The sequence below is a fragment of the Lissotriton vulgaris genome, unplaced genomic scaffold (genome assembly GCF_964263255.1).
Source record: "Lissotriton vulgaris unplaced genomic scaffold, aLisVul1.2 SCAFFOLD_2664, whole genome shotgun sequence".
Classification (NCBI taxonomy): Eukaryota; Metazoa; Chordata; class Amphibia; order Caudata; family Salamandridae; genus Lissotriton; species Lissotriton vulgaris.
In genome coordinates this window covers 1-288,358 of record NW_028241534.1, presented here as the reverse complement: position 1 = coordinate 288,358, position 288,358 = coordinate 1, and the positions used below count along the sequence as shown (strand labels likewise).

At 44.1% G+C, this 288,358-nt stretch overlaps 1 protein-coding gene across 1 annotated transcript; it reads right to left on the bottom strand.

The window, feature by feature from the left end:
- Positions 1–111,956: 111,956 nt before the first annotated feature.
- LOC147671268 (sodium- and chloride-dependent GABA transporter 2-like) lies at positions 111,957–288,112 on the bottom strand (the record flags this gene model as incomplete). Its single annotated transcript, XM_086948113.1, has 8 exons — positions 111,957–112,453; positions 114,991–115,161; positions 123,129–123,229; positions 124,340–124,442; positions 153,389–153,526; positions 202,602–202,714; positions 280,019–280,143; positions 288,009–288,112. Coding segments are annotated over 8 exons (981 nt in total), but the record flags the coding sequence as incomplete, so codon positions are not given.
- Between the last annotated feature and the right edge of the window lie 246 nt (positions 288,113–288,358).

Genomic DNA, 288,358 nt, shown 5'->3' with positions numbered 1-288,358 from the left:
ATAATATCCACATATGTCTGGTCTTGGGCACGTAGCTCTTGAGCAAACATCTTCCAAAATGCTTACATACACACTGCTAGCACTTGAGTGTACCAAGTACTGAAAAGAAATGTACAGAATGAGTTAATTGTCTGTAAAGAAGCAGTACAATCCAAGGCTCAGGAGACCCAAGAATTGCAGTTCTCATTGGTGAAGGTCTGCATCCAGAAACTCAGAAACAAAAGCTCCAAGCAAACCATGCATATTGTTCATATCAATATAAGCATATTGGTGTCCTAGGACAGAAGGAGATGCAGTAAAGGTAGAAATCCTGAAGCAGGGAAAGGCTGGGCACTGAGGCCGACAGGGCTCCACAAGACAGACACAATGAAGTTGAGTTTAGTGTCAGATATTCAGTTTTGGTACCAAGGTAGGATGACCAACTGGCATGGGTGCGAATTCAGTACCGTAAGTGTAAAAATTCACGACAGAGGGTCAAAATTCAGGACATAAATTCATGACAGAAGGTCAAAATTCAGGACAAAACTTCAGAACAAAAGTTACATTTTACAGACACATTAGCGGATGTTGTGCTACAGCATAAAAATAAGTAAATAGACAATCACTTAAGTACAAGCCAAAATAAGTTTTATATTAGGTTGAGATAATCGTGCACTTCACGTTGCATCTTTGTGCAACTGTGCAGGTCTTTTTGTAGTATTTCATATGATAATAATCTATTTATATGGTTACTGCACTGGGTTGTCCAGTCTGATATTTAGTTTACAAATCATGGTCCTGAGCAGGCATGTTTGCTGAGAGAAGTGGTCAGGAAGATCTGCTCGGATACACTTTGTTACTAGCATCTCATATCTAAATATCATTGTGAGATGTAAAGCCATAGATGAACTAAAGGAAGGATTGCTTTAATGAACCTGCTACAGGGAACGTATTATGGGTGTTTCAGCAAGTGGAACTTAAAATATGGAATCTGATTTTGCTTATGAGGACTTCACAGAGAGTTGCAGTAGCTGAAGTAAGTCACAAAGATGCTTTTACCTGCAGCTTTCTTAAAGAAGGCACTGTCTATACACTATTACATTTATTTTTGAAGCCTAGCCTATTGCTACTAACACACTATTAATCGGAAGTACAGCTCATGGCACTAGGAGGCTTTCCCTGAAACTTTAAACCTAAAACAAAGCATGCAAACATTTAAAATTACTAGTGTAACATTCAAGTAGCAGTTGGGTGTAACTCAAAATGTAATCTATTACTTCTTTCATCCATCATTCAGTCTTTCATCATTCATTTTGTCCCTACATATGTGTGCCTATCCATATCTAAACCTTTTCAACTATTCGCAAACCTGTCATCTATTCTTCCATCCATCACTTCACTCATCCATCCTCTAATCCACCCTATCACTCATCCATCCATCATCCATCCATCCATGCTTTCACCCAATCCATCCTTCCACTCATCCATCCACACTTGCTCCCATCGATCCATCCATTCAGTCATCTATCCAACCATTTATCCTTTCACCCAAGTCACTCTTTCACTCATGCATCCACTCTTCCACCCATCCATCAATTCACTCATCCATCTAACCATTTACCCTTACACCCATCCAGCCATCCTTTCACTTACTTACCCATACACCAGTCACTCATACATCCAACCATTTACCCTTTCACTCATCCAGCCATCCTATCTTCCAGCTCTCCACCCTCCCTTTCACTCATGTATGCATTCTTTCACTCACCCATTTGCCCATCCATTCTGTCAATCATCCATCAATTTTTTCACTCATCCATCGTCTCTTTCTCTCTCCATTCCCCTTCCACTTAGCCACCCATCCTCCCCTTCACCAATCCACCCACCCATCCAGTTGCAGACAGAAGAGGCCCATCAAGAATTTCACCCTCGCTGTAGTTCCTAAAACATGGAGTGGGCTGGGGTGGGGTGCTGGACTTCGGGGAGGGGAGGGTTCACTATTCCCTGCAAATAGGCAATCTGAAAACTTAGAAGTCATGAGTCATGCACGATGAACAGTGCCAGGACACAAGGTGACTGTGGCATGGTGTTGTTTCCAGGCTTTAAGTGGGATGAAAAAACTAGGGGTCTCTCCAAGGGGTGTGTCTGATGTAAATATGGGTGTGGCTTAAAACACTTCAGCAAAAAATATGTGCTAAGCATAATGTGCCCCGACTGGTATTTTATTTTGCTGTTTCTACATTGCATCCAGTAATGTTAGATCTACAACAAACCATGACTATTGGCTTTAATCAATGGATGTTAGTTGCATAAAATAATTTAAAAAGCAGCAACTATGGCTTAATTTTATATAATAATAAAAATGCTTCAGCTCTGAAATGATGAGACTGTGTAAGTACTATACCCTCTTCTTTTTTGCAATGTACATTTGTTTTGTACATTTCTTCTATCTAACCCTAACAGAATGCCCTGTCCTAGACTGCTGCAGGCTGTTCTCTGCAAGACCCACAAATATTGACAAAAGGCGTTCGTAAAAGGGATGCTCACAGACAATGAAACCTGAGGTCCAAATTACGGACAGTCTGTGAAATTTAGAGGCGGTTGGTCACTCTTCACCAAAGACTGCTAGTGGGACCAGCTGAAGATCGTATTCATCAAAGCCACTTTACTACTGGGATCACCTTGTACTCTTTTCCCACTTGACCTCTTTCACATCAGGACGTTGTTTTATTTCTAAAGCTCAAACTCTCTGAGTGGGAGAAAGCAGAATGTTTTTTTCTGCTTCCCAATAAAGCCTTGGATTTTTGCGACTAAATCTCAAAGTGGAGTAATCTTGGAAATCTTAGCTGCTGAAGTCCTGTTGGTGCCAGGTAACTGATTTCATTGTCTGCTTTTTGTTTGTACTTTTTAATTTTTGTGGAGTTCGAAATCCTCCAGTGGAACAAAGGGGAAAGCCATAGCTGGACAGGCCCCTTGAGGTCGGATAACTGAATCCCATGTTCTGCTGAAGCATCCAACTTCACTGCAAAAGGTTCAAAGAAGGACAAACAAGGACATCTTGACCTCTGAGGTTGTGTCTTGGGATTGTGGACTCATAACCTCATGCCTGTCTTCCAAATATTGAAAATATTTCTTTCATTTGAGGAGTTCTTTCTCCTGGTCACCTCAAAAGAGACCCACCATTTTTATTACAAAGATGGAGACAGAAGTGGAAAGCAACCAAAAGCAACCTCACGTACTATATTCAGCCAAGTCCCAGCCAAAACCTGAGCATACTGGTATGCTTCTTCTTCTGAAAATATGCTCTTCTTGTCCTCTATATACCTGGGAGTAGTTGTGGGCGGTTTTTTTGTATTTGGATCTGCAGTGAGGTAAAACCTTAGGCAATTGTGTCCATTATTCATGTTTTTACAACCACCTGCACCAGTTTAAAAAAACAAATGACATAATAAAGGTTGAGTGCTCTGCAACACAAGCATTTCTCATTCTACAAAGTGAGGCATGAAAGAGTGAGAGCCTAGACGACTCAGTTCGGAGCACACCAGGCTTCGGACAGAGATGAACAACTTTTATCAAAATTATTTTTGGGAAATATGTACCAAAATTCACCAACACATTATATTTTTCATAACTATGACAATACAGGAAAAAATGATTTCTCTGGCCTTTTCTGAGTCCACTTAGGAACGTATTATGTTTTACTAGACTGCAGGCCTTTACCAAAGGGAAAGGCTGTTACTGCCAATACATAAAATAGTACTTTTAAACCTGCTATAGCAGAGACATATTAACTCCTATTTAGCATGTCTCACTTTTACACATTATGTACCGATGCCTTGAGGGTTCAAAAACACTACTTAAAAAGGCTAATAGATTGTTAGCGCTACAACTCATGAGTGTTAGGTAAATAGCTGTGTAGACTGATGAGTCAAACACAATGGAAAATGTTTCCTAATGAAGTGCAAATATATGTAGGTATGCAAATATTTAAGCTGTTCAATAATGCTAATGCTTTCAGATGACTGTGCTTGTTGGAAATGGGGTTACTGGTCTTCTGGTGTGTGAGCCTTGGCCAGGCAGATACCACAATCCTAGTCAGAGTAAAGGGCAGGTACACCCTGATATAACCCGTGCTCACCCTCTGATGCTCGTGGCACAGACCACTAAGTGTTAATTTAGAGGCAATGTGTAAAGTATTTGTACAATACTTCAAACAATAAAATAGTGAAAACATCAGACAAAAGGGATCCCATTCCAGGTCAGAAAAAATGAACTTAGTAAAATAAATAAAACAAGACCAAAACAACAAAAATCCGGTGAGTAGAAATGAAGTAATTGAATTTTAAACGTATCGTGAGAAATATTACCAAATAGCACAAAGTGTTAATGGGGGATATCTGGTTGTGCTGGACTGGGACAAAGTCACTAGTTCAGGCCTGTAGCGGGTGTGCACAATGGAGTGCACACCGGCTACAGGAATGCAGTTAGGCCTGCTGAACAGAGTAACTTAAATGCTAGTTGTGGAGCATTGCGTGCAGCAACGTTGAAGATGCGTTATGCAGCTGAGGTGATGTATTTGTTCAGAGGTGCAGTCAGGCTCGGTGCTGTTGCATCAGCGTAGAGGTATCCCATCGACGGGCCTTGCGATGAGAAGTCTGGGATTGAGGATGGGATGCACAGCTGAGGTGATGCTTCGATTCAGATGAGCCGCAAAGCTGTGATGAAGTCTTGGAGTTGTTGTCGAGGCTGCTGTCGATGAGAGATGCAATGAGCTGTGCCAGGAAAAGTGTTGTGTGCTGGCAGTTCGGAAGGCGATGGGTCTAATCCACATAGCAACGCTGATGCATTGGTTCTGCTCAGGGCTGTGCCACTCAGTCGAGAAGATGAATTGGTTCTTCTCGGGGATGCATCGCTCAGCAGAGAAGTTGCATTGGTTCCTCTTGCAAGCACATTAGGCCCACTTCCAAGGGTCTGGGACTGGAGTTGGAATCTATGTTCCTGCGGCTTCAGATCAGGCGGCCAGCCAACTAGACTTTGGAGTCACTCTGAGGTCTGGGCTCAAGAGCTGCATGTCCAGTCCTTTTCACCCAGGCAAGAGGGCAGCAGGCAGCCAATAAGCAAAGCGGAAGTCCAGCAGAGTAGCAGTCCTTCAGCATCCCAACAGTCCGTCTTCCTGGCAGAGTATCCACAGGTCGAAAACGGTACTTAAGAGGTGGCGTCTGGTGCCAAGTACTTATACCCAGTTTTGCCTTTGAAGTGGTGGATACTTCAAAGCCATGCCTTTGAAGTTTACAGAGGTACTTCCTTCCTCCCCTGTCTCCAGACTAACTACAGGGATATATATAGCCCTTTGTGTGCTGACAGGACACACGTTTTTCAGGTAAAAATTGGGCTGTGCCATACTCCCCCCTCCTATCCTACCAGAGATGGCCCATTGAGACACTCCTACGCTCCCATTCTGTGTGGCTGTCTAGAAGGGATTACACAAAGCCCAACTGCCAACTATACCAAATCATGTGATCAGAGCCAGACTACAGGCACCAAATGGCTAAAGCAAGAAACGGCAAACTTTCTATCAGTGGCCTTTTCTGAATTGCAATTTAAAATCCAACTCCACCTTAAGTTTGGATTTCAAAATCTGAATCCAGAGACCCCAGACCTGAAGGGCTTATTTCTTTCCAATTGGAAATTTCATTTATGAAATATAATAAGGTAATCCCAATGTTATCCTATGGGAGAGATAGGCCTTGCAGTAGTGAAAAAGAAATATGAAGGCTTTTAACTACCAGGACATATCAAATGTAAAAATACATTGCCTGCTTTTTAAATAAATGTTTCCCTTTTCTCTGGTTTGTCCAGAACCTACCATAAGAGCGACTTATATCTATAAAACAGGAAGGATTCGGATTGACATGGCAGTTTAAACTGCACTCATACAAGCTCTGGAATGGTAGGCCTGAGATATGGTTAAAGGCTACATAAGTGGGTGGCACAATCAGTGCTGCAGGCCCATAGTAGTATTACATTTACAGGCCCTGAGTACATGTATTGCCACTTTACTGGGAACATATACGCAAATTAAATATGGCAGTTAGATATGAACCAATATCACCATTTTATGGAGAGAAAGCACACACATTTTAGGACTGGGTAACAGTGGCAAAGTGTGCAGAGTCCTAATACCAGCCAAAAAGAGGTCAGAAAAATGGAGGAGGAAGGCAAAATGTTGGGGAGGAGATCACCTTAAGGCTGTCAGGTCTAACAGAAGTGTATTGTAAAGGCAACTTGTAGGGTTAAAACCTTTTAAGCATTCAAGTGTGAAAATACTTTAATCAGTTACATATATGTCAAAATATACTTGATACAACGTAATTATTACACTAAAGACAAACCAAATACAACACTATACAACCAGGAGCTATACATATATGAGCCTTAGCTAATCCCAACATTAGGCTTCTCATCAGTCAAAAGGATTTTATGTGTGCTGGTTGCAGCTTTTGGTTACAATAGTTTAGGGCTGCATGCTTTAAAAGTCACTAATGGGTAGAGCAAAAGCACTCTATGTCCAGGATGTGACATTTGACTTTTTACCTCTAGTGCGATATCTGTTTCACTGTCCTTTGGCCTTTCCCACAGCCAAATATGCTTATTTTTACTTTATTAAATCTTTATTTCGTTTGTAAAATCATAAAAAGACAGCATTTAATGTGAACAATTAAAAAAGATTTTAACAAGTGTTAAAATAATAAAATGCATTGATAAAAAAGATCATTCTCAATTGGTCAAAAATCACAGATAAAAAGATATATTTCATTAAGGTTTTAAAAATTTCATACGAGCCCACCACATAGCAGCAAGGAATCGCGAGGTAGCAAAAACTATATGCATGCTGGTGTCATATTTTAAAAGCCTAAATACATCTATACAATGGATTGCACCAAGGTTCTTGCATACTTGCTGTAATTCTCTTCTTCTAATCTTAGAGTAGCCTTGGCATACAAAAAAAACTTTTAATTCTGTTTTCTCAGCCAGACCACAAGCAGGGCAGGGCATGGGGGCGCCCTTAGACCACTTATTAAGAAAAGAATGCAGGGGAGGCAACCATGACAAAACTGCAAATAGAGTTTCCTGGCAATGGTTGAACGATTAAAGTCCAAACACAGCTCTAATTAGTATATGGTTTTTATATCCAAGAACTGGCGCGCTAAAGAGCCAATCTTGGGGTCTTCTGAGATATTATCAAAGTTTGCCTTCCAAAACCTGGTGGTTAAATATGTTCGCGTTATCCTGGTGTGGGCAATTAGAGGGCTTGTCCATAGCTCAGGACAGCCTATCTCATTTAACCTTTTTTTGATATGCATAAGCCAGGGAAGCTTCACTGCCCCAGGTAGGCTAAGTACCTTTTGGAGTTCTTCTCTGTACTCCACTAGCTCGTTTGTTGCCCACAGACATCGCCAGTACAATAGTGTGTGCCTTGCAATTTCTTGTGCGATTGGTCTCACCCCCAAATCCATGTACAAGGGCAACAATGGCGAGGTTCGCAGAAGCCCTATCAGTTGTCTAAGAAAATCGTCTTCAGTATGCGAAATTGACTTAAGGTTCGAGTGCCCCCAGAGTTCAGCCCCATAAAGAGCTCAGCTTCTGGCCTGCATCTTATAAATCTCTATGGCCGGAGTCAGGGGTTTATACAAGGACTTCCTATAGTGCTTGGCCAATCCCACAGCTGTCTGTATTAGCCTTAGATTAGATCTGGCCACTTGGGGTTTCCATGTCATATTTTCATTTAAGGTAAGACCCAAGTAATCAAATTCTGTTACCCTTTCTAAAAGAACACCATTCATGCAGAGATTAGATTGAATATTCTTACTGGGGTTGAAAAGAATATTTTTTTTTAGTACATTGATTTCTAAAACCCTATCCCTGCAGAAATCACAAAAGGCATCCAAGATTGTCTGTGAGCCCATGGGGGACTTTTGAGAGGAGCAAGGTGTCGTCTGCAAACATCATTGCAGGTATACTCTTGTTTTCTAGCTTAGGGGCATTGATGTTCTGACATTTGTTTATAACATCCACCAAGCCATTAATGAAGAAGCAGAACAGTGTGGGGGCTAATACGCAATCTTGCCTCACTCCCCTATTGACCGGAATACGATTGGTATGTTCCCCGTTCTTACCAAATCTAATTTGGGCAAAAGTGCCAGAGTGTAATTTCCTAAATAGGAGTGAGAGATAAGACGGAAGACCCATCTCTTTGAGCACTTTTCATAAGGCCTCTCTAGGAACCAAATAAAAGGCACTTTTAAGGTCAACAAAGACCAGATACAGACTGCCGTCCCCTCATCAGTACTGTTTTCCAGAAGAGGAACTGCAGCCTGAAAATCTGGTCTACCGTTGACATTTTGGCCCTAAACTCCGCCCGGAGAGGGGAGAGGATATTATTGCCCTCCATCCATAGTTGCAGGCAATCCAAAAAGATCCTGGCAAACACCTTCTGTGAGACGTCGATCAAACTGATCGGTCTATAGTTAATTGGCAAAAGAGGTGAACCCTTTTTAAATATTGGTTCACTTCTGCCCCGAGCCAGGTCTCAGGGGGATCCATCCCTTCCAGAATGGCAGTAAAAACTACCCACAAATAAGGACCCCAATCTAAAGTTCAGCCCAATACAAGTCGCCAGGAACCTTATCAAGGCCAGCTGCTTTCCCTGGGACTATCCTGTCTAAGGAATTATACACTTTCTTCTAGGTGATCTTTATGCAATCTGAATCTGTATCTGGGAGGACTGTGGTTTCCTGCCCCTGGCCAGAGCATTCTTCTGGACTTTGTGCATATAAGAGTTTAAAATGGGCTTCCCACTTGTCGTACGCTATATTGGGTTCGACAGCTCCCTGTCCTCTTGCAGTCCCTAAGCTTACTATATTCCAAAAAGATTTTAAGTCTTTATTTTCATGGGCCTGTTTGAGATTTGCCCACTGGTCTTCACCCCACGAGATTTTAGCAGCATGAGTAGCATATTTATAAAGAAGCCTTGCCTTTTTTATTGTGGTACTACGATTTGATTTGATGGCCTGTAAGAAGGCACTTTTCATTTTCCTACAGTTTGAATCGAATCGAGATTGACAGAGTTTGTGGGCACAAGTCCTACGACATTCCTTCTAAAAAACATCTTTCTACCTCAGGAAAGCTTGGCGATTGATTCCAGCAACCTTACTCACAAGAGGTGCTAAGATATCATAGAGCTCGTATTCTAGAATAGCCTCATGATCTGGGATAAACTCTCTGTATAAGGTGGCCATTTTATCCTGGGAGTTCTCTAGCCATGACCACTTCACTCTCTTTCTGTTGTTACTAAAGAGAAGCCCATCATCTCGGTCGATTTGGTCCGTGCTATGTATGGCCACTGGGGAGATTGCAAGATTTAGCATCAGTGCATTATGGTCAATGTCCTCACGTGGTATAACACTAAAATCAGAGGCTAACGACCATACTCTAGTCTCCAATTGAGGAGAAGGCCGACCTGTTATAGGTAAAACAACCTGGGGAACCGCCCATTGCATGCTCTGAGTGAATATCTGAAAGTTAGCGCTTTGATTTGGAAGGCTAAAGGGTACCAAGCTCTGATCCGAGGGATGTTTGGCTCTGGAATGGCCCATATCACGTCCTCTTCTGCACTGTCCAAATCCTCAGCTCCCAGTAGGGGCTCAAACTGACAATTCAGATCGCCTCCCAGGATTATCGCGGCATCCACAGGGATATTCGAGAGGAGATCTTCTAGATGTGCTAATACAGGGGACTCTTTACCCTTCTTAACAAGCCTAAAATAAATGTTAAATGTTAATTAAAAAGAATTTAAGATTATTGGAAAACGATACTAAAAGGCAGAGGATGTCTTGACTATGTGAGTGTACTTGGCTAACGTCACAATTCAGATGGCATCCCACCAAAGTACTAAGACCACCTGCAGGCCTGCCCCTAGTTCCAGCAATGGAATGGGACATTGAATGATGCAAAGCCTCTATGAACAGGGGAGTCTGTGGCCCATGTTTCTTGAAATAGACATATGTCACAGAAATCTACAAAGGCTCCCCATTCTGGACAATAGTGTTTGTTTTTAATACCAGCCACGTTCCAATATAGTAACTTGATTCTATGGAGTGCGGTCTGATTGACAGCTGGAGCCTCCATAGCTAAATTCCTCATGGGATTAGCCTATTGTTTACCATGTTTAGCAGTCAGAGCAGATGCAGTAGAGCGTATTTATCAGTCTCCCAGTGCCATAGCACAAAAAGCCAGTAAATTTAGTCAAAAATGAGGGAACCCTGTAAGAAAATTTACTTTTTACAATGGCTTTGACAAATGTATGCACTGCTTGGGTAATAGTGCCCTGAAAATAGATGGATTGTTCTGTTACAGATGTCTATGTGCCTCATGAATCCTTTATCATGCACCATGCAGGAGTAAATATGCCACTTGCGTCCCTGTGAGAGATATCGTGGGAGAGTTCACACCACAAGCAGTAGCACAGCACTACAAGACTAACTGTTGTAGCCCAAAAACTGGAAACTCAAGCTCCACCGGTCATGGCCAATATGACATTGAGGGCCAGCAGTAAGTGTGGTAAGGGGGAGGGAGGAAAGGATAGAAAAGAGGCATATGTCTAGATAGCTGGAAAAAGCACCTTTGCCCTTCATTACTCCTGTGGTTCCATGTATCCTCCTGCACACCAAGCGGTAAGAGTGTAAAAGCAGGAGCTGGTGGCAAACCAAAAGGATGTGTAGTGAATACATGTTTGGCCTACGACCCTACTGCACCAACTGCTTTTACTACAGCTCCACATTGTGTCCTAGTCTTGGTTTGCTGTGTTCTGAACCCTAAGAAACAACCTGCCAGAGACCCTGATTCTCATGGCCCACACTGCTACAATGCCAGCACGCTCTATGCGCTCAACCCAGACACTTCAGCGCCCCCTCGCCATCTTGCATCTCCCAAGGACATCCAAGACCCATTCACCTGCTGCAACTGCGCATTTTACTGTCTCCACACACCAGACCCACCTCAAATTAGAAGGAAAAGACACGCAACCTCTTAGATGCTCCTAAAGTAGATGACCTTAAAGCATTTGGAAAAAAGACACACAGCATTTTACATGGCATCAGTGCTCCCATAATTAAGTAAAAAATAATAAATATACACATTCTTTCTAATGAACCACAAACACAATGCTAAATGGCAAAACTGTAGCAGCTTAGCAAACAATACCAAGAGACGCTACTTTTCTATATGCACATGCTTTATGGAAATGAGAAGGCAGCATATCTCTCGCATTTGCTAAATTGCTACAGTAGTTTACAAAGGGTCAATTAGTTCTCAGAGAAATACCGGGCGCTCAGCCTATAGTATACGCAGAGGTATATGTAAATTCAAAATGTCTGTATGGGGCAACTGGAAAGCGGGAAAACCCTAAAACTGCTCAAAAGTGTGTCACACGGACACACAAATAACTAGTAACAAGAATTGCCTATGCACACATGAACAACAATCATACACATTCGTATTGTAAATATGAACAGAGAAAAAGTATTGAAACGAAGACAGCATTAATCATTGATTCTTTAAACTTCAGAGATTTTTCTGTAGATTTTAATTGTTCCAAAAGCCAGCCGACACGTGTTTCATCGCGTTAGGAACAGAGTTAACGCGACTCCTCAGGGCTTGCGGTCGGGTCGCACAAATGGTGAAAGTCGCTCCACCGGTTATAATTCCGACCCGGCGGGGCCAGTTGTCATCAGTGGTCCATGGAAGATCAAGTAAGCTTCCAAGTCCAAAATATCATAATCCAATGTATTTGCCCTCCTAGAAGTCCGTAAAAATGAGGCACATATGAAAGTAGTCGTTATGGCTGCGACTGAGAGTACATAGGCGCTCTTGTGAAGTTTCAATTCAATGTGAACATGGAGAAAACGGTTAGAAGATTGTAAGACGTGGATCTTTCTGGTATGAATTCCGATTGATCCGGCAAAACCAGATATTGCATCAGGGGTTGAAGTCTGGTCGCAAGAAAATTGGCCAGAATTTTGGCGTCATGTTGATCAATGACAGCGAACGGTAAGAGTCACATCTGTCCGGGGGTTTGTCTTTTTTGAGCAGTGTGATTATTAATGCCTCTCTCAAGGATGGCGGTAGATTCCCCGAATCATAGGCCTCCGCATACATCTCCAGGAGATGTGGTGCAAGGAGATCTGCATTTTTCTTATAGAACTCAACCGTTAGTCCGTCGGGTCTTGGCGCCTTACTTTTAGATAACGCCGCAATCGTATTTTTAACATCCTGTTCATCTATAGGCACACACAGATATTCTCATTGCCCATCAGAAATCCAGGCGCATTTTACCTCTTCTAGATATTTCTCAAATTCTACCCCGTGGCGCATATAAGTCTGCATAAAAGCAGCGAAACTGTTCCGTAATGTCGATCAGATCGTGATGTTCACCCCCCTGTTCGTCTACTATTCTATCTATCCGTGGTTGATCAAGACTCTCTTTAATCTTGAAGCTAGTGTGCGCCCTGGTCAACCTCCCTCCCCATATCATCTAGCCGTGTCTCTACGTGATAGGTATTTTATCTCCATGTCCGCAAGTTCATCATAATCCTTAAGCAATTTCTGCAGATGAGCCAATTTGTCCGCTTTCGGTTCAGACTCATATCCTCTTTCCAACTCCTTCAGCGATTCCTCCGTTTTTTAAAATTGAGTACGTATATCCCTCAGTATACCCGCTGCATTGCTGCTGCAAACCCCCCTTATTGTGACCTTAAAGACCTCCCATAGTGTAGCAGCCTCATCTACTGAGGCCCTTATTTAGTTCAAAATACTTTATAATGGCCTCCCTCACTGTCGTCTCATATATCGGATCCAGTAATGCCTCCGATCGTAAGCGCCATGTAAAGGGGGGATACATAGCCGTCGGGAATACCACATCCAGTTGCACCGGATTGTGATCTGATAATGTTCGGGCCAGTGGCGTGACTCCCTTCTCCCAGTCCATCATCTCAGTCCCTACTAACCAATAGTCCAATCTCGACCAGCTTCCATGTAATGGTGTTGCATGTGTGCCTTCCCGCACCTGAGGGTTCCGCACTCGCCAAGCATCGCAGAGACCAAATTCCTCCATTGCGCACTCAATGCTTCTAGCAACCTTAGGGGTACAATGAGAGAAGGGATTAGACTTGTCCAACCCCGCATTTAGATACATATTCAGATCTCCCCCCTATACAACAGGAGTCTCTGGCCATTCTCTCAATACCCCACATATGCGGGCAACACAAGATGATTCATCCAGAATTGGTCTATACATATTTACTATGGTAATCAATCTTCCACTGAGTTTGCCACACACCATAGCACATCTACCTTCCTCGTCTGTATAAGTATGCAACAGTTGAAATTCCACCCCTCTCCTGACCAAGATCATAACTCCCCTCTCGTAAGAAGAGTAAGATGCAAACACCCGAAAGCTGGCCCACCTGCCCTCTACACTGCAATATGAATACTTGGTCAAGTGCATCTCCTGCAGTAAGGCAATGTGTATCATGTGGCGATTCAGGTTTCAATCAATCAATCAATCAAGGCATTCATATAGTGCGCTACTCACCCGGAGGGTCTCAATGTGCTTGGGAAGGGGGGTCCGCTACTGCTCGAACAGGCAGGTCTTGAGCTGCTTCCTGAAGGCGAGGTGGTCTTGGGTCAGGCGGAGGTGGGTAGGGAGGGAGTTCCACGTCTTGGCTGCCAGGTAGGAGAAGGGCCTTCCTCCTGTGGTGGCTCTGCGGATGCGGGGAACGGCGGCGAGGGCGAGGTTGGTCGATCGAAGCTGGCGTGTGGGAGTGTAGAAGTTGAGGCGGTTGTTGAGGTATCTTGGGCCTTGGTTGTGTAGGGCTTTGTGTGCGTGGGTGAGGAGCCGGAACATGATTCTCTTGTTGACCGGGAGCCAGTGCAGGTATCTCAGGTCTCCGGAGATGTGGCTGTGTCGGGGGATGTCCAGGATGAGTCTTGCTGAGGCGTTCTGTATCCGCTGGAGTCTCTTCTGGAGTTTAGCTGTGGTTCCAGCGTAGAGGGAGTTGCCGTAGTCCAGTCGGCTGGTGACGAGGGGCTGGGTGACCATCTTCCTTGTCTCAGAGGGGATCCACCGGAAGATCTTCCGTAGCATGCGCAGGATGTTGAAGCACGACGAGGAGACGGCGTTGACTTGTCTGGTCATGGAGAGGGAGGAGTCCAGGATGAAGCCCAGGTTGCGTGCGTGGTCTGTTGGTTTGGGTGCGCTGCCCAGGGCAGGGGGCCACCAGGAGTCGTCCCAGGCAGAGGGCGACAATCCCAGGATGAGGACTTCCGTCTTATCTGAGTTCAGTTTCAGGCGGCTATTCATCATCCACTCGGCTACGTCTTTCATCCCTTCGTGTAGGTTGGCTCTGGCGGTGGCGGGGTCGTTGGTGAGGGAGAGGATCAGCTGGGTCTCGTCAGCGTAAGAGATGATGTTGAGGTTGTGTTGGCGTGCGATGGCCGCCAGGGGGCTCATGTAGATATTGAAGAGGGTGGGGCTGAGCAAGGAGCCTTGAGGAACGCCGCGGATGACTTCGGTGGCCTCTGACCCAACAGGGGTAGGCGGACTCTCTGTGTCCTTCCGGCGAGGAAGGAGATGATCCATTCTAGTGCCTTCTCTTGGATTCCGACGTTGCTGAGGCGCTGCACTAGGGTGCGGTGGCAGACAGTGTCGAACGCCGCGGAGAGGTCCAGGAGGATGAGGGCCGCTGTTTCCCCGTTGTCGAGTAGGGCTCGGATGTCATCAGTGGCTGCGATGAGGGCAGTCTCGGTGCTGTGGTGGGCCCGGAAGCCAGACTGCGAGCGGCCGAGGGATCCATTCGTCTCGAGGAAGGCAGCCAGCTGCTTGTTGACGGTCTTCTCGATGACTTTGGCTGGAAACGGGAGGAGCGAGATGGGGTGGTAGTTTTTGAGTTTGGTAGGGTCCGATGATGGTTTCTTCAGTAGAGCGCTGAGTTCGGCATGCTTCCAGATCTCCAGGAATGTAGCGGTGTCGAAGGAGGTATTGATGATGTCCCGCAGGTGGGGCGCGATGATGGAGCCGGCTTTGTTGAAGACGTGGTGAGGGCAGGGGTCGGTTGGAGATCCAGAGTGGATGGAGTTTGCCAACACCTGTCTCACTTTTTTAGGTGAATTGAGACCCCTAACTTTCCAGGTCAACAATCTGCATTTATCCTCCATCAGTTCTTCTTCCAATTACTTCCCAACTCGTCCCAGAGGAGCAGTGTCCATGCCAAACCAGCACTTTTACAACCGTAAAACCTCACGATGTGCATCTGTGTGCACCTTGATAGATTTGTTGTGAAACAAAAACAAAAAGTAACATACCATCACCCGCAGCCTCCCACTTCAACCTCTCAATCAGGTCGAGATCTAAATCCGCCACCCACCCTCTGTACTGTACCCCAATCCCTTCAATTTTAACATTCAGGGAACACCCGCTAGGGGAAGAGGTTCAGCAACGAATACCCGCACCGAAATGGGGTCGACGAAGATCAAGAGTCAGTTCCCCTGCGTACCTCATGACAACATGGTTTGATGATGACTTAACAACATCCCTCCCAGAGCAAACCGTTCTCAGTGTTCCTGAGCCTCCACTGGCCATCTCCCACACCGCTTAAATAATCAGTCAGATCTTCTCTGTCGCCTGGTCCAGATCGGCTACCTACACAGCTTCCGTATCGACAGGAAATATTTTCAGATCGACTGCATATCTCTACTACGCTACATCCACTCCCGACTATGCATTTTTCTCCAACCAGTGCAAACTGCCGAGGTCTGGCCTTGCAAATATGTTTGGTGAATTTCAATGCCGACTTTGCGTCCGTGAAAAAATGTGATTGCTCCTCATGAGTGATTTTCAACTTGGCAGGGTAGAACATGACATAGTGAACTGAGGCCTCTCTCAGCAATTTCTTCACTGGCACAAATTCCTTCCTCGCCGCTTGAACCACCAGAGTATAATCCGGAAAACAAGATAGCTTGTCACCTTTATAGACCACTGGACCTTTGGCCCGAGCCTCTTATAGCACAGCGTCTCTGTCAGCATAATTTAGAAGACGCGCTATGATCGGACATGGTGGTGCGCCAGGTTTAGGTCTTGGCCCAAGTGAGCGATGTGCTCGTTCTACAATCATCATGGTGGAAAGTACCGACCCAAATAACTCTTGCAGCAGACTATCAATGCACGTCTCCATTTTGGATATTGGTGTTGATTCCGATAGCCCAATGATGCGAAGATTATTGCGCCTTGAGCGTGCTTCGAAATCTTCATTTTTTGCCCTTGTGACCTCCAAGATCTTTTCCATCTGCAGGATCTGAGTTCTTGATTCAGCCTGTGCATCATGCATGTCTGATACTCGATTCTCCAGGACGGCCAATCTATGCTCGTGTTTTTCCACCTTTCTTTTTACCACATCCAGACTGGTCGCCAGCGCATCAATCTTGCTGTCTATAGTTTTCATGCCGGCTCGTAGTTCCAGTAGGATGGTCCTGGTGTCGTCTTCTGTGTTCTCTTCAAAGCCCGAGTGACTCCGCGTCTCGGTCAGGTCGCCCATCCCATCCGCAGCGTCGGTGGCACGCTTGTTCTCAAACTGTAACTTGGCATGTCTGGGTTCTGATTTACCCATTTCAAAAGTGAGAGCCGCTGCGAGGTCAGTATCAATTCTAGCAGTATGGTCAGCAACATGTCATCAGCAGCAGCCTCTCACACCAACTCTGCACCTGTCTGTGCAGGGGACCAAATCCAGTAGTGCGAATTTGTATCTCGCGTTCAGTCATGTGCCCCTAGCTTTCAGACAGGGTGGTTGCTCTCCCTACTCAGAAGTTGCACTTGTTGATTTACACGCACCGAGCAGTAAGTCCTTGTCTCACTTTTAGTGGTTTTCGCAGTTGCACTGTGAGTTGCAGGGCCTGTTGAAGTATCTTCATTAATAAATGCAGGATACCAGATGATGTATAAAACGAAGGCAAGGCAAACATTTAACAACTGACTCAATAGGAACTTTATAATGACAAGCTAATACATGACATGGCTAATGACGGATGTATGACGTTAGAACGCATACATTGACAACGCGTACCTTTACAACGCGTTCGTAACAACGAAAGTTGTTACCACGCATTGCGCTGGGGGGCGCAAAATTGATTAATTTAATTTACTATTCCAACACCAGTCCCCGTGGATAGTAGGGAAGGTGTTGGGATAGTAAATTAAATCATTTACTATCCTTGAGCGCCCCCCAGTGCAATGCGTGGTAACAACTTTCGTTGTTACGCCCGCGTTGTAAAGGTATTCCGTGGTAATGCATGCGTTCTAAACGCTGCATACCGGCTAATGACATACCTAATATTCTATTAAAGGTACAGTGCTACATATCACACATCTCCTTCCCTTCAAAACATAAAATAAACAAACTAAATAAAATGCATATAAAATTAAAGTTTATGCAAAATCACCACGATATCCAGGTCTCTTTGACACTCTTGTAGAAGACCTAAGATACCCAGGTCTCTTTGACCCTCTTGTAGAAGACCTGACTTTCCTCGAACCAACACTCTTATTACTTTTGAAATCCACTACTTTCTTATCCTTGGCACTTGTTTCCTCCTCATCTTGCAGTTTCCTTCTAACAATCACCACTCTATTTAAATTCCATATTCGATGGTCTTGCGTCTGAACAGCATTGTGAAAGATTTTAATTACTTTGATAGGACTCATGAATTTTGTTTCTGAGCCACTAACAATGCCGGGACGTTTGATCATGATCATATCACCAACACACCCCATTGTTTTCTTGACATTTTTCTTGACATCAAAATATGCTTTTCTATGCTCCGCTTTAACCTTCTCTTTTTCCATAACTTCTTTCTTGTTGCACACACATTCTTTACCCTTAATCACTTCATACTTGTTGACCCAAAATGGTTAAAAGGAGTGTTTGGAATTCTCCCTCTTAACAATAAAAATGGAGTCTTACCAGTCGTAGAATGAGGAGTATATCGGTATTCCTCAACCTTTGCTAATACACACTTCTTCCAATCAGATGACATGTTCCTAGCTAACCCTATTGTGTCCTTAATTACTTTGTTAAACCTCTTGACCATGCCATTGGCCTCTGGGTGGTAAAGAGAACAAGTTTTATGAGTAATGCCCTTAGACGTTGGATAATGTTCCATTTCCTTTGAAACGAACTGTACGCCGTTATCAGTTACCAGAAAACCTTCCTTAGAAAATTGTTCATTCAAGCATTGAATGATCTTACCAGAATCAATACCTGACAAAAAAAATATCTCTGGCCACCTTGAATACGTGTCAATGACCACAAATATGAACACCTGAGAATCTCTATGTTGTATTGGTCCCACCAAATCTAGAGCTATGTGTTGCCATGGACCACACAGTCGGCTTCTTAAAATCATAGGCTGTGTATGTGCAGTATAAGACTTATCACTTATATTACAATGAGTACAATCTCTTATCACCCGTTCAACCATCTTATCCATCCCTGGCCACCAATATGACATGCGAAGCCGCTCCTTACTTTTAGACAATCGTGAATGAGCAACATGAACCAAATCAATTAAATAGTTCCTGAGACAAGATGGAGGAATTAACCTTGTCCCACGAAATAGCAAGTTATTATCAACAGACAATTCATTGCGTACTGCCCAAAACGGCTTGGTCAAGGCAGAACCCCCTTTGTTATTGATCCAACCATTTCTCATCAAAGTCGTAACTTCACGTAAAGTATCATCTTTACTCAACTCCTCAGACCACTTATTTTCTGAAAGGAACACATAATCCACTGCACAAACCAATTCGTCATCTAACTCAGAATACTCATCTTCTACATCCTATTCCATTTTAGGGTAAATAACTATTTATATAACTACAATTGTGTCATTTTAAATATTGGCAAAATGCTAATTGTTACAGCTGCACCATTGTTTTTATCTAGTCCTGGTGAACCTCCAATCAAATGGAAAAAATGGAAGGTAGTTTTTGAACGGTACGCCAAAGTACGTGGGCCTTCTCTTAGTGCTGAAAGAAGATGTTCTCTATTACTTCACTGCTTAGGCTCTGAAGACCAAGATGTTTTTGATGATTTACCTGATTTGCCTTCTTCAGAAGCAAACGGCTTAAATGAATACTAAATTAGCATAAAAAAATTAGATAAACATTTTCTACCCAAGGTTAGTACTATCCTTCTAAGATATCAGTTCACAAAATGTATGCAAAATGAAGAAGAAACTATTGAAACTTACGTAACTCGTTTAAGAAAGCTTGCATCTTCGTGCAAGTTTGGAGCTCTCACTGATGAACGCATTCGCGATCAGTTCATGTTTGGATGTGGAATAGAAAAAGTCAGGGATGAGCTGTGGTTAAAAGATGAGCCTTCACTTGAAGGCTATCTGTGGCTAAGCGTATTGAGCATTCACTTAAATGTGTAGCTATAATAAAAAAAAGCGCAGAGAAGGAAAACAAAGTTCATGTAGAGAAGAGTAAGAGTGATAGATATTTTAAGGACTCTGTTAAAGCAGATTTAAAAAAATCTGTAACTGAACTTAAGTGTTTCACAGAAGACTGCACGCACACCCTTAAGGCAAACAGCTTGTTTACTTTCAGTTAGGGCTCTGAGCACAGGCAGTTTTAAATGGCAATTGCAGAATGACAGCTTATTTATTCTTTCAGCTTCCAATTATCTTGCGCAATGACATCTTAAAAGTGATTAATGCCAATCAGATTTTATCCACAAAGCCAGCTTTCAAAATCTTTTCTTAGCGCTCAACAAAGTTGTATAAGCAGATCAGAGTGCAAATACAGCACTTGGCAAAACAAAGTTGTACAACAGCCAATAACGCTCTGACAGAATAACATGGGTTGGACTTAATTGACACGGACTCCCAATTTAAAAGTACTTGTGCCAAAAATTACACACTAAGATCTTTGTAAAGATTATAAAAATCTTAACACACAAGCGATTGAACTATTATCAGTTCACAGTGCAAATATTGTGCTTGGCTAAATCAAAACTGTCAATTCTTTTCAAGTTCATTTAGTAGCACACTAAAATGCATAAAGATGTAATAGTCATTTCGGAGACAATTTCTACTCACAATAGAAGATACCATGAAAAGTTTACAAGTTGCCACAGATGAAAGATGAGCTGTGCTGCTTGCCAGTTATGTGAAGATGATTGGCTCTTCTCTATGCCACAATAAATAAAGATGATTTTTTCTTTTCTTCACTTATGTTGAGATCTTTGTAAGAACACAGGCAAGGCAAACATTTAACAACTGACTCAATTGGAACTTTATAATGACAATCTAATACATGACATGGCTAATGACATACCTAATATTATATTAATGGTACAATGCTACATATCACACCTGTCTCAGTACTCTGGCAGAGGACTAAATATAGGGAGACACACTGTGAACCCAGAACAGTGCCACTGCCGCCCCCTCGCAGCCAAATGGTCTCCCGCGTCTCCCCGACCCCTCCGGCCGCAAAGTTGGGCCAGTGGAAGCCCCGGAGCCCACCGGGTAGCACCCCCCCAGCCCTCGAGTGGCAGCCCAGCGTCCACCCAGAGCACCCAGCGCTCACCACCTCGATACTGTGGCCCCTGCCACCCGGCAGCCTGGCCCCCACCAAGCGCCGTCACACACTCGGGTGTGCCGCCCAATATTGACCACGCCACCCCAGCCGCCCAGGCCCAGCCCTCCTTGGTGCGTCCCCTACCCTACCAGGCCGCCTCCAGTGCTTCTCCTCCGTGGCAACTCAGCCACTTCTCTGATGCCGCTCAGTCCTGCTTCAGGCTCTGCTCGCTGACTCGGGTACAGGATTCCTCACGGTACACACCTCCGCTCCGTACCGCTCATGATCGGGCAATCCAGGGGAGGCCTGTGCTCCACCACCTCACGGACCTCCACAGTCTGTAGTTGCCCAGGGCACTCCACTTATCCTGCCGTTACAGTGATGTGCCCACCACCATCTCTGGACCGCAATCAAGCTGCCCTCCCGCAGCGGGAGGAAGTATCAGTGCGCAGTCAGCCGCTGAAAGTCAGATCGTGTCCGGCAAACGCAGCCTCAGTCACCAGACCACGCACACCAGGATGGCTCCATTTTCCTTTCTGAGCCGCAGTATGTACAGTGGCTCGGTGTGGTTGTTGCTACGTGGATCTTGCGACTCCGACACCTTCGGCGTACTCCTTGTCTCTTGAGCAGTGCCCTGCCAGGGTTTCTCGGCATGCAGGTGGACTTTTAAGGATGTTCCTAATCAAATATAGATTCCGGCGCACAGAGCTCCCTTAGCAGGCAGCCATTCCGTTTTGCCCCTAAGCCACGTCCCAGTTGTCTGGTTGCTCTTTGTGTGTAAGCAGGGGAGTGTAACCAGTGGCGGATTTGATAATATTGCATTCAAGCCCCCTCAATAAGGTGAAATTACTTTTTGCACTGATCAAAGGTGAGAAATGTATCACCCTGAAATAAGTCTTGTATTATAGGACATTCCCCGTCTGTCGATGCACTAAAGGATCGAGGTTACAAAGCAGGAGGGAAAATGGGATTACGTGCTATGGGCATGTTTGGAGAAGGGAATGAAATCAGGCCCGAGGTGCCATCAATTTATCCCACATTTTTTGGACCGTTTTTGTGGGAGTGGCTATAATTGCGCTACGGGAGAGGGCCCCCAAAGGGAGCCAAGCTAAGTCCCATAGGGGTCTGCATGTTACCACCCGGTCCATGTAGAACCAATGTTTTTTACTCTTTCCTACTACCCATTCAGCTATGTAGCGGTGATGGCAGGCCCAATAGTACTCCAGGAGGTTAGGACTCCCAGGCCCCCCCGACCGTGCAGCAAAATCAATATCTTATTGGAAAAGCGTGGACGGGTTTTCCCCAGATGAAATTAGTATTGTCACGTTGAAGAGACAGAATTTCTTTTTGCGATATTGGGATGGGAAGGGATTGAAATAAGTATAAAATCTTTGGGAGAAGCAACATTTTAACAGTATTTAATGCAATCTCACCATGAGAGAGGGAGACCCCGACACCTGTGTAGCTCATCCTGGATAGCGCCTCTACATCTAGGCCAATTAGCTGGAGTCAAGGAAGAGAGCGAGGGAGTCAATTCCAATCCCAAATATCATATTGACTTATCAGACCACTTTAAGGGGATCAGATTTTGTAAGCCTTGTACCTCCGAGGTACTGATTATAACTGTCCTGTGCAACTGTCGGTGGCCTCAGTGCAGAGCTTTGCACTGCTGCAGGAGTTCCTTTCTACTCCTTCTCCTTCTATACTTATATCTGCATTGCTATAAACAACATATATACCTCACTTTTCGCTTCTGCTCTGGTGTTTCTGGATGCAGACCTTCAAACCAACAATGAGAAGTTCAATTCTTGGGTCTATTCAGTTCTGGATCTTACTGCTCATTTAGAAGTAGTCAGTTCATACCATAAATCTCCTTTAGCTCCCTGGTACACTTCAGTGCTGGCAGCTGCCAAATGTGTAGGAAGGCGTTTTGGAAGACTTTGACAAGAGGGTTACTAGCCTAAGACCAGAACTATATATTTATCTGTGCCAAAAGATTGCAAAAAGGAAATTATACAGGTATGATCCCATTAAAATACCAACTCAATACTTTCTAGCTAACGTGTTTAAAATGAGGAATTGGTTTTCTAATCTGACTTATATTCTATAGTTAACCACCCCCAATACGTTCGTTTTTTCAGTATCTTTCTGATTTAGTGATTCTGTTTACCACACTTTCTTTCCCATTTTAACCCATTCGCTGGTGATGACAAGCTCAGCTCGTCATCAGCCACGGTGGTCGTGTGTGGATGACGAGCTGAGCTCGTCATGTAACGCGGCTTTTAGAAAAAAGCCGCACAGCGCAAAAATAACTGCTGCACGCATGTGGTTAAACTGTTTCTTGCAGGGCATCAGCTGCATCAACATCTGATACTATTCAGCCTTTAGCTTCATTTTCTTCTTTCTCCACTGCCCAGACTTGAGGATCATGAGATTTATAAAGTCTGGTCCTCCAGATAACCATATGACTCCAGCTTTGGTGGCTGCTGGAAATTTGCCTTTTCTGCATGGTCATACCACATTTATTCCCTTTTTTTAGACACTATTTTTTCGGGACTTAGAACTATGTTTCACTCTTACCCCTGCTAAATAGGAGTAAAGTGCCTATGACCCCACTTTAAACATGGTTACATTATTTTACCCATGACTGACTTATGAAAACATGTCTATTAGTCTCTACTATATTGTATAGAAAATGTATCAAGGCCTGAAAGCTTGGTGCTACCTGTGGCTACAACACCTATTCTGTAATTTACGGAATAGGCCTAGAAAATATGATTTTACCGCTATCATGTGTAGCTTGACTGCTATCACACCTGTTAAAATAACCCATTTTAACAGGCAAGAATCCTGCTTTTAATTATTAATGTCACTCCTATGTATATAATTTTATCCACAAGTTAGTGTGCCTGATATTTTAAAGTGGTACATGCACAAAATTAAAAATGGCATGTTACTTAACTGATTAGGCCCCAATATGGGGCTGAATCTCAAAAAATGTCAGGGTACAGATTATTTACTTTAACCTTTAACTTTTGCAGTAACCAGCCAAAATATTCATTCAAATACTATTTTTCAATTTAGTTATTTAATTACTATTTAGGAAGAATAACTGTTAGAACTGGCTATTTCTGGTAGGCTAAGGCTGACGCCAAAGGCAGGCAAAAACCACCATTCTAGTCAGGGCAAGGAAGTCACACGCCAAGATAACCCCTGCTCACCCCCTTGGTAGCTTGGCACAAGCAGTAAGGCTAAACTCGGAGGCAATGTGTAAAGCATTTGGGTCAGCGCACAACAGCAACAACATACTAGGCACACTACAAAAGAGACTCCACACAAGGTTATTATAAAATAACTTTTGAATTGTAAAAACACATCAGATAAAATCACACATATACATTGTGCCAACTGGCACGGGCAATATCCACACGGGATTATTTACAAGACAGGGCCACATGTGCCACTGTCAGAATCAGATATAGCACCTTTAGAATAAGGAATAATAGACATAAAATGGTAATCAAAAAGATCACAACCAGTATCCACTGGTAACAGGAACCAGGACATTACTAGGACCACCTGTACTAAAAAGAACAACCACCTAAGAATAAAATACATTTAGGGGTCTACACAAGAACACATTACCCATGATGCATGAAACACATTCAGAGGGGTAATAAAGAGAAACACATGATGCCTAAAACATTCAGAGGTGTTAAGAATAAAGCACATGATGCAATAAAATACATTCAGGGGTGCAGCGCAGAAGACACATGATGCCTAAAACATTCAGAGGTGCAGTGAATGGAAAGAAAGACACATGATGCCTAAAAACATTCAGAGGTGCCAGAACAACACGATAGCGCAAAAACACACAGTAGGCAATTACTATTAAAAACATAGAAATCACATTGCGCATAACTTACATAAGACACCACCTGTGGCAGTCCCTAGGCCAACTGGCCTTGTTGGGGCTAAGACGCCCTGAGTCTCAATGTCAGGGTGCACTGCCATGCAGCGCCAGTCTCAAGAAAAGAAAGTCTAAACGTAGCAGGTGCCCACTATTTGCTGGGCACCTGGAATCATCCCTAAACCTAAACGGTGCAGCTGCCCACTAATTGCTGGGCAGCTGGGGAACTTCAAATCTGCGGCAGGGCCCTCACTGGCCCTGGCTCAGGCTCTGGACACCATACATGGCCTAAACGTTTTAGCCACAGAGGCTCTAAAAACACTGGTCAAATGTTGGAGCCACACAGGCTCTAAAAACAACTGTGCCCCCTTTAGCCTCGGGGCTCTACACAAAGAAATGCCCCCTCAGAGCCTTCTCAAGGCTCTACAACGGTGGGGCGACGCGCTGCCAATCGGGGCTGCCCTGACTCTGTGCCTTTCAACACAAAATGGCCCTCGAGCCTCGCGGGGCTCGTAAATCGTAAATGGCCCCCTAGAGCCTCTCTGGGCTCACACATGTTGGGGCGACCCACTGCCAACTGGGGCCGCCCTTGAAGCCCTCATGGCTTCATACTAACAAGAAGCGCGAGCTCGCGCTATTGGGGGGGGCGCGGACACCGACAATGTGTCCCGGCGCCCCTCCCTCTCTTGTGCCCCACTCACCGGACTCTGGTGCGGGGCTCTTCCGGGCAGCGGCTCACTCTCGCCGGCTGCGGTAGGGGCAGGCACCGACTATGTGCCTCGCGCCCCCTCCGCTCTTCTCACTCGGGCTCCCTCCGCACACGGGAGCCCCAGCAGCCATTCCTTGGCACGCCTTCCTGGGCGCAGCAGCTCCGGTCTCCCTCTCCTCACGGGAGACCGGACGGACACACCATGGCTTCCCCGCGGCCGGGGGAGGCGAGAACGACGTCCTCCTCTCTTTCCCGGGCTGGCCTCGACCTCCGCAGCAGCTCCTCATCAAGGGGCCAATCCGGTCGCGGCTCGGGCGGCGAGCCTCCATACTCGTCACGAAGCTTCCAGGAGTCAGCCAATTGCAGCGCGGCTCCTAGACCAGGCCCCTCTGACGCGGGGCGGATCAACCAATTGGAGCGTGGCTCTGGGGGCAGGCCCACGGCCAAGGGCCAATCAGAGCGCGGCTCTTCTCGTGGCTTGGCCAATCGGGTCGCGGCCTCTTTGTTTCTCTCTCCGCGGCTCCTAGTCGATTTCAGGCCCCCAGGCCACGGCGGTGAGAACACGGGGCAATGCCGGGTGGGCACCGGCCTCTATTAAATGCAAATAAAAGCGCTACTAAGTGCTTGGGCAAGATGAAGCGCTCCAAAGCGCTAAAAGGGCAAGAACACGCGCCCTCCAGCCCAAGAGTAAAAATAAAGTGCTAACAGCGCTAAGAATCAAACCACAGCGCCTCCAACGCTACAAGGACATCCAAAGTCCAGTAAAGTTCTTCAGGGGTCCAGGACCTCAGCAGTCCAGGACATCAGCAGTCCATCCAGGGTAAAGCAAAGTCCCCCATCAGCCCAGGCAAGGCAGAGGGGTCCCCCAGAGGTCCAGGAAAGTCCATCAGAGGTCCAGGGGCTGGGCAGGGTGTAACCTATTACTTATGTGGCATACACCGGCCATTTAATCACACAGCGCCCAGAGATTCCCCTGAGCCCCAGCAGCAGCATGCCCCTGGCAGATTCAAGTTAGAAACAAGAACATTTTGGAAGGGGACACAGCCCCTTCTTATACAGTGAAAAGTCTTTGAAGTCTTTGTGTAGGCAGTGTGAGAACCAGCTAGAACTGGTTATAGGGAAGTCCTGTCAGTATCAGAGACAGAGGTGACAGTCGCCCAGCGGGTAAGCATGAGCGAATTTTGCGGATCTCGCGTTCGCGAATTTTGCGGATTTGCGGATTCGCAATCCGCAAAATCCGCGAATTCCCGCGAATTTGCGGATTTTTTTTTTTTTTGTGTTCGCCCGTGTTTCTGCCAGTTCGCGAGGGTTTTGTACACTTTCGCAAATTGCGAACTTACCTGTCGGGTCGCAAGTTTCGCGAACTTGTTGTTTCTACGTGTCCAGCCTGTTTGGGACACTCTTCTTCATCACTGCCACTCTCTGTCACCACTGCCACTCTCTGACTACTCATGCCACCCTCTGGCCCACCCATGCCACCCTCTGTTTCATCACCACACCCTCTGGTTGTCCAGTGTACATTATTTTCGGCAAAGCAAAGCACACCTTCCCTGCCTCAAGTGACCTGAATTAATTTGGGGCTGATTCATGTGTCACAGAATATTTTTTTAGCTGGCACCTGCTTCCTTAGTGCGCCCTGATTAGTGATCTTTTGCACTTGCTAAGTGCTTTCATTGTTGCAAAATTAGTTACAACACCTGCCCTGCCCCAACTGACAATAATGAATTAGGGGCTGATTAATGGATTTTAACTTCCAGCCTGGCTCCTGCTTGTCTCCCTTAGCTGTAATTCAGGACCTTTGTGGCATATGTGTAACTATTCTGAGGTTCAGAGCAGGGTCACATACTAGTTTCAACTGGCAACTGAACTCTGGAGGGGCCCCTCAGGAAGCACTCCAGGAAATGGCTACTAATGATGAGCCTGAACTTTTGAACCTGGTAAGTAGTTACTTTCAGTTTTGCTAAAATCGTATTTCTGCAATTTTGCACTTATTCGCGGGGCGCGAACTCACGCGAACAGTGCGAGCAGTGCGAGCAAAATCCGCTGCTCGCGGATTTGCGGATTTTGCGGGAAATTCGCAAATCTCGCGGATTGCGGATTTCCCGAAAATCCGCAAAATCCGCGAGCGGAACGGATTTTCCGCCCACGCCTACCAGCGGGAGGTGGAACCAGCTTTGTAGTCAGGCAGGCACAGCCCTTCACTATCAGGTGCCATCTCCTCCCACTTCCCTGGCAGCAGATGCTGCCTTTCATCCATGGGCTGACTCAGACAACCTCCTGGGCTCTCCAGCCCCTGTCACCCTCAAACCAGACAGTCAATCCACAAGCAGGCCCAGGCACTTCTGACCCAGGCTCACCAGCCAATCACACGCCAGTCACAAATTACACAAATATGCCAACTTCTAAAAGTGGCACTTCTAGACTAGACACACTCATGCCGCATATACCATTTTGCAGCATTCAGTCTCACGATTTCTCTCATACCAAACTCGCCCCTGCACTCCCCACACATCAGGAACTACCTTGGGCATACATATTCCCCATTCATTCCTGTGGGAGGGCAGGTCACTCACCACACATACACAGAGAGCTCAAGCACTTTACACTGTACCACAGTGAAAAAGTGCGCAGAGGCCTAAAATCACCAACACCAGGTCACAGAAACAGGCTAGGAAAAAGCAAAAAGTCTTGGGGTGAACCTGCCCAAAGGGCCGGGTCCAACAATAACTTTTAGAAAGTTACATTTTTTTCTGCTTAAAAACCTGTGGCTAGTTAGTAAAGGCTCTCTGGTAGCTGCCCAACCTGTGCTTTATCGTAATGGGGTGTAAAAAGTGCAACCAGGGCAGAAACAATTTCCTCGGTGTGTGGAAGTGTTTTTCTTCCCCTTGCAGGAAGATAATTCAAGGAGGACTCAAGCAGTTCATTATTTTGAAAAGAAGCCTGCCCTTTAAAAAGTCAACAAAAAAGGATGGAGAAATCCATTCTTTGTACCTCAAGCCAGGTTAGCACTATACCAAGTGTGTAGGGGTGGAGTTCCCCCAGAACCAGTTTTAAGTGACTACAGAGGAGGAGACTGCTCAATCCCTGGCCATATATCTGGGCACAAAATAACAACGATGTTGGACAAAATGCTGAATTAATTAAACATTCACCCCCAGTCACAGATCTGTGTCAAATTCATTGTTGTTTTGCACGCCACACCATTCAAGTTTAGACCCAACCATAGGAAAATCAGTCTTCACCCGAACTGTCAGGCCAGATCCTCCCTGGACCAGAAACAAGCATTCTAGGATTGAAAGATGAGAAGTGAACTAGACCTGCTATATGTAACCAAAGAAGAGCCCTGAAGGATAGGACCTGTTCCTTCTTGTACCCAGGAGCACGGTGGCACGCTTGTTCTCAAACTGTAACTTGGCATGTCTGGGTTCTGATTTACCCATTTCAAAAGTGAGAGCCGCTGCGAGGTCAGTATCAATTCTAGCAGTATGGTCAGCAACATGTCAGCAGCAGCAGCCTCTCACACCAACTCTGCACCTGTCTGTGCAGGGGACCAAATCCAGTAGTGCGAATTTGTATCTCGCGTTCAGTCATGTGCCCCTAGCTTTCAGACAGGGTGGTTGCTCTCCCTACTCAGAAGTTGCACTTGTTGATTTACACGCACCGAGCAGTAAGTCCTTGTCTCACTTTTAGTGGTTTTCGCAGTCGCACTGTGAGTTGCAGGGCCTGTTGAAGTATCTTCATTAATAAATGCAGGATACCAGATGATGTATAAAACGAAGTTTAATCCAGGAATTAAAGATCCCATACACAGGCAAGGCAAACATTTAACAACTGACTCAATAGGAACTTTATAATGACAAGCTAATACATGACATGGCTAATGACGGATGTATGACGTTAGAACACATACATTGACAACGCGTACCTTTACAACGCGTTCGTAACAACGAAAGTTGTTACCACGCATTGCGCTGGGGGGCGCAAAATTGATTAATTTAATTTACTATTCCAACACCAGTCCCCGTGGATAGTAGGGAAGGTGTTGGGATAGTAAATTAAATCATTTACTATCCTTGAGCGCCCCCCAGTGCAATGCGTGGTAACAACTTTCGTTGTTACGCCTGCGTTGTAAAGGTATTCCGTGGTAATGCATGCGTTCTAAACGCTGCATACCGGCTAATGACATACCTAATATTCTATTAAAGGTACAGTGCTACATATCACACATCTCCTTCCCTTCAAAACATAAAATAAACAAACTAAATAAAATGCATATAAAATTAAAGTTTATGCAAAATCACCACGATATCCAGGTCTCTTTGACACTCTTGTAGAAGACCTAAGATACCCAGGTCTCTTTGACCCTCTTGTAGAAGACCTGACTTTCCTCGAACCAACACTCTTATTACTTTTGAAATCCACTACTTTCTTATCCTTGGCACTTGTTTCCTCCTCATCTTGCAGTTTCCTTCTAACAATCACCACTCTATTTAAATTCCATATTCGATGGTCTTGCGTCTGAACAGCATTGTGAAAGATTTTAATTACTTTGATAGGACTCATGAATTTTGTTTCTGAGCCACTAACAATGCCGGGACGTTTGATCATGATCATATCACCAACACACCCCATAGTTTTCTTGACATTTTTCTTGACATCAAAATATGCTTTTCTATGCTCCGCTTTAACCTTCTCTTTTTCCATAACTTCTTTCTTGTTGCACACACATTCTTTACCCTTAATCACTTCATACTTGTTGACCCAAAATGGTTAAAAGGAGTGTTTGGAATTCTCCCTCTTAACAATAAAAATGGAGTCTTCCCAGTCGTAGAATGAGGAGTATATCGGTATTCCTCAACCTTTGCTAATACACACTTCTTCCAATCAGATGACATGTTCCTAGCTAACCCTATTGTGTCCTTAATTACTTTGTTAAACCTCTTGACCATGCCATTGGCCTCTGGGTGGTAAAGAGAACAAGTTTTATGAGTAATGCCCTTAGATGTTGGATAATGTTCCATTTCCTTTGAAACGAACTGTACGCCGTTATCAGTTACCAGAAAACCTTCCTTAGAAAATTGTTCATTCAAGCATTGAATGATCTTACCAGAATCAATACCTGACAAAAAAATATCTCTGGCCACCTTGAATACGTGTCAATGACCACAAATATGAACACCTGAGAATCTCTATGTTGTATTGGTCCCACCAAATCTAGAGCTATGTGTTGCCATGGACCACACAGTCGGCTTCTTAAAATCATAGGCTGTGTATGTGCAGTATAAGACTTATCACTTATATTACAATGAGTACAATCTCTTATCACCCGTTCAACCATCTTATCCATCCCTGGCCACCAATATGACATGCGAAGCCGCTCCTTACTTTTAGACAATCGTGAATGAGCAACATGAACCAAATCAATTAAATACTTCCTGAGACAAGATGGAGGAATTAACCTTGTCCCACGAAATAGCAAGTTATTATCAACAGACAATTCATTGCGTACTGCCCAAAACGGCTTGGTCAAGGCAGAACCCCCTTTGTTATTGATCCAACCATTTCTCATCAAAGTCGTAACTTCACGTAAAGTATCATCTTTACTCAACTCCTCAGACCACTTATTTTCTGAAAGGAACACATAATCCACTGCACAAACCAATTCGTCATCTAACTCAGAATACTCATCTTCTACATCCTATTCCATTTTAGGGTAAATAACTATTTATATAACTACAATTGTGTCATTTTAAATATTGGCAAAATGCTAATTGTTACAGCTGCACCATTGTTTTTATCTAGTCCTGGTGAACCTCCAATCAAATGGAAAAAATGGAAGGTAGTTTTTGAACGGTACGCCAAAGTACGTGGGCCTTCTCTTAGTGCTGAAAGAAGATGTTCTCTATTACTTCACTGCTTAGGCTCTGAAGGCCAAGATGTTTTTGATGATTTACCTGATTTGCCTTCTTCAGAAGCAAACGGCTTAAATGAATACTAAATTAGCATAAAAAAATTAGATAAACATTTTCTACCCAAGGTTAGTACTATCCTTCAAAGATATCAGTTCACAAAATGTATGCAAAATGAAGAAGAAACTATTGAAACTTACGTAACTCGTTTAAGAAAGCTTGCATCTTCGTGCAAGTTTGGAGCTCTCACTGATGAACGCATTCGCGATCAGTTCATGTTTGGATGTGGAATAGAAAAAGTCAGGGATGAGCTGTGGTTAAAAGATGAGCCTCCACTTGAAGGCTATCTGTGGCTAAGCGTATTGAGCATTCACTTAAATGTGTAGCTATAATAAAAAAAAGCGCAGAGAAGGAAAACAAAGTTCTTGTAGAGAAGAGTAAGAGTGATAGATATTTTAAGGACTCTGTTAAAGCAGATTTAAAAAAATCTGTAACTGAACTTAAGTGTTTCACAGAAGACTGCACGCACACCCTTAAGGCAAACAGCTTGTTTACTTTCAGTTAGGGCTCGAGCACAGGCAGTTTTAAATGGCAATTGCAGAATGACAGCTTATTTATTCTTTCAGCTTCCAATTATCTTGCGCAATGACATCTTAAAAGTGATTAATGCCAATCAGATTTTATCCACAAAACCAGCTTTCAAAATCTTTTCTTAGCGCTCAACAAAGTTGTATAAGCAGATCAGAGTGCAATTACAGCACTTGGCAAAACAAAGTTGTACAACAGCCAATAACGCTCTGACAGAATAACATGGGTTGGACTTAATTGACACGGAATCCCAATTTAAAAGTACTTGTGCCAAATATTACACACTAAGATCTTTGTAAAGATAATAAAAATCTTAACACACAAGCGATTGAACTATTATCAGTTCACAGTGCAAATATTGTGCTTGGCTAAATCAAAACTGTCAATTCTTTTCAAGTTCATTTAGTAGCACACTAAAATGCATAAAGATGTAATAGTCATTTCGGAGACAATTTCTACTCACAATAGAAGATACCATGAAAAGTTTACAAGTTGCCACAGATGAAAGATGAGCTGTGCTGCTTGCCAGTTATGTGAAGATGATTGGCTCTTCTCTATGCCACAATAAATAAAGATGATTTTTTCTTTTCTTCACTTATGTTGAGATCTTTGTAAGAATTCCTTTCTTTCAAAACTTTCCAGTGCCGACTACGCCAGTGAAGTATCTTCATTAATAAATGCAGGATACCAGATGATGTATAAAACGACGTTTAATCCAGGAATTAAAGATCCCATACACAGGCAAGGCAAACATTTAACAACTGACTCAATTGGAACTTTATAATGACAATCTAATACATGACATGGCTAATGACATACCTAATAATATATTAATGGTACAATGCTACATATCACACCTGTCTCAGTACTCTGGCAGAGGACTAAATATAGGGAGACACACTGTGAACCCAGAACAGTGCCACTGCCGCCCCCTTGCAGCCAAATGGTCTCCCGCGTCTCCCCGACCCCTCCGGCCGCAAAGTTGGGCCAGTGGAAGCCCCGGAGCCCACCGGGTAGCGCCCCCCCAGCCCTCGAGTGGCAGCCCAGCGTCCACCCAGAGCACCTAGCGCTCACCACCTCGATACTGTGGCCCCTGCCACCCGGCAGCCTGGCCCCCACCAAGCGCCGTCACACACTCTGGTGTGCCGCCCAATATTGACCACGCCTCCCCAGCCGCCCAGGCCCAGCCTTCCTTGCTGCGTCCCCTACCCTACCAGGCCGCCTCCAGTGCTTCTCCTCCGTGGCAACTCAGCCACTTCTCTGATGCCGCCCAGTCCTGCTTCAGGCTCTGCTCGCTGACTCGGGTACAGGATTCCTCACGGTACACACCTCCGCTCCGTACCGCTCATGATCGGGCAATCCAGGGGAGGCCTGTGCTCCACCACCTCACGGACCTCCACAGTCTGTAGTCGCCCAGGGCACTCCACTTATCCTGCCGTTACAGTGATGTGCCCACCACCATCTCTGGACCGCAATCAAGCTGCCCTCCCGCAGCGGGAGGAAGTATCAGTGCGCAGTCAGCCGCTGAAAGTCAGATCGTGTCCGGCAAACGCAGCCTCAGTCACCAGACCACGCACACCAGGATGGCTCCATTTTCCTTTCTGAGCCGCAGTATGTACAGTGGCTCGGTGTGGTTGTTGCTACGTGGATCTTGCGACTCCGACACCTTCGGCGTACTCCTTGTCTCTTGGGCAGTGCCCTGCGAGGGTTTCTCGGCATGCAGGTGGACTTTTAAGGATGTTCCTAATCAAATATAGATTCCGGCGCACAGAGCTCCCTTAGCAGGCAGCCATTCCGTTTTGCCCCTAAGCCACGTCCCAGTTGTCTGGTTGCTCTTTGTGTGTAAGCAGGGGAGTGTAACCAGTGGCGGATTTGATAATATTGCATTCAAGCCCCCTCAATAAGGTGAAATTACTTTTTGCACTGATCAAAGGTGAGAAATGTATCACCCTGAAATAAGTCTTGTATTATATGACATTCCCCGTCTGTCGATGCACTAAAGGATCGAGGTTACAAAGCAGGAGGGAAAATGGGATTACGTGCTATGGGCATGTTTGGAGAAGGGAATGAAATCAGGCCCGAGGTGCCATCAATTTATCCCACATTTTTAGGACCGTTTTTGTGGGAGTGGCTATAATTCCGCTACGGGAGAGGGCCCCACAAGGGAGCCAAGCTAAGTCCCATAGGGGTCTGCATGTTACCACCCGGTCCATGTAGAACCAATGTTTTTTACTCTTTCCTACTACCCATTCAGCTATGTAGCGGTGATGGCAGGCCCAATAGTACTCCAGGAGGTTAGGACTCCCAGGCCCCCCCGACCGTGCAGCAAAATCAATATCTTATTGGAAAAGCGTGGACGGGTTTTCCCCAGATGAAATTAGTATTGTCACGTTGAAGAGACAGAATTTCTTTTTGCGGTATTGGGATGGGAAGGGATTGAAATAAGTATAAAATCTTTGGGAGAAGCAACATTTTAACAGTATTTAATGCAATCTCACCATGAGAGAGGGAGACCCCGACACCTGTGTAGCTCATCCTGGATAGCGCCTCTACATCTAGGCCAATTAGCTGGAGTCAAGGAAGAGAGCGAGGGAGTCAATTCCAATCCCAAATATCATATTGACTTATCAGACCACTTTAAGGGGATCAGATTTTGTAAGCCTTGTACCTCCGAGGTACTGATTATAACTGTCCTGTGCAACTGTCGGTGGCCTCAGTGCAGAGCTTTGCACTGCTGCAGGAGTTCCTTTCTACTCCTTCTCCTTCTATACTTATATCTGCATTGCTATAAACAACATATATACCTCACTTTTCGCTTCTGCTCTGGTGTTTCTGGATGCAGACCTTCAAACCAACAATGAGAAGTTCAATTCTTGGGTCTATTCAGTTCTGGATCTTACTGCTCATTTAGAAGTAGTCAGTTCATACCATAAATCTCCTTTAGCTCCCTGGTACACTTCAGTGCTGGCAGCTGCCAAATGTGTAGGAAGGCGTTTTGGAAGACTTTGACAAGAGGGTTACTAGCCTAAGACCAGAACTATATATTTATCTGTGCCAAAAGATTGCAAAAAGGAAATTATACAGGTATGATCCCATTAAAATACCAACTCAATACTTTCTAGCTAACGTGTTTAAAATGAGGAATTGGTTTTCTAATCTGACTTATATTCTATAGTTAACCACCCCCAATACTTTAGTTTTTTCAGTATCTTTCTGATTTAGTGATTCTGTTTACCACACTTTCTTTCCCATTTTAACCCCTTCGCTGGTGATGACAAGCTCAGCTCGTCATCAGCCACGGTGGTCGTGTGTGGATGACGAGCTGAGCTCGTCATGTAACGCGGCTTTTAGAAAAAAGCCGCACAGCGCAAAAATAACTGCCGCACGCATGTGGTTAAACTGTTTCTTGCAGGGCATCAGCTGCATCAACATCTGATACTATTCAGCCTTTAGCTTCATTTTCTTCTTTCTCCACTGCCCAGACTTGAGGATCATGAGATTTATAAAGTCTGGTCCTCCTGATAACCATATGACTCCAGCTTTGGTGGCTGCTGGAAATTTGCCTTTTCTGCATGGTCATACCACATTTATTCCCTTTTTTTAGACACTATTTTTTCGGGACTTAGAACTATGTTTCACTCTTACCCCTGCTAAATAGGAGTAAAGTGCCTATGACCCCACTTTAAACATGGTTACATTATTTTACCCATGACTGACTTATGAAAACATGTCTATTAGTCTCTACTATATTGTATAGAAAATGTATCAAGGCCTGAAAGCTTGGTGCTACCTGTGGCTACAACACCTATTCTGTAATTTACGGAATAGGCCTAGAAAATATGATTTTACCGCTATCATGTGTAGCTTGACTGCTATCACACCTGTTAAAATAACCCATTTTAACAGGCAAGAATCCTGCTTTTAATTATTATTGTCACTCCTATGTATATAATTTTATCCACAAGTTAGTGTGCCTGATATTTTAAAGTGGTACATGCACAAAATTAAAAATGGCATGTTACTTAACTGATTAGGCCCCAATATGGGGCTGAATCTAAAAAAATGTCAGGGTACAGATTATTTACTTTAACCTTTAACTTTTGCAGTAACCAGCCAAAATATTCATTCAAATACTATTTTTCAATTTAGTTATTTAATTACTATTTAGGAAGAATAACTGTTAGAACTGGCTATTTCTGGTAGGCTAAGGCTGACGCCAAAGCCAGGCAAAAACCACCATTCTAGTCAGGGCAAGGAAGTCACACGCCAAGATAACCCCTGCTCACCCCCTTGGTAGCTTGGCACAAGCAGTAAGGCTAAACTCGGAGGCAATGTGTAAAGCATTTGGGTTAGCGCACAACAGCAACAACATACTAGGCACACTACAAAAGAGACTCCACACAAGGTTATTATAAAATAACTTTTGAATTGTAAAAACACATCAGATAAAATCACACATATACATTGTGCCAACTGGCACGGGCAATATCCACACAGGATTATTTACAAGACAGGGCCACATGTGCCACTGTCAGAATCAGATATAGCACCTTTAGAATAAGGAATAATAGACATAAAATGGTAATCAAAAAGATCACAACCAGTATCCACTGGTAACAGGAACCAGGACATTACTAGGACCACCTGTACTAAAAAGAACAACCACCTAAGAATAAAATACATTTAGGGGTCTACACAAGAACACATTACCCATGATGCATGAAACACATTCAGAGGGGTAATAAAGAGAAACACATGATGCCTAAAACATTCAGAGGTGTTAAGAATAAAGCACATGATGCAATAAAATACATTCAGGGGTGCAGCGCAGAAGACACATGATGCCTAAAACATTCAGAGGTGCAGTGAATGGAAAGAAAGACACATGATGCCTAAAAACATTCAGAGGTGCCAGAACAACACGATAGCGCAAAAACACACAGTAGGCAATTACTATTAAAAACATAGAAATCACATTGCGCATAACTTACATAAGACACCACCTGTGGCAGTCCCTAGGCCAACTGGCCTTGTTGGGGCTAAGACGCCCTGAGTCTCAATGTCAGGGTGCGCTGCCATGCAGCGCCAGTCTCAAGAAAAGAAAGTCTAAACGTAGCAGGTGCCCACTATTTGCTGGGCACCTGGAATCATCCCTAAACCTAAACGGTGCAGCTGCCCACTAATTGCTGGGCAGCTGGGGAACTTCAAATCTGCGGCAGGGCCCTCACTGGCCCTGGCTCAGGCTCTGGACACCATACATGGCCTAAACGTTTTAGCCACAGAGGCTCTAAAAACACTGGTCAAATGTTGGAGCCACACAGGCTCTAAAAACAACTGTGCCCCCTTTAGCCTCGGGGCTCTACACAAAGAAATGCCCCCTCAGAGCCTTCTCAAGGCTCTACAACGGTGGGGCGACGCGCTGCCAATCGGGGCTGCCCTGACTCTGTGCCTTTCAACACAAAATGGCCCTCGAGCCTCGCGGGGCTCGTAAATCAAAAATGGCCCCCTAGAGCCTCTCTGGGCTCACACACGTTGGGGCGACCCACTGCCAACTGGGGCCGCCCTTGAAGCCCTCATGGCTTCATACTAACAAGAAGCGCGAGCTCGCGCTATTGGGGGGGGGCGCGGACACCGACAATGTGTCCCGGCGCCCCTCCCTCTCTTCTGCCCCACTCACCGGACTCTGGTGCGGGGCTCTTCCGGGCAGCGGCTCACTCTCGCCGGCTGCGGTAGGGGCAGGCACCGACCATGTGCCTCGCGCCCCCTCCGCTCTTCTCACTCGGGCTCCCTCCGCACACGGGAGCCCCAGCAGCCATTCCTTGGCACGCCTTCCTGGGCGCAGCAGCTCCGGTCTCCCTCTCCTCACGGGAGACCGGACGGACACACCCTGGCTTCCCCCCGGCCGGGGGAGGCGGGAACGACGTCCTCCTCTCTTTCCCGGGCTGGCCTCGACCTCCGCAGCAGCTCCTCATCAAGGGGCCAATCCGGTCGCGGCTCGGGCGGCGAGCCTCCACACTCGTCACAAAGCTTCCAGGAGTCAGCCAATTGCAGCGCGGCTCCTAGACCAGGCCCCTCTGACGCAGGGCGGATCAACCAATTGGAGCGTGGCTCTGGGGGCAGGCCCACGGCCAAGGGCCAATCAGAGCGCGGCTCTTCTCGTGGCTCGGCCAATCGGGTCGCGGCCTCTTCGTTTCTCTCTCCGCGGCTCCTAGTCGATTTCAGGCCCCCAGGCCACGGCGGTGAGAACACGGGGCAATGCCGGGTGGGCACCGGCCTCTATTAAATGCAAATAAAAGCGCTACTAAGTGCTTGGGCAAGATGAAGCGCTCCAAAGCGCTAAAAGGGCAAGAACACGCGCCCTCCAGCCCAAGAGTAAAAATAAAGTGCTAACAGCGCTAAGAATCAAACCACAGCGCCTCCAACGCTACAAGGACATCCAAAGTCCAGTAAAGTTCTTCAGGGGTCCAGGACCTCAGCAGTTCAGGACATCAGCAGTCCATCCAGGGTAAAGCAAAGTCCCCCATCAGCCCAGGCAAGGCAGAGGGGTCCCCCAGAGGTCCAGGAAAGTCCATCAGAGGTCCAGGGGCTGGGCAGGGTGTAACCTATTACTTATGTGGCATACACCGGCCATTTAATCACACAGCACCCAGAGATTCCCCTGAGCCCCAGCAGCAGCATGCCCCTGGCAGATTCAAGTTAGAAACAAGAACATTTTGGAAGGGGACACAGCCCCTTCTTATACAGTGAAAAGTCTTTGAAGTCTTTGTGTAGGCAGTGTGAGAACCAGCTAGAACTGGTTATAGGGAAGTCCTGTCAGTATCAGAGACAGAGGTGACAGTCGCCCAGCGGGAGGTGGAACCAGCTTTGTAGTCAGGCAGGCACAGCCCTTCACTATCAGGTGCCATCTCCTCCCACTTCCCTGGCAGCAGATGCTGCCTTTCATCCATGGGCTGACTCAGACAACCTCCTGGGCTCTCCAGCCCCTGTCACCCTCAAACCAGACAGTCAATCCACAAGCGGGCCCAGGCACTTCTGACCCAGGCTCACCAGCCAATCACACGCCAGTCACAAATTACACAAATATGCCAACTTCTAAAAGTGGCACTTCTAGACTAGACACACTCATGCCGCATATACCATTTTGCAGCATTCAGTCTCACGATTTCTCTCATACCAAACTCGCCCCTGCACTCCCCACACATCAGGAACTACCATGGGCATACATATTCCCCATTCATTCCTATGGGAGGGCAGGTCACTCACCACACATACACAGAGAGCTCAAGCACTTTACACTGTACCACAGTGAAAAAGTGCGCAGAGGCCTAAAATCACCAACACCAGGTCACAGAAACAGGCTAGGAAAAAGCAAAAAGTCTTGGGGTGAACCTGCCCAAAGGGCCGGGTCCAACAATAACTTTTAGAAAGTTACATTTTTTTCTGCTTAAAAACCTGTGGCTAGTTAGTAAAGGCTCTCTGGTAGCTGCCCAACCTGTGCTTTATCGTAATGGGGTGTAAAAAGTGCAACCAGGGCAGAAACAATTTCCTCGGTGTGTGGAAGTGTTTTTCTTCCCCTTGCAGGAAGATAATTCAAGGAGGACTCAAGCAGTTCATTATTTTGAAAAGAAGCCTGCCCTTTAAAAAGTCAACAAAAAAGGATGGAGAAATCCATTCTTTGTACCTCAAGCCAGGTTAGCACTATACCAAGTGTGTAGGGGGTGGAGTTCCCCCAGAACCAGTTTTAAGTGACTACAGAGGAGGAGACTGCTCAATCCCCGGCCATATATCTGGGCACAAAATAAAAACGATGTTGGACAAAATGCTGAATTAATTAAACATTCACCCCCAGTCACAGATCTGTGTCAAATTCATTGTTGTTTTGCACGCCACACCATTCAAGTTTAGACCCAACCATAGGAAAATCAGTCTTCACCCGAACTGTCAGGCCAGATCCTCCCTGGACCAGAAACAAGCATTCTAGGATTGAAAGATGAGAAGTGAACTAGACCTGCTATATGTAACCAAAGAAGAGCCCTGAAGGATAGGACCTGTTCCTTCTTGTACCCAGGAGCACGGTGGCACGCTTGTTCTCAAACTGTAACTTGGCATGTCTGGGTTCTGATTTACCCATTTCAAAAGTGAGAGCCGCTGCGAGGTCAGTATCAATTCTAGCAGTATGGTCAGCAACATGTCATCAGCAGCAGCCTCTCACACCAACTCTGCACCTGTCTGTGCAGGGGACCAAATCCAGTAGTGCGAATTTGTATCTCGCGTTCAGTCATGTGCCCCTAGCTTTCAGACAGGGTGGTTGCTCTCCCTACTCAGAAGTTGCACTTGTTGATTTACACGCACCGAGCAGTAAGTCCTTGTCTCACTTTTAGTGGTTTTCGCAGTCGCACTGTGAGTTGCAGGGCCTGTTGAAGTATCTTCATTAATAAATGCAGGATACCAGATGATGTATAAAACGAAGTTTAATCCAGGAATTAAAGATCCCATACACAGGCAAGGCAAACATTTAACAACTGACTCAATAGGAACTTTATAATGACAAGCTAATACATGACATGGCTAATGACGGATGTATGACGTTAGAACACATACATTGACAACGCGTACCTTTACAACGCGTTCGTAACAACGAAAGTTGTTACCACGCATTGCGCTGGGGGGCGCAAAATTGATTAATTTAATTTACTATTCCAACACCAGTCCCCGTGGATAGTAGGGAAGGTGTTGGGATAGTAAATTAAATCATTTACTATCCTTGAGCGCCCCCCAGTGCAATGCGTGGTAACAACTTTCGTTGTTACGCCCGCGTTGTAAAGGTATTCCGTGGTAATGCATGCGTTCTAAACGCTGCATACCGGCTAATGACATACCTAATATTCTATTAAAGGTACAGTGCTACATATCACACATCTCCTTCCCTTCAAAACATAAAATAAACAAACTAAATAAAATGCATATAAAATTAAAGTTTATGCAAAATCACCACGATATCCAGGTCTCTTTGACACTCTTGTAGAAGACCTAAGATACCCAGGTCTCTTTGACCCTCTTGTAGAAGACCTGACTTTCCTCGAACCAACACTCTTATTACTTTTGAAATCCACTACTTTCTTATCCTTGGCACTTGTTTCCTCCTCATCTTGCAGTTTCCTTCTAACAATCACCACTCTATTTAAATTCCATATTCGATGGTCTTGCGTCTGAACAGCATTGTGAAAGATTTTAATTACTTTGATAGGACTCATGAATTTTGTTTCTGAGCCACTAACAATGCCGGGACGTTTGATCATGATCATATCACCAACACACCCCATAGTTTTCTTGACATTTTTCTTGACATCAAAATATGCTTTTCTATGCTCCGCTTTAACCTTCTCTTTTTCCATAACTTCTTTCTTGTTGCACACACATTCTTTACCCTTAATCACTTCATACTTGTTGACCCAAAATGGTTAAAAGGAGTGTTTGGAATTCTCCCTCTTAACAATAAAAATGGAGTCTTCCCAGTCGTAGAATGAGGAGTATATCGGTATTCCTCAACCTTTGCTAATACACACTTCTTCCAATCAGATGACATGTTCCTAGCTAACCCTATTGTGTCCTTAATTACTTTGTTAAACCTCTTGACCATGCCATTGGCCTCTGGGTGGTAAAGAGAACAAGTTTTATGAGTAATGCCCTTAGACGTTGGATAATGTTCCATTTCCTTTTAAACGAACTGTACGCCGTTATCAGTTACCAGAAAACCTTCCTTAGAAAATTGTTCATTCAAGCATTGAATGATCTTACCAGAATCAATACCTGACAAAAAAATATCTCTGGCCACCTTGAATACGTGTCAATGACCACAAATATGAACACCTGAGAATCTCTATGTTGTATTGGTCCCACCAAATCTAGAGCTATGTGTTGCCATGGACCACACAGTCGGCTTCTTAAAATCATAGGCTGTGTATGTGCAGTATAAGACTTATCACTTATATTACAATGAGTACAATCTCTTATCACCCGTTCAACCATCTTATCCATCCCTGGCCACCAATATGACATGCGAAGCCGCTCCTTGCTTTTAGACAATCGTGAATGAGCAACATGAACCAAATCAATTAAATACTTCCTGAGACAAGATGGAGGAATTAACCTTGTCCCACGAAATAGCAAGTTATTATCAACAGACAATTCATTGCGTACTGCCCAAAACGGCTTGGTCAAGGCAGAACCCCCTTTGTTATTGATCCAACCATTTCTCATCAAAGTCGTAACTTCACGTAAAGTATCATCTTTACTCAACTCCTCAGACCACTTATTTTCTGAAAGGAACACATAATCCACTGCACAAACCAATTCGTCATCTAACTCAGAATACTCATCTTCTACATCCTATTCCATTTTAGGGTAAGTAACTATTTATATAACTACAATTGTGTCATTTTAAATATTGGCAAAATGCTAATTGTTACAGCTGCACCATTGTTTTTATCTAGTCCTGGTGAACCTCCAATCAAATGAAAAAAATGGAAGGTAGTTTTTGAACGGTACGCCAAAGTACGTGGGCCTTCTCTTAGTGCTGAAAGAAGATGTTCTCTATTACTTCACTGCTTAGGCTCTGAAGGCCAAGATATTTTTGATGATTTACCTGATTTGCCTTCTTCAGAAGCAAACGGCTTAAATGAATACTAAATTAGCATAAAAAAATTAGATAAACATTTTCTACCCAAGGTTAGTACTATCCTTCTAAGATATCAGTTCACAAAATGTATGCAAAATGAAGAAGAAACTATTGAAACTTACGTAACTCGTTTAAGAAAGCTTGCATCTTCGTGCAAGTTTGGAGCTCTCACTGATGAACGCATTCGCGATCAGTTCATGTTTGGATGTGGAATAGAAAAAGTCAGGGATGAGCTGTGGTTAAAAGATGAGCCTCCACTTGAAGGCTATCTGTGGCTAAGCGTATTGAGCATTCACTTAAATGTGTAGCTATAATAAAAAAAAAGCGCAGAGAAGGAAAACAAAGTTCATGTAGAGAAGAGTAAGAGTGATAGATATTTTAAGGACTCTGTTAAAGCAGATTTAAAAAAATCTGTAACTGAACTTAAGTGTTTCACAGAAGACTGCACGCACACCCTTAAGGCAAACAGCTTGTTTACTTTCAGTTAGGGCTCGAGCACAGGCAGTTTTAAATGGCAATTGCAGAATGACAGCTTATTTATTCTTTCAGCTTCCAATTATCTTGCGCAATGACATCTTAAAAGTGATTAATGCCAATCAGATTTTATCCACAAAGCCAGCTTTCAAAATCTTTTCTTAGCGCTCAACAAAGTTGTATAAGCAGATCAGAGTGCAATTACAGCACTTGGCAAAACAAAGTTGTACAACAGCCAATAACGCTCTGACAGAATAACATGGGTTGGACTTAATTGACACGGAATCCCAATTTAAAAGTACTTGTGCCAAAAATTACACACTAAGATCTTTGTAAAGATAATAAAAATCTTAACACACAAGCGATTGAACTATTATCAGTTCACAGTGCAAATATTGTGCTTGGCTAAATCAAAACTGTCAATTCTTTTCAAGTTCATTTAGTAGCACACTAAAATGCATAAAGATGTAATAGTCATTTCGGAGACAATTTCTACTCACAATAGAAGATACCATGAAAAGTTTACAAGTTGCCACAGATGAAAGATGAGCTGTGCTGCTTGCCAGTTATGTGAAGATGATTGGCTCTTCTCTATGCCACAATAAATAAAGATGATTTTTTCTTTTCTTCACTTATGTTGAGATCTTTGTAAGAATTCCTTTCTTTCAAAACTTTCCAGTGCCGACTACGCCAGTGAAGTATCTTCATTAATAAATGCAGGATACCAGATGATGTATGAAACGACGTTTAATCCAGGAATTAAAGATCCCATACACAGGCAAGGCAAACATTTAACAACTGACTCAATTGGAACTTTATAATGACAATCTAATACATGACATGGCTAATGACATACCTAATATTATATTAATGGTACAATGCTACATATCACACCTGTCTCAGTACTCTGGCAGAGGACTAAATATAGGGAGACACACTGTGAACCCAGAACAGTGCCTCTGCCGCCCCCTCGCAGCCAAATGGTCTCCCGCGTCTCCCCGACCCCTCCGGCCGCAAAGTTGGGCCAGTGGAAGCCCCGGAGCCCACCGGGTAGCGCCCCCCCCAGCCCTCGAGTGGCAGCCCAGCGTCCACCCAGAGCACCTAGCGCTCACCACCTCGATACTGTGGCCCCTGCCACCCGGCAGCCTGGCCCCCACCAAGCGCCGTCACACACTCTGGTGTGCCGCCCAATATTGACCACGCCGCCCCAGCCGCCCAGGCCCAGCCCTCCTTGGTGCGTCCCCTACCCTACCAGGCCGCCTCCAGTGCTTCTCCTCCGTGGCAACTCAGCCACTTCTCTGATGCCGCCCAGTCCTGCTTCAGGCTCTGCTCGCTGACTCAGGTACAGGATTCCTCACGGTACACACCTCCGCTCGGTACCGCTCATGATCGGCAATCCAGTGGAGGCCTGTGCTCCACCACCTCACGGACCTCCACAGTCTGTAGTCGCCCAGGGCACTCCACTTATCCTGCCGTTACAGTGATGTGCCCACCACCATCTCTGGACCGCAATCAAGCTGCCCTCCCGCAGCGGGAGGAAGTATCAGTGCGCAGTCAGCCGCTGAAAGTCAGATCGTGTCCGGCAAACGCAGCCTCAGTCACCAGACCACGCACACCAGGATGGCTCCATTTTCCTTTCTGAGCCGCAGTATGTACAGTGGCTCGGTGTGGTTGTTGCTACGTGGATCTTGCGACTCCGACACCTTCGGCGTACTCCTTGTCTCTTGGGCAGTGCCCTGCGAGGGTTTCTCGGCATGCAGGTGGACTTTTAAGGATGTTCCTAATCAAATATAGATTCCGGCGCACAGAGCTCCCTTAGCAGGCTGCCATTCCGTTTTGCCCCTAAGCCACGTCCCAGTTGTCTGGTTGCTCTTTGTGTGTAAGCAGGGGAGTGTAACCAGTGGCGGATTTGATAATATTGCATTCAAGCCCCCTCAATAAGGTGAAATTACTTTTTGCACTGATCAAAGGTGAGAAATGTATCACCCTGAAATAAGTCTTGTATTATATGACATTCCCCGTCTGTCGATGCACTAAAGGATCGAGGTTACAAAGCAGGAGGGAAAATGGGATTACGTGCTATGGGCATGTTTGGAGAAGGGAATGAAATCAGGCCCGAGGTGCCATAAATTTATCCCACATTTTTAGGACCGTTTTTGTGGGAGTGGCTATAATTGCGCTACGGGAGAGGGCCCCCAAAGGGAGCCAAGCTAAGTCCCATAGGGGTCTGCATGTTACCACCCGGTCCATGTAGAACCAATGTTTTTTACTCTTTCCTACTACCCATTCAGCTATGTAGCGGTGATGGCAGGCCCAATAGTACTCCAGGAGGTTAGGACTCCCAGGCCCCCCCGACCGTGCAGCAAAATCAATATCTTATTGGAAAAGCGTGGACGGGTTTTCCCCAGATGAAATTAGTATTGTCACGTTGAAGAGACAGAATTTCTTTTTGCGGTATTGGGATGGGAAGGGATTGAAATAAGTATAAAATCTTTGGGAGAAGCAACATTTTAACAGTATTTAATGCAATCTCACCATGAGAGAGGGAGACCCCGACACCTGTGTAGCTCATCCTGGATAGCGCCTCTACATCTAGGCCAATTAGCTGGAGTCAAGGAAGAGAGCGAGGGAGTCAATTCCAATCCCAAATATCATATTGACTTATCAGACCACTTTAAGGGGATCAGATTTTGTAAGCCTTGTACCTCCGAGGTACTGATTATAACTGTCCTGTGCAACTGTCGGTGGCCTCAGTGCAGAGCTTTGCACTGCTGCAGGAGTTCCTTTCTACTCCTTCTCCTTCTATACTTATATCTGCATTGCTATAAACAACATGTATACCTCACTTTTCGCTTCTGCTCTGGTGTTTCTGGATGCAGACCTTCAAACCAACAATGAGAAGTTCAATTCTTGGGTCTATTCAGTTCTGGATCTTACTGCTCATTTAGAAGTAGTCAGTTCATACCATAAATCTCCTTTAGCTCCCTGGTACACTTCAGTGCTGGCAGCTGCCAAATGTGTAGGAAGGCGTTTTGGAAGACTTTGACAAGAGGGTTACTAGCCTAAGACCAGAACTATATATTTATCTGTGCCAAAAGATTGCAAAAAGGAAATTATACAGCTATGATCCCATTAAAATACCAACTCAATACTTTCTAGCTAACGTGTTTAAAATGAGGAATTGGTTTTCTAATCTGACTTATATTCTATAGTTAACCACCCCCAATACTTTAGTTTTTTCAGTATCTTTCTGATTTAGTGATTCTGTTTACCACACTTTCTTTCCCATTTTAACCCCTTCGCTGGTGATGACAAGCTCAGCTCGTCATCAGCCACGGTGGTCGTGTGTGGATGACGAGCTGAGCTCGTCATGTAACGCGGCTTTTAGAAAAAAGCCGCACAGCGCAAAAATAACTGCCGCACGCATGTGGTTAAACTGTTTCTTGCAGGGCATCAGCTGCATCAACATCTGATACTATTCAGCCTTTAGCTTCATTTTCTTCTTTCTCCACTGCCCAGACTTGAGGATCATGAGATTTATAAAGTCTGGTCCTCCTGATAACCATATGACTCCAGCTTTGGTGGCTGCTGGAAATTTGCCTTTTCTGCATGGTCATACCACATTTATTCCCTTTTTTTAGACACTATTTTTTCGGGACTTAGAACTATGTTTCACTCTTACCCCTGCTAAATAGGAGTAAAGTGCCTATGACCCCACTTTAAACATGGTTACATTATTTTACCCATGACTGACTTATGAAAACATGTCTATTAGTCTCTACTATATTGTATAGAAAATATATCAAGGCCTGAAAGCTTGGTGCTACCTGTGGCTACAACACCTATTCTGTAATTTACGGAATAGGCCTAGAAAATATGATTTTACCGCTATCATGTGCAGCTTGACTGCTATCACACCTGTTAAAATAACCCATTTTAACGGCAAGAATCCTGCTTTTAATTATTAATGTCACTCCTATGTATATAATTTTATCCACAAGTTAGTGTGCCTGATATTTTAAAGTGGTACGTGCACAAAATTAAAAATGGCATGTTACTTAACTGATTAGGCCCCAATATGGGGCTGAATCTAAAAAAATGTCAGGGTACAGATTATTTACTTTAACCTTTAACTTTTGCAGTAACCAGCCAAAATATTCATTCAAATACTATTTTTCAATTTAGTTATTTAATTACTATTTAGGAAGAATAACTGTTAGAACTGGCTATTTCTGGTAGGCTAAGGCTGACGCCAAAGCCAGGCAAAAACCACCATTCTAGTCAGGGCAAGGAAGTCACACGCCAAGATAACCCCTGCTCACCCCCTTGGTAGCTTGGCACAAGCAGTAAGGCTAAACTCGGAGGCAATGTGTAAAGCATTTGGGTCAGCGCACAACAGCAACAACATACTAGGCACACTACAAAAGAGACTCCACACAAGGTTATTATAAAATAACTTTTGAATTGTAAAAACACATCAGATAAAATCACACATATACATTGTGCCAACTGGCACGGGCAATATCCACATGGGATTATTTACAAGACAGGGCCACATGTGCCACTGTCAGAATCAGATATAGCACCTTTAGAATAAGGAATAATAGACATAAAATGGTAATCAAAAAGATCACAACCAGTATCCACTGGTAACAGGAACCAGGACATTACTAGGACCACCTGTACTAAAAAGAACAACCACCTAAGAATAAAATACATTTAGGGGTCTACACAAGAACACATTACCCATGATGCATGAAACACATTCAGAGGGGTAATAAAGAGAAACACATGATGCCTAAAACATTCAGAGGTGTTAAGAATAAAGCACATGATGCAATAAAATACATTCAGGGGTGCAGCACAGAAGACAAATGATGCCTAAAACATTCAGAGGTGCAGTGAATGGAAAGAAAGACACATGATGCCTAAAAACATTCAGAGGTGCCAGAACAACACGATAGCGCAAAAACACACAGTAGGCAATTACTATTAAAAACATAGAAATCACATTGCGCATAACTTACATAAGACACCACCTGTGGCAGTCCCTAGGCCAACTGGCCTTGTTGGGGCTAAGACGCCCTGAGTCTCAATGTCAGGGTGCGCTGCCATGCAGCGCCAGTTTCAAGAAAAGAAAGTCTAAACGTAGCAGGTGCCCACTATTTGCTGGGCACCTGGAATCATCCCTAAAGCTAAATGGTGCAGCTGCCCACTAATTGCTGGGCAGCTGGGGAACTTCAAATCTGCGCCAGGGCCCTCACTGGCCCTGGCTCAGGCTCTGGACACCATACATGGCCTAAACGTTTTAGCCACAGAGGCTCTAAAAACACTGGTCAAATGTTGGAGCCACACAGGCTCTAAAAACAACTGTGCCCCCTTTAGCCTCGGGGCTCTACACAAAGAAATGCCCCCTCAGAGCCTTCTCAAGGCTCTACAACGGTGGGGCGACGCGCTGCCAATCGGGGCTGCCCTGACTCTGTGCCTTTCAACACAAAATGGCCCTCGAGCCTCGCGGGGCTCGTAAATCGAAAATGGCCCCCTAGAGCCTCTCTGGGCTCACACACGTTGGGGCGACCCACTGCCAACTGGGGCCGCCCTTGAAGCCCTCATGGCTTCATACTAACAAGAAGCGCGAGCTCGCGCTATTGGGGGGGGGGCGCGGACACCGACAATGTGTCCCGGCGCCCCTCCCTCTCTTCTGCCCCACTCACCGGACTCTGGTGCGGGGCTCTTCCGGGCAGCGGCTCACTCTCGCCGGCTGCGGTAGGGGCAGGCACCGACCATGTGCCTCGCGCCCCCTCCGCTCTTCTCACTCGGGCTCCCTCCGCACACGGGAGCCCCAGCAGCCATTCCTCGGCACGCCTTCCTGGGCGCAGCAGCTGCGGTCTCCCTCTCCTCACGGGAGACCGGACGGACACACCATGGCTTCCCCCCGGCCGGGGAGGCGAGAACGACGTCCTCCTCTCTTTCCCGGGCTGGCCTCGACCTCCGCAGCAGCTCCTCATCAAGGGGCCAATCCGGTCGCGGCTCAAGCGGCGAGCCTCCACACTCGTCACGAAGCTTCCAGGAGTCAGCCAATTGCAGCGCGGCTCCTAGACCAGGCCCCTCTGACGCGGGGCGGATCAACCAATTGGAGCGTGGCTCTGGGGGCAGGCCCACGGCCAAGGGCCAATCAGAGCGCGGCTCTTCTCGTGGCTCGGCCAATCGGGTCGCGGCCTCTTCGTTTCTCTCTCCGCGGCTCCTAGTCGATTTCAGGCCCCCAGGCCACGGCGGTGAGAACACGGGGCAATGCCGGGTGGGCACCGGCCTCTATTAAATGCAAATAAAAGCGCTACTAAGTGCTTGGGCAAGATGAAGCGCTCCAAAGCGCTAAAAGGGCAAGAACACGCGCCCTCCAGCCCAAGAGTAAAAATAAAGTGCTAACAGCGCTAAGAATCAAACCACAGCGCCTCCAACGCTACAAGGACATCCAAAGTCCAGTAAAGTTCTTCAGGGGTCCAGGACCTCAGCAGTCCAGGACATCAGCAGTCCATCCAGGGTAAAGCAAAGTCCCCCATCAGCCCAGGCAAGGCAGAGGGGTCCCCCAGAGGTCCAGGAAAGTCCATCAGAGGTCCAGGGGCTGGGCAGGGTGTAACCTATTACTTATGTGGCATACACCGGCCATTTAATCACACAGCGCCCAGAGATTCCCCTGAGCCCCAGCAGCAGCATGCCCCTGGCAGATTCAAGTTAGAAACAAGAACATTTTGGAAGGGGACACAGCCCCTTCTTATACAGTGAAAAGTCTTTGAAGTCTTTGTGTAGGCAGTGTGAGAACCAGCTAGAACTGGGTATAGGGAAGTCCTGTCAGTATCAGAGACAGAGGTGACAGTCGCCCAGCGGGAGGTGGAACCAGCTTTGTAGTCAGGCAGGCACAGCCCTTCACTATCAGGTGCCATCTCCTCCCACTTCCCTGGCAGCAGATGCTGCCTTTCATCCATGGGCTGACTCAGACAACCTCCTGGGCTCTCCAGCCCCTGTCACCCTCAAACCAGACAGTCAATCCACAAGCAGGCCCAGGCACTTCTGACCCAGGCTCACCAGCCAATCACACGCCAGTCACAAATTACACAAATATGCCAACTTCTAAAAGTGGCACTTCTAGACTAGACACACTCATGCCGCATATACCATTTTGCAGCATTCAGTCTCACGATTTCTCTCATACCAAACCCGCCCCTGCACTCCCCACACATCAGGAACTACCATGGGCATACATATTCCCCATTCATTCCTATGGGAGGGCAGGTCACTCACCACACATACACAGAGAGCTCAAGCACTTTACACTGTACCACAGTGAAAAAGTGCGCAGAGGCCTAAAATCACCAACACCAGGTCACAGAAACAGGCTAGGAAAAAGCAAAAAGTCTTGGGGTGAACCTGCCCAAAGGGCCGGGTCCAACAATAACTTTTAGAAAGTTACATTTTTTTCTGCTTAAAAACCTGTGGCTAGTTAGTAAAGGCTCTCTGGTAGCTGCCCAACCTGTGCTTTATCGTAATGGGGTGTAAAAAGTGCAACCAGGGCAGAAACAATTTCCTCGGTGTGTGGAAGTGTTTTTCTTCCCCTTGCAGGAAGATAATTCAAGGAGGACTCAAGCAGTTCATTATTTTGAAAAGAAGCCTGCCCTTTAAAAAGTCAACAAAAAAGGATGGAGAAATCCATTCTTTGTACCTCAAGCCAGGTTAGCACTATACCAAGTGTGTAGGGGGTGGAGTTCCCCCAGAACCAGTTTTAAGTGACTACAGAGGAGGAGACTGCTCAATCCCTGGCCATATATCTGGGCACAAAATAAAAACGATGTTGGACAAAATGCTGAATTAATTAAACATTCACCCCCAGTCACAGATCTGTGTCAAATTCATTGTTGTTTTGCACGCCACACCATTCAGGTTTAGATCCAACCATAGGAAAATCAGTCTTCACCCGAACTGTCAGGCCAGATCCTCCCTGGACCAGAAACAAGCATTCTAGGATTGAAAGATGAGAAGTGAACTAGACTTGCTATATGTAACCAAAGAAGAGCCCTGAAGGATAGGACCTGTTCCTTCTTGTACCCAGGACAAAGTGATGGACCCCAAGGATGAGTTGACTGACTTCAAACATGCTACTGAGACACAACAAGATGCAAGAGATCTTTTTCCGGAAGTGACCAGTTGACCAGTACCAACTTGACCTGGACAGTACATTGCTGGTGGCCTCTGCAGGAGTACATCCTGGCCTCAAAGTGCTGACCCTGAAGTCCTGGGAGCCTTAAACGTGACTAAAATTACCTGCTCAAGAAACCTTGAAAACCATGATTTGGACTTAGACAATATTTGGACTTCCAAGATCTCTGGAGATGTCAGGGGAACAATTTTGGCAAAGGTGTCAGATTTTGATTCACCTTGCTTGGATACAGCTTCAGGTTCACACCGCTGGATGATCTTTGACCAGGACAAATTCACACAATGTATACGACCTACACTCTATCGTGGTCAGTTGAAATTGTGCGTAGGTCCCAGTCTACCATTTCCATATACTATCATTGCTGCTTAGTACTTTTTGGTGATATTTTTACTAAACAATTTTAAAATTCAGATCTAGATTTTCCCTTATTGAATTCTTTTTCTTTCAGTGTCATTTTGCTTAATACATTTTACTCTCCTTTCCTAATTCAGTTTGAGAGTTTCTATTGTTCAGTGTTTTGACTTTTTAACTATTTTGGATTTCCAAATATACTTTACACATTATTCTAAGTTAAGCCTGTCTACTCTGTGCGATACCTACAAGGTAGTTGAGTGCAGGTTAAGCGACTTTATGGTTCATCCTGACATGTTGTCATTAATCCCCTGTATTCTTTACCCAAAGGAATAAGAGTCTAAGATTTAAGAGGTGGTAGAGAAGTTGTAGGCTGACTAATAACCTTATGCTGGTCCAATGCACCTACTGTGACCACTGGGATTACTACTGCTCCGTCTTGTGTTCTAGTGTCCTGATCTGCCTTCTTCTACTCTTTAAGAAATCCCCTACCTTTGATGGATTAGGGGTTTAACTGTGGCTGTAACTTAATTGACTATACCTCAGTTAACTATACTAAAATGGGTATGGACCTGAATTATGCACACATAGCAGCTACAAGCATACCCTAAAGCACAGTCACTCATGTCCAAAGACGAATCTCTGATATTTTCTTAAAGTAGGAGCCCAGAGAGACCAAGGATAAAATCCTTGAATACCATTCTTGCCTCGGCATGTCAGTCAGGATGACCATGAAGAAGTTGCAATGTCTATTCCTAACGAGAACTTGACTAGGCAATTAGACTAAAGTATTGAAGCAGACACTAGTTCATTGTAGAGCTGTATTGAGCTCCATCTGATGCGACAAATTCTACAGGCATTGCATCTGAATCTCCCTCCTTTCAATCCGTTAACTGTAATAAAAAAAACTGCATATTTCCTGTCTGTGCCAAGAGCCCGAGTAAAAAAAAGTTAGAATAGAGATCCTGCTGTGCAAAGGTTTTTACAGTTTTAAAGCCTATGAGTTGCAAAATCACAGTGTTTTCGGCAGCAAAATACCTCCTAATATTTCCAAAAGCTCCTTTAAGAGTCAGAAAATTATTTTCCACTCATGAAAAGGGCTTTTGCACTCTATCCTAATTGCAAAAAGTAGAGAGTCATGAAAGGGGAATTGCCCTCCTATTTGCCATTTGGAGGGCAATGTGTCAATGGTTTATGACTTCAAATAGAAAACCTTGGTCATGTGAAAACAGAACAGTTCCTGTAAGAAGCTTGGCCTGTTTAAAAATAAAAAATCCTTTTTAGAAATGCAAATATACGGGCAATGACTGCTGTGCCTTGCAGGCTACCATCTCTGTGTTTGCAGCCAACTCCACACATATCAAAGAGAACAAAGAAAGTCTCATTTTTTTAGTATGAAAACCCTCACTCACTAGTAGGTGGCATGCTTTATCATCGGGGTTCTCCTTACCTTACCAACAAACAAGTCGGTGGAGTGGGCTACAGTTCTCAGTAATTGTTTAGATAGGCGTTCTGAAACGATGATCAGTGGGATATTAAAATGAAAGCTGTATGATGTGGGTGTTGGTGTAGTGCAAAAAGAACTCGAGTTAAATATGCCTCACAGTGAACAGCATTCAAATGTTTATCAATGTCACTGATACGCATCATTAAAAGGAAGGATACCAAAATCAGGGAATCAACTTCACCCTTATAGGGGTAATGAGGTCGACATGTTTCAGCCATCCATAATGACCCTACATGGAGGTGTATGGCATTCATCAGGATCTTCATAGACAACCATGTCACTCTTTAACTGCAGTTATGTAAAAGTTACAAATGTTATATCCATCATATTTTTACCTTGACCAAGATCATCTAAATCTCCAACATCGGGTCTGATGTCCTCAACTCACCCACATGTATGAAAAGACACAGGCAGGGCTCATCAAAGGTCCGCTGACACAAGAGCTGGTCTGTACACTGCTATTAGCAGACCAGTTTTGAACCTACATATATTTACCCAGAGCAAACATGAAAATGAAAGATGTAATTGTGCAGATGCAAATGGTGAATTACCTGATTAATATTAAATAGGCAGGTCATTCTGCAGTGTCCCTGCGATTGGGGATTCTGTGTAAGCATGGGCGGAAAATCCATTTCGCTCGCGGATTTTGCGGATTTTCGGTAAATTCGCAATCCGCGAGATTCGCGAATCTCCCGCAAAATCCGCGAGCAGCGGATTTTGCTCGCACTGCTCGCACTGTTCGCGTGAGTTCGCGGCTTCCCAGTACAACTTCGCGCCCCGCGAATAAGTGCAAAATTGCAGAAATACGATCTTAGCAAAACTGAAACTACTTACCAGGTTCAAAAGTTCAGGCTCATCATTAGTAGCCATTTCCTGTAGTGCTTCCTGAGGGGCCCCTCCAGAGTTCAGTTGCCAGTTGCAACTATTATGTGACCCTGCTCTGAACCTCAGAATAGTTACACATATGCCACAAAGGTCCTGAATTACAGCTAAGGGAGACAAGCAGGAGCCAGGCTGGAAGTTCAAATCCATTAATCAGCCCCTAATTCATTATTGTCAGTTGGGACAGGGCAGGTGTTGTAACTAATTTTGCAACGATGAAAGCACTTAGCAAGTGCAAAAGATCACTAATCAGGAAGCACTAAGGAAGCAGGTGCCAGCTAAAAAAATATTCTGTGACACATTAATCAGCCCCAAATTAATTCAGGTCACTTGAGGCAGGGAAGGTGTGCTTGCTTTGCCACAATAATGTACACTGACTGGACAACCAGAGGGTGCTGTGATGAAACAGAGGGTGGCATGGGTGGGCCAGAGGGTGGCATGAGTAGTCAGAGAGTGGCAGTGGTGACAGAGAGTGGCAGTGATGAAGAAGAGTGTCCCAAACAGGCTGGACACGTAGAAACAACAAGTTCGCGAAACTTGCGACCCGACAGGTAAGTTCGCAATTTGCGAAATTGTACAAAACCCTCGCGAACTGGCAGAAACCCGCGCAAACACACAAAAAAAATCCGCAAATTCGCGAGAATTCGCGAATTTTGCGGATTGCGAGTTCGCAAATCCGCAAAATTCGCGAACGCGAGATTCGCAAAATTCGCCCATGCTTAATTCTGTGTCCACAAAGTTGATGCATAATTTGTGGCCATCCTTTGCGAATAGAATCTGATTCCATGAGGCCCAAAAGTGCCGAATAAATTCCTCTTTCCTTGGATTTTGATTGCTCTTCATCTATTGGTTACACCTCTTCAGTACTATTTGGCGATCTAAAGTGATGTCATTTTCATGCTTTTCATTCTGTTTTATCTTGTCTATTCCTCTTTATGCTTCCAGTTCACTTTAACGTGTTTGATCTATTTGCTTCATTGCTGTAATTATTGATATCTGTTTGTACAAAAGGGTCAAGAAGACCATCATTTTGAATTATTTAACATGGTGTTTAGGCCCAGAATAGACAGGAATTAGAAATGGACATGATAGTTAGTAGCTACAACCGCAAATATATTCTTCAGCTGTTAAATAAACACTGTTTGTCTTTGCGTGAAAAGTTGAATCTGCCCTTGATTTGTTCTGCTAATTTTTATTCATCATAGATACAGGACTGTAGGTACCAGAATGTAAAGGGAAACAGTCGAACAAGAATGAGCTAATCATTACACCTAGAATGTAAATGGTAATCGAAAGTTCTTCATAGATTGAGAGGTGGTAGAGAAAGCAAAGAGGAGCCTCCTTGAATTTCTCACTGTTCAAGTACTGTATTTTAATTGTATTTATACAGCACTTACTATTCCTGACAAGGCAATAAAAGTGCTTTTCAGTGAGAAGCACACTACACTGGAACCCACAGTATTAGTGGTGTATTAGTATAGGGAAATATGAGTGGTTAATTTGAAGGATGGACATGTCATTCTGGTAGTTTGTTAAATAGGAGAAATGAGTAATAGAGGAAGGAAGAGTCTAGGATATGTTTTGTCAGAGATCATATTAGTTAAATGAGGTTTGGGATGAGTCAAAGGAGGGATAGAGGAGGGAAGAGTCTAGAAAGGTTTTTAAGGGTGATCATAGTAGTAGACTGATGTTTTGGGTCTGTCCAGGAGGGAGAGAGGAGGTAAGATTCAAGAAAGGATCTTAGGGAGATCATGGCAGTAGAATGAGGTTTGGGAAGAGTCAGAGTGGAGTTAGAGGATATGTTAAGAGAGGTATAGGATAAGTAGTACGTTGGATGTAGCTGAAGGGTTTTATTTTCCTTTTTTCTTTCTACCGTAAGAGGAAAGTAATCAATTATATAGATACATAATTACAGAGAAAGGGTATACATGTATAACATTAGAGATATAAAATTGTATTGTAAAAAATTCCATTTGTGCAAGTATGGATAGATAGGAATTCAGACTTTCAGGGGTTGCTGTACGTAAAACCTTGTTTATTTGTATTTTTATGTATATTTTTTATGTGTGTTTTTTTGTTTTATTTTTGATTTAATTTATTTCCCTCAATATTTCAATGGTGAAACAGTTATAGGTACAATTGTTAAGACCATATTAAATATTGTGGCAGATACATATGTAGAAAGAGATCCATAAGCATCTAACCAAATAACTTATATGAACAACTATGCAGTGACCTGTGTACATGTTAAGCATACCTTAATGTATAAATGTTTATATTATTTTTTAACCATAAGTAATATATACATTTTATTAGCAGACCTAAAGAATACTTGAACATTTTGAAACCATAAGTAGTGCATACATTTTGACAAAGTAATGAACAATTCTAAATAATACATATAATCAAATTATACATATTTACAGCAAATGCTGTACATTTGTGTTTGAGTTGTGATCATGTAGGAAAGAGCCAGTTCTTGAGTAGTTTTCTGAAGATAAGATAGTTATCAGTGGCTCTTATATTTTTGGGTAATGTATTACATAGTTTGCCTGCTTGAACAGAGAAATATGTCCAGCCTTTTTTCTTCCATCTTGTATGCTGGGGTTTTGAGCAAAGGTGCCAATTTTGAGCAGAGGTTTCTTTGTTGAATTTATTTGTTGATTTTTTTTCCTGATGAAAAGCTGCCCTGTCCTGTGTATTGCTTTGTGGGTGATACAAAGGAGCTTGAAGGTGTATCTTCTGGCAACTGGTAAACAATGGAGGGCCCTAAAAGCAGGGTAGATGTTGGCTTGCAGCTTTACATAAACTCTGTTGTAATATTTTCATAGTTGATAAAGATGAACTGTGGTAGAGGCAATTTGCGTAATCAAGTTTAGACAGTACAAGAGAGATAGTAGCCTGGACCTTGTGTGAAAATCCCAGGTGAAGGGAAAATGCGTCACAGTTTTTATGGCAATGAAGCTTAATCTTGCTAATTTATCTACTTGGGCATTCATTGAGAACTTGGAGAGTAATTCAAAGATTTTTTAACTTTCCTAAATACTTTACTAAGTGGTCTCAGATCGTCAGGCAAGGTGTCAAGTGGGTTATCATTTTTCCAGTCGCCACAAGTGACTTTTTCAGTTTTGGAAGCATTCAGTTTGAGATGGCTTAATGTCATCCACTGAGCAATAGCTCAGAGGCAACTGAAGATTTGTGAGTTTCCAGTTTAAGAAGTTTTTGTGTGTCATATGCATAGTTGTAGAATGTGAGCTGAAATTAACTGATAATTGCCAGTAATGACTTCATGTAGACATTGAAAAGCATGGGTGAGATGATAAAGCCTTGCGAGAAGCCTGATTTTTTTAAGTGCGGTTTGGGTGGCAAAGGGAGAGTATGGATGACCTTTATCCTGTTTTCAATGTAGGATGTGATCCAGTCGAGAGCAGAGTCTTTGGATAAGAGTTTCATGGTTAACTGTGTCAAAGGCAGCTGAAAGGTCCAAGAGAAGGGTTGTGTGATGGAACCACGCATGAGTTTACCACACGTGCAAGTTGCAATGCGATCTCAACAACCCAAGTCTTTCCCAAGCATATGCCTTTACCACACATCCCTTTACAATGTATTATGCATTGTTAGTGCATGTATGGTAAAGACATATCTGTGTTTAAGACTTGACAGATAAGCCTTACCCCCCGTGACTACTGCCCCACCATGAGTCCCAAAACTACCCCCCTCCCTCTTGAAAATCAACTCCCTTCCCTAAGCCTTAAAAACGTCCCTGCCCCAGTCCTAAAAACAATCCTGCCCTGCCCAAAGCCCTAAAAAGGACTGTGACCCCCCTGTGCCCTACGAACTTCCCTAAGCCCAAAGCCCTAAAAGTATCCTGATTCCTGCCCTCTGCCCTGAGCCCTAAAATGCCCCCAAGCCCCCGCCCTGGCACTTAAAACTACCACCTTCCTCCTAAAAACAACCCCTTCTCCTCAGCCCTAAAAATAACCTCAACCCACGAGTCCTAAAAACGACCCACCCCCAGCACTGAAACTACCCAATGGCCCGCTCTGAAAACTACCTGACCCTCCCAGTCCTGAAAACTTCCCCATCCCCCCCAGCGCTGAAAACTACCCAAGGGCTGAAAACTACCCCGACCCCTTCAGACCTGAAAACTACCCCAACCAGAGCCCTAAATACAACTCCCAACCCCTAAAAACTACCCCCTCAAAACACAGCCCCGCCCTAGCCTTACTTACCTCACCACATCCTCTGGCTCTCCCAATCTTTCCTGCTTTTGACAGCCAACAACTAAACTACACACAGCCTTAACCATGCATATGTGTGCTTAAGGCAAGCGTGGTAGAGATTGCGATTTCGGAACATGTGTGGCTCTGCTTGCGTTAATCTGACTATTTCCCCAAGAGAAGTAGTGCAACTACCCTGTTCTGGTTTACCATGTTTTTGAAGTCATCCCAGATAGCGATGAATTCAGATTATGTGCCTCTTCCTGGAAGGAATCCTCTTTTTAAGTCAGAAAATATGGAGTTAGCTTCAATTAATTGTGACAGCTGGGTGAATGCTGCTCTTTCTATCAGTTTGCCCCGGAAATGTCCATGTGTAATTGATCTGTAGTTGTCTGGGTCAGTTGGGGCCATATATGCTTTTTTTAATTGTTCAGGAAAGATACCTGTAGTTAATGAATTATTGAAATTGTGTCTTACTGGTGTGGCAGCAGAAGTAGTTAGAAGAATTTTCTTAAATAAGTATGGTGAACTAGGGTCAGAAAGGCAGCCAGCTGGCCTACTTGCTTAGGCCAAATCCATAAATTCACTTTGTGATAGTTGTTTGAAGGGATGGAGAGGCTAGGATAGCCTACTTTAGAAGGAGACTATTGAAAACGGACTGGAGCTGATGGTTTTCCTTTGTTTTAAATAGGAGTCCAATACGTCTGCTTTGATTGCCATGCCATATGGGCGTGAGTGCCTCATCCATTGCCGAATTACATCATGCTCTCTGGTACTAGCAATATTGTTTTTTTGTCAAAGATGTAATACAAGAATGCAAAGAAATATCAAGAATAATAAACTAGTTATTATGCAAATACAAGGGCAAAAAGACACCTTGCAGCAGGAAGGAGCATGTATACCCAGCAAACCTGGAAATTCACTCATGCCTCACTTCTTAGCCTGGGCCTTGTATTATACCATCTTATATGAGTTGGTGAGTACTAGTTTTCCTTCATTTATTTATTATGATGTGGCGCTGGATCTCTCGCCTCCAGTACTGGCACTCCGAAAGGTGCCTTGTGCCAATCACACACCCTTGCATGATAGTGTATATATGATACGTAGCATAGGTTTTGTACTAGAGGGGTACCCTGATATACATCTTTTCCATGTTTGTATGTGTGCTGTGCAGTGCAACACACAACCAAGGCTTGGAAAAAAGAAGGAAACATACATTTTCGGTGCACTGCCATGTCCACTTTTTTAGTAGATATGGGTTTGCATCAAAAACAGTGAGTAGTTGCATGGGAACTAACTGTGGGCAATGAACTCCACTCCGCTAGCAGAGATTGCGGAGATTTGTTAACTACACATTACATTGAAAACACGGAATTCATGTCAAAACTCTGACCCTGCCACGTAGCGGAGTTAGCTACAGCACCCGCAACCCTTTGATAAAACAACTTTTCCTTTATATGCTAAAAATCATATAACCAATTCACCAAAGTGAGCTATAAAAATATCAGGCAATAATGGAGGTGATGATTTTGGGATTCCCCTTAACCTAAGGGGAGGCCCAAGCAGATGTTTTTTAACACAAAGAGCATATCATGCTGAACGATTCAGTGGTGGTTCCATCCTCCTAGGACCCCCTCAAGCAAAGTTATGGGCAAAAATACAATGTCAACCGAAGGCCCAGCAAAGCATTATGGGGCGAGATTCTAGAGTGCAGTAAATATTATAGTATTAGCTTTCAGCTGAGCCGAGAGAGCCTGCTGCTTTGAGGAATGTTTTGATATTGGATACTATAATATTAACTGCACTCTAGAATCTCGTCCCATAATGCTTTGCGGGGCCTCTGGTTGGGATTGTATTTTTGCTCATGAATATTATAGTGTTAGCTCTCAGCTGAGCCAGATCCCTGGCCTTGAGTAATGTTTTGATATTGGAAACTATAATATTCACTGCACTCTAGAATCTCATCCCCCCACTCCAAAGTACACAACACAATACGACCTAACCCAACTATTCATGAACACAAGTCAGACCTAACCCAACTATTCATGAACACAAGTCATCAGAACAACCCTGAAAACTGGGCAATGGGCACTTGTGCTGAACAATATTTAACTACCAGTTCAAATCCCGCTATTAGTACATATGCTGCAATACGTTAAATTACAATATATGCACAAAATGCACTTGCGCTTTTTCCCTATACTAATATAGATCTAGGAGAAGGGGTGGCTTACACTTGACTTGCACCTGGCATAGTCCAGAATTATTTGTAGTATTAAATCTAGTCTACTCATGGAAGAAGGTTTTCTGCATCAATACATAAATCTTTATACATAGGAGTTTCCTAGATAGACCAACTTCGATTGTCTATATATTTATTTTCAACAGGCTACTGAGTGCTAGTGAAAAGGAATCTGGAAGAGAGAGTTGAACTGAAAAATGGAATTAAACACAAATATAGAGTGGCACTTGGGAGAGAATTCCAGATTGCCAAAGTGAGAAACCTTGTTGGTGCAGAATTAGGCCACCAACATTTTTCACGTTTGACGCAGATGTAGAACGTTGGTGCTGGGTGTCAGCCTTAGGGTTCTGTAGGCCTTGTAAAAAAGTTTTGTAAAGAAATCCAGGACAGAACCTTGCACGGTTGCAAGGGCAAAGACATTTTTTTATTTGATTCCTTGCCAGCGGAGTGGTTTTAGAATTGAGTGATGTGATTGGAGGCCTGCAGGTTAAGAATGAGGCTTAAAACGAAATGTTTATCTTTTTGTAATTTGATCAAGATTTTGGTTGCGAGGCCCGCATAGACACTATTCCAGTTCTCAATGTGGGAGAGGGCAGCTGCCCTTGGCTTACAGTGGGAGAGAAATCTGCCATAGGTGACGTGACCTAATAACTTCCAGGAATCGAACAGATTTAGAAGGGCTAGGAAAGGCCAAAAGTTTGGGGAGAAACAATAGTCAGAGCATGTGGCTTACCTCAGTTATCGTGCTATTAAGGTGGACCTAGTTATCCGACATCCACTTGCTTGCACTTGTTAGATCAAATGAGGACTCCTTTATGGTTTTCTGTGTCTTTGGTGATTTTGAGTTTCACTTGGGTGTATTTATATTTCACATTCTAATAATTATACGCTATAAACAGGGGTGTGGAATTCAAATTTATAAACAGGACACAGACCTGTACATTTCTGATAGGGCCAGATGTTATGTCTATATTGTCTGATGGCCAAATAGACATGAATTTACAGAAAGAGGAACTGAGTTGCGACACTCTAGTACTTGCATCCAGCCAAGGTGGCAGAATCAGATTTATTGGCCATTGGGAGTATGAACCTCTCTCTGAGACATCTAAGGGGTCGATTACGATGCCATTCAGAAGAGTTCTGAATCGGATTCAGGTTTGCCGAATCTGATTTGGAACCCTTGTTTCCGACTGATCGTACACAGTTTCCAACGACCGGTTACAATGCCAGTAAACCGTTAGGGATGTCCGAATCAGTTATGTAAGGCATTCTGAAAGGTTGCCTCTTTTGGTGCTGAATCGTACAGCTCTAAGGACTCATTTTCCTAGCGAGCAATTACAATAACCGATTTGGATTTTCCCCAATCAATGGGAGCCTGTGCATTTATTTGGAACACAAGCTCCCACAATCGCTTGGTTTGACTCCACTTATTTGAGTTGTTTGGAAAGCATTCTAGGACCGATTCGGTAGGAATGGCTTCCGGATGAGATCGTAATCGGGCCCTATGTCTGTCTGGAGTGCCTTTGTGTGTCTAGAGTGTGTGTGCATCTGTGTCTTCATGGTTACATGTCACTGTAGAGTGTGTGTCTGCAGGAGAGTGTTGCTCTGTTTGTTATAAGGCTTGTGTGTTTTGTCTCTGCGTAATGACTTTCAGTCTCCAGAGTGTGTGAAGTTGGAGGGTTTTAATGGAGAATTTATTTTCCAGGGAGATGTGCATCTCTGAAGGGTCTGTGAATGATTTGACATGAGTGTGTGTACCTGTGTATGAGTGTGTGTGTGGGTGTGTGTGTGTGTGTGTGTTGGCAAACGTCAGACTCTTGTCTTTTTCCTCTGCCTCTGAGTCTTCTTGATACATTGCTCATGAATCTTCCCTTATTTCTATCCTCCTCCTTGACTCTAAAATACAGTTTCTCTTTTACAATCTGCAAGTCTTCTGAACGAACGAAAGGCGACAGCTGAAAACACTCTTGCCTCCCTACTGGACCAGTCCAAACAGACACCCAAGGAGAATGCAAATGCACAATATCATTTTTCTTTTAACAATAATTTTTGTAGACTTGGGTGGGTTGGTTCACTCTCTAACCTAGAAAACAGAACATTTAGATATCTGATAAGTGGGGTCTTGGGTGGAGTATGACTGTTTGCAATGCATTTATTTGTACTCTGTCATACTCATTGCTTTGCTTCCTTCCACAACAGATTGATGAAAAATAATGTGCTGCTCATTGCCCAGATGAATGTTGTCCTTGTGTAATGTTTGTCTTTGTTAAACCTTTCCCTAAAATCCCCTTTCCAATCCAATCATCAAAACGCTTCCCTCCTTCCCCTTGGCAGTGTGATGTCTTAAGGGGTGGCTTAATTTACACCATCAATGGATCACACACTTGGTGTTGTGGATGTGGTGAAAGCAACATCAACTTACTTACTGCAGAATCTTCTAAAGAATAGCCCACACTGGCCCCACTTACCTACCCACACTTGAAAAACCATCCATATTTTAGATATAGACTGAAGATCATCAGTCGTCAGCATCATCATTCAGGCATTGTGTTGTGTAACCGTAAACACCTAACTTAAGCTTGTTAACTCTAGACTTTGTGTAAAATTTTCATAGCTCGAGGATTTCGTAAATACCACAAGCTCCACATTTGCCAAAAATTAACTACTATTGCTATTTGTTTGTATTTTAGCACTATCAGATATTCTGTTGTGTCATTATATAGTACTCCATCCTCAATTATTTGTAAAGCTCCGATAAACTATAACCCACTAACACAGTCTTTACATTTCCATTTACTTGCCTATGATGGATAATCAATCATTCAGATTAATACTACAATTGAAGCTCACATGGGAGGAACTGGAAGCTGGACCTCGCTTGTAGAGTTGTTATGCCTTCCCTGTTATTGCTTCATCTATATTCAGTTAAGCCTTCTAATATGGAGTGAATTGAATTAGTTAAATTAGTTAATAAGTAACTAACTGCTACTCTCATGTATCTAGGTTGTTGTAGACAATATAGGTCATTGCAGCATTTCCGCAATGGTGAAGATAGTTATAGAAGTATAGCTCTATAAGTGAGCACTGCACTTTTTCTTACAAGCACATAAACAGTCTACATAAAAGCGTAAGGCAGCAGTGCAAAGTAAAAGTAAAAGAAACTACCTAAAGGCATAAATTTTGATGAAATAAAATAGTTTCCCCCTTTATTTTATTTTACAAAGAATCCGACCCTCTTCACCCACACAACATACCCACCGCCTCGCCAGACAAACAGACCCAAGCCCTAATGTCCAAAATTCAAAATGTCAAAAGAAAGTCTCAACTCCCTTTCCACCCTCTCCACGAGCCCCAACAAGACCCTCTGACCTAAACAATTGATTTTTAAAAGGGCTAAAACAGGATATTTCGGATGTTGGTCCGAAGCTGGTCCAGGCTGTACTCCATTGCGGTGAGATGGCTCTCAATGGAGTACAGCTGAAGTGGCAAAGCCATGGCCTGGTGTTGCCAGTTTGGGAGTGGGTGGCAGCAGTAGGTAGAAGCTGATGGCTGCACCAGCGATGAGATGGCTGGGAGGTTGGAGGCTGAGGAGGGATGGCTGTACTGAGAGGCATTTGTTTCCTTCTCTTCTACTTCCAGGACCACCACCCACCAGTATTCTTGCTGGATACACTCCAGCTTCTGCACCGCAGGTTGGTTGATCTCCTGCCAGTTGCCTGGTCCGACTGGACCTGCAGGAGTAGCTATATTGAGAAAAACAGAAATGACATATTGTAAGCAATGCTCTGTGCAAACAAAATTACTGGGTGGTACAGTAACAATGCATTGCTGGTCTCCTAAGGCCATTGAAATTTGATGTAATTATGATTAGGAGAGCCTCAAGGCCTCGTATAAAAATCACTGACTGTGTGGCAAAAAAGTATTAAAAGGCAGAATAACACCAGGTTAATAGAACAGTGATTGGATTATGTTTGCTTCTAAAGGTTTTTCAAGTAATTATAAACAGACTCTTTGAGTTGAAAAATAAATTACATCTCATTAATGAGTACGTCATTATGCACTATGAAATACAAGTTGTGTGTTGTGCTAAAATAATGAAGCCATGTTCATTGCTAGCCAGCGCTTTGGATAGTTTGCTACTTTCTGCAACTAGGGCAGCTGTAGTTGAAAATTATCTATATTTATTTCTAATGGCCCTGCTCTTCTTCAAATGCATTTTTCTTTCTACCCTTACTCCAAAGAGGCTGATGACAAAAAAGATACTAAGTCATACACCTCATGTATGAAATGTGGATATTAATATTGTCTTGTCTGGCATAAGTAGACGTTGTGGAAAATGATGGACTGCTCTACAGAAAAGGTATGGGCTTTATAGATTGTATCTGGCACATTTGTCACAGGCTACCACATGTGCCAAAGTTGACATCAAATAATGCACTTACTCCCACTTTACTCACCCATCAGCACATATTATTTCGAACAAATTAAGTCGCTGGGCAGTAAGCATGGAGAGGAATTTGACTTACTCTACTGCAGGGTAGGGTAGAGTGTTTAGACAGGTAGGGTAGATCTGTTTGAATATACAATAGAGGAGCTACTACACTGATCATTGATTCGTCATCTTTGGCTTATTCAATCACTGGAAAATCTGAACAGGTGAAAAATAAATCTGTTATGGAAAACCATGAAACCATGAAATATATTCTGGAATCACTTCACTTTACTTGATTATAAAACGAATTGTGGCACATGCCAAGAATGGATTTTCCAATTTGGTAGGCCGTGACAGACAAACTTAGGACAAGGTAAAGGAGTGAAGTACTAAGAGGTGACTCAGTGAGTGAAGGGAAACAACTCACTGTGTGTGTTCAGTTCGCAATACATTAAAAACATTGCAAATGCTGCATTAACTGAAGGAGACACACATTACACAGCCAAAACTGCAGTCACAAATTGACTGATACTGCACTTCGTCATAGTCGGCAAAAATGCCATAGGCAGGGAGGGGTTTGGTTGATGAATGATGGGTGGGATACATTTGGCTCACTGAACAAATACATTGAGTCAAGGGAGTAGAAGAAAAAATAAAAAAAATACTACTCCACTTTGAACCATAGCTTTCATAACCCCACATAAACAAAGTAAGCAAAGTAGGAGAGCAGCATGCTTCTCATGAGAAGAGCTGCCTTGCTTATTTATCCAAACAATCCAAATATTTATCCAGCCTGTCATTTTAATTCCCCCATAGCCACCATGATTAAGCGTTACTTTCTCTTACCCAGTCTTCCACCAACATTTCTAATCCATTATCCAATATTTAAGGTTTGCCATATTTGCAAGTTACTTTTCAAGTCTCTGTTTGCATTCAGGAGCTCTGTCATAGCTCCAGTTGGCGGAACAGTAGTGTACGGGGAAACTGACTTGGAGGTCCGCATTTCAGCTGCCATTGCCGACGTGCACACCTGAGTAGAAAAGGAGCGGATGACGCAGCCGCGCCTAAGACAAGCCCTTCTGTGCCCGTCCACGCATGACCGGGTCGAGGGCCCAGAAACCCTGCTGGTCTTACCAGAGAAATGCTTTCTTATTCCTCTGATCAGCGTCATCACATTAGAGAAACCACGACAAGAAAGTGTGGTCACATAATTTCCTTTGATAACAAGGGGAATCACTGTCCTCATTGCCTTTTTAAACTTTGTCCCCCTGCTAAGACCCCCCCACAGACTGTTTTTAAAATGTTTTTAAGTAATTGTCGCTTGATGCCATAAGCATGCAATTGAAATCCGGTTATTGCTGGAAGAAGAAGAACATTACGTTCTGTTTTTAACAGAAAGTTGGTTGACCAGTATGTCTGACGCTGTCGCAGTGCAAGTTCTTCCCCCTGGATATTTGATCCAGAGACTTGACTGAGAACCTAACAGAGGAGGTGGTATTGCAATTATGTATAAAGCTATGTTCAATTGCTATATATCCGTAAGCTCAATACCTGACTGTGGGAGCCTTTCCTTTGTAATTGTCTTATTTCATGTCTGGACCTTCTCGGGGGTTCTAATATATCGTTCCTCAAGGGCGCCTGGTCAATTGTTTAAGGAACTGCTGGAGATAACAGCCAATGTAGCCAGATCCCTACCAAACTTTTCTAGATTAGGATATTTCAATATTCATTTTCATGACACCTTATCTTCTGTCACAAATTAATTGATTGATAGCCTAGGATCGCCTTACCTCAATCAAAAAGTGAGAGGTTACACTCACCTCAAAGGCCATCTACTCGATCTGATCTTTTCTAATATTAAAGATCTTCTGGTCGAGAACTGGATCCCGGTACCCTTGTCTGACCATCGTTTAAGTCCATTTTCATGGGCCCCTAATGTTGCCAGCACGCCGGCTGTGACAGTCACAAAATTGGTCCGCTTATGGTCAAAATTATCCACAGAGTCCTGGGTGCCAATTCTTTACAACACCAAACCTATGTTTGATTCTAACCCCATTTCAGAGAATTATAGGTTGTATAAATGGTTTGATTCATCATTAAATACAGTGTTCCACAAAACAATTGAGAGATTTCTCAACAACTAACAAAATTGAATATAGGGAGGCGATTAGAGCTTAAATGCAGTAAGTAGATGCGCTAAAGCTTTTTTTTGATGAAAAAAGGATCACATCAGCCTCCAACTCTCCATGTGAAATCTTTTGCATTGTGAAATCCCTCCTCAAATCCCCCCTCCTTCTTTCGTAACCAATGAGGCATTATTGCATTGCAATAAACTGGCAACATTGTTTTTCAAGAAAATACAAGACATTTAACCCTTGATTCCCCAGACCACTACACAACAAAATGCTCTTACTTTGGTTAACCACTCTCGAACTCAAGAATGTTCTTTAGCGGAAATTCCTCCTCTGAATTTGAATCTCTTGCACAAACTTCTCAATCAATTGAAGTCTGGCTCCTCTAGAGATGTGACCCCTCCCACCATTCTAAACCAGGTCACCGACATGGTATCCCCTACGATTCTGGACCTGTTTAATTCTACAATTTCAATTGGGCTAGTTCCACCTTTGTAGAAACAAGCTGTGGATAAGGCTCTCTTAAAAAAATCAAATCTGGATCTAGAAGTATTGACAAACTACCGTCCCATCCCTCTATTGCCAGGAATTAACAGAATGTCTGAACAATATGTTAATTCTGTTCTCTCTGCCTTTCTGGAGAATAATGACTGTCTCCATCCTTCACAAACTGGTTTTAGGCCCCAACACGTTACAGAGACTGTTCTTCTGGTAGTAGTGGAAGAAGCAAGAAAATCATGAATGCCGGAGGCAGTGCTGGGATTGTGCTCTTAGATCTAAGTGCAGCCTTCGACACGGTCAACCATCAACTGCTCATCCAGAGGCTCCTGACAGGGACCCCTCTTAAGTGGCTGCATTCCTTTTTAAGAGACAGATCATTTTAAGTATTTGAAAATGAATTTATCTCTGAATGTATGACACTTAGATGAGGGGTTCCTCAGGGTTCATACCTGAGCCCCACTCCTTTTATCACTTACATGAGCCCTGCAGCTGAGGTAGTGAATCCATGTCACCAATGCTGATAACACTCATCTGATTGTCTCTTTAAACCAGCTCAATAAAGTTGGGTTTGACTTAGCTGGCTGTCTCAAAAGGTTGTCAGGGTGGATGGAAGGCTCCTACCTGAAACTTAATGGGGCAAAAACAGAGCTGATGCTCCTAGGTACCCCCCCCCACCCCCTTAAATGTAAACTCATTTTAGCCTGGTTGTTTCGGTCCAATACCCCCTCCCCAAAGAACAAATCAAGAGCCTTGGTGTATGGCTTGACCATAATCTAAACTTTAAGGAGCAGGCACGGAAGGTGCCAGGTAGTTGTTATGGTATTGTTAAGATGATACAGAAAATTCTCCCACTGCTGCCTTTTCATGCTAGGAGACTATTGGTCCAAGCACTGGTTCTCTTCCGGCTTCACTATGCCAACGCCCTTTATTTGGGATCCCCTTGTTAGACTATTAAAAAAATTGCAGACTGTACAAAACTGTGCAGCACGCCTGCTCATGAATGGCCAATGATTGCCACTCTTCACTGGCTCCCAATTGTGGAAAGAGTCCAGTTTAAAGCTTTGTGTATTGCACATAAGGCAATGTCAGCTAAGGGTCCACCCATTTTTTGGTCTATTATCTCTCCCTATTGCTCTAACAGATCCCTTCCCTTAGGTAATAAGTACCTGGCATCAGTCCCCATGATACAAAAAGCTCTTGGAGTGGAGGCAGTCTGTTATATAATCTCACAAAGCTGTGGAACAAGCTTCCCACTCACATTTGTTTGGAAGCCAACTACCTGACCTTCCAAAAACGTATAAAAACATTCTTGTTTCCTTGAAACCGTCTCGAAGTTTTTATGAATAGACCGCCTCAAGCAATGGGATGCCCTCTGGTAGCCATGCACTCTAGACATGCATATTCATTCATCCATTCAATTTCCACCTTTTGTTCAAACCATTCTTTCATCCATCCATCCATCCATCCATCCCTTTACCCACCCACACTTCACACTTTCTGTTCTTTCTTCTTTCCCTAAAGTCATCAGCACTCATTATGTGAGGCTTTGGTGTGTTGCTTATAGAAAAGTCCATAATAACTCGACCACTGCTTCAGCAGGTAAAGCTGGGGTGGTGGGGGTGGGGGGGGGGCAGAGGTTCATGGTCACGTCCTGACAGCTCCCTGGGACTACCTAGTGAGTATAGTAATGTTCACAAAATATACGACTTAACAGTGCCCGGCCCTGCTGCTACTTTTCCCTCTCAACCTGACTCTCCTCCTACAGCAGTACTGGAGCTGGCATCACTGGTGGCCTGTGTGGCTGGAAAAAAACATTATACAAATCTTATACAAATCGCCCCAAATACACCATCAATACATCACTACAGTTGCCTTAGCACTGCAGCATCTTCTAACAAAAATATCACTCTGGGCATTTGATTGGTTCACAAGGTAAGACAGTTCAGGGGTTGAATAATGGTCAATGAAAGGCATAGGGTGTTAGTTGGCAAATCCAATGAGAGTGGGGCCTCATACTTCTAACCCAGCCATGCTGAACTGTCATGGAAATCTACCGGTACTGGTATACGCTATAAATGAATGAGACAGCAGCACATTACATTGGAGGCACTGAGGCGGGTTCATGATGACCATGGCAACTCCCTCGTGATCTCACCTTTTAACGTAGGAGCATGAAAATGAAAGCCTTCTCAACAAGCATACATTGTGAATATTATTTATAATATTAGCTTACTTGGGGCTTCAATATTCACGGTAGACAGTAGAGTATCAAAATGTGTTATTTTGAGTTTTACTTTTACAGTACCACAAGATATAGAGTAGAGAGGGAAAGACTATCAACAAAGCAGAAGAAAGTAAACTAGAGACTAGACTAGGGACTGGAAAAAGTCAGCTACCAAAAAAGAAAATCATGTAATATAAGGAAAAATAAGATAATGGAGGTCTATAACAGGAATGAAACAAAAATGTGATCCATTGTGCTTTGCCTGAGTGGGTTCATTATCCCATCCCCGTCACCACGTGTAAGGAAGACAGTAGGTAAGGGTGTCAGAGAAACTATATTTCTCACCAGTAACACCAGACTCCAGGCAGCAATTCCCATCCTGGAAACAAGCACCCACATTCCAATACCCCAAGATTCTACCCTATGCCCACAACAGTTATAAAACCCAAAAATAAATATTAGGACTTACTGGGGTCATCAAAGCCATCGGCAGCGGCACTGCTGGTCAGCGCCAGTTGACCAGCTATTTCCGGACCTCTCTCCTGAACGTCCCTCTTCTTGCCCTTGGGTGCTGATGTAAGAATGAAGAAGATAAAAGAAATAGATTAGTAATTGAGTGAATCTCCACAAAATGTTTAAGACAAGCAAACACAGTCACGTGTTTTCTGAAACAGATTGCTTATAGTACTTGTTCCAAGTCTATTGACTATCGTTGAGTTGCCCATACTAATCATGAAATCCCTATTCCAAATTTCCTTAACAAAAACTACATTTGAAACTAACACATTGCAGTGAATGATCTTTGATTCTATTTCAATGTTTCAACCCCCTTTGATGGACCGATTCAGTCTCCCTTTTTTGCAATGCACAAAAGCATACTACACATCACTGTAAACTAACTAGGAAGTTTGCGAGCTACATAAACAAAGTCACAGAGAGAATGTGTTACTCACTTATATCAAAGATTCACTAAAGTGACAGGAGGACAGTCTGCAATGGCTTCTTAATTAATCAGTCAAAGCGAGATCCAATGATGAGTATGATTAGGTAGCCCTGACCGTCTGCCTAGCAATAACAAGACACTGTCTCACACAATAATATTCCGACCTAAACGAAACATAACCTACCTCTGAGTGTGAGTAGCATGCAATTTCGGAAAAAAATGTTAAGAAAGAGGAAAGAAATGAGGAAGTACGGGGAAAAATGTACAAACAAAAAGACACACACTAATATAAAAAAAAATATTGAGTGTCAGATAAGTTTTAAAAAGGGAAGATTACACAGATTAAAGAGAGATTAAGATTTAAGCCCAGCACCATAACAGAGGGCAGAAAAACAAGATGGCCGCACCCATGTGGACTGTTTGGTGCCATTCATGCCTCATTTGGAATGCGAGAACGCACATGAGAACCAAGTGGGGATGTTCACTTATGATATGGAACGCAAGAACGCACTCCGCATTCAGATTCCAACATGAAAAAGCATGCCTGCCAATACTGCCCACAAGCACAATTCCGTGAATTCGGCCAAGGTGAAGTAAAGGGAAATGAATATCATATTTGCATATTTTCAATTTATTGTAAAGTACATAAACAATTACTTTTGCAATAGTCCCTAAAATGATTATTTTTTAGAATGTAATTTATATTGGAAGTGTGTGCATTATATCTTGCTGATTGTCCAGGGACAGTCTCATTCTGACTAATGAATAGTGTAATCTGCAAGGTCCTAACAGCTTTTAATGTTAAACACACATTAATCTGCACATTACAATATTTCAGTCACAACCACTTATTCTACCCTCATTTTCCAAGTCAAATAATCTTAACATAAAAAAATAAGGGGTCTATTTATGAGGAGGCTTGCTTCATTTTTGTACCGTGTAAGGTGGTACATGCCTGACACAAACATTAAGTAGGATTTATGAAGCCACACAAAGCCAATTTGCTTGGCCCTGAGTGGCTTCATAAAATTGGATTAATGCAATGCAGGGTATTGCATTATTCTGCCCTGGGAAGGTGTTCAATGGTCATCGTGTGGGTGTTCCCACATGACCCCCATGATTTTTGGTGCATTCCCAGATTTACCAATACTGGTAAACCTAGGAATGTGCCAAAATGTTACCCCTTCCCAGGGGACACGTAACAAGGAGAAATTCACTATTTCTCCTTTTTGTATGTATGCAGAATTCTGCAGCACATTGAAAGAGAAATATGCCTCCCAGGATTGTTTTTGTGCAGGTAGGTACCCCTTCCTGCACAAATACAATGCTGCATACAACACAGAAACACTTGAACCGTGGTTTAAAGGTGCCTGTACTGGCGCTGGGCAGCCCATTTTGTGCCAATGCATTGGAAAGGACTGGAATGCGCTTTATTGCCTGAAATACAGCACACTCCTGCCCTTTCTTGTGCAAACAGTGCAGCACAGCATGGTGACTTGCTGCACTGCGTGACCTCTTCATAAATGAGCCCCGAAATGTGTGCATTACTGTAGAATTATGAACATTTGTTCTATTATGACTCAGCGTTGTGCCTTGCATCATGCCATTAAAACTACTGTACTCCTGGGGAAAATAAAAGATGCTTACAGAGAAAGAAATTACAGGCCAAGAGATTGTGGCCAAATCGGAATATATCAACAAAAACACACAGGAGAAAAAAAGTCCTGAATAACATCTTGGGTATCAACATGTACCCGTTGAAGTGCAGATTACCCAACTTGTAAAACTCATGCCGCTCGCTGAGGAGATTTGGACCCTGTGCTGTTTGCTGCCTGGAGCCCCGCTGGGAATCTGCGTTGGGGGAGAGAGTTGCTGCTGCAGGAGGACGGGACTGCGAGTCCCACCAGGCTGTGCGTGAAACACCGAGCACACCTGCCGCCTCTTCCCGTGTCTCCGCCCCCTGCTCTGTGACTCTGATAACTCCTCGCGGCCCCCGCTTCGCGGGAGCCGCTCGCTGAGGAGATTTGGACCCTGTGCTGTTTGCCGCCTGGAGCCCCGCTGGGAATCTGCGTTGGGGGAGAGAGTTGCTGCCGCAGGAGGACGGGACTGCGAGGCCCACCAGGCTGTGCGTGAAACACCGAGCACACCTGCCGCCTCTTCCCGTGTCTCCGCCCCCTGCTCTGTGCCTCTGATAACTCCTCGCGGCCCCCGCTTCGCGGGAGCCGCTCGCTGAGGAGATTTGGACCCTGTGCTGTTTGCCGCCTGGAGCCCCGCTAGGAATCTGCGTTGTGGGAGAGAGTTGCTGCCGCAGGAGGACGGGACTGCGAGGCCCACCAGGCTGTGCGTGAAACACCGAGCACACCTGCCGCCTCTTCCCGTGTCTCCACCCCCTGCACTGTGCCTCTGATAACTCCTCGCGGCCCCCGCTTCGCGGGAGCCGCTCGCTGAGGAGATTTGGACCCTGTGCTGTTTGCCGCCTGGAGCCCTGCTGGGAATCTGCGTTGGGGGAGAGAGTTGCTGCCGCAGGAGGACGGGACTGCGAGGCCCACCAGGCTGTGCGTGAAACACCGAGCACACCTGCCGCCTCTTCCCGTGTCTCCGCCCCTTAATTTACAGCCCGTATAAGACCCGGTGTCATAACGCGTTAGCGGGACGCGTGTGCGGGACACATCCCGGGACAATGCCCGGACTAAGGGCGGACCCTCTGAGACCCTCCGAGAACCGATGAGACTGGACTGGCCTTAAATCCTTGCTCTACAGGTATTGTTTGCTCTGTTATCTCCCCTTATCAGCATCGACTTCCTTGCTTCTTTCATCTAGGCTTTGCAAATATCGTTGCTAAACATAGACCAGCCTGCACCTGACAAACAGGGAATGTTGCTAAATGGTACCTTGGACAATTATTTTTCTAAATCATCCCCTGATATTGCAAGGGATATTGTCCTGGCGGAGCGGCGGGCGGACAGACGTCGCTCCGTGGAAAGTATAAAAAATGGGTTAGTTCCTTTGCCCTCACTTCCCGCTACTGGTTCTATCGACACTGACATTGAACTAATAGTAAATGAGTCGACTATTCTTTTGGATAGCCAGCCTTTGGAAGCTAACGTGGTTGTGCTCACACAAAACTCTTTACCTATGTCAGACGTGAATGGGTCATCTTCACATGTTAATAGTCCAAGTACATCGAAGGGAGATGTCTTGCCTTTTGTGAAAATACCCCGTACCAAGGCTAAAAAACTGACTCCCCTTCAAAAAACTTATGGTCCACCACAAATAAAAAACAGCGGAAAAGGGGGGACCCTCTCCAACCTAAACTAAGCTGTCGTGACTTTGGCAAGAAAATGAGTAATGTTGTTAAAGAACCTAGTACTCCACATATAGACACCGAGGGGGTCATTACACCATTAACTTCTTTAGCCTTGCCAATTACCCCGTCAGCCAATGAGGACTCTATGGACACTAGTGTGGTTGTTAATGCACCTACTGTGAACAAGGATCCTGTGTCATTACTTGATATAGAGAGCTTGATTAAATCTTACTCGGCAAGTATATTGGAGAGGTTGATGGAGGTGGAATGTAGGCTGTGTAAAATTGAGCGTGCACTGGGTAATAAGGATGTTGTAATAAACACCGGTTTAAACAATCTAACCAATGCAACTCCAGACAATGTACCAAAAAATATACCAACTTCAGCCCAACCACCAATACCTACCCCTATTCCTATCATTATCCCTCCCTCAATAGCATCTACCTCCAAATCTATGGGGAACACGTTGATGGCGACTGCACAAACTCACCCACCCCCAAACCTCTCCATCAAAAATACTCTGATCAACCATCATCAAATGTTACAAATAAAAACATTGGTAACACACCCAATCCATCTTTGGGGAAACCGATAAGGGAGGTGGGGGAAATTAGACATGCTTGGGGGAAACCTAGAAGGACTCCTCTGCCTGAACTTCCACCAGAGGCAGTACCTTTTGTGGTAGTTTTAACAGGGGTACCTGTGCTCGGACCAAATAAGAGGGAGGGTTTTGCCCAATTAAAAAATAAGATTATGCATTGGCTTAGCGTATATAGGCCAATATCAAATCATATTAATGGTGAAATTGTCCATGTTCGTCGCCTCCAATGGCTGGGGGGCAGACCCAAAGACATTGATGGTGACGTGGTGGTGGTGAATTTTAGGGACCCTAACGCTGTCCAATTCATATTGAACTGGCAGACAGGTAGTTCAAACAATATAATAATCCCTAAACCATTAACCTATTTTTATCCGAGGTCAGTGGTGTTTCCATCACAGCACCATTCGCCGCAGTACCAACCATTACAGCATATACCCGTAACTCAACCAAACAACCATCCCATTGTACAGAATGCTGGGAGTAATCATTACGCTTCATACCCCCCCCTTCTGCAGAATGTAAATAATATGCATTACATTCCATGCCCTGTGATAGCACCAGACTCTATGGGATGGAACTACGTATCGGCCAAGACATATAACACCCAGAAAGGTAGGATGGACAACCTTAAACCCTTCACACCCCTAGAAACCTTTAATAGGTATGACATCTTTAGCGGTCTAGATGATTGCGACTGATGCCATGAGATGTGGGGGCGTGTGGGGCTAGACACAATGAGTTATGGTGATGTGAGTACTGACAATCCGAATGTACTGGTCAATACTGTGTTTTTTGATGCTGCGAATGATGTACTGGTCAATACTGTGTCTTCTTGTGTGGGTAAAATTGTCCATAACGATGTTAGTGTGGGTAAAATTGTCCATGACGATGGTAATGTATCCCATGATGCAAAAAATCCAGAGGAGCAGGTTTTGCAGACAACTATTTCACTTAATAATTCACTCTTAGAGGTAATGCCCTTGGTAATTCAATCTGTGCTTCCAATTACTCAAGAAGAGATGCCTAGGGCTTCTACTGAGAGACCAGCTATTCCTGAAATTCCGATTAAAATGATCTGTTGGAATATAGCTGGAGTTGATAAAAACCTAAGGGACCCGGAGTGGGCAAACTATATAGAGTCCTTTGATCTCTGCTTCCTCCAGGAAACTTGGGCAGTGGGGACGCCTCATAGGGTGGGTTACAAGACCTATGGGATTGGTGCGATACCTTCTAGAAGTGGTAGGCCGTCAGGGGGACTTTTGATATGGGTGAAAGTAAATTTAAGGGTAAAAATTGAGGAGATACCCACTAATTCGGTAGACATATTAGCTCTAAAGATCACAGCTTATAATGGGAAGAACTTATTCTTTATAAATGTCTATAATAGGCCCCGACCATCCTCAAGAGAATCACCGACCATTGCTAATCTAGATTGTTTTCTGAGCAGATTAGATGCCAGGGAGGATTTTGTTATCTTGGCTGGCAATTTAAATTGTAACTTCGAGCCAGTCTTGGGCCTTAGTGAAATCTTTAATGAGGAAGATCAAGCAAACAAAATCCCTATCCTGGAGAATGTAAAACCGGTTAAATGTACAACATTGGGTTTACAATTGATTAATTTATGTACGGAACACTCTCTTAGGGCTTGTAACGGACGGTTATCATCCGACAGCTCTAAGAAACCAACATTCACCAGGAATAATTACAAAAATAACTTAGATTTTGTGATTGCTTCTATTCCCCTCTGGCCTCATCTTTTGGACCTTGAAGTAATGGAACGGTCTGAAAGTGATCATTTCCCCCTAAACCCGACGTTAGATGCCTATCTCTTCAATGATATGGTCCAGCAACTTACATCTGAGGAAAGTGGTGCTGTTAATTCTGAGATCCATATCAGCAATAATAGAAGATCCCTAAAATGGCCATTCATACTGAACAACAGTGACATTCTAAGTGAAATATACTCACTTCTGGTAGGTACTTTTGTTCCTTATCTAGCTGCAAAAGTTGATGATGAAAGTAAAATTTCATTTCTTCAAACTCACCAGAAATGTTTTGCTGACCTAAGGCTACTAGTCACTAAGATGCCAAAAAAAAAACAGCAGAAGACCCAGAATCTGTCCCACAGTAAGCCATGGTATGACAGATCCTGTAGAGAGTCAAAGAGGGAATTACTAATGGCAATAAAGACCAAATCTCCAACAGATGTAAAAAGAGCAAGGAGTAATTACAAATCTGTCCAAAGGGCCTCAAAGATAGCATGGGAGGAAGATAAATGGGCTGATTTGTTGCTAGCCGCCAGGTCACGTGACAATGTGGCCTTCTGGAGGCTGGTCGCAAATGGGAACCATGTAGGTAGGGTAATCAAAGACGTTTTCTTGGATGAGCAAACCTGGGTCACCCATTTCACGAATCTATATAAAAAATACGATGACCCACATATGAACACGAGTGTAGAAAATCCTGAACCCCCAGCAGACCACCTGTTTTTACTTTAGGGAAACAGAGTTGGCAATATCACAAATTAAATGCGGGAAAGCTCCAGGTTTAGACAAAATCCCGGTGGACCTATACAAGCACGACCTAGGAGTATGGGCACCTTATATTAATTACCTGTGCAATACATTTTCTTGCACATTAGAATTTCCTGGAAGTTGGAAGGGAGCGGAAATTGTTTTAATTTTTAAAAAAGGAGATAGGATGGACCCAAGTAACTATCGGCCAATAAGTCTAATGGACATTTTACAGAAAATTTACTCACGACACATTTTATTACGCGTGAGTAATTGGCTAGATGAAAATTCATTTTTAACTAAATTCCAAGCCGGTTTCAGACCTAAGGTCAGCACAATAGATCAAATTTTTAGATTCTGCTGCCTCTACTGGAAGTACGTAGTGATTAAGAGGTGCCATCTATATGTTGCCTTTGTAGATTTAAGGGCTGCATTTGATTTGGTGCCTCGTAATCTCTTATGGAAAAACTTGAGTGCAGCAGGCATGCCAAATAATCTTGTCGTTCAGATTAAAGAGTTACACGAAGGGAACTTTGAGAGAGTTAGATGGGGTCCAAATGGTGAATTAACTCAAAAAATACCCATCGAACGTGGAGTACGCCAGGGTTGTGTCCTGGCCCCGACGTTATTTTCCCTCTTTGTAAACGATATTCCCTCCTTTTTAGGGAGATGTAAAAATGACTCTCTGAAACTGAACGGCGAAAAGGTGACATCTTTACTATTTGCTGATGACACGATTCTGATTTCCCAAACGAAAAATGGCTTACAGACATTATTAAATACCTTTAATGAATATTGTAGCCAAAAGGGGTTGGAGATCAATGGTAAGAAGACCAAATGTATGGCCCTTAATCCGATAAAACCGGACAAGGGCTGTCTAACATTAAAAGGAGTTAAGCTTGAATCAGTGCCTCATTTCTCTTACTTAGGGGTGACTTTGGATTCAAACTTTACTTGGAAAGCCCAAATTGATAAAAGTAAATTAATCTTTACCCAGAATGTCAAACCAATTCTTAGGGAGCAAAGTATGAGCACTAGTAAAGCGGTGTCCCCAGTGATGGAACTATTCAAATTTAAGGTCCAAGCATCTGTCCTCTATGGTGCTGAAATATGGGGCCCTGGGTCCAGGGAGACTTTCAGTGTTTTAGATAACAACTTTATGCGCAGCCTGGTAAGAGTCCCTAGAGGCACCCCACTAGTTCCCCTGGAGCTTGACCTAAACTTCAAAGGGACTGATTACCAAGTCTTGATTCGACCTCTAATGCTGTGGGTGAGATTATGGCATGTGCCCGAACTTCAAGACTACCGAGACGGGCTGAAGGAAATTATGATTCTTGACAGCCAGAGCACCACCCCATGGCTAAGGCATATTAAGACATGGCTGAATAATATAGGATTGAAGCATTTTTGGGAGAATCCCGAGCAATTACCTGTTAATCCCAAATTAATCCTAAAAAGGGCCTTTTGGAGTTTTATGTTAAGTAGGACTGTAAATATTACAAACAGTGGCACCTTAGTTGCAAAGTTTCTAAACTTTAAGGATGAACCCCTTTATGAGATCTTTATGGACGAGATAGAGCCGCCACTTGCCAAAACCTTATTTTTAAAATTTCGGTACGGAAATTTATTAATTAAAACTACTTTGGCACGTTGGGCTAGGAACCGCGACTCAGCATCCCCAGAAATGGATGAAATTTGCCCCATGTGTGATTATAACCAGACCGAAAACGAACAGCATATTCTCTTTTTCTGTCCTTTTTATTTACAGGCAAGAAAGAAGTGAATTAAACCAATATGCCTACTTTTAGGCTTGAGGTCATATTCACAGGCTCTGAGAATCCTAACAACAAATACATCTCAACACATAATATTTAGTGTCAGTAGATTTTTACTTTCTATCTTTTATCAAAGGAAAAAAATGGGGCATCAATTGTAATCGAACTGATTGCTTGGGATTGACATGATGGTCCATTCTATGTTCTATGAATGTATGTTCCCGCTCAAATTATCCTCCGACTTGTATTGTATTTTTAATGTATCGTGTTTTATGTATTCAAGTGATAACATGTTTTTAATTACTAATGTAGAGAGTCAAAGAGTGAATTACTAATGGCAATAAAGACCAAATCTCCAACAGATGTAAAAAGAGCAAGGAGTAATTACAAATCTGTCCAAAGGGCCTCAAAGATAGCATGGGAGGAAGATAAATGGGCTGATTTGTTGCTAGCCGCCAGGTCACGTGACAATGTGGCCTTCTGGAGCAGGCATGAGCGGATTTTGCGGATTGGCAATCCGCGAATTTGCGGATTTGCGAACTCGCAATCCGCAAAATCCGCGAATTCCCGCGAATTTGCGGATTTTTTTTTTTTTTTGTGTTCGCCCGTGTTTCTGCCAGTTCGCGAGGGTTTTTACAATTTCGCAATTTGCGAACTTACCTGTCGGGTCGCAAGTTTTGCGAACTTGTTGTTTCTACGTGTCCAACCTGTTTGGGACACTCTTCTTCATCACTGCCACTCTCTGTCACCACTGCCACTCTCTGACTACTCATGCCACCCTCTGGCCCACCCATGCCACCCTCTGTTTCATCACCACACCCTCTGGTTGTCCAGTGTACATTATTTTCGGCAAAGCAAAGCACACCTTCCCTGCCTCAAGTGACCTGAATTAATTTGGGGCTGATTAATGTGTCACAGAATATTTTTTTAGCTGGCACCTGCTTCCTTAGTGCGCCCTGATTAGTGATCTTTTGCACTTGCTAAGTGCTTTCATTGTTGCAAAATTAGTTACAACACCTGCCCTGCCCCAACTGACAATAATGAATTAGGGGCTGATTAATGGATTTTAACTTCCAGCCTGGCTCCTGCTTGTCTCCCTTAGCTGTAATTCATGACCTTTGTGGCATATGTGTAACTATTCTGAGGTTCAGAGCAGGGTCACATAATAGTTTCAACTGGCAACTGAACTCTGGAGGGGCCCCTCAGGAAGCACTACAGGAAATGGCTACTAATGATGTGCCTGAACTTTTGAACCTGGTAAGTAGTTACTTTCAGTTTTGCTTAGATCATATTTCTGCAATTTCGCACTTATTCGCGGGGCGCGAACTCACGCGAACAGTGCGAGCAGTGCGAGCAAAATCCGCTGCTCGCGGATTTGCGGATTTTGCAGGAAATTCGCAAATCTCGCGGATTGCGGATTTCCCGAAAATCCGCAAAATCCGCGAGCGGAACGGATTTTCCGCCCATGCCTATTCTGGAGGCTGGTCGCAAATGGGAACCATGTAGGTAGGGTAATCAAAGACGTTTTCTTGGATGAGCAAACCTGGGTCACCCATTTCACGAATCTATATAAAAAATACGATGACCCACATATGAACACAAGTGTAGAAAATCCTGAACCCCAGCAGACCACCTGGTTTTTACTTTAGGGGAAACAGAGTTGGCAATATCACAAATTAAATCCGGGAAAGCTCCAGGTTTAGACAAAATCCCGGGGGACCTATACAAGCACGACCTAGGAGTATGGGCACCTTATATTAATTACCTGTGCAATACATTTTCTTGCACATTAGAATTTCCTGAAAGTTGGAAGGGAGCGGAAATTGTTTTAATTTTTAAAAAAGGAGATAGGATGGACCCAAGTAACTATCGGCCAATAAGTCTAATGGACATTTTACAGAAAATTTACTCACGACACATTTTATTACACGTGAGTAATTGGCTAGATGAAAATTCATTTTTAACTAAATTCCAAGCCGGTTTCAGACCTAAGGTCAGCACAATAGATTTTTTAGATTCTGCTGCCTCTACTGGAAGTACGTAGTGATTAAGAGGTGCCATCTATATGTTGCCATTGTAGATTTAAGGGCTGCATTTGATTTGGTGCCTCGTAATCTCTTATGGAAAAACTTGAGTGCAGCAGGCATGCCAAATAATCTTGTCGTTCAGATTAAAGAGTTACACGAAGGGAACTTTGCGAGAGTTAGATGGGGTCCAAATGGTGAATTAACTCAAACAATACCCATCGAACGTGGAGTACGCCAGGGTTGTGTCCTGGCCCCGACGTTATTTTCCCTCTTTGTAAACGATATTCCCTCCTTTTTAGGGAGATGTAAAAATGACTCTCTGAAACTGAACGGCGAAAAGGTGACATCTTTACTATTTGCTGATGACACGATTCTGATTTCCCAAAAGAAAAATGGCTTACAGACATTATTAAATACCTTTAATGAATATTGTAGCCAAAAGGGGTTGGAGATCAATGGTAAGAAGACCAAATGTATGGCCCTAAATCCGATAAAACCGGACAAAGGCTGTCTAACATTAAAAGGAGTTAAGCTTGAATCAGTGCCTCATTTCTCTTACTTAGGGGTGACTTTGGATTCAAACTTTACTTGGAAAGCCCAAATTGATAAAAGTAAATTAATCTTTGCCCAGAATGTCAAACCAATTCTTAGGGAGCAAAGTATGAGCACTAGTAAAGCGGTGTCCCCAGTGATGGAACTATTCAAATTTAAGGTCCAAGCATCTGTCCACTATGGTGCTGAAATATGGGGCCCTGGGTCCAGGGAGACTTTCAGTGTTCTAGATAACAACTTTATGCGCAGCCTGGTAAGGGTCCCTAGAGGCACCCCACTAGTTCCCCTGGAGCTTGACCTAAACTTCAAAAGGACTGATTACCAAGTCTTGATTCGACCTCTAATGCTGTGGGTGAGATTATGGCATGTGCCCGAACTTCAAGACTACCGAGACGGGCTGAAGGAAATTATGATTCTTGACAGCCAGAGCACCACCCCATGGCTAAGGCATATTAAGACATGGCTGAATAATATAGGATTGAAGCATTTTTGGGAGAATACCGAGCAATTACCTGTTAATCCCAAATTAATCCTAAAAAGGGCCTTTTGGAGTTTTATGTTAAGTAGGACTGTAAATATTACAAACAGTGGCACCTTAGTTGCAAAGTTTCTAAACTTTAAGGATGAACCCCTTTATGAGATCTTTATGGACGAGATAGAGCCGCCACTTGCCAAAACCTTATTTTTAAAATTTCGGTACGGAAATTTAATAATTAAAACTACTTTGGCACGTTAGGCTAGGAACCGCGACTCAGCATCCCCAGAAATGGATGAAATTTGCCCCATGTGTGATTATAACCAGACCGAAAACGAACAGCATATTCTCTTTTTCTGTCCTTTTTATTTACAGGCAAGAAAGAAGTGGATTAAACCAATATGCCTACTTTTAGGCTTGAGGTCATGTTCACAGGCTCTGAGAATCCTAACAACAAATACATCTCAACACATAATATTTAGTGTCAGTAGATTTTTACTTTCTATCTTTTATCAAAGGAAAAAAATGGGGCATCAATTGTAATCGAACTGATTGCTTGGGATTGACATGATGGTCCATTCTATGTTCTATGAATGTATGTTCCCGCTCAAATTATCCTCCGACTTGTATTGTATTTTTAATGTATCGTGTTTTATGTATTCAAGTGATAACATGTTTTTAATTACTAATGTAGAGAGTCAAAGAGGGAATTACTAATGGCAATAAAGACCAAATCTCCAACAGATGTAAAAAGAGCAAGGAGTAATTACAAATCTGTCCAAAGGGCCTCAAAGATAGCATGGGAGGAAGATAAATGGGCTGATTTGTTGCTAGCCGCCAGGTCACGTGACAATGTGGCCTTCTGGAGGCTGGTTGCAAATGGGAACCATGTAGGTAGGGTAATCAAAGACGTTTTCTTGGATGAGCAAACCTGGGTCACCCATTTCACGAATCTATATAAAAAATACGATGACCCACATATGAACACAAGTGTAGAAAATCCTGAACCCCAGCAGACCACCTGGTTTTTACTTTAGGGGAAACAGAGTTGGCAATATCACAAATTAAATCCGGGAAAGCTCCAGGTTTAGACAAAATCCCGGGGGACCTATACAAGCACGACCTAGGAGTATGGGCACCTTATATTAATTACCTGTGCAATACATTTTCTTGCACATTAGAATTTCCTGAAAGTTGGAAGGGAGCGGAAATTGTTTTAATTTTTAAAAATGGAGATAGAATGGACCCAAGTAACTATCGGCCAATAAGTCTAATGGACATTTTACAGAAAATTTACTCACGACACATTTTATTACACGTGAGTAATTGGCTAGATGAAAATTCATTTTTAACTAAATTCCAAGCCGGTTTCAGACCTAAGGTCAGCACAATAGATTTTTTAGATTCTGCTGCCTCTACTGGAAGTACGTAGTGATTAAGAGGTGCCATCTATATGTTGCCATTGTAGATTTAAGGGCTGCATTTGATTTGGTGCCTCGTAATCTCTTATGGAAAAACTTGAGTGCAGCAGGCATGCCAAATAATCTTGTCGTTCAGATTAAAGAGTTACACGAAGGGAACTTTGCGAGAGTTAGATGGGGTCCAAATGGTGAATTAACTCAAACAATACCCATCGAACGTGGAGTACGCCAGGGTTGTGTCCTGGCCCCGACGTTATTTTCCCTCTTTGTAAACGATATTCCCTCCTTTTTAGGGAGATGTAAACATGACTCTCTGAAACTGAACGGCGAAAAGGTGACATCTTTACTATTTGCTGATGACACGATTCTGATTTCCCAAAAGAAAAATGGCTTACAGACATTATTAAATACCTTTAATGAATATTGTAGCCAAAAGGGGTTGGAGATCAATGGTAAGAAGACCAAATGTATGGCCCTAAATCCGATAAAACCGGACAAAGGCTGTCTAACATTAAAAGGAGTTAAGCTTGAATCAGTGCCTCATTTCTCTTACTTAGGGGTGACTTTGGATTCAAACTTTACTTGGAAAGCCCAAATTGATAAAAGTAAATTAATCTTTGCCCAGAATGTCAAACCAATTCTTAGGGAGCAAAGTATGAGCACTAGTAAAGCGGTGTCCCCAGTGATGGAACTATTCAAATTTAAGGTCCAAGCATCTGTCCACTATGGTGCTGAAATATGGGGCCCTGGGTCCAGGGAGACTTTCAGTGTTCTAGATAACAACTTTATGCGCAGCCTGGTAAGGGTCCCTAGAGGCACCCCACTAGTTCCCCTGGAGCTTGACCTAAACTTCAAAAGGACTGATTACCAAGTCTTGATTCGACCTCTAATGCTGTGGGTGAGATTATGGCATGTGCCCGAACTTCAAGACTACCGAGACGGGCTGAAGGAAATTATGATTCTTGACAGCCAGAGCACCACCCCATGGCTAAGGCATATTAAGACATGGCTGAATAATATAGGATTGAAGCATTTTTGGGAGAATACCGAGCAATTACCTGTTAATCCCAAATTAATCCTAAAAAGGGCCTTTTGGAGTTTTATGTTAAGTAGGACTGTAAATATTACAAACAGTGGCACCTTAGTTGCAAAGTTTCTAAACTTTAAGGATGAACCCCTTTATGAGATCTTTATGGACGAGATAGAGCCGCCACTTGCCAAAACCTTATTTTTAAAATTTCGGTACGGAAATTTAATAATTAAAACTACTTTGGCACGTTAGGCTAGGAACCGCGACTCAGCATCCCCAGAAATGGATGAAATTTGCCCCATGTGTGATTATAACCAGACCGAAAACGAACAGCATATTCTCTTTTTCTGTCCTTTTTATTTACAGGCAAGAAAGAAGTGGATTAAACCAATATGCCTACTTTTAGGCTTGAGGTCATGTTCACAGGCTCTGAGAATCCTAACAACAAATACATCTCAACACATAATATTTAGTGTCAGTAGATTTTTACTTTCTATCTTTTATCAAAGGAAAAAAATGGGGCATCAATTGTAATCGAACTGATTGCTTGGGATTGACATGATGGTCCATTCTATGTTCTATGAATGTATGTTCCCGCTCAAATTATCATCCGACTTGTATTGTATTTTTAATGTATCGTGTTTTATGTATTCAAGTGATAACATGTTTTTAATTACTAATGAAATGCAATGTAATGTATGCACTGTCTTTTATGGCATTTTAGCCAAAATAAAGAATTTAATGAATAATGAAAAACTCATGCAATGCAATGCAGCAACCAAGGTTGTTGGTCTTGTATTGGAGGAAAGAGAGAACAGAAGAGTGGCTACATACTAAGACATGGTGTTATCACCCCCAAATCTGTTGTCACCCCCTTCGCCTCCGTACATACTTACTGCCAACCGCCACACACCATAGCATACAATTAGGAGTCTGAAGTCTAGCATACGTTTGGACCCAAAAGGGGTACTCTTCAAGTGCAAAATACTAAGTTTAGACATGGTGTCGATCTTTGTATGTGTGCTGTACAGTATGGCACACATGTAAAGTTTTGAATCTTTGTGGCTGCTCAAGGGTTCAAATATTTATAGGGCAAAGCTGTCTACAATGGCTAGTAAAGAGGACTTTAATATATGGTACTAAAGAATTTAAACAGTACAGTGGTACCAGCGGTTTCCTGGTTTTGCATAAAAAACTATAGGTAGTTGCATGGGAATGCCCATCTACACCCATGGAACATCCCTTTGATGGACAGTAGTAAAACGAGATACTTTGTATTAATTTAGGGAAAATCAATACATACTCCAATGTATGTTTGTTGAGCACAGCATTTGCAGATCACTGAATAAAGGCAGTTAATGGCTTTCTTCTATCTTCATAGGTCAAATGACCGGACATTGCACCATACGGTTCACTGACACAACATTGATGTAAGAAATATTGATGAAAAAATATCAAGTTAAAAATATAGACAACAAAACTATCGACTCCTATACTTAAACAGGTAAGTACAAAAATATTGACTAAAAAATATTGATGTTAAAAATATTGATGTATAAAATATCAACTTTTATATAAATATAAAATAAAATAATATATATTAAACATATTAAATATTAAATATAATTATAACACATATAAAATACATTTAATATACATTTTAATAAAATACAACAAATAAACTTAACAAAAATGTAAACTTTAAAACGATTAATAGACTATTATTTTAATTTATGTTAAAAGTTTAAAATAATATAAATATTAGCAATAATAATTTAAAACAATAAGCTATTACAACATATGTATACTTACATTTCACAGTACAATCAGTGCAAAAGTAGGGTAAGTGTTGGATAGCAGAGGAATTAAATTTACCATTCCAACTCCAGTGAGTGCAATAGTAGGGAGAGTGTTGGATAGTTGGGGAGTAAACATTCCTATTCCAACTCCCGTGACAGCAACAGTAGGGAAAGTGTTGGATAGCAGAGAGACACAACTTAATATTCACACTCAAACAGTTAAAACAAAAATAAAAAATCATAACAATTGCAAGAAAATCATAACAATAAATAAACAATATTTATAAAATGAAAAATAAAATATATTAAATATATAAAAAGAAAACACATTCAATTAATTAGATATAACAAAAACCTATAAAATCAAAGAATGAATAAATGTATACAAAATAATTATTTTAAGTTTCATAGGGTAAATCTATTAAAAGTATGTCACACCCGATAATACAACAAAAAATATCACATGTCAAAGCAACAGAGATATACAATAAAATGCATTTTACAAATGAAAAGTAAGCAATACATCATGAAAGAGGGGCTGGTTCAAAAGAAAAAGGTAAAAAGAAAGAGAAGAATTAAGAACAAGTAGAAATCCTAACAAATTATCAATTGAAAATTAAGGCATAAACTATGAACTGTAAGTAACAAAATAACAGAGACCATGAAATCAAGGGAGTTTAGCAACTTTTTGAATATGCAGTTCTGGGGCAAAGGGTCTCTTAGCACTTTTGTCGAAGAATTCTGTAACAGGTAACCACAAAAGCAACCTTTTATGTTTTAGAGAGATGGGGAATACAAACGTTGTGTGTGATTATGGCAAAAGGAATATCACCAAGCTAAGTATGAGAGTTTTGATGCATCTTTCCAATTTTTTGTAATCTGTTAAAAGGCAGTGGCTAATAATAGGTGGAAATTTTGAGTCTGAGCTTTTGGTTTGTTTCAACACTAGAGAGACTACCTAGGAAAATATTGACAAAAGTAAGAGGGGTGGAAGTCTTAAAAATAGTGTTAATTCGGATCAAACTGATTCCCAAAACGGTAAAACATGTGGGCATGAAAAAAGTAAATGCCAGAGATCAGCCTGTGGAGATACACAAGACCAACAGATGTCAGGAGTACAAAATAATTATTTTAAACTAGAAAATATTTACAAAAGAAAAAAATATTTAATACATTATTATATTTATTTTTTCTCCTACCCTATAACACCACACCAACAACAAAACACTTCAACATGTTTTATTATATTTACTTCCATAATTCACATAATTAATAATCAATTAAAAATATTAATAATAAAGACAAACCAATGAACATTATTTGACTACACACACTTTAACTGCATAATATCCACAACACACACCTAAACTACACTATCAATTAATAAAACACAATGAAAACTTATTTTTAAATTAGAAACTATTACTAATAAGCATTAATAAGAAATTAGTTCAAATGTATTTCATACGGGGGGCGTGGCCAACTGCCGAACATGGCGGCAGCTTAACTCGGGAGCTCCGCAAGGCAGACCGGCCCGCGCAATAATCCGCATACATATCCGTCTACTGACCAGCCCGAAGAGGTGAAATTGGCTCCGGGAACCAAGCGGCGCCCATCAAGCCGCCCCCGGTGCAAATCCGACGCCGGGAAGTGCTCCATTCACCGGCGGTGAGGCGAGGCCTACAACAGCTCTGCAGCACCGGCCTAAAGTACTGGGACTGACCGGCCGGAAGCTCACCTTGCCCGGCCGGAAGAAGTCGACCTCACCCGGCGCCCACGCTTCCCCGCCCGACGCCAGGTCTCACCACAGTGCTTAAATAACGCTGCATCTGGGATCGACCTCCAGTCCCCCTGAGCCAGGACTTCGAAGCCATAGAGGACAGGCGAGGCCCTGCACAGCGTGGGAGCCATCCTGGAACGGCGCTGCCGGGCGGACGCCCCACCACACACGGCAAGGTAGGGCGGAGGACGCCTGGGTCGGCGCAACCCCCCCTCAGCTCTGAACATTAATCCGAGACACCGTTGGGCAAGAGGGCCGCTTACACCGTGGTGGCGCCAGTCACCAAACCGCCCGTTACAGACCTAGGAGGCGGCGGTAAGGCCCACGTGAAGCGGGAAAACATAACGGAGTACGAGTAGCGCAAACACCGCCAACAACGCAGCAAACCCTTCTACTGACTCCAACGGCAACAACCACGGTGGTTGTAAAATAAGGCTAAACTCTGGGCGGAAAGCGACCTGGGCCCTGCGGTACGCCGCAATCCGAACCTTTACCGGCTGCTTCAACGGCGAACGCCAAGGGGAAGATTTGCACGATAGGAGGCCGGGCAGGGACCAACTGAAAGGCCGGACGCTGTAGAACCAAGCATAGCATAATGACGGGCAAGAACACGAGGAGCACGACAACGACGCAAGCAAAGCTTGATAAATTTGCCTATGCCCAAAGCGGCCACTCACAAGGGCCTGGACGACACTCCACCGGTGCTTCCACTGACGCAAATGGAACTGGGAAAGTCACACTGGAAGCCATTATGAGAACCCTCACAGAGGTCCAGGCGACAGTAGGCACCATCTCCACCGAGGTGAACCTGCTGCGAGCAGATTTTAAGAAAATGTTGGAGAGGGTGTCACAAGTGGAGGTAGTCACAAAATCCCTCATTGAAGACACCTCAGATCTTCAGGTGGCGGTGGAGCGACTGGAGAAGACCACTAAACAACTACAAGAAAAATCGGATGACCAGGAAGGGCGCTCGAGAAGAAATAACGTCCGCATCCTAGGCCTTCCGGAATCGGAGGGGAAGGGGGCCATGGACCTGTACATCGAAGACCTCATTAAGACCAAACTGCAGCCTAAAGGCCTGTCCAACTTCTTCTCCATCGAGAGAGCACATCGTGTCCCGGGAGGTGCGGCCAAACCAGGGGCCACGCCACGGCCGGTGCTGGCCAGACTCTTCAACTTTAGGGACAGGGACGCCATTCTGCAGGCAGCCAGGGTGGCGTTCTTCCCAGACTACACAGCCGAGGTGGCCAGACGTCGAAAATCCTTCAATGAAGTTAAGAAGACGCTACGAGACAGGGGTCTGCCCTATTCAATGCTCTTCCCCGCCAAACTGAGGATTGTGGCTGAGGGGAGGACATGGTTCTTCGACAACCCCGAGGTGGCAAGAGAGTGGCTGGATGGCTGGAGACCGGTGGGCAAGCCCCAACGCCCGCACAAAGACCGCCAAGACCGCCGTAGTGAGAGGACGCCGGACCACCGTGCGGCCAGCCCGGCCACTGAACAGGGCGCGGCCGGGGGCCTAGACTCTGATCTTGAGAGGGACACGTTTGATTCTGGTCAGCCTAGCAGGAGCTGAATGACTGAGATGGGTGCAACACGATCTGGACACAGCCCTTGGGACCTTGGGCCGATGGAACTGAGTAGGGCGGGTTATGGCCGGTGCCTGTAGGGGACTCACCAACCCCACAAGCAAGTAAGACTAGATAGGGGGGGGGACAAAAGCACTCTGCCAAGTTGGGGATGCGGGCGGGATTTCGTCCGTGGTGCAGGGGAGCAGGGAGGGGGTGGAGGGATGGGAGTTACAAGGTTAAAGTTAAAGTTAAGCTTTTTGGTCATCATTATTGCGATTCTACAAGGCACAGATACATTGCTAACTACTGGCGGCATGCACCACCTCCGCACACTGGCTTCATTATCCTGCTGCACATTGATATAATGGTTCATACACTCGAATGGCACAACAAGACCAAGCTACACCCGCTGTGGGTGCCTCTGTAACGACACGGGTGCCCCCACTGAAGCTCCTTACATGGAATGTCAGGGGGTTGGGGGACAAAATTAAACGGGGTCTGGTGCTGCAAACTATTAAACGTCATAAATCTGAACTAGTGCTGCTGCAGGAAACGCATCTAGCAGGGACCACTTGTAAGGCTCTGAACAGGCGTGGGTACACCATGGCAGTACACTCCGAGTTCACCTCAGGCTCCAGGGGCACCGTGATACTCCTCAAAAACAATTCCTCCTTTTTGGTCACTGGACACAAGACAGATGATCAGGGGCGGTTCGCAGCACTCTCAGGCCAGTGGGAGGGGAGGGCACTGAATGTGATATCTGTATACGTCCCCCCAGCACTTCACGCTACAGCCTTACCAGCACTTAGCCGATTCCTTATTGATCTCCCGGAAGGGGACGTAATCATGGGGGGGGACTTCAATGCTATCACGGACCCCCTACTGGACACCTTTCCCATACGAGATCGCCAGAGAGGGACTGCCACACTTCCGGGATTCTTGTCAGCTATGGGCCTCACAGACGTCTGGCGTCACCTGAACCCCACAGCGAAGCAATACACACACTACTCAGCACCCCACAATAGCCTCTCCCGTATTGACTACTTCTTCTTTCTAGGGGTTGGGCTGAGCTCCGTGGATGGACTTGATATCCTGCCGCGAGGCATTTCCGATCACTCCCCGATCTCCCTTCACCTTTCTACTAAAGAATGTAAACGAGCTAGGCTGTACCCGATCTATCCCAATTATCTACAGGTACCTGACATTAGGAAAAAACTCAAGTTAACCACCACACACTATTTCAATGAGAACACAGGATCGGTCACCTCACCCTCAGTTCTATGGGAGGCTTACAAGACGGTCCTCCGAGGGGCATCCATATCGGCCATTACTGGGTATAAAAGGAAATCTAGAGCTGCACTGGCTAATTTGGAACTAGCATTACACACAGCGAACACTGCGCATATGGCAGACCCCACCCCTGAGACAGCACATGAACTACAGCTCCGTCAGCAGCAACACCAGACACACCTCACTACGATCACCAAAGGGCACCTCGCGAACACTGCACACCGAATCTACGATGTGGGCGATAAGGCAGGGAAGATGCTGGCATGGCTGGACAAACGAGGTGGCAGTAACAAGGGGATACACAGGCTCTACGATGCGGCCGGCGTGCTGCAAACTCACCCGGAACAAATAGTTCACGCTCTAGCTCGCCATTTCCAGGGGATCTACACACCGACAGGGCCAGTCACTGAGCAGGAGGCTACAGAGTCACTTAGTCGCATTCCCGTCCCCGTGCTCACACCTGAAGCACAACAGGAACTTGATGCTGACCTGACAGAGGGAGAGGTCCAGTTGGCAATACAGGTGCTGCAGTCAGGCAAGGCCCTAGGCCCAAACGGAATTCCTGTGGAGTGGTACAAGACAATGGATTTGGTGCTGGCCAAGCCCCTCTTAGACATGTATAAAGACAGCGCAAAAAAGGCGCTGCTTCCACTCGACCAACGCACGGCCACCATTGTGGCCATCCCCAAACCAACCAAGCCACCAACAGACAGTGCCTCGTACCGACCCATTTCCCTGCTCAACACAGAAGCAAAGGTCCTGGCGAAACTCCTGGCCAGTCGCCTAACCAAGCATCTGAGTACCCTGATACACCCTGACCAATCAGGCTTTATGCCACACAGAAGCACAGCGCTGAATTTACGGAGGGTCCATGGGGTACTGGCGAAGGCGCATCTTCTTACGGAACAGGCTGTGATACTCTCCCTAGATGCTAAAATGGCGTTTGATTTGGTGGAGTGGGAATACCTATTTGCTGTCCTAACCCGCATGGGTTTCGGACCCCAATATCTGGCATGGGTGCGACTACTCTACACCCAACCGATGGCGCAGGTGGTTGCAAATGGTCGCATATCTTCAACCTTTCCACTGGGGAGGGGGACTAGGCAAGGGTGCCCGCTGTCGCCCCTGTTGTTTGCGATAGTGCTGGAACCACTGGCAATCCTGCTCAGATCAACGCCGTTATTCCGGGGCATCACTTGGAGTGACGGGTGGGAAGACAAGGTCTCCCTATATGCCGACGACATGTTAATATACATGGCCGGACCGAATGAAGGGGTCCCCGCCCTGTTGGCAGTCTGCGATGAACATGGCAAAGCCTCCGGATATACCCTGAACTGGACCAAATCTGTACTCTATGTCCTTAAGGGCCCAGCTCCGGTGCTGCCGGCTGACTGTCCTCTCACAATAACCTCCTCCTCCTTTAAGTACTTGGGTATTTATGTGACGAGTGACTCTAAACAGTTCTATATCGAAAACTTGCAGCCGCCTCTGCAAAGATTGCGTACTGATGTCAAATACTGGGCTGCACTGCCACTGACCCTTCTAGGGCGCGCGGCGCTCTATAAAATGATGGCTCTCCCGAGATTTCTGTATGTGCTTGAAAACTCCCCTTATGTGGTTAACCCACAGTACTTTCGACGGGTAGCGGCTTTAGTCTCCAGCTTGTTGTGGAGTAATGGCCCGGCGCGGATAGCGCAGGCAAAACTGGTAAAGAGCTGGTACGAGGGGGGTATTGCACTACCCAATCTCCAACTATATTACTGGGCGTCACAGCTTAAGGTTATTAATCATTGGATCCACGTCTCACGGGAGGACCCCGCATATAAGGCGGACTGGTCGCAACTGGGGACTGAGGGCATGCTCTCGGTGCTATACAACTACCCGCAAGTGAAAACCCTGCTTGGCCCAACGTTCCACACAGCGACAATCTGGCATACGGCACAATCACGCCTAGGGTGGAAGGGTAAAATCACCAGACTAACTCCGCTATGGGACACTAAAACACTGGGTAACCTGCGGACTTGTAAGGGGTTTGCGAGATGGGACGACATAGGGATCTCGGTGGTGGGGGACCTCTGGGACAAAGGCACGGTTGTTCCCTTCCAGCAACTCCAGCAACAATACGGCCTGGGGCCCACTGAAACGTACCGATATGTACAAATCAGGCATGCTCTAATGCAAGCGATCCCACCAGACACCACACTCCCAGAATCATCACCACTTGAAGATAGGCTACTCACCGAATTCATGGAGCAAAAAGCGACCTCACTCACGTACAAAAAATTGATTAACAACCTGCCAGATCCCACACACAAACTTAAAGAGAAATGGATGGAAGAATTGGGCGACATGGATGAAACGGAGTGGAACGAGGCACTGGCCTCACCGAGGGAAGTGGGCATATCAGCTAGATTCCGCCTAGTGCAGCTCAAGGTGTTACATCGCACCTACTACACTGGCACACTACTCCACAAAATACAGAGAGCACCACACCCATACTGCCTCAGGGGATGCGGGGAGGAAGGGACTCTCCTCCACACGTTATGGGAATGTCCACAAATCAGGGAACTATGGCGGCAGATTATGCGCACAGTCTCTCAGGCAATCAATGTGTCTGTCCTGCCGGAACCTCGTAAGTGCCTGTTGAACATTTGGGACCCTACAGACTTAAACAGGTATGGACAACTGTGGGTCACACTAGCAGTGACAGTGGCCAAACGGGACATTGCACAGAGATGGGGCGCTCCGGAGTTACCGACGGTGGCGGGATGGATAAGAAACATGGACCTTCTCATGGTAAAGGAGAGAGCAGTATATGTACTAAGAGCCTGCCCCCGCAAGTGGAATCGGGTGTGGATGCCATGGAACAAATATAGGGATGACCCGTGTGAGGCATTGCCAGAGGGTGAGGACTCGGAAACGGAGGAAGACGAGGACTAGTGGCAAAGGTTATGCCAGCATAATAAAGGGGGGGACCGGGAGGCGGAGGATATGCACCGCTACTGAAGACGAAATGCTGAATGTATGAGCCTGTAGGATATTATATGTGAACGTACACACTTAATTGTATAATGATGACCGTTGTTGGGTTTTTAGGCTTGTTTTCTTTTTTCTTGTATGTTCTCACTAACACCACATAGGGGTGAAGTCAGACTACTGAATCGAAATCGTATGAACGGGATGATCGTTAAGGAGAAGGGGTGAAATTGGAACATGTAATGCGTATGACTGTTCTATTCACTGTTCAACTACTAGGCCATATTTGGTACTGATAGCTGTTGATGCAAACTGTGTTAAATCCTTTCCCCACTGGGGGCATATTCTGCTGTTATGTCACTACAACTACAAAATGTCGTTATGAATATCTCTTCTAAACTCCTGGCAATAAAGAATTTAAAAAAAAAATGTATTTCATACCCACCCTTTACCTCTTTAAAAGAAAAAACACACAACAAAATAATCAATTACCCAAAATGAATATCAAATAATTAACATTAATTAACAACTTTATATTAATTAAATAAATACAAATTACTTCCCACCCTTTACTCACACCTACAATTAAATACACAGTTACCATAATGAATTACCAATTAATGAATTAAAATTAAGTAACAACCAATTATTAATTCATAAATTAAAAATACATTACTTCAAAACCTTTACACCTATAAACACCACAACACACACCTGAAATGAATTATATAATTAATGACCAAGTAATTAACAACCAATTATTTATTAATAAATAATACATTACTTTACACATTTAACACTATAACATCTCAATTAAACAAATATTACTCAAGAAAATATTATCAATACATTTTATATAATTAAATTACTTCCCATCCTATTCCCCTATAAACCCACAAGCTGCTATGGAACTAAAAACGCAAATTTCAAATTAAAAAAATTAACAACTACTAAACATTTTAACACATTTATTAAAAAAGCAAACGATTCTCATACAACAAACATACAACACATACATATAAAATATATACTAAAATACATACATTAATAAAAAAGATATTTTTAGCAACTATATTTTTGCAAACGATATTAAACACTTCGGTATTTCTCTCAGATGCGTCACGTTGAGCTGCGTCCAGCAATGCTGAGAGATGCGTCATGTTGTAAAGCCCTGCGCCATCAGGAGGCGTTCCAGCGCAGGGGAGGGCGTTCTTGCGCAGGAACCCCTCCTAAAAGTGGCTGAGTGAAATCTACAAGATTTCACTCAGTCACTTTCAGGCCAATGCTGCGTCAAAACCCTGTGCCTGCTTGAAGAAGGCGCAAGGCTTGACACAGCATTGGGGAGACAGGGCCCCCAGAGCTTTGCTGGAGCTGTGTTGCTCCAGCAATGCGCTGCTTTTAGGGCACAGATGTGTGACGCATCTGTGCCATTTTTGCCACATGGTGCACCGCATTGTAAATGCAGCGGACCATGGGTTACGGAGTTGCGGCGCACAATAACTGGCGCATCCCTGGGGATGCACCAGTTATTGTAAATCTGCCCCTATACATTTAGCCAATGAGGGAGCACTTACTGATTAGACAGTAGAGGGTACTCCAGTTGAGTAGAGGTATTGCACAAAACGGTGACATCTTCGTGGACAAACACGCAGGGCAGGATTCATTCTGCCCCCTATTAGACTCGTTTTTTTTTTGTCCTTCTTCCCTCTGTTAGACTCGTTTTTCCCTTGTTTTTTTGCCCTTCTGCCCCCTGTTAGACTCGTTTTTTGTGCCCTTCTGCCCTCTGTTAGACTCATTTTTCCCTTGTTTTTCTGCCCTTCTGCCCTCTGTTAGACTCGTTTTTTGTGCCCTTCTGCCCTCTGTTATTCCCTTGTTTTTCTGCCCTTCTGCCCTCTGTTAGACTCGTTTTTGTGCCCTTCTGCCCTTTGTTAGACTCGTTTTGGTGCCTTTCTGCCCCCTGTTAGACTTTTTTTTGTGCCCTTCTTCCATCTGTTAGACTCGTTTTTCCCTTGTTTTTGTGCCCTTCTGCCCTCTGTTAGACTCGTTTTTCCCTTGTTTTTCTGCCCTTCTGCCCTTTGTTAGACTGCTTTTTGTGCCTTTCTGCCCTCTGCATCACCGCATCATCACTCAGCGCTACCACAGCACCACCACAGCATCACTCATCACTACCACAGCATCACTCAGCACCACCACAGCACCACTCAGCACCACCAGCATCACTCAGCACCACCACAGCACCACTCAGCACCACCAGCATCACTCAGCACCACCACAGCACCACTCAGCACCACCACAGCACCACTCAGCGCCACCACAGCATTACTCTGCACCACCACAGCATCACTCAGCACCAACACAGCATCACTCAGCACCACCACACCATCGCTCAGCACCACCACAGCATCACTCAGCGCCACCACATTATCACTCAGCACCACAACAGCATCACTCAGCACCACCACAGCATCACTCAGCACCACCACATCATCACTCAGCACCACCACAGCACCACTCAGCACCACCACAGCATCACTCAGCACCACCACACCATCACTCAGCACCACCACATTATCACTCAGCACCACCACATTATCACTCAGCACCACCACAGCACCACCACAGCATCACTCATCACTACCACAGCATCACTCAGCACCACCACAGCACCACTCAGCACCACCAGCATCACTCAGCACCACCACAGCACCACTCAGCACCACCATAGCACCACTCAGCGCCACCACAGCATCACTCTGCACCACCACAGCATCACTCAGCACCACCACAGCATCACTCAGCACCACCACACCATCACTCAGCACCACCACAGCATCACTCAGCGCCACCACATTATCACTCAGCACCACCACAGCATCACTCAGCACCACCACAGCATCACTCAGCACCACCACACCATCACTCAGCACCACCACAGCACCACTCAGCACCACCACAGCACCACTCAGCAGCACCACAGCATCACTCAGCACCACCACAGCATCACTCAGCACCACCACACCATCACACAGCACCACCACAGCATCACTCAGCACCACCACAGCACCACTCAGCACCACTCCAGCATCACTCAGCACCATCCCAGAATCACTCAGCACCACCACAGCACCACTCAGCATCACCACAGCACCACTCAGCACCACGACAGCACCACTCAGCACCACCCCAGCATCAATCTGCACAACCATTCAACAACAACTGGTTCAAATATGTTCTCTCAATGTTTCAAGCTGTATTACAAATGTCACAAAAAGATGTTAATATTTCACTTCTGTTCTTGGATTTTCATCACAATAAAATACACTGAACATGATCTTCACAAAAGTTATTTACAAATGTTTAAGCTATTGCCATTATAAATTAAAATCTCTTTTATTTAAGTATTAATTATTTTAAAAAAATTAAAAGCCATTGTAATTTGTTGTAATATCAATACATCCAAGTCACGTTAATACAAAACATGTTGCATTACAAATGCTATAGGTGTCACATTTGCGAAAGTTATAACTATTGGCATTGTAAATGACAAAGCTATTAATTTAGCTATTTTCAAAACCAACACATAAATAAAAAAAATTGTCATTTACAAGACCAGACCAATAGCTCAAACTTTCCTAATGCGAGACCTATTGCATTGCAAATGCTTGTTTTTATATTGGTCAGTGCTTCCTGTTGAGGTTTAATTTTCGTAGCAGGCGCTTCATTGCTTACTTGTAACTATTCTCTGGCCCGGGTCAGAGCAGGGTCATAGAATAGTTGCAAGTAGGCAACGAGGCGCCAGGAAGCACTTACAGGCTTACAGCAGCAGGTGCCCAAGTTGAAGTTAATTTCTTTGTAACGCTTTTGTAAAAGGTTACAAAAAATGAGCTCCAACTTCTGCACCTGCTGCTGTAATCATGTTAGTATTGGCTGAAAATTCGTCCCCGCTGATTCACGGATTTTACCGCAATTTCGCAAGACTCGCGGATCGCAAAATCGCAGAATATCCGCAAATTCCGCAAGCGGAACGAAATTTCAGCTCATGCTTAGTCATCATCAGACTGTTCATCAGCAGCAGGAGACACCACTTCTTGTTCGTCGTCATCACCCATAACTCGAAGCCTTGCGGGAACCTTCCTAATAGGCTTAGCTACCTTTGTGGTCTCATGGCGTGACTCACTCTCAGACTGCTTTCCTGGATTCCAATCAAGATCAAGGTCATCAGAATGAAGGGGGCTTGAAGAAGAACTTGTAGTAGTAGCCCTCCTTGACCTTTTTCTTGCTGGGGATCTGGAAGACAATAGATCATCATCAGGAGGAGTGGCTTCCTCGGATGATACCCCCGCTTGAATATCAATTTCCTGATGTGCCCCTACTTCTGGAGGAACAAGTGTTGTAGGCAGTTGTGCGCTCCATGACCCTCTAGTTGCACCTCTCCATGCACCTGTCCATGCGCCTCTGCTTGCGCCTCTCCTTGCGCCTCTCCTTGCGGCTCTACTTGTGCCTCTCCTTGCGCCTCTACTTGCGCCTCTCCTTGCGCCTCTACTTTCGCCTCTCCCTGCGCCTCTCCTTGCCCATGTACTTACACCTGTACTAGTTGCACCTGTGGTTGCCGTTGCACCTGTGGTTGTTGAACACTCATCAGCTGGGGTTCCCAAGGCCTACATGCTTCACAGTATACCCACTTACACCAAAAGAACTGTTGGCACGGAAACTGAAAAGTACAAAAGACAAGTTTATTAAGACCCCATGGGGTGGTGGTACATTCCTACAGCACCCTTCGGCAATGCAAGAAGTATCACACCGAACGTTGGTGCGAGTCCTTCTTTTATACAGATTTACAGTAATAAAAAGGTAGGCGGTACATGGTTACAGAGTTTTAGGTACATATATGGTCATTTTTGGAACACAGCCAACTCATGGGAGGGGTTACGACACCACTGGTCAGTTAGGCAAAACATTCCTAAGGGGTGACTGGTCAGTCGGAACTGCGCATGTACAGGCTTGACCGTTACTAAAAATAGCCTGTTGCTGGGCAAACTCGAGTGGTCAGTGGCACAGACAAAGGACTAAAGGGCATGCTGACCACGAGGCCGCTCATTCCCTAAAATGGCCGCCGTAACATACAAAATGGCGTTTTCGAATAAGGCCAAGTTAAGGGAAATAATGTGTAGCAAAGCTAAGCGCTAACCCAGCCATCGTCAAATTACGACAGACGACCCTTTTAGCGTTTAGCTGAAGCTACCGCATAGTGGTCATAGTCGGGATACTCATCTTCTATATCAATTGACATAAGTTGAGCCACTTCTTTATGAAGCATCAATTCATTTTGGGCAAGAGCTCGTCTAGATGGAATACAAGGTGATAAACACATGGAACATAATGCAGGGCCACATTGTATACATAAACACAAGAAGAATAAGATCCCAACTATGATACATAAGATTGTCAGTAGCTTCCAGCCCCATGTACTAAGCATTGACCAGAACCACCCCGAAAAGTTCCATGTACCATTGTCCGGATGTATTTCAGCAGCAATTTTATGCAATTTTAATATAGCATCATATACAGATGGTGAGTTGTCAGGAACGTAAACACAACAGCTACTTCCGATAATTCTACATGCCCCCCCTCGATCAGCTAGAACTACATCTAGAAACATCCGGTTCTGGAGCGTAACAATTCTAGATATTTGAAGCTCTTCAGTTATATTCCCCAATGCAAAAGCAGTATCATTAGCTACAGCCTCAACAACACGGGTCAGTCGTCGTATCTTTCGACTGTTCAGAGCAGCTCCCACAAAGGAAAACAAACCGAAATTAAAATCCACATATTGTTGTAGTGCAGTATCGGTCTGATCAATGTCTTCCAGGACTACAGCACGTTTGACTCTATTTAACACAAAGTCGTGATATAAAATATAGTCATTATGGTACATTGGTGGGGCAATGAATACAGGGGGCAATACAAAAGAGATATAACATGTACCTAACCAACCTAACGGGAGACGATGATAACCTTTATTGCCACAGATGAAGTATGTATTTCGAGATGCCACAAAGGATATGCCATTCGGACTGTCAAATGTAAGTGTGGTGTTACATTCACTTTTTCCAACAGGGATTGTACCTTTATTTCGTATGCAAAGATCAGCTTTAGTATCTATAACTTTAATGACATGAGAGCTGGACATATTAATGTTCAGTTGATTACTGTAGATTCGGGGTGCAGACACGTTGTCGGGGCGGTACTCTTCCCATTCGAATCGAGTACCCTCAGTTTGTGGATAGCTGTCCCGATCATGATAGCATATCTTGTTTAAACGGAAAAGCACCCCCCCTTTTGTCGGCCAGCGCAAAGTGAATAGAAGAGTATAGCAAGCATTGCAGGAACCATTATGGGAGAACGGGAGTGGGATAAGTGGTGTGCCTCCTTTCTTCTGATGTCCAGGCAACATCCCACACACCCAACAGTTAGAAGTGTTCGTCATATTGTGAGTATGATGCAAGATTTGAATGAAGCTATTGTTCAAGTAAGTCTGTCGGTGCCGTTCTTCATGGTAGGGTAAGGTGAAATGAAAATGTTCAGATGGAGCCGGGGTAGTCGGCAGCAAATGTTCTCGTACGGGCACCACAAGTTCTACTACCCAGGCTATCACTGCTATTACCACAATTGTCAATACAAACAATATAGCACCAAGAATTCTTTTGTCTCGTGCTGCAGAAGACGCCATAGTTCAAAAGAGTTCACAATGCCTCAAATATACAACTAAAAAAAATAAAAATATGAGTGCTGAGCTCCGAGGTAGCCGTTGTTTTCTTCTCCGGGGTCAAGACGGGTGTCGCTACTCTTGGCAGAACTGATCCCCCCCCCCTTGAGATTCCCGGCTTCCGTTTCACAAACCCCAGAGCGGTAACCAACCAGTCTTGCACCAAAAACAAATCTTCTTCCTATCGTGGCCGCAGATTATAACGCTGTTGTCCAGAAACGGTGTGGTCCGGGAAGGCTCCCTCCGATTTGGCCGACGTCTCAGCTGGGCTCTTTTCCTCATCCAAGATGTCTCTGTAGTCAGACAGCACAGAAGGATTCACCAGGTCCGGAGAGACGCGACGGCAGTGAGTTGAATGCACCCACCGCTTCCTGTTGGTCACTCGCACAGCCGTTCGAGTCGCAAGCAGGACTTGCTCGGGGCCACGCCACCTCGGTTCCAAGCTGTTCGCTCTCTCAAACGATTTTACCATAACGAAATCACCAGGACGAAGATTGTGAGCCTCTCCAATGGACTTGTCAGGGAGCGCTTCTCGAACCTGTTGGTGAATGGAAAGTAAATCATTTGTTAATCGTGCCAAATAATCGTTCATCATTATACAAGGCACATCATGTAACAATCGCGGCTTAGGAACTCCCCATATATTCATAGGCCTTCCAAACACCACTTCATAAGGTGTGAGGCCAGTTCGAGAGTGAGGTACTGATCTAATAGAGAGTAATGCTAACGGCAAGGCATCCGGCCACTTCAAAGACGTGGACGCCACAATCTTAGCCAGTTTTAGTTTCAACGTGGCATTGTACCGTTCGACAAGACCTGCTGATTGAGGATGGAACACAGCATGAAACTTTTGCTGAATCCCCAATCCCTTCAGCACATATTCTACAATTTTCCCAACAAAATGAGGACCATTATCGCTCCACAAAAATTTGCAAACTCCATATCGAGGAAAGTACTCTTTGAGCAAAACCTTTGCCGTTGCCAAAGCCGTATTATCTTTCGTGGGGAAAGCCTCAACCCATTTGCTAAAGGCACACACCACCACTAAGACATACCTAAGGTTATTGCAACGCTCAAGTTGGATGTAATCCATTTGTAATACCTCGAATGGTGCAGAAAGTGGAACGAACCCTCCTTTCGGAGTATGCGTCCCTTTTGCAGGATTGTGTTGTAAACATATCAAACAGGTCTGCACTACTCTCTTGGTAGTGTTGGCAATCTCAGGATGGTCCCAAACTCGTGTTAACAATCGAATGATCGCAAGAGCTCCAACATGTGCCAACCCATGTGTCATCTGGACCATCGCTTGCAAGTAAGCTGCAGGCAATTTCCATCGTTCCATATCTTTGCTCCTCCAACAACCCTCATCATCCAGCACCCCCTCTGCTGCCCATGTTACAAGTTCTGCTTCAGTCGCTGATTTCTGGATGTCTAATATCTCTGCTCTAGCATCATGCCATCGCTCGGCCTGCGACTTCACTACATACATGGGGGAGTCATTTCGTGACATAGCTGTTTGTCTTGCTATACTGTCTGCAAAGGCATTGCCTTGTCCCACTTTGTCAGTGACCTTTTTATGTGCACTGCATTTGATTATCGCCACTTTCTTTGGACAAAGTAACGCGTTTTGGAGATCACGCACTAGTTCTCCGTGCATAATGTGTACTCCATGCGAAGTCAAAAACCCACGCTCTCTCCAGAGTAGGCCGAAGTCATGCGCTACTCCGAAGGCGTACCGGCTATCTGTGTAGATGTTCACACATAAGCCAGCACTCAATTTGCAGGCTCTTGTCAAAGCTATCAGCTCCGCTGCTTGGGCTGATTTCTGGGGTATTCGTGCTGTTTCTACCACCGTCTTAAGTGTCGTGATCGCATATGCTGCAGAAGTTGTGCCATCTGGCAGCCTCAAACACGATCCATCAACCCACAGTTCCCCATCCACATCTGGAAGTGGCATATCCTGTAAGTCGACACGACCCTTTGTTTGTTCCTCGGTCAGGAAAACACAATCATGGTGTTTTTCCTCCTGACCCTCTTCAACCGGATATGGCAATAAAGTGGCAGGGTTCAGGGTAGCGCATCTTTTCAGTGTGATATGCGGCGCCAAAAGTGTGAGCTCATACCCTGTTAAACGTGCACTCGTGAGATACTGCGTCTTCGTTTGATTTAACAGGGCATCTACTGCATGGGGAACTAACACCAACAATTTGTGTGACAAAACTATTCCCTCACTTTGCCGTATAGCTACTGCTGTCGCTGCGACTGCTCGGAAACACCCAGGTAACCCTCGCGCTACAGGATCAAGAATGGCTGAGAAATACGCACATGGCCTCTGCTTATCCCCGTGTGCCTGCACTAACACTGATAACGCGCACCCATCTTTCTCGTGCACATACAACGTGAAAATCTTTGTGTAATCTGGTGTACCTAACACGGGTGCAGAGCAAAGGGCCTGTCTCAATTGATCAAAAGCATTTTGACATTCATCTGTCCATTCAAAGGGCATTGGTGTAGTTTTGGACAATAACGCTAACAAAGGTTTGATAATGTGCGAAAACCCCATGATCCACTGTCTACAAAAGGACGTTAATCCTATGAAGGCGCGTACATCTCTCTGAGTGCGGGGGACTGGCGTATCTAAAATCGCTTGAATTCGATCTGATGTTAATGCACGCCCCTCCTTAGACAAAAGATGACCGAGGTAGGTCACCTTGGGTCTACAGTATTGTAGCTTTTTCTTAGAGACTTTGTGATTGTTCAGAGCCAAAAAGGAAAGCAAAGCAAGTGTACTCTCCTCACATTGTGCGTAGGTGTCTGCAGCCAACAGGAGATCATCAACATACTGTATAAGTGCTACTCCAGATTGCAATTCAAAAGAGTCAAGCTGTCTTTTTAAAGCCTGGCTATAGATGCTAGGACTCTCTGTGTAACCTTGGGGAACACGACAAAATCTGTACGATTTATTATTTAGGGTAAAGCCAAATAAGTATCTGCTGTCAGGATGAATGGGGATGGAAAAGAACGCGTTCTTAAGGTCAATAACAGAAAAGGTCGTTGCAGTTGGGGGGACCAAGGTAAGCAATGTCGTGATATCAGACACCACCGGGTATTGGGGAATGACAATTTTGTTAATTTCTCTCAAATCATAAATAAATCGATAGACTTTGTCGTCAGTGTCTTTTTTAAGGATCGGAAGAATAGGACTGTTACAGACATTGTAAGGAACTTCCTCCACTACTCCTGCAATAATCAAATCCTGACCGATGTGCGTCAGGGCAATTTCACCTTCCCTAGAGATCTTGTACTGTGGTACACGTGGCAAAAGTACTCCCTCCTTGACAGTAATTCGAATAGGCGGAATGAGCATCTGTCTCACATCCGTATCTGATGTCGCCCATAACGTATGTGGGAGAGAGGCTAATGCTTCAATTTCCTTCATTGTACAAAATCTGTCTGAATCTGGGTAATTGTCGTTCAAGATAACCCGCACTCCTTCAGGAGCGCAGCGTATCGTTGCTCGAAAATATTTGAGCAAATCAATACCCATAATGTTATCTGGAGTGTGAGGCGACAACAAAAATGGACAAAAACTGAAAAATTTGTCAATACAAAGTGCAAGAGGTTGTGATAATGGGCTAGGAGAGGGTGTGCCATCAAACCCTATACATGTTATCGTTTCGCCAGACAGGGGAGCCCTTTGAACCAGGTTTTTAGACAAAGCACTATGAGTAGCTCGTGTGTCAACTAAAAACTGATCAGTAGAACCCAAAATGCCCGCTGATACATATGGACCTCTTTGATCTACTGGCACTTCAACCGATTCCACACCCCATCCTACGCAATCCTATGCATGCACATAATCCTGATGCTCCACATTCTCATTCTCCAATATCTGATACTGATTCCGTCTATCAAAAGTGTTTCGTTCATCCTGACCACGACCCCTCGCTTCAAACCTACCACGATCACTTCCGCCACCTCTCACTCCTGAATAACTATTCCTCGACCTTCCACCTCCTCGACCACGCTGACTACGTTGCTCACGAAGCACCGGACAATCTTCAGCCCAATGCCCAAACTCTTTACAATATGCACATTGGTCCTCAGCAATGTCGGTACGCCCGTACGACGCATTACCCCCTCCACGCCTGCCTCTATCATTCCCTCTAGATTGCGTACCGCGAACCTGTGCCAACATCACCTTCGTTTTCAATTCCTTCATTTTCTTATCAACACTTTCTTTAGCCTCTATTTCCTGCCGCTCGTAATACTGAGCCATAGTTAACAAAGACGCAGGGGTCGCTGTGGTCCAAGAACTTTCACTTGCTTTCAATCTTTTTGCAATCTCCGGTAGGAGATTAGCCACATACTTATCTACAAACAAATGCCTACCCGTATCATCTGTTAATGATTGACCACTGTAATCATGAAACGCTTCTTTAAAACGTGTAAAGAAATCAGATACCGATTCGTCTGGCTTCTGTTTGCATGAAGCTAACATAGTCCAATCGATCTTTTTAGGAGGAACAAGCGTTTTTAGTTTGTTCAAAATAGCCGTTGGAAGGTCTAAAATTAAGTCACATGGTTTGCATGCATCTCCTTCCAAGTAGCCCCAAACATCGTTTGATCATTAGTCTTACGAATCGATCTCCACATATCGGGGGGAAGTATTAATCCAAAGAAAAGATCTATATCAACAAGAGTCATAACACAAGAGGAAATGGCCCCCTCTACCCCTTCATAGAATGCTGCCGGATTCTTACGGAGATCAGGTAAAGCCTTTTTCAATGCCATAACATCTGCTCTGTTCCAAGGCGTATACACCCAATTATATATAAAATACCCCTTTGCATTTGCCGACATTTTATCTTCATCTGTACCATCCCCTTTAGGGGGAACATACAGAGGTGCAGCTTCACGCATAGGCATAACATGCACTTCAGAATTCTTATCTGAACCCAGGATAGAACACTGTTTGGACTGTTCCGTCGACCCCGGCACAGACTCTTTTTCTGGTTTTCGTGCTTCCCGCAATCTGGACGCCTCATCCCGTAGCTGGAGCAATCGTGAGAAAAACCCATCTGCATCTGCAAGAACAAATAAACCTTTACGCATATTCTCATGATGGACTGACATATCCTTTGGTTCTAAGTCCACTGAATTTTTACGGAATCGAGCAATAACTTCATCTGCAAAAGTAGTTAAAAAACACATCAATTCTCGTTCCGACCACTTATCCTTTTCAGCTATAACTTCTGACACAGTTATGTGATTCAAATTCAATTTCCTAGCAAAACTACGCAATTCCGCGGCTCTCTCAGCAGTTAACCTGGTACTTGACTTATCCCGACCTTCATCACCGGAATCCTCGGACGGGGCTGTAGGCTGAACATACGGAGGCGGAGATTGATCTAATAACGAAAAATCATCAACTTCATTATTAAGGACAGGATAAAGCTGACGACGAATAGGAAATTGACCGGTCATTTGCAAATTACGTTCCCGTGCCTCCCTCTCTTTCTTCTCCTGCGCCTCCTTTTCCTCAAGCTGTAAAGCTTTATCTCGAGCAGCCTTGCACTGCTCATTGTTCGCCAAGGCAACCTCACGCTTCATACGTTCACGCACTGCTTTCTCCCACATTCGCACGCTATCAAACATGTCCTGTCTAGACCTGCGCTGAAACAAACATTGCTCCACAAACTGAACCTTTCGCAAATCAAACGACCCATGTAGTGGCCATTGCAACTCGGGATCGGTTCTAGTGTATTTATGCCATAATTTACTGTACAGTATAGGGGGAAGGCCAAATTTAACATACATATCACGATTAGGTGTTCCCTCTGGGGGAGCCGGCTGAGATTCATTTAGCCTATATGTGGTACCATTTCCAAGACAGCACATCCCTCGGAGTGTGCTTAAAACAGGCATGTTCAAAAAGTACCACGAAAGCGTGATACCGTAAAAAATGGCACTTACAGTACTTCACACAAATGTGCCGCTCAAAGTGCGAACAAAGTTAGAGAAACATCCCTACATGCCTGCCTATGTGAAGTGCACTACACATATGTTTCAAATTCACAAAGTCAAAATGTTAGCTAACTCAAATCATAATCACATTCATAGAACTTCAGTAAGCGTCCGCAGACTACCTTACTGATCACAAATCTTACCCAATTCTCAAATGTCCAGATTCCAACTGCCAAGGTCTTTGATCGGATCAGCCAAACGGGCACTGTACAGCAACACAGACGAGCAGGATCTCAGTCGGAGACCGGCGCCACCTGGAAGGTCAGATCAGAAGGAAGGGAAGAAAACACCGTGGGTGCCAAGACTCGGGTCACTCAGTGGCAGCGTACGCGTCCATGGCGAGTTTCCAATCCTTCGTCACGACCTCTCCTTCGGGCATCCGAGTCGCCGATGAGTCCCTTCGTGGTCGCCAATTTGTGGTATTGGGTTCCCAAGGCCTACATGCTCCACAGCATACCCACTTACACCAAAAGAACTGTTGGCACGGACACTGAAAAGTACAAAAGACAAGTTTATTAAGACCCCATGGGGTGGTGGTACATTCCTACAGCACCCTTCGGCAATGCAAGAAGTATCACACCGAACGTTGGTGCGAGTCCTTCTTTTATACAGATTTACAGTAATAAAAAGGTAGGCGGTACATGGTTACAGAGTTTTAGGTACATATATGGTCATTTTTGGAACACAGCCAACTCATGGGAGGGGTTACGACACCACTGGTCAGTTAGGCAGAACATTCCTAAGGGGTGACTGGTCAGTCGGAACTGCGCATGTACAGGCTTGACCGTTACTAAAAATAGCCTGTTGCTGGGCAAACTCGAGTGGTCAGTGGCACGGACAAAGGACTAAAGGGCATGCTGACCACGAGGCCGCTCATTCCCTAAAATGGCCGCCGTAACATACAAAATGGCGTTTTCGAATAAGGCCAAGTTAAGGGAAATAACGTGTAGCAAAGCTAAGCGCTAACCCAGCCATCGTCAAATTACGACACAGCGTTGATTGGATGGTACTTTCTTCTGATAAGACAACATCACTGGTCTATGGTGATTGAGAAAGTAAAGGGGCTGCCTCAGCAGCACTCATGGTCTTGGATCTAACTTGGCATGGTGGCACTGAGCCCAATGAAGCAGAGGTGCTGCTTCCAGCTTGGTCCCCAGGGGACACCGTTGCTGCTGCAGGCATAGTTTTTTTTCTCCCAAAAAAGGTGTCGATGGGCACACCAGTCTCCTTGGTTGGTGGTGCCACTTGCTTCTTCTGCTCCTCCTTACTTGCAGTGGCACTGGCAACTTTTTTCGCTGAGACGCTACAGCCACCTTTCTTTGGGCCCATCTTCTTCAGATGTCAGAACAGCAGGCCGCAGTTGCACGAGTTGCAGAGTTGTCTTGTCTGTGACCACACGTGACGTCACGTGACGTTGTGCTGCACACACCGCTGCAGGAATTCTTCCTGGCACTGGTGGTTCTCTTGTGCAGCTAAAAGCAATGGAAGCCAGAGGAACATCAGTTAAACACCCAAAAAATTAAAAAAACACACAAAATCACCACAGTCCAATGCCATCCATGCCCTCAATGATGTTTACATTCAAGACACCCCACAGAAAGACTTGGTCCATGCACCACTGAGTACCACTGGGCATAATGGATGAAAGCAAGGCAAACTGGGTGCAGGCCTGAGCACACTGCCTGCCTTCAAAATGGCCACTTGACCCCCACCACATGGCCAGGCCCTGCCTGTACCAGGCTTCAAAATGGCAAACACCCACATGGCCAGGCCCCAACAACACCCCAAAAAGTAAAAAAAAAACATAAAAATCACCACAATCCAATGCCATCCATTCCCTCAATGATGTTTAAATTCAAGACACCCCACAGAAAGACTAGGTCCATGCACTACTGAGTACCACTGGGCATAATGGTTGAAAGCAAGGCAAACTGGGTGCAGGCCTGAGCACACTGCCTGGCTTCAAAATGGTCCCCTGACCCCCACCACATGGCCAGGCCCTGACTGGGCCAGGCCTCAAAATGGCCCCCACCCACATGGCCAGGCCACAACAATACCCCAAAAAGTAAAATAACACATAATAATCACCACAATCCAATGCCATCCATGCCCTCAATGATGTTTAAATTCAAGAGACCCCACAGAAAGACTTGGTCCATGCACCACTGAGTACCCCTAGGCATAATGGATAAAAGCAAGGCAAAATGGGTGCAGGCCTGAGCACAATGCCTGGCTTTAAAATGGGACCTTGATCCCCAGCCACATGGCCAGGCCCTGCCTGGACCAGCCCTCAAAATGGCCACCACTCACATGGCCAGGCCTCAACAGCACCCAAAAAGTAAAAAAACACACAAAAATCACCACAATCCAATGCCATCCATGCCCTCAATGATGTTTAAATTCAAGATACCCCACAGAAAGACTAGGTCCATGCACCACTGAGTATCCCTGGGCATAATGGTTGAAAGCAAGGCAAACTGGGTGCAGGTCTGAGCACACTGCCTGGCTTCGAAATGGCCCATTGACCCCCACCACATGGCTAGGTCCTGCCTGTACCAGGCCTCAAAATGGCCCCCACCCACATGGCCAGGCCCCAACAACACCCCAAAATGTTGAAAAACACATACAAATCACCAAAATCCAATGCCATCCTTGCCCTCAATGATGTTTAAATTCAAGACACCCCACAGAAAGACTTGGTCCATGCAACACTGAGTACCTCTGGGCATAATGGATGAAAGCAAGGCGAAATGGGTGCAGGCCTGAGCACACTGCCTGGCTTCAAAATGGCCCCTTGACCCCCACCACATGGCCAGGCCCTGCCTGGACCAGGCCTCAAAATGGCCCCCCACCCACTTGGCCAGGCCCCAACAATATCCCAAAAAGTCGAAAAACACATAATAATCACCACAATCCAATGCCATCCATGCCCTCAATGATGTTTAAATTCAAGACACCCCACAGAAAGACTTGATCCATGCACCACTGAGTACCCCTAGGCATAATGGATAAAAGCAAGGCAAAATGGGTGCCAGCCTGAGCACAATGCCTGGCTTCTAAATGAGTCCTTTATCCCCAGCCACATGGCCAGGCCCTGCCTGGACCAGCCATCAAAATGGCCACCACCCACATGGCCAGGCCTCAACAGCACCCAAAACTTAAAAAGAAAAAACAATCACCACAATCCAATGCCATCTATGCCCTCAATGATGTTTACATTCAAGACACCCCACAGAAATACTCGGTAATGCACCACTGAGTACCCCTGGGCATAGTGGTTGAAAGCAAGGCAAACTGGGCGCAGGCCTGAGCACACTGCCTGCTTTCAAAATGGCCCCTGACCACCATCACATGGCCAGGCCCTGCCTGTACCAGTCCTCAAAATCGCCCCCACCCACATGGCCAGGCCTCAACAACTCCCCAAAAAGTGGAAAAACACATAAAAATCACCACAATCCAATGCCATCCATGCCCTCAATGATGTTTAAATTCAAGATACCCCACAGAAAGACTTGGTCCATGCACCACTCACTAACCCTGGGCCTACTGGCTAGTGAGGCTTTACAGGCACCCCAAAATAAAAATAAAAAATCAACATATAACAGTGAGCTAAAATTCCAAGACATAAATGAGAATTAAGTTTAAAAAAATCACAGAAACAGTTGTATCATGCACCCATGACTAACCCTGGGCCCACTGGATACTGTGGCTACCCACAATATATATATTTTTTAAGTTGCGAAAAAAGTTTTAACACTGTAGTTGCAGCAACTGTAATGCCCCAAACAAACAACACCAACTTACTTGTAAAATCTAAAGTCCAAAAGTGATCCAACTCCAAAGTCCAAAAAGTCCTCAAATACAAATATCCAGCAGCAGCCACAAAAAGTAATCCTTCCAGCTCCAGATCCAAATCAAAAGTGACCAGGACATGGACAAAGCACTGGGAGGACAGGAAGTTGGAGACTCTGGGGCACTTCCTTCCTCCCACCCCCCGCCCCGCAAAAAATGGACTCCTTGCATCAAAAAGTGCAGCAAAATGTCAATCTTTTGAGTTTTTCTGATCAAAATCATCATTTTCAGAAAGTTTATGCTTCCTGCGGTGGATTTCTTGTGCAGAATTGTAATTTTTGCAATTTCGGGAAAGCGAGCTGTTCAAATCTCCCGCCGGAAGTCAGCTGCGCGCCGCATCTACATGTTCGGCATTGTTTACTCCCGCAATGCGTAATCGCGGGCCCTTATGAAGTACTTGTGTTGTCAAACTCTCGCTGTGCAAGATGGTGAGCCGCGATGACGTAATTGTGTTAAAAAAACTCTTGTGCGATCACGCAGCAAGATCGAAAATGGCGCAGCACACGCAACAACAACTTGGGGGACTCAGAATCACGGTAAGTCAACGCCGCTCCGTGTATTTTTCAAGCGCGACCAAGCAAAATAATTCACAGCTTGCGAATTTGCAGATTTTTGGGCAAATTCGTGCGATTTGCAGACCGCGAATTTGCCAAAAATCCGCAAATTTCGCGAACGAAACAGATTTTACGCCCACGCTTAATTATTGACTTAATATTTGTGCAACTCAATATTTTTTTACCAATATTCTGTCTCTGCACCGTGCCATACAGACAAGGTGTAACCACACCTTTCACACTCACGTCTATCTCATATCCATTTTGTAGAGGGATATGAGATAGATGGGAGTAGGGTGTAGTCCTGATGAATGCACAGGCCACAGAAACATAGGGAAGAAGCATGTTGAGATATTGTGAACATTCTGCATTGTACCGAATCCAAAGTGGGTTGCATTTATAGATGCAAAAGGGACGTATCAATAAACACTCTAAAGCCCAGCCATCCTGTATGCATGTATATGTCTTCTTAGGGTCCCAATCACATTACAAATAGGGAAGTGTATCCAGCCGCCCTCTTGAAGACCTCCAGGAGGAGAGCACCTTTCTGACTTGAACAATGATGAAGCATGTCTTCTCAATGGGCTTGGGACATCATCCATTTTATGGAATCTATGAGGCAATTCACTACCTCCTAAGCACCCTTAATTGCGGGCTTGGGTTACCCAACTAAAACCTTGTTCTAGTGCCAGTTACTTCTTGGATCTCACAGGATTGTACTCCTATCATGATAAGAAGCAGATAACTGCACTTGCTCTACTTGCATGTAACTAACAGGAGGCATGCCCAATAGGAACACATTCAATAGGGCATACCCCACCACCTCATGCCAACATGTTAAGTTATGTTGAAGGTGTCAGGTGTATGTAAAAAATTACTATCCCCAAAAAGAATGTTGAACTTACCAAATCCATACATCTAGTAGGAGGTGGTCCAGCTTCCTGACAACCATACTGTCCAAATATTATAGGAGATCCCGCAGTGAAGGATTTCATTCAAAACAAACCCATGACATAACATATTGTGATAACATCAATAAGGATACAGATTGCTTTTCTCTGCTGGAGTAATTACATAGATTTAATTGAATCAGTAGTTGTAATTCCCAAATGTAAACATGTCAGTTGCAAATAAAAACATCCACAAAACTCTCATAGTCTTTGAAGGCCCCAGTCCAATTGGTCTATCTTCATATTTCCTCTGATGTCAAGTCTGTGGGTAGAAGTGCACACAAAGAAGCAGTCCATCAGATCTTACTGAAAAGAAAATGCTTAATCTGCTCCTCAAATAATTTCCAATACTTTTGGATCAAGCCCAGCACGACGATGATGTTAGGGAGTGACAGTATTGCACTAGTAGTAAGAAAATTAACTGATGAAACAAGGTATAAAAACTGTCTAAATTTTACTATTCCCTAACAGTTTCATTCATGGTTTACTGTAGTTAGATGAACTCCCACTAAAGGTCGCTGTAATGGAACTGAGAAGATATTTGGATCTGGCTTCATCTGGGGCAGTTCCACATCTGGACTGGTGACCTGCTGCAACCTCTGAAAAGCAAAGAAACACCACTTAGGTTTATTTATTGAAACATTGTATCATATTATGAGCTGCCCTGTGTAGTGTGCTGGGTGGTGGTGGAAACATGACCCAATGGTCCAGCCAAACCAGCTTAGAAATGGTATGTGGTTGTTTTCATAAAATAAAAATTGTAGCATGATTTCATACAAATACAAAGGTGCTGTCTGGGTCCGATTTAAAAAAGAAATAACCGAAATCTGACTATCGCAGTATCAGGCCCCACACTCAGTTGCTAGAAGAAAATATGATTTTAATACTTTCCTGTTTGCCGAAGTGGATTTCTCCCCTAACCTCTCCATGAAGTCTCCTCCATTGTGTAAATTTGGTGCAGCTGACATTAAAGTAAATATTGAGAGTAACCTCCTTCCTTGTGTATAAGGTTTACAAAACCTACTGTGTGTTTCAAAAAGATCAGATCAGCAGCCCCCCCTCACATCCCCCACATATGAGTAGCCACGCTATACAAACCCATGATTGATTGATTGAGTGATTAGTGTGAAAAACCAAATTCATATTAGGTAATTAACTGCTATGATGCAACAGTGGGAAACACAAATATATTCCCACTATTGTGACATCACTAGGAGAAGCCATTTTATACATGGCCCTCTGTTTACTCTGTATTACTCTGCTTCAATCAGATTTCAATAGCCCTGGGAGAAGCCAGAGGACGCAGACAATCCTACACCTGAGCCAGCTGTACATTCCTTCTTCAGCACAGGCCTTTTCAAACACCTACTCACAGAGGAAAACAAGCCATACTGCCAGTGGCTACCACACAGTTGCTGTAAGTGTGGCACCAGCTCTTCTCTCATTGGAGAGTGGAGTGCTTAGCTTTGGCTGGGAGGGTGTAAAAAGGGAGGTGTTAGGGGTGGAGTCCAGGTATGCTTTTCAATATGGATTTGTATGGGCGTTTTGAATACAGAAAGTGTTGTGATGAGGGGGCGGGGCACTAGCTCATTTTCTATTCAATTGATGCGGAAGTTACATATAGATGTTGATGGAGGTGGTTATAACAAGGTGAGGAATGTTATCTTTTATAGGGGAGGCCATGATAATAGTTTCCCACTTTTCTCCTCTGCCCTGGCACTAATGTCTAAAACAGGGACAGATGATTTACGGAAACTATACATAAGCTAAAATCAAAGGTGAATACAAAGTGAAATAAAGGGATATTCTTCAAGCTTTACTCTCATTGTCTATTTGGAAGCATATCACATCAGCTAACAACATTTCTTGTGCAGATGTTTATCTTACAGTTTCTTGCTTCAAATCTTCATTAATCACCTTACCTTTCACAAACTCCCTTACTGCACTGGTGAAGATACAGATGAAAACTATCTCTGGGTCTTTTTTGGACTATTCTTCACACCTTTTCCTTGGGATTTTTAATGACATATTTACTTTTGATATATTATCATATTTAACCTTGACTCATTACTATCCTTTTCAGCCTTGAAAAAGCCCTGGTCGACTGGACCTAACAGGCGAAACATATGTCGGCTGACATCCTCTGTTCAATGAGTTATTGAATCAATTGAAACATTTTTTTTTACGAAGCTTTATTTTAAAATAAACACATCAAGTTGTTTGCAAAAAAGAGGACTCGAACTATTTCCTTTTGTTTATCTCTCTCAAATACAATGGAGGAGTACCAACTCAAAAAATCTTTTGCATGAATTCCTTTTGAGGCCTAAGATGTCCTGGGCCTCGAGTAACCCTCCTCCAAAAATAATTTGTGTTCTAAATTGGCCAATGCTATCCAGTACTGGGATCCCAGGAATTCTCTAATCCAGCAACAGGCCTAAAATGTGCAGTTATGTATTTGTGCTGCAGATATCTGTAAATGTATTCTTTCCTTTTCTTTCACTCGACTTTATTTAGCATTTTGCTATATTGATTTCCTTCTCCATACATTGGTTCACCTCCCTCTCTGATGGACAATGTTACAACCCCTTCACTTTGCTTTTCCATAAACAAAATTAATCTTGTTCCTCTACAATGTGTTGCTTTTTCCCAACTACTGAGAAAGCAAGCATTTTCAGCTACAACCTGCCATACTGTCCTGGCCCTAAGCAACAAATGCACGATTTAGTTTGCAAGGGGAAAACACAAGCTTTGTATGCTTAGGATGACTGCAATGCCTGTAGTTGGCTGGTACACTGGAAATCTACATGCCTATAACATATGGAGATTCAAAAATGTATTGAATATTAGGGAGGGGTGTATTAGGACATACTTAACAGCAGCTCCTTTGAGGAAACTATCTTACTTCACTGAAATCAGATTCCTCAAAAAGCAATATGTGAGTGCAAAATGTTTGCCATATGAAAATTATTAGGAGTTATCCTTATTTCTATTGTGTTGAACGATTGTACAATCGTCGGCCACTGTATATTCGACCGGAGGGGTTTGGTCTATTACTTCTGTTTTTTGGTAAATGCTTTTCAATGTCGATGATATACCTTCAATAAAAATAAAAGACCCACAAGTTGTCACAACTCACCTTGGTCAATGAGCCTTTGACGGAGCAGAGTTTATAGATGATCCAGAGTGGAATACAGATTATGGAGGATATTGCCAATACCCAGCCTATAGCATCAGCCCACCATGGGTATACATACTTTTTGTTGTATGTCAGGGGTGTGTATTTTATTACAGAGAACAGGAAGGTTGCCTGAGGAGGAAAATAGAAAGATATGAAGAGCATGATTAAAATTGAAGGTGTGGACATGATTAGAACAATCTGCATCAATGAAAAACCAAAGAAAAATAGGATTGTGATGAATTGGATTAATCTTGCTGTCCCAGCAGGGAATGAAGGTCTCCTTCTACATGTCTTCACCCTATGCCTTTCAACTACATTTTAAATAATCTCACTTGCTGTACTCACTTCTAGAATGCATGTTTTAGTGTAGAAGGTTTTTGTAAGGAAACAAAGGTATTTTCTCTGTTATGTCAATCACCATTATGATGTATACTATACTAGTTACCTAAATGAATAACATAAATAAAATCTGATGAAAAATCATTTGGCATTTTAAAATAGAATCTCTCATTTCTCCTTATTGAATAGCTGGCTTTACCACTTGGTTAGGCACATCTTTGGGTGGATTAGCAGATGCAAGGCCCTGATTGTGATGAACCTCAATTCCTTAAAATAAAGACCACTCTGATTGTGAGTACCTGGCTCTCCAGCAATTTACTGGACAAAGCATGAATTTCAGAAAAACAAAGGACCGTGCTGTTGGAATTTCCCATTGGTGCTCTGCAGATATATAGTTACTCCTCTTGGGTCATGAAAGTTGCTGATTGAAAATATTCCCCATTCTTTTCTGGATCCATCTGGCTTAATCATGGAGTTCTTGCTAAAGCAAACTTTTAATTTGTTTCTGGGAATGTGTACAGCATGGAGTTTCCCCTTGTTTCCCTCAAAGAAGCTGTTCTACAGGGACGAGGTTTCTGTTTACCAATGACTTGTCAGCTTCCTTACAGTGGAATATCTGTCATTTATCAAATGACAAAACATATATATATTTCACCATTCCTAAACCAACGCATTCAGTGGGAAATAGGGTTCAGTAACGTAAGATTTGCTTAGGCTGGACATTATAGTAAATTGACAGCCGTAGCTTTTCACATAAAATGTGTCTTAGCAGTGAAAGGTAGGCTAAAGTTCTTGGATGAAATATAATGTAACTGGAGTTTGGAGCATGCTAGTCTTTTGGAAAGTATGTTTTGCTAGCACGTTCTATCAGCCTTTCCATTCCATGGAGATGTAATTTCAGCTCTATTCAGAGCCATGGTACTAAGGCCATGATTATAATTAACCCCTTAACTGCTTGACAAATTGAGGTCGTTTTTACTTAGGGCTCCAAATCTTTTTACCACATAAGTTATCCACTGAACATTTGCGTCCTTCTCTTCAACATCCTATGTGTTTGAAAGGACCCCAGTGTTTGTGGGTTCCCTTGGAAGGGACCGAGAAAATAGGCAAAATATAGCTACAGTTTTATTTTTGGGGAAAAATAGGAAAGATGTGTTCCAGATAAAAGAGTTTTTTCCCTAAACATTGTTTTAAGTGGTGAAAACTTCACCATGCAATACTATTACAAACCCTAACGATGGTCCTTGGAGTCACACAAATAATTCCTTAGCTCAGCCCTGGTAATGTGGCAAAGAGCAGCCAGCTTTACTAGAGGAACATGTTTTAGGCATTTCAGAATACCAACATGGATGATAAGTAATTAACACACTTCGAGAATAAAGCTGATTTTTATCTTAATTTAGATGGCAAAATGAACTTGATCAGATACATATAAACAGAGTTCTGTATTTTAGAAACAATATAAAATCAGAGCAAAATAATATAGTGAAACTTCACCATTGTGGTCAATTGTAAAAGTCACTAGCTACAATCGGTCACTTGCAGGTTGCATTGTATGGAACGTAAGGAGGGTAAAAGTGATGCAGGTCCTAGTACCAAGCCATGACAGTCAGTTAATTTTTACCTGGTCTGTGCAGCCTGGGTGCAGATTTGTCCTGGTTGTCCGTGGTGCTGAGACGGAGAGTTGCTTTTACTTCTTACAAAGTGCTGCGGGGAACAAGATGCAAAAGCACAACAACGGGGCTGCTGCTGTTGTCGGATGAACATCGGATGGAGTTCCCTCTTGGATCAGCGTTGAGTGCAGTAGTTGGTTGACGGACAGGCCACCAACAAACCTTTGTAGTTGTAACTGAAGCAGATGGATACAGCGATGTCAGGTGGTCCGGGGAACATGGTAGCAGCCTGTGGTTTTGTGGAAGGCAGGACTACATTTCCCACAATGCACTAGACCATCTTGATTTGGGTGATCCCTCAGTGGGCCCAATGGCAAATTATTCTTTGGATTTGTAGCGTTGTTGTAACTGCAGTTTGCAGGGGACAAATGCCACTGGTCCAGGGGAATCTGAGGTTGCTTCTGGCTTGCAAAGGGATCCAGCTATCTGAGGGAACAGGCTTTTAGCCTAGGATGAGCCTCACTTAAGCAGTTCCAGGAGTGTTGACACAGTTAGAGAGCCTCTCTCTATGGGTTTGGGAAACATCCTGCTGTTGCCGTCTCAGGTCTCTTCCATGTCCTCTTTGATGCAAGTTGGATCAGAACTGAGGTTCTGGTGTCAGGGTTGGCCCTTATATCCTAGATTTAGGGGTATGGGCGCAAGCGACCAATGGGCTACCAGCCCTAATGGCTAAACCACCCCTGAGGTAAACACTTGGTGTACGTCACCTTTTCTACCCAGAGCTCACTATTTTTACAGATTTTCAAAATGGCAGAAGTCTTCCTTGGCTGTACAGAACAACCAGCCCACCCTAGAGTTGTGGCTAGCCTTTTGGGGGTGTACACTTCCTGCATACCTAATTTCCCACCTCTCTAGGAGCAAATGTGCCTGGGGCAGGGAGGGACTATTTACTCATTTGGGAGGAAGCCCTGATGCATATCAAAGGTGGTGTGACCTTTGAAGCTCACTGCCTTGATGTGCCACTTAACTAGCCATCCTGAGAGGGAGGAGGTGTGACCTCCTTACTGCGCAGGCTGATGTTCCTGGGCTCCACACCAGTCACCCTGTCATGCCACCCTTTTTCTACTCTTGACAGAAAGGGTGGCATTAAAGCACAGAGAGTGAAGCCTGGTACCTGCGACTACATAGGTTTATGGTTTCAGTTTCATGCTGTAGTGCTTGAAGAAGTAAGGAGCAAAAGTGCAAACTGGACCTAGGGAAGAAGCAAGGTAAGTAAAAAAGCTTTTAAAAGTTGTGTGTATTTGGGTAAGAGTGTGTGTCTGTGAGAGAGCATGGGTATGCGTGAGCGGGCCTGTGTATATATGTGTTTCTACGAGTGAAAGTGAGAGACAGTGAAGGAGAGAGTAGGAGTGAGCAAGGATAAATGATAGGAAAAATGAGTAAAAGTGTGAGTGATAGCGATGACTGACTGAGTCAGATTAAGACTAAGGGCCTAATTTAGGCCTTGGCGGATGGGTAACTCCATCACAACTGTGACGGATGTCCCGTCCACTGAAGTATAAATCCTATAGGATAAAATGGGATTTATATTTTGGCAGATGAGATATCCATCCCCGTTGTGACAGAGTAACTTGTCTGGCAAGACCTAAATCAGGCTCTAAGTGAGTCAGAGTGAGAACAACTGAGTCAGAAAGAGATGGAGTGAGTGAGAATGAATAGGAGTAAGTGAGACTGAGTGAGGCTGAGCGATTCAGAGTAAGATTGAGTGAGTCAGAATGAGTGTAACGGAATGAGGCCAAGTGAGACTGACTGAGAAGGGGCACTACCGACTGAGAATGAGTGATACTAACGGCCAGATTCATGAGAGACCCGTTTTGCGAGTCTGAAATAGTGATTCATAAGGAATCGCTATTACAGGCTCGCAAAACGGGATTCATGTAGGAATCGCAAAATTAAATGCGATTCCTACAGATTCCTTAGTTGCGATTAGCAAATTGCTAATCGTAAATAAGGAATACTCCCCATTCATTCCTATGGGCCAAAAGGCCCATAGGAATGAATGGGGAGTATTCCTTATTTGCGATTAGCAATTTGCTAATCGCAAATAATATAGCGATTTGAAGGGTGCCAGGCGAGTCCAAAGGACACCCTGTAGCACCCCTTAAATGCACATTTCAACAGGTGTTGCGCACACACATGTCCTAAGGACATGTGTGTGTGTAACACGCAACTTAGAAAAATGCTTTTAAAAGCATTTTTCTAAGTTTTCGCTATTTACCACGAGGTTTGACCTCGCGGTAAATAGCGGCCGAAATTTGCGATTTCGCAATTTTAAAATGTTTCAAGAATAGCATGTAAGGAATCTCTAATAGAGATTCCTTAAATGCTATTCCTCGCAAATTTGCGAGTTTCTAAATAGCGATTTTTGCATTTGGGATGATGAATCCCAAATGCAAAAATGTCTTTCGCAAAGGGCCAGATTCTCAGAATCTGGCCCTTTGCGAGCGCAAATATGATTGATGAATCAGGCTGTAAGTGCCCAGATGAGTCTGAGTGAGACTGAATGAGTCAGAGTGAGATTGAATAAATAGGAATGAGTGGGTCTGAGTGAAACAATTAGACTGAGTGAGTCCGAGTGAAATTTAGTGAGAATGAGTGACTCACACTGAGATTGAGTGATTTACAATAAGTGAGACTGAGTGAGACTATGTGAGATTAAGTGAAACTGAGTGAGACTATGTGACTCAGTAAGACCGATTAAGATTGATTTAGTTAGAGTAAGTAAAAATGTGTGTGAATGAGAGTTAGTGATTGAGACTGATTGTGAAAGAGTGGGTCGGAGGGAAAGTTAGTACGACCATGTGAGTCAGTAAGACTGAGTGAAACTGAGTTGGTTTGCGTGAGTAAAATTGAGTGTTATTATGCAATGAGTAAAGCAGTCTCAGTGGTGTGTGTGACAGAGAAACCGTGAATGGCTGGGTATACTCCACCACCATCTCTCCTTGGCTTGGACATCTTCCCAAGTTCTTTATCAGTGTTACTTGGAAGAAATGTTGAGATTTGGAATATCTTAATGTCCATAATGATCAATGATGGGTGGACACCTTTAATAGTGGAGAGGCATAATCCTTGGCTGGAAATCCAGTGAGTGCGACTGACTTCTTCTCAGAAGGTTCTGGGGGTTCGCTTAGATCCACTTCTTACTCTCATTCGCATTGTGAATCAGAATTAGTGGACGGAGTGAGACTTAGGGCCCCATTAGGATGGCAGGCGGATGGCGCCGGGTCGGCGGTAGTCACTGCCAGCCTGGCGGGGGCGATCCGCCCGCCATCCATACAGCAAAGACCCCCCGCCATATTACAATGTCTGGGGGGTCCGCGGTGGACATAAAGGGTTTAATATGGTGGCGGTGTCTGTTAGACACGGCCAGCCATATCACAATGGGGGTGGAATCATGCCTTTTCGTGGTAGCATTTCTGCCACGGAAAGGCATGCAGAGTTTACTTGCAGGGGCCCATTGCGGGCCCCCAGGGACTCTGGGAGGTGGGGGGTGCACATGGGGACATTTCAATGTCCTATGTGGCAGGCACCGCGCGGTGCCTGTCACGTTGTGCATTGAAAGGCACAACCTGCCTTTGTGGCATTGCGGCGGGCGGTGCTGTCGGCACCGCCCGCCGCGATGTTTCAAATGTGTGATGCGCCCGCCAGTGTAAAGATGGTGTGGGACCGCTGCTAGCTTTGTGGGCGTTCCCGATTCCCCAGGGTTTGGCAAGTGGACAAAGTCCACCTGCCATACTAATGACCCCCTGAGTTAGCACAGCTCCGCAGCAATGCCACAAAGACAGGTTGTACCTTTCAATGCACAACGTGACATGCACCGCGCAGTGCCTGCCACGTTGGACATTGAAATGCAGGGGGTTCCATATGTACCTCCCATGTGCACCCCACCATCCCCCAGAGTCCCTGTGGGCCCACAACGGGCCACAAGTAAACTCTACATGCCATTCTGTGGCATCATTGCCACCTCGGAAAGGCATGTTTCCGCCCCCATTATAATATGGCTGGCGGTGTCTAACAGACAACGCCACCATATTGAACCCTATTTTCCGTCCGCTGCGGACTCCCCAGCCATCGTAATATCGCGGGGGTCTTTACTTCATAGATGGCGGGCAGATCGGCCCGCCATCCAAATGGGACCCTAAGTGTGGCAGAGTGAGAATGAGTAAGATTGCGTGAATCATTAAAATTAAGTGAGATTGATTCAGAATAAGTAAAAATTAGTCCAAGTGCAAATAATTATAAGCGTATGAGACTAAGTGAGAATGAGTGTGTGATAAAGACTGAATGTAACTGAGCCCCTAAAACCCTCAAGGAAACAGTCAAGTTTGCTCACTAGATTTTGAATGAAGAATTACACGTCACAACTTTAAAAGTCACTAGCCGCCACTGAAAAACAATAATGTTAGCAAAAATAATTCCAAATCACAAAAATAAGGCACATTTTGTCTGGTAGGATTAATCCTAGTTTTGAAGTCATTGTCTAATATTTATGGAATATTCAAAGATTTCCTGGAGTAGTAAAGAAAATCCACCAAAATCATATAATAACTTATGCCCTGAGTCCTATCGGGGAAACATGCTTACTCCGGTCTTTCCCAAAAATAAATCTATGTATTTAAGAGGAAGACATCTACCTGCAAATCATTAGTGACTACTCAGAAAAGAACAAGTTTGTAGATGCTCGCAAATTTTCCAGGTGGACTTACCCACACACATCCACAAACCTTACCCTCCACCCCTGGATATGCAAATGGAGACATTCCACGACATTAACAGTTTGAGTATTGGGAAATCTAATTTGTGTGCGGGAACAAAAGTTTGCACTCCTCAGTCTGTGAAAGAGGAATGTGACTCTAGCCTCGTAAAACCGTTTTTTTTCACAACTACATAGGTACATCAAAAACATTAAATAATTAGCATCAACAATAATAAACAGTACCCTTATGTGCCTCATTTTGTAAAACATATTTCCATGCACTGATTACAAAGGTTAAGAGGCATTTCAGTACTTTTATAATGGGCTGTGTTGTGATCGTCTTCCTGTAACAGATTGTAAAAAAATGCCTATTGGTCTATGTTGGCTTCAATTCCAGGTAGGGGTTGAAGCTCTCCTAAGGCACCATCAGTCACCAGGCAAAAGAGTGAAGCATATGTCTGCAGACCCCACAAGATGTTGCAGATGGGAGACATAGTACCTTCTGGACCTGGAAGTACTTAGCTTTGCATCTAATACTCTCCGACCTTTCACTACCACTTACCATTGAACTGTGTGCACAACTCCCACCTCCTTTCACCCACATACAAAAAAAAATCTAATGACTCAATCTACCACGTGTCCAACCCCGGAAACCTCATCAACATTCCACTCTACACATCATATAGCAAGCAAATGTAGACTTCACTTCATTCTGATCGATTCTTGCGCCATAGTCTGCCTCGCAGCAGACATGGAAGACTTCACCACAGCTCATAACTTTGATGCCCTTTTTATCGCAGGGATCTTGCTCGTCCACAGAATGAACACCGACCTGTATTACCTTCAGCAAGACCATAGCACCCAGCTCAACAACAACAGAAACAAAACAGGAGAAGACACCACGGTTGTCCACTAATTGATGCAACTCCTCTCGCTCCTGCAACACCAGATCTTTGAGCTCTGTTCCTGACACATATATCTGTAAAAAACAAATACCATTCTCTTTTCACCCGATCGACAAACGACCAAAACCAACACAACCTGCAATTCTGTGATATTTGATGTAATCAGTGACTAGTCCAGGTCCCCTCTCTGAAACTAGCAAGATTCACTCTGATTGCAAATCTGTCTTTGATCCTGTACTGTACTCCGCAGGCCAATATACGTACTACAGTACATACAAATATATACACTATATCTTGGAAGAGCCTTACAAAACCACATGCTGCTATCTTTGTCCAAGAAACAGCCAGTCAAGAGATGTTGTTTTTTAGCCTGGTTCACATTTCTCCCTGAGCTCAAACCACTTGTGCTTCACTGTTTCTCCTTTGAAACTGTATCATTTCCCCCTTTTTTGTTGCAGTCTCTCTGCCTCCCTAAGAACTTACCAAGCACAGAGCAGGAGTCACAAACCGCCAGCAGTACTTCATCACTGGCAATGGCCGGTAGCCAATCATATGTTCAATATTGTGATAGAATTTATCAGCCCCTGGAAAAAAACATAAGGAACTATATTTATTCTATGAGAAACAGAAAAAAAAATTGCAAGCACAGGACTGGCTGCTAAGCGATTAGGGACCCTGAATCTCCCAAACACGGTCAAACAAATGGAAGGACCAGTGGGTGCCAGGCATGTCAGAAGCTTGTGCAGGGCCTGCATACTCTTTTTTCTAGTACACAGTAGTATCCTTCAGGGATGCTCTAATTATACTGCCGTCTCAGTGGTGTGGTCGCTCTTAACTTCTGCTTCACTAATAAAGTACGCTGTGCCTTTCCGTTGTGATGATCCTGATCAACAGAATATTGCCATGTATATGTATTTATGGTACATGTGTATTGTGTTTCTCATCTGTGCATTTGGCGTCTCCCACTCCATTATTTGGTTTTCTGAATTTAACATACCCTGGTTCTAAGCTAGCATAATTGTAAAAACATGTAAATGTAAAAAATGAATAAAGTAAAAAAAGATTAAATGCATAAAGTATACACATTTCATGGTGGAAAAGATGTCTTCCTTAACAATACATCATTTGGTTTGATGAGGTTATTTATCTATCTACTAAACTGCAGACTATAATGAAATATGACCCGAGCTTGTTTACCTCAGGCAATCACATTCTTGCCATAAACATGATGTGTATATAGGTCCAACTTGGGTGAAACTAGGAAATTATGGATGAAAGTGCTCCAGTCAATGATTTTGAACCAGAGGGTAAACCTGTGCATATCATTCTATCCTGTTGTTTTAGCGTGTCTCTTATTTTCATTTTTCTTGAAGGAAAGTTTTGATCAGGTGGTTTTCAATAAATTAACGCAATAATGAAAATCTTTATCAGGATAAAACGCTTACAGGTATTTCAATAGAACGGTCTAAGGAGGAGATAGCCATACTTTGGGCCTTGTCTCTTGACCAGACTGATCACTGCCTTCTGTTAACCTGGTAATGGCATGCCCATAGCGGCTCAGTACTTGGGAAAGTGCAATAGTCACATTGTGATATATGGGTTTCTTGAGTGGCTGTCCCAACATATCTGATAGAAGGTGAACGCGGCCGTCCTAATATGAAATGCTCCTACTTATGAGTTCTTGTGTCACTCACCATACACCCAGCCAATGCAGATGCTTTGAAAAATTGCAACACACAGGAGACACATTCCACTGGCGGCATAGTAATCAAAGAGCTGGAATACATATATCCCGCCCTAGAGGGAAACAAATGGTGAGTGAGAGAACAGAAGAAACATCCTTATTAATATGGCTATGTTTTCCAAAATATAAACTGAAACATTACAGTAGAGAATGCAAATAAAAGTATACTGAGAGGCATAAAGCAGCTAAGGGACGGGAGATTGGGTGGTTCAGATAAATTTTTAAAAAAAGAGAGAGGGGAAGAAGGAAAAAAGAGAAGGAGACAAAAGATAGAAAGTCAAAGGAGAAGCAGAAGCAGAGGAAAAAGAAAAGGAAGAAGATAAAGAGAGAAATGGGGTTAGGAGGTAAGAATCATAGGTCTGTGTGAATATTTATGTGAAGATTCACATTTTTTTTTACAACATTTGCAAAGATCTGTAAACAATTTTGCTTTGCTACATCTACCTTCTAATGAATTATGTTCCATTTAAACATACTTTGCAAAAAAACACTTGATATTCGCCACAAAGCCATTGTGTACAGAGAAGCTCATAAACAGCAAGCAGATGTTTCTTTTCCTGGTTGACCACGTTTGAATGGAGTGAAAATATCTCACAATGTTCTGAAAAGTATCTTGCAATTCAACTAACAACTTTAAACTGGCAAAACTAAATCAACAGTAGTTAAAAAAAAATCCCAATGGGAGAAAACTTTGAACTATGGATACGTTGGAAGCCACAAAAAAAAGTACACAACCTACCGAGGTGGGTAAAAGAAACAAGCATTGGTAAATGCAAAATGTTTCGCCTTTGTGATTAATATTAATCTGTTTTTTGTTATAAGCTTTAGCTTGCTGACCGGGAAATAATACAAATAAATTGATGTAATAGCAATATTAGGTGTTTAGAGGAGTTCCGACAACTTTTGGGACTGGTTTCACTGAACCGGCTGCACCATTCAAATCATGACTCTGTTGTCTGCAAGGTAACTGCACTTGTGACTGCCTGCTTAGTAGTAAAATATAGCAATATTAGGTGTTTAGTGGGGTGCCTAGAGCGTTTGGTCCTGGTGCTACTGCACCTGCTGCACAATTCAAATCATAACCCTATTGCCTGTAAGATAAATGCACTTGTGACCGTCTTGTTTAGTAGTACTATTTAGCAATAATCTGAGCTTAGTGGGATCACTAGAGCTTTTGACTCCAGAGCCACTACACCTGCTCTACCATTCAAATCAAGTCCATTTTAATTGCAAGGTACCTGCAATGGTGACTGCCTGTTTAGTAGTTAAATATCAATATGTGTTTAGAAGATTTCTGACAACTTTTGGACCCGGTGCTACTGCACCTGCTGCACCATTAAAAAATTGACCTTGTTGCCTGCAAAATAACTGCACTCGTGACTGCCTGTTTAGTAGTAAAATATAGCAATATTTGATGTTTAGTGGGGGTATAACAACCTTTCGGCCCGGTACCACTGTACTTGCTGCACAATTCAGATCATAACCTTGTTGTCTGCAAGGTAACTGCACTGTTTAGAAGTAAAATATAGCATAGCTCTTGTATATTAACTTTATTTGTAATGCACACTGTTTATCAGAACATTTAGAATTTGCTCATGATGGCCAAATAGATTAAGTTGAAAAAATAAATCTGATAATAACTACAAAGTGCAAAGAAATGTATTGATGCATGAATAGGATATGCCACAAACGTTCTAATGCTAAAGCATCTGCTTTACATAACTAAGTAATAAAAAGCTTGAATTCCAGTATACTGTTAGAAGCTGTCTGCCTTTTCCATGGGCAGAGATTTAATCTTGACAATGAATGGGGCTGATTTTTTTTATTTTTTTTAATTTTTTTATACCTAGATCGGTACACACATTTCCTCATCATGGAGGATGTACCAGGTCTAAGTTTCGATGAAGAAACAATAGAAGAGGCACTAAGATCGGCTCCCTCACTCTTTGGATTGGGGGGGGCTACTGCCTCAAGTGCTGCTAATGAGGACTGGGCTACGGTAACCTCACTTAAAAAAGAATGGCTCAGGATAACTGTACACGGGGCAATGATGACAGAATATCTAAGGGCCAAGATCGCCCCCCAGGGATTAATAGTTAACATCATGCCAAGGCTGTTCCTTGAAGGCGGTCAATTCAAAGTGGACTGGTGTCACGTTTCTTGGAAGTGTACAAAAGACCTTCTGTTTCTGATTGTCAAAACGGCTAAGAGATTAGCTGACGCTCTTCTAGTCAAGATCGCAGCGATCGAAACAGCACTCCAAGGCACAATGAAGAAGACTCCATTTACAGCCAAACTGGTGGAGATTAATCAAGAGATCACTGACATCCAAGAATTTCTCATACAACAGAAAATGACTAAACTGCAAAAAGATATAGCCAAATTCGACAAAGAGAAGGTATATCCCTACCTCAAGGAGGGATACACTAATAATAAGAACAGTTACTCTGTTGATGAGAGCTCAGGTAACGACAGTCGGAAGGGTTCCTCTGGGAGTGATTCTAGTGACAGCTACCCATCCAACAACAGAGGCAATCAACGCCGCCCCAGATGAAACCAAATGCCGAACAATGGCCAAATGTACCAAGGTCCCCCACAGATGCCACCGCCTTGGCAATACCCCTTCTATCCTCAGGGCCCTCCACAATTCTACCCAGTTAACCCACCTTTTTTAGGCAGAGGCTGGGGCAGAGGAAGAGGGCGCAAGCGAGGAGGGCAAAAAAACTGTCCAATGGCAAGACCAACCGACTGCACAGACAGTGGTGGAGACCAGGAGCACAACCAGAGGCAGGAGAGTCTGATTGTGAATCTCTCCAGTAGAACATTGAATACGTTGGAGACGGAAATCCTTGAGAAGCGACTAGGCTTTGTTCCCACTCCAACACCTGACAGCTTCACTGAAATGTGCGAAGTAAAACAACTTTTCAGGAAGGTACGTCTACGCTCCTTCTTTGCAGATAAACCTGACCAAGACAAAACTGACACAGGGCTACATAAACCCTCAACCTTTACCCCTTTAGACTCGATGGTGCTTCCTGAGATACTAGCCTTTGAGAGGGCGGTGCTTAGGAGTCTGAACAACAAACCAACGACCGTCTCTTACAAAAATCTTAGCACAGCTGAGAAACAAGCTGTTCTAGCACTGGGTAATGATACCAACATAGTAATCAAACAGGCAGAAAAAGGTGGGGCCACTGTTATCCAGAACAGTACTGACTATGACATTGAATGCAAACGTCAACTCTCTAACACCACCCATTACAGACCACTCACTACAGACCCCACAAAACGACTTAGTAGTACAATTGCTAGTCTTGTTTTTAGAGGGTGAGACGAATGAGTGGATCTCAAAGAATGAAGCAGCATTCTTAGTCAACTCAGACCCGGTCATCCCGTACTTTTACACCCTCCCGAAAATCCACAAAGGGATATCACCAGTCCCTGGGAGGCCCATTGTCTCCGGCATTGGCTCATTGCTTGAGCCACTGTCGAAATTCTGTGACTATTTTCTCCAACCAGTGGTAAGAAAAATTCCATCTTTCTTACAAGACACCAGAGATGTCCTCCGCCTCATCGAATCCATTGAGGGGAGGGAAGACGTTGATCTCCTCCTCACCATGGATGTTGAGGCTCTGTATACTAATATCCCTCAGCAAGCCACATTGGAAGCAGTAGAATCCACCTTGCTCTTAGAGGAGTGGTCCTCTCCAACCCCAGTTTCGTTCATCATGGCATGTGCTTCCCTGGCATTGACGGAAAATTTCTTTCAATATAGATCCCAACTATACCATCAGATCCAGGAAACTTCCATGGGTTCGACTTTTGCCCCAAGCCTGGCATGTATTTACATGGCAACTTTTGAGGAAAGCACTATGAGATCTGCACTCAACCCCTACCTCGACAATATCACCCTGTGGCGCAGGTATATTGACGACATCCTCATTCTCTGGAAAGGCAATCGCACAACTTGTGAGGCTTTCTGTACCTAGGTAAATCTTCAAAACCCTTACCTTAAATTCACCGGTACCATCTCCGAAACCACCATCCCCTTCTTGGATCTCTGCATTAATCTGAATCCAACTGGTCTCAGTACAACTCTCTATCGCAAAAGTACTGATAGAAATAGCCTCTTAATGTACAAAAGCCACCATCCACGAGCCCTGAGGGACAATCTCCCCTTTGGGCAATTCCTCAGGGTCAGGAGGAACTGTACAGAAAAAACAGATTTCCAAAGGGAAGTAACACTCCTCCAACACAAACTGCAGGATAGAGGATATCCCACCAGACTACTGAGCCAGTCGCGTAAAAGAGCACTGATTAACCCAAGGAAGAGCTTATTGGAGCAACAACCTAAGCCCAAAGATGATCAGATAACTTGTGTCACCTGCTTTACTCCAAACTCATCATTCCTGAAGAAAACCATAAAGAAACACTGGCCTATAGTGAATTCTGGCGGATTAAAAATCCCCAACCCCAGATTCGCTTTCAAAAGAACGGCTAACCTTAAAGATGCCCTAATACACACACGTCCTAAGAAAAACACCACTGATAACCAGAGAACATTGTGGAACCTTCCCCCAGTGGTGGGACACTTCCCTTGTGGCGGTTGTGCTGTATGTCCACAGACAGGTCAGTGTAAAGAGGTTAGAATCTCAGACACTTTTGTGTGGCAACTTCGCAAGCACACTAACTGTAACAGCACAAGATGTATTTACATGATTACATGCCCCTGTGGGAAAAACTATATAGGGATGACCATGAGGCACATCAAAGTGAGGATTATGGAGCACAAAAGCAACATCAGGTGCTCCAAAACACATACCAAACTGTACGAACATTACTCCCAAAACAACCACTCTGCAGATAGTCTCACATGGCTGGTCCTGGAATCCCACCCAGCCATTTCCAAACAAGCACTGTTTAGGATTGAACAGAGATGGGTCCATCGTCTCCGACTGGACTCACTTGGGTTAAACGACTCTGTTCCATGGGCTTCCTTGGGTGTGTAATCCTACTGACCCTGCTAGCAGGCTATCTGTTTTCCCCCCCGTGAACATCTCTCTGGTCAAGAAATACCCGCTGTACCCCTGCCATTTTGTGCACATGTCGTGCACATTAACATACTGGCAGAGAATCATCTGGGCGATATTTTACACCCCCGCAGGCTATCTGATTCCTGCCTTTAACATCCCTCTGTTAAAGTAATCTCCGTTGTACCCCTCCCATTATGTACACATACCATGCACTATAACATTTTGGCAGAGAATCATATGGGCAATTCTATACACCCCCGTAGGGAAGTTGTCATTTACTGATTTCCTACTCTTGACCCACTTAAACCCGCCGATTCCTCCCTTCCAAAATTGCCGCCGCTGTCACCATACTGCCTAGATTTAGGTTGCCTTAGCCGACGCACATGCGCGAATGCGGCAAAGGGGGCGGTACCCCGGCGGTGAGATGCAATTGTGCACTCAGATGCTGGATACTTAAACAATGGCTCCCAAATGCTGGCCGTTACCAGCTGCTCTGCGTCTTGTCTCAGACGCCGTTCGTGGGGTAGGTGCACCGGTTAGGACCGGATGCCGCCAAAGGTGAGGCACACTTCCTATTCTGCCCTTCGTCCACCAGTCTTATAATCGGTGAGTCTTGGCTGCTGTATCTCTCGGATTGTCGGGAGTTCGGGTCTCTGTTAACCCGTCGCGACCATGCCGCGGTACTGTCTGTAGGTCTGTTTGACTGCCGGGTGGGTTGGTGCGTTGTGCGGGGCTGCCTCGCTGCTCCGGTTTGCGCTTCCTCGACGGATCTGTCTGGGGCGCGATACGGGTGCTGCGTGTGCCTGGTTCTGCGCACACCGAGCCCTAACGCTTTATCATCAGGCCTGCCCTTACTAAGCTGGGAGCGGGGGTTATATCGGGCTACTCCGCCAATTGAAATGAGAGGTAGACTGCCAACCTCCCAGTGTCTGCCCTTGATGGCGGGGAGCCCACACGCCCCTTTGCTACCAACAGTCCAATGACCTTCATAATAAATCGCCTCACAATTTGACAATGATTCCCCCCTATCAGGTACCATACCTTTTCAGCCAGTCCCACGGGAGCAGACTGTGAGGTACCTCAGGGAATCTTCTGGGGTAAGCCTTCTCTTTAACAGCCCTTTCCTCCAATGCAGCACCTTTTGCCTTCATCGCTTTCACCGCTGCATGTTGTGCCATAAACTAGTTGGTCACGTGAAACCAACACCAACTTGTTATGATATATGCACGGTTTTTAATCCTTCACTACGATTTTTGTGTATGTGTGCTTGCACTACAGTTGAGTAACTCCTTCACATTTGAAGACTTCACTGACGCTGCTAATTTATGAATTGTTTTCATTTTCATCTTTACAGGTTATAATACTGCAGCAGGACCAATTGGCCTGCATTCAGGTATTACCGACCATAAAAGGTTGTATACCTCATTGTAATTTTTATCCTTCACCATTATTTTTCACTGTGTGGTACTATTCTACTGAGGTCCTGAAGAATTGTCATTGGGCAAGAAACATGTTGACCATATTTGAGGGTAGCAGTTAATATTGCTCGGGTAGTTCCAGGGCAGTTTACCTCCACTCACACCCCTTTTAACCAAGGGAGTCACCCACGAGAATAAATTAGGTTGTGGACTGACTCACCTTTATTAGCTTCACTTTCACGTCACGACCACACTCCCCCTGCCCTCTCACACACATGCACCATATTTCCGGAACAAAAGATCTCCGATAAAGAGCCCCGGTTTCGGGAGCCCGTCAGACATTGCAGCGCCAGTCTGACGAGGAGCAGAACCCATATGATGAAGCATGACACCTAGCTTGCTGGGTGTGTGAGGGTTTTAGTTCCAACTAGGGGATTCCCCCCTCTTACTAGCACACACACTTCTCTGTTCCGTCACTCTTCCCGGGGAAATTTGTACCCTCTTTTGCTACTAATGAATGGGGTTGAAACAGTGTGAACAGCTTTAGTAGAAGTATGATAAATGCGTGCAGCCAGGGGAAGTTAACAAAAAAGAACGTTTCACACAAAGCGAATGAACACAGTAATTCGATGATGGGGACTGATAAGAGCCAGATTTTGAGATATATTAAATACAATAGATTTCACATGTGCAGCGCAGGAGAAACCTAAAAAGGAAAACAAATAGGCAAGCACACGACCAAATGAACAATAAGGGCATGCTAGAAGTTCCTTTTAGGGTTTATATTTGATTTCAAGAGATTTCACTGTTCAGTGCTGGCAAAACCTAAACATTGAGTCCCTCGTGCAAAGTGCAAGTTTTGTGGGTATGGAGACCTCTTGTTTTAAAAACAAAGAGCAGGCTTGTGCCTATTAGCACAGAGAGACAATAGATAGTGGTTGATTATACAAAATGTTGTGGGTGAAGCTGGAGATTTGATGGTATCACTGTTTGCAAGACATAATAGCTGCATAAACACATATAGATAAATGCACTTGCAAAATCCTATTATGCAGGGTCTGGAACTCCATCCCTCGAGCCAGCAGAAAGACTCCATCTTATGATAACTTTAGAAAAGAAATGAAAGGCATGTTGGTCCGTCAACAGTTCACAATATAAAGAGATGAAGTCAGTGCAAAGTTATATCAATTATGAAAATACCTCTCTGAAAACTAGTTCAAACAATAATAGATGAGTGTCTGCCATCCTTGCAAAAAGGATTGTCTCTTATTTCCTTATTACAGGTCGGTTATGACATCATTAGTCACCTGTATTAAAGAAATTACATAGCTGCTCATCTGTTATAACGTATTGCAATTGAGTTCTGAAGTCACAATGCCTGCTGCCAGGAGCTGAGGGGAAGGCTGATGACAGAACAAAAAAACAGCAAGCATTTGCAATGCATTAGGTCTCACATTCATGGAAGTTTAAGCTATTGGCATTGTCAATAAAAATACCTTATATTTATGTTTTGAAAACCAAAACATAAATAAAAGGCACTGTCATTTACAATGCCAATAGCTCAAACTCTCGTACATGCGAGACCTATTGCATTTCAAAAGCTTGTTATATAGAGCGGACATTACCCATTTGCAATTTAAAAAAAGCATTTGCAATGCAATAGGTTTTGCATTACAGAATTTCTAAGCTACTGGCGTTGCAAATAATACTGCTACACCAATAGCTCAAACTTTCAGTAATGGGAGACCTAATGCATTGCAGATGCTGATTTTAAAAGGTTACATGTCTTAGAGATTTCTGCTATGACAAGCAAGCGGCGCTCAGGGCACAGCTGCAAGGAAAATGGTTAAGAGTGGAGGAGGGATGGGTAGATGAGGGTCGGACAGAACAGCGAGATCTCTCAACAGTAAACAGTGGGAGGGGGTGTTTGAATGATGGGGGAAGAACAGGCTGCTGTGCAAGTTCAGAAAGGCAATACATTGCTTTGCCAATATGAAAAGAAAATAATAGCAGGGCCATACATAGTTTGATCGCATGGTTCCTGAGGCGTGAGCCGGGAACAGTGATTTATTTTAAAAACAAAACTTTTAAAATTGTTAGAATTGTATTTTGTGTGTTATTTAACCGGAAACTACTGCCCTGAGCACTCCCTACCTCCGGTTCAGACCTGCGCTTTTCAGCGGGGGCTACAGCAGCCCATTCGACGCTGCACAGAGTAACACCGCCACCATCTTGGGTTAGTGAGAGGGCGAGCAGATAACTTGCTCGGCCCTCCCACCCTGACTACTATAAAAGCTCATTCAGTCGGCCCTCTCCCCATTGATAGTTCGATCGCATGGTTCCTGAGGCGTGAGCCGGGAACAGTGGTTTATTTTAAAAACGAAACTTTTAAAATTGTTAGAATTGTATTTTGTGTGTTATTTAACCGGAAACTACCCCCCTGAGCACTCACTACCTCCGGTTCAGACCTGCGCTTTGCAGCGGGGGCTACAGCAGCCGATTCGACGCTGCACAGAGTAACACCGCCGCCATCTTGGGTGAGTGAGAGGGCGAGCAGATTACTTGCTCGGCCCTCCCACCCTGACTACTATAAAATGGCACCTCCTCCCCGGAAGCGCAGGGGACGGGCGCAGCGGGCGCGCCAGTGATGCCAAAGGCGAGCCCGTCTGCGCCCGTCCGCGACTGACCGGGACCAGGGGCCACCGATCCTGCGCCTTTTTTGATGTACACTCCTGCGCTGCTCCTTGCCCTTCAGGGCAATTGGTCTATTAGCCCTCCTACGCTTGAATGCATAGCAGCCCTTGGAATTTCAATTCCTTCCCCGTTCCTACCGCTGTATTACCACCTAAGCCCAAGCCTGCTCCTCACTCGGTGTGTCCCCCTATTCCCCCCTCTCCCTTGCCCTCCTCGGCTCCTGCCTACCTTCTTAACACTCGCTCAGCTGGCAAACAACAACTGGAACTGTTCAATCTCCTCGATACTGAGTCCCCAGATTTTCTGTTCCTGACGGAAATGTGGTTCTATACTGCCTCCGCGCCTGACGTTCTATCCGCACTACCCATTTCCTATTATGCCCTTCGGGCAGATCGCCCTGATGGGAAAACTGGCGGAGGTGTAGCCATGATTATTCGGTCTCACCTCCAATTCCAACCCTTGGCCTATCCTCCTATACCTAATGTGGACTTCCTAGTCGCCCGCTCAACGAACCTTCTAGCTCCCCTTACCATTGTTCTTCTATACCGACCCCCCCAAACCATGCCTCACTTTATGCCCGCTCTTCAAGATTTGTTGGCCACTCTTGCTATTAACAATTCGTCTGTTCTCTTACTGGGCAACTTCAACTATTGGCCTGGTGACCCCAGGGAAGATCAGACCTTCAAAGATTTTTCCGACACCCTCCGCTGCTTTAATTTTACCTCCCACATCCATGCCCCGACCCATGTCCATGGCCATATTCTTGATCAGATATGGTCGGTTGGTCGAACCATATCTCCCACTATCATTCTCCCCTGTACTTGGTCGGATCATTCGATCATCTCTTTTTCTATCAACCTCTCTGTCATTGACAGGCCTCCCCTGCCCAAGAACATCTTAGCTCGGAACTGGAACCGGGTGGATTTTAACACCCTCCACTCCTCCCAGGCGACCTCTCTTCCCGATCTGCCCGACCTTCCTCTCGACTCTCAAGTCAACGCTATTAATTACTGGCTGTCCTCTTCCTGCGACCTGGTCGCCCCCCTCAGGAGGGTCAAGGCTTGTCGCCTCCACGAAGCTAACAAATGGTTTTCCAGTGACCTTAAAGTACTCAAACTGGCCCTCCGTCAGCCAGAGGGCCAGTGGAGGTGCAATTACTGCCCCCTTCTGAGGGACCGATACAGGTATCTTCTTAAAAACTATAAGAAAGCCATTCTTTTAGCCAAACTGGAATATTTTTCGGGTAAAATTCTGTCAGCAGCTAACAAATCTAAGGAGATTTTCTCCATTGATTATAACCTGGCCGCATCAGACAGAGTTAACCTTAGTCCCACCCCCTCCCAATCTCTTTGCCTTTCCTTGAACAGAGAAGATCACTAACATCAAGCGGAAAATTTCCCCTCCATCTTCTCTCCTTCCCGCTGCTCCCCTTCTCCCTCTGCTCTCCTCCCTTGACCATTTTCCTCTAATCTCAAGGGAATCCTTCCTCACCCTTCTCGGGAAGGTCAAGTCAGGCTCCCCTGCTGACTGTGGTCCGGCTCGCATATTAAGGGAGCTGTTTTCTGGCTGCCCTGACCCCTCTCTATTCCTCCTTAATGCATCTATCTCCCTAGGTATAGTTCCTTCTTTGTTTAACCCCTTCGCTGCTCATGACGAGCTCTGCTCGTCATGAGGCACACTGGAGCTGTGCTTATGACGAGCTGAGCTCGTCATGAACAATGGGATTCAAAGCCTCCCAGCACCGGAGGGGAAAAGTCATAGCAGCCAAGGTGTTAAATCAGCTGCAGTCATCCCCATTTTGAAAAAAAACAGGTTCCGACCCCACCCTTCCTGCTAATTTCAGACCCATTTCCTTGCTCCCTTACCTAAGTAAGATCCTGGAGAGCCATATTACTTCGTGCCTGTTTACTCATTTAGAGGAAAACCATCTTTAAGCCTCCCATCAAGCTGGCTTTCGCCCAGTCCATTCGACCGAATCTGTGGTCATTTCTGTCCTTGACGAGCTGAAGAGCAAGGCGGACTCCAACTCCCCCCAGGCTTTGGTGCTCCTTGATTTATCCGCTGCCTTTGACACGGTCGACCATTCCATCCTCTTCGACCATGTCAGGGGAGCGGGCATCCAGGGCACTGCCCTTTCTTGGCTCTCCTCATTCCTCCAGGGCAGTACGCAGGCCGTCCGTCTCTCCGGTTACTCTGCCCGACTTCGGTCTGTGCCTTGTGGGGTCCCCCAAGGCTCCTCCCTCTCCCCCCCTTCTTTTTAATCTTTACATCTATCCCCTCATCATTTCCCTGCTCAACATGGAGGTCTCTGTGTACAACTACGCAGATGACCTTCAGCTTGTTTTTGACCTCTCCCCTGCCCCTGATTCTCTTCTCAAATTTCAATCTGTCCTCATCTTTATTTCTGACTGGATGAATCAAAATTCCCTCAAGCTTAACCCGGACAAAACGGAGTTGGTCCTGACTGGTGGTTTCATCAGCCCTTGGACACCCGCCTTTTGGCCTTCCATCTTTGGCCCCCCTCCGGTTCCCTCAGGGACAGTTAGAACCCTGGGCATCAAAATCAGTCAGGACCTCTCCATGCGTCCCCAGGTTAGCTCTGTTGTATCATCCTCTTTTCTTTCCCTCGGGATTATCCGCAAGATCTCCCGTTTCTTTTCCACTGATGCCCTTAAAATAATTGTTCTGGCCATGATTCTCTGACGTTTGGACTACGGGAATTGCTTGTACGTGGGCATCCCTGCCTATGAGCTCCGGCGCCTTCAGACCATCCAGAATCAGGCCCCCGCCTTATCCATCGGCTTCCCAAGTCCAACCATACCACCCCTCTCCTCAAATCCCTTAACTGGCTTCCCATCCTCCAGAGAACTCTCTTCAAGATGGGATGCCTAGTTTTCATGGCCCGTGACCGCACTGCTCCCGCTTTCATCAATTCCATGATTACCCACTATCACCCTTGTCGCAATCTTCGCTCCTCCAGCCAGGTTCTCCTCTGTGTCCCCCGCTTCCGTAAATCCAGAGCCGGCGGTACCTGATTTTCCATTCTCGCCACCCGCTTCTGGAACAGTCTCCCACCCACCATCAGGTCTATCACTGTTTACTTGCATTTCCATAAGGCGCTCAAAACCCATCTGTATGCCCAGGCCTTCACAAACCTGTAATTCCCTGGCTGCCTCTTCCATCTGACACTATCAATCCTCCAGCGCCAGGAAACCGCTTGGTCACAGAGCGCTCTACAAATACTTTCAACTTCAACTTCAACTTCATACATAAACAATTAAAGGGGCACTTAAAGTGAATGCTAGCTGTGCTTGGCTTCTGCTCATGCCCAGCTGCAGACAATACCACTTTATGGAAGTTAGCTTGATAGCTGTATCCAAGCACACTCTTACATGAGGGTAACCTCAAAGTTAAGTGCCAAGCACAGAGCCTGGATTTAGCTGGATCCGTGCTGTGGAATGCGATCCACTATTAGGCCAGCCACAAGAACATATGAGGAGGATTTGCAGAGGTTTAGCCTATCAATCCTCCTTTTAACAAGGTAGATTCTGCTTACCTTGTCCACCAATTCACCAAGAACTAAAACAAACATACATTCAACTTGAGCATGGCTTAGGAGTTTGACTTAATAAAACAGTAGGACAAGTATACAAAAAGGAGTGCAGTTTATAAATCTTTGTAACATTTACTAACAAAACTTAAAGCATAGAGAGCAGCTGTCCCAAGTTAGGAGAAAAGCTCATTTGTCTATTTTACATGTTTGCCCTCTTAAAACCTCTCTCATTGGTTTTCATAAAGCAGGCACAACTGTAATGCTGCTAAAAGAACATATTTTGGCTCAATGACAAGCTACACGAACCCCAGGTCTTTAAGGGTTCTCGTCACCTTTTTTATTTTAATCATATCAATAACAAATATAAACGTTCAATGCCCACCAGTGTCCCTGATGGAGAAGGGTTGGAGCTGCTTACTAAGTGACGCTGTTAATGTCTAGATGCGTATGCGGTCTAACGCTTGTAAATACCGAATTGTAGTGTAGTTCCTATATCCCTAATAGGCTCTGCGCATTGGAATAATATACACTATAGATTTGACATAGGATGAGGTCAGTATGTCTCTATCGAGTACATTAAACCTAATTGTGTGTTCCAGCTAACTCAGAGGTCACTAGAAACTTTCTTGAACAAATAAGCAGGGATTAGTCTCTGACAACTGCATAAACATGACAACTTTGTTTCCCTTAGTGTCGGAATAATATCTTCAGAGTCGTGGAAACAATAGATAACTATTTCACTCAGTCAATCGTGCATGCTTTATTTCTAAAGAGTTGCACAAAAATAGAGAGACGGGCGTTTCAATAAAAAGGGTTTATTGAACAGTCTTCTTTCTCATGCAAGAGATATGAAACTGCTACAATTGTTAGACAGAATGCGAAGTATAATGCTTACAGCGCAAACAGTAATATAAAACAATACTGTATAGCATTGTCTGTTGCTATGACATATTTAAAAATACATACATAAATAACACAGGCTAAAATACTCAACTGGTGCTTTAAAATACGCCGACCCCAATGTACCTACCCTAGGTATGAGGGAAGAAGTAGGTGCTGGTCTATCTTAGTTTTAGTTTTGCCAAGAATTGCCAAAGGTTTCTCTAGGTTCTAATTAGCTCCATACCTTAGAATGATAGAGGTTGGTATCTCTTTCCCGGGACTCAATTTCCCAACACCCCGCAAGGGGAGTCAGAAACACTGAAGCTGGATTCTCGGCAGGAGGATGACAGCTTCTAGTCAGTGCATCAGCTGGGGAGTTGGCTTCCTTCGGCACTTGCTGTAGCGAACTGCATTGGGCAAGTAGGTAGTCGAACTGCACCGAACCGCACCGTGCTTTGCTATAGCAGGTGAAGGTATATTTATACCTTGATGGTGTTTAAGAGTGCCAGTATTGACGTAAACGTCGGGCATACGAACGTCATGAATAAAACCCTAAGTAATAGATGTTCATGCATAATAAATTAGTTCTTGGAGAAATCAATATCCAGGCAAGTGGAAGTCTCTAACGCTTAAGAGTTTGGTTTTCCAAGAAGTCATTGTGACATAGATGAACAGATGTAAGTAGCCATGCCTGTATTTGGGTAGCTATGGGCTATGCCTAAATAAGGACTGGATTTCTATGTCTATATAAGGGCAATGTGAATTATACCTATATAAGGGCATGAATCGGGAAATGCATACGGAATCTAAAATCGAACACAAGTGAATCTCTAGACTTATCACATCATGAAGGTTTCTAGCAAACTAAGCAAGTGAAAGCATATGGAGCTTATTAGGAGTTTCCAGATGTGGGCCGATTGCGCAGTCATGCAGGATCTCACAAGTATAGCGAGGCAATAGCTAGGAGTTAATAACAGGTGAACACTTTAGGGAGGGAAAGGTAAAGAAGGAGTCCGCGGATGGGTCGCAAGGCAGCGCTAGTCATTATCTTGCTTCCCACTCCACATTAAATCAGAAGTATTTGCAATGCAATAGGGCTTGCATTACTGAAAGTTTGAGATACTGGCTTCGCAAATAATGCGTGAGACCTATTGCATTGTAGATGCTGGTTTTGAAACGTTACATGTCTTAGAGATTGTCTGCTGTGTAAAGAGGGGGTGCTAAGGAGACAGCAGCAAGGGAAATGGTTAAGAGTAGAGGAGGGGTGGGTAGATTAGGGTCGGACAGGACAGCAAGATCTCTCAACAGTGAACAGCGGGAGGGGTGATTGGGGGAAGAACAGGCTGCTGTGTGCGTTAGGGAAAGAAATGAAAATAAAAGCGGCGCCATACATAAACAATTAAAGGCGCGCTTAAAGTGAATGTGGTGCCATCCATTTATAAATGAAGGTGTTACACTATGCTATATGTTAATCTGCATCCCTCACGTCTTTAAAGATACAGCGGAAATCTGTGTGCGTACGGGAAAGAAATGAAAATAAAAGCGGCGCCATACTTAAACAATTAAAGGTGCGCTTAAAGTGAATGTGGTGACATTCATATACAAATGAAGGTGCTAGACCATGTTATATGTTAAAATGCAGCATTCACATCTTTAAAGAAACAGCAGAAATACGTGATAAGTAATAATACCAAGAAGACGTGATATCGCGAGACTCGCTGTGTGATGGGGCGGGGCGGAGCGAGGCGCTTGGGAGAGCCAGATGGTGCCTGATCGCGTGCTGTAAGGGTGCCACGAGGAAAGCCAGATGGCGTCTGTTCACGTGCCCACACGCGTAACTGCAAGCTTGGCCACAAGCAAAAGCTTGTGGTCTGATTTCTAAAGCCCACTCAGTAAATGTCTCGTCAGTGCAGCGCATGCGCTGGCTCAGGCGAGGCCTAAAATTGAATCATGGCTGTTCTGTTCTCTTTTTTCGATGAGGAGTAATATACAGAAAGGAGATATATATAGCAACATGTTTACTATTTTCACTTCAGGTAATCTTCACAAATCTCTTTGCATGTTTCTACCCATTCTGCATGGTTCTACCTATTCTGAGCAAGAGCTTTTACTAGGCTGATTCTAATATCTTTTTGCACAAAAATACAACTGGTTTTTGGCATGGTCAATTTTGCACTAAGGGCCAGATGTAGGTAAGTAACATTTACCGAATCTTAATTACCGAAATTTACCGAATTTTACCGATTCAGTAATTAAGATTCGGTAAATGTGAGGTGTTGGTATGTAGGGAATCCAGATGTTCCCTTTTACCGAATCTGTAAAATTCGGTATTTACCGATTCGGTAAATACCGAATCGGTAAAGCCTATTGATTCCTATGGGCTTCAAAGCCCATAGGAATCAATAGGCTTTACCGATTCAGTATTTACCGAATCGGTAAATACCGAATTTCACAAGGGTGCAGGGGGTGTCACTTTGACACCCTCTAGCACCCCCAAAAAAGGTTCGAGGGCCATGTGGCAGGCATACCTGCCCTAAGGGCAGGTCTGCCTGTCACATGACATAGGTGTGTATGCACACATGTGCATGCACACCGGAATCGGTATTTTACCATGGATTTGTATTCCATGGTAAAATACCGATTCTGTAAGCCATGTGCAGTAGGTACATTGCCTACCTACATAGCATTTTCGGTAATTTTACCGAATCGGTAAATATTACCGAATCGGTAATTATTTTACCGATTCGGTACATATTACCGAATCGGTAAATTTACCGATTCGGTAATGATACCGATTCGGTAAAATTACCGAAAATGTGCCCCTACATCTTGGTAGCCCTCTACCGATCGGAAACGGCCGAAAATCGGTATTTTCGGCCGTTTCGGATCGGTAAAGGGCTACCTACATCGGGCCCTAAATGTTTGCAATTATATTGTACATGTTTACAGATATCCTATCTCTTCCAAATGAAACTGCGCCAAGAGAGTTTGATTACATATTATCTCAGTTTTACATGTACTGTTCTCATATTGCATACATTGAAAGAAAAGGACAGAATAACAGCTAACTTAAAACTCTGACGTACATACAACAAGCAGGGAGACCACCGAGTAACACGGAGGTGCAGCCATACTGACACACAGTAGATTTCCCCTGTTGAAGTAGCTCCTATTAAAACACAACAGATGGTTGTTTCCGGCTACGGCCTAATAAAATGAAAGCAGCGTTCCTTAAAGGTATGAAGATTCTTAAAGGGGCAGTGTTAGATCTGGGGGTTTCTAGTTGGCAATGGTATACACCTTTCGGTCGCTCCCCCCTCGCTCCCCGACTTATCCTTTCCTATTGCTGCTGCTTGCATCTCACATTGCGCCCCTCACAGGATCCACCGGTATCGCTTTGTGCTTTGGTGATATTTGTAATTTAACTGCATTGCGAAAGCTTTGAATTTGTTTGTGCATTGTGATTCATAGCGCTTTGACTTATAACGCCGGCCGCTCTGCTGTGCATTGTTGTGCGACTTTGTAGAGACATATACTTGCCTGCTATTACTTTGTTTGCACTCTCGGTGCCACAGTCGACTTGCTGCCCCTGCCTCGCCTCCCCTTTGACCTCCATTTTGTTGCTGCTCTTCCCAGGCCCGCCCCTCCTACCCGCTACCGCCTCCCAGCTGCTGACCCTCCCACCCACGAACAGAGAGCTCGCCACCTCCTCTAGTCATTTGTGACCGCCCGGACTCGATCCAGAACGGACGCTCCCCCCTCGCTCCCCGACTTATCCTTTCCTATTGCTGCTGCTTGCATCTCACATTGCGCCCCTCACAGGATCCACCGGTATCGCTTTGTGCTTTGGTGATATTTGTAATTTAACTGCATTGCGAAAGCTTTGAATTTGTTTGTGCATTGTGATTCATAGCGCTTTGACTTATAACGCCGGCCGCTCTGCTGTGCATTGTTGTGCGACTTTGTAGAGACATATACTTGCCTGCTATTACTTTGTTTGCACTCTCGGTGCCACAGTCGACTTGCTGCCCCTGCCTCGCCTCCCCTTTGACCTCCATTTTGTTGCTGCTCTTCCCAGGCCCGCCCCTCCTCCCCGCTACCGCCTCCCAGCTGCTGACCCTCCCACCCACGAACAGAGAGCTCGCCACCTCCTCTAGTCATTTGTGACCGCCCGGACTCGATCCAGAACGGACGCTCCCCCCTCGCTCCCCGACTTATCCTTTACTATTGCTGCTGCTTGCATCTCACATTGCGCCCCTCACAGGATCCACCGGTATCGCTTTGTGCTTTGGTGATATTTGTAATTTAACTGCATTGCGAAAGCTTTGAATTTGTTTGTGCATTGTGATTCATAGCGCTTTGACTTATAACGCCGGCCGCTCTGCTGTGCATTGTTGTGCGACTTTGTAGAGACATATACTTGCCTGCTATTACTTTGTTTGCACTCTCGGTGCCACAGTCGACTTGCTGCCCCTGCCTCACCTCCCCTTTGACCTCCATTTTGTTGCTGCTCTTCCCAGGCCCGCCCCTCCTCCCCGCTACCGCCTCCCAGCTGCTGACCCTCCCACGCTCCGCCCCCTCTACTATCCATTTAAAAAACCCGTCCCAACGCGCAGCGTCCACACGCTACGGCCGCGCCGAAGGTGCGCCTAAGGTAAGCCCGTCTACGCCCGTCCGCGCCAAGGACCCGCCCAGCGCCAGAACCCCTGGTCCCCGTATTGCCCAGCCTACCCGCATTACTTACAACGCCTCCACACTCATTGCACTAAACCCCGGCCGTCGCCCCAACTGCGCCCAAGCCGCACCTGGACACACCCATGGACCCTTCACATGCAACTCCTGCAAGTTTGACGGCACCAAGACCAACCCCACATCCACAAACAGCAAACAGAAACCTGACACCAACCACCTAAAATGCATCCTGCTCAACACCCGCTCGGTCCACAGACACGCCATCGACCTGTGGAATCTACTAGACACCATGTCTCCCGACGTTGCCTTCCTAACAGAAACCTGGATGAACGCCTCCTCAGCTCCGGACATCACCATAGCCATCCCGGAAGGCTACAAGATCATCCGAAAGGACTGCTCCAACCAAACAGGAGGAGGCATCGCCATCGTCCATAGGAACTCCATCCGCATCTCAACCAGCTCAGACGTCAACCTCGCTAGCGCCGAACACCTTCACTTCCAGATCCACATCGACCCCAAGACCACACTCAGAGGCACCCTCCTCCACAGGCAACCAGGACTCCGTGCACAATTCAGTGAAGACATCACTGACTTCATCACCCCTCACGCCCTCCCCTCCGAGGACTACATTCTACTGGGAGACCTCAATTTTCACCTGGAAAAGAGCAACAACAACAACACCACCACCCTCCTGGACAATCTCGCCAACCTCTGACTCAAACAACTAGTAAACACCCCCACCCACCACGCAGGACACACACTCGACCCTATCTTCACCTCCAGCAAACACATCTCCTTCAGTCATACTTCAGTTCTCCATTGGACGGACTACAGCTGCGTTCACTTTGTCTACAAAAAGACCACAACACACAACCATCCTCAACCTACTCTGCAAAGAAACTGGAACAAAATCACCATCGACCAGATCTCCTCATCGCTTCTTCAATACCCCCCTGCCCACTAATTGAACGCCAACCAAGCAGCCATTAACCTCACTCAATGGCTAACCAACAGCGCCGACAACCTAGCACCTTTGAAAAAACGTCAAATCAAACTAGGCAGCAAAAACGCCCCCTGGTTCAACGATGATCTTAAGAAATCTAAGAAACTCTGTCGCTCCCTTGAAAAGGCCTGGAAAAAAGACCCAAACACCAACACCAGGGACGCCTTCAAAAACGCCACCCGCATACACCACCAACTGATCCGAACTGCCAAGAAAGCTGCATTCAAAGACCGACTAGACAACAACGCCCACAACAGCAAGGAACTATTCAACATCGTCAAAGAGTTTACCAACCCCACTGCCAACTCCAACGACATCACTCCCTCTCAAACCCTTTGCGACTCCCTAGCTTCGTTCTTCCATGACAAAATCGCTGACATCCACAACAGCTTCGACAACCAACCCGGAGACCAACCCACCCAACCTTCTACCGTTCCTTCACCCCCCTTGAACATCTTTAATGACTGGAACCCAATCTCCACTGAGGACACCATCCACCTGATGAACTCCATCCACTCAGGATCCCCTACAGACCCATGTCCTCACCACATCTTCAACAAAGCAGACTCCATCATAGCACCTCATCTCCAAGACGTGGTCAACTGCTCCTTCAAATCCGCCACCTTCCCGGAAAGCTGGAAACACGCCGAACTCAGCGCCCTCCTGAAAAAACCCACAGCTGATCCCACCGAACTCAAAAACTACCGCCCCATTTCGCTCCTACCATTCCTGGCCAAAGTCATCGAGAAAGCAGTCAACAACCAGCTCGCCGCCTTCCTCGAAGCCAACAAATCCCTCGACTCATCACAGTCCGGCTTCCGAGCCAAACACAGCACTGAGACCGCCCTCATCGCAGCAACAGACGACATTCGAACACTACTGGACAATGGAGACACAGTCGCCCTCATCCTCCTCGACCTCTCCGCAGCCTTTGACACAGTCTGCCACAGCACCCTTTTACAACGCCTCAACAACATCGGAATCCAAGGAAAAGCACTGGACTGGATCACCTCGTTCCTCGCCGGAAGGTTCAGAGAGTCCGCCTCCCACCGTTCAAGTCGGAGGCCACCGAAGTCATCTGCGGCGTGCCACAAGGATCCTCTCTTAGCCCCACCCTCTTCAACGTTTACATGAGCCCCCTCGCGGCCATCGCTCGACAACACAACCTCAACATAATCTCCTACGCTGATGACACCCAGCTGATCCTCTCCCTCACCAAAGACCCAAACACCGCCAAAACCAACCTACATGAAGGAATGAAAGAAGTAGCCGAGTGGATGAAGCACAGCCGTCTTAAACTGAACTCAGACAAAACAGAAGTCCTCATCTTAGGCACTTCCCCTTCCACCTGGGACGATTCTTGGTGGCCAGCTGCCCTAGGAAAAGCACCCATTCCAACGGACCACGCACGGAACCTGGGCGTCATCCTGGACTCCTCTCTCTCGATGTCCAGACAAGTCAGCGCAGTTTCATCATCTTGCTTCAACATCCTCCGCATGCTCAAAAAAACATTTCGCTGGATCCCCACCGAAACTAGAAAAACGGTCACTCACGCACTAGTTACAAGCCGCCTGGACTACGGAAACACCCTATACGCCGGTACCACCGCTAAACTCCAGAGAAAACTCCAACGCATCCAAAACGCATCAGCCAGACTCATACTCGACATCCCACGCAAAGACCACATTTCCGGTCACCTAAAAGACCTCCACTGGCTCCCTGTCAATAAGAGGATAACGTTCCGCCTCCTCACCCACGCACACAAAGCACTCTACGAACTTGGACCAGAATGCCTCAACACGCGACTATCCTTCTACTCCCCCTCCCGCCAGCTACGCTCCTCCAACCAAGCCCTCGCTGCGGTCCCACGCATCAACAAATCCACCATGGGAGGAAGATCCTTCTCCTACCTAGCGGCTAAAACATGGAACTCCCTTCCCATTCACCTCCGCCTCACTCAAAACCACCTAGCCTTCAGAAAGCAGCTTAAAACCTGGATTTTCGACAAATAATTCCCCACCCTTCCCCAAGCACCTTGAGACCCTCTGGGTATGTAGTGCGCTATATAAATTACCTGACTTGACTTGACTTGACCCTTACTTCTAAGTCAGGATAAGGGGATTACACTCCTAAATAACCCCTGCTCACCCCCTTGGTATCTTGGCACAAGCAGACAGGCTTATCTCAGAGGCAGTATGTAAATGTAAATGTAAATGTATAAATGTAAATGTATAGGCATTTATATAGCGCACTACTTACCCGTAGGGTCCCAAGGCGCTTCGACCGCTGCGAAACCCTTCCTGGCTTCCCTGAGAGATGGTCCATTATTGGGTATCTCCAGGGTGAGACCAGGCATCCCTGGCGGTCTGGTGGGGCTGTTAGTGAAGATGAGGCAAGCTAATGCCCAGAGTTGCCGAGTGTGATCGCCGATCAGAGTGGGCACCTAGGCGAGAGAATTATCGAGTCCGCTGACCCTGGTCCAGAAACATGCCGCACCGGGAATCGAACCCTGGTCCCGGGCCGTCCTCTGCTCTCGGGTCTGCCGCCTTTAACCAGTGAGCCACACTACTTCGCAGTGTGTTAAGCATTTGTGAATATACATAGTAATACAGTGAAAACACTACAGATGGACACAACACAGGTTTTTATAAAAAATAAGTATTCTTTATATAGACTTAACACAAGACCACAAACAACAAAAATCCACAATACTGTACTTAAGATTGACTTAAAGATGGTAAAAGTTACTTAGTTCAAGTTGATGATAAATGCAACAAAGCTCTCAACAAAGTGCCTGGATGCTTAACGCAAAATTAACAAAAGGCTCGCAAAAGGGGAGATGCATTGGTTCCGTGATCTGGGGTAGATGATCCGTTGTGCCTCAATGCTTGCGCAGATTAGGGGATGCGTTGTGATCCTTATCGGTGCGGGCTTGATGCATAGATTCTCGCCCTTGCGGTCCAGTTACGATGCGCAAGATGGTGCCTCGGTGTGATGCGATGATCCCGGTTAAGCATGGGCGGAAAATCCGTTTCGCTCGCGGATTTTGCGGATTTTCGGTAAATTCGCAATCCGCGAGATCCGCGAATCTCCCGCAAAATCCGCAAATCCGCGAGCAGCGGATTTTATGGCTTGCTCGCACTGTTCGCGTGAGTTCGCGGCTTGCCAGTACAACTTCGCACCCCGTGAGTAAGTGCTAAATTGCAGAAATACGATCTTAGCAAAACTGAAACTACTTACCAGGTTCAAAAGTTCAGGCTCATCATTAGTAGCCATTTCCTGTAGTGCTTCCTGAGGGGCCCCTCCAGAGTTCAGTTGCCAGTTGCAACTATTATGTGACCCTGCTCTGAACCTCAGAATAGTTACACATATGCCACAAAGGTCCTGAATTACAGCTAAGGGAGACAAGCAGGAGCCAGGCTGGAAGTTAAAATCCATTAATCAGCCCCTAATTCATTATTGTCAGTTGGGGCAGGGCAGGTGGTGTAACTAATTTTGCAACAATGAAAGCACTTAGCAAGTGCAAAAGATCACTAATCAGGAAGCACTAAGGAAGCAGGTGCCAGCTAAAAAAATATTCTGTGACACATTAATCAGCCCCAAATTAATTCAGGTCACTTGAGGCAGGGAAGGTGTGCTTTGCTTTGCCGAAAATAATGTACCCTGGACAACCAGAGGGTGTGGTGATGAAACAGAGGGTGGCATGGGTGGGCCAGAGGGTGGCATGAGTAGTCAGAGAGTGGCAGTGGTGACAGAGAGTGGCAGTGATGAAGAAGAGTGTCCCAAACAGGCTGGACACGTAGAAACAACAGTTCGCAAAACTTGCGACCCGACAGGTAAGTTCGCAAATTGCGAAATTGTAAAAACCCTCGCGAACTAGCAGAAACACGCGCGAACACAAAAAAAAAAAATCCGCAAATTCGCGGGAATTCGCAAATTTTGCGGATTGCGAGTTCGCAAATCCGCAAAATTCGCGAACGCGAGATTCGCAAAATTCGCCCATGCTTAATCCCGGTGCGATGGGAGAAGATGGCGCCCTTGATGCGACGATACGATGACGATGCATAGACGCCCTGGCAGCCTTGCGACAACTCTGTACTTGGAGCCGCGACAAGCACTGCGACACGCTTCTCCGGTGATGCGATGGCGACTCTCTCAGTGGCGTCACGCTTCTTCGGTGATGCGACAGCAGGCAGCTTTCGACGAAGACACTCTTCCTGAGAGATGCGGTGGTGGCACACTTCTCCGGCGATGCGACAATTTCAGCTGTGGCGGTGTCACGCTTCTTCTCGATGCGTTGCACTTCCAGCTCCCAGCGACACGCAGGCTTCTGCAGATAGAATTCCCAGCAAGGAAATTCAGGGGGGGAGCTGGAGTTGAACTCTATTGTCCCTGAGACTTCAGCAGGAGGCAAGCACACATTCAAGCCCTTGGAGAATATTCTGTAGATGATAAAAGTCCTTAAAAAGTTCATTCTCCTTTCCCTTGGCAATAAATAAACCACTGCAGGCCAAACCAGCAAACAGCACACTGGCAGAGGGGCAGTCCAAATTCCTGCAGCTTCCTTGGTTCTTCTCTTTGGCAACATTTTCTTGTTCCCAGAAGTGATCTAAAGTTCTTGGGTCTGAGTCCCAATATTTATACTGCTTTTCTCTTTGTTCTCTGAAGGCAGAGGGACCTTTGCCTAGTCCGAACCAGTTCCTGAGCACTCTGTTTAAAGGACTCCTTCTTTCCATTCAGAGCAGAAACTTCAGACGCCCCACAGGAGGTGGAGCCAGCATTGTGGAGGGAAAGCACAGCCCTGGAGCACTTTGTTGACATGGTTCCTTCTCTTCTTTCACAGTGCAGGGCAGAGACATCAGCTTCACCCCAGGAGGTGGAGCCAGCATTGTGAAGGGAAGGCCCAGCGCTATTCAGGTCCCATGTGCAACCCCTCCCTCCCATCTAGATGCAGATCTCCCTATTCACCACTGGGCTGACTCATTCTGTCTATTGGTATCCCCCAACCCTGTCACTCAAACTCCAGACAAGGATTACACAACCTAGCAGAGGCAGGCTTTGGATAGTTAGACTAGAAAATACCTACTTTCTAAAAGTGGTATTTTCAAACACAGAATGTTTAAACCAACTTTACTAAAATATGTATTTTATCATTCTGAATTCAGGAATACTAAATTCGACTGTCTACCATGTTCCCTCAGTCAGTTAGGATTATAAGATGTAATAATCTAACTGCCCATGCTGGCTTATGGAGAACAGGTAGCCTTGCAATAGTGAAAAACGAAAATGGATGCAATTCACTATTAGGACGTGCTACACACACCAGGGCATGTCCTATCTTATACTTGCAATGCTCCCTGCCTTGGGCCTACCTTAGGGGTGTCTGATATGAAGAAAAGGAAAGGTTTACAGAGTGGCAAGTGGGTGCACTTGCCAAGTCGACATGGCAGCCGTAGACTGCACACAGGCCTTGCAATGGCAGACCTGGGACACACTTTACAAGCTGCTTCTGTGGGTGGCACAACCAGTGCTGCAAGCCCACCAGCAGCATTTGATTTACAAGCCCTGGGCACACAAGCTGCTTCTGTGGGTGGCACAACCAGTGCTGCAAGCCCACCAGCAGCATTTGAATTACAAGCCCTGGGCACACATAATGCGCTGTACTAGGGTCTGACAAGTAAATCAAACAACCCAATCATGGAATCACTAATTAGTACATCAATTTAACAGTGGGAACACTTGCACTGTGGCACTGAATAGCAGTACAACAGTGTCCAAAGTATATAACCAGCAAAAACATATAAAAAACAAAGGGGGCAATCCGAAAAATGGAAGGGAGACTCACGCCAATGATGCCAGGTCTAACAGGCATTCTTTGCATGAGCCCAACAGCCCATGGGGAGCTGTCTTTTTGCACATGAGGAGTATAAGTGGGGGCTATTTCCAAGCAGCTGAGAGTAAGGTGGTGGGAGGGACAAGGTCTTATGAAAGTTATACATTGGAAGGCTGCCGAAGATATTGGTGCTCAGAAAAAGTCAGAATCGAAAACAAAACGGGAAGCAGACAATGAGAATGAATGAAATAGAAGTGGGAGAAAGGAAAACAAGTGCAAGAGCGATTAAGGAAGGGCAATGATGGATTGATAGCAAAAAAATTGTTCCAGCAAGATGGATGGAAACAGTACTTCAGCATTGCAGGACACAGTATGCTGCATCCAATAGCAATGGGAGGAAAACTAAGTGGCAAGCATAGGAACCAATGAAAAGCACAGAAAGGATTGAGGCGGGATAGGAGTCCCATTTAAGATATATATTAAATACAGTAGATTTCAAAAGCACAGCGCAATTGCTGGGTAGGCAAAACCTAAAAAGTATGTAACTTTCAAAAAACCACAAATATCTAAACTTTCTTTACTCCAGCATCTACTCTTCTTAAACAAAGTCCCTTATAAATGAAGTGCATCTGCCATCACGCAGACAATTTTTAAATGTATAATTGTTTTTGTTAATATATGTACCCCTACAACAGGCTCTACTATAAGCACCACTTCCAAAACACTGACCACATCTACTAGACAAGCAGTACCCATGGGGTAGCTGGAAAGGATACGTCAGGGAAGGGCCAGACCTACTGCAATGTGATCTCTGTACAGTAGAAGTCAAGGAGAGGGCATTAGCAGTGTGACATAGTGTTGATCATTGGGAGACCCCTGTCCATGTTATCCTCTTATCCTCATGATGGTGGCCATCAGAACGTGGATGTTCTCTCATTCCTAATCACTGCATCTGGGACCAAGGTTTTTTTCTTTTGACGATACTCCTTCCTTCTCACCACAAATCACTTGTATTTCTGCTACCTGCTTCTGCTACATTTAAGTGCTCAGACATTTCATGCTGGAAAGCAGTAAAATCATTGTTCAGATGGTCTTTAATTCATGCCTGTACTAGGGAAATTCACTTTATCTGTCCCGTCCCCATTATCATACGGTTAGCCTACAGGTTGTGTAAAATGCTACGGCTGAGTGTGTCATGGGGAGTCCTTGGCAGGCAGGTTACACTGGTTTCCGACTGAGGCAGATCCAATGTTCAAACCACTCTGCATCTGCCAGTGTGTTTTATCAGAAAAACGTCTAGCTTTCTTTAAGGTTGTTTTTTCCTTTTGGGATCAATCAATTACAAACTGGTGATAAGATCAAAGGATCATTCCCAAAATGTATTTGCTGGAGTGGAGGATTGTAGCATCAAGACTTCATTCATATAAGATCAGAAGGGGCCAAGTGTGGAACCTGTGGAATCCGGTCATATTTAAATAGTATAGGAAACATACTGACTCCACTCAGGGTAAGCAGCGGAACTTCAAGGGCAACAGAAGTAGTAGTAGTACGTAATACTCTCAAAGGCTCCGACATTCCTGGTTATTTCAGCATTTCACTTGGGATTAGCTCGTTCACAGGGCATTGCATCTACGCACTTTGGGGACGATTACAATGGTGTCGGAAAAGGCTCCGACCGTCGGTCAGAGCCTTTCCTACAGAATCGTAAGGTACAGGTCAGATTGCTATCTGCCCGCTCATTATAATAGAGGCGGTCAGAAAGGAATCTGACCGGACATTCCGATGGAGAATCCATCTGCCAGTCGGAATACCGTCAGTAATTCCAAGGGTAATCCCTCTGTCCACAGAGGGATTACGATATCGGATTTTGACAGCCTTTGTGTGTCAGCCTTTCTAACACTATAAAGGTTGTCTGAACTCGACTTTTGGGGTACACAGCCGGGACCCCATGGGTATGCGGCCTCCAGTTGGAACTCCAATGTTGATCCCTGCACCCTGTGGTGCCTCCCACGGGTTGAAGGGATGAACTGCACCTCCTATTTTACAATGGGAGCATGTATTCGGACCAGAATACATGCTCCCTTTGTATAGGCATGTGACTGAACAGTGTTCAGTCGCATCCCAATTAGTCAGTCGGGACCGCAGAATGAGTGTCCCTTGACTGAGACGATGTCAAGCAGAGGAAACTCAGCCCAACATCGTAATGAGGCCTTTTATTGTTTGCTCCGTTTTTGGGTCCCACTTCCCTCACTACTTAGTGCGCTCTACACACCTTTGCTATTCCCAGTACTAGCACATTCTAACAGTCCCTTTCCTGCTACCTTTCTTTATCCCCTTCGATGCACCCGTCGGCCAATGGCCGTCACAAGCACTACCTCGGTAGTGCTGCGGACATCCGTTGGCCGACGCGGCCCCGCCCTCTCAATAAAACCACTGCGGCAGAATTGCTGCCGCAGTTAAGCGGTTATTTTTGCTTTGAATTTCATTATAAGACTGGAGGCTTCTGTTAGGCACACTCTTTTGTAGCCACCTCAGACAGTAGCACCTTTAAAGAACTATTCCAAACAAGAACAATCCAGCAATAGAACTTGAACAATCCATAAATGTTACTGTAATAGAACACTCTTCCTCTTTTAAATGCTGCTTTTGGATCAGATAAGTACCATAACTATATATTACATACTATATATGAGGGCTGCACTGTGGAGTGAGTGGGAGGTTTTGAAGAAAGAATCTGTGCAAGAAGAGCTTCTAATGTATAGAAGCTGGTGTTTGTTTAATGGCAAAGGAACGGTACAGGTCATGAATATTAAATAGGGGCAGCCAGACACAGCAACTACCAGTCCTGTCTTGAATTTTAGGATCCTTGACACTGACTTTGGTATTTTTGGCCTCAGGGATAAAAACGTCTGCTTCAAGAACAGAAAGTAAACAGTCTCTTTCTGTACTTTCCACTTCTTGCACTTCCTCTAGCCCATGACACTTAGAAGGTTGTTGAGGGGATTAAATGGGACCACGGGGCACATTGTAATGTGATAAGTGTCATACAAAGAGTGGTGTCACTTCTGCTCCCTTAATGTTTTGATGACTTGTTATTTTATGTTATGTTACGTATGTAGATCTATACAGCACACTGTCATCTCTCATAGTATCCTGGTGCTGAGTAGGTATGAGGCTTGCCAAATTTAGGGCCTAGTGGGACTACTAGAAAGCCAGGTCTTTAGCATCTTGCAGAATTCAAAAAGTGGGGAGGAGGCTCTTAAGTGCAGGGATGGGTTGTTGCATTCTTTATGGGCGATGTAGGAGAAGGTTTCACCGCTTAATCTAGTTTTATGCATGCATGGGATGTGTGCGAGTAGGAGTCCGCTATTTTTAACTTGCTTAGCTCAATGTAGATAACATGATTTATATAAATATGACTCCCTTGCTATTAGAAAGGTATTAGCCTGATAAGGTGAATAAAGTGCCTACAAGATCATATGAATTACACTGTTTCACTCTCTCTCTTCCACTTTACTCTGAACAAAATTCCTAAAGGCAGTTACATACTTTTTGAAACTACCTTTAATGCTGTTCTTCGATATTACTTGATTACCTTCAATCAATTATGTCTGTAATACAGATCAGGCACGAAGGCAATGCCTGCCTTAATTTGCATGAGGACGCACCCCCACTGCCAATAAGGGGACACCCTCCTAGGATTATGCTGCTGCTACATTCGCACCAGAGCAAGATATATTATACAAAGGGAAGCCTAAGCACCTGCAGCTCCTTTTGTAATATTAAGGTGCAATGGAGCAAAGAAGGTGGACACACTTGCCCACTGCGCCCCTCCGGTACATTGTGTGATAGAATCTTAGATCATCCTTACACATCCCTCCACCATCTTACCTCAGTGAGCATGACAAGGCCAATTAGGTATGAGAAGATGGAGATAAACAGAATAAGTAGTTCCCTTCGATGCTTCTGTCGAAAGATGTTCGGATACATGTCGATCATGGCAGTAACCAGTCCCTCCACACCGACAAACTGGGAAGAGAAGTTCAGTTCAGTTGTTAAAACATGCCTTCAATGTTTAGCAGTCATTGAGGTGTGCTTGAGGAGTGTTAAAGTAAGCTTGTAAATCCACACTGAGACTTTACTGAGCCCAGAGCTTAATGTGTAGAAATATAAAATAAGAAAAAGGTGCAGTGTCTCAGTTTTTGTGAGAAGCCCACTGCCAGAGCTGCTGAATACCAAGGCTGTCTACTCTTAATTCCACCTCACACCTCCTTCTTCCACCTCCTTACACATTCTGTTGCTTCATCTCACTCACCAAGGTTCTTTTTCATCCATGCTTTCTCTATTTAGGTCTGTTTTCTAATCTTTGTCTTTCTTCTTTCTCCTTTTTCTGCCTTTCTATCAATTGCTCTGAGTCTAGTTCCGGTCTCCAGAAATGAGTGCGTGTGTTCATCAACAAAACTCAACAGCATAAATTAAGCATCAAGTGTTTAATTTGTAAAATATGAAGCGCATGTGCTCACATTTGGAGAAGTGTGGCTCACTGGTTAGAAGCGGCAGACTCTGATGCAGAGATCTGACCCGGGACCAGGGTTCAATTCCTGACCCGGCAGGGTCTTGGGCTCAATGTCCACAGACTTGATAATTCTCGCCTCGGTGCCTACTCTAATCATGGGTCCCACTCTGCAACTCTGGGCAATAGTTTGCTTAATCTCCACAACGGCCCTGAAAGCGCTGGGATGCCTGGCTTTCACCTTGGAAGTGCCCAGTAGGGGGCATCTCACAGGGAAAGCCAGGAAGGGTTCCACAGCGGTATACAGTGCCAGGATGCCTGAAAGGTGATAGTGCGCTTTACAAGTATACATACATTTACATTTACATTTTTTAAGAGGCCACACCCACTTTACCGGCTCCACCTACTTCTGCCAAAGGCTCCACCCACTGCCTTTATCGGTTCACCCACTGCCTTTATCGGTTCCACCAACTGCCTTTATCAGTTCCACCCACATCCACAAGCCTTAACACACCATAGCCACCTCCTCACATCTTGAGTTCCGCAAGAAGCTGAAGACCTGGCTCTTCAGATAAGCACCTCGGAGACCTCATACCTTCCCAAGTGCCTGGATATCCTCTTTGATGATTCTTTTTTCTACAACTCAATATAACTTAACATAATGTACCATATAGGAATCCGATGACAACAAGCTAAAAGTAAACTTAAATTGGAGAATGTTTGTAAATCTCAAAATGCAGCACCAGGAAGGGTCATTAGCGGACTTTTAGGTAGCTTTGCAAATTAAAGATATCAATCAATCAGGTGTTTGTTAAGCCTGATTACTCACCCGTAAGGGTCTCCAGGCGCTAGGGGGGGTAGCAGGCTCCAGTCCATCAAGGGGGGTCTGCCGAAGAGCCAGGTTTCGAGGTTTCTTGCGAAGATGGGCAGCGATGTTGTCTATCTGAGGTGGAGTGGCAGGGCGTTCCAGGCTCGGGCCGCAAGGAAGGAGAAGGAGCGGCCTCCCGATCTGCTCTGTCTGGTGTGGGAGAGCACAGCGTAGGAGATCTGGGCAGATTGTAGGGTCCTCTGGGGTCCGTGGAATTTGAGTTGGCTGTTCAGGTATGCTGGTCCAGTGTTGTGGAGGGCCTTGTGGGCGTGGGTGAGCATCTTGAGGGTGAGCTGCGATGGCGAGCCAGTGGAGTGTGCGCAGGTGCTGGGAGATGTGGCAGTGTCTTGTCAGGTCGAGGACTAGTCTTGCGGCAGCGTTCTGGATGTTCTGTAGCTTGCCTGTGAGGTTTTTGTTCATTCAGGCATAGAGTGTGTTGCCGTAGTTGAGTCTGCTGGTGATCAGGGCGTGAGTGACGGTCTTTCTGTGTTTGAGGGGTATCCATTTGAAGGTCTTACGTAGGAGGCAGAGGGTGTGGAAGCAGGAGGACAAGACGGAGTTGATCTGGTGGTCCATTTTGAGCTCGGAGTCTGCCATGCCGCCCTTAGCACAGCCAAAAGCCCACCCTCAGCCACTCTCCAATGGCTGGAAACAAACCAATGTTCTGTGAACATCATGCGCGACTTGACATCACTAATGTGATGACGACGCCCCTTCAATATGCCTGGACCAGGGTGGGACTTCCGAGGACATACCAGGCAGCCCCAGAAGGAGAGCAGGAATTCATTTTTAATAATTACCGGGGCAGGACTCAGAGAAAAATAGCATAGACCCGGCCTGGTAAAATAGGTGCCGGTGCTGAGCACCGTAACGCACCGGCACGAATTAAGCACTGTGACTACCATTTTTTGCCTACCACGCCACCTCAAACAGAAACCAACCACATGCAGCTCACCATTGGTCCTGCTCCAATATGAACAGCCTGGTCAGAACTGTCAGGCCAGATCCCCTCTAAGCCAGAAAAGAAAAAATCCAGACTAACTTCAGCTTATTTGGGCCTCTTTAGGGGGAGTTGCACTTGGTTCTGTTAACACTTTGTGCATAGAACCCACCCACTATACAGGCTCATCAGACAAGTCAAGTTTGATTCCAGTGGCACAGTGAGCAGAGGACCCACGTCTGGGCATACCCATTGCATTTAGGGTGTAAACTGCAACAGTAACTAAGTGATGGATGCAACACTTGAATTAATCTCAGCAACTGGCAATCGCTCGGGCTGCATCCCGATCTATTGTCTTTCGCACACCATACCACCCCCGATTGGAACTCGCCATTTGCAATTTAGTCTTGACCTGCTCCAATGGGATCTGTTCCACCCAAACTGGAAAGTCGGGTCCTCTCTGAACTGGAATACAAGCAAACTAGGACCAGTTTCACCGTTATCATTGCTCCTCAGGCAGGTATAGCTTGATTCCAAGGGCACAGTAAGTATGACACCCATGCCTGGGCATACCTGTCACACATAGGGCATCAACTGCAAAAACAACAAGGTGATGTATGCAATGCTTGAATTGAATCTCCGCCTCTGGCAATTGCTCAAGCCGCATCCCAATCCATAATTTTTCACTGATCATGCCACTTCAGTTTGGATACAGCTACATGCAAATCACTCTTGACCTGCTCCGATGGGACCAGACCAACCTGAAGTGCCAGGCCAGGTCCTCTCTGAACTGGAATACAAGGAACCTAGGACTGCTTTTTCCCTGATAAAGTTCATCAGCCAGATGCAGCTTGATTTCAGTGGCACAGTGAGTACAGGACCTATGTCTTGGCAAACCCACTGCACTTGGAGTGTCAACTGCAACAAGGTGATGGATAAAATGCTTGAATTATTCTCATCCACTGGCAACCCCTTGGGCCGCATCCCATTCCATCATATTTTGCTCACCATGCCACCTCAGTTTGGACCAAGCCATATCCATATGAGCCATATCCATATGCCCCAATACAATGCCCAAAACAATGCCTAGTATCTATGGGAACAATTCATAATTTTCATTACGGTGATGGTCTTGCATTCATTGCTAAAGCATTTATGGGAGCTATATCTGCTCTTGGGGAACAACTGCAATATTCACACCCATTCCAGTTGTAATTGAATGACATAGTAGAACAAGCTAATAGCATGTTTAAAACAAGCCTAGATAGCTAAGGTATTGGATATGGGATTGACCAAGCTACTTAGCCTTTATGGAGATCAGAGTGTCTTAAATAATTTGCCTAGAGGCTTATTAGGTGGTCACACCCCATACAAGTTACTCTTCTGTATACAAATATACATGCCTGATATTGATGTCCCTGGAAAGGTGACTGTGTTGAAAATATCTCATGCTTTTCTACTTCAATCTGCTGCAGACTGTTCAAGATACTAGATCTAAATTATATAATGTTTATAACTCTGACTCTGCCACTAAAGAAAATAAAGTTGCTAACACTGCTGATGGGTGGCTGGTTCACTCTGGTTTAACTCTGGTCTTGTATCTGGATTGCTACTGGAGATATATGCGTTCTAATGTGGATTGTAATGTGGAGGTGCCAGATTTGGTGCCTTTAGAAGGTGTAAATGGGGGCTTTGTCTCACAGAAGAGATATGTCTTGAGTGCTTTCCGAAATGATAGAAGATTGGCATTTTGTCTCATACCGATAGGGAGTTTATTCCTGATAGAGGGTCCTATGTATGAAAGTGCTCGGCCGCCCTGCCTGGCCTTCTTAATGGAGGGAATTTTTAGTAAGGATTGGTTGCTTGATCGCAAGAGATGTTCCGGTTTATGGATTTGGAATTTCAGACTCAGGTATTGGGGGCCTGATCCATAGAGACTCTTATGTATGATGCAGCAAATCTTGAAGTTGATTCGCTGACGTATGGGCAACCAATGGAGCTGTTCCAGTAGGGGCCTAGAAGGTGTTCTCGAGGGAACATTGAGGACCAGCCTGGCCGCAGTGTTTTGGGCCACTTGAAGACGGTTGAGCACGTATTAATTTGCTGAGATTAAAAGACCATTGCAATAGTGCAATCGACTTATTTCAAGGGCCTGGACAAGGGTCTTTCTATAATCATCTGATAAGAAGGGAAAACCCCTTCTTAGGAGACCGATTGTTCGGAAATAGGATCCTGTCACTAGGTTCACATGTTCTTTTAGAACCAGGTCTTGATCCAGTCTTACTCCCACATTTTTCACTGATTGCTTTGGGCAGGGGACGGGTCCTAGCTATAAGGGCCACCAATCCGGTGACCATCGGAGATTGGCTTTCCCGAAGAGCATGACTTCTGTCTTGCCGACATTACACTGGAGGCAGTTGGAAGCCATCCAGGTGGATACCGCTCTCATACCCTCGGCAAAGGAGTTCTTAATTTCCGGGGTGAGAGTCTGGAAGGGAAACAAGAGGTGGGTGTCGTCGGCATACGACACAGGAGTAAACCCGTATGCTCTCACAATGTCAGCAAGGGGGGCCATGTACACATTAAATAATGTGGGGCTTAGACATGAGCCCTGTGGAACCCCCTTGATGAGCTCCCTAAAGGTGGAACAGTAGGAGCTCAGGCTGACACTTTGTGAGCAGCCAGTAAGGAAACTCTCCAGCCAAGACAGAGCTACGCCTTCAATTCCAACTCTCTGCAAACGGCCAAGAAGGATCTCATGTGACACAGTGTCGAAGGCTGCAGACAGGTCTAACAGCACCAGAATCATGGAGCCTCCTCTATCCTGTGTGATCTTGATGTTATCTGCCACGGAGAGGAGCGCGGTTTCGGTGCTGTAGTTGGGTCTGAACCCTGATTAAGAATGGTCCAGACCCCCTGTGGCCTCGATGAATTTTGACACATGTGTGTTCACATGCACCCACATTCTTCTTCACAAGGAGCACGGCCAGCCCATAGGTAGTGAAACGCCGATCTCTCAGCGTGTAGGAAGTATCCCACAATGCATCGCAAATTTAAAGAGACGGTGTCTCAATCTCAAGTGTTAGTGAAATGGAAAGTGAAGATGTTCCGTTTTCATTTACCAAGAAACATATTGTATACTAAAAAGGTTCTTAAAAATATAGTGTTTTACTGAACGATTAATTGGAAGCTGTAACTCTGTCTTCAATTGCAATGTGGAATGGGAATAATACAGATTCAGATGAAAGATTTATCGTTACCACGAACCTTAGTAGGGGGTGAGAAATTGACATCTTGGCTACAGTGAATGAAATGGGTCGCATGTTGTTGAGAGAAATGAGCAGGACAGCAGATTTGCTGATTGAAAACAATGAAAAAAATGAAAAAATGAGATGAGAAAGAGGATGGTTGAGTGCAAATCCTTTACAAATTGCAAACAGTAATACGATCGTTCTATTTCACTAACACTTGAGACGATAGAAGTATTCAGCAACTTTTTACTCTTACTGGGTACGTAACATACAACATACCACTGATTAGATTTTTGATCTTAAACGCAATTGCGGGCCCCGTAACTTAAAACGCGTTCACATTTTTGCAGATTTTAATCAAACTTACGTCCCGAGTATCAACGGATGCAAGCAATCCCATGGCTTAGGTGAGAGGGGTCGTTTTGACTTTTCTCTTTCTATATCCACCAGCTTTACTCACGTTACCTAAAATTGTCGTATCTTGACCATTTAGACCATCCGGTGAGCAGTACTGGGACCACGTGTGTTCACTATCACCGCTATGAGCTAAAGATCCCAGATTCAGAGTGAATCCCATAAGGCAAGCGAACCTTCATATTCTTATAACAATACTCTTGTCGTTTACGGGTGGTGGTATCCACGTCATGCATTACCTTTATAAACTTTACACGCTGGGGTGACCTTTGAATATTGGAACTCGTTCCAATTAGGATAAAAACTCCACTCCCTTTCCTTTCTTTAATGAGCACCCACTTTAGTTTTGAGTGCAAATCCTATATTTTTAATACAGTGGATTTACTGCGTTTGTTGTGTTATAGATCACTGTGGATTGGTACAAAATTGAGAAGATATCCCTATTGATTGAATTGTTTCTCCCCTGATGAAGGGTTCCGATTGTTGAACCCGAAATGCATTGGGATTTTGGGACTTTTTAAGTCAATAACGTTATTTTTCATTCACATGCTCAAATGTAATGTTATGTTACTTAACAATATGAAAAATATAGTACTTGTGAAAAGGGACACATGTTTATCAGTATGCATATCATTTTTATAACCATGTATCTACGTTTTTTTGCAAAATAATGATTTGTAAGTTGACATATATAAAAAATACTTTTGCCTTGAGCATTTTCGATTAATTGTGTTTGAACTTAATTTAAATATTTCAAAGAGACATTATTGTCCATTAGCTCTGCACTACCCTGACTGTGGGTTTCCCACAGTCCACCTTTGTAGTTTTCTATTGAGAAATCATTGGGTCCTTTCTCAACACAGGCAGTAGCACGCAATTACTTCACAAACAGATACAAAACTCTATTATTGGTTTAACTGATAAAAAACAGACCGCTCAATTAGGTGTGCAATCACATGTTCATTTTTAGTTGTCATATAGATGAGCACAGAGGTCCAAAAACACACATGGAGCAAGAGTACAGAGACAAGAGCACTATGTCAATCGAGATGTAGGTCGTTCATCTGTGTATGCTAATGTACGGAGTCCATCATTAATCCCAGATATCTTTGATATATAATCATTCATCTTCACTAGAAGTGGAGGGGGGTTAGACAACTCTGTCTTATAACATGACAGGGCTTTTCATGGTACATTGTTTATTACCCATGCTAGCAATAATTTTGGAATGCATTTGTTTTAATGGTGGCACAAATACTGCATTTTAGAACACAATATTCTAAACGTCCTCCATGTCTCTTATTTATCTTATTGTGTACAAGTACGCATGAGAGAGCAAAAGGATGTGTTATGTTACGGCGATTGCTGAGAGGGTTGAAAGGGTTTTGTAAGGGGTGCCAATTCACCTGTCCCTCTGGTAAGGTTAGGAGAGCAAGTGAGGCCCTATAGCTAGTTGAACTCGGGCTCATAGAAACTGCTGTGGTAAGGTGACCTAGTCCCTACATGCCAAGGTTCAATGGTTCCAAGCATAGTTCTGTTCTTGAGCAAAATCCCTGCAACAACAGCTCTGAGGTATTCATCCAGGGCATAACCTGGGGCTGCATGAGCATGGAGTGAAGGAGTCACCGAATTTAGTTTCACCCAGGGAGCTGTCTGAGGAAAGGCTGGCTCTGATACAGATAGAACTGAGTGGGTGCTTGAACACAACTATGAAATAGGCCATTCTCTATCAAACTTTTATGAGAAAATGGTTGTTATTATTTTGTTTAATTCTTTTTACTAAACAAATGCTCAGCTATACGTCATAGTTAAAACAGTCATTTCAAGACAACAGAGTTTAAGGATCCAAAGCCCAATGACATATTATTGCAGTTACGAGATTATTTGTGCCCTCCATTCCCACAACACCGCTTAGTATTGTGGTTCTTCTAATAACTATTTATTCTGCACACTTACCCCACACCTTGCCCCACTTCCTCAGGCACCCACAGCTTTGGTATACCACTTTTTCAGCTGTGCAGCACTAGTCAAGACCCTCTCATTCTGTGACCTTTGGGGTTTGCGATGCCCCCACCCCCTTGTGATATTCCTTTTAGCTATGATATGGGCTAATATTAACCATATCTTGGTGTATTTTGGCCATGGGGTGTCCCCTGTCACAAATAATATATGCCATTGAGCATCTAGTGGGACCTCTTGACCCATCATCTCAGACATCACCCGAGCTATTTCACACCAGTACTGGTGAAGCAGGGGGCAGTCCCAGGGTTTGTAAAAAACATGTCCCTACCCCACCCCAGCAACTCATGCAACTATCAGTATCGCTCCAAACCATATGGTACAGCATGAGCTGTATAATATTCGGAGTTGCAGGAGGCAAAACCGTGCTTTTGTGTCCACCTCCTGGGGCTCTGTATTGCCTCCGCCCATTTGTCATTTTCCAGGACACTGATCTCTGTCTCCCAAGCCTCCAGGGCTGCCCCCTGGGGGTCAGGGGTGAAAGTAATGATCTTTTATATAAGGGAAGTGGCCTTTTCCAAGATCGGGTCTAACAGCACCCTGTCTAAGCATGGGAAAATTTTGCAAATTCGCGATCTGCGAATTTGCGGATTTGTGATCTGCAAAATTTGCGAATTCGTGCGAATTTGCGTATTTTTTTATTTTTGCATGTTCACGGGTGTTCGCGGGGCGCTTTGCATGTTCGCGGGTGTTCGCGGGGCGCTTTGAGTGTTCGCGGTTTTCTTTTTTGCCTGGTTAATCACTGCCACCCTCTCGTTTTTTATGCCCTTCTGCCCTCTGTACCACTTGTTTCTGTGCCCTTCTGCCCTCTGCCCCACTCTTTTTTTGTCCCTTTCTGCCCTCTGTCCCACTTTTGTGCCCTTCTGCCCTCAGCCCCACTTAGAATGGCGCCGGCAAGCTGCCAGTGCCATTCTAAAATAGCTACAAAGAGCTTCAACAGGAAGCACTAATAGATAAAGTAAAGCAGGTGCTCGAGTTGAAGGTCAAATTAAGTTAAACAATCATTAATCACCCCAAGTTTGGAGTGATTAATGATTGTGTAACTGATTTTGAGCTTCAACTCGAGCACCTGCTTAACTTTATCTATTAGAGCTTCCTGTTGAAGCTGACTTTTGTAACTATTTTAGAATGGCTCTGGCAGCTTGCCGGCGCCATTCTAAAAGAGTTACAAAAGTCAGCTTGAACTTTTGACCCATTGCGTTCTGCTCGCGGATTTTGCGGGAAATTCACGAATCTCGCGGGATTGCGAATTTACCGAAAATCCGCAAAATCCGCGAGCGGAACGGATTTTCCGCCCACGCTTAACCCTGTCCTCAAGCGATGCATATTCAGGTAACTGATCGCCCATTGGAATGTGGTTCTTTAGTGCATGTTTTAGTTGCAAATATTGGAACCATTACGAGTCTGGCATTTGACATTCCGCCTGTAGATCCACAAATTCCACCATCAAGTGTCCTCTCCAGACATCTCCTAAATAGTCAATAACCTGTAGCCCCCATGGGAGGAAACCCTGCAGTCTGCCCACCTCTTGTAGGAGGTTGCTATAGCACAGGGGAGTCCGTTCAGTCAGTCTGCCCTTCCAACTGAAGAATTTAGTCACCTCCCTCCATATTCATACTGTCATTTGTGTATTTATTGGTAGACTGCTTTCGGTCTTTCTACAGTATAGTGCCCCAGGGTACCCCCTCCAGCCCAATGAATAGTGGTCAACCCTATAGGTAGGCTCCTCTCTCCACACAAACACCCAGTCAAGTGTAACCAACTGTCCTGCCCAGTAGTATTTCTGAATATCGGGAATTGGCAGTCCCACCTTGACCACTCCACGCTGTAGCTCGTGGAGAGCTATCCTGGAGCTTCCCCCGTCCTATAAAAGCTGTCTTATTTCAGTGTAAATCTTCCAGAAAAATTCCACAATATCATACTTGGGGTGTTCTGGAGGACGTATGGGATACGCGGGAGCGGCATCATTTTAAAGAGCTATGCTCTTCCCATCAGTGAGATTGGTAGCGTCCTTCCAATATGAGACGTCCCTACTTATCCTGAGTAGCTGGGGGAATAAATTGTCTTCCAAAAATTCCGAATCTAAACAAGACACCATGATGCCCAGATATTTAAACTTATGCTTGACCAAGGCGGGTCTCCCACAGGACCGCAGGGTCAGAGTGGCCCGACCAACACAAACACAAGAGACTTATCCCAATTTCTCCGATAGCCAGAGTAACTGCCGAACAATTGGAATATATTAAGCGTGGGATTAGTTGAAGACCGGGGGTTCATGACATATAATTGTATATTATCAGCATACAGTGATATTGTCTCCTCCCACTCTTCCCCTCACAGAAATTCCTCTGATTTGTGGGTCTTCCCTAACCAATACCTCCACGGGCTCTGACGGGATAGCTCAGAGCATGGGGAAGATGGGCATCTTTGTCTAGTACCTGTGTACAGTGCCACTGGCTTGGACACCACTCGGTTCACTCATTCTCTGGACAGTGGGTTTGTGTAGAGGAGCCAAACCCAAGCACAAAACCTAGGACCAAAACAAAAAATGTTCCAGTACCACAAACAGGTATGGCCACTGGATGCTATTGAATGCCATACGGGTGTCTAACGACAGGACCACTGCATCCTCGTCCAACCTACTCTTGGTAATGTTCAATAGCCCAAACAGTCATTGCAAATTAAGCCTGGTGCTTCTGTGGGGCATAAAGCCCGATTGATTGGGGTAAATTATAGATGTTATCACTCTGTTGAGACTGGTTGTTATTACCTCGCCAGCACCTTTGCTTTCATATTCAATAGTGACATTGGCCTCTAAGAAGTACATTCTGCCGGGGTTAGACCTGCTTCGGAATGACTACTACCATGGCTAGCCACTGGTCCTCTGATAGACCACCCCACTCCACTGCCTTCTGGAACATACTACGCATATGTGGGGCCACCAACATTGCTACTCCCTTATTTAATTCAGCCCCAGACCATTAGGCCCAGCTGCCTTGCCTGACTGTGAAGCTCTAGTCCCACCACGTATTTCCTCTACGGTGGCATCCTTTTCCATCTTCACCTGATTCTCCAATGAGGACTTTAGCACAATCTGCCCAACCTATTTGATGTGGACATATTGTAGTGTAGTTCCTATATTCCCAATAGGCTCTGCACATTGGAATAATATATATTGTGGTTTGGACGTAGAAGTGAAGTCAACTGGGTCTCTACCGAATATACTAAACTTAATTGTGTGTGTGCCAGCTAGCTCAGAGGTCACTAGAAACTATGTTGAATAAACAAGAAGGGATTCGTTTCTGACAACCGCTTAAAACATGACAACTTTGTTTCCCAAGAATAAGAAATACATCTCTAGAATTGCAGAAGCAATAGTTATTTCACTCAGTCAATCGTACATGCTTCGTTTCACCAGAAGTGCAGAGAAATAGAGAGACTGGCGTTTTCAATAAAAGGGTTTATTGAACAGTCTTCTTTCTCAAGCATAAGAAATTAACTGCTGCAATCGTAATAATTGCTGTAAAGTACAGAGCATATAATACGAAGAGTATTATGTAAAAGCATGATATGGTTTCTAAGCCATAAGATACCTAATGCATAAAATACATACAGTGATAAATATTGACTAAAATAAATCAACTGGTGCTTCTAAAATACGCCTACCCTGGTTTACCGAAACCTAAGTCTAGTACAAGGGAAGAAGCAAGTGAGGTGTAGCCTAGTTTTAGTATTAATTTGCCAAGAATCTATTACAAGAATTCTCTTAGGGTCTAATCAGCTCCGTACCTTGGTTTTTGAATGTAGGAGGTCTTGTATCTCTCTCTCAGGACTCGATTTCCTAGCAACTCGCAAGGGTAGCCTGGAAACACCGGAGCTGGATTTCTCGGCAGGAGTAAGTACAGCGTCTCTAAGTGCGTCAGCTGGAGGGTAGGCTTCTTCGGCACTTGCTGCAGTAGGGCCCGTCAGGCAAGTAGATAGTCGAACTGCTCCAAACCACCATGTGTTTGTTTGGACAAGTGTGGGCATATTTATACCTTGAAGGTGCCAAGTTTGACGTAAGATTGGACATAAGAATGTCATCAGAGACTTAACCTCATAGATGCTATTAAACATTCCTCCCCAGTGCTACGCTGTCCATTGGAACTAGTGCTGAATGGACGTCCAATGGTCGTGCGCAGCACTGGGGAGGTAGTGCTGCCGTCGGCCAATGCACCGAGGCAGCACTTAAGGGGTTAATTCTCTGAAAACTCTATGATTTCTTGAATAACTTAATATTCATGCAGGGGCAAGTCCCTAACTGCTGAAGGCATGTTTTTCCAAGAAATCGTTGTAGATTTTTGGAACTAGTGGAAGTAGCCAAGCCGAATTAGGACTACTTGAGCTATGTCTTAATATGGTTATGATTTATATGCCTATATAAGGATAGTGTATTTTATACCTATATAAGGGCATGATTCGGAAAAATTACACTATGGTCCTAAAACGCTATACAACAGTATATAGTTGTTCATAGTGGTATGCAAAAGCTTCAGCTATCGCCTCATTGGTTCTACAGATCTCACTGTGCGGGGACCTGATCTCTACCATCCAGTTCTTCTCTCTATCTTCTAACCATATAATTTGTTTAGCAACCTTGTCCACCACTTCATAAATTCACCTCTGAGTCACCCTAGTGTGTGCCCTGGCTTTTCCTGCTGCAATATCATGCATCTCTTGTTGTATTAGGTGGATTTGATGACTGACCTGTGTGCCTGACACCCCTGATTGCCTGGCTGTAGTTTCTAACAGGGTGAATTCCCTCTCTAGTGCTTCGTATTGAAGCCTCTGCTCTCTCCTTTTCACTCCTGCCTGGGCCTGAGCATATCCTCTTATTACTGTACTGTAGACCTCCCACAGAACACAAGCTGAGGATGCCATACCCACATTTTCTCAGATGTGTTGCTCAGTTTAGTCTCTTAATTTGTCCGAGAGCTATTTGTCCTTGAAGAGCAACATGTCTATATGAGGATTCAGTGTATATGATATAGTGGGCCCCTTCAACCCTACCTCAACAGGGGAATGGTCAGATATACCTCGGGCTCTTTGAGTCGCCCCCCAAATCCAGCCAGCGACAGTAGAGTGCGTCAGTGTGTTGTCCAGTCGAGAGTACCCTCTGCAGCACCAGGACACCAAATGTGGCTCCAGGAGTAATGTATTAAGTGTAGGCAAGGTGTTTGCAAACATTCTGGGTGGGGTACACCAAACACAAATTGAGGACTAAGCCCTCCCACACCCCAGTACGTGTCACATATCTGCCTATTCTAACGTGCCACACGACTGGGCGGAAGGGAAAGGTCTATACTTGCCGGTATCTCTACTTCTCATGACCGCGCTGTGAACCCTGCATGTGCCAGTAGTTTGTACCCAAATATGTCTAGAGTTTTGCAGGTGTTACCTTTCAAGTATGTATACTGTAACAGGGCTATGTATGGTGCAGAGATACTGTGACACCAAGGTATGTTTAATTTTATTGCCGAGTTCATTTACGTTCCAGGTCATGATTCTGAAAGTCTTGATCCTCAGGCATGGGTGCGGGCACAGAGCCAGAGGGGGCATGTCGCAGGTTGAGGAAGTCATGAGGATTGTCTATGTGAAAACGCACTTGGAGATCAGTTACCCTAGGGGCAGTGTACAGAGGTACTCCCCAGTCCCTCCCTACCAAACCATCCTGTCCCCTAATGGGTGCCAAGCAAAAGCTCATACTGAACAATAAAACTACACCGCCTGAAGTGCGGCCATTTAGCCCTCAAATACATAACGCCCCTCCCTGCTACCCTGCACAGTGAGCACAAAACCTCCCACTCCCTCATTTTGCAGAGTGCCTGTCACCCCATTAACGAACTACAAAATATCGCGTGGGCTTAAGCCACATGGAGGCCCGCCAGTCACCCCAATGCAGAGGATTGATGTGCTAACTAAGCCCATGTAGCGTACTCTGCTCCACCAGAGGAGTTTGCTGAGTTTTGCCAACTCCGTGCTCCTGTGGGGATACGGAGTTCAGGTAAAAACTCTGACTCCACGGCGTAGCGGAGTTAGCCCCTGTGCCCACGCCCAAAAACAGGAAGAAATAATCACTTGCATGCTCTGGCGTCTCTTGGAAGACCTCCTCCTCACCTTGGTCTCTCCTCCTCGCTGTCCTCTCAAGACATTTTTTTTTTTTTTTTTTTATTGTACAAACTCAGTTGATACAGCTTCCGGCCTACAACCTCTCGGGCCGGCCGCGTCGTAGGCATATCAAGCAAAGCTAGATCTTATATTACACAGCCTGTAGGCCGACAACCCGGGGGTCCGGCGGCGTACCTCAGAGAATAGTTGGTCGACAATCAGTTGGAATCCCCAGTATTGCCATTTGCATTTTACATGTGCTTTTTTATCTTTACTCCCTCTGTGTCCGCAACTGTCACTCCACTGTATGCTACGTCCAACTACTATCAATTCCTGAATGCCCGTGGCAAAATAAGCTAATATAGACCCAATAGAGCCGTCAACATCCCCCCCCACCCCTGCCTCAGTTGGACCTCCCTCGCTACTCCTAAATGTAAGAGAGTGTGATAGCCTAATCTGTCTCCCGATCCCACACGTCTCTTCACTTGTGTTCCTTAAAGAATCGCATCCCTGTCACCTTTCAGCTATCTATCCTTCTAGCTTATGCTATGACTAAGCTTGACCGTGCCTGCAGTGTGTTACCAATAGTGTCACCTTGCAAGTTCGCTCCTCACTCTGTTTACTCCCCCCCCCTTTATCCTCTCCAATGGTAGTGTTCCCTTATCTATTCCCGTCTCATCACTTCGTCCCTGACCAGTAGTGTAGTGTCGGTTGTGGCATTCGTCTCTTATTTCTGGGAATCAGTATCTGCGGTGCTTCCGTTCACACTCTGCTGTCCTTGCAGGTAAGTCTGGTATAGGGCCCAGAAGTTTTTCGGGTGACTTGTCGGAGGTAGTAATTCGCTATACATCTCTGTCTGCGTACTACAGTACAGCATATCCCGGGCCCATCTAGATTTAGTTGGTAGAGGCCCTCTCATCCAGCACTGGGCCACTACTCTCCTGGCCTTTACCATACCCATGTCCGTGAGCCTGCGTATCGCACCAGGGAGCCTCCTGGAGTTACCTATAAGTGCTATGCCCGGATCTATGTCCAAGTCAACTTCCAATATTTTGCTCATTTCCGCAAACACTTCGCGGCAGAACACCTGTATGCCCGGGCATCCCCACGCTAAATGTAGGAAGCCGGCGTCCGCCGCATGACACCTTTCGCAGTTCGCCTCCGTTCGTAGCCCGTATCTGTGGAGGCTCTCCGGGGTGTAGTACACCTGTTGAAGGAACTTGTAGTGTATGAGCCGATGCTTTCCATTTACAGAAATGCGCCTCGTGCTTTCACAGCAATATCGCCATGTCGCGTCATCCAGCGTGATTTCAAGATCCCTCTGCCAGTCAACCTGCCGTCATGGGCTGGTGCGCGCCATATGACCTGGCTATACCGTAAATGTTTGTCAGGAGTTTTTTAGGCTCCTTGCGTTTAATAACATATGTCAGTTCAGGGACATCCGGAGGCTCCGCCATGTCTGGGCCCAGTATCTCCAGAAGGGCACTCCTGGCTCTATGGAAGTGGAATCGTTGGAGCAGCGGAGGTTCGCCTCCATCTCCCCGCCCTTGTTCCCATGTTTTGACTACCCCGTCCTGGAATAGGTCACCCGCTCTACTCAGCACCCATTTCGCTAGTTCCTTTATGGCTGCTCTTTCAGCCATGGGCGGGAGCCATAGCATCCATTCCGTCGGCATCTCCGGCGAGTATAGCCTGTCTCCTCCCTGGCGGAGCAGGAGAGAGTGCCACGCGTGGTTGGTGGATGAGATTGAATCAAGTATTCCCGTTCAACGGTCCTGCGGCTTGCATATCGTGGCTGGGAGGTGCAGTGGGTGCGCAAACAGGCGCACCATCCAGACATGTGGGATCTTACTGTTGCCATGAACCCAGGTATGTAGGTGGGATGCTTGGGCCGCCCTGTAATACAATTCAAGGTGTACGACAGGGTGAGCGTTTTCCATTTAACCCTCGGCTGTTTCCCCGCCCATGCCAATCTTATCAGAAGGCTCGTTAGACGTTGAAAGAAGGCCTTGGAGAGCACTATAGGTAGGGCGTTAAAAAGGAACAAAAACCTCGGCAACACTACCATCTTCATTATGGCAATACGTCCTATTAAAGTAAGAGGCAGTTTACTCCAAATTTCTACGTCGTCTTCGAACCTGCTGACCGCCTACCGTAGTTCTGGCTTATGAGCAGGTCTGGATCTGTGTGGATCTGGATCCCCAGGTACCTGATCGGGTCCTCAGTCCACTGGACAGGGAACTCGGTCACCACTTGTTTGGTCACCGGAGTCAGGGGCATCACTACCGATTTAGCCCAGTTTACCTTAAGGCCCGATAATGCGCCAAAGCGCACCACCTCTCGTAGAAGTGAGGGAAGTGTGGTAGCTGGGTCATGAGCATATAGTAACGTATCGTCCGTGTACATGGACACTACTGTTTTATACGTGGGGAAGCGAATGGACTGGTGGCTGTGATACTCTCTCAGCGCACAGGCCAGAGGCTCCGCTGCAAGTGCGTACAACAAAGGGGATAATGGGCATCCCTGACGGGTGCCTCTGCCTATGTATAGAGGTTGAGAGATCGTGTTTCCCACTCGCACCCTAGCTGAAGGACCGTCATAAAGCGTGCCCACCATTTGAATGAAGGGTTCGCCAAGTCCCATCCGCCTTAGCACTAGAAGGAGGAACGGCCATTCTACGGAGTCGAACGCCTTCTCCATATCCAGGAAAAGCGCTACCGCCGGGACATCCTGTTTGACGTGTTGGATGGTCCCTAACACTGTCCTGATGTTGTCCGATTTCTGGAGGCTATGAATCCCGCTTGTTCCAGGGCTACTAAGTCAGGGGCCAACAACGCTAGTCTAGTTGCCAGGACTTTAGCGTATAGTTTGGTGTCCACGTTAAGCAACGAGAGAGGGCGTATGAACCACAGTCGTCCTGCGGCTTACCTGGTTTTAGAATAGTGACGATCATCGCCTCCCTCATAGAGCTAGGCATGCTGCCCTGTTCGCAGATGTCCTCCAGAAGCGCATGTATGTGCGGCATAAGTTGGTCTTGGAAAGTTTTATAAAAGTCGCCCGATAGCCCATCTATACCTGGCGCACTACCTGATCTCATAGTGGCAAGTGCATCTCTGATTTCGTCCAATTGTATGGGGCACGTGAGGAATTCCCAGTCAGAATTCGGGAGGAACAGAAGTGATGAAAATGAAATTTTACATGGCCAATGTGTCCCCTGTATGTACCCCAACGTTTAGTGTATGTGCATGTCTCCCATGCATTTTTCCCTCTATGACCTGCAATAATAATGCCTCTGCATTTGCGTCCTACATTGGGATGCCAGTTACCAAGTCTTCCATGAAAGAAATGTTAATTTCGCATTGAGGCCTATGTTGCCCATGTGTTTGCATTGTGCACGTTTAAAATCGAGATGAACCCATTTTGTGGCTCAGCCTGAGCCAGTCTCCGAATTAGGGTTTTCATGGCTTCAGACACTCTGAGGGCTGCAGCTACGTATCCCTGACCTCTCGCATACTTCTGGCCAAGCCAAGAGGGACCCAGCCCGGGGTGCCAAGACAGTATTTTGCACACAGTTATCTGCTTGCTCTACAGAATCACATTCCTGCCTGGTGAAGAAGGTAAACAGAACCCGTCTGCAGAGATACGGTCTAGCCTCTCTGTCTCCGTTTCAGTGATTTACAGAGCTCGCATCCATAGAAAGCCCAAGGCCCCCACGCAATGAACGAAGAAATATATGCCCACACTAGCTCTTAGTGATGAGAGACCTTTGCTTCAGATAATACATCCCCGGACCTAAGATATCAGATAATACCAGACATGCTGGTCGCCCTGACATTGAAGGCCTCAGTGCTAGGCCGAAAGTCAGCTACCCCCAGCTTCCCCCAGTTACACGTCAATTGCACGTCATGACCAAGTTGCGCACACAAGTAGGGCGAAGTTCAAGCTGGCCATGCACCCCCTTCAGGTATCCACCCACCTATGACTATCTCCTCTGACTCTTCAAGTGAACGCCCACATGTACGCCCTCTTGCACGCCCACATTTTCTTATCTCTCTTTCTCTTGCTCTACCTGGAGCGCTCCTCCTCTATCTATGCAATTGAATGTATAAATATTGTACTCTGTGAATAAAGTTTAGAAGACCCTTCCTGAACCTTAGTGGTGATGGAACCGATTCTCCCCTAACTCGAGTTATTGAAATGAAGCCCTTTTGAATCGGACACCACGGACTCTGCCTCTCATTTAATGCATGACCTTTTGTTTAACTATAGAAATTATGACAGGGTAATACTTTATTTACCACAGAAGCCTAATGTGTTCCAGATAATCTAGAATCTCGGCTGACATGTCCCCACTTTTGGAAGAGTACAGCTCTGAATAGTAGTCTCTAAAGACCGCAGCTATATCCGCCTCATCCATCACCCTATCTCCGTCTGCGTTTCTCAGTTCTGGAATTTGCACCTTTACCCTGCGGCCCTTGTGTATATTAGCCAATACTGATCCTGGCCGTTCTTCCTCGCCATATGTTCGGGCTGTGGCATAATTGCCTAGATGCTGGACCTCCCTGTCCGCCGCCTCGTGGAATTCCAACGGAAGGCGCTTGATCTCCCCCTCCACTGTCTCGTCTGGTCTAGATCGTCTTTGTTCCTCAAACACCTTCAGCTGTTGTTCCAACTCAGCCAGTTTGGTCCTTTTCGCCTTCAAGACACTAGAGTGTTTGGACATTGAAATACCCCGTATATAGACCTTAAAAGCCTCCCAAATTGTTTGGAAGTCCTCCACTGAACCCACATTCTTCTCAAAGAACACATCTATCGCTTCCGCTAGCTCCCCACGGAAGAGCGGGTCCAGCAGGGAGTAAGGCGGGAAGCGTCACGTGAATGGAGCAATCCTTTTTGCAGGGGTTTCCAGGGTTATTAGTACCGGGGAGTGATCCGAGAGTGTGCGCGGAAGCACCCCGCACTGCCTAATAGAGCGATTGATCCCTGCAGTGGCAAACCAGTAATCTATTCTCGTGGGTATTTCGTGAAATGCAGAATAGTGTGTGAAGCCGCCCCTCCCTAGGTTCCTACTCCTCCACACGTCATCCATATCTAACATTAATAACTTTGCTGTAAGTGATTGCGTGGCTGCCGAGGGTCTGCGGGGGGGGGGCCCGATGATCTATCTATGTCCGGGTTAAGTGTTAAATTAAAGTCCCCTCCCCACAGTACATATGGGTTGCCGTGCCTAGCTATCTCACTGGCAAGTGTGTCAATGAATTCGGGTGAGTCGTAGTTGGGGCCGTAAGTATTGACTACTAGCAGGTCCATCCCCAGACTCTTACATGACGCAATCACATATCTGCCCTCAGTGTCCGCTCCCAAAGTCTGTATCTGGATGTTTGTTTTTGGGTTGACCCATGTAATAACCCCCCTCGCATGTGTGGTGAATCCCACTGCTGCTATACGCCCTGAGAGGCCCCTGGTGTGCAGCATTCTACTCGTGAGTGGTAAGTGCATCTCCTGCAAGAGTGCCACATCAATATTGTGGCGTCTAAGGTAACCTAACACTTTTCTAAGTTTTCTATGGTCGTTCAGACCCCTAACATTCCATGTGAGGGCATTTAGCGAGAAGGGTTGTTCGCTCGTCTGCATTCTAGTTACATAAGCCATGAGGACGTGTCCTGAATTCTAAGCGTGTAGTCAGGGATGCAAGATTGGCTATATCATGAACATTCAGTAGACCGTAGCAAGCACTCTGTGCCCCCTGAGGCAATGTAGTTCGTGAAAAAAACATCCCAACAATAACTTCCCACTAGTCCCATGAATCCCCCTCCCTCCTACAGCAGACCAACCCCAACATGGCCTCTCATGGTAGAAGTGACCCCCCTCCTCCCTTCCCCATGTCCCTCCCCCTTCGCACCCCCTGACCCTCCCCCCTCAACTCCCCTTAACAAACCCCAAAACAGCCCCCGTTGGGACCACATGAGCTAACAGCAGGAGGGCGGAGGTTACCAAATAGAACAAACAACCATACTTCCTCATTGTACATTTCAGCACCACCCCCGCACCATTACCCCTCCAATGTCCATCAACATGAGTTAACAGCCCTACTCCAGAGGTCTCCCATGTGCTTCTCCTCGTCACCTCTACAGTCAAAACAACATAATAAAGGTTTACCCATTCTGTGCAATAAGGTATACTCCGCAGCCAAGGTCACATCCTAATAAGTAGTTTAACATTTTCGTTGCGGAACCCAGATATAATGAAATAATCTCACCCAGCCTTGGCAGTACTGTCACTAGGTGCTCGCTCTCAGGGTCTATACCTAGCCGTTCTCAGGGTCACTGCAGTAGGGGCCTTTGCACACATTCCCACCGCCAGATTCCGCCGGCAGACAGTGAGAAGGCCCAAGTAGTTTCAGTCTCACTCGTCCTGCTCGCCCAGTTGGGAGGCTCCTTCTTGTTCTCCATCTTGACCTCTCAGGTTTTTCCTCAGTTCCTTAGCCCATTCCTTTAGGGGTTTCTGAAGTTCCCTGGGGTCCGTGAAATAATGTGAGTGACCCTGTCTATTAATGCGCAGTTTTGCAGGGTACAGCATTGCGTAGTCCAGCCCTAGTTCACAAAGTTGCTCTTGTACGTGGCAAAGTGTTGTCTTTCCTCTTGGACTTTCGCGGTAAAGTCGGGGTATAGGGAGATGTCCATGCCTTCATATTGCAGTTTCCCTTTATCTCAAGCTACCCGCAAGGCTGTGTCCCTGTCCCTGTAGTTCAATAGTTTTGCTATTATTGGTCGCGGAGGCGCCCCCGGGCGAGGCCGAGGCCCCCGCGTGCGGTGAGCCCTTTCCACAATAAACATCAGCGAGAAAACGTCTTCTCCCAAAATGGTAATGAGGAGTTTCTCCACAAAGAGTTCCATCTTCCCGGTTTGCGTTGTCTCCGATACTCCCGTAATGCGAATGTTCGAACACCTCGAGCGGGCTTCCAAATCCTCCGATTTGTCCTGGATCACCTGGAGTAGTCTACCAAACTGTTTGCGGTCTTTGTCCCACTCCGTCTGGGCCTCCTCCACCTCCGTGAGACGCCTCTCAGACATGTCCAGCCGTTCTGCGTGTTTGTCCACCCGTTCCGACATACAATCCATCCGGTACGTGAGAGCATCGATCTTGGAGCCAATGGATGCCATGCTGTCCTGTAGGCCTTTCTCCATGGATACCAGCATCTCTCTTATGTCCGCACACAGTGATCCCTCAGGGGTGCCACTCCGTGGTGAGGGGACGGGTGCCTGGGTTTCGGGCAACTTCGTCCGACGTTGGTCAAATGACAACTTGGTCTGGGCTCTGTCGCCCTTGCCCATGGCGAACGCACCTGACCAGGGTAGAAACCAAGTCCAGAGGGGTCCTCTATTCGCCAATCTCATTGCAGCACACTCCTGCGTATCAGAGTGGTCACCACCCTGCAGCTCCCGCTCGGTCTGTCGACTAGTGGCTCGAGAGGCCTTGGCGATATGATGATTAGGTTAAGCCACTCTCAGTAGTCCCGGCTGCGCCGCTCGGTGGTGTAGTTACAGTGCTGTATACCAATGCCTCCGGCTCTGAGCAATGTAGGGGAAATGACACCCCATCACCAGAGCACATCTCCAGTTACGAGCGCGCCCCAAGCAGCAGCAGTGCCCTGTATGCAGACACAGTTCAATCAGGCATCCACCATGCGTCAGCAGGATCTGCGGCACTTCGCGCCCATCCACCATGGAAGACTTTAGTGGCAGGGGGCCCAGTATCCCGGCCTTGCTCGGCAAAATGGCGGGGGGGAGGGGCAGTGCCTCAGCTGTTACGCTCCACACCTCTGTCCCTCTGTCCCGCGTCCTCACTCCTCACCCCGCAGCGTACTGTCCTTCACTTTAGGCTTCTTGTGACCAGGTCGTATCCACCCAAGGCTATTGCGAACTCAAGTCGCCAATGGCTTCTGCCCAGGAGGTCCCTCTCTCAGTGGCGGTAGTCTTGGGGAGGCAATTCGGCACACCCGCACTGGAGGTAAGGTCTGCACTTCCGCCGCCGCCTCCGGGCCGGGGCCAGGGTCGCTCCCACGATTGTTCCGAATGTCCAGAGAGCATGCACGAAATGGCAGTCACACTCTCCCAGCTCTGTGCTCCTGCAACTCCGGGCCTCCCTCGGGTCTCCCACCAGGAACTTTCAATACCCGCGAGTACTCACACCATCCTGTGAGCCTCCATGATCGCTGTCGCTCTCTGTGGCTCCCGCAAATAGTGTTCGCCTCCTGCGCCCTGTTTCGTAATGCGGCTCCGGCGAGACCGGGCCCTTACGTTCCCCTCCCGCCGCACGTCGTGCGGCGTAACTTGGACAGCCCTCCAGGAAATTCCGGGGATCTTGGCCTGGTCCGCGAGGGATGCCGCGTTAGAGCTCAATGCCGTCTCCGGTGATCGATTTGTACCGGGAGACGCCTCGAATGTAGCCGCCAACTTCTAAGGAGTGTAGCCTCCACCAGCGGCCATCTCACTCCGTTGATGCAGGATAATTAGCAGGATTATGTTGGGCAATGGTGCGGAGCTCCGCAACTAGACCTCCACCATCGGCGCTGGCAAGCTCTGCCCCTCTGTCCTCTCAAGACTTGCAAAGTAGGGTTTGGGAACGGCAAGGACGATAGACCACAGTGACGAGGCGGGCAGCTGGGAGATGATAGAGCAAGTAAACAAATATTTCCCTTTTTTTCATCAGGGTGGAGCAGAGCGGAGTTCCACAGTTTTTTTTCAAATCTGTGGAACTCCACATAGTAGCACTCCGTCAACTCTGCCCAGGGTTAGTGCTAACAACAGTATCATAAAACAAAGCAATCTCACATTCTGTGAGGAGGTTAAAAGTGTATAAAGGAAAACTGTAGTCTAAGCTGCATGCCCAGTCTCAGTCTGTGGCTCTACCACATTAATCAGTGCCCTTGCTCCAGGGTTACATCCTAATTTCCCTTGGGCTGCAGGGGAGCCATTCACACGAGCAGGCCTCTCACTGATGACCATTTTCATGTCCGTCGCAGCCGCCCCGCTGCATCGCTGCCCTTGTGTGTGTGTCTTAGCAGTCCCGCCATACTCCACTTGTCCAGCCAGTCCCACACCTCCTCTGGAGTAGAGAACCTCCCCACCTTGCGAGCTGCTGTTATCTTATCCTGAGTATTTCAAAAATGGTCAGTTCAGCACTATCCTGATAGCAATGTTAGAAATGACTTGTTGGTCACAAAGAGTCCATCAACAGTACAGAAAAATATATGCGTAATTCATCACGAGTAGTCTTCTTGGGACAAGATGATCAAGCCAAAGTCTTTTCGCATATGATTTTCTTTTTATTCACAAGCGTCAAAAAAACTAACCCTGGGCGAAGCACTACGCTACGCTTGCGTAGTTTGCGAAGTTTGCGCAACTTTGCACTACGCGAGCTGCACGTAGCACAGTGCGAACACGCGTAGTGCAGCACAGCATAGTGCAGCGGTCATTTTTTGCTTGCCCGCGGTACTCAACGGCATGTTTGCGACCGCGAGCAAACAAGATGACATCCCGGCGAGATTCTCAAGGTGGGGAGGTCAGGTTTCTCATTGCGAGTGGTTGCGCATGCTCGCGACCGCTTGCAATGAGAAACTACCAGTTTGCATTCAGAAAGCTGCCGCTCGAGTACAAATCTACTCGAGCAGCAGAAAACTACAGCTCTCACTGTGCAAGATGCAGTTTTCAATGATTGCACAGTGCTGGATGCTTGTCCGCACTGTGCAATCATTGAAAACGCATCTTGCACAGTGCGAACATGCTACTACGCAGCTCGCGTAGTGCGAAGTGCACTTCGCGTAGCTTTGCGTACCGCTACTTCGCGAACTACGCCCACCCTTAAAAAAAACAACCAGCCAACACGTGTTTCGTCAGTACAGAGACCGTACAAAGACTTCCTCAAGACTCATAGATTGTATCAGTCACTGCGGGATATGGACATAGTAATATGAGAGATAATGTATATTTCGGCCTAGAGAATCATATCTCAGTCGCTATAACTGAATATTTGGGCTATGATGGGGCGCACCAGGGTCTCTGGGGTGGCTGAGTGCCTGGAACCATGTGGGACTTCTTCACAGAGAAATATTTCAACAGTCCCCAGGGCAGGAGTGATTTCAGTATGAGATCTTCCACGAATAGATTGACGGTTGGCCTCTGCGCTCTCTCCGGTGATTTGAACATTAGTGCATCGGAAGCGGCCCTCATGGTCCTCCAGCTTGGCCTCCAGCACTTTGGTTGCAAGGAAGAGATCCTGAACTTGTTTCTGGAGAGCGTTCGTGTCCACTGCCAAGCCGATTTGACCCTTTCCACCTCTTTCACCCGGACTCTCATGTTACGCACGTCAGCTCTTAGCAGAGAGAACTCCATTGTCACCAAATCAATTCTCCAAGCCAGGTCAGACCAAACTCCCTGAAGAGCTGCAATCACGTTCTGCAGCATGGCTCAGAGGCAATGGGGGAGAGGAAGCCACCAGGTCCAGTCCAGCTTCCATTGACACAGGTCTCGGGCTGACTCCTTAGGCAGAGCCTATTTATCTAGTTTTGTTTGCTGGATGCTACATGGCCCCTTTTTCTAATTATGGAGCCTAACAAATCCCCTGGGTCCAGCTCCACCGGTTCAAGTACATCTCATGGGGGGGAGTAACGGAGAGCTCTGAGAGCTGTGCTTAGTACTGCCTGCCCAGGTAGTCTTAAATCTCATAGGGACTGTTCTCGCCACCACAATGTAACCAAGGCACAAGGAGGCACCACATGGGTCAGGAGAGAGGCAGGCTGGCTCCTCTGTACAGGAGAATCCACAGGGTCTTACTTACATCTGTCAGGGAAAATTCTCCTCTCAGTCCACCTTTGCAGTTAACTAGGCCGAAGGCAGAATGTAAATCTATCAAACGGCAAAAGAGCATTCCATGAGTTCTGATATACTTCTGGTCCATTGACCAAAGGCTAAAGCAATGGTCTCTTAAAGAATTCTGCTCTTTTAACCCTCCTAGCTCCATTGGTACAAGATCAATGTGATTTATCAAGCCTTTTATGTTTTGGAGTATTAGTTTTGCGTTGATATTTTATACTACATCAAGTAAACTAATTAGACCCACATTTTTAGTGTCTGGGAATGATTTTTCTTCAGAATAGGTTTAATTACTGCACCTTTACAGCTTGAGGGAAAACAAACAGTGTTGGTGATTACTTTGAATACTATGGCAAAAAATATATACCCCAAACCTTTTTTTTACAATACTTTCAGCCACGTTGTCTAGCCTTGATAAATTGAAGGAGGAAGTTATCATTTATATACCATTTTCTCACATGCATGTTAAAAATTCCTCATCTAGTCTATACCATTCATTCTGTGGAAGCTCTTTCTTGTCTGCAAAAATCTCAGGTAGATATCTGACTCAAACCTCTTGGGGACCATGCAGCTAAGTTTACTCCTCCTGTTGTTAGTTAATTTCTGGGCAAATTCACAGATTTGTTTTTCATATCCTTTAACACTAGCACAAGTAACACTTCGTCCCAATTTACCACGGGAGGCAAGCACACTTACCCATAACAATTGACCGAGCAGCCGGCGAACCACACTACTACAGAATCTCTTTCGGATAATAATGCCACTCCCAGTGAATTACTGGAGCTGGAGATACCTCAGTTATGATTGTGAGAAAGAATACTTTTGGCTGCAGTTGTCTTAGCTTACATGGCTTCCATTTTGTATGACCTTGCCATCCATTTTGTTTAAACACTTAAACATGCTTGAACGTATTGCGATACAGCTGCTTAAAAAAGGGTATGGAATTCTAAAGAATGCTTGTTTTCTTCTAACGTTTTTGAGAAATGACTTGTATGTCCCTGAGATGCAGGTATTAATTTCACACCCTCACACTTCTCTTAAAATGATGTCAGGATGTTTGGCCTTTGCCCACAATGTCTAGTTTTAAAGTGAATCATTTTTTCCAATGTTCATTTATGTTGCCAAGAATGTATAAATGCTTTGTTGTTGTTCAACAAGAATAGAGTATATTTGGAAAGTGGCTATTGTCTCAGCTTCAGCTGCAATGCATTCTCTCCTTGACAGTACCCTGATTCTGTGTTTATTACAGTTACAGAAACAGAGACGTAACAACTGGAGCCACTTGGCTGAGATTCTGCATTGATACTCCAGATGGATCTCAGGACCTTGGTCAAGGAGCTGGAGGGGTCCCTGACTGGTCCCAAAGTGTACACCTCCAAAAGGGATTGCGTTTCCCGGAGTCAACACCAAAACATGACCCCACTGGATGACCCTGAGATGCAAGACTTATCTGGCTAAATTTATTTGAATGAAACACACGTGCCATAAGGTACAGTCAAGGTGAATTTGTAAGGAAATAACTGTATGAGGTAATGAGTACATATTGATGTGATCATATGATGATGACGATGAAGGCCCAGTGATGATATGAATGATAATGTATTATGTAAAAGTGCCTCTTCCTATTTCACTTCTGGAAATGCTTTAGATTTAAGAAAAGATGGGTAACTTAATGTACTAAGTGTTCAAGTCCTGATCAGGCCCAGCCATCACCCAGTGAGACATAATGACAAAGAAGGGTCCAAATTTAGGGTAATATTGGCAGACATGTCATAGACCTACTATAAATGATCCTACAATAAAATTTCAAGTCAATTATACTTTCAACTTTGATAAATGATGTTACCTTAGAGAAATTCTATTAAAATCTATTAATTTATTTTTAGAAATAAAGTAAAATTGGTACAATCTGAAATGCTGAACAAACGGTAAGCATATGCACAGGCTCGTTTGGTTAAATATACTGTGCCTACATGTGTGAGGCAAAACACTGTTGAACTAGTCTGGAAACAAAGAAAGATTGATTCATTAGAACGTGCAAGAGGAGATGCTCTTTAGGAAGAGGGCTACTTTCCAACCCAATCATCTGCTCCTTTAGATTCAGAAGACCTGGTGATAGAGACTATCCTCTCAGGGACTATACGCCCACCTCCTTAAATGCAGCAGCCACATACAGTAATAGAAGGTGACAAAGGGAAAGTCAGAATAACTTAAGTAGATGCAGAAAATAAGTAAAACATTGATTCGGGTTCGGTTGCATCCTAGATACAAACCATATCAGGCAAAACAGGCTATGGGTGAAAAATGGACCACCAATGTCCAGGAATATGAGTGTAAGACTTTCATACAAGGGAGAGCAGGATTTCCTGTAGATTTTGATGAGTTAATGGAGAGTTATAATTTGGCAACCATGTTTAAATTCCTGTTTGCGAAAGATAAGGAATACCGTACCCAGTGCGCAGAATGAAAACAACTTGTAATGGACATCACCATGGAGAGCCATAAACAAATCTTCCATTGAAAAAAACACTGTTCCCTGGTTAAACCACGTAATGTCATTAAATAAAAAAGTGTAGCTTTACACATGAGTGAAGTTCTTGAATTTAGTAAAGAAAACGCAACCTACTATCTACATGCTCCCTGGTCTAAATTGAATGAGTCTAATTTGCAAATGATTGCCCTGACATAAACGAACACCTCAGTGAATGGTATACAAAGACAGAAGGGATACTCAAGATAAAACAATTGACCCCTGCCGATCTTGACCAAATGGTGTCCATGGTTCTACCCTCCGATCTATAGAGAAAGTCTCTAGTCTAGTCAACACTGACAGTTAAATAGACCAAAGTAACTTCATCATGCGAATGTGAGGAAGATACAGGTAGGCTTCCTGAAAAGATAATTAAGTTGACTATGGCCTTACTATGGTTTTAACAGTCTTTGGTCTCAGAAAAGCAATGGATTAGGCTAAGTTGTTGAGCTCTAAACAAGAAAAAACTGAATCGGTCCATGTTTTCTACAGTAGACTACAAAAGATATTCACTGCCCATAGTGGAATGGATGCCACTGCAGAAGGAGCCGTACATGCCTTAATTAATTTTTTTGTCCAAGGACTCCAGGGCCCATCAAAACTCAGACCACACCCTGGTGGATGGTGAAACCACTAACATAAATTCTATTTGTAGCCTAAAAATATACAGTGAAACTAGATAAGGATGAGCACATGAAGAATAAAATACATAACAAATTAAAAGGAAGGGTATTCGTGTGACAACTACAGAGTGGCAGGGGCCAATATAAAGGTGGCCGAAGGGGAGGTGAAGGCAGAGGTAGAGGGTACTTTGCTTCACTTGGCCCATATCAAAGTACTGGTACATGCCAAAATTGTGGGGGATCCCAATCACTGCTTCTTTGAATGTCTCAAATTACAGAGCAACAGAGGAGTCTCTGTTAACAGATGGAGAGGCTGTGGTTCACATCACACTATGGACATTCCGCAAGATGCAGTCAGAACTAAGATACCTAGGGGCAAATTATGATGGCAGAACAATCGCCACCGCCGGGCCGGCAGTGGCGATCCTTCCGCCATCACATTGAGATTTACCCACCGCCATATTAGAATGGCGGTGGATATCGCAGCGGACGGTGGCAATTGTGCTGATTGCCTGGCGGGCAGAGCAGGGCCACTAATGTGGTGGCTGTGCCTAGCAGGCCCCGTCCTCCAGATTAGGATATGTGTGGCTAGGCGCCTTTCTGAGGCAGCATCGGGCTAGCAGGGATTAGGTTTGGGGGTCCGTTTTGGGCCCCCCTCGTTGGGGGGGTTGTCACTGCACTGGGGGCACCGAGTGGTGCCTGCCACGTTGTGCATGGAAATGCACAACATGCGTTTTTCAACACTGCAGCGTGCTGCAGGCAGCAGCACCATCTGCAATGTTAAAACGGTAGATGCAGCCGCCACTGTGACGGTTGCATCCTAATTTGGTGTGCAGGATCGCCGCCTTACAGTGGGGTGGTCCTGCTATGGCCAGGATGGCAGGTGGACTAAGGTCCGCCCGCCATCCTAATGACCCCTTTAGAGCCACCCAGGGACAAATAAATTACTTTGATGACTATTCCTGCAGAGTCAAGGGGGCCCTTTGTCAAAGTCCAAGGAAGAAGGGTGAAGTTACTGATTGACACAGGTGCCACTAAGTCCTCCATCCCGAAATACGCTCTTCCATCAGTACAACCCTCGGTACACACAAATACTTCATTGGGATTTTCTAATACTACTATCTCCAGCCCATTAGTAAGTCCCTGACGTATCCCCTAGGTTCTACTCCTGACGCCCATTCCTTTGTAATAACAGATACATGTACTTTGAATTTTCTGGGTATGTAGCTATTGAAAAATTGCACACCACTATTAAATGTACCCAAAGAGTGTCTATTTGGAATGTAATGAAGTGTGCCCCCTGTCTTCTATCTCAGAAATAGTCCATTGTTATGCCACTAAGGATATCCTCACCAATTTACAACAAATTCTCCAAGATAAAGGGAATCCCCAAGTATAGGCACTTGGGAAAAATTATGTTGGTCAAATGGCTATAGCCCTGGCACCAATAGCTGTCAATCCAAATGTACCCCTACCCAGAGTTCCACAGTACAACAGGTCCAGAAAAGGATCATTGGGGTTAAAAACAATGGTGGCTGATCTCTCAGCTGATAAAGATATTAGGGAAATATAAAGAATCTCCTGTAATAGCCCCATTCTTCCTATCTTAAAGAAAAGTAGTGACTCTAGTAAGCTTGACACCTATAGGCTGGTAGTTGACCTCGGGGAAATTAACACAATTGTGTTATGATGCTTTCCAGTTGTCCCTAATATAAATCCCATCCTCGCAACTGTTCCGCCCACAACTGCATACTTTTTTGTCATTTATTTAAAGAACACTTTTTTCTCCACTCCCTTTCATGATGTCTCCCAATAACTGTTATCTTTTGAGTTACAGGGCTGTTCTTATTATTTCCTGCAGATTCCCTAAGTATTCACTGAATCCCCTTCCCAAACATTGAAAACATAGATAATTGTTTTCCTCAATTAAGACACCACTTTGGTTCAATATATTGACACTATTTTATGTTATGTAGCTTGATAAAAAAATGTTTATTGGTGACACACAGCTATGTTCATCAAAGGCCCATTTTGCGAGTCAGTAATAGCGATTATTAAGGAATCGCTATTACAGACTCGCAAAACGGGATTCATGTACAAATCGCTATTTATTTTGCAATTCCTACAGCTTCCTTATTTGCGATTAGCTAATTGCTAATCGCAAATAAGGAATAACGCCCCATTCATTCCTATGGGCCAAAAGGCCCATAGGAATGAATGGGAAGACATATCAATGTGCGAATCGCTATTAGCGATTCGCATTTTGAAATTGCGATTTCAAAGGTGCAGGGGTGTCCAAAGGACACCCTGTTGCACCCCTGAAATGACATTGGTTACGCACACACATGTCCCAAGGACATGTGTGTGTGTAACATACAACTTAGAAAAATGCACTTAAGTGCATTTTTTTAAGTTTCCGCTATTTGCCACGAGGTTTGACTTTGTGGTAAATAGCGGCCTAAAATTGCGAATTCACATTTTTTAAATGTATCATGAATTGCATTTAAGGAATCTCAAATAGAGCTTCCTTAAATGCAATTGCTCGCAAATTTGCGAATTCTATAATAGCGATATTTGCATTTGGGATGATGAATCCCAAATGCAAAAATTGCACTCGCAAAGGGCCAGATTCCCAGAATCTGGCCCTTTTCGAGCCGATTTCGTTTCATGAATCTGGCCGACAGTGAATTTACTGAACTTTTTGCATGACCAGGGCCACAAAATATCACTTTCGAAACTACAATTTGCTGAACAGGAGGAGGTCCATGTAGGACACCTTCTTTCAAAGGGGAAATGAAAGATTCACCCTGAAAGAATGTATGCTACTTGCAAATTCCTCTGTACACTACACAGCAATAGGTGCTTGCATTTCTTGGTATGGTGGGATATTGTAGACAATTGATACCTAATTTCTCACTCAAAACCCTTGCAAGCTCTTACATGCAAAGATGTCTCTGACCCAATCCCATGGGGGAAAAATAATTTTAGCATGACATAACATAGACTCGCACATTATGAACTAAGACTGTTAGTACCTTATATTGTTTTACATCGCTGTAATGTATTGACTTCAGCAACATTACTTCCCACCCCATTTCAGTATATATGGGTACCCCATATTAGTATACTAGTTACTGAGGAAGCCATAAAAGTCAGAATAGACTGATAGAGATGGAGACCTATGGGTGGATAGATCATGTTTTAAGTTTCCAGATGGAAAAAAACAGCCACATATGCCATCGCCACACTGATAACCATTGTTGAGACATGTAAGATAAAGGAATTGTCTGCAGAAGGGGCAGAAATAATTGCACTTAGCCAGAGTATGTGATTTAAGTGTTGGGCTAACAGTAAATATCTATACTGACAGCAAGTACGCTTTAGGAGTGTATTTTCATCACTTATGCTAGGAAAGAAGTTTCCTCATGTAACAGGGACCACCTTGATTGTTAAACTTCTAAAAGATTTATCCTTGCCAAAGAAAGTGTCAATAATATAATCTAGTGCACACAGGAAAATTGTAGATGGTGCGGAGAAGCAAATGTGTTTGCTGATGCCAATGCTAAAAATGCTGCTCCACAACCACCTCATTGATGCAGGTTTCATATTTTCGAAACAAATCATAGAAAACAGTAGATACAATAACATAAAAAGATAGCAGAGTGGAGCCTTTTTGGCAGAGAAGGGGAAGTGGGATAAGACTTGGGAGTTGATAAATGGGTTTTCAAAGGACCCAGGTGAAAGGACAAAGTTAACTGAGTCTGTGGTTCAGCCCGTGGCTTACACTATACATCGATGCACACATTTTGGAAGGGACGCCATGGGCCCATGGTATACACCATACATGTAACCAGACATTTAAGAAGTGACGCCATGTGCTCATTGTTTTCTACATGGTGGATTAATGGTGAATTTAGGTAGGCAGCTGAAAGGGTTTGAAAAACATGTATGACTTGTGCCAAACATAATGTGGAAAAGGGAATAATGTCTCCTTCAGGCCATTTTGCACTAACAGAGGCATCCTTTGAACTTTTGGGGTTTAAGTGTGAGCATATGTTCCTGGTTTCTTTAATATAATGCGGGTAAATCCTTTTTTATCTCTTGTATTTTTATAACAAGTTCAATTTTCCATATTTCATTCATTCGACTTTTTAAAGAATCCATTCTCATTGTAGATTTTCTTAACTTTATTGCACAAGGGAAAGAAAACAGCCAACACATGTTTCACCCTGTGTGGCGAATAACACCAGGGTTTTTTCAAGGCTATAACATAAACATAATACATTTGTAAGGAAGTATGAACATTGTAGCAGTGGACCCCAAAGAGTGAAGAGAAGGGTGCTCAAGAGTGTGAGGTAAAAGAATTCTTTTATTTTTTTTATATATATTTTGTTTTTGTAAAAGAATCTTTGGAATAGTTCCAAAGGATTCAGTTTAAAATTTCTGAAGAGAATAAATAGTTTCACAGGAAATATATAACTACGAGGCCCAGTACTCAACCTAATTACTCTAAAAAGTAAAAATAAGTGATAGCAGTGTCAGTGTAAAAGATAACATTTCCCATGTTGTTCATTGATAGAACAGTGAATAATGTTCCCATCTCAAACGCTTCTATACAAGCAGACTCATTAAATCTTATCATTTTTGTCTAATAATCCTCTTAAATGAGAAGGAGAGCTTTAATACAAGCAGCAAAGGAAAGATAGGGATGAGATCTAAGGAAATGAAAGAGTATCCAAGGAAGAGGGGTAGTAAATTCCTAAACTATTATGTCACGTCATTTTCAGATTATTGCAACATTCAAAATCACAATGTAGACAATATACATATAAGTCTGTAAAGGAAATTAATGGTTACAGTCAATGTCAGGCAAGACAGCACTGTATCAATTGAATTCTTAACGTTTCTTGAAGAGCATCTTTTATGCAAACACTAGCCATTGCTGTTTTTAAGTGATCACAATGGGGAAGTCGAGATCAAATGGAAATGTTTAAACCAGTTACTTTATGTTAATGAGGTTAAGTATTTCCTCTAGCATCAATGCGCATCGTCTATGAAGTATTGAATCTGTTTCTACATTAGAGCTATCTAAGCGGCATGTGCCTTACCCAATCTGTTTCCAATTAAAAAGTAATAACATATATACAGCTTTTGTTCTAAAGTCATGCATTTCAGGTTTAAATATTTACGTTATTGCAGTACGGTTTAAGGTTTCAAACCAACACGTTTTTAAGTGGCATGTCTTGCCGAAGGGGAAATGTCTATCCTGGAGCTTACAAACTGGTAGCGCGCTTCACATTTATTCCTTCTTATTTTGAAAAAGGAAGTTGCGGCAAAAGGAGGGCTGGCCAATGCTAATTCCTGATATTCAAAGCCATGCTCTGCGTTATGACTGAGAATTCTTAACCAACATGGTTTAAGCTGTACATCTTGCTAAGTGGAAATATCTACAATAGAGCTTACAGCCCGATTGTGCCCTTCGGATTTGTACCTCATTATTTGAGAGAGGCGAGTCATGGTAAGAGAGGGTGACTAATGCTAAGTCAAAATATTCTGGACCATGCTATAGGGTATGGTTAAGGTAGTGTGCACTGGACTTACTATTTTAGAGTCGACGGTCTCTTAACGCCGAGGTCGTCTAGATAACACGGTATTTGGCGGTGGTCCCGTATTACCACTCTGGACCGCCGCCATGTTTAAATGGTCTTGCTCTATGATGTAACCCGGAAGTGAACACCAATTACTTCTGCAGGATCGTACATTATGTCTCAGAGCTTTCATTTTAATTCATATATAATTACGTGTGAAACATGACTAGATTAAGCAAAGTTATTTTGATTGAGGATAGAACATTTTTCAAAAAGTATTTTTATCCAATTTGGTTTACAATGAAAACCAGACCTGAAACATAGGTTATAAATATCAAAGTGGGACTAATATGGAGGCCAGGAAAGTGTGGTGGCCATATTAGAGGGGCAATTTTTACAACAGGGAGTGTTGCTAAACTCACAGTGCATGCTACACGGTTTTATTATTCAGAATTTTAGAGAGTGAAAACATCTGACTATTTGCTAATAACTTTTAGATAGTGGTTACATACACTAGTAAGAACTATGTTCATGGTGTCTTACCGTGGAAGAGAAGCAACTTCTATATATCGATAATCCAATCATTCCAACTCTATACCTCCTACCAAAGGTGTACAAATCAGGAAGGATACCAAAAGGAAGACCAATCATTGCAGGCATAGATTAAATCTGCTCCAATGTAGGGGTCTTCATTGATGCAGAATTACAACCACTAATGAAGGACCTTCCATCGTTCATACGGGATACTAAGGACGTATTACAAAAAGTGGAAAACATAATCTGGCATGATGACTATATTCTCACTGCAATTGACATTACTAGCCTGTACACCTTGATTAAACACTCAGATGGTATATCAGCCACAAGGAAATCTTTACAGACCAGATCGGTCCACTTGACAGCACGCAACAGAATAATCCTAGACATGCTCGAGTTCTGCCTTCTTAACAAATACTTTCCTTTCAAGGGAAACTACTATCTGCAACGTAAAGACACTGCAATGGGGGCAAAATTTGCGCCCCCTTATGAATGCTTCCTGATGGGAGAGGTGGAATGAGAATGGCTATGGGGAGTCAGATCCGAGGGTGTTACAAGCAAAATAATTATGTGGGGCAGGTACATTGATGATATTCTGTTAGTATGGCAGGGATCGGAAAAACATCTCAAATCCTTTATCAAGTCTCTGACACCGAACCAATGGGGAATTGACATTAAATACATCACCTCAAAAACAGAAATTGAATACCTGGATCTGTCTATCTATATTGAGAACAATCAACTTCATACAAAAATACATAGAAAGCCCACATCTGCCAATTCCATTTTCCATGCTACCAGCAGCCATTCTCGCCATACTATAACCAATATTCCAACTCGTGAATATGGACGCGCTAGAGTGAACTGCAGCTCAAGTGAGGAGTTCCAAACCAACTGTGATCTCATCACTCAAAGACTTAGGCAACGGGGTTACAAAGAACATGCCCTGAATAAAGCCCAAAAACATGTTGCTGATACTGAGAGACAATCACTACTGCATAACAATCAAGTTAGAGAACATCAAGCAGTGATTCGCTTTAATACTCAGTATAATACCGGACATCACTATATCCGTAAAGTTTTGAACAAACATTGGCATTTCTTGAAGGACAATCCCACCATATCCAACGTTGTAAAAGGCAACTTACAACACAGCTTCGTTAGAAGCAAAAATTTGCGAGATATCTTGTGCCCGTCCTTCCTGGACTTTACCCAAAAACCAAAAACCTTTTTGCAACAACCAAGTGGTTTCTATACTTGCTCGAATTGCTCGATCTGCAAACTGGGCAAATCAAAAACGAAAGAAGTTGCAGTTAATGGCCACAGTTTCAAAATTAATGATTTCATCAACTGCGAAAGTACCAACGTGATCTACCTGATCACCTGTCTATGTGGACAAAACTATATTGGGAGTACGATTCGGCCTCTAAAAACTCGCATCCAAGAACACTACCGGAATATACACAAGACCCACACAAGACAACCCTTGGTAGAACATTTTCTCTAAAATCACTGTCATCAATTGCTGTTTTCCTTTGTTGGTCTAAAAAAACTTAAGCGGCACAAACGAGGTGGGAACTTGGAGTTATGTCTACGAAAAGAGGAGAGTGCCTTGATTATGGGCATGGAGACTGTAGACAAGGGCCTCAACAAGAAACATGAGTGGCATCATTGGCTCTAAGCTTTTTAGATCTTAGAAGTGACAATACTGTATGATACAACCTCCAATGTATAAAATTATGGATTGCCATGCAATAACAAAAGTAATCAATTGGGATGTAGAATAAGCACCGTAAATGGTTAAAATCAACTTTTCTACCTCTGTAATGGTTAAAATCATCTGTGCTATTACTGAGATCATGAGAGCTGGGCACATGGTTTGACTACTAAATTAATCTATACAATTTGGTATACCATAGTTTAATGGTTCCTTGCACACATACTAACTAAAATATTAACCACCAAGAGACTAGTGAGCTTTTGATTTTGAGACACCGTGAACATAGTTCTTACTAGTGTACCTAACCACTATCAAAAAGTTATTAGTAAATAGTAAGATGTTTTCACTCTCTAAAATTCATAAATAATAAAACCGTGTAGCATGCCCTGTGAGTAAAGCAACACTCCCTGTTGTAAAAATTGCCACTCTAATATGGCCGCCATGCTTTCCTGGCCTCCGTATTAGTCCCTCTTTGATATCTATAACCTAGGTTTCAGGTCTGGTTTTCTTTGTAAACCAAATTGGATAAAAATACTTTTTGGGGGATGTTCTATCCTCACTCAAAATAACTTTGCTTAATCTATTCATGTTTCACACTTAATTATGTATGAATTAAAAGGAAAGCTCTGAGACATAATGTACGATCCCACAGAAGTAATTGGTGTTCACTTCCGGGTTACATCATAGAGTAAGACAATTTAAACATGGCGGCGGTCCGGATTCGTAATACGGGACCACCGCCAAACACCGATTATCTGGACGACCTTGGCATTAAGAGAGCTTCGACTCTAAAATAGTAAGTCCAGCTCGCACTACCTGAACCATAACACGTGGCATGGGCCAGAATATTTACACTTAGCATTAGCCATCCTCTCTTGCCATGACTTGCCTCTCTCAAATAATGAGGTACAAATACAAAGCACGCAATCAGGCTGTAAGCTCTGTTGTAGATATTTTTTTATTGTACGGCTTAAACCATGTTGGTTAAGAATTATCAGTCTTAACGCTGAGCAAGGCCTTGAATATCAAGAATTAGCATTGGCCATCCCTCCTTTTGCCGCGACTTCCTTTTTCAAAATAACGAGGAATAAATATGAAGCGCGCTCCCGGGTTGTAAGCTCCAGGATATACATTTCCCCTTCGGCAAGACGTGCCACTTAAAAACGTGTTGGTTTGAAACCTTAAACTATACTGCAATAACGTAAACATTTAAACCTAAAATGCATGACTTTAGAACAAAAGCTGTATATATGTTATTACTTTTTAATTGGAAACAGATCGGGTAAGGGACATGCCGCTTAGATAGCTCTAATCTAGAAACAGAATAAATACATCAAAGACGATGCGCATTGATGCTAGAGGAAATAATTAACCTCATTAACATAAAGTTACTGGTTTAAACATCTCCAATTGACCTCGACTCCCCCATCGTGATCACTTAAAAACAGCAATGGCTAGTGTTTGCATAAAAGATGCTCTGCAAGAAAAGTTAAGAATTAATTTGATGCAGTGATGTATTGCCTAACATTGACTGTAACCATTCATTTTCTTTACAGACTTATATGTATATTGTCTACATTGTGATTTTGAATGTTGGAATATTCTGAAAATGACGTGACATAATAGTTTAGGTATTGACTACCCCTCTTTCTTGGATACTCTTTCATTTCCTTAGATCTCATCCTTACCTTTCCTTTGCTGCTCGTATTAAAGGTCTCCTCCTCATTTAAGAGGCTGATTAGACAAAAATGATAAGCTTTAATGAGCTGGTTTGTATAGAAGCATTTGAGATGGGAACATTATTCACTTTTCTATCAATGAACATCATGGGAAGTGGTATCTTTTACACTGTCACTGCTATCACTTATTTTCACTTTTTAGAGTAACGAGGTTGAGTACTGAGCCTTGTAGTTATATATTACCTGAAAAACTATTTATTCTCTTCAGAAATTTTAAACTGAATCCTTTGGAACTAACTATTCCAAAGATTCTTTTACAAAAACAATATATATATATATATAAAAAAATAAAAGAATTCTTTCACCTCACACTCTTTTGGGTCCACTGCTACAATGTTCATACTTCCTTACAAATGTATTAGGTTTATGTTGAAGGCTTGAATAAGCCCTGGCGTTATTCGCCACACAGGGTGAAACACGTGTTGGCTGTTCTTATACTCTTTGTGCAATACAGTTAAGAAAATCTACAATGAGAATGGATTCTTTAAAAAGTCAAATGAATGAAATATGGAAAAATGTAACTTGTTATAAAAATACAAGAGATAAAAAAGGATTTACCCTAATTATATTAAAGAAACCAGGAATATATGCTCACACTTAAACCTCAAACCCCTCCTTTGAAGCTTTTATGGTCCAGAGCTTTGAGCAGAGTTCCTCCCTTGACTGAATCCTTTAGGAAGAATAGATATCGACCTGGAATCCCTGGACCTTTCATCCTGGCTGCACCCTTTGAACTTTTGTGTATGGATTTCATCAAACTGCCTCCATCAAGTAAAAATCGTATGTGCTGGTAGTAGCCTGCAAGTTCTCTTGATAGAATCTTATGTGACTAAAAAAGAGTGATACGTCTAATGTATCAAAATGTTTTGGCTGCCCTTTTTGCTTTCTTCAGACAATTGGTCACACTTCCGTAATAATGTGATGGAACTTGTGACAACAGCAGTTGCCATAAAATGCACATTTCATTTTGTCTACAACCCAAAGGTGTCAGGGAGAGTGGAGAAAAGAATTGGCATTCTGAAACCCAAAATGGCAAAGATATGCACTAAACGTACACTGACTTTGGTGGATGCTCTGCCCCTTGCACTCACGAGTATGAGCAGCAACCTGAACTCCTTTCATTTACTGAATCCTTATAAAATTGTTACTGGATAATTAATGCCAGTTTTGGGGGCGCCACAATACTCTGCCACACTGCATTTATCTAATGACCTAATGAAAGACTATTTCATAGAGCATCCTAAAACTGTGCAAACTTTGCACCAAGAGGTGAAGCTCATGTTACCCACACCTCTGACGGAAGCCTGTCTCAAAATTGCCCAGTTGAGTGGGAGATGGTAAAGAGCTGTCACTGAAACTACTGCTTAGAACCCAGGTGGAAGGACTTCGTCCAAGTCCTGTTGGCCACCAACACAGAAGTGAATTGGGCTGTTTACAAGTACTGGATTCATGACTCGCATGTGAAAAAGGCTCCTCCAGCAACTAGTTAAAAACAGCCTAGTGAGCAAGCAGATAAGCTCAGATATAATTTGCAACCAAGAGTGCCTTCTAAATCCATCCAATGGTACTAAAGTACTGGGTTTGGAGCCCCAGAAGTACTGATGTCCTCTGCGGTCATACTGACACTGAACATGATCTGCTACATCCTGTTGACTGTTCTGCTATCTGCGGCTCAAGGAAATATGAGACTCATGAAAAATTAATTGGTAAACATGTCGCCTGCTACCCCGCTTACCCAAAAGACTCCTTATGGACTGCTTGAACCGCATACCAAATCGATTTGCCATGGCCTATGAGGGAATCTGCCACCGCCACTATAAACTGATTAATATGGGTCAAGGTTACCCAGGGTTTAAGCAAAATTTATTCTGTGATAACATATATTTTGATTAATGTTAACTTGACAGAATTTTCACACAAACAAGTAGTGGTAACTAAAATGATGTGGTTCTACTCCACTTGTTGTGACATATCTCAAACATACAACACAGTGTATTACCTAAGCTGTTCAGGGATATCTAAGGTAGTAGACAGCATTGCTAAACCACAGGGTATTGCGCTGTGGTATACGAAGGACCATTTTATGATCACGCAGGGACCTTTTTTTTGCTAAATGGAACATATTCCAAATTTTATAATAGGACTGATGAGGTTGGCCTGGGTATAGTACTACCATTGCACACATACATGTCCTGGGACCCGTTGGATAAGAACATGATCGGATTAATTATGTGATAGGATTTCTGATCTAGAAATAATGACCCAAACTGACGTACCTTTGGCTACATATTGCCACTCATAATTACAGTCCGAAGGATAGGAGCCACCCCAAAGGAAAAATCTAGAGAATATTTTGAATGCAAGCTAGAAATATTATCAAATGAAACAGTAAGGGTCCTACAGGACATAACTTTAGAACTAGAAATGATGTGGTGTTCTCAGAGAACAGAACTGATATGCAATCGAGTTCAACTTCTTGCTGGCCATTCTGCTATATATCTGTTCTGGACTCACCTGGCATCTGGGTCTTTTATTGCCGCCTGCTTCACCTCGACCGGACGGCCGTTCTACTAGCCCTGTTGCCAGGGGCGTTGGCGGCCGAGGGACCACAACTACCGGCAGACTTCAGTGGCGCGCGTCACCTGCATCACTTTGTAGCGCCCGGAGGCACTTAAATCTGACTCCAGCCTCCCGCAGCACGGGACGAGTTCAAATTCTTACTGGTCATTGTGCTATATATCTGTTCTGGACTCACCTGGCATCTGGGTGTTTTATTGCCGCCTGCTTCACATCGACCGGATGGCGGTTCCACTAGCCCTGTTGCCACGGGCGTGGGCGGCAGAGGGACCATAACTACCGGCAGCCTTCAGTGGTGCGCGTCACCTGCGTCACTTTGTAGCAACAGGAGGTGCTTTAATCCGACTCCAGCCTCCTGCAGTGCGGGACGAGTTGAACTCCTTGGTGGCCATTCTGCTATATATCTGTTCTGGACTCACCTGGCATCTGGGTCTTTTGTTGCCGCCTGCTTCACCTCGACCGGACAGCCTTTCCACTAGCCCTGTTGCCACAGGCGTGGGCGGCCTGGGACCACAACTACCAGCAGCCTTCAGTGACGCACGTCACCTGCGTCACTTTGTAGCGCCATGAGGTGCTTAAATCCGACTCCAGCCTCCCGCAGTACAGGATGAGTTAAACTTCTTGCTGGCCATTCTGCTATATATCTGTTCTGGACTCACCTGGCATCCGGGTCTTTTATTGCCGCATGCTTCACCTCGACCGGACGGCCGTTCCACTAGCCCTGTTGCCACCGGCGTGGGGGCGGCCGGGGGACCACAACTCCCAGCAGCCTTCAGTGGCGCGCGTCACCTTTGTCACTTTGAAGCGCCAGGATGCGCTTAAATCCGACTCCAGCCTCCCGCAGCGCGGGAGGAGTTCAACTTCTTGCTGCCCATTCTGCTATATATCTGTACTGGACTCACCTGTCATCTGGGTCTTTTATTGCCGCCTGCCTCACCTCGACCAAATGTCCATTCCACTAGCCCTATTGCCACGGGCTTGGGCGGCCGAGGGACCACAACTACCGGCATCCTTCAGTGGCGCGCATCACATGCGTCACTTTATAGCGCCAGGAGGCGCTTAAATCTGACTCCAGCCTCCTGCAGCGTGGGACGAGTTCAACCTCTTGCTGGCCATTCTGCTATATATCTGTTCTGGACTCACCTGGCATCTGGGTCTTCTATTGCTGCCTGCTTCACCTTGACCGGACGGCCGTTCCACTAGCCCTGTTGCCAGGGGCATGGGCAGCCGAGGGACCACAACTACCGGCAGCCTTCAGTGGCGTGCATCACCTGCTTCACTTTGTAGCCCCAGGAGGCGCTTAAATCCGACTCCAACCTCCCGCAGCGCGGGATGAATTCAACTTCTTGCTGGCCATTCTGCTATATATCTGTTCCGGACTCACCTGGCATCTGGGTCTTTTATTCCCGCATGCTTCACCTCGACCGGACGGCTGTTCCACTAGCCCTGTTGCCATGGGCGTGGGCGGCAGAGGGACCACAACTACCGGCAGCCTTTTGTGGCGTACGGCACCTGCGTCACTTTGTAGCGCCAGAAGGCGCTTAAATCCGACTCCAGCCTCCCGAAGGAGAGGGCGTGCCCGGGCGAAGCTCGGGCCAAGGGCGGGCCCATCCGGGCCTGTCAAAGACCGGATAAGGCCGGGCCGGACCCACCTTCGTGAGACAAACTTTGACTAGACTATTGTGTAGCCAATCCATTATGAGGGTTGTTTGCTGATCTGTATTGTGGGCTATTTGTTTATTTAGTGCTGTCTATGCTACATCCTAGGGGGGGCAGGTATTATACGAGTGTCGGGGTGTTCTTAGTGGGTGTAGTGTGTAAAACCTGAGTACCCATCATTGGGAGAAGGAACGTTCACGCCTGTCAGGAGGGGACGCAGGTTGCTACCAGGGCCAATGTGACAACTATGGATGATTTTTTGTTAAGAGAAGCCTCTGTGATTGATAGGGAAATTGAACTGGTCAATAGGCATCTGTCCAGATCCCCCGTAAGAGGTGCATTATTGCAGATGGGTGGGTCCAATGTAGTGCCTCGGGAAACTGTTATCGATCCACTGTGTTCCCTATCATCTTCCGGACTGGGTGATAATTCCCAGTCCAATGGTGATGTATCTCTCCTGCAGGGTTCCCCTCGTACTTTCCCCAACTGTAATTATAGCGAATAAGGTGAACGGGGGTTTAGATCCGCAGTCAGAATCGGTGGTACCTGATGGTAATGGGGACCATGTGTGCCGGATAGCACTTGTAATAAGGGCCCAGTAGGAAACATCAACGAGGTCCCTAGACCAAGTGGGAGACTAAAAGGAAGTCAAAAACATTAGCTAGGCAGGTTAAAAAATGAAGCCAAACATACCCCTTAAATCTGCAACCAAAATTAAAGTGGATGCAGGACAACTGGATATTATAACTAACAAGGACATGTTCGAATCATGGAAATCCATCATGAGTAGCATGATGGATGAAAGGCTGAGTTCCATCATGGGGAAACTGGACCTTTTTGAGAAAACCCTGATAGATTTAAATAAGTCTTCATTGATTACACCCACACCTAATTCTAATCCCGTACCTAGGATTTCAAATACAAGCACCATGACGTCATGTCTTATCCCCCCACCTGCAGTAGTAGCAGCCCTTCAACCTCCACCCAGTACCCAGGCTCATAGTGCAAATGTGGCTGTAATAGATCTAGGTAGAGATGATGGTGTGAGCAAGGGACCTAATAGTATCAGGGCCCAATCTAACATCGGGCAGGGCAAGGCCACACAGGGAACAGATAGAATATTAGGCGATTATCAGGGATCCCGGACTTTTGCCCCCACATCGGGAACCCATAATCCAGCAGTGGTTGGTCTCCCACCACAATCTACACCCCTGGTAGTGATTTTGACAAATGTCCCGCCACTCCACTATGAATCTCAGGAAAATGTTTCGCCAACTTAAAAATAAGGTGACCAATTGGTTATCTTTTAATACATTATTAGGACCCATGGTGGAACATATCATTTTAATGGTGCACCGAGTTGGGTGGATAGGGAGTTCATGGAAAAATGTAGATGGCGACTGTATTATTATAAATTTTAATTGTAGCCACATCGTGGATAGAATCCTTTGGGAGGTCTCTCTCGACTCTTTTAATAGTGTCTTTTGTATAAAAGCCCTCCCATTAGGCTCCTTCTACAAGGTTGTTCCTAGAAACCGGATGAATTCAATTCTGCCTCTTGACGGAAGGGCCTCAAGTTCGACCAGGGTACCGGGGATGGAATCTTTATTCCAAATTGGGGTTTCAGGGCGCCAAGATGAGCAACAGTCGGTCCCCCGGATGGAACTCTCTAACAGGTTTTCAGCCCTTTCTAGGCTGGAAGAGTGTGATTGACTATTGCCAAGGTCCCCATCAATAGGTGCTCCAATACAAAGGCTCGAGGAACCATGAAACACAGCACCAGAAATTGTGGTAAGGGGCGAGGAAGGGCCAGAGAGGGTCACCACCCGAAGCAAGGACCTTGTATTGGTAGGAATCCAGGGAACTCAATTCTCTCAGGACCTTTACAATGTTGTTTCTTGGAATATCGCAGGTTTGGGTGGGAAAGTCGGGGACCCGACCTGTGTGCAGTTGGTCAGGCAGTTCTCCGTGATTTGTTTACAGGAGACCTGGCTGGTTGATTGTAGTCTATCCCTGGAGGGTTATAAAGCCTTTTATGTCCCAGCAACACCATCAATACATGGCAGAGCCAGCGGTGGCTTAGTTATATTTATAGCATTGGCAGTGCCTTGTAAGATACAGATAGCCCCCTATACCAACAAAAATGTTCAAGCAATCATTTTAAAAAGGGGAAAGAATGGCTTGGGAATTATTAATTTTCATAACTCCGTGGCTCAAGATGGGGGGGGGTGTAAAATTGCTGAGCTACGAATCCTCCTCCGTAAGATGCGTGGCTCTGTCGCTAATAATCTGATGGTAATGGGAGACTTTAATATCCACCCCTGTGGTGACCCAGCAGTTGTCTGTATGGGGGAGTTGGGGTGCCCAACTCCCAGGGTTTTCATTTCGAGCACACAGCACAGGGAAATGCCCTGAGCAGTTTGACTTGATCCCAGCAATGACAGTTTCTCACCCACAAAGTAAACAGTGTGTACCTTCGTTTATAAGCAGGCACAAGGGCTCTTTCATTGACCACATATTGACCTCCGGTGGCTTATATAGCCATTTATTAAGGTTTGCAGCTATTGAAAGTGTTTTAAGTGATCATAATCCAGTTTGTGCATTCCTGGGAGGGGGGTGGTTGTTGAGCCAAAATAGGATTCAGGTAGTGGGTAGAATGAGACCTACCGATGGTAGACGTAGAATACAGTGGACACAGATTGACCCTGACCTATTTTATAGTGAGGTGAAAACTTTTTGTGCTACTGAGATTGCCTCCTGCATATCCCCCGATACCCATCCCGGGGGTGTTCTTAGGGCTTTTGATGATATTACTCCCAAAGTAGGGACCCTGTCAAGTGCTCCTCAATGTAAATCCCTGCCCTCCAAACCTCAATGGTTTGATGCTTCTTGCTCTAAGGCTGCTAGACTGCTCAAAGAAGCCTTAAAGATCACACACCGAGAGACCAACCTTTGATTAGTGCCCGACACCGCTTATATAAGCAGGCTCTGGATTAGAGAAAGAGAGAATTGAAGGAGAAAACCTGGCGTGAATTACTAATGCCCAGTAATCTAGCTAGCAGTTCCAGATTTTGGAGACTTGTTAATCTCCCACTTTTTGAGAAGCTACATGAGGGCGCAATGGGTACTAACATAACCGAGAGTGATTGGGTGTTTCATTTTACGTCTATTTTTAAGGGTGGGTGGGATCCTGACAGACCTAGGGAAAGGGGAATTTGATTTGCCCCAATATCAATTGAGTTGAAGGAGGGCTATCTAGCAATAAAGCGCCAGGACTGGATGGTATACTATCGGACCTCTTTAAGTCCAACCCCCAGTTTTGGGCCCTGGTACTGGCGGGCGTGATTAACGCTGCGGCCATGGTATGGTGCCCAGAGTCCTGGGGTATGTCCACGATTGTGCCGGTTTTCAAGAAGGGGGATCGAAATAGCACTTTGTGCTATAGACCAATCTCTCTTCTTGATTCCATGGTCAAGGTTGTTGGTGGGGTACTACTGAGAAGATTAGCCTCATGGGTGGAGCAAAACACGATAATCTCAGATATTCAGTATGGTTTCCGCTCAGGACATTCCCAATGTCTTAATTTATACCTGATCCAGGGTAAATACACAATTGCCCGCCAGGGCACCCTTTACATGGCCTTCATGGATTTTTCCTCCACTTTTGACTGCGTCAACTGGGGGAAATTGTGGCAATCCATGAGGGCAATGGGGGTAGAGGATAACCTGGTTGATTTTCTTGAGGACATGCATAGTGATACTTGAGCCAATGTTAGATACGCCAACGACCTCCGGGTATCTAGGGATTTTAATTTAGAGTGGGGTGTCTGGCAGGGCTGCATTTTGGCCCCATTTGTATTCAACCTTCAGATTAACGACCTATAAAAGATGTTGGTAACAACATGGGCCGATTTCCCATATGTAGGTAGCCGGAGTCTGCGCGTCCTGCTTTATGCGGACGACGTGGTCCTTATTGTAGAACTGCAAAGGGTTTGCAGATCTTGCTTGATTCATTTCGGAGTTTTATGGAGAATCGTGATCTTTTAATCAATAACTCAAAATCATACATTATGTTGGTCGGGTCCCCACTAAGAAAGTGTATTCTTTTAAAGTAGGCATTGACAGGGTGTCCCTGACAATGACATTTTCTTGCTTGAGCTTGTTGATGGATGATAAACTTAACTGGGGACCGCGCATTCAGAGAACTAAAGGGGAGGTTATACGGGCCAACACAGCAATCTTCAACTTTGCCACCAAAATGGGCAGGCGCCCCGTGGCGGCAATTTTGAAGTTATATCGGGTGAAAAGTTTGGTAATTGCAAGTTATGGAAGTGGCCTATGGGGCTATACCTCAACTGATGTCATACAGGTGTTGGAGAATAACTTTCTAAAACGCCTCCTTGGAGTGCCTAGGAATACTTCCAATTTGGCGGTTCATGAAGAGGTCGGGCTGCCATATATCAGTGATTATTTGGCTATGCATCCCTTGTTGCTCAACCGTTGGCTGAATGATGAGTTAGCCCTTAACCACCTGATTTTAAGGGACATTTTGAGTCTGGATTTCATGCTACGAATCCTGTGGTTGAAATATATAAATAATTGTTTTGAGGAGCTAGGGCGACCTGATTTATTTTTAAAACCTGATCTCATTACAATGGAGGATGTGGATTATATTAACCCCTTGCGTGCGGCGGGAATTCCCCGCCCATGCTGACTCCGCCTTGCGCGGGCGGAGTCATGACGGAACGGTTCCGTACACTGTTCCCCGTAGATATTTTTTAACTTCATTATTAAAGAAATTACATTTTAGTCAGGTTCGTCCTGCTCTTTTCTATTTACAATTTTTAAAACCAGACTGTATCCCTTTTGTAGTAGGTTTTTAAAAATCGGCCCTGCGATCTAGATTATGTATGGAGCACTGATATTCATCCTTTTTCTTATCATCCTTGCCTCATGAGTCTGTATATTGCACATTGTCTGTTTAGCATGTATCTTTTTTTAATATGGCATTGATGACTATGTTTTAACTTTATTGTACTGTAACTGGCTTTTCTATTATCCTTTTAATGGAATCTCTGTACTTTCTAAATGATTGTATTGTGATGTGAAACTTTTATGGTTTTATCTCCGAATAAAGTATTTTGAATGAATGACTTCATTTTGGCACAGAAGGGTGGAGAACGAGCTATCATTGGGGATACCTGTATAGCAGGAATAAGGAACATAGAGGGAAACATAACTGCAGCTATAGCTGCCATCACAGACAATCTTTAAGGCCTAGTAAAATGGTATTGGAGCTTTAATTGGGGTAACTCGGGATGGGTCATTAAGGATATAGTTATGATTTATTCACTAATGCTAACCTTTTTTTTACTTTTTTTCCTCATCAATATGCTACGAGCATGTATACTCCTTTGCTACCCAGAGAAAGGATAATGACTTCTCTATCAGCGCCAAATGGCTGGAGAGAACAATGTTGGGAATTTGCATTTGAGGAACGGATGATGATGCAAATAGAGATATAACATAATACAGATGTTAATGAGATCACTAGAGCAAATTGAACCAATGTTGAACATTATTTCAAAATGGGGGAATTGAGAAAGAACACTTTTACCTTCAGTTCTCTTAGCATACTTGGCTTCCATTTTATATCACTGTGCCATCCATTTTATATCAACGCTTAAAAATGCTTGAATTTTGTACAATGCAACTGCTTGGGAAGGGTATAGATTTCCAAGAAATGTTTGTTTTCTGCTAGAGTTCTTAAGAAATGACTCATATGTACCAAATATGCAGGTGTTAGTTTCACTCATCCCACTCCTCTTAAAATGCAGTCAGCATGTCTAGTTTTTGCCCTAATATCTAATTTTAAAGTGAATCAGTTTTTCAATTGATAAACTATGGAATCAAGAATGTATAAATGCGTTGCTGTTGTGCAACATGAGTAGAGGACATTTGGGAACTGGTCGTTCTGTGCCTCTCAGCTCGAACTTTAATAAATTCTCTTCACAACTGTACACTAATTCTGTGTTTACAACAGTTACAGAAACTGAGCTTTATCAATTGATTTATTTTTATATTATTGAATTTGGTATGTTGAGAATGACTCTGTTGTACCCACACTTTTACTGTCCCCTTTTTATTTTTTAAAAGGTAATTTTACTGACTGCTCTAACTGGTATAGTTAATATACTGGTGTTTTCTCTTATGCTAGGAGCAAATGTCTCCTAAGAATACTGGTACCGATGAAGACTTAAAAAACTACTCTCCCATACTGTGAGGTCAAAGAACAAAGCATCGACAACTGGTTACTGAGGAGTGGAGGTGTTTAAAGTCTAGGAGGAGCATACATACGACCAAGAAAAAAAAAAGAGTTTTTGAAAGGATTAACAATATTATGGAGGAGGGAGATAATGTCTCAGCAAATCTTCCTTGAACAATATCTACTGTACATAAGTCATTTAGAAGTATTGTTAGACTGTCTGAGACACTCATTCCATTTACAAAATATTAAATACATTTTTTATTAATGATTAACTGACACAATTAGTAGGTGTTGTGCTTTTTCAACTACTATTTGCAGCTGGATGGCCCACTGACGTATAAAGTGTATGCTTTTGTACAATACCATCACTAAACAGTGCAAAGTTTTTTTTGCCCATCACAGCTTTAAAAGCCATCTTATTGTGGATAGTCCTCCATCAGAAATGTGTTTAGGCATTTTTGTTTGTATACAACATAAAGCATACACATAATTCTCTATTAGAACATCAATTGATAATAGAGATTATAATCTTTTACTACCATCACACAAGAGGGCAAATTGATTTTTTCCATCAGATACACTCCATCAGTATGTGGACTGGAGCAGTGCTTTAATCATTTTTAGAGTGACTGTACTAAAAGCATGATTTTATACAGCAAAAAAAATCAATGACCGTGCTGCTTGGAGGTGCTGCAGGACCTCCATCATTCCAAGTTTTAGCTCCAAAGCTCGTAGGATAAATTGTGTGAATATTTTTTGGTTGATATCTATGTGCTTCGAGGCATGGAAGTGAAACCTAGATTAGTCTGCTGTCTTCTCATTGGTGCAAATACCTCACCTCGCTATCCAATCCGAGGAGAATAATCATCAGAAAAAAGAGACAGGCCCAAAGTGGTGCGCAAGGCATCAGAGAGACGGCTTGTGGATATGCAATGAAAGCCAGGCCAGGACCTGCAACAAAAAGCAAAATTAACGATTAGATCACTGTTGTAAATTGACTGACTATGATCATTTCAGTGGCATAGCAAGTGCGCTGTTAGACCTGTCACCCTTAGGGTGGTCCTCACCCAAACAGTTACTTAGTTTACCCATATTTCTGTTGCTGAAATTCATTTCGTTGGCCTTAGGACTCTGTGCACTTTACCAGTGCTAACCAATGCTACAGTGCATGTGCTTACTCCCTTAACCATGATGTGATTGGCTTACACCTGATTGGCATATATCATTTCCGTACATGTCTCTTGTATAGTGGTATACCATATAACCAGGGCCAGCAAATAACATGCTCCCAATGCATTGTTCGGCATTCCATCCTTCAATTGTTCCTTTTGCACCCAGTTGGACTGATGCACTTGTTGTGGCACCCACCTAAATGGCACCTTAAAACATGTCTGAGGCCTGCCTTTGTAGCATGAAGGCAGTTTTACACTGCCAATTTGACTTCGGAATATAACCCCATTGCCATGCAGTAAACTCCCCTTTTATTGCATATATGTCACCCTATGGTAGGCCCTAGGTAGCCAATAGGACATGGTGCATTGTAATTCATAGGCTGAACATGTAAATTTAAGTTTTACATGTCCTGGTAATGAAAAACCTCTACATTTGTTTTTCACTACTGTGATGCCTACCTGTTTCATAGAGTAACATTAGGTTGCCTTATTGCATTTAATAAGTGCTATTGTTTGATTGGGAGTAGATGACCTGCTAATGTTTGGTATCAATGAAATTATAATGTGTGTAGGTGTGCCTGAATGGGCCTTCTGAGGAGAGGCAAGTTGGGTACAGCCCACTTGCAACTGAATAGGCTATGCTCTGCCTTTACACAGATGGCTTATCACCTTCACATTGTCACTGCAGCAAGCTTGGATCCAGGGAAGGAGAGTGAAGAATTCCATACACTGCAAAGGTAAAAAATCTAGAAACTTCCCCCAACTTCTGAGGTAGAATTGTGTTTAAAAATTGGGCCCTCAGACATACTCTTCAGTTCACATTCTGGGCCTGCTTGAGGGACATCAGTAGACTTCCTGCTGCTGTGACCTGCTGTGCATGCTACAAGACTGCTCTGCTGTACCTCAATGAACTGCTTTGCTTCCTGGAGCCTTTCTTGAAACCTCAGAGGCCATCCCTGTGAAGTACTGGGTTTTAAGAACCCAGCGGTGCCAGCGTACACACCCGAAGACTTCGAGTTCTTCCTGTTTCAGACTACAGAAACACAGAGTCTTCTAGGTGAAGTCAAAGATCGTATTTATTGGCTGCAGCCAGTAACAGATATCCTAGAAGTACAACACGGTGCATGTTCTCAGGAGACTGCTCAATCTTACAAAGCCAGCCTTCTCTTTTTATACAAAATATTATGCTTTAGGCAAGCATTCCTTATTTTACAGTTGACCATTCACATATTTTCACTACAAAGAAAAAGCAGAGTCATGATGACAAGCCCATATTTCAGTTTGTTAAGCCCACAATCAACTATCCGGCAAGGCCCAGTTTTTCATCAGATATCGACGGACCCCTAATAAAAACGGGCACCTCCTCCTCGTAAAGCAAGTCATAAAGAAAGAAACAGAGACAGGTGTGTGTGAGATTAGACATAGTTTGTGTGCGATGAAAGGTTTATGACATGTTGTGCTTCGATGCTAATCTCATTCGGCCACTGGGAAAGGAACTGGCCGAACAGGTTTGGCTTCAGGCAGTGGACTCAGCTCGCCCAGGTCACAGAGGAGTCAGCGAAGGTATACGTGTCCTTCTGACTCGATTTCGGCTTTAGTCATCTGGCCTAGGTGAGGGCAATCACATAATGGCTGCCGTTCACAAAATGGAACCCGAGGGTTCAGGACGAGAACTCTGATTTCAGGGTGATTTCGTCACTCGAATATGACGGAAATGCTTGTGAATAATATCTCAATCATTAACGGTCTGCTGATACCAAAATCGTCATGATACGACGATGTTTATAACACGGGTCCAGAATTTTTTAGTACTACACCTGCTGTTTGAGTCATTCATCTTTACCTGCTCCCAAGACTACCAGAGTGAATCCAGGGGCTAATCAGCCACAGGGACACAAAAGGCACCCACCATCTTCAACCTGCACTTGGACCCAACCTGAGCAAGTCCTCAGCCCCCAAATGGTGCCCCATCATTCCTGGACCCATGATTGTGGTGCTATTAGTGCCCAGATAGTCAAATCCAAAATGAGGATTTAGAAAATGTTCTTTTAAATCTGCTCTGACATAAAGGAGGAGACAGGGCCCAACCTACTCATCTATCTGCCCAAGGTGCATCGCGGTTAAACCTGACTTCGCAGCTGATACTGCTATGTTCTTCTCTGCAGCAGCAAATCCAGTTCAGTGGTACTTCGCCAAAGGGGTATCTGAGCCCCTGGAACTGTCTTTGGCTGCAGCTTCCTGCCTCATCCCACTGGAGATTTTCTACTTCCATAAAAGCGGCTAAGTCCAAACAGAAATCTTCACTACAGCTTCGACCCTAGGCTCCCCGGCATCGATGCTCCCTCCTCAGGCACACTTGCATGCTGATCCTTCTGAACTTTACCTTCTCAGAACGTTTCCCTCAAAATTTCTTCTAAGTCTGAGGGTAAGCACTGGCCAAGCCCAATTCACTTTTGGTATCTGACCCCCCTCTCCATCATGGTCAGCCATATGTTTAGACTTTGACCCAGTGTCTCATTTCAAGATGTCTGCGGTTCTAAATGGTGTGGGATTTTTCTTGTGTTGTGTTTTCACTTTAATTGTTTTCTGTGCTGATTAAATACTTTACACATTACCTCTAAGGTTAGCTTGACTTATTTTGGTTCCAAGCCACCCAGGATTAAGCACAGGGATTGTGGCTGTTGATTTACCCGGGCTCTCACCCCAGTCAACCCATAACCCAATTTGTCATTGGTGCCATGAACCATAATGCAAGGGACACAGATAGGTGCCTCAAGCGTCTTGACCACAGTGACACTGCACCTGCTGCCCTATTGGATGATGTACCTCTGGATAATTCTCTCTTGGTTAAGGTGAGCATGAATAATGCACAATAGTCACCCTATCCAAGATGTATAGGCAAATCGTTTATTCAGTCAAATAAGATAACACAGTTTTTCTCCACTTAGAGGAGACAAACTCCAAAGATGGTTGATATTGTTACTTGATTTTAAAAGAAAAAATGGTTCTTTCGGAATACAATCTCTTTGTGAGGTTAGTCCGAGTCCTTAAGCTTTGTAGTGGTATTTCAGAAGACTACAAAGAATGAACCCTTAGCTGTCCAAAAATTAAATCTTAAGGCAATATATATTCAAATAGTTCTAGAGAGGTAACCTGCAAATAGGTACAGATCCTCCTAAAGTAAGTAAAGAGACCTTATTTTAGAATGTTAAACAAAAGCGAACAACTCAAAAAGAAGTTAAAAATGTTCTTGTTGTGCATTACAAAAACATAACAAATGGATCTTTTTTTTGGTGTTGTTAGCATCACAAGGGCAACATAGATAGTTAAAGGTGCATGGAGTTACATTTAGAGGAAATAGGTGTACTGGATATATCAGCATTTTTAACAACATTAAAGAAAGTGTTAGAGTACAAAGGATGCATTTTTAATTGTCATAGCATATATGATACAAAGGTGGTGTACCACATATTGATTAAATATACAAACAATTGTCAAAGTGTACATAGTCATCTATTACAATAAACCAATGTTTAGAGACCCCGGTGGTTATAACGCGCTATACAAATTAAATAAATAAATAAATAAATGTGATTACGCTTATCAATCCTTCTTTCCAGTAACTCTAAATGCACTACCATCGCACTACCATCGCATGTATATGTATGCCCCTTCCTCAACAGCCACCCCAACACATCCTCGAGCTTTCAAACATCGTACCTTATCCTGTCAGATGAAATACCACCAACTGATGGTTTTATAAGCATCAGTTTAAGTTGGGAACATATTGATGAGGTCAACAATCTTGTCTGTGTAATAGTACATTTTTATTCCAATATTTCTACTTAAAAACCGTACTCCTAGGAAGTTAAATAGGAACTGTTTCTTAGTGTGTTGTAAAAGGTTAAACTGTGTGCAAAGAACAGATATTCATTTTTCCATTCCGGCCTGTGAAAAAAGTGACTTTAGTGGTGTTTTATCTTTTCCAGCTCTTTCTTTAACAGCTCTCTAACCATAGAAATGCATCAATTGATTGAGAACACATTCATCAATTCTTCAATGAGTGTTTGGCTCCTTAGGGCTTCCTCCTTAGCCAACAACTACCCCAGCCATGGTGGGTCGCCTGACCACCAGTTTTTGAACTGTGGATCTTTTATTTTAGGGAGTAAGTCTAGAATATGAAGTATTAGAAGCATGAGGGAGGGGTACGATATTGCTCTCTCCTTATTAGACAACACATTCCAGTATTCTAGTATTATTAACACAGAGAGCAGAGGGGCCATATGCTTAAACCTACAACATTATCCATTAATAATAACAACAATAGGGTAGTAAGTGGGGTAACAACATATGTTGCTCTGACAATATCCATCCTTGGTGGGAGTGGTTCTAACTCAGGCTAACACTGGTCACAACTCTGCAGCGTAGACATTTGATTTTTTATTGAGTAGGCACTCCTATAGCAAATGTCAAGAGACTCTCGGGTGCCTCTCAATGAAAAGGTAAGTAATGTGTTTTGTATATGTTTGAGTACAGTTTGGGGAACAATAAGAGGAAGAGTTTGCTCTCACAGCAAGATGCTGTAAAACTGCTTCTATTAGCATCAGTAAAATTGAATCTCAGGAGTGAGACAACCCTAAAGTAACACGTTGATTTTTTAATAGTAGCATTCTCAGGGATGATTGAAAGTAAAGGTTACCGCAGTTAAAAAGAATCCTAAATTTCCAATTGTGGTTAATATATATCTACCACCTAATAATCACCAAAACCATTAACTAAAAAATGTGGTTGTTTTACCTGATAAAAGTGGAGTCGAATTCCAGTAGTCATTCATTCTACTCCTAAGTGTTTTTAATGCAAAAATCTTTCGTAAAGAATCCCCAGACAAAGTCCATGCCAATTTGGAAGCCGGCCTAAGTGGCCCAGGACAAATATTTAGTGTTCAAAGAGGAATAAAATAGGCAAAATAATAGGCATAGCCCTAAAACTAATAATATCTCTTTAATAAATGGGAGAACGGTTAGTGACCAGCCACCAGGAACACATATGATAAAGGGCAGACTACATCTCTTATTGAATATGTAGCTATTTTCTCAAACTCACATTATAATCTACAGTTAAAGAAGATGTTTTAGGTCACCTTCAGACAATTGCACTACTTCTAGATAATTTACATAGAAGTAGTTTAATCATATGAAAGTGAACCTAACCATCTATTTTTGACTTCAGATTATAAGACGAGTTTGAGAAAATCTTGGCACAACAGCTATCCGATCAGACAGAAAAGTTATATAAGGTTTGTATGGACAACGCAATTGGAAAAGACATACCATATAAACAAAGCAAACACAAGGAGATGATGGACGGAGTGCTGAAACTTGTCAGACACTCACCTCCAGTCACAGATCTGGGTTGTATCCATCATCGTTCTTTAGTTCACGTCGCCACCCCAGTTCAGAGACAGCTGTATGCAAATCAGTCTTGACCCTGTGCCTCTTTGGAACAGTCCAGCCCAAACTGCTAAGCCATGTCTTCCCTGGACTGCAAACAAGCATCCTGGGACCCGTTTTGGGCTAACAGCCCTCATCAGCCAGGATAGCTTGAATCCAGTGGCAAAGTGAGCAAGGGACCCCCGTCTGGGCATACCCTGCCAACTTACGGCAAACAAAGCAAACACAAGGAGATGATGGACGGAGCGCTGAAACTTTTCAGACCCTCACCTCCTGTCATAGATCTGGGTTGAATCCATCATTTTTCTTTAGCTCGCTTCGGTACCCCAGTTCAGACACAGCTATATGCATTTCAGTCTTAACCCTGTGCCTCATGGGAACAGTCCAGCCCGAAATGCCAAGCCATGTCTTCTCTAGACCAGAAACAAGCACCCTGGGGCAGTTTCTGGCTAGCTGCCCTCATCAGCCAGGCTAGCTTGAATACAGTGGCAAAGTGAGCAAGGGACCCACGTCTGCGCATACCCTGCCAACTTAGGGAAAACAAAGTAAACACAAGGAGATGATGGACGGAGTGCTGACACTTTGCAGACACTCACCCCCAGTCACAGATCTGGTTTGAATCAATCATTGTTCTTTAGCTCACTTCCCCACCCCAGTGCAGACACAGCTATATACAAATCAGCCTTGACCCTGTGCCTCATGGGAATAGTCCAGCCCGAACTGCCAAGCCATGTCTTCCCGTGACCTACATGCAGCTAGGTTTCAGGAAGAGATACTCCACAAGAGATAAATGTCTTGCACTAAAATTATCAGCCAAGAAATAAGCAATAAAAAGGTCACTTTATGTGGCTTATGAGTATTTGATACCATCAATAGTGCCCTGCAGTGGAAAAAATAAAAAAGCGGATAATTCCAGCACACCTCCTAAACATCTACTGGAAGAGGCTTGGAACCAAAAGAACTTGTGTACTACAGAAACAGACACCACATGGCACAATTTAAGCAAGGGTGAACTACAATCTTACTCAAAAAAACATAGAAGGGTGGAGGCTAAAGCTTAAAACAGGACAAGGTGGCTAGAATTGTTAAATGGAAGATTAACATTAATTGGAAATTGCGAAATACAATTAATTTTTTTATAAACTGGCACAACCACCTTGTCACATTTGATTATTTTCTGCTCACAGTATACTGAGAGAAAGAACATGTTAATCCTTGCTTTTAAGGACCTTACGATTCCAAATGTTGATGAATGGATGTTATTATGATGGGATAGAAAAGTGTTTTAAATGTTTTAAATTAGGTGATGTTTTTTAAAATTGGTAGTAGATGGATGAATAATGTTTGAAATTCGTGGAGCACATTATGCACCTTCTGAGTATATATTGTTGCACAACTTAATTGTTGTGTGTTGCTATTTCAGAGTAGTTGAAACTGGATGCCTAGAAATGGAACATTTAATGCACTGCAAATATTTGAGAAGGTGTTTATTTGGATTTGGAAGCAGAAAGGAAGTACTGGTTTGCCATACCACTCTCTGGCTCAACCTTTAAAGTGATGACACATTATAATTTCTCTATAATTTTTAAGCTTCCACTCTTATTTCACCCTTTTTCCCTTTTCCTTTTCTCCCTTTTTTCTCCCTGTAATTCTGGATGGCACTGTCAAGATTATTGCATTCAATGTAGTTGTTCAAATTTTTTTCTGATATTGACATTTTAGGAACATCTGAGAGGTAAGGTGTTTCTTATCTGATATAGAACTGCAGTATCCTAAGGTATTATTAATGGCTAGTTTAGCAAGACTGTTGTATTCAGATGATAAAGTTTACAGTATATAAGTATGCTTGATAAAACTTCACAAAGAATGAAGGAAAGAAGCAATGTTAATGTTATATTACTACAGTGGGGAATTTCTTAGAGTTTTTATTTTATAAATATTTTAACAGTGTATGTATTTGAGATATGTTGGCTTAATGTTTGTTTGCCTGATTGGCAAATTGCCAAACATGAAAAAAACAGTAAACAATCAAAACAATTAACAGCTACTTTATCCAGCCATGAAATTTCCAGCTTTTACTGTATAGATCAAGTGGAACGTAATGAGAGGGGTGGGGACAGAGAAAAAAGACTCCGGACTTTAGAGTCGAAATACATAATCGGGCTAAAGACCACAGTCCCCTGGGGTTTGAACAACAATGAGGAGATGTGGATACATCTGGAATAAGACCTTAAATATTGTTTAATATTTTACAATTTCCACACTCCTCTAGCTAGTCCTTGCATCGCTATATACTCTCTGTACTCTCTATGACATCCTTGCATCCAATAACATGAATACTCCCTTCTTCCCCCCTCCCCCTTCTCACCCTAGCCCATCCAGGGCAGCATGTTGGAACAGAATGAGATAGGGTCTGTAAGCCCATTCAGGGCTCAATTTTGGGGATAGAACACTGCCTAAATGTACCAACAACAAAGTTACAACGAAAAAGAACTGTATTGCACATTAGGCAGTAATCGTAATGTTTGCCAACATATAATTACTTGCATGCACTTTAGAAAAATGGTATTCATTGAACACCTCATGTTTTAAAATTTTGCACTGAGCACTTTATTTGATGTTTACGCCATGAAATGTTGAACTTTTGCTTATTTGCACATTACAAGATGGCTGCCACACATTGTAATTGAAAACAACATACCGTCATTTATGTTTATGACGAGTGAGCTTTAAATGGCGTTTGGTAATGTTACACGGGTGAATACTGACGAAGCCTCCGTGCGAAACGCGTCTGTTGTGGGGGTAGGGGCTTGAATAAACTCTTGTGAAGTCGAAGGTATGGTGTGCTGGTCTTCTGTCTAGCCGTAATTGGAGTGGACTGTTCGGGAATATATATATATATATATATATATTACCTACTGGCGTTACGGCCAGTAGGTAGCAGGGCCGGCTCTAGGCTCATGGTGGCCCTGTGCAGGGAGCGTAGGTGGGGGCCCCGGAAGAGGGGGTCCGGACCCTCACGGACATCGATTCGCCAAAATGTTATGGGTGACAAAAGCGACATGTCACTCCCTTTCACACCCAGTGACATCACAGGCGTGTCTAACCTTGGACTTTCGACGGCCTCTTATTTACTGCTTGAGGTGTTATGGAAAGAGCAAGAAATGGAGACAACAGAAAAGTAAACAAAGCTCCATGGGCCCTCTTTAGTTTCTGTTCTCTCTGTCAGTCAGTCTCTCTCTCTGTCAGTCTCTGTCAGTCAATCTCTCTCTCAGTCAGACTCTCGCTCTGTCAGTCTCTCTCTCTGTCAGTCTATCTCTCTATGACAGTCTCTCTCTCAGCCAGTAAGTCTCCCAGTCTCTCTCTCTCTCTTAGTCTCTCTCTCTGTCAGCCAGTCTCGCTCTCTCCCAGTCAGTCTCTCTCTCTCCCAGTCAGTCAGTCTCTCTCAGTCAGTCATTCTCTCTCTACCTCAGTCAGTCTCTCTCTCTCTTTCCCTGTCAGTCCCCCTCTCAATCAGTCTCTCTCTCTCTCTGTCAGTCTCTCTCAGTCAGTCAGTCTCTCTCAGTCAGTCAGTCTCTCTCGCAGTCAATCAGTCTATTTCTCTCAGTCAGTCAGTCTCTGCCTCTCTCTCTGTCTCTCTCTCTGTCAGTCAGTATCTCTCTACCTCAGTCAGTCAGTATCTCTCTACCTCAGTCAGTCTCTCTCTCTGCCAGTCAGTCTCACTCTCAATCAGTCTCTCTCTCTCTATTAGTCAGTCAGTCACTCTCTTAGTCAGCCAATCTTGCTCTCTCTCTCTGTCAGTTTCCTAGCCAGTCAGTCTCTCAGTCAGTCAGTATTCAGTCTCTGAGTCAGTCAGTCAGTCAGTCTCTCTCTCTCTCAACTCTCTCTCTCTCTCCATTCTCTCTCTCAACTCTGTCCACTCCATCTCCACTGTCTCTCTCCACTTTCTCTCTCTCTACTCTCTCTCCACTCTCCCCCCACTCACTCCCCACTCTCTCTCTCCACTCTCTCCACCCTCTCTCCCTTCACACTCTCTCTCTACTTTCTCTCCACTCTCTCTTTCTCTCCGCTCTCTCTCTCCCTCTCGCTCTCCACTCTCTCACTCCACTCTCTCACTCTCTCTCTCGCTCTCTGTCTCACTCTCTTTCCACCCTCTATCTACTCTCTCCACCCTCTTTCTACTCTCTCTCCACTCCCTCTCCACTCCCTCTCCACTCCCTCTCCACTCCCTCTCCACTCTCTCTCCACACTCTCTCTCTGCACTGTCTCCTCCACTGTCTCCCTCCACTCTCTCCCTCCACTCTCCCTCCACTCTCTCTCCACTCTCTATGCACTCTCTCTCCTCTCTCTCTTCTCTCTCTCTCCACTCTCCACTCTCTCTCTCCACTCTCTCTCTCTTCTATCTGTCTCTCCACTGTCTCCTCCACTGTCTCCCTCCACTCTCTCTCCATTGTCTCCCTCCACTCTCTCTCCACTCTCTCTCCACTGTCTCTCCACTCTCTCTCCACTCTCTATCTCCTCTCTCTCTCTCCTCTCTCTCTCTCCACTCTCTCTCTCCTCTCTCTCTCTCTCTCTCCACTCTCTCTCTCTCTCCACCCTCTTTCTCCACTCTCTCTCTCCACTCTCCACTCTCTCTCTCCAATGTCTCTCTCTCCACTTTCTCTCTCTCTCTCCACTGTCTAGCTCCACTCCCTCCACTCTCTCTCTCTCTCTCTCTCTCTCTCTCTCTCTCTCTCTCTCTCTCTCTCTCTCTCTCTCCACTCTCTCTCTCTTCACTGTCTCTCTCACCACTTTCTCTCTCTCTCTCCACTCTCTATCCACTGTCTAGCTCCACTTTCTCTCGACTCTCTCTCTCTACTCTTTCTCCACTCTCTCTCTACTCTCTCTCCACTGTCTTTCTCTCCACTCTCTCTGCACTCTCTCTCCACTGTCTCCCTCCACTCTCTCTCTCTACTCTCTCTCCACGCTCTCTCCACTCTCTCTCTCCACCCTCTCTCCCTCCACTCTCTCTTTCTACTCTCTCTCCACTCTCTCTCTCCACTCTCTCTCTCCACTCTCTCTCTACTCTCTCTCCACTGTCTTTCTCTCCACTCTCTCCACTCTCTCTCCACTCTCTCTCCACTGACTCTCTCTCTCTACTCTCTCGCTACTCTCTCTCTCCACTCTCTCTATACTCTCTCTCCACTGCCTCACTCCACTCTTTCTCCACTCTCTCTCCACTCTCTCTCTCCACCCTCTCTCTCCACCCTCACTCTCTCTCCACTCTCTCTCTCTACTCTCGCTCTTTACTCTCGCTCTCTACTCTTCTCCACCTCCGCCTTGCACCCTTTTCTACCTTGCACCATTCTCCCCTCTGCCTTGCACCCTTCTCCCCTCTGCCTTGCACCCTTCTCCCCTCTGCCTTGCACCCTTCTCCCCTCTGCCTTGCACCCTTCTCCCCTCCGCCTTGCACCCTTCTCCTCTCTGCCTTGTGCCCTTCTCCTCTCTGCCTTGCGCCCTTCTCCCCTCTGCCTTGCACCCTTCTCCTCTCTGCCTTGCACCCTTCTCCCCTCTGCCTTGCACCCTTCTCCTCTCTGCCTTGCACCCATCTCCCCTTTGCCTTGCACCCTTCTCCCCTCCACCTTGCACCCTTCTCCCCTCCGCCTTGCACCCTTCTCCCCCTCCCTGTTGCACCATTCTCCCCTCTGCCTTGCACCTTCTCCCCTCTGCCTTGCACCCTTCTCCTCTCTGCCTTGCACCATTCTCCCCTCTTCCTTGCACCCTTCTCCTCTCCACCTTGCACCCTTCTCCTCTCTGCCTTGCACCCTTCTCCCCTCCGCCTTGCACCCTTCTCCCCTCCGCCTTGCACCCTTCTCCTCTCTGCCTTGTGCCCTTCTCCTCTCTGCCTTGCGCCCTTCTCCCCTCTGCCTTGCACCCTTCTCCTCTCTGCCTTGCACCCTTCTCCCCTCTGCCTTGCACCCTTCTCCTCTCTGCCTTGCACCCATCTCCCCTTTGCCTTGCACCCTTCTCCCCTCCACCTTGCACCCTTCTCCCCTCCGCCTTGCACCCTTCTCCCCCTCCCTGTTGCACCATTCTCCCCTCTGCCTTGCACCTTCTCCCCTCTGCCTTGCACCATTCTCCTCTCTGCCTTGCACCCTTCTCCCCTCTGCCTTGCACCCTTCTCCCCTCCGCCTTGCACCCTTCTCCTCTCTGCCTTGCATCCTACTCCCCTCTGCCTTGCACCCTTCTCTTCTCTGCCTTGCACCCTTCTCCTCTCTGCCTTGCAACCTTCTACCCTCTGCCTTGCGACCTTTTCCCCTATGCCTTGCACTCTTCTCTACCGTGCACCCTTTCTACTCTCTGCCTTGCACCCTTCTCCCCTCTGCCTTGCACCCTTCTCCCCTCCGCCTTGCTCCCTTCTCTACTTTGCACCCTTCTCTACCTTGCACCCTTCTCCTCTCTGCCTTCCACCTTTCTCCCCTCTGCCTTGCACCCTTCTCCTCTCTGCCTTGCGCCCTTCTCCTCTCTGCCTTGCGCCCTTCCCTCTCTGCCTTGCACCCTTCTCCTCTCTGCCGTGCACCCTTCTCCTCTCTGCCTTGCGCCCTTCTCCTCTCTGCCTTGCGCCCTTCTCCTCTCTGCCTTCCGCCCTTCTCCCCTCTGCCTTGCACCCTTCTTCCCTCTGCCTTGCACCCTCCCCCCCCCTCCGCCTGGACTCCAAAACGTAAGCTGATCACTTTCTTCAAACAAAATAATTTTGACCTAATAGACAAGCTTTTTATTTTTAGTAAATGCATGGCAGGTGCTCTACTATCAGTTTGCAGTTTCCATCCAGTATCCATATGTACTCTGGCTATACAAGGAAAGTGCCACCATCCCAAGCCAAGGATACACACTAAATACTAAGAACTACCAACAATATATCGGCCAAACAAGGGTGGGCAGAGAGCACATCACCCTCACATGCATTCATGTTTTAATGAGGCTGCTTTTCTCTCACAATAAAATTAATGTTTGTACAAATGCCATTTTGACACCTCTATGTGCTGTACATAACGATTGTCACTGTAACTCAGCTTACCGAACTCAGAGGGAATGTTGACTTGGTACACCGAGAGAATAACAAATGACTCGGAGGACTTAAACAGATGTCAGGGTGAGCATGAAACGGACTACGATAAAGCAAGCAATTAAAATTATATTTTGTTTAAAAGAACCATGACTTGTCGGAAAACACAGTTTCTATTATGTATAAAAGTTCCTAAAAATGTCAGAGTGATTACAAACTATATTACACAGGCACGTATGTTGGAGAAAGGACCTACAGGCTGTCTGAACAGAGATCAGATAATCTTCCTTTCCTTGCAGGCCCGTTATCCCATTTCACCGAGACCTCTGTTTCACCTTTCAACAATAAAAATACACTTACTCACTGTCTCGTTCCTTGTCCCAAACTTGGTGGCTGAGGAAGTGCTTCTGCATCTGGAGCGTTCTTTCTAATAATTTATAATTCACCATGGGCCAACCTGTGCACAAGCACATAGCAGAACACTGCGCCCTCGCCACATGCCAGCATGCCAGCTCTCCGCATTTACCGAGGCCCACTCAAGAGGGGTGTGCAAATCGCTTTCACTTTCGCATGTTAGACATGCGTAGTCAACCGGCTGAAATCTTCCAGAAAAGGTGTGCATGCTTTTAAAATTCTGATGTGGCAACACAGAGCCAGCTTCAACATTGTAATTGTGTCTTTAGATAACTTGTAGGGGAGGCAGGGAAGCAGTTTTTTTTAAGGGTGCCACAATCACATTAAGAGGTCCCCAGCCCATGTAGGCCCCCAAACCCTGACAATCCCCCTCCCCCACCTCTCACCCCTCACAGCCCTGGCCTCCTCCCTTCTCAAAGGAATAGTGCCCTGAGGAGAATGCACTATCTCAGGGCCCCCACCCCCTCCTCTTTCCGGGCCTGGCTCTTTCCGGGCCTGGCTCGTGGCTTTGACTGAAGAGAAACAATGGAAGTTGATACTTTGTTTCTCTTCAGTCAAAGGTCAGCAGCGCGAGAGGAGCAGGCTGCAGACAGCAGCAGCTGCTTTAGAGAGAGAGAGAGACAGCTCTCTACCAGAGGGCTCAGCTGAGGGGCCCCCTTCATCGACTGGAGACGTGGCGGCCCCTGGGGTTTGGCGGCCCTGTGCAGGTGCACAGTTTGCACATGCCTAGGGCCGGCCCTGTAGGTAGTTATAGTTAGGATTATTTTGAATAGGGAAATTGCAACATTCTATTGTGAATAACTTTGGCGCCGGTTGAGGAATCTGCCTGAAAATATCCTCAAATTTGCCTCACGGCGCTCCGGTCCTTCTCTGAAAGTTTAGGGGGGATTCGTCAAGCGGGGGCCGAGAAAAAAGGGGGGTCCCAAAACGTGTTTTCCCCATGTTAATTTCCATAGGGCGGTCGACCTCACTTTTAGCCCGAACGGCTGAATGGATTTCCACCAAACTTGGCAAAATTGTAGGGACTGGTAGCCCGATGTGCCTTTGCTATGTCTCAAGATATGTGCTCCCGTGGATTTTGAGTAATTTAGGTTAAAAAAATATATATATCTATAGGCGCAACCCGGTACGCGCACCGGGGCGCTAACCAGTGCGCTACGCGAGTTCGCACGCGGAAACCTGATTGGCTCTCGGGTTTCTGTCAACATTCCAAACAGTCCAGAGCGGCCGCCATCTTGTTTCTCGGTAGGATCGAGACACAAGAGGTGGCAAAAACAAAGGGGGAATGACCAAAAGGGGGCAGAGTAGACCCCCCCTGACCCCCTAGGTTTGATGTGGCGGCCATAAAAGGGCCCCGCGGGTCAAATATATATATTTTTTTTATTTGCGCGGGGGGAGCGCCCGGTACGCGCACCGGGGAGCGTACCGGGGAGCGTACCATGGGGGAAAAAGAATGACAGAGTTTTAAAAAAATGTAGCCTTTTTTTTATAAATTGGAGGTAGTTCTAAAAAGAACAGTTTTTTTTCTTCTTTTTGTTGTTTTATATTTTTTTAAAAAAAATTTGAACATTTTGTACTTTTTTTGGCTTTTATGAACAATTTTTCATTTTTTTGTTATTTTTATGGGGGAAACAAAAAACAGGGAATTGTAAACGGCTCAACTGGAGCAAAAAAAAATCAGGAAAAAATTATAGTTTTTTGGGGCAATTGTGGTTGTCACCAGAACGGTTGATGAGCTTTATGCTTTGCTCACCTTAGGTGATGGTCTTACCACAAAATATACAAGGGATCTTGTATTGCCCAAACTGGGGTTGTATGTTTGGGACCATCTCCCTTGTCTCTGGTCCCGATGGAGTGGGTTGCTTTCTTTTGGAGGTGCTGGGTGAAGATTCGGGAGGGTGTGTGGCCAGTTCTCGGACCTCTGCCCCAGCATAGTTGTTGGGATGCCTGCGCTGCATGTGGCGAATCATGGTGTTATTGCCAAATGAGCATTTCTTGTTAGGGTTCCCCCTTGAAAGTTCCATGTTACAGATTAGGCAAGTCACCTTTGGCGCATTCACCTTTTTGAGGCCACTTGGGATGGAAAAAAACTCCCATACAATGTACTGCTTTGGCCTATATGGGGTATTGTCTTCTGGCAGGAATGTCCTCCTCCCCTCCTCCTCCTCCTCCTCCTCCTCCTCTTCTTCATCTCCACCACTGTGGTGTTGTGGTAGTCCTCTTGGTGGTGGTGGTGGTGGTGGTGGTGGTGGCTGAGATGCTCCTGCTGCTGCTGCTGCTGCTGCTGCTACTGAAGCCATTTTTCAGTCCAAAAAAGTACAGAGAGGTCTTTCAACAGGTCTTCTTCACTCAAAGTACAAAGTGAGCATGAGGAAAAAAGGTGGGGGCTTTCATCATCAAAAGTGTTAATTTCAGGTCACATGACCAGGGTTTTCATCATTTGGAAACCAAAACTGTCCTGCTCCAATAAAAAGTGTTATTTTTAGGTCACATGACATGATGCGCTTTCGCTACCCGCCCCCGGGCGCGCGTCGCGTAAGCGCGTCAGATGCTTACGTTGCTCGATCGTATGCGCTCAAGTGTTTCCGGGTGCGTTTACGCCGTGCGTATCATGCAGACGCGGCTACGCGATACGTCACGATGATGTTTCCGTTCACGCCAAAAGCGCTAACGGGACGCTCACCGGTACGCGCACTAGAGCGCGCCGCAAGACTGCGCTTTTAGGTGCGCTCACCTGGGCGCGCACCGCGAGCGCTCCAGGGCAAAAAAAAAAAAAACTATGAACACAATACATAAAAAAAATAGTATTACATAAATATACATTGTAGGATTCAATGTAAGAAATATTACATTTCCTAGCCATAGAAATTTGCTATTAAAAAACGTTTGAAAAACCCATGGTTTCACACCAGTTATAGTTAGGAATTAGCATTTAAAAAACCTATGAAATTCACTGAAAAAACCATAGGTTTCACACCAGTTAAAGTTAGGAATTAGCATTTAAAAAACCTTTGAAATTCACTGAAAAAAACATAGGTTTCACACCAGTTATAGTTAGGAATTAGCATTTAAAAAACCTATTAAATTCACTGAAAAAACCATAGGTTTCACACCAGGTATAGTTAGCTGGAAATTTTACTGACATAAAACCATTGAAATTCCCACGTTATAGTTAGTTGGACTCACTATAACTTGCGCGCCTGCAATGCACTGCTGATGACGTCACATATTACATCACTCATGGCATGGTTAGTGACATCACTCATGACATCACTGATAACACCATCCTTGGGACAGACTGACAGACCTCCTTTCAGTGTAATGTAACCCTTGAAACACATATTCAAAAATAGAAACTAACATTTTCAAAAAATTGGAGATACCCATACCAGTTACAACAACCAATTCAGTAATTCCACCATCTATATACACATCCACTCATTCAGCAACAGTTCTATATAGTCATTCATACATATACTCACTCATCATATGTAGTGATACACATATACATCCTGTTACACACCGACAGTCTTCCAAAAGTTACTCACACACATACTCACACATGCAAATAAACTATTGAACATCCATTTGTTTGCATATACGGCTATACACACACTAGCACATTACTTCTAAGGAAATTTGCACATACTTACTCTCTTAAACAATCACTTATAGAAACACATACTTATTTAAACAGGAACTCTTTCAATCTCTCACTCTCACATATACTTACTTATATACATCAATACTCACATATACTAGATTAAAACATAGGTAGTTACTCATAAAGACACTAGTGAGGCAAGCATTCACTCACTAACACACATATATACACACTCATCCACCCATACAGTCCTGCACATATGCTGTCTTCAAAACACATACAAACAGTGAGTCAGTCACCAACCCATGCAGCCACTTATACACAAAGTAAAACACTGATACATATATTTAAATATTTAAAAATTACTCGCTAATATATGTATTCACTAAGATACACTTAATAAGCTAGTTAACCAATCAATATTTTATTTGCAAAACACATCCATTTACACACTTATTTAAACATTTATTCTTCCATCGACCTTTACAAATACGTATATAAAACATATTTATTTTTCAGAAAGACACACATTCACTGAATGGTGTCATCAGTGATGTCATGAGTGATGTCACTGACCATGTCATGAGTGATGTAATATGTGACGTAATCAGCAGTGCATTGCAGGCGCGCAAGTTATAGTGAGTCTAACTAACTATAACGTGGGAATTTCAATGGTTTTATGTCAGTAAAATTTCCAGCTAACTATAACTGGTGTGAAACCTATGGTTTTTTCAGTGAATTTATTAGGATTTTTAAATGCTAATTCCTAACTATAACTGGTGTGAAACCTATGTCTTTTTCAGTGAATATATATATACATACATATATAAACATATATAATCTGCATATCTATATAAATATGAATCTAAATGCATGCATTCATATACATATATGCATACATATGCATGTTATTTACATGAAAGTTTGAAAAACACTAATAAAAGCAAAGCTAAAAAGCCACCTCATTACAAACAGAATGGCTTTAACTTAAACGAGGGCAAGATCTATTGCATTTTCAATGCTTGTTTACTTTGGTTCCATCAAGAAGGCATTCAGATGTGTCACACATTTGCCATAAATTCTGAATGTTAGCACTCTAGTTGCTCATTAGATCACTGTAGTAAAGCTACTACTCACCAGGGAAGTCTGCTGCTGGTATTCAAAGGGCATGTTTCAGTCAGCATGTCAGAATTTTTTTAATGAAATAGAAGAGGATTTGAGAAGTCAAAATGTGCCCTAATTTTTCTTTCTTCAGCACTAATCATAATTGCTATTGGAAAATGGACCCCATCATTTTGTTCCTTTGCAAATTAAATGTGTTAAGTCTTACCACTTTTTTTCAATCAAGACGACTTCAGGTGTGCCATACTTTTGTCATAAGTAAGACTTTAAGCGCTCTAGTTGCTCTTTAGAACACTCTGGGACATTATGTCATTGGGCTGTACTTGGGCTGCATCTGGGGGATATTTGTGCTACATTTGGGCTCTTTTGTCTATGGTGGCCATCCTGGGAGACTTATTTGTTATGAAGTTTCCTAATTTCCTCATTCACAACAGTCTCCTCAGTAGGAAATACTTTCAGTTTTCTACTTTGATTCTATCAAGAAGGCATTCAGATGTGACACATATTTGCCATAAATTCTGAATGTTAGCCCGCTAGTTGCTTATTAGATCACTGTAGTAAAGCTACTGCTCACCAAGGAAGTCTGCTGCTGGTATTGAAAGTGCATGTTTCAGTCTGCATGTCAGAATGTTTTAATGAAATAGAAGAGGATTTGAGAAGTCACTCAAAATGTGCCCTTATTTTTCTTTCTGAAGCACTAATCATACTTTCTATGGCAAAATGAACCCCTTCATTTTGTTCCTTTTTAAATTAAATGTTTTCAGACTTACCACTTCATTCCAATCAAGATGGCTTCTGGTGTGCCATACTTTTGTCATAAGTAAGACTGTTAGTGCTCTAGTTGTTCTTTAGACTACTCTGGGACATTCTGTCATTGTGCTATTCTTGAGCTACATCTGGGTGATATTTGGGCTACATTTGGGCTCTTTTGTCTCTGGTGGCCATCTTGGGAGACTGCATGTCAGAATATTTTAATGAAATAGAAGAAGATTTGAGAAGTCACTTAAAAATGTGAGCTAATTTTTCTTTCTGCAGCACTAATCATACTTTCTATGGCAAAATATACCCCCTCATTTTGTTCCATTTTAAGTTAAATGTTTTAGGAGTAACCACTTTATTCCAATCAAGATGGCTTCAGGTGTGCCATACCTTTGTAATAAGTAGGACTGTTAGCGCTCTAGTTGTTCCTTAGAACACTCTGGGAAGCTGCAGTGGAACACAAAGGAATCAACTGACAATCTCTGTCCTCGTTGGATGTACATGTTTTACCGAGAATGTCAGACGTCATTCTCACATGACTGAGAAAGATAATGTAAATTTACAGAAAATATGCTTTCAGTTTAGCTTATAGATCCCCTTCCAAACCACTGTGGGAAAGCATGAGATAATAGTTTTCTTTCAAACATGATTCATGATATCTCAGCAGAAGGCTTTTTCACATAGTATAATCACCTTAGAACACACCACAATTCCTAAAATGAGTATGGGACCATCAACAAATGATTTATAATATAACTAAAGTCCTAAAACCTTCTATTAACTGCAATGCTTTTTAATGAGGTGTTATCATGTATATTGGTCCCAAGATGGCTGCCAACACTTCTTGGATGAAGTGCTGACAGCCAATCAGATCTCACGATGAGATGTGTGGTTAGGCTCCGCCCATATATATATATATTTTTTCTTTTGATTTTCTCAGGAACTACTGGAGGGATTTACACCATTTTACCATAAGCATGATCTGCGTACCAGACCCTACCATTTTCCCAAATTTGGTGTAATTCCGTTCAGCGGTTCGGGCTGTAGCCGTGTCGAATCGTCCTATGGAAATTAACATGGGGAAAACACGTTTTGGGACCCCCTTTTTTCTCGGCGCCCCGCTTGACGAACCTTCACGAGACTTTCAGGGAATGAGCGAAGGGGGCCATCTTCTTTGAGAAATTTGCGAAGATTCAACAACCGGTGCCAAAGTTATTCCCAATAGAATGTTGCGGATTTCCTATGGAAACTAGGCCATAACTGTAACTACCTACTGACGAGCGCCAGTAGGTAATATATATATATATATATATATATATCAACAAAGTTCCCAAAAGGAGTTGGAGCGCACACCACGGCAGCTTGTTACACTGAACTTTATTGGGAGGATGCTCAGCTTGTAGGACACAGTCTTTTCTTACGCCAAACACAGACACACTACAAATACCGACATGCACCCCACCAAGGGAGAACACGTGACCTTTGAAAGCCGCAATGATCGGAAGGTGATGAATACGTGCAGTGGTGTGGTTGTTAGCTGCTGACTTTCAAGGTAAAACGCCCGTGAAGAAGGAGCAGGAGGCTCCGAAACCGGTCGGCGTAAGAAAAGACTGTGTCCTACAAGCTGAGCATCCTCCCAATTAAGTTCAGTGCTACAAGCTGCCGTGGTGTGCGCTCCAACTCCTTTTGGGAACTTTGTTGATATATTTTGCGGCCCCAAAACCGCGAGGAACGCACCTCCATCAACCCTGAGATGTGACTGCGTGGGCGGCAATTTTCGACCCAACAGCAGTACGACAGCCATGAAAATGAGCTCAGCGCGCTGGGCACGGAGCCCACCAGAGGGATTGAAATAATTACCTTACTATTGGAACAATGCAGCACCCACCGGAGGGTTTTAAACACAGACACACTACAAATACCGACATGCACCCCACCAAGGGAGAACACGTGACCTTTGAAAGCCGCAATGATCGGAAGGTGATGAATACGTGCAGTGGTGTGGTTGTTAGCTGCTGACTTTAAAGGTAAAACGCCCGTGAAGAAGGAGCAGGAGGCTCCGAAACCGGTCGGCGTAAGAAAAGACTGTGTCCTACAAGCTGAGCATCCTCCCAATTAAGTTCAGTGCAACAAGCTGCCGTGGTGTGCGCTCCAACTCCTTTTGGGAACTTTGTTGATATATATATATATATATATATATATATATATATATATATATATATATATATATATATATATATATATATTACCTACTGGCGGTCGCCAGTAGGTAGTTATAGTTAGGATTGTTTTCCATAGGAAATCCTCAACATTCTATTTGGAATAACTTTGGCCCTGGTGGATGAATCTTTGTGAATTTCTCAAAAAAAATGGCTCGGTCCGCTGCGCTCCTTTCTTGAAAGTTTGGGGGGGATTCGTCAAGTGGGGGCTGAGATATAAGGGGGGTCCCAAAACGTGTTTTCTCCATGTTATTTTCCATAGGACCTTTAGACTCGGCTACAGGTCGAACGGCTGAATGGATTTATAAGAAATTTGGCAAAACTGTAGAGTCCTGTTCGCAGATTACGCTTTTTTTGGAATGGTGTAAATCCGTTCAGTAGTTGTTGAGAAAATTAAAGTTAAAGTCAATTATATATCTATAGGCGCGCACACGTGCGCGCACCCAAGCGGCTGCGCGTGAGCGGAATTTTTTTTGCTGCGTGACGTCTGTTAACGTTCGATTCGAAGGAAATCAGGAAGTTTTGTTCGCCATTTTGTCACTGCGAGTAAATATATTGTTCATTTCAAAGCGTTGAAACATGGAAAGGGGAGAAGGTAGAGATTGTCTTGCTGCGTAGGTTTTCTCGGGGTGTGCAGTAAGGCCCTTAAACGCGAAAAGATATAATTTTTTTCCGAAAAAAATAGCGGGGTGCGCGCACCCGGTCGCGCACACCTATTAACGAGAGTGTGAAAATGGAGATAAATCAGAAGTTTGAGTGCTTAGATATAAGGTGGCTCTGAAAAGAGTCCTTGTGTTAATTGAGTGTTTTCTGCATTTATAAGTAAGTACCGATGCAGAGCCTGATGTTGCAGAGGGAGATTCTGTTTCCCTCATTCGTGAAATGAACACCGTCTCTCCTATAGACGTCTTGCATGTGGTATCGCAAGTTGTTGTGGTAAATAGAACCCATGCTATAATCTCTGAGGAAGCAGAAACAGATTTATTTACATGTCTCCTTGCTTTCTCAAATTGTGCACAATGTTGATTGGACCAATTCCATTTCTGTCTTTGGCATATATTGGAATATACCAAGGCAGATCGAGGAAAAAGTGTCATCAATTGTCGAAAGGTGTCTTTTAGAAGCATTTCCAGACCTACCCCAGTGATTGTGCCTAGATCGTTCCCACCACAGTGCATAATTATAAGGTTTGGTTCTGGGAGATGCATACATTTTTCACCAATGGAATCAATTGGTGACATTTCAATCCTCTTTTGGCAATCCATGTAATGTGTACATTTGGTAAGCCGAGGTTGCAAATTCGTCTGCTTACTGCATATTTTTCACTGAAGTGAATATAACTGTGTCCTATTAGCCAGACCTTCATTTTCAATGGATTTGTAGTCTTCCTCCGATCGGTTCTGGAAGTGGAATGGGAGTTAGAAGTTGAAATTCTAAATAAAGAAAAAGGAAGAGGTTGTGTGTGGTTAAAAAAATAAAAATGATTGGTTGATTATAATAAGTGGAGATTGAAGAGTGCGTTGCATGTTAATGTTTATGTTAAACGAAAAGTAGTATTGGGTGTGAAAAAAAAGACATGTAACAGAGTTGTGGATTGGCAGGTGTTTCTGGAGGGAAAACAATCTTCTAAGTTTGCTGTAGAACGTTGAGACATGAACTTTTGACCTGTGCCTTCAGCAAGGTGCAGAATGAGGTGTTACCATGGAAACAGCCGGAGATGGCAGTTGGTGATGGGTGTCTCTAACGTGAGTCTGAAAATATTGTGAAGGACAACCAATTGAAATGTAAATTTGATTTTACAATTTTGCGTGAGGAAATGTGATTGGCTGAAGAGAGTTATATGAGTGTGTATTAACTGGATATCTGTGCCATTCAATTTTGGTTGCAGTGATAGAAGCACTATTCAGAGTCCTGCTAACGAATATCTGTTTTGTGACTTTCACTGTTCTACATCGTTCAAAGCATTGGTAAAGGTAAGTGCGTAACTGTTTGTTTTGTCATGTACCGTATAATATAGTTTAATCAGAAACAATGATTGATTGGTGGCCGTGGCCTGCACTGGTGGGGGTGGGGCGAGAGGGACGGGGAAGGGGGCTAAAGTGGTAATGATTAAGGTATTCGCAAAGTTTCTGTTAGACGTCAAAATTATAGTGCGGTTTCTGGTCGCCGTTTGCATTGGTGGGGTGAGGGAGGTGGTCGAGTGAAATGAAATGAAAAGCTTTGACCATGAGGTTGTATAGAGATTTGTGTAGTAAATGTGTTCGTACATTGAGGTTGGCAACGGAGTATATAAATATCTCTCTCAGTCCTGCTGTTTGACTGCATCTTCATGTCCCTTCTGTTTTCAATCTCCGTTGCTCTGTGTTATCTTATTGTCTGTGTGTTTGCCTTCAATCCGGGCTGAGGAAGTTTGCTGTGGAGGCACACACAGATAGTCCTATCAAAGTGATTGGAACGTTTCCCAAAAATAATTATATAATTGCATTTGTATTTTTAAAGCGCTACTGAATGTTTTCTTTCACAATTACCGCTTGGTTGCTTTCTCAGAGCAGAGGGTATGTCGTATTTCACTCTTTGGTGCCTCTGCATCTGAGTCTGTTTTCTGGTGGGTGGCGGAGATCTGTTTGTTATTGTGGAGATGAAAGGCTGATAAGGAGAGAAATACGACATAGCGTCTGGCCTGTAGAAGCGTGGGAGCAGTGATTAACTCTGAGTGAAGCGGAACTGTGGCGGTGTTTGGTAACAGTAAAAAAACAATTTAACAGTGGTATAACTGTCTGTACGGTGCGCGACCTAGTAAGAAAGCGTTCACGGGCCGTAATTGGCTTGCAGGTTCTGGTATCAGTAAGTGAGGTCGAGAAAAGAAAACATTCAGGACTTTATTTATGAAGGTCTTGCGCCAACGGTGCGTCACTTTTTTCTCTTTTTAAAAAATGAGGCACCGGCGGCGGAAGGTCTTCATAAATAAGGTCCTCAGTGTCTACAGTTAAGGTTATGTGGAACCCATGAATAGTTTTTCAATATGAAATCATTTCAGTTGAGATTTTGGATTAAAAGAGAAACCGTGAATATTTGAAATGTTTATTTAGAAATGTACTGTTTTAAAGGCAAATCATTATGTGATATGAGTACAGAAATTGCAAAAAACACAGTAATTGGTATTGTCAGTAGTACATGGAATATAAACGCTATAGTTTAAGAAAAATGAATATAGTTGGAAAAAAACATTGTACACTCTTATAAGGAAGTATATTATATTTTAATAAATGGAAGAAGGTCTCTGGTCTTTTAGTTTAGGAACGATATATGAAAATGCAAGTGGTTATACATCATTACTTTATCAATCAGCTGTCTACATGCGAAGCACTATCAAGTTTGTGTTGTTACTGTGTGAGGGAAAAAAAAGGCGCCAAAAGCGACAAAATGGCGGATTGGTGCATGTATGTAATCTGTTGGATGCTGCGCAAATCACTATAGAGGAGAACTATGGTATTGAGATATCTTTTGAAGGTTGCAGTATTGCATTTGAAATACAGCACAAGTAAAAATGGAAATATTGTTGAAAGAACATATTTTTCTGTAAAGTTTTTTAAAAACATAATTTTATAGGAAATTAAAGGAGTAGAGGCGTGTGAGGCGGAAATAAGCAGTTGAGATGCGAAATGGCGTTTACAGTTATAAAAAATTAGTTTAAAATTTACACATTAATTAGGGCACATGTAGCATATATTAGCGAGTTTTGCATTGAGTCAATGGCTTGTATAAGAGTTATTGAAGCATTGTTTAGGCAAAATAGGTAGCTTCTGTTTCTAACAGGAAATCACTTTTATCATTTGAAAGTATGTCAGCTATCCAATGGAAAAGAGTAAAGCAGTACTCATGATCTGTTAAAATCGGAGCTTCTTTTATTTTCAGAGGGCAGCTCGGTGGGTTTTCGATGTAGTTCTCTGTTAGGAAAGAGTTAACCGTCCATTGTGTAGGCAAAATAGGCAGCAAGTGTTTGTAACAAGAAATCACTGTTATTATCTGAAAACATGTCAGCCATCCAATTGAGAAGATGAAAGGAGCATTCATGATCTGTCATTATTGGAGCGTCTTTTACCATCATAGGGCAGCTCGTTGGGTTTTCAATGTAGCTCTGTGTTAGGAAATATTGCGCCGCTGCGAATATATTCCAATGATCCAGAACTGCTTGTATCCCTGCAAAGGCCATACAGCCTGATTCATGAAGTGAAATTGCGCCCGCAATCGCTGCGAAAATGCAAATGCGGGCGCAATTTCCGTAATCGGCATTCAACAACAAAATAGCGAATTCGCAAACACATATTTGCGAAATCGCTAATAAATTCGCAGAATCCCGGCAGGTGAGCATTAGCGAATCCGAAATAGCGACACACCACGGATTCTGCGAAAATAATTGCGAAATCACAATACAATCGCAATCGGTATTCAAGAAAAATCGCTATTAGCGAAAAACCCAAAAATCGCTATTTGCACCGCGCAAAATAAGGACAACTCAAAGCAGGTGGTAACCATGAAAGCCATGGGAAAAAAACTTTCAAAAAACCGTTGTCCTATCACCAACAGGTACTGGCCTGACCAATCACACATAAGGACCATCATCAGCAGCACCATTAGGACTCCCACAATGCCAGGAATGTACATGGTGGTGAGGCGTCGCAGGCTAGAGCGATTAGCACGGAGGAGACGCAGGATCCAGGACAGGATATTCCGCCAGCGGGTCACCTTGCTGGGCCAAACCAGAGAGCAGATATATGCTAAATACAGGCTGAATGGGGAAATGATAATGCAGCTAATACAGGACCTTGACCCCCTGATGCAGCACCCAACAAGCCGTACCAATGCCGTGCCTACACATGTGCAGGTATTGTGTAGCCTGCACCTCCTGGCCTCCGGAAGTTTCCAGGGGATAGTAGCGGCTGCTGGGGGGATATCCCAGCCCACCATGTCACGCTGCCTCCACACTTTTGTTGACGCCATGCTCACCCAGCTACACCGTCACATCAAATTCCCCGCCAGCCAACAGGAATTGGACATGACCAAGCTACAATTCTACAATGTAGCCCATTTTCCACATGTGCTCGGATGTATAGACTGTACCCACGTCGCCATCTGCCCACCAGATGGCATGGAGTATATGTTCCGCAATAGAAAGTCCTACCACTCCCTCAACATCCAGATGGTCTGCAATGCCAAGACATACATCACTGACATTGTCGCACAGTACCCAGGGAGTACCCATGACTCCTTCATTTTCCGGCACAGCGGACTCCACACACGACTGGTCAGGGGAGAGTTTGGGGAAGGACACCTACTTGGTAAGTACACTTTGATTGAAATGTCACATTGCAAACATGTAACAGCGCAGCACAGGCAATCACCATCTGCTCCTGTCATTCAGGTGACAGTGGCTACGCCCTCCGTGAATACCTCCTGACCCCATACCTCAACCCTGCTACACCCCAGCAACGGCGCTACAACATTGCACACATACGGACAAGGAATTGTATAGAAAGGACATTTGGCCTGCTCAAGAGCAGGTTCCGCATACTGCACAAGACAGGTGGGGCCATGTATTACAGTCCTGAAAAGTGCTGCCGCATTGTGGCTGTCTGCGCAATACTACATAACATTGCAACCAAGCGCCGGATACCTGTTGACATCTCTGGCAGTGAATCTGAGGGGGACAACCGGCCACCTGCACATGCGCGCCATGCACATGGGGAGAACCCAGCAGAAGGGCACAGACGTCGCAACCACATCACAGTGAACAGTTTCTAGTACAACCACTTCCATCACCCCACAAATCAACAATGCATGCAAAATGTAATGATGACACAACGCTAATGTGTGTACCAAAATAAATGTATTTGTTAAATTCACAAAAATAAATATCAGGTTTCTGTCCAAATAAGTCCAACAAACAGTATTACGCCATACTGCTGTGCATCACTGCATGGCAGGCTTAACCTCAGCCTGTGCCCTTGAATAACTGCAGTTCTCTAGGGGCGCGTAGTGCGCGTTCCGCCATAGCGCCTCTGAGGGGCATCCTCCTCCGGGGCTTCAGGCAATGGGGGGGTCCTGGTGCTGCGGGTGGGTGGTGGGGCCTGTGAGGCAGATTGTGATCTGACGCTGGACGCCTCCTCACTCGCATCATCACCCCCCACAACAGATGGAATAGCTGGAGGGTGAAGAGCGATGACGGCCGTGGTGAGGGTCTCCAGCACCCTTGTCATGTCCTCGCTGCACTGTATGATGGCGTGCTGCTGGGTCAGTGAGCGCGGCGCCAACAGAGATGTCGCATTCGCTGACACGTAACTTGCCCTGCTGTAAGTGGCAAGCCGGGTCAATAGTTGGCGGTGGCGCCGGCGTTGCCCACTGCGCACTCTAAACATGGCACGGGTGTTGGCCTCCACGGCTGCAGCAATGCGGGCCATTCCAACTCCCACACCTGCCAGGTCTGCCCTCATGCCTTCCATGTGGCCTGCAACAGAGGCCACATTGCGCCCGATCATGTGCAGTTGGAGCTGTATAGCTCCCTGCTGCTGAGCCTGGCGCTGGTGAATGCGGAGCATGCGTCTCTCGACGCTGAGCCGCGCCAGTCCATGAGCATTGGCCCGCCTGCTAGCTGCTGTGGAGCGCTGGCGTGACCTGCCACGCCTGCCCTGCTGGCCTGAGTGTGAGGCTGGCCGCTGTGTGGACAGTGGCGCAGCCCCGGATGTAGAGGCGACAGCTGCTGGGGGTATGACCGCCGGTGTTGCAGGTGCGCCAGACACAGGGGGTGTGCCTGCTGGTGTGGCTGTTGTCGTAGATGCAGGGGGCACAGGAGTGACTGCCCTGGCTGCGGCTCTGGGAGGAGCAGCGGTGGCAGGAGGCACAATGGGGGCTGACATGCCAGCGGATGTGGGTGCTGCACCAGTTGCAGGGGGGACGCTGCAGGTGGTACTTGCTGCTGGTGTAGATGCAGCGGCAGGGGCTGGTGCCTGGGTTGGTGTTGGCACCTCCACCTCCGGGACGCCCTCATCGATCTCCAGCCTATCGCTGTCGCTGGTATCGCCACCTGTGGGGGTAAGTGGTAGATCATTAGTTGCATGTATCTGGCAGACGTGCAGTTGCTACATGCATGCTGGGTGACATTCCCTGAATGGCAGTGGCGTTGTGTGCTTTGGGACCTGTCTGGCTGCATTGTGGTACTACAACATTGTGGCCAGACTACATCTCCCACAATGCTTCAGGACATTCCTTGATGTGCAACTATGGCATGCCTATGGGACATTGGGGGAGCCTATTTGGTCATGGACATCCATAGGGGGCAGGGTCGCAGTCGCATGCCACTTACCTTGGGTGTCTTGGGTGGTGCGGGATGAGTCCAGTGTCGTAAAACCCACACAGGCCTCCTTCTCCAAGGTGTTCTCGACCTGGTCCTCCAGGGAGGTGTTGGGTGGTACAGTTGGTCCTCCTCCTCCTGTGCCCGAGGACTCCCCAAGGCGCGCCGCCACCTTCTCCTTGGCACGGCCTCGGAGGTCGTACCACCGCTTTTTTAATTCCTCCAGGGACCTGGCCGCCACTCCCACGGAGTTCACTGCTGAGGCGATCCCCTGCCATATGTGCCGCTTCTCCTGTTCTGGGACCCTCCGTGAATTAGCGCCAAACAGTCGGTCATGGTTGGCCACAACCCCCTCAATTAGGTGTTCCAGCTCCTGCTCATAGAATTTCAGTTTTCTCTTGCGTCCAGACGAGCTGCTGGTCCCAGGTGCAGGTTCCTCAGCCATTGTATAGGGTTGTGGATCACTGTAATTTCCAAGATTTGCTGCAGCTCTCCAATGTGCTAACTCTCTCTCTGCCTCAATGTGCAAAATGGTGGTGGGAACCGGCAGCTTCCTGGTTGTGATGTCATCACTGGGCTCGAAATGCGACTTCCCGTTTTCCCGATCTCGCGAGTTTGCGATCTCGCAAATAGCGATATCGCAAATAGCGATATCGCTATTTGCGAGATCCCAGTCCAGGCACGGGTAGCCGGAAATTGCGATTATTCTGCGATTATCGGTCATCGCTAACGGATTTTGCGATCGCGTGCGAATCGCTTTTTTTATCGCAATTATTCATGAATTCGGATTTGCGATTTCTGAATAGCGATTCGCTTTTTTTCGCTATTTCAGAATCGCAAATGCCGATTTTCATGAATATGGCGGATAATCTCTTCGTCGGAACAAAGCTGTTCATGATCAATTAACGGATTCATGAGGTGATTGTAATTCGCTTCAGGAGGTACCAAATTGCAGAGATATAATTCCAGGGCCCACGTGAAATCACAGCTCAGGCAATGAAATACAGGCTGCACACAGGTGAAATACCAATATCGAAATGATAATCGATATGAAGTATTCAAAGTTGAGAGTGGTAAGGTGCTGTAGTACTGAAGCATTCTCTGTCGAAATAGTTGTATGTGGTCCGGTTCGTTTGCGAAAGCAGGAGGGACATCCATTTTGAATTTACGAAGGTGGTAAAGGAAACGGCGCAGTACTGCCGGTCGTATAGGAACTGCACAGAATTAGGTCGCCGGCTATGCAGTGGAGAGGAGCATAATGACTTGATACATTTTCTAGGAGTCTAGTCACTTAAATATTGCTAAGGAGTTTGCCACGGAAATATGTATCCATTTTTAGAAGTTTATTATATTAAGGATATATATTAACATGGTGGCTCTTGCTGTTTTGTGGTTCTGTGCAAGTGTACTGCTTGCATGTGTATAATGCTGGTTCTGTAGTTTTTCTCTATGGACATGGGGCCTTATTTATGACGGCTTTGCGTCACCCGTGCGTCACTTTTCCCATGGTAAAAGTGACGCAGTGGCGGCGCAATGTTTCATTAATAAGGCTTTTTTTGTTTTGTGACTTGGCCTTTTACTTTTGAAAGCCTAGTGGTGTAGGTGCATGAATTTTAATATGGGGAAAAGTGACATATCTGTGGCACAATGCTTTTATAAATGAGAAATGTTGTATTTATTTTTAATAGAGAGTATTTTGGGAATCTTATTACTTATGCTTGTTCAATGCTATAATGATTGTATATTGTGTAGGAAATAAGTTTGTTATAAGTTAATAAAATTTTATTTTTTCCATTTTTAGAGTGTTTGGTGCCTGAAAGGAACAACCTGCTATTTGAATTCATATATTGAGAGTATATATTCTTTTTTTCAGGTGAGTTCCTTTTTTGGGCTTTGGCAATTTCTGTGGGTGGTGATGAAAATAATAAAGAATAATTTGTAAATGTTTTGAACATGATTTTATCTCAAATTTTTCACATGTGGTCCTATCTGCTTATAGTACATATGTTTTTGGAGATGTTCTCTATTAACAGTTCAAATTATGTTTTAATGAGCTTGGGATATGTGATATTTTGCAAGGAGTTGAGATTTAGAAATCATTGGAATATAATTCTTTCAGGTTTGTTTTAATAATACTTGTGAAGTGCTCATTATTTTTAAAATCTTGTTGTATTATGTTTGGCAGTGTTCCATTTATAATTACAGAGAGGTATTATGATATGGATCTAAATTTAATGCTAATTTTCCTCCATATCTGTGAATATACTATGTATAGGCACTTTTTTAAATATTAATGTAGAGTTTTATTATGAGGTGGTTGTTCATGGTAAGTATGACATTTTGCTTATGCTAAGACATTGACATGGTGAGTATTCTGTTGTAATATAAATGGAACTGTCTCTGTGGGAAGTAGTAATCTCTAAAGTGAATTAAATGGTTTGTATAATGTGATCCTTTTCTTTAGAGTGCATATATTTATATTGCACTTTGTAGTGATGAAATAAAAGAAATGGGTCTCTAAAAATTATTATACAGGTAATAAATATTTCAAATATGTAGAAAATATAAAAATAAATTTTACAGTGAAATGTCTTTTATCAACAGTAATTATTTAATTTAAAAAAAAAACACAATGTCAATGTTTAGAGTTATATTGCCAATTTCTTTTTCAAAACAAGAGGAATGTGGTATCTTACAAATTATAGAGTTAATAAGTTAGAGATTATAAAATTTTCTGTAGTTTAAAAATTAGTAAAGGTAGTTTTCAATTATACACTTGTGGACAAAGATATAATTTAATCTTTATATTTTTTTAAAAGGAAAAAGAAGAATTTATAGAAAAAAATACAATGGAATTTTTTTTTGAAGAAAATGAAGTGCATTTTGAAATTATAAATGAACTGATGGAGGAAATATTAGACGCGGTTGTTGGAGAGGAAGAAGATGAAAATGACTATTTTATGGACATTTCATTAGATTCAGCATATTTAGAGCTGATAGAAGAGGAGGACAATGGACTTGAGGAAGTCTCTGATGAACTGTTGTTAGAAGTTCTTTTAAATTATGAACTTTTAAATGAATAAAAAAAAGTGATAGCAAACCATTCGTGATGATAGTTTTCTTGATATATTTGTCGATGAAGTGCTTCATGAGAGTGATAAGATATGTTCTCATGAAGTGTAAAAGAGATTGTATAAAAAAAGATTAAAACAGTTATGATGAGCGATAGTTTTTGAAAAAAGTGTACTGTTTGTATGCTTTTAAAAATTTTTTAAAAAATTGTCTATGAAGTTTAAAGAAATATACAGTGTGATAAATTTAGAAGGAAAATTCACTACAGGATTTACTACTTTGTTCAGAGATTTTCTGTTATTATCTGTATTTTATTAAAAAATGAATGTGTGGTTTCAATTTGTACGGTATATGGTAGTACTGAAATATAATATTTGTTATTTTTGTGTCTTACAGGTTCACAATCTCATCAAAATTTTAAATTAAGATGCCGACCAGAATTGAAAAAAAGAAACTCTACAAGCGGACGTACAGTTTAAAGAAGAAAACTACAGAATTATTTTCAAAGACTGAGAGGACGGATACAAATAAGAGTACTCCTGGTAAGCAAACTAAAAAGTTTTTTAGAAGCATTTTGGGAAGGAAAAATGTAAATATTGAAGTTCAGAAGGAGAAAACGATTTCATCATTTAAAAGGAAATCTGGAGTTAAAGAAACTAGTATTACTGGAATTCGGAAAGATGAAAGTCAGTACAGTAAAATCCGGACCAATCAATTTAGCCAAATCAGGAAGCGTATGTTTTACAACAGAGTTGTTGCGAATTTATTACAAAAGGAAAAAGTTTCTAAAAAAAGATCTGTTTTTCCTAAAAAAAAACAATATATAGAGGCTTTTGTTGAGCGTGCATTTGAGACCAAACGAAAGTTATTTATTTTAATACTTAATAGAATAAATATTTTAAATAAGGCGATTCGAGTTTTGAAAAGTAAAAGTAAATGGAAGAGACATATAAATAGGACTAATTTTTGTAAAGTGTTTTCTGGGAAGTGGATGCATACTTCAAGTTCTGAGCCATTTTTTAATGAAGAGAGTTACTTTCAAAGTAACGATCTGTTGCATGCAGTTGACACCACTGGTCGAGCGTATGAGGTGAAGGATGGTTGTGTTATTGAGAAAGAGAAAATTGTGGTTAGAAATGCAGAAGATGTTATGGGTAAAGAAGCTTTAGAGGGATGTCCTAATGCTCCTGTTTACAGTTGGAATTGTAGTAGCATTTGTAGTGTACGACAGGATTCAATTGATTTCTTTCGCAATTTCTTACGTAAGTACACTAAAGAAAGTCTAAAGAAAAAAATTTAAATATTGCAAGAATTAGATGAATGCAGAGTGCGTGAGAAAATAGGTCTGCAAGGCCATATGGTTGGGATACCCGTCACCCCCTCCCAACACACTCCCCAAGAATGGGAAGACGGAAACGGTTCTTGAACTTTTGGAAGGCGGGAGGGAGTTACCCTCCCGGCCGTATTTATTAAAAATATGAAACAAAATTAAAACATTAAAATAACAGTTTCATGTCATGTACAATTTCATTTACACATTACGATGTTTCTTGGCTAACCTTAACACATCTCTAATACAAAGGTTCTCCTAGCCGATTCTAAAACATCCTGTAAATGCATTTCTCAAAATTCAAATTGTACATCCTAACATTACGGGCCAACGGCAAGGTCGTAACCGGTGTCAGATCCCTAAACCAGAACTCCCCCCTCACTTGTGAGGGGCGGGCGCACAGAGGACTGTCCCTCTGTGCCAACTTCCAATTTCCCTTGTCTTAACGGGGGCCCCATATTTACTCGACGCCATCTTTAGTGGTCGTCCGAGGACTCGTGTGAGGTGTCTAGAAGGTAGCGTAGACCCCCCTCCCATCCCACACTGCTTACCACATCTGCCGTCGCAGATGTCCTGGCCCCGGGAAATTCCCAGGAGGGGCCCGTAGCCCCTCCTCCCCAGGGAGGGGCCTAGGACCGCCTTCCCTTTCGGCGGCCCCATCCTTAGAGGGGACCGCCTCCCCGTTTGAGGGGCCAATGGCCGCCTCCCCCCGGGCGCTCCCATCCATAATGGGTGACGCCCCCACCTCTAGGGATCTTCCAATTACTGCTCACCGATCATGACCTTACCGCCCGACCAAAATAAATACGACATTTTTTATTAAAACTAAAGAGGATGGAAAAAAACAGTCATACTGAGCGATTCAAGAATACACTCCTACTAGGCACTACATTTAACTCTGCTGTCACTGATTTGACCACATACATGCTGAAAGAGCAACCACTTTACTACATACCAAAAATTACCAACTTTATTCAAAAACAACCTGAAAAGAAACAGTATCGTGTCACTCGACTTTATTCAAAACAAATTGCTGTCATCAGGGGCTGGTGGGTGGGTCAAAATTGGCTCCTTGTTCTGTCTCGAGCTCACGTGCAACGGGGAGGTGCAGCTTCCGAGCACAGGAACAAGAGGATGCTTCCTTGGATCGTCGCTCCTCTTATCCTCCTTCGGGCGGGCGTGGGCCCTCCTCCAATCCGCCTACAGGGCATGGCCAACGGTGTAGGTGTCTAGGACAACCCCTCTTGGGCGGGAAAATGCGCGCCCCGGCTACGCCGCTTCGGGCATACCAGCCGAGACTCGCCTCCCGCCCAAAATGGCTTCCCGGGGGGATCTGGGTACTCCACCATACGTTCGGGGGGACCGAGCGGTCGCCCCTTTCCATATGGTTGGGATACCCGTCACCCCCTCCCAACACACTCCCCAAGAATGGGAAGACGGAAACGGTTCTTGAACTTTTGGAAGGCGGGAGGGAGTTACCCTCCCGGCCGTATTTATTAAAAATATGAAACAAAATTAAAACATTAAAATAACAGTTTCATATCATGTACAATTTCATTTACACATTACGATGTTTCTTGGCTAACCTTAACACATCTCTAATACAAAGGTTCTCCTAGCCGATTCTAAAACATCCTGTAAATGCATTTCTCAAAATTCAAATTGTACATCCTAACATTACGGGCCAACGGCAAGGTCGTAACCGGTGTCAGATCCCTAAACCAGAACTCCCCCTCACTTGTGAGGGGCGGGCGCACAGAGGACTGTCCCTCTGTGCCAACTTCCAATTTCCCTTGTCTTAACGGGGGCCCCATATTTACTCGACGCCATCTTTAGTGGTCGTCCGAGGACTCGTGTGAGGTGTCTAGAAGGTAGCGTAGACCCCTCTCCCACCCCACACTGCTTACCACATCTGCCGTCGCAGATGTCCTGGCCCCGGGAAATTCCCAGGAGGGGCCCGTAGCCCCTCCTCCCCAGGGAGGGGCCTATGACCGCCTTCCCTTTCGGCGGCCCCATCCTTAGAGGGGACCGCCTCCCCGTTTGAGGGGCCAATGGCCGCCTCCCCCCGGGCGCTCCCATCCATAATGGGTGACGCCCCCACCTCTAGGGATCTTCCAATTACTGCTCACCGATCATGACCTTACCGCCACAGGCCGGATAGTTGACCGGCTATCCGGACTCCCCCACAAAACTCCTACCTAAAGGTCATGGCTGCACAAACTCTTTAACCAAGCCACAAAATCTCCTATGAGTAAAACATTCCCCTCCCGGGACAAATGGACCCCATCCTCCAGATACATATGGTCCCCCCGGATACACCCATGAGGAATACAATGCAATGTACTTGTACGAAACAACCTACCAAGTTTGTTATTTACTTTCTTCACAGACTGATTTAAAGCTGACACAGAGATAGCCCCCCGCCACACCTTCCGCGGAATCATGTGTGACCATGCAATCGTGCACCCCGGAACCCTTCTCGCCAACCAACTTACTGTGGATAAGATTAATTCGAGAAGTACTCGTCGACCAGTGGTCACCAAATCATTGCCCCCAAGATGCACTATGATTACAGATGGTGGTGACCATGTCCGCCCTAACAAACTCTCCATAAAATTTTGAAACTGGTCAATACAGAGCCCGCCCCTTCCGTAGAAGGTCACCCTGTACCGGTATTCCCCAGCCATGTGAATCATGTCACCTGCTTTGAATACATCCGCGGCACGCCTCACGTATGAGTGGCCGACGACCCACACCACTCTTCCCTCAGCCGGTGATCTTTGACCGCTGGTTCCCAGGTGTCGGGTCAACTGCACAGTCCGCCCCGCAAAGCCTGCTCGCGAAACTGAAAACCAAACAAAAAAACAAGAAGCGTGAGTGCATGACATTAGCTTCACAACATGTGCAACCGCACATACCTCTTATAACAATTCGAGGACCAACGCCCCAACTGTTTCACTTTATCCACACTCAACCCCCTGGCTGTAGCCTCTGTAGCAGCACCTATCCGGAATGAGTGGGTCCCAAAATCGCCCGGGTTCAAGCCCGCTGCCGCGATTGCCATTGTTAACACCCGCTGAAACTGAAACCTCGTCAGTGGGGTGGCGTCGGTATGTCTCAGCAAGCTCCCCCCCCCAGGATGCCGCCCTTTGCGCTAAGTACTCTTCCACGCATTTCACTGGGCACATGTGGGATCCCCGCATGCGCTGAACAACCACACTGTCTCCGATCGCTCCCTGATCGGTTTTGGACTTGGCTATAGTGACTACCATCGTGTCACCTCTAATCTGGATGTGCTCTCGACACAGACCTCCCCCCGTATCCCGCTTGTTCTTTGCTACCAGTTCGCTTATCCGCATAGCCCCATGGAACGCTAATGCAAAGGCGGCCCGGAACAGCACTGTCTCTGACTGAGATGAACAAGTCGCAGGGAGTACGGACATTAACTGGGACAACATTGCTAACCCTATCGGGCGCCTCTCGTCATCTCTACGACCCTCGAGGCGTTGCCACCCGCGCAACGCCTTCTTTACTAGAAAGGACGCTGTGGGGTCCTGAATGCCATGAGCCTGTGCCATGAATGCAATGGCGGCTCGGTGTCTATTGGCTGTTGCCACTGATCGGCCTGCCTGATGCAAAGAGACTAGAAATTTCAGGACATACTCCTCCTGCCCCCAATACTCCCCCCTAGCTGGACCCAAAAATGCCCAATAGGAACGGAACGCCCCTTCATATGCTTTCCTCGTCCTGGGGGCTAGACTCTCTCCCACGAGGTTTTGTAATCCGGGGCACCGAGAGACCAGAGAACTTCGGGAAATGGTGTCGCCACCAAGTCCGCAGAGGGCAGATGGCCCCGGAAGGCCTGCATGTGGGAACGAGAGAGGGCATCAGCCGCCTGGTTCAGTACCCCAGGCACATGTTTTGCTCTAAAGTGGACGTTCAATTTCATACATAGCAGGACAATTTCTTTCATCAATCTCAAGATCATTTTGCAGCGTGCTGCCTGATTATTGACACATTCTACCACAGTCATATTATCTGACCAGAACACCACAGTGCGATCACGAAATCCCTCCGGCCATGTCTTCAAGGCCACTAGAATAGGGAACAGTTCAAGAAACCCAATGTTACCTGTGAGTCCACTCTCGTGCCACCATGCCGGCCATGTTTGTGCCGACCATTGATTACCAAAGATGGCGCCAAAACCCACACTCCCTGCCGAGTCGGTCCACAAACCCAGCTCCTCGGAGGAAACCGCTGGTTTGTTCCACAGGACATGACCGTTAAACTCCGCCAGGAATGCCAACCATATGCGCATGTCCTGGCGAACCTCTGCCGAGAGTCTTGTGCGGTGATGCCCTTCCTTAAGACCAACCATGGCTTGAGCAATAGAGCGAGAAAAGGGGCGAGCCATTGGTATCACTCTAAGGGCAAAATTAAGCTGACCTACAACCTGCTGCAACTGATGCAACGTTACTTTCGTCTCGTCAACACATGCCTCGAGTGAGGTCATACATTTCAATACTTTTTCCTTAGGCAAACGGAAGCACCCCTCTTCGGAATCGAGCTCAATTCCTAGAAACTCGAGCGAAGTAGAGGGCCCCACTGTTTTGCCCGGTGCCAGTGGCACGCCAAATATTCTCATGAGATCACAAAACCTTTCCAACGCCTGTGCACATTCCGTGTCCCCAGCTGCCCCCAGAAACAGAAAATCATCAAGGTAATGCATAACTTGCGTAAAGCCTGTGGCTCTGATGAACGCCCATTGTAAAAAACTACAGATTTTTTCAAAATAAGCACAAGAGATGGAGCAACCCATTGGCATACATTTATCCATGTAATAGCGTCCCTGAAACACAAAACCTAGCAGACGCTGATCCTGTGGGTGTACCGGGAGCAACCGGAACGCTGACTCGATATCCGATTTTGCCATCAGCGCTCCGAGCCCCAGGCGATTCAACATGGCGACAGCCTCATCAAAGGAAGCATACCGCACCGAACAGACTCCCGGGTCAATCGCATCATTCACGGAAAGACCCTTAGGAGCGGACAAATTATGTATTAACCGAAACTCACCTGGGTCCTTCTTGGGGACTACACCCAACGGTGAACAAACAAAATTCCCGACAGGTGGGTTCGCATATGGACCCGCAACCCGACCTCGGGCCACCTCCTTTGCAATCTTTGCCTGTACTACAACCGCATTCTGACGAACCGACAGTTGGTTTTCACACAGCGATTCCCCCCGAAAATCCCCTGCCGGGATGCGGAAACCACATGAGAAACCGTCCCTCAACACCCCAGCGGAGACATGATCAGGGTATTCGTTCAGCCAAGGGATCATTGCCATGATGTCGATGGGAGTAGGTAGCAGCGCCCCTCGGCCGTCATTAGACCTGTTTGGCGCCGCCTCTGCCCCCCCGAATCGCCATTCTTGGCTCTGCATGAACTTTCGGGGTGTGAAGATTGTCCGCACCCTGCACACTCATGCCTAAATTTGCACGTCCCCTGTGGCCTAGTGCACTTGCCCCTGTTGAAGCTCCAACAGACCCCTTTTTTGCCTGAGTCCCCATTACTCCTTGGGTGCTGATCACCACCGGCGCCCGCTCGAAAGGGCACCGCCGGGGAATGGCGGGAAGGCTCTGCCCCATTCCCGCCAAACGAAGACGGCTTCGCCGGGTTTGACCTGACCTGTTTCTGCCAGGAAATGGAGTCGAAACAATCCCACGTCAGGGATGAGTCGTGCTCCTTGGCCTTACGAAATTTGTTATCATAACCCAACCATTGATCACCATCGTAAGACTCATAAAACTCCATTATTCGTGTCTGGTAACAAGCCAACTCAGTCAATACCTCAGGCCTACGTTCCCCCATGATTGCAGTGAACATCCCAAAAGCCCTGGCCCAATTAGCGATTGTTTCATCAACTCTGAAACCCGCCATTTTTGCTCGCCATATACTTGGATGCAACAATTCCTTCTGATTTTTAACGTGCTCTATTTCATAATGATCTGTTAATAGCGAAAATATATTCACATATTTATCCGCCCATATCATTTCCTTTGTGGCCAACGGGATATGTTGTACCACCTTTTCCCTTCTTGAGGGTACCGACCCCTCCCCAGCCATTGGCAACGGCTTCTTACCCGAATCAGTAGCTGAACTCGCTGTTGCCGCTGATCCAATGCCCGAAGACGGCTGTTCCGCGGGAACCTGAGGAGGAACAAAAGGACAAGGTGCCTTTGCAGCATCTCGAGACTGCCGCAACTGCTTCATTATTAGTTTGGCCTCTTCGGCCGTATCCCCTGGAGCCATGGCACCCTCATTATTCTTGCCCAACCACGCCGCCAACTGTGCGGCCAACTCGGGTGGCATATCCCCCTCGTTCACAGGTGTAACTACGACAGGGATTGGCTGCCCTGCATCCGGAATCGGAACTGGGGCCTCTACTGGCCTGACCGGGCTCGCCAGAGGTGACTCGGGAATCGGAGCCTCACCCCCTGCCGCCCTGTTCCTGGCCCTTTTACCTCTCCCGGCAGGGACTACCCCCGGCAATGCTGGTCCGATGACTTTCTTAGGCCGGCCCATACCGTTCATGGCCGCCATCTGCTTCTTCATGTCCGCCATGTCCTTCACCAGCATACGGAGCATTTGGTCGGTGCTAACCTTCTTTCCGACCTTTTTGCCCGGCATTCTCTTACGATAGTCGATCGGAAGATCCTGGAACCAGAATTCGAAGCGCTAGAAGAGAAAACACAAGAATTACAAATTCTCAAAATTGGCTCCTTGTTCTGTCTCGAGCTCACATGCAACGGGGAGGTGCAGCTTCCGAGCACAGGAACAAGAGGATGCTTCCTTGGATCGTCGCTCCTCTTATCCTCCTTCGGGCGGGCGTGGACCCTCCTCCAATCCGCCTACAGGGCGTGGCCAACGGTGTAGGGGTCTAGGACAACCCCTCTTGGGCGGGAAAAGGCGCGCCCCGGCTACGCCGCTTCGGGCATACCAGCCGAGACTCGCCTCCCGCCCAAAATGGCTTCCCGGGGGGATCGGGGTACTCCACCATACGTTCGGGGGGACCGAGCGGTCGCCCCTTTCCATTCTCTGGCTTGTCTCTCTAAAAAAATATGCCAGAGTGTGTTTCATCACTTCCGGATGTTAGCAGTGCATCACACTAAAATGAGAAAATTAGTGAGAAAGTTGTACTATGCAAAAAGTCCAGCACTTAAACTTAAACAGTTAAATGGTGCTCTTTTGTATGGATGTGAATTAGATGTTAAGAAGATTTGTGCAGAAATTGAGGTAAGTTATTTTGGTCCCGAGGATGATAATGCAGAAGGTGATATAATTATAGAAGGAAATGTGTTAGAAAATGTTGGGAATGTAAATATTGAAAACTTTGAACAAGAAATAATAAAGTTTAAGGTAATTGCAGGTGAGAAACCAAATTTTTCTTGTGTTTGTTGCCGACGAATTCATTACAAAAGTCAAACGAGGTTAGTTGATTTATATTTAAAAAGTGAAGATGAAAGTAATGGTCAATGGAAAGATTTTGCAACTTATTTGTTGGTGGAAAACTATTTTGATTTGGGTTTTGAGCAACGTGTTTGTAAATATTGTTATAATAAATTAGATGAAAATAAAATGCCTGCTAGAGCTGTTCACAATAATTTAGAATTGGTAAATATTCCATGTGAATTGATGAATTTAAATACTTATGAGACGATTCTGATTCAATGTGTACATCCTTTTCAGGCTATTGTTCGAATGGAGCCTAAGACTGGTAAATTAAATCCTTCAGACTTACTAAGAGGATTAAAGGGTAGAGTTGTGTATTTGCCTCTTGATCTTAAAAAAAATATGGAAACAATTGGTGTTGAAAATGTAGAAGAGGAACCTCTAGTTATTCTAGTGAATGGTGTACCTACGAAGAGTAAGAATTCTGGCAAGATTTAGTGGATGTTAGGAAAGTGAAAAAGGCAATGTTGTATTTAGTGCAAAATAATAAGTATTACAAAGATGTATACGTAGAACAAGAAGATGTAAGTGAAGAAGAGGATAGTGATTTGTGTAGTGGACAAATTGAAAAAGCTGATGTATCTAGATCTGAAGAAATGTATGAACATTACAGTGTTCATCCACTGCATTCCAAAGAAGCAATAGGGAATGCTATTGAATTATTTCAGATGAAAAAGGCGAAAGGAAATCCTATTAGTCTCTGGGAAGAAAGTTTGGAAGGTCGTTGTTTTCCACAGTTATTTCCTAGAGGTGAAGGTACACGATATGATGATCGACCTATGCAGATTCCTGCATCTGAGTACCGGACAACTAGATTATATGCAGAAGATCCAAGGTTTTGCCAATGCATTCCATATCTGTTTCATCTTTTGTTTGAGAGTGACTTATCTGGTCTGTCTTATGCAGTAAATCATATCTTAAAAAGTGGTGTACATCTTCAAAATATTTCAGCAAAGGAATTTATGGATAGAGTGCATCAGAAAGATAGTGTTTTGGATTCTCATTTAATTAATTTAATGGCTTGTCAGCGGGGTACTAATGAGTATTGGTACCGTCGTCATGGAGATTTGAAGTGCATGCTTAGAAACTTAGGAGCACCAACATGGTTTTTAACTCTAAGCTGTGCAGAGTATGCTTGGGAAGATGTAATTGAATTTCTTCGGGAGGCGAATGCAAACATAGAAAATATAAACTACAAGACACCTGGAGAACTGTGTTCATTAGATCCAGTTAATGTTTGCAGGTATTTTAATCATAGATTTGAAGCTATGATGTCTTTCATTACTAACAAGAAAAATCCGCCTCTTGGTGAAGTACTGGATTTCTTTTGGAGAAAAGAATATCAAGCAAGAGGTGCTCCTCATATTCATATGCTGCTATGGATCAAGGATGCTCCTAAATTTGGAATAGACTCGGATGAGACTGTACTGTCTTTTATTGAACAGTATGCCACTTGTGACATACCTAATAGTACCACTGATAAGGACTTAAGAGGAAAAGTGTTACGTTTTCAAAGTCATCGCTGTGGAAAATATTGTCAGCGAAAATTCAAATCAAAGAGCAAATTTTATACCAAATGTCGCTTTGGATTTGCACGACCGGTACTTTCAAAAGGAAGAGTCAACAATTTGATGTCATGTTTGCGACATAATATCAGAAGGAGGTCACCTAAAAATACGTACAATTTAAGAAGAGGTGAAGAATCGAAATATATTAATGACTATAACCTAGTCATTTTGTCCATGTGGAATGCTAACATGGACATACAATATGTTGCAGACAACTCTATTTCTGTGGCTCGATATGTAACGTCTTACGTCACGAAATCTGAAAAGACGGAACTGAAGGAGATGTGGGAAGACATTTCCCATGAAAAGAGCCTGAGCAAGAAATTATATACGTACAGTTTGAAGATGCTGTCTCATCGAGAAATTGGAGCATATGAATGTTGTGATAGATTATCATCAGCAAGTCTTTATGCGAAGTCAAGGACTATTCTCTGGGTGAGTTTGGGCCTAGCAGAAATACGAAACCGTGTTCTGAAACCTGTGCAAGAAATTGAGTACTTAGCCCAGAAAGAACCAAACAGTACAGACATTTTGAAAACAAATATGTTGGATACATACTATCCAAATAGAAGTTCTGTGCTTGAAAACATTTGTTTGTATGAAATACTTCAAAATTATACTTTTAAGAGAAATGTTACCGAGAATATTGATAAAGGTGTACATGCTGTAATTGGACATGAAGGATGTCTGGTAAAACAAAGAAAAGGACACTTGATAAATCATCGGAAACTGAGTTGCGAAACACCTGATAAAAGAGAATTTTACTATTTTGCTCTTTTGCAACTCTTTAAACCATGGCGTAGAGAAGAGGAACTACTTGGAGACTTTGATAGTTATGAAGATTCATTCAACGCATCTAAAAGTAGTATTGAATGTCCTGTTTTCAGCAATTATCTGCAAATGTTGAATGACGAAATAGAGCAAGAAGCAACAATTGCAGCAGAGATTGCTAGAGATAGTTCACAAGGTAGTCAAAGTTCGGCATCATTAAGTCAAGATCCACTGGGACAACCAATTATTCAAAGTGAAGCTGCTACCGCGATGGATGAGGTGGAAAGCGCAATGCAGCAAGGTCAAGAGGAAGTAATCGACTTAGAAGAATTAAAGAAGCAGTTTAATGTTGAGCAAAGACAGATATATGATGAAGTGACAGAGCACATTGAGCATGGCTTTCGTCATGAGAGAAAAGATTGCTCATGTATGTCATTTGAGCCTATTCGATTATATGTAAGTGGAGAAGCTGGGACTGGTAAAAGTTTCCTAATTAAAGGAATTACTACATATTTACAGCAAACAACTCAGTCAACACTGTCGTGTGTTGTTACTGCTCCAACAGGATTGGCAGCACATAATATAAAAGGTGTTACTTTACATCGTTTGCTGATGCTGCCAGTTGAACATGAAAATAAATTACAATATCAGAAGCTTGTTTTGAAGTTTCTAGAGTCCTTAAGAAAATGAAACTTCTTATTATTGATGAAGTAAGCATGGTCTCCAATTTAATGCTTGCTTTTGTGCATTTAAGAATGCAACAGACACTTAAGAGAGAGTATGATGTGTTATTTGGAGGTAAACATGTCATAGTTTTTGGAGATCTACTGCAGCTGACTCCTGTGAAAGGACAACCTGTATTTGAAACTGTTAAACATGAGGAGACCAGAAAGTGCCTTGGCAGTATTGGAAATGTAAATATATGGTCACGTTTCAAATATACTGAACTGATTCAAAATATGCGACAGGCAAAGGATACTAAATATGGAAGTATTCTTCAAGATATTAGGATTGGAAAATTAACTGAAGATGCGAAACAGACTCTACGAACTCGATTACTTTCCAAGCTGTTTCCTAATGAAGATAATGTTCCTGAGAGAATATATAGTAAAGAGGTAGTAGATAAGTCAGTGATATGCTTGATGCCAACTCTGAAAGAATGTTCAGTTTTTAATGAGAAAATGTTGAATTTAGAAAATCAAGAAATTAAGAAACTGGAAGCTAAAGATAGAATAGAGCATGAAGGTAGTACTATTGTTTTGTCTGAAAAGTTGAAATTGAAATTGGATTCTCTTCAAAAAACTATATCTAAAACTGCTGGTTTAGAGAAAAATCTGTATGTATGTTTAAATTGTCGGATAATTTTAAGAAGAAATTTACATGTAGAAAGAGGATTGGTAAATGGAGCAATGGGTAATGTTGTTGGTTTTGTCAATTATACCCATAGAGATGAGATTGAATTTTTGAGGATAAAATTTGATGGGATTGAGGAAGTTCAACAAATTAGTCGATGTTCAACTCGTTTTTTGCTTGTGAAAGACTTATATGTCCGTCGTAAGCAATTTCCAATTTGTTTAGCATATGCAGTGACTATACATAAATCTCAAGGTTTAAGTGTAGATTGTGCTTTGGTAAATATTGGAAGCACTGTATTCAAAGAGGGCATGGCGTATGTTGCTTTATCACGTGTTAGAACTTATGTGGACTTTATCTAATTGCTTATGATGAGACAAAGATTAGTGCAGATTGTGTGAAGGAGTATAATAGGTTAAGAAGAGAATATGCTCCAAGTTTACCTCAATATCCTTTAATTGAAAGGCGTATAGTTGGTCAGAAAAGGAAAAATGAGGACAAATGTGCTGAAGTAGTCCAGAAACGACGAAAAAAAGATGTAGCTGTTGTTGGTAGCTCTAGGAAAACTGTTAGTATTGAAGAGATTGTTGGATTTAAGTTGGAAAATAGATGTGGTGTCAACTGCTATGCAAATGTAGTAGTTAATGTTGTTTTCTTTCTGAAAAATGTTAAGGAACAGATTATAGAAAATCGGGAGCATACCTTTTGTCATTCTTTAAATTCTATATTTGAAACGTGTAGTAGTGGTGATAGTGAAGTAGGAAGTGTTTCGGAATTAAGGAATGTTTTAGACATATGTGCAGGAGTAAATCAGTTTTCTCAGAATATTCAGCAAGATTGTCAGGAATTTATTATGTATATGTTTACAGCTTTTGAAGATGAAGATGTAGATATTGATAGTCTTTTTGGGCTTTCTTATAAATGGGAACATAAGTGTGATAATTGCTCATTTTTAAGTAGTACTGAGATACCTAGTGAAAGATTTTTATATTTGACATTACCAGACTGCAAAGAAGTGCCTTTTCATAAACTAGTTAAAGATGCGCATCAAAACATGGTCTGTTCTCAATGCAAGTCGGAAATGTTATCAACTTTATTTATCCATAGATACGGACAATATGTAATTTTAATGTTTCAATGATGCAGAGCTGATGGGAGTAAATTATCCACTTTAATTAAAAAATTTGTGGCTTCTCAAGTTTCTATTTCTAGAAGAACATTTGTAACTGTAGCCATTATTTATCATGAAGGGCATTCTACATCATCAGGACATTATACAGCTTATTTGAAGTGTGCTAGTGGCTGGACACTTTGCAATGATAGCCAATTGACTTTTAAAAAACGTTTGCCTTTTGCCTTAAGTAACTGTTATTTGTTATTTTTGGAACCCAAATTTCAGTAGAATGGTTTGCTGTAGGAATATGTATACTATAAAGATCTGAAACTTACTAGTTTATAAATATTATGTAAATGAGGGTGTACAAATCTATAAATGAAATTTGTGTTTTGCATAGTGATAACATCAGGTACAAATTTACTTAATGTTTGATGGTATAAAATATGGTATAAATTTTGATTGTGAAAGTACAGAAAACAATAGATAAGACTAATATTAAATAATTTCAGAAAAAAACTACTTAACTCATAGTATTTGGCCACGTGGAAAAATATGAGAGAAGAAAATGAGTACTTTTGAGAATTATTTAGAAACTTATATGGACGCAAGTGTTTGGGAGAGGTATTTAAAAGATAATGAGTTACCTTATATAATTTGGCCTCGCGGAAAGGTATGAGAGGTGAAACTGTGTCTTTCAAATACATATTTTTAAAGGAGATTGCTGCACGGGGCTTTGTTGAGATATCTTGAAAAATAAGTGGTATACTTTAATTAGGTTGTAACTGTGGAAAATGTAGTGTGCTTACTCAAGAAATTGCGAATTTGAGGAAAACATTTAAGACATGTTTTTTTCAGGTATTTATAATATGTATGCAGATTTTGTATGGGTTTTTTAAACATAATCATTTTGATTGTGTTTTTTTCCCCGCTGTTATATGATGATTAATATTGAAATCACTCTTGATAGTGAAAATCAATGTATTCTGAGAACAGCAAAAATAAATCATTTAATATGTTGTTTACTTATTTTGTTACATTGCATTTAGAAATATGTATTATAATAGATTTTTTTTTACTCTCCGCCACAGATATTATATGTATAAGGTAAGTTTAATTAATAATATCTGACAGTTTTCTTTGCATCTCTCTTATTGTTTCCTATTGTTTTTTCTTTAAATAATATACTTTATAATCTTATTTTTAATTTTTTTCCACAGCTGCTACGTTTTAATAAGAAATTTACTTTTTTTTTTCTTTTTATTAGGTAAGTATTAATAATAAAGAAATGTTTACAACATTGTGTTATTTATTTCTCTATCCTTCTTAAAGCAATGTCATCTTTTATATTGAATATAGGATTGGGTGCATTGTTAGAAGGTATGCTTCAAAAGTGATTTAATAAAATGTGCGACATTTCACTGAGTGAGTTTAGCAAAAGTGATATATGAAAACAATGGTGTATATGATATTAAATGTTATATGGTGTTCTTTGCAGGACTTTAAATCCTGTGTTGCAGTGCCAATTCTGCCTCACGGTTAGGGGGATGGGGGACTTAGTGGTACTTGTATGGTCATGATAGAGCTACTCCTTCTATGAGCCATGGTTCAGATGTGTTTATGATAGAGTGGTTCCGTCATGGTTCTGCTTAGTGAATAGAACGTGTTAAGGAAGCGCAATGTTAGTGTTCTGCATGCACAGCGGCAAGTTCATCACAAATGTTGTCCGTCCTGGGGACAGCTGAGGCAATGCTCATGATGGAGTAGCTTTGTGATGAGTATGGAAGCATTTAACAGCTGTTAAAAAAACTGAAGGGTTTCTATAAAGACGAGGTGTGTGTGTCATTCTAGAGCCGTGTATCATAAAGAAGTGTTCTTCTGAAGTAATACGTATTGAAAGTGGTTGACTGTAATTTTTGAGATTTTACTCAGTGAGTTTCTGGGCCATATTCTTTCAAAACTGTGCATGTGATTGCTGCGTCAAGATCTACGCCTACTTCAATTTGAAAATAGAGGTATATTATGAAGGGTGTTTATCTGTGTTTTTTTTGGTTTAAATGTCAAGAAAGCAGAGATAAAATTATCTCTCTGTTACGTAGCTGCTGCTAACACCAGTTAGCAACACTTAGTAGAAGATAGTGAACATTTTGGGCCGCACTTTGCATGTCAGTTGCATTTATATCTAATGACATGCAAAGTGGGCATGCGAAGATGTTAGCGACTGAAAATAGTCTTTAACATCGCTATCTCTTATTACTAGCTTTTGGAGATATTTGCGCTAAGCGGGAATATTTCTAAAAGCTAACACTTGCCCTGAGGAGTTCTTAGCCATGTTATCCAATGGAAGGTGGATAACATGGCTAATAGCATTAGGTCGCTATGCATGAATAATCCTTATTTTTCAGTGATACTTATGCTTTGCAACGATTTTTACCGCATTTGCGTTAAACCTCATTAATACTAAGGTTTATTTTCGGAAGAAATCGTTGCAGTGCTGCGGTAAATGTTTAGTCTCTAACCAAGTAGAAGGACTGCTACATACTTGAATATTGTTTAGTGCTTATTTTCATTGAGACCATCACAGAAGTTCAATGGATCCGAGACGCTGTTTTTGTGCATCTTGGCAACTGCCCAGCCTTTGTAGCAGTGGGAGTGAGGGCTCTCCAAGGGGCGCAGCGTACCTCCTTTTGATGTTTATAATTGCAGATAGCAGGGTAGAAATGTCCGCGGAATTTATGGATGCTTTGTCACAGTATAGTGTACGTGGTGCTCTTAGCACCTCATTACGACACACAGGGGAGTCACGTTGCACAGTTGGAGATCAGAGACTTAGGAAATAAAACTTTATAATAGCAAGGGCTCTAAGCGATACAAATCACCCGTTCTCGGTGTAAAAAATATCACCGCTATGGTGGTATTTTCTACGGTGTTAGTGGTCGAAGGAGAATAGTAACATATATGTGAAAGAAAATTCTGTAACAGGCTCAGCATTTCACATTATCACGTGAAAACAAAAGTTTTTCTCACATAGCAATAAGTCTCTTATAATTAAGGGACGGAGTGTATCTAGTGCTATTTACTACACTGCTATGTGAAGGATGTCGAATGTTTTATAAGGGGAGGCTTTAAAAGTTTTTCGATAAACTGGTTTTCTAGGAAAGTGGGTGGAGCGTTCCGTGTAAATTGCAGAATAGAAACTAGTAAGAACCAATTGGAAGTGTTGTTTTTAAGTCACATGACTGCACATGCGTGTCTCGACGGCTGTACGCGATAGGTGGGTGCGCGCACCCGGTCGCGCACTAAATGAAACCGGCGAGAAAATATTAGCTAATATGCTCTTGGAGCTCGTTTTGGTACAAAGAGTTAGTTCTGAAAAGAACTTTTTTTTTTTTTTTTTTTTTTTTTGGAAACAAGTGTTATGATGCTTTTGATTTCTTAAAGTTGCTATGACATTTTTCAGTATGTCATATTATCCAAATAAAGTGAAGACATTTAACTTTTCTAGGAGCATTTATGACTCTCAATTTTGTGTTTAATTAGAATAAAGCTTTGCTCTCCGTATACAAGAAGTTTTCCACAGTTGTTGCATTTTATGTGCACGTTCGCCAGACATGGTTTCAAGTCCATTTCAGCACTCGATGGAGATACAGGTCGTCCACCGGAAGATGTGCTGGTTACTTCTGATGGTAATAGCGTAGCCTCCGTTTTTCTTGTGAAAGGTGGTCGCTCATCTCCTTCAGATTCGGAAGATGAATGCGGAATGGTAGCCATTGTAGCGAAGTCTTCGGGAAGATGCTCGACGTTGTTCTCTCTTGAGAGTAGAAAAGAAAGTGATGGAAGTAGGTGGAGTGCTACGTGTAAATTCCAGAATAGAAACTACCAACAACCAATTGCAAGTGTTATTTTGAAGTCACATGACTTCACATGCAAATCTCAGCTCCTGTACGCGATAGGAGGGTGCGCGCACCCGGTCGCGCACTAAAATAAAACGGCGAAAAAACATGTCATAATATGCTCTTGGAGCACCTTTTGGTAGAAAGAGTTAGTTCTGAAAATAATTTTTTTTTTTTTTTTTGGAAACAAGTGTTATGATGCTTTCGATTTCTTAAACTTGTTACTACATTTTTCAGTATGTAATACTATGAAAATTAAGTGAAGAAATTTATCTTTTCTTGGGGCATTTATGACTTTCAATTTTGAGTTGAATAAGAACGAGGCTCTGCTCTCCATACAAAAGAATTTTTCTACACTCGTTGCATTTCATGTGTACCTTCGCAAGATATGGTCTCAAGTCCATCTCAGCACTCGATGGAGATACAGGTACTCCACCAGAAGATGTGCTGGCCACCTCTGATGGTAATAGCGTTGCCAGGGATCTTGTCGATGCTTTTGCATAATGCTCAGGGTGTCTTTGTTTAACATGCCGCAGCATGGTGTGTATAGAAAAGGAATATTTTTTATTTGGATTTCCCCTTGAGAGTTCCGAATTGCATATCGTGCAGGTTACTTTTGGCGCATTCACCTTCTTTTGATCTTCAGGATAAGGAAAAAATTGCCAAATGAAAGATTCCTTTTTTCTTCTTAACGGTGGTCGCTCATTTCCTTCAGATTCGGAAGATGAATGCGGAAGGGCAGCCATTTCAGCAAAGTTTTCCGGAAGATGCTCGACGTTGATGTCTCTTGAGAGTAGAAAAGATTGTGAGGAAAGTGGGTGCTTCGTGTAAATTTCAGAACAGAAACTAGTAAGAACCAATTGGAAGTCTTGTTTTCAAGTCACATGACTTTACATGCGCTTCTCAGGACGTGTAGGCGGTGACACTATCTGGTTACGAACGTGATTACATACTTAGGAACTAGCATTCAAAAAACCTATGAAATTCACTGAAAAAACCCTAGGTTTTACACACGTTATAGTTAGGAAGTAGCATTTGAAAAACCTATGAAATTCACTGAAAAAACCATAGGTTTGACACCAGTTATAGTTAGCTGGAAATTTTACTGACATAGAACTAATGAAATTCCACGTTATAGTTAGTTGGACTCACTATAACTTGCGCGTGTAATTGCGATTTTTTGTCGTAGAGGCGCAAATCGGTACGTGAACCGGGCAGCTAACCGGGCAGCTAACCGGCAGCGTAACGGGAGTCTGAGGAGAAGCTGATTGGCTGTCAACATTGTAAACAGTCCGGAGCGGCCGCCATCTTGTCTCTCGGTAGGATCGAGAGACAAGAGGTGGTGAAAAACAAAGGGGGAAATGAAGGAAAGGGGGCAAGGTAGACCCCTCCTGACCCCCTAGGATTGATGAGGGGGATAGTAAAGTGGCCCGCGGGGCAAAAAAAAAAAAAAAAAAATTGTGATTTTTCGCCGTAGAGGCGCGTCCCGGTTTGCGAACCGGGCAGCTAACTGGGCAGCTAACCGGCAGCGTAATGGGAGTCTGAGGAGAAGCTGATTGGCTGTCAACATTGTAAACAGTCCGGAGCGGCCGCCATCTTGTCTCTCGGTAGGATCGAGAGACAAGAGGTGGTGAAAAACGAAGGGGGAAATGAAGGAAAGGGGGCAAGGTAGACCCCTCCTGACCCCCTAGGATTGATGAGGGGGATATTAAAGTGGCCCGTGGGGCAAAAAAAAAAAATTGAGATTTTTCGCCGTAGAGGCGCGTCCCGGTACACGAACCGGGCAGCTAATTGGGCAGCTAACCGGCAGCGTAAAGGGAGTCTGAGGAGAAGCTGATTGGCTGTCAACATTGTAAACAGTCCAGAGCGGCCGCCATCTTGTCTCTCGGTAGGATCGAGAGACAAGAGGTGGTGAAAAACGAAGGGGGAAATGAAGGAAAGGGGGCAAGGTAGACCCCTCCTGACCCCCTAGGATTGATGAGGGGGATATTAAAGTGCCCCGCGGGGCAAAAGAAAAAAAAAGAAAATTGCAATTTTTCGCGGTAGAGGCGCTTCCCGGTACGCCAACCGGGCAGCTAACCGGCAGCGTAACGGGAGTCCGACATCTTGTGTTTTTGGAGCGTCCGGTTTGCGTACCGGGTAGCGTTCCGGTAAGCGTAACAAGGGGAAACCAAGAGAAACAGTAAAATAATATTTAAAGGAATAGATTTCCACCAAACTTGGCAAAATTGTAGGGACTGTTTGTTTGATGTGCCTTTGCAAGGCCTCAAGATATGTGCACGTGTGGATTTTGTCTAATTAAGGTTAAAAAAATATATATATATCTGTAAGCGTGCTCTGGCGCGCTTACGTTACGGGTTTTGTTTGCGCTGCAGAGACGATACGTCACGTTTATGCGACGCGTCATGAGGCGTCTCACGTGGCTACGTGATACGTCACGTAATAAAGAATATATTTTACAGCTATAGATATTAGCTTTTAAAAAACCAATGAAATTCACTGAAAAAACCATAGGTTATAGACCATATATAGTTAGGGATTAGCATTTACAAAACCTTAATTTACTCGCACAAAACCATAGAAATTTGCATATATAGTTAGTTGCAATAACTATATATCGCGCACCCGCAATCCACTGCTGATGATGTCACATATTACATCATTCATGACATGGTCAGTGACATCACTGATGACATCATTGATGACATCTCAAATGACATCACTGATGACATCTCAAATGACATCACTGATGACATCACTGATGACATCTCAAATGACATCACTGATGAAATCACTGATAACATCTCATTTGACATTACTGATCACATCACTGATGATATCATTCATGTGATAATACGATGAACCTCTTCAGACTCTAATATACCCTTAGATACAATCAGTGTAAACAGACACTCACAGACTGTCACTCATCCATGGAGTTACTCACACACCTAGTCAGTCATGCAAAGAATCAATCACACCTCCATTTCCTCAACTATACAGTTATACACACCTTACTTAATCAAACATATACTAACACATATTTACTCTCTTATACAATCACTGATGCAAGTTCACAATGATCCATACAGCCACTCACACATTCACTGGCTCTTATGCACAGTTATTTATATATGTTACCTCTTACATGTACTGTGTTTTACATATGTACTTACTTTGACCTGTAGCACTGAGAAATCCAATCACTCACCAATACACTCATGCAGACAGTCAACCGCCCATACAGCTGTTTCCATGTGCACTTTTGAACCCATACATCTACTGAATCAACTGCTCACACATCTATTCACAGAGTCACATACCTCCCAGCCACCCCCACACACACACTCACTCTCCCATACAAATATTTGGGCAACCAATCAATAAACCATATAGTTACTCATATAGCTACTGATCAACACATGCAGCAGTTTACAGAACTACAGAAATAATGATGCATAAATTAAGACAGTTTAGTCACTAACCCATGCACTCAGTGAGACACATTTAATCATTCTCTCATACAGTCAGTCATGCACCTACTAAATCCTTCATCCAAACACTTATACATCCACTCATTCTTCAATATGTAAGACATATTTTAACTTTACAGAAACATAAAGTCACTGGATGTTGTCATCAGTGATGTCATCAGTGATGTCATTTGAGATGTCATCAGTGATGTCATTTGAGATGTCATCAGCGATGTCATCAGTGATGTCACTGACCATGTCATGAATGATGTAATATGTGACATCATCAGCAGTGGATTGCGGGTGCGCGTTATATAGTTATTGCAACTAACTATATATGCGAATTTCTATGGTTTTGTGCGAGTAAATTAAGGTTTTGTAAATGCTAATCCCTAACTATATATGGTCTATAACCAATGGTTTTTTCAGTGAATTTTCATCGTTTTCTAAATGCAAATTCCTAACTATATATGGTCTATAACCTATGTTTTTTTCAGTGAATATATATATATACATATACATTTGCTGCTCTCCTTCATACACAAATAGCATGCCATGGACTCAAATCATTTGCAAACGCACTGATTTTATTTTTCTTTCAGCAACAACTCAACGCGTTTGGAGAAAGAGAACTGATTCCTATTAACCAAACGGGGTTCAGAGAAGGGATCGGAACAACCTCCAACATTTTATCTATCACAATGGTTGCTGAAAGATGCCAGCGAACAATACAGGACCTGCACTTGTGTTTTATAGATCTGCAAGTGGCCTTTGACAGTGTGGACTGGAACCTGTTGTGGGCAAAGCTAGGAGCATGGGCGATACCTGAGAGCATATTAAGAAGCCTGTTAATATTTTACTCTGAAACATGGACGCAAGTAAAACTTGGTATGGATCCCGCTTATCGAGAAAAGTGTATACTACAATTGGATTAAAACAGGGTTGCATCCTGGCTCCACATTTATTCAACGTATTCATTTCATATCTTTCTGGTAAACTAGATAACTGTAATGCTCACTCTCCGAAATTAGGCAAATTACAACTTACACACCTGGCATATGATATTGTGCTTCTGAGTTTAACAAAAGTTGGACTGTCTAGGCTGCTAACAGTATTCTCAGATTTCCTGTCTACAAATAAGCTGGACCTTAATTCATCAAAAACCAAAACAATGTTAATTACCAATCGACGATCTGTACATTATAACATCCGGTTAGAAGGAAAACATTTGGAAAGGGTATCCTATTATAAATACCTGGGTTATTATATTGACGATAAGCTTGCCTTAAAAGAGCAGAAAAATTATTTGACACAAAGAGCAGGGGGGCCTTAATATTTACATTTTGCACACTGTCAAAAAAATTGGAAGGTCCATCGTTAAAACCGCTTTTAACTGTGATTGCTAGTAAAGCGCTACCCACCTTAGCTTATGCAAGTGTTGCAATGCATGGTAAGGATTCCGAATTTCTAAACAACTTAATAACTAAAATTTATAAAAAGCTCTTCCAATTCCCCAGTTCAGCCTCACCAGCGCAAATGCGGTTAGAATTCGGTCTAATGAATGAATCTTTGGGAAGACTTTATACATGCATAAAGGTGTGGTATCGAACTAAGAAAAATGCCAGCGATAATAATCCTAATAAATTTCTATGGCAGGAACTGGAAATACAAAAAATATCTGAGGCAAACAAATTCCTGTCCCGTGCATTGGAGCTAACATGCTCTTCCAACTTATGGGATAAGAATTTGCCATTTACTTCATTCAAAAAGGCATTAAATTAAGCCGCCAAATTCCACTCGTTGATCACAGATAAAGAAATTTTCTCTCATCGTTCTCATTCATGGACTGTGATCAATAGTTACAAAACTCTCACACCGGCGGTCTATGTGGACACAACTTACTCTATTTTTCTTAAAAAAGATTGATGGCTCTGCGTTTCGGCAAATTTCCAACATTAGATACTACACATAGCAAACAGACTTCCGTGTTCACTTTGAGTTACTTCACTCGGTAAAAATGCATTTTTCAATTCATTCTCTTCATGCACTCCAATAGGAAGTATGAATTTGCATTTTATTCTACATATTTTATACGTGACGAGTGTGAAAAAAATCACTCCCAGTGGAACAAAAGAAAAGTACACAACAAAGCATGCTTGTAAGCGAGTGTTTTAGAATTCAATAAAGTTTTGAACCAAGTTTACTCTCTGTATTATAACAACAGGCATACATTCAGCATGGGAAATATTTTAGGCCACATATATATATAAAAATGAATCATATGCCTCCCTGTGCTCAGCTTTTTGCGTTTTAGGTGGATACGTACGTTATATCTAGAAAATCCTCAGTGGGATATATCATCAATCTATGCTGATTCAGCATTACTGTTCAGGAGGTTGAAAAGCCATTTAATTAAATAGCTAAGGAAAACCACTCGCCCCAGTGGGCATTTAAATCCATCAAACATCACAGGAAGTCAAACTTCAAGAGACAGGGGTGTAGTGTCATGCGATTTAAGTACGGCCCAAGTGGGCTATCCCTGTTATTGGTATTCTAAATAGCCATTTTAAACCATCCCCCTTGGGATCAATGGATATTCAGTCAAAATTAATAATTCAGTATAGGACATTAGCCCCCACAAGCCATAATGGAGACGAAGAACTGTCAGTCCATTTAGGATGAAAGGCCAAAGGTGATTTCTCAGTCTTTTATTATCAGTATGTACAGGAAATAGTTTTGAAAGCTTTAACACTGTCAGTTATCAGGAAGAACAATGTTTATGTACGGTTTTTACCTCACTAAAGTTTTAGTTTTCACTATGTTGTATGAAGTAATACGTGACTATTAATTTTGTATATTTTTTAAGTTCTGTTACAGACTTGACGGAGTGTGAAGTGACGAGTGGAAGGCACTGGAGCAATGAATATCTATTCATCCCAAGGGGGATGGTTTAAAATGGCTATTTAAAATGTGCAAGTCATCAGGACTCCTCTTACAAACCACTTAATTGGCACCCCACAATATGTCTTGTATCACCTCCCTGTTGTCAATTTCAGAGTATATTGCTCAAGGACTGGGTCTCTGAAAGTCCTGTCATTAATATACCAGTGTATGGTTCTCAGCTGGATAGGAGGGGCTGTCTCTAACATTAGTTTGACTGTACAAAATCAGCAATATCATAGAGGTGAATAATACAACTGACCTTATAATGGCTTTGGTGGGATATGTGAAGGACATACCATTAACAAATGTGTGCCATAGTGTTCCTGCTCGTAAGAGACATACATCAATGAGGTGGGGGAGGGGACCATTCACCACCGTAGGAGAATGGCAGCTGGACTTCACCTTCTTTTGCGCTGCATATGACAACTATGCCTTTTCTACATCAGGCCTGTAGCCCTTGTACTTAAGTTGTACAGTTGCAAGGTAGTGAAGAGTGTGCTCTATAGGGCAGAACTCTGGGGTCCCACAATTGTCAACATCCTGTCAACAATAGAAAACAAGTTTCTTAGGAGTCTGGTATCACTTCCACAGAGCACTCCCCTCCTTCCCCTGAAACTTGACATGGGTATCAAGTCTATCAATGACCAGGCGAGCCTATGCCCATTGCTCTTCTGGCATAGATTGGTCACAACCCCCGAACTGATGTCCTACGCTGCTGCTTATACAGAAGTTTCAGCCTTGGACATAAACCATAAATTGGGTGGCTTAAATACATAAATACCATCCGGGCAGACATAGGTAGGCCTGAGGAGCTAGAAGGTCATTCGCCCACATACTCTAGGGACACACTAAAATCAAAGGTAGAATAGACATATTTCTTGAAAATACGCCATGGCTGCTTAACTGATGTGTTCACTGATATTAATTCAGGAAGCTGGCTAGAAAGATACCTTGAATTTATAAAAGTGCCGGCAGACAAAAAATTGTACACTCAGTTCAGATACGGCTGCCTACCCATTAATGCTTTTACTAACACTTGGCTGACAAATACATCACAGCGCAAGGGTTGTCCCTCTTGTCCATGCCCTAATGAAACAACAGGCCATGTATTCTTTGCCTGCGCCCCCCTAATGCCAGACCTAGAAGGAACTGGCTTACTCCGGTATGTAGACAACTTGGGACACATAGCCAAAAAGATGCCCTACGCATTTTAAAGTCAAATGTGAGACCATTTTATGCTTGTGCTACAGCAACATTTCTGGGCCAATTTTGGGAAATAAGAAGGAGGGCTCAATCTACTCGCCCGTATAGTGCAAATAGAATTTACTGAGATTTTAAAAAAATTACACCAATCGGGGGTGTACCCTGCACTAGCACTTTGGATTGTAAATAATTGTTTTTTAAACTATTTAAATTTTTTATCCCTCTACCAGTAATTTGGGGCTTGTCTTTTAAAATGGAAGTTGTTGTGTAATTAGGTTGTATATTTGTAAAATTGACATAAAAACAAATGTTACACAGGCACTGGCACTTTATCTCTCTTTTAATAGTACAAAGCACTTAAATACTGAAATTCATCTAGTTTTGCACCTTTTATGTATTCGTATTTTTGTGTCAAGTTTTTGGTGGACATATATTTGATTTTTAAAAGTCCAAGAGTCTGTATAGGGAGTATTTTATAGTACCTTTTATCCTGTTTATTGTCATATAAGATTAATGTTCTTGCTTCTTTTATGGGACTGTAAAACCGAAATAAAGACTTTTGATGATGATGACAACTATGCAATTTTAATACCACCTAAATATAGATCGCAAAACATTTGGGGGTCCTGTTATTTCTGCCTGGCGCTACATTAAACCGAGGGGACTGGTAGTGAGGAGACAGGTTATGGCTCACAGCATATACTTTAGACTTATTATAAAATTGAATGTATAGACTAACACTAGGATAGCAAATAGATCTGATAGTTGTACAACGTCTTACGTGCTGATGCGTGTTATTATATATACTGAGGCCCTCATTTATGGGATTTTGGCGTAGGGCATCGCAGCATGTCACCTTACTGTGCTGCCCTATGCCAAAGTGAAAGGGTAGTACTACACCATATTTATGCAATAAAGTGCATTCCTGTCCTTTATCCCTGCCATTTTGGCAACATAGCGCCAGAGTAGGTACCCATGCACCGTGGTGCAAGGGGGCCACTGTTTTTTGCAAGATTGTTTTTGTGCTGGAAGCGGCACCTTCCTGCAAAAATTCCATCCTAAGAGGTGTTTTCCTCTTTCTATGTGTGCTGCAGGATGCAACACATATAGAAAGAGGACAAACAAGGAGAAATGAAGATATTTCTCCGTGTTACACCTCAGCTCAAGATGCGTAAGGATTTGGAGCTTCCCCAGGTTTACATGATTTTGTCAATCTGGGGCAGCACCAAAATCCTTGGGTTGATTGGAAACACCCACTGCAATGCCCATGGAATGCCTACCTGAGTAAAGCAAAACAATGATTGGTTCTGCGTAGCCTTATCAAGATTTATGAGGCAACTCCAAGCCATGCAGGGTGAGTCAAAGCCCTGCATCATGCATGTGCCACTTTGCTTGGTGCAAAAGTGATTAAAGGCTCTCATAAAAAACGTCCTGAATGTATGCAATCAATATAATTTATGTTAGGTTATATTGCCGCTAAACTTGTGCGATACATGTAAATGGTCACTCATTGAAGAACATTTGGTTCCTATTTTCTTCTGTAAATTTCTTTCTTTGTATATGATGGCAAAACGTATTATTAATATTTTTAAAATAAGAGTATAACAGTGGGACTGGGGCATGGTCTGACAATGTTCCAGTGTCAATAGTAGTGAATATAATCAATGACATTAGTTGTCTATCGACCAGCTAAAAGTATATTTTTGGGTGACTTCTATAGACATTTGATGAAAAATATGTAATCCCTCTCAATGTGGTGATGAATCCCCCAAACATTGATGAAATTAAAATCTTGTACACTGTACAAGGGATTTCTGTGTTCTTGGTAGGTTGTCTTAAGCAACACGTCTATTCTATGGGTGTAGAAGCATGTTAAAGTTGCCCTTAATCAGTATTGCGTCTTTTGAGAATTTAGGCAACAGTGGTAACAGGTCTGAGTAGATCCCATGGTGTGATGTGTAGACAAAAGGGTGTGCAGAGGTGGAGATCTTCCTGACAGCCTGGAGGAGTAAGAGATATACCTCTGCCCTAGTTACACTTTAAAGTGTAGCCTATGGTCTGTACCCAACCCTTCCTGCTGTCAGGAGAAGCCTCTCTTGCCACTGTCAGATGCAGCTCACAGGAAAGAGAATAATTGACTAGACCGCTATTAGGGTTAGACGAAAGGGTAAACTCCACTCACAGGCTGGCACTTGCAATAAAAGTGGCAATCCTAGAACCTCTCATCAGAACACTCCTGGACATGAGAAGATTAAAAAGGACTGCCATGCTCTCTGGAGAAGGAAGACTGGGCCTGCTTCTCCCAAACCCAGGTGTCTCCAGTAGTCAGTTGGCTGAATCCTGTTTGACCAACAGGGGTACAACAAGCTTCCAGAGGCATTTCCTGCTTTGCAGCTGACCATACCCGACTAAACCTGATCTGGTCACTCCTTCTGACCTTTGTAGGATTGTGTCCTGACCCCCAGGTCCTATCCTCAAGGTTTTAGGGACTGGGCCGGAGTAATTGCGTAATTCTCTCTGTGTAACTGAAGGTTCCACCGGATCTCATGAGAAGTAGCACAATGCACCTCAGAGCTCCGAAGTGAAGCGTGAAAAGCCCTGCAGAGGCAAACCATTCCTCATCGCAGTTTCACCAGATCTGGCATGAGCAATGCAGAGTTCCACAGAGCCTCACCATGCAGTTGAAATCCTCGCCAGATCCGCCGCAGAGTTCCACAAAGCAGAGCCAACCAGACGCTGCATCCTAGTCACAATGCAAAACCTCCTACGGGACAAACTTTGTGCTGTGCTTCATTGTGGTTGACCTGAACTTGTGACTGTAGCCCAGTCTGGTGCAACTTGATATCTGCAGTTGGAGCGTTGCACCATTTCACACTATTTCAACCTAAAACTTTTGTTGTACTTATTGGATTTTTGACATTTTTGTGTCATATCAATTATTAAAATGTACTCTATTTTCTAAATTGGTTTGGAATTGTTCTTGCATTTTCACTTTATTACTGTTTGTTTATAAATACCTTACACATTGCCTATGAGTTAAGCCGGAATGGTTTGTGGCAAGCTACCAGTGGGTTAATCACAGTTTGATTTAATGATTTTTGAGGTTCACCCTGACAAGTGATTATTCTTTGAAGTGGGTACTCACTCCACTCAACAAATAATCCAATATTTTACACTGACTATGTGCAGTTTGTTGTTAAAGGAGAAGGGTAAATGGAAAGGGAAACCAGACCGTTAGGTCCCTTCTTTTGGCTAGGGTCAGAGACAGGATTTCTTAGTATGCAGTTATGCCCCAAGAACTTCGATTTCACCAACCCTCCATGCTGCCACCAACACTTTCTGCTTCAATCTGAAGAAATGTATTCTCATCAGAACTTCAGGGGCCACATTGTACATGCTGGGCATTTTCCTACATTGAGCTGGGCGAACCTTTTATTTGAAGCCAGTCCATGTTTTCACTGTGCAGGCAGCAACCGGTCAGCGTTTTAAAAGGGGATTATGGATCCCCTTGCAGGTGGGTTCAGTTGGTGACTGCACTCATCTGCAAGGGGATGTTTGAGGTACCCCCTTTCACCCTTCAGGAGGGCTGCTCTCAGGGGGACTCACCTTTTAGGTTGGGCACTGACAGTGCACTTCCTGACAGCTTCTTTGCCTCCGCGCCTGCATCTGTAATACGGCACAGAGGCAAAGGGATCCCCTCATTGGCATGGGGTATACCCGCATGCAAATGAGAGAATGCCCCCGAAAGATAGCGCAGGCATTTTATGTGCACCAGCGCTATCAGTATTCCAGAAGGCGCCCCTTCTGTAATACCAAAGTGCCCCGATGGGTGTGTAAAGCGGGCACAAACACCTTTTGTGTAATGCAGCCCAAGGTAGCAATTTCATAAAAGTATAGAACGTAATAAACATTTTTCTGTTTATGATCTACAGCTTGCTCTTCTGAACTTTGGAGCATGTGACAAATTAAAGCCTAGACATGGCCCTCCATACTCTCATTAGTTACAGAATAATTTTTCCCTCAGATTCTAAGATTTTTCTGACGGGTACAATGTTCTTTGCTTTGATCATATCTAGTATGTGTTTGTAGAGTGGTGAAGAGTGCCTCTTTTTTTGGGTTTTATTCAGTGCAGATAATAATAAGAGGGAAGCCGTCATTCATCACTTACTCCTGGCCACCTAAAGGATACTCACCCATAATTTCTGTGTACAAAATCTCCTTTAATGGTTGCTTGAGACCAATGAAATGGCCTGGAGTCAAGGGATAAACAGGAATGTGTCTTGGCTTATCCCTAGTCCGGTCACACCTTGATACATCACATTATGGTATTCACATTTAAAGAGTGCATCCTCTCACTTGCTAATAGGTGTAAGCAGAGCACATTGATAATGTTGAATGCTGTGATGAACTGCCTTACTTCGCTGAAATAAATAGCTATATTGCAATTATGCATTTGCTTTGGTAACAATGAAACAGCAACATTTTTGTAAAATAAACGGCTGAATTAACCAAGAAGATACTGTGAGTAGGTATTTAATAATGCTGGGTATACTCCTTGTTTCATGGTTTATCTACTATAGAAGAAAGATTTGTGACTCTTGCACAAAATATCAGAGTACAAAAATAGAATCAGTTTCCCATAAAATTGACGGTTTGCACTTAAAATATCTAATTAGTAGCAACCCTTAAAACTATTGAGAGAAGTGAAGCCTCAGGTTAGAATGGAAATACCTAGATTTTAGTCTGTTGGAAAGACAATGCTCTTCTTTCAAGCATTTCCAAATATGTACGATGTACACATGGGCAGAAATAGGTTATGTGGCCCTTTCATATACAAGAACAGTAAAAGCATGGGGCAGAGGTCTGTTGCTCAACTATGAATTTAGCTTAAATAAATAAAAAGACGAGAGGCGTTCGGCATAACAGGAACAAGTTTGTTTGATTAAACACTGTATTGGCAGAATGCATCTGCTCAAAATTTTTAAATGTACAAAGTTTTGGGTGTTAATTTACACAGTTCATGAGGCACAATAAAAGGTTCTCTACATTCCTAAAGATCATCTTAGTCATAAATCAATCACACTTAGTCGTCATAAATCAATCACACTTAGTCATAAATCAATCACATGGGTGCACCTCATAAGGACAGACATGGCTCTCAACCTCGGTGAGAGCTAATGTGGGCCAGTGTGGTTATGCCCTGATGTCCTGTATGAGGAGGGTGGGATCACTATGTGTGGTGTGCAGGTCATGTCCTGAGTCGTTGAGTGTCCCTATGTACATGTGGTATCTGGCTTTGCAGTATTTCTGGGCACTGCAAGCCTTTGGCCAAATGTGTTTTATTGGGTCCAATTACCTCAGACTGTTTGTGGTCCAACTATATATCTGTGCAATTGATCAGGGTTTTCCCTGGGTGCGTGTTTATCTTTAGTTTATGGGTGACCCCACCTGTGACCTGCCTGCCCACTTATCTCTGACTAGGGGTTGATGGGAACTTCACCTTAGATGAATCCGACAGCAGTGATATGAGTTCATTGGAACTCCTAAGAATAATATGGCAGCCACTGGTATAATTTTTATCGAAATTATCAACATTGTGAATGCAGTTATCATCTTGCATATTCTTACTGATGTTGTCAAAGTTATGTTGGCTTTGGTCTGAACGTACATTGGCATTGTTCTTATTAGCAAAAATAAAATAATCGCACAAACATGGATTATGAAATACATTGGTAGCATTATTGCTGATATTGGCGTCTCTGTGCGCGCACAAGCTAAGGTATATATTGACATTGCATGGACAAGCACTGACGAGATCATGTGGGCACAGGCTATGGAATACGTTCACTTTTCATTTACTGATATTGCCATTGTTGGACCTGCACATAATATGACATTGACATCATATTTACTCATTCCAACAGGTAGAAGCTTTCCTTTGCACATTTGTTCATGTTTCTGATTGTGTGTGGGAGGGGCGGTGATTATCGGCCACATGCATCAAAGTTAGCATTTGCGATTTCTTAATTGCAAAAATTAAGGAATCGGAATTAAGAAATCGCAAATTGCTATGCATCAAAAAATCGCATTTTTATTTGCGATTTCTAAAAATTCCTTAATTGCAATTCACAATTTGCGAATCGCAATTAAGGAATCCCTTTCCATTGATTCCTATGGGCCAAGAGGCCCATAGGAATGAATGGGAAGGCATTCACAAATTGCGATTTGCATTTTGCGAATCGCAATTTGTGAATGCATTTTCAAGGATGCAGAGGGGGTCCAAAGGACCCCCCCCCCGCACCCCTGAAATGTAACTTTAAGTGCAAGTTTCACACACACACATGTCCCAAGGACATGTGTGTGTGTGACATGAAACTTTCAAAAATGCATTTTTGTGCATTTTTGAAAGTTTTCGCAAATTAGCATGAAGGTCAACTTCATGCTAATTTACCCCTTCCTATTTGCGAATTCGCAAATTAAAAATGTTCATGCATTCCATTTAAGAAATCTTCAAATTGAGATTTCTTAAATGCAATCGCAATTTTAGAAATCACAACATGGTTGCGATTCCTAAAATTGCGAAAAGCATGATGCATCCCAAATTTGAGAATTGCATTCGCAAACTGCCAAAAATTGCGATTCGCACCGTTTGCGAATGCAATTCTCAATGATGCATGTGGGCCTATATGTGTGAGTTTGGTAGGCTCTAAATCTGAGATATCGTTGGCTCTTGTCTGGGCAAAGCACCCAATTAGGTCCTATCATGCTTGTTACTAGGTGCACATCTTCCTGTTTTCTGGGCATGATCAATGATGGGGAGACCACAACCTTCACTAGGAATACATTACTCTTGCCAGTCTTAAGGGAAGCTTGTTCTATGCCAGGTGCTACCTATTTCCCTCCAGAAGATGTTTTGGCTGATGTCATACAAGCATTCAGTCACATTGTCTGGTCCACAACAAAGAGTTTCAAAACCCTAGCTTGGTAGGGACTCACTTCCAAGAATTTGGAACACTAAAGCAAGAATGTGGCGGCCCTAGCAGTAAATAGAGTAAATATTCAAAATGTCTTCTCTTAATATTAGCTTCTCTGCCTCCAGAATCCCTAATAGCATTTCACACTTAAATAAGAGGACTGAATCCCTAGTATAATGTAAAGTAAGTATCTGCTAGCTTGAAATATTTCTTTCTATAGTGAAGGTGAGCCGAAATTAAATCTATGAAAAAAGTGTCTGTCTCAACATACTAACATGTTTAACTTTGAGGCAGAACATGCTCCTGTAATGCATCACATTTTTTTATAGTTTAGCAAATGGACAACAAAGGATTCCTCCAGTATGCAAAGTAACTTTCACCCAGCTCTCCTGGGGTCAGTCTCCTTGATACAGTCCTCTTGATACATGAGTTCTGATTTTGTTTTGTGCTCCACTCAAATGACTGGAAATTATTGGCCAAGCGTTAAGCTTGTAAAAACTAAATTAAAATTAGCCTAATTATGTAACCATATGCAGCCATCTTCCTCTAGGCCAACTGCAATAACTCACCTCACAGCAAGAAAAGGGTAGTAATTGACACCCAGGTTATGAATTTTCAAAATTTCTTTGCATGTGAAATTATAAGACCTGGACACCTTTTTTTAATATAGCTGATGGAGACTTGCTCTGAGCTTTAGGGCCTGATTAGCAAAGGTGAACTTACACTGCAGAGTCTCCGCACATAAAAATATAAGTTCTAGCCCTCAGTGTTTTTCATGATCTCATTCTAATAACTGTCTCCTAGACAATCAAAACTTATTCTCAAGTCACCATATCCTATAAGAGTCCAATGTCTTGCTCTAAATATGTGCCAATCTTTGCCTCCGGAAGCTCTACTCATTAGCAACTGCTAAGGTAAAACTCTGTCTGACTTTTCTGTGATTATAGCTGTTTAATAAATATATTTATCAGTCTTATTTCAAATGCATGTCACTGGCAGTTTCACTGATAAATGTACACAAATCTGACTTCTACCTGACAACTAAATAGTGAACAGTGAGGCTCGAACATGGGGAAAACAATTAGACTTGCCAATAGACAAAAACCTACTTTAGTTATGTTTGAAGCTTAACTTTTATAATGCCACGATTTGCATTTAAATCGGGATTTCAGAAAATTGCAAGCGGAATTGTGAAATGTATGATGGTTTAAATTTTGGCGTTGTTTCCTCACTTTAATTCTGAGTTGTCAAGGGTAAATATTTAATCATGATTCTAATTAAAATATCGACACTTTTTTATCATTTATAAAATATGTTAAATGTTACCCTGCTGTGGTCATGTACAGGCTGGCTATTTTGCTCCCAGTGCTGGAATAGAAAGAATTGAGGAAAATGTAATTGAATACAAAAGTTGCAATTTACAAAGAAAGTAGGAGCAACACAGGCAGACATCTTCGCCTCTTACAGCATCTAATTTTCTTCTTTCTGGTATTCACTAGCTGCCAGATGTATGCCTGGAAGGTTGAGCAAGGCACAGGTGCTCTTCTGGAAAGGTCAAGTGACATTCCTATTGGTATCCTGTTCTGTATGGCTGAGATACCCGCCACCCCCTCTCAACACAATCATCCCCAAGAATTGGGAAACCGGAAACAGTTCTTGACTTTTGGAAGGCGGGAAGGGAGTTACCCTTCCCGGCCGTATTTATTAAAATATGAAACAAAAATAAAACATTAAAATAACAGTTTCATATTATGTACAATTTCATTTCCACATTACGATGTTTGGCTAACCTTAACAGATCTCTAATACAAAGGTTCTCCTAGCCGAACTAACATCCTACAAAACATTTGACTTGAAATTGTACATCCTAACGTTAAGGGCCAACGGCAAGGTCGTAACCGGTGTCAGATCCCTAAACCAGAAATACCCCCTTCACTTGTGAGAGGAGCGACCGCACAGAGGCGTACCTCAAGTGCATCTACCAATTTCCCTTTGTACTTGACGGGGGCCCCAATAAACTCGACGCCATTTAACGGTCGTTCGAGGACTCGTGTGAGGTGTCTAAAAGGTAGCGTAAACCACCCTCCCGCACCCCACACAACTTACCCATCTGCCGTCGCAGATGTCCTGGCCCCGGGAAATTCCCCAGGAGGGGCCGTAGCCCCTCCTATCCAGGAAGGGGCCTTGACCACCTTTCCTTTCCTTCCGGCGGCCTCTCCTTAGACAGGACCGCCTCCCCGTTGAGGGGCCAATTGGCCACCTCCCCCGAGCGCTCCCATCCGTAATGGGTGACGCCCCCTCATAGGGATCTTCGAATTACTGCTCACCGATCATGACCTTACCGCCCAACCAAAATAAATACGACAGTTCTACCTAAGTTACTAAGATTACAAAGCAAAACATCACTTATTACCAAGCGTGAATACTGATCAATCCTAATTACTTTATTTGCAAAACATACTGAAAATAACCAATCTTTATTGCATCTTAAGAAATTTCATGACAATCATCACAACCTGTAAGAAAACAGAGAAAACCAAAAAAGATACTACGTCAACTGTATTTACAACGAATCGCTGTCCTCAGGGGCTGGTGGATGGGTCAAAATTGGCTCTTCGTTCCGTCTCGAGCTCACGTGCAGCGGGGAGGTGCAGCTTCAGAGCACAGGAACAAGAGGATGCTTTCTTGGCTTCCGCTCCTTTTATCCGTCTTCAGGGCGGGTGTAAACCCGCCCCCTCCTGCCTCCGAGGGCGTGGCCGGCCGCGTCGGTGTCTAGGCCAGCCCACTCTAGGGCGGGAAAAAAGGCGCGCCCCGGCTACGCCGCTTCGGGCATACCAGCCGAGACTCGCCTCCCGCCCAAGATGGCTTCCCGGGGGGATCGTGGTACTCCACCATACGTTCGGGGGGACCGAATGGTCGCCCCTTTCCATATGGCTGAGATACCCGCCACCCCCTCTCAACACAATCATCCCCAAGAATTGGGAAAACGGAAACAGTTCTTGACTTTTGGAAGGCGGGAAGGGAGTTACCCTTCCCGGCCGTATTTATTAAAATATGAAACAAAAATAAAACATTAAAATAACAGTTTCATATTATGTACAATTTCATTTCCACATTACGATGTTTGGATAACCTTAACAGATCTCTAATACAAAGGTTCTCCTAGCCGAACTAACATCCTACAAAACATTTGACTTGAAATTGTACATCCTAACGTTAAGGGCCAACGGCAAGGTCGTAACCGGTGTCAGATCCCTAAACCAGAAATACCCCCTTCACTTGTGAGAGGAGCGACCGCACAGAGGCGTACCTCAAGTGCATCTACCAATTTCCCTTTGTACTTGACGGGGGCCCCAATAAACTCGACGCCATTTAACGGTCGTTCGAGGACTCGTGTGAGGTGTCTAAAAGGTAGCGTAAACCCCCTCCCGCACCCCACACAACTTACCCATCTGCCGTCGCAGATGTCCTGGCCCCGGGAAATTCCCCAGGAGGGGCCGTAGCCCCTCCTATCCAGGAAGGGGCCTTGACCACCTTTCCTTTCCTTCCGGCTGCCTCTCCTTAGACAGGACCGCCTCCCCGTTGAGGGGCCAATTGGCCACCTCCCCCGAGCGCTCCCATCCATAATGGGTGACGCCCCCTCATAGGGATCTTCGAATTACTGCTCACCGATCATGACCTTACCGCCACATGCCGGATAGTTGACCGGCTATCCGGACCCCCCACAAAACACTCCTACCTAAAGGTCATGCTGTAAACTCCTTAACCATGCTATGAAGTCTCCTATGAGTAACTCGTTCCCCACCCGGGACAAATGAACACCGTCCCCCAAATACATACTGTCCCCTTTGATACAACCATGCGAAACAGAATGCAGTGTATTTGAACGAAACAGTCTACTCACTTTGTTATTTATCTTCCTTACTGAATGATTTAATGCAGTAACCGAAATAGCCCCCCGCCACACTTTCCGTGGGATCATATGGGACCATGCAATTGTGCACCCTGGAACTCTCCTTGCCAACCAACTTACTGTGGAAAGCATTGCCTCAAGAAGAAGTCGTCTACCAGTGGCCACCAGATCGTTACCCCCAAGATGGACTATGATTATAGACGGCGGTGACCTTGTCCGCTCTAACAAACCCTCAAAAAAGAATTGAAACTGGTCAAGACAGAGCCCGCCCTTTCCGTAGAAGGACACCCTGTACCCGTATTCCCCAGCCACGTGAATCATATCACCTGCTTTGAATACGTCCGCGGCACGCCTCACATACGAGTGGCCCACGGCCCACACCTCCTTATTCGCAGACGGTGATTTCTGACCGCTGATCCCCAGGAGTCGGGTCGACTGTACAGTCCGTCCCGCTTCGTAAGCTTGCGTAACTGAAAATCAAACAGAAACAAGAAGCGTGAGTATATCATTACAGCTTCACAACATGTGCAACCGCACATACCTTTTATAACAGTTCGAGGACCAACGCCCCACACGTTTTACTTGTTCCACACTCAGACCCCTGGCTGTAGCCTCCGTAGCAGCCCCTATCCGAAAGGAATGGGTCCCGAACTCGCCGGGGTTCAAGCCCGCGGCCGAAATCGACATCGCAAGCACCCTCTGGAACTGAAACCTCGTCAGTGGGGTGGCGTCAGCGTGTCTCAAGAAGGTCCCCCCCCATGCCGCAACCCTCTGCGTCAAATATTCCTCTATGCATACCACAGGGCATATGGAAGACCCGGGGATCCTCTGAATGATTACACAGTCCCCGATTGCACCTTGATCGGATTTGGACCTAACAAATGAGACCGTCATCGTCTCCCCCCTGACCTGAATGTGCTCCCGGCACAATCCCCCCATCGTATCCCTCTTGTTCTTCACCACTAGTTCGCTTACCCGCATAGCCCCATGGAATGCTAGCGCAAATGCGGCTCGGAATAACACAGTTTCATACTGGGATGAACATGTTGCAGGGAGTACGGAAGATAACAGGGCCAACCTATCCAGACCTATCGGGTGCCTCTCATCCACTCTGCGACCCTCCAGGCATTGCCACCCACGTAGCGCTTTCTGCACAACGAAAGACGCAGTCGGGTCCTGGATCCCATGAGCCTTTGCCATAAAGGAAATGGCGGCCCGATGCCTCTGGGCCGTAGCTACTGATTTGCCTGCCTGATGTAAAGAGAGCAGAAATTGTACTACAAACTCTTCCTGACCCCAAAACTCTCCCCTAGCAGTACCCAAAAAGGCCCAATAGGAACGGAACGCCCCTTCATATGCCTTCCTCGTCCTGGGTGCTAAACTCTCTCCCACGAGGTTTCGTAGTTCGGGGCACCGAGAGACCAGAGAGCTTCGGGAAAGGGTGCCGCCACCGGGTCCGCTGTGGGCAGAAAACCCCAGAAGGCCTGCATACGGAAACGAGAAAGCGCATCAGCCGCTTGGTTCATCACCCCCGGCACATGTCTTGCCCTAAACAGTACATTCAGTTGCATGCATAACAACACAATCTCCTTGAGCAGTCTCAGAATCAATCTGCATTGTGCTGCCTGACTATTGATACACTCAACCACGGTCATGTTATCGGACCAGAACACCACAGAGTGATCACGGAACCCCCCGGGCCACGTTTTCAGGGCCACCAAAATCGGAAAAAGTTCGAGAAAAGCAATGTTACTCGTCAATCCGTACTCATGCCACCATGACGGCCATTTTTGAGCTGACCATTGTGTACCAAATATGGCACCGAAACCTATACTCCCCGCCGAATCTGTCCAAAGGCCCAGCTCCTCGGAGGACACCGCTGGTTTGTTCCAGACAATTCGACCATTGAAATCCGCCAGAAATGCCAACCAAATGCGCATGTCCTGGCGAACCTCTGCCGAGAGTCTTGTGCGGTGATGTCCTTCCTTCAGGCCGACCATGGCTTGTGCAATCGAGCGGGAAAAGGGGCGCGCCATTGGTATCACTCTTAGGGCAAAATTCAACTGACCCACCACCTGTTGCAATTGATGCAGGTTTACTTTTGTTGCACGAATACATGTCTCAAGGGATAACCTGAATTTCAACACTTTTTCCTTTGGTAATCGAAAACAACCTTCTACCGAGTCGAGCTCGATCCCCAGAAACTCGATCAAGGTCGAGGGCCCCACAGTCTTACCTGGCGCCAATGGCACACCAAATCGATTCATTAAGACACAAAATTCCTGTAAAGCCTGTCCACACTCAGGATCCCCGGCTGCCCCCAAAAACAGAAAGTCATCGAGATAGTGCATAACATGTTGAAAACCTGTCTTCCTTGTGAATACCCACTGCAGAAAACAACTGAACTTCTCGAAATAGGCACATGAAATCGAGCACCCCATTGGCATACATCTATCCATGTAATAGCGACCCTGAAACATGAAACCAAGAAGACGCTGATCGTCTGGGTGTACCGGGAGCAACCGGAACGCTGACTCGATGTCTGATTTCGCCATCAGCGCCCCGGGCCCCAGGCGATTCAACATGGCTACGGCCTCATCGAAAGATGCATACCGCACTGAACACACTTCCGGGTCTATCGCGTCATTCACGGAAAGACCACGTGGGGCTGACAAGTTATGTATCAGCCGAAACTCACCCGGGTCCTTCTTGGGGACCACCCCTAGAGGGGAACAAACAAAGTTAACAACCGGTGGCAAATCGAATGGACCGGCAACACGACCTCGAGTCACCTCCTTCCCAATCTTTACCTGTACCACCGCCGCGTGCTGCAAGACCGACAGTTGATTCTTACAGTTTGCTACACCCTGAAAATCCCCCACTGGGATGCGGAAACCATGTGAGAACCCGTTTCGCAACACCCCAGCGGAAGCATGATCCGGGTATTCGTTGAGCCAAGGAATCATTGCCATGGTATCAATCGGGGTAGGTAAAGGCGCCCCTCGGACTATATCAGACCTGTTTGGCGCCTCCCTTACCACCGTTATCACCCGTTTTGGCTCTGCACAAGGACTCAGGATGGGATGGCTGCCCACACCCCCCACACTCATGTCTGAATTTGCATGACCCCTGGGGCCTCGTACATTTCCCTCTGTTAAAATTCCAACAAATCCCCCTTTTCCCTGTGTTGCCACTCGGTTTCGAGTGGTACTCATTACCTGCACCCCTCCGAAAGGGCGTCCCGGAGTTTTGGCGGGAAGATTCTCCTCCGTTACTTCCCACCAATGGTACCTTCAACATTCCTGTACTCTCCATTTTTTGCCATGACACGGAGTCGTAACAATCCCAAGTCAACAAAGGGTTGTGTTCCTTAGCTTTTCTAAAAAGATTGTCATAGCAGAACCACTGATTGCCCCCATATGCCACAGAATACTCCATAATACGCGACTGATAAATGGGTAACTCGGTCAGCAACTCGGGCCTGCGCTCGCCCATGATGGAGGTAAATATGCCCCACGCTCTGCCCCAAGTACCAATGGTCTCGTCAACCTTAAAGGCGGCCATTTTTGCGCGCCAAACACTCGGGTGCATGAGCTCCTTCTGGCTCTTCACATGCTCTATCTCGTAATGGTCGGTAAGCAATGAAAACATGTTTACATACTTATCCGCCCAAATCAATTCCTTAATTTCTAGCGGGACGTGCTGGGCAATCTTCTCCCTTCGAGAAGGTACAGACCCCTCCCCCGCAATCGGCAATGGCCGCTTACCTGAAGTAGACCCCGTGCTTGTCGCCGAACTTGGGCCTGCTGTACTTCCAGCCGCCGGAACCTGTGGGGGAACAGAAGATGTTGCCTTCGCAGCCTCCCTAGATTCCCGCAGTTGCCTCATTACCGCCCGGGCGTCGTCAGCCGTGGCGCCCTCGCTATCTTTCCCCAACCACGCTGCCAATTGTGCCGCTAACTCGGGGGGCATATCCTCCCTGTTCACGGGGGTGACCACCACAGGAATTGGATTCCCCTCTTTCGGCACCGAGATTGGCTCCTCACGTGGGGTATCGGGAACCGGGGTGTCTCCCCCAAGTGCTCCCCTTCTGGGCCTCTTGCTTTTTCCACCGGGGACTGCTCCCTGCAAAGGCCGTTTCGTTCCTCCCGGCCCGTCCTTAGCCTCCACCTTTTTCTTCAGATCGGCTATCTCCTTCATGAGCATGTGGAGCATCTGCTCGGTACCGACCCGCTTTCCGACTTTCTTGGGCATTCTCCGACGGGATATCTGAAAGACAAAAGAAAGATTACAACGCTCAAAATTGGCTCTTCGTTCCGTCTCGAGCTCACGTGCAGCGGGGAGGTGCAGCTTCAGAGCACAGGAACAAGAGGATGCTTTCTTGGCTTCCGCTCCTTTTATCCGTCTTCAGGGCGGGTGTAAACCCGCCCCCTCCTGCCTCCGAGGGCGTGGCCGGCCGCGTCGGTGTCTAGTACAGCCCACTCTAGGGCGGGAAAAAGGCGCGCCCCGGCTACGCCGCTTCGGGCATACCAGCCGAGACTCGCCTCCCGCCCAAGATGGCTTCCCGGGGGGATCGTGGTACTCCACCATACGTTCGGGGGGACCGAATGGTCGCCCCTTTCCATGTTTGCCGTAGCGGAGAACTCCACACAATTCGATTATTAAACTTCTCAATAGGCACTCCAAAGGTTTTCATCATCTCCCTCACAATGAAACCAACCAAAGAATCAGAACATTGTAGCCAAGTTGTTTTTCAGGAGGCCAAGAATCTCCCAATTGATTAAAGACTATGATGATATTTTAGATCAGTTCTTGTTAAAAATGATCAGTTTCCTTAACACTTGGGGCCAGATGTAGGTCGGTCGGTAACGGCCGAAAATCGGTATTTTCGGCCGTTAACGACCGGTTTACAATATTTGGCATGTAGGGGGCAATATTTTACCAAATCGGTAAAATTACCGATTTTGGTAATTTTACCAATTCGGTAAAATAAAACATCGGTAAATTTACTGATTGAAGCCACCCATATGTAGGTGGGACTCTTCAGAGTCCCAGGAGCCTTAACAAATCGGTATTTTACCATCAAAACCAATTTGATGGTAAAATACCGATTCCAGTGTGCATGCACATGTGTGCATGCACACCTATGTCATGTGACAGGCAGACCTGCCCTTAGGGCAGGTATGCCTGCCACATGGCACCTGTGCCTGTTTTGGGGGTGCCAGAGGGTGTCAAAGTGACACCCCCTGCACCCTTGTGAATTCTTTATTTACCGATTCGGTAAATACCGAATCGGTAATGCCTAATCATTCCTATGGGCTTCAAAGCCCATAGGAATGAATGGGCATTACCGATTCGGTATTTACCGAATCGGTAATTAAAGAACTGTTAAGGATTCGGTAACGAATCCAGATGTTGGGACCTACATACCATTTACCGATTTTGAAATACTGAATCGGTACAATTCGGTATTTTAAAATCGGTAAATGTTTTTTACCTACATCTGGCCCTTGGCCTTTTCTGGCCCGTATCACTAGGTGACTTGCAGTTTGAATTCTTCCCAAACAGTAATATCTGCATGTTTGAGGTGCTTTCCCTACAGTAGTAGAAAATCATGACGCAAACAAGCTAGACTCATTTTATAATTTCGACCTTTTATACAGGCATAAAAAGAAGATAGAGTATTCATTTTTTTAAATTTGACCCTGCAAATTCACCTTTAAAATCTTTTTTAACTGCCTACTATCGCCAGATATTATTAACCTTGAATGGGAGCAGCAGCAATCTTCTTTCTCTCCCTCACTGTTTATTGTAAGGGCTGGCAGAGAACTCCGCTCCGCCCAGGGAGTGTGCGTAGTTTTGCCTACTCCGTACTCCACTTAGAACGAGGAGTTTAGGCAAAACTCTGACTCCCCATTTCTTGCAAGACATACGTCCAACGTAGGGGCTTTGCAGGTCAGAAACGACTAGGAGGAGGGCAGCCCGGAGAAAGCAATGTTCAGGTACAGGTGTTTTTTCCTTTTTAACTTCATTTAAAATATTTTTTAATAGGGGGGTGGAGGTGGGGAGCATCGCGGAGCGGAGATCCACAGAATTTTAACCCAACTCTGTGGTATTCCCCGTAGTGGCACTATGCCAGCTCTGCCCGGAGTTATATTATTGTCAACACGAAAACCGGAGGGGGAATAGCAATTGTACACAGACATAACATTTTGGTTTCCGTTGTGGACCAATGGTGTAATCCTGCCTTTGAAATGATGGTTTTTAAGGTTGGCTTGTCTGCTAAACACAGCAGAAAGGGAGCATTGGTTTATCGTCCTCCAGGCCCCATAAAAGGAGCCTCTAGACAATTAGTGGAAGCACTCGCCCCTTATGTTGATGCAGATAAAGATTTTATACTGCTCGGTGATTTTAATATTCACAGCGAGATGGAAGATAACATAGAGGCTCAATCCTTTCTGACTGACGTATCTTTACTAGGACTGCAACAGTGTAACAGTGGGCCCACACATCTGGCGGGTCACACTTTAGACCTGATTCTTTCCAATTTTTCTGGTATTAAGTGTTATATGCCTAAACAGACAATCTGGACAGATCATTTTGTTCTAGAGTTTTCGATGCCAAAGATGGGTACATGTTCCAACTGCTCTTCACAAATTCCGGTTCAGCGAAGACAATGGCATAAAATATCAGATGTAAATTTCAAAAAGGTTTATGTTGCCCCACTTATTCTAGCTACTGATGATATTAATTCTGCCCTTCTTAAATTTGATCCGGCCACTCATACTGCAGTGGAGCAGATTGCTCCGCTAAAAATATTTAAAAGGCGTCCTGCTAGGAAACAGGAAGTCTGGTTTTCTGAAGAACTGCGGAGCCTTAAGCGCACTGCTAGGAAAACTGAGAAGGTCTGGAGAAAATCGCACTTGGAGGAAGATAAAATCAATCATCAGATGGCGATAAACATCTATCATAAAGCCATCCGATCTGCACGCAAGAACTATGTTACCTCGCAACTGGAGGCAGCAGGCAATGATTCGAAAGTACTCTTCCAGATTGTAAATACCTTTTTAAAACCAGTGGCATGCGAAAGTGCGGATATGGCATCCCAACATCTCTGCGACAACATCTCGAGTTTTTTTACTGAGGAAATTGATGCTATCTATGAAAAGATAGAGGCACTTATTTCACCCATAATTAATCAGGATGTCCATATACCGGTGCAAGCAGTTGCCACCAATCCCAATACCTATCTTTGCCAGAGGTAGAGATGTTGATCAAAAACATCAAAAGTGGGAGCCTGTCCGATCTACTACCAGCTAGATTAATGGGAATGTTGGGGAGAACACTTGGTTCTGATATTCAGAGCCTGGTGAACCTCTCACTAACAACGGGATGTGTCCCACGGGAATGGAAAAAGGCCCTAGTCAGACCGATTCGGAAGAACACTTCTTCCCCTTGGACTAACATGTCTAATCTTAGGCCTATCTCCCTGCTGCCCTTTCTGGGGAAAATCATTGAAAAGCACACAAATAAGCATCTGTCCAACTTCCTGGAACAATCGGGAAGCCTTGATCCTTCACAGTCAGGTTATAGGCCGAAATATAGCACTGAAACGGCCCTGTTGTCGATAACTGATGATCTCCGCATGTACCAGGACAATGGCTTTTCCGTTGTCCTGGTGCTGCTGGATTTATCGGCAGCGTTCGATACCATCTCGCATAACATCCTGATCAAACGACTGACTATAAATGGACTCGGTGGCAAGGCACTGGACTGGATAAAGAGCTTTCTCTCTGACCGCACCCAATGTGTCACCATGGGTGATTTTAGGTCGGATGAGGTTAAGATCACCAAAGGGGTTCCACAGGGCTCGTGTCTGAGCCCAACTCTTTTTAACACCTATGTGGCCCCCCTGGCAGATATAACAAGAGCTTTTGGTTTCTGTCCAGTGTCCTATGCTGACGACACTCAGCTGCTTTTTCCCTTTAAATTACTAACTCCGGAGGTTATACAATCTTTCTCCGAGGGGATGAAAGCAGTATCCCCGGGGATGTCTTCCAACTTTCTTCAGTGCAATGTTGGTAAGACTGAGGTGATGCTTTTAGGTGAGTCTAAGATCCAATGGTCCCCTGACTGGTGGCCGCTAGACCTAGGTCCAGTCCCCGAACCTAAACAAATAATTAAGAACCTGGGGGTACGGTTGGAGTCGGAGTTGACTATGAAACAACATGATAACACCACAGTGGGATCTTGCTTTCACATGATAGGTCTCCTCCGCAGGATATTCCCATTCCTCCCCGACTCCATCAGAAGAACTTGGTTCAGGCTTTAGTGATCAGCCGACTTGATTATTGTAATGGTCTCCTAGCAGGTGCAAATGAAGAGGTGCTAGACCGACTGCAAGTGGTGCAAAACACAGCAGCCAGACTAATCCTCAATGCCCCCCCCGAGATCTCCATCCAAACCACTGCTGGATAAACTTCACTGGTTGTCCATACGCCAAAGAGTGAATTTTAAGAGCTGTTGTATTATACATAAAGGATTACATGATTTGGGACCGGCCTATTTGGCTAATAAATTTGTACCATACATCCCAACACGCACACTCAGGTCAAGTGAGCAGCTGCTATAGAGGGTACCCAAGATCAGCAGGACTAGACTGGGTGGTAAGGCTCTGTCAGTGGTGGGCCTCATTTTGTGGAACGCCCTTCCACTCTTATTGAGACAGTGTTCCGACCATCTCCTCTTTAGGAAACAATTGAAAACTTTTCTGTTTAAGCAAAATTAGCCAAAGCTTTGTTTTCTTAAAGTTAAATATTTAACTGACCCATATGCTCTTAGAATACCAGTGTCATTGTCCGCTCTATGCTTGCCTGCTGTCTTTGAGCGCGGAGATACTCCATTGGGAGTCTATTCCTAGCGCTATACAAACCCGCAAATAAAAATAAATAAAAATAACATGCTCACCTTAGAAATTTAGTGACTGATTTCCAAACCATCCACCACTGTTAACTAATTTGCTCAGTAGATCTTTATGGATATAGCCTAAGACTGACAAAAATCCTAATTGGTGGACCCTACAGCATGTGTAAAAGGATTTACCCGAGGACTGAAGAAAGGATGCTCTAAATTCATCATTAAAATCAAAAAGTTACTAAGTTTTCATTTTGGGTTCTTGTCTCACTGACTGGGGCAAGACACCTTTTACCAATGTAGAATCTATGAGCACGGAAGTCATGGATCCTCTCGAACAATCATTAGTTTTGATTTGAAGTTATCAATTTTAAAGTCTCCTAATACTACAATTGGGAATCTAAGGCTACATTGTATGGTTGGGCTTAGTGAGCTCTAAATCCTTAATTTTACTTGCAGTCAGCTTTTAAAAAATCTTCTGAAATAATCATGACAAAAGTAAACACCAATCCTTGAAACCAATTTGGTGTTCTAAGCAGAAGCTACATAAGTTGTAACCTGCAAGCAAAAAGCAAAGAGTTGTTAGGTGCTAGCCCTCAAAAGTTATAAAGAGTATTTATAGAAAGCAATCTGAATCAACCTAGCAAAAATAAATATGCTTAATTGATGTGTTCACTCTGCAAATTAATCTCAATAGTTGTACAATATAAGATGTTACACACGGATATATGACGGTACAACGCGTACCGTCACAACGCATACCTTTACAACGCGGCCGTGACAACGCAAGTCGTTACCACGACTTGCGTTGGGGGGCGCGGATTTCGAATAGTTTAATTTACTATTCTAACACCAGTCCCCGTGGACCCTAGGGAAGGTGTTAGGATAGTAAATTAACTATTTTTAGACCTTGAGCGCCCTCCAGCGCAAGTCGTGGTAACGACTTGCGTTGTCACAGCCGCGGTGTAAAGGTACCGCGTTGTGAAAACATCGTTGTAAACGATGTTTACCGTTACACACACACTCAATTACCCCTTCCCTGCCTATGGAGCAAAGCCCATCTTATTTGTGCAATCCTTTCACTCACCTGATTCTGCCACTTCGGAAATGGGTACTCCTTGTTCTTGTGCCATAAAACCTAAAACAGAAAATATGGCAAAACCAGCTACAAAACTGGTACCACTGTTCAGGAAACAAAGACCAATTGAATCCCTGAGAAAGAGAAAACAGGGTGAGTTAGAAATTAAAATTGGTTACTCTCCTTATGAAACAGAATGAGGGTGACATTAATGAAATGAATACCAAGAAAATGGCATCTGTATTTTTCCCAGTAAAACAATGCTAATGAAGTTGAGTGAGGAAGTGTTTGAAAATGGGTGTTATTCCATCCATCTTTTGCTTCACTTTCACACCTGCACTGCCACGCACTCCCACTCTCCTTGAAATCGAGCTAAATGGGCAAGTGTTGCACTCTATAGGAGGAAAGTGAGGTAAGTTGTTCAGGACATGAGAGGTGGGTATTTCTGGATGCGGTAGGTCTCATGCAGCAGATATTTAGAGCAATTTAAAGGATTCAGAAAAAGAAACGAGGTGGGAGATTTACTAAGATTTTATGCCGTGTTTGCAAGGGTGACGCAAGTCGGCACACAATCTTTTTTTCCGATTTACTTTCCAGCGCTAAACTTGTAAATAACAAGAAAGTAAGGCATAGAGCTGCTTTGAATAACCAAAAGGGGCGTAACATGGGTGGAGCATGGACATTCCCTTGCGCCTCCCATACTTTCAGATGCTAAACCCAATTTACTAAATAAAGTAGACAGGGTTAGCATCAGAAAACTGCACGTTTTGAAGTAGTCACAAAGAAAGAGAAATATTTTCATTTTTCTTTCATTTTCCGACTTAGTACATGTGCTGCTCTCTACAGCACACATACAAAGAGGGAAAATGGTGATGGCCTATGCACTCCAGTACAAAACCTATGCTAGACTCACAGAGAAAGTGTGTCCGTGATGCACGGCAGCTGATTTCAGAACCGGTGCTAGGGAAAGGAGAGGAAAGTGCCATATTTCAGTAAATTTGGTGCTCTCCTCTTCTCTCCTTTTCCGGCAACGCAGCATTTGTGGCTGCTGCACTACGCAGCATGAAAAACTGGTAAATCTGCCCCTGGTTGGTAATACCTGAATGGGAAACAAAACGAATGTGAGCTGTTTTGTGAATCGACGTTTGTAAGGAATGTGAGATAATATTTATGAGGTATGTTGTAATATCACCATTTTGCATGTACTTCATTGAATTAATACAGTGTGGTGAAAACATTCTCAGTGCTAAGGCTACATGAGTAAATGTGTAATTTCATGCAAAACTGCACATTGGTTTATGAGAAGCAGGACATCTGGAATTATGCAGAAATGGAGCTACAACCTAGGTAGCATTTGACTAAAGTATGTGACAAGAAAGGGCAAATTATGGGGTATAATTCGGGACATGCTCTGGCCATCATAAATCATCCTACAAAATGATGATGGGCATTATATTATCATGATAAACATCTGTAGCCATAATATGGTCCTCACTTATACTATGGGAAAAATATTATGGAAACTATTAGGTCTTATGCAGCAGATATTTAGAGCAATTTAAAGGATTCAGAAAAAGAAACGAGGTGGGAGATTTACTAAGATTTTATGCCGTGTTTGCAAGGGTGACGCAAGTAGGCACACAATCTTTTTTTCCGATTTACTTTCCAGCGCTAAACTTGTAAATAACAAGAAAGTAAGGCATAGAGCTGCTTTGAATAACCAAAAGGGGCGTAACATGGGTGGAGCATGGACATTCCTTTGCGCCTCCCATACTTTCAGATGCTAAACCCAATTTACTAAATAAAGTAGACAGGGTTAGCATCAGAAAACTGCACGTTTTGAAGTAGTCACAAAGAAAGAGAAATATTTTCATTTTTCTTTCATTTTCCGACTTAGTACATGTGCTGCTCTCTACAGCACACATACAAAGAGGGAAAATGGTGATGGCCTATGCACTCCAGTACGAAACCTATGCTAGACTCACAGAGAAAGTGTGTCCGTGGTGCACGGCAGCTGATTTCAGAACCGGTGCTAGGGAAAGGAGAGGAAAGTGCCATATTTCAATAAATTTGGTGCTCTCCTCTTCTCTCCTTTTCCGGCAACGCAGCATTTGTGGCTGCTGCACTACGCAGCATGAAAAACTGGTAAATCTGCCCCTGGTTGGTAATACCTGAATGGGAAACAAAACGAATGTGAGCTGTTTTGTGAATCGACGTTTGTAAGGAATGTGAGATAATATTTATGAGGTATGTTGTAATATCACCATTTTGCATGTACTTCATTGAATTAATACAGTGTGGTGAAAACATTCTCAGTGCTAAGGCTACATGAGTAAATGTGTAATTTCATGCAAAACTGCACATTGGTTTATGAGAAGCAGGACAACTGGAATTATGCAGAAATGGGGCTACAACCTAGGTAGCATTTGACTAAAGTATGTGACAAGAAAGGGCAAATTATGTGGTATAATGCGGGACATGCTCTGGCCATCATAAATCATCCTACAAAATGATGATGGGCATTATATTATCATGATAAACATCTGTAGCCATAATATGGTCCTCACTTATACTATGGGAAAAATATTATGGAAACTATTAGGCAAAGTGTAGGGCAAGGGTTACATTCAGGGATAACGTTAGTTTCACGATCAGTTTAGGCTCACAGCTGGAGGTAGGTTTGTGACAGGGTTAGGTTCTGGGAAGGTGTTAGGTTCAGGTCTAGGGTTGACTTCTTGGAAGAATATTGTACACAAAAATGTTAACTTACAAATATTGTGTCTATCTATTGTCTATAAATTTATAATTGTATTGGGATAATACTTCCAATGCGGTGATATGGTGATATATCTATAGATCTATAGACAATATTTAGGAAATGATATTTATAGAATCCATATTCCTGCAACTTTATTATTGTACCACTTCCTAGGGTAGGGTTAGGAGTGGAGCTATGGCTAGAGTTAAGGTTACGGCTAGGTTTTAAGCCAGGGTTACAGTTTGCACCTACATACTCCACGGTTCTCAAGAAACATCCCTGTGTCCGTAAGAACAAATCTAATGCTGATCCAATTTAGAAAAGAGATGAAGACACACCTCTTTAAAGAACACTAGATAACAATGCAGTGACTATCCAAAATCTATATACTTCTCCTATCCCTCACGGACTGTATCCTTGCCTATGCGCCTGTAGAGCCCTGTCATAAACAACTAACTTTTTACATCCAGGAGTCATTTATGTCAGTATGAAATTTGTGTTAGTCCAACACTCATGAAGTGCCTACACTTGATTGCAACCAATGCACATTCTTCACATGCTGTTCAGTTCTGTAAATGTGGCATGTAAATATGATAACAAAGATGACGAAAATACATTCATAGTATTTACCCTGTTGCTGATAGTATCTTAATTGTACTTTAATAACAAACAGAGTTTATGAGTTGGTGATTGCGTGTTCCACCTATATTGTGTTTTACTAAGAACGCTGCCTAACAACGTCAAAAGCTGTAAGAGCATTTCGTCCATTTCATATTAATTGATTATTCAAACAGTTTTCTCAAGCCCTCTTGCTAATCCTTACAAAAACCTCATGTATTAGGTCAAAGATTAGAGTGGAGCTTTGCACCAGGAATATTAAAACAGGGACCTGTACGATGACAGCACTCACTGGAATCTGAGGTTGCTGCAGTAACAGAGGACTTCACCGATCACTGTTTATTTTTCAGCACGGTAACATCTGTGATAGGACCAACAGGCTTGCTATTTCAGACAAAACAACATATCTTGTTCCTAAACAGGTATGTGAGGCTCAACATCTTTGAAATTCAGAAGTAGGTTGTATTTTTAATAGCTCACTAGAGCAAGCATACCACCTACAAAAGAAAATGAGGCTAGTAGGGCTATAAAAATCAATAACAATATTTCCAGTTATTATCATTATTCCTAAATGGCTTTGCTGCATTACTGTTTATTTTCTGTGTGAATTCAATTCATATCCTATGCACTAAGTTAGGATTTTAAATTAAATATTTTTAAAATGCACATTATGTTTCCTACTGCTTTTTGAATATGTTATTCATTTACGAAAGAGGATTTGAGTGTCCACTGATTGTCCTTGAGCTCATTTTATATTATTGATTATCGGCTGAAAATACTTCTTACGTAAACATTGCTCAGTGGGCGGTATATTGGTTGCAGTCCAACTGGATTAGTGATTCAGCTTGGCCCATTGACTGAGTCCTTAGCGCCCAGGGATCAGAAAACTGAACCTTGAGACTCTATGAGGCCCTGGTGAAAGTATCCACTGCCTTGTTGGCTATATACTTACAAGGTCAGGACTAGAGGTTCTCGTATAGATATATGACGTGCTATGCAATTTACAACGAAATTGTCAGATATATGTCGAAATATGTAAAACAATATGATGTAATACAATACAAGAGTATTCGATATTATTTTAACTTTGACTGGTTATATTTTGTTGTTGATATTGTTGTATAGAAGCATGCCCGTATTCCTACTCCCTATTCTACCTTTTTAGCACACATTATTACTGCTGTGGAAGAATTTTAACTAATTAGTATAAGTTGTCAATAGTTTAACACTCAATATATGAAGAAACAACTCAAGTTTCACCAGATTCCCTTACAAATAGTATTCCACAGGGTGCATTTCTCTTTAATGTTTGATTTATTTGAGATAAACAAAATTACGCTCTCTCGATATATATATATATATATATATATATATATTCACAGAAAAAACCATAGGTTATAGACCATATATAGTTAGGAATTTGCATTTACAAAACCTTGAAAATTCACTGAAAAAACCATAGGTTATAGACCATATATAGTTAGGGATTAGCATTTAAAAAACCTTATTTTATTTGCACAAAACCATTGAAATTCCATATATAGTTAGTTGCACTAACTATATATCGCGGACCCGCAATCCACTGCTAATGATGTCACATATTACATCATTCATGACATGGTCAGTGACATCACTGATGACATCACTGATGACATCTCAAATGACATCACTGATGACATCACTGATGACATCACTGATGACAACACCCAGTGACTGTATGTTTCTGTAAAGTTAAAATATGTCTTACATATTGAAGAATGAGTGGATGTATAAGTGTCTGGATGAAGGATTTAGTAGGTGCATGACTAACTGTATGAGAGAATGATTCAATGTGTCTCACTGAGTGTATGGGTTAGTGATTAAAGTGTCTTAATTTGGCAATCATTATTTATGTTGTTCTGTAAACTGCTGCATGTTTAAATCAGTAGCTATATCAGTAACTATATGGGTTATTGAATGGTTGCCCAAGTATTTGTATGGGAGACTGAGTATGTGTGTGGGTGGCTGGGAGGTGTATAACTCAGTGCATAGATGTGTGAGCAGTTGATTCCCTAGGTGTATGGGTTCAAAGGTGCATGTAGAAACAGCTGTATGGACAGTTGACTGTGTGCATGAGTATATTGGTGAGTGAATGGATATCTCAGTGCTACATGTCAAAGTAAGTACATATGTAAAACACACTCCATGTGAGAGGTGACATATATAAATAACTGAACATAAGAGCCAGTGAATGTGTGAGTGGCTGTATGAATCATTGTGAACTTGTATCAAGGATTGTATAAGAGAGTAAATATGTGTTACTATATGTTTGAATAAGTAAGGTGTGTATAACTGTATAGTTGAGGAAATGGAGATGTGATTGATTCTTTCCATGACTGACTAGGTATGTGAGTAACTCCATGGATGTGTGACAGTCTGTGAGTGCCTGTTTACACTGAGTGTATCTAAGGTTATATTAGAGTCTGAAGATGTATTATCACATAAATGATATAATCAATGATGTAATCAGTAATGTCAAATGAGATGTCAGTGATGTCATCAGTGATGTCATTTGAGATGTCATCAGTGATGTCATCAGTGATGTCATTTGAGATGTCATCAGTGATGTCATCAGTGATGTCACTGACCATGTCATGAATGATGTAATATGTGACATCATTAGCAGTGGATTGCGGGTCCGCGATATATAGTTAGTGCAACTAACTATATATGGAATTTCAATGGTTTTGTGCAAATAAAATAAGGTTTTTTAAATGCTAATCCCTAACTATATATGGTCTATAACCTATGGTTTTTTCAGTGAATTTTCAAGGTTTTGTAAATGCAAATTCCTAACTATATATGGTCTATAACCTATGGTTTTTTCTGTGAATTTCATTGGTTTTTTAAAAGCTAATATCTATAGCTGTAAAATATATTCTTTATTAAGTGACGTATCACGTAGCCCGTGAGACGCCTCATGATGCATCGCATAACCGTGACGTATTGTCTCTGCAGCGCAAACCAAACCCAAAACGTAAGCGCGCCAGAACACGCTTAAAGATATATATATTTTTTTAACCTTAATTAGACAAAATCCACATGTGCACATATCACAAACGTTCAAAAAACACAATATGTCGGACTCCCGTTACGCTGCCGGTTAGCTGCCCGGTTAACGTACCAGGAAGCACCTTTACCGTGAAAAATCGCAATTTTTTTTTTCTTTTGCCCCGCAGGGAACTTTAATAGCCCCCTCATCAATCCTAGGGGTTCAGGAGGGGTCTGCCTTACCCCTTTCATTCATTTACACCTTTTTTTTTCCACCTCTTGTCTCTCGATCCCACAGAGAGACAAGATGGCGGCTGCTCCAGACTGTTTACAATGATAACAGCCAATCAGCTTCTCCTCAGACTCCTGTTACACTGCCGGTTAGCTTCCCGGTTAGCTGCCCGGTTCGCGTACCAAGACGCGTCTCTACGGCGAAAAAATCGTTTTTTTGTTGTTGTTTTTTTTTTGCCCCGCTTGGTTTATAATATCCCCCTCATCAATCCTATGGGGTCAGAAGGGGTCTACCTTGCCCTATTTCCTTCATTTCCCTCTTTGTTTTGGTCTCCTCTTGTCTCTCGATCCTACCGAGAGACAAGATGGCGGCCGCTCCGGACTGTTTACAATGTTGACAGCCAATCAGCTACTCCTCAGACTCCCGTTACACTGCCGGTTAGCTTCCCGGTTAGCTGCCCGGTTCGCGTACCAAGACGCGTCTCTACGGCGAAAAAATCGGATTTTTTTTTTTTGGGGCCCCGCGTGGCTCTATAATATCCCCCTCATCAATCCTAGGGGGTCAGAAGGGGTCTACCTTGCCCCCTCTCCTTCATTTCCCCCTTTGTTTTGGCCTCCTCTTGTCTCTCGATCCTACCGAGAGACAAGATGGCGGCCGCTCCGGACTGTTTAGAATGTTGACAGACACCGGAGAGCCAATCAGCTTCGCTTCGCAAAGTTCCGATACGCGAAAAGTTCGCGAACCGGAGCGCTACCCGGAGCGCTGTTACAGATATATATCTTGTTTTAAACGTTAATTTCTCAAAATCCACTGAAGCACATATATTGAGACCTAGCAAAGGCACATCGGGCTAACAGTCCCTACAATTTTGCCAAGTTTCGTGGAAATCCATTCAGCCGTTCGGGCTAAAAGTGAGGCCAACCGCCCTATGGAAATTAACATGGGAAAAACGTGTTTTGGGACCCCCCTTTTTTCTCGGCCCCCCCTTGACGAACCCCCCCCAAATTTCCAGGAGCTGCTCAGAAACAAAATGTGCCATTTTCCTGAAAATTTCAGCCAATTCCGTACACAAACGCCAAAGTTATTAGGCATAGAATTTTCAAAAGTTCCATAGAGAAAAAATCCTAACTATATATACCTACTGGCTATCGCCAGTAGGTAATATATATAAATTATAAATAGATTTTTGCAGAAATATATAAATGATTTACCCAGTGGTGGATAATGTAGCAGAAGTGGTAAAACTTTAATTATTTTGGCCCTAATTTGAAGATAAACCTTGTGTAGTGATGGAAGCATTGGTTCAATGTAAAATCCATTCTAAATGATTGACTAGGAGACAATCCTTGTGGAATACTTACCTGTAACAGTTATTGTTGTACTTATTATAACTTCCCAAAGCTGTATTGCAGCCGACGCATAAGGCATATGAGAAAAGGATCTGTGTGCCAGCATCCATCCATACCTGGAGATGAGAGAAAAGAAATCAAGAAATCAAACATCAGTGACACTGGTTTGATATTACCATAACCGATTTGTACATACATGTATAGTGTTTGTACTTTTTCATTGGGATGATGATCATTTAAAAATAATTTAAAAAAGAGATTCCTTAAAAAGTAGGAGGTTTCCCATTATTAAATAATAAGGTAGATTCAGTAAATAAGGGTAGGGTATTACACTGGCAGGGATTCAATGGAAAATAAGCACA